Below are 272,313 nucleotides of genomic sequence, written 5' to 3' on the forward strand. Positions count from 1 at the left end.
TCCAACGTTTGCTAGCTATGTTTTAGCATTGTAACAGTATAAAAAGTAAAGTGAAATATTATATGTACACCATGGATATGGATAGATCGATGTGTTACAATTTCTTTGCCTTAATCTCAAAGTCAAAGATAAATCCGTCTCCATGGCTGAAGAAGAAGAAGAAGAAGAAGAAGAAGAAGAAGAAGAAGAAGAAGAAGAAGAAGAAGAACCGAATTTCTTGTCATGGCTGGACTAAAGTTCCAATGTACAAGAGAACGTAGACTCCATTACCTTAGTTAATAGTGTTAAAAATTGTCTCAAATTCAGTTTCAGCAAAAAATTCAGCATGGATCAGCATTTTTGTGCCGCCCGTTCAAACAGGCCCTGGAGGGCGTTCGAACGCGGGCTCCAGACAGAGAGCAGTCTATGATGCAGGCATTCGAACGTCCCCAGCCGAGTTCGAACGTGAGTCAACCCGAGAGCAAATTTTCTGCAGGCGTTCGAACGGCCCTAGCCGCGTTCGAACGCGGACCAACCCGAGAGCAGCTGTTTCTGCAAGCGTTCGAACGGGCCCTTCCTATGTTCGAACGCCCCTTGAGTTATGCTGTATTGACATTAGGCGCTTTCAAACGTGACACTGAAAATCCCCACATCTGAACCTAACTATAAATACTAAAGTGGGTTTTTTAGGGTTGGTAGTTGGAAGAACATTAATGAGGGTTGAGCCACTATTGTAATGAGAGTGATTAGAATTGTTAAACTCTTTGTAAGTGAGGGATTTGCATAGTAAAAAAGATTGCTCCGCCCGTGGACGTAGGCATATCATCGAACCACGTAAATCTTATCTCTCTCTCTCTCTATTGTCTCTATTGTTGTCATTGTTAGTGTTTGCTTACAGTAGGGTGTTAATCCGTGATTAGAACTTGCTTAGGACCTTTCTATCACCATTAACATCTCTTTAAAGTTTGTCTAAGCATTGTATTTGTTTCTCTTTCACTATTCCCATTTGGGCTACTTGAGGGTGAAGGTCTTGCTTTCGCTACCTTCACCCAATTGGGTCATTTGCACCACAAATTGGTATCAGAGCCATTGGTTTCAAACCTAGGCTATTGAATTTGGGAATAGTGAGGATTTGAAGAAATTTTAGCAAAATGAAGGAATCATCCAAATCGGGCAAACTTATCTCAAATGCAAAGTTTGAAGTTGAGAAGTTTGATGGCACCAACAACTTTGGAATGTGGCAATGTGAAGTTATGGATGTGTTGTTCCAACAAGAATTAGACATCACATTGAAGGAGAAGCCCGAAAATATATCCAAGAAGGACTGGGAGAAAATGAACCGGCAAGCTTGCAATTCTATTCGGCTTTGTCTAGTAAATGACCAAAAGTACTTTGTGATGAGGGAGAATTCGGCAAAAGGCTTGTGGAAGAAATTGGAGGACAAATACATGACCAAAAGCATTGAGAACCGGTTCTATTTGAAGAAGAAGTTTTTCAGATTTCAATACAAGATGGGAATGCCGATGGCGGAGTATTTGAATGCCTTTAAAAAGTTACTTGCGGACTTGCAAAACTTGGATGTTGAAATCTCAGATGAGGACAAGGCATTGGTATTGTTGAATTCCTTGTCGGACACTTATGACCACCTCACTACTACCCTACTGTATGGAAAGGATTCAAACTATTATGAAGATGTTGCAAATGCATTGATTAACAATGAGTACCGAAAATTGGACAAGCAAGCTACTTATGAGTCATCTTCAGATGCATTGATGGTGAGGGGTAGATCTGAAAACAGAAATTTGGAAAAAGAGGCAAATCCTTCTCAAAGTCAAGTGGTGCATCCTTAGATAGAAAGTCAATTGCCAAAGACCAATGTTCTTATGGCCGTAATAAAGGACATTGAAAGATGGATTATCCTGTTTTGAAGAGCAAGGACAAAAAATCCCAAAAGGCAAATATGGCACATTCGGATGATGAGGACTCGAAAAGCACCTTGGTAGGCTTGGCTCTTGCATGTAGCATGTAGCCGGAGTTGGTTCTCCACTTTTGAGAAGATCTCCGGTGGAGTGGTGTATATGGGCAATGAAAGCCCTTGTAAAGCTGAAGGCATTGGCACTATTCACATGAAGCTCCAAGATGGGTCCGTCAAAGAGCTAATAGAAGTCCGATACATACCGGATTTGAAGAAGAACCTCATCTCCCTTGGGGTTTTGGAATCAAAGGGCTTTACCGTTACTTTAAAAGGTGGAGCATTGAAGGTGACTTTGGGGGCATTGGTGGTGATGAAGGGCATAAGAAGAAGCAATTTGTACTTCTTACAAGGCTCTACGGATTTGGGAAGAGTAGCGGCCGCCTCAAGTAACATTATTAGTGAGGTTGACTCTTCTAGACTATGGCACATGAAGTTGGGGCACCTAGGACAGAAAACTTTGCAAAGTCTATGAAGTCAAGGTTTGCTAAAGGGTGTGAAGAGATTCAAGCTGGAATTTTACAAACATTGTGTTTTGGGCAAACAAACTAAAGTTAAATTTGCCACTGTGGTACACTGGACCAAGGGGATCTTGGATTACATTCACATAGATGTTTGGGGGCCTACCCGAAAGGCCTCATTGGGAGGAAAGCACTGGTTCGTCACCTTTGTAGATTATTATTCTAGAAGGTATTGGATGTACACTATGCACCATAAGAACCAAGTGCTTGAAATTTTTAAAATTGAAAGAAGATGATTGAGAATCAAACTGGCAAGAAGATCAAGAAGCTCAGATCAAATAATGGTGGAGGGTACACTTTAGATTCGTTCATAAGGTTATGCAAAGAAGAAGGGATTAAAAGGCATTTCACCGTTAGAGAGACACCTCAGCAAAATGGCGTGGCAGAATGTCTAAATCGGACCTTATTGGAGAAGGTTCGGTGTATGTTGTCCAATGCTGAATTGGGCAAGAAGTTTTGGGCTGAGGCAATTAATTATGCATGTCATCTCATCAACTGGCTATCTTTATCTGCAAACAATGGGAAGAGCCCATTGGAGGTATGGTCTGGCAAACCCGTTTCAGATTATGATTTCTTACACATCTTTGGTTGTCCTACATATTATCATGTCAGGGAAAGCAAGTTGAATCCTAGAGCCAAGAAGGGCATCTTTTTGGGCTTTAGCACTAGGTGAAGGGATTTTGGGTTTGGAGGCCAAAATTGACGAAATTGGTAATCAGCAGGGATATTACATTTGATGAATCATCCATGCTGAAACAAAGTCAAGCATCAGATAGCCGGTTAATGATAGTGCTGAAGATGTTCCACGGCAGGTGGAGTTTCAGGCAGATTCAAGTCCACCACAAGATACACCTTCAGAAGGGGCAAATAAAGACGAAGATTTTTATTTGTAAGAAGATGACAGTGTGGAGCCAGAAACTGATGATCAAGACTCCATAGCAATTAGAAGGCCAATGAGAGAAATCAGAAGACTAGCACGATATTCTGATATGTTGGCCTATGCTCTTCCGGTGATTGATGAAGACTTTCTCGCTTCCTTCAAAGAAGTTATGAAGAACACTGAAAGAGCAAATTGGAGGGGGGCAATGAATGATGAAATGATGGCCCTTGAGAAAAATAAAACTTGGGATTTGGTGGAGCTCCCTAAGGGGAAGAAGGCTATTGGGTGCAAGTGGATATATGCCAAGAAGGATGATCCTTAATCAAAAGGCGAAGTTAGATTCAAGGCTAGATTGGTGGCAAAAGGGTATGCTCAAAAGGAGGGGATTGACTATAATAAAATGTTTTCTTCGGTGGTGAAACACTCCTCTATTCAAATTTTGCTAGCCTTGGTAGCTCAGTTTGATCTTGAACTAGCCTAGATGGATGTGAAGACCACCTTCTTGCACGGTGATTTGGAGGAGGACATCTATATGACACAGTCGGAAGGTTTTAAAATTAGTGGAAGAGAAGGCTTGGTTTGCAAATTGAAGAAATTGTTGTATGGCTTGAAACAGTCTCCTAGGCAGTAGTATAAACAGTTTGACCAGTTTATACGATGACACAAGTACAAGAGAAGCCACTATGATCATTGCGTGTACTTTAGGAAGCTTTAAGATGGATCTTTTATCTATTTGCTCTTATATGTAGATGATATGTTGATAGCATCTAAGAGCAAGGTGGAGATTGATAAATTGAAGCTCCAATTGATCAGGAGAGACAAAAAATTAGGGATAGTATGCTTAACTCAGGAGCAGTATTTGAAGAAAGTTTATGTCTAAGTGAGTACACCGTTGGCACCTCATTTTAGGCTCAATGTAGCTATGTCACCCACTTCAGATGCCAAGAGAAAGTTTATGTCTAAGGTACCATATGCAAGTGCAGTTGGAAGCTTAATGTATGCTATAGTGTGCACTAGGCTAGATATTTCACAAGCTATTAGCATTGTTGGTAGATATATGCATGCTCCAGGAAAAGGGTATTGGCAGGCTGTGAAATGGATTCTGAGATATATTCATGGTACCGTGGGCGTTGGACTAAAATTTGTAAAAGATGATAGACTTGATTTACATCTTACTGGATATGTGGATTCGGACTATGCAGGTGATTTGGATAAGCGTAGATCCACTACGGGATATATTTTCACACTTGCTAGAGGGCCGGTGAGTTGGAGGTCTACCTTATAGTCGACTGTTGCTTTATCTACTACAGAGATTGAGTATATGGCAGTGACAGAGGCGATAAAGGAAGCTATTTGGTTGCTTGGTCTGACGGATGACTTGGGAGTATACCAAAAGAAGGTGGAAATACATTGTGATAGCCAAAGTGCAATTTGTTTGGTTAAGAATCAAGTTCATCACACAAGGACAAAGCACATTGATGTCCGTTTCCTCTTTGTGAGAGAAATTTTGGAAGAAAATGATATTTCACTTTGCAAGATTGGAATTGCTGATAATTCGGCTAATATGTTAACAAAAGTAGTGACCAAAATCAAATTCCAATATTGTTTGGATTTGATCAATGTCACTCACTATTGACTAAGGTTGGTTTAGCATCTTAGGACGCAAATTTGCAGGCGGAGCACCTTTTGGATGATTAATTTTTATTTTGGGATGGTGGAGAGTTATTTATTGAAGTTTTGAGTTCTTTGCCAAGGTGGAGAATTGTTAAAAATTGGCTCAAATTCAGTTTCATCAAAAAATTCAGCATGTATCAACATTTCTGTGCCGCGCGTTCGAACGCTCCAGACAGAGAGCAGTCTGCGATGTAGGCGTTCGAACGGCCCCAGTCGAGTTCGAACGCAAGCCAACCCAAGAGCAGATTTTCTGCAGGCGTTCGAACGGCCTCAGCCGCGTTCGAATGCGGACCAACTCGAGAGCAGCTATTTCTGCAGGCGTTCGAACGGGCCCTTCCTGCATTTGAACGCCCCTTGAGTTCTGCTGTATTGACATTGGGCGCGTTCAAACGCGCCTCCGAGAGCGTTCGAACGCGACACTGAAAATCCTCAAATCTAAACCTGACTATAAATACTAAAGTGGATTTTTTAGGGTTGATAGTTGGAAGAACATTAATGAGGGTTGAACCACCATTGTAATGAGAGTGATTAGAGTTGTTAAACTCTTTGTAAGTGAGGGATTTGCATAGTAAAAAAGATTACTCCGCCCTTGGACGTAGGCATATCGCCGAACCACGTAAATCTTGTCTCTCTCTCTCTCTCTCTATTGTCTCCATTGTTATCATTGTTGGTGTTTGCTTACATTAGGGTGTTAATCCATGATTAAAACTTGCTTACGGCTTTTCTATCACCATTAACATCACTTTGGAGTTTGTCCTAACATTGCATTTGTTTCTCTTTCACTATTCCCATTTGGGCTACTTGAGGGTGAAGGTCTTGCTTCCGCTACCTTCACCCAATTGGGTCATTTGCACCACAAATAGCTTATAATTAATCCTAATGGTAGGAAATCTTCCAAGTAAATGGGGTCTAAATAAGTAGGAAGAGTCGACTTAATTTTCTGAGTGGACGAGCCACGAACGAAGCCGTTGGCTTCGACTTTATTCTCTATCTGATTGACCTCTTTTATTAGAGATAAAAAAAAAAAAAAGAGTTGTTAACATAAAATGTACCTCTTTTAGAATAGGAGAAAATGTGTTTTTGGAGTAATTGGATAGAGCATTAAATTGTTGTTGGTAATTTCATATATTTGACATAAATTTTTTATTAACTTTGAGCTAAGTTTTAAGTGAGACCCACACATTATTAATGATGGTTTAATGTTGAAATTAATCTAGCTCAAAGAGTACTTTATTATCATATATTCACTTAGTTAAATCCATGAAGAAAAGTGAATGAAAATTGGCTCTAAAGTGGGTATTATGGCAATGAAAAAATAAAGAAAAATGAGTTTAGTATCATATTGGATATTTAAGAAATATTAGTATGGTATATAAGTAACAAACTTTATATGGAATTTGGGTCTCAAAAGGGGTATCTATTTTGTGAGCAAAGTTTACTATATATTAATTAACTCCCTGAAAGCCAATTCATTTGATGCATGCGTTATCGAAATTAGATAATTAAACTGATTAGGTTCTTTCATTTTATATAAAATTATTTAGCTGATGGATCTAGAACAATTAAACTAGAGACTTAATTAATTACCAGGAGGATTGCTTTGATTGTTCGATTTGCTGTTCAAGTTTAAGGAAAGGCACATTTCAATGTCTTATCATTTAATTATTAATCCATGTTGGATATGTTTAACATTAGCAACAAAGATGCATTTTGCATGTCACCACCCACGTTTTATCCTCTTTTTTGGCATATATGGGAATCACCACCTCCTTTCAGAAGTTTTGCCTGATATAAGTGGGAGAAGGAAGAAAGAAATATATCTATTTTAATTTTTTTTTTTTAAAAAAGATTAGAGTAATAAGTAATAAGGTGAAGTTTTGGTTTCCAGTATAACTCGAAAAGAAGAGGATTCACATTTGCAAATATGTGAAAGCTAGATATTCTTGTCATAAGAACAAAATAGGCATATGTCTAAAATAATTTTACTCCTATATAACTTTTTATATTAAACTAGTTCTTAGATAAAGTGAGACGGTTAGATTTTTTATCCTACTAACCAACAGATCTAGCACTCTCATCCTCCTTGCTATCTTTTTTCTTTGTTGTTTTTTTTTTTTCTTACTTTTACATGTTACTTAAATGAAGTTCTCAAGTGGATTTCGATAAACTCCATCAGTGCCTGAATTTCCTATCTAGGGGTTCTCCTTTGTTGAAAGTTTTATTTTTAAGACTCATACTGTTAAATCTGTAGTGTGACCGCGGTTAGCTTATTGCTATGGTTAGCTTATTTCAAGAGCATTGCTCCATCTCCTCTCTTTTTTTATTATGATTGAGTGCTTGATACTTTATTCTTATTAGTGTAAGGTCTATAATCTTGCCAAATGATAGGCTTGTTCTTAGGATTTTTATCATATTTCTCTTTTTCCCTTTTGTATCAAGTTGTAATTGTTTGATTGAATGAATAGTATGATCAATTTTTCTTTAAAAAAAATTACACAAAGTACTAAAATGATTCTTTATATAAAATATAGCAAATAAGTAAAATTATCAAATTACCCTTCTTACTAATCAGTTTGCCTAAAAAGTATAAAGAGGCATTTTCGCAATTTAGACAGAGCTACCTTAATTTTGACGATAAATCTAATCGTTTTACTTTAGTCTAGACTGCGAGTTAGAATAAAAAATTATACAAATATAAAATAACTTTAGATACAAGTAGAAGCGGATAAAATATATTTAACTATTTTTTATTCCTCTCTCATAGATGGTCCACTTTTTATAAAAATAATGAATGATAAATTACTTAAGTACTCTATTAGCTGGTTAGTGAAGTGGATACTTTCGTCAGCCCAATATTTTACAAATATTTAGGTAAATATTGTCTTAATTTGTAAAATGTTGAAACAAATCAAATTAAAAAAGAATTCGATATATTTATCATGAAAATAAACACCTTATATTTTGATTCCGTTATGAATAAAATCTCTTACTGTTATTTATAAATAAGGCCTCATATTTACTTTTAATCGCCGTCTGTATTTCATATATAATAAATGTCAGTAAAACTACTATACAATATCATTCTATCTAAAATTAGTAGCATTTATTTTTAATTGTCGACTCATTTTTATTATCTTTAAGTTTTTATCAGTATATTGAAAATACCTGTAATTACGTGTGGCATATATAATTTTTTTTTCAATATTTGTAAATACAGTAAAACCAAGATATTATGCTATTTTATTTTAAATTAGTGGCACATAAAAAAAATCACTTAAATAATAAGTTCGACATCAGTGAGCAGTAAATATTGGCCAAACTTACAATTAATGATATTTCCCTGACTAAAAGAATAGTAAATGTCATACGACGATTCACTTACCATTTAGCATCGATAGTTTTCTTTCCTTATCATACGAGTTTGAACTTTAAGGCATCTCCATAGAAAAATTTCTTTAGAAAAAGAGAAAAAGGTTTCTGCCCCCTTCATCATATGAGCAATCTTCTCAAGATCAATCTCCACTGATACCGTAAGTTAGAAAATTTATAAAGATCTCACAACCATCAAGAAAATACTCTTCTAATGAGTATGTGATGCTTAATGATGTTGGAGAGCCGGAAACATTTCAAGAAGCAAATATACATGAACAAAAGTCATTAAATTTGTCACGGCAAAGCAATAGACAAACGATACGTTAACATCCTGCAAAGCTTTCAGTTTGACAAATCCTGCACAAAATGAATGGCTTCTTTCACTCGACCTAGAAGTACACATGGAAATTAACGTGGTGCGGGTCATTAAAGTCATTAAATTTCTCCAATCAAACCAAGTTGAGATACAGACAGGATTAAGAATTAAGTAAATTCCGCTTGAAACTGCCAACTTATTTCTTCGCCAACTTGTTTGGTCTGTGCGTCATCTTTTTTTAATATAAAAATAACCGTGCGCCCCCCCCCCCGCCACTTCCCTTTAAATCCTTCTCTCTTTATCTCCATCTAACAATCATCTAATTAGTTCGTTGCTGATTTTTTAAGCGATTATTCAACGGAGGGAAGACGAAAGAAAAAAAGAAGATGAATAAGATAAAAGTAATTTAAATATTTATAAATTATTTTATATATTATAATATAATATATTTTTTTACTGATAGAGTAAATGTAAAGCTTGCGGATATCTCAGACATGTTTAGTAGTAAAGGAGCCTGAGCCGATCCGGCTCATGTATTTGGAGGATTTAGGTATATGCTCAGGATTTGCTTGAGGGTGGGGGGTAGCTGCTTTGATAACTAATTATTAAAAGGTTTAGCCACCAGGGTGAGCATAGGCTTGATGTGTGGTGCCATTCCACTAAACTGATTGTTGGTATCCAGTGTGTCTCCTTTCCTTCCATCAGGCAATTCCCAATTAAAATTAAACAGCAAGTTAGCAAGCGCTAGCTCGACCACCTTCTCCGCGAAATTCATCCCGGGGCAGCCTCTGCGGCCGGACCCAAACGGTATGAAGTGGAAGTCCTGTCCCTTGTAATCAATAGGACTATCCACGAACCTCTGAGGCCAGAATTCTTCAGGCCTCTCCCAGTAGTTTGGGTCCCTTGCAATGGCCCATGCGTTGATCAAAACTCTAGTGTTGGCAGGAACATTATAGCCTAGCAATTTGGTGTCCTCAATTGATTGCATTGGAAGCAGTAATGGGACTGGTGTGTGCAGCCTGAGACTCTCCTTGATCACGGCCTTCAAGTAGGTCATTTTGTTTAAGTGCTCCTCGGTGATCGCCTTTGTCGTATCGCATCCACTCAGTACTCTTCTTACTTCCTCTTGTACTCTTCTCATTTCTTCCGGATGTTTGATGAGCTCCACCATCGCCCATTCCATCGTAGAGTATGATGTATCAGTTCCTGCGGTGTGCACGTCCTGCCAAACATGCATGCATGCATGCAATAGTTATATATTAATTAGCTCCCTGAAAGCCAATTCATTTGATGCATGCGTTATCGAAATTAGATAATTAAACTGATCAGGTTCTTTCATTTTATATAAAATTATTAAGCTGATGGATCTAGAACAATTAAACTAGAGACTTAATTAATTACCAGGAGGATTGCTTTGATATCGTCGATGCTTAAGGTGACGGTAGCTTCTTTATCCTTCGCGTTGATGGATAGCAGAACGTCGACGAAGTCATCAGTATTCTCCGCTCGATCATCGGATCCATATTTCTCCGCGCGGGCAATATGGTCCTTTACCACTTTATTAAGGAAATTATCCAATTCTTTGGAACACTTATCCACCCTCTTATCCAACCCGCTCACCCAATCTATCCAACCCAACCACGGGTTGAGTTCCCCCATATAAATAATCTCCAACAGGTACCCAATCTCCCTGAACAAGCTATGGGTTCTGTTTCCATGTTCCTCCTCGGAGAATTTGCACCCGAACGTCGCTCGACATACGATATCATTCGTAAGGGAGATCAACAACTCGCTCAGATTTACCGAACCGGCTGTGGACATTGACTGGCGTATCCTCTCCATCAACAGGGCCACCTCCTCTTCCCTCACCGGGCTAAAGGCCTTCACCCTTTTAGGGTTTAGCATGTGTAGCACCGTTATGCGCCGCGTCTGCCTCCAGTACTCCCCGTAGGGAGAGAACGCCACCGCCCGGGAGTTGTAGAAGAGCCGGTCAGTGATGCGCGACGGCGGCCTACTGGCGAAGCTGGCGTCTTTAGATTTCATGACTTCTTGTGCTGCCTCTGCTGATGAGATTATTAGAGTAGGTAAGCGACCAATGTGGAGGAGCATGACAGGTCCGTACTCGTGAGACAGCGATTGCAGCGAGACGTGAGGGAACGTCCCGAGCTGGTGGAGGTTCCCGATGAGCGGTAGGCCTGGCGGAGAAGGAGGAAGAGGTAATTCGTTACCGTTTCTTGAAACTACGGCTTTGTTGTTTTGGTAGTACAAGAAGTAGCAGATGAGAAGGAGAGGGAGAGTGAGGAGGAAGGGAGAAGAGGTGAGCCATTGGAGCAAGTGAGCAAATGACAGCATTGTCGTGGGAGCTTGCTTAATGTTGGCCAAGTATACGTTGGGGGTGTACTGTACTTATGGTTGTCTTCCCTATTAAGAGCTCCTCCATATTTATAGCTACCAAGGAGCATTGATGAGCGTCAGTGAATAGGTAAGCATACTCGTCTTTGCACGGACCAACAAAGCCTTTGTGTGGAAGAGGAGGTGCTGCACGGACCAAATGTATTTTCTTCTCCATCTCCAACGTTCACCCATTACTTTTTGCATGAAATTAGCAGTTAACTAATTTGTCACGGCAAAGCAACAGATACACCTTATTCCTTGGCGAACTTATTTGGCCCTTGCGTTACCTTTATTTGGCATCCGAATTATTTAGATTGGATAGTCAAAAATCACATTTGTGAGACTGTTGATAGTATTTAGCTAGATAAATAGATAAAGGTGATCTCATTATTTGACATAAGAATGGTAAATAACGTGTGTCGTATTTATAAAAACTTAGCCCTTCGAACTATTACTGTTCTTAGATACACTGTATGAACATTTTATTTTTAATTTTTTTACCATAGATTTTTGAACTAAGAAATTGTTTATCATATAGACCCTTGAATTACTACTTTTACTGGCCTTAAAATAAATGTCACTTTAGTTAACTATCATTTCATCACATTCACTCTCTTCTTGTTTCCTAATTCTGAGTTGAGACCGGTCCCTAAGTTAATATCTTTTTCATTAGATAAGGTCAAGATGTGCATGTCATTTGCTGCAATTGTTGAGAGCAAAGTCCAGTTACAATGATTCTAAATCTTCTTTATGCTTAATTACATGGAATAATTGCTAATGATCGATTATGGGATGAAGCACACGTGCCAGTTTGATTTAAGTCATATCATTCGATTGACTATAGCTTGAATACTTAGAATCTAGACTATGAAAAAAATGAGATAATTTGAATCGTCGTCAGCTAGGTAATTTACTCCAGACGTTTATTTTCTTAGAGGAATTTCTTCATCTTTAGCATTTAAAATTAATCATAGAGCAATTAATTTGGGTTCATCTTCCTCAAACCCTCAACCTACCTAACTTTCCTCCACACCAACCTACCTAGCTAGAGGTGAGAACTGATCGGATTAAATCTAACCCAATTTTATATTCAGATCGATTTGGATATGAGTAACCATTCTGGCATTAGGTTCCATAGATGGGAGATAGTCGAGCGAGTTAAATCCTTGGATCATGGCTACTAGAAAATTCATGAAAATGTGTTCCATAGAGTGGTTTCCCTCCATGTTTAAGAAGAAGGAAATTCTTATGCACCTAAGTGTTAATGATAGGAGAAAATTTAATTGCGATTGGCCATTGGTTGTGCAAGAGACGAAGAGCATGAGCAAGAAGGAATGAACAGTGTGTTGGGAACTGGGAAGAGGCAACCTCGAGCCTAAGTGGGCTGGGCTGGGCTGGGCTGGGCTGGGCTGGGCTGGGCTGGGCTGGGCTGGGCTGGGCTGATGGAGTACCTTGGGCCAGGTGGGAAGTAACCTTATGTATGATATTGTAGATGTATGCTAGCAAGCTCTTCTCCACCTTTATGCACTTCAGTTTTCCGACGTAAATCGCATGCTGCCTAGCGTTGTCGGAGCTCTAAGCACTCATTGTTTCCATCTCTAAAGGTTAGCGTTATGTTTCTTAGGTACGTACATTAATTAATCATTAAATAAGTCATATATATATATATATATATATACATGATTGAAAGGGGTTTCTTTCTTGGATAAGAAAATGAAAGGAAATATAAGAAGTAACAAACATTTGAACAATTCTTAAAAAACTACAAACTGTTCTTTCTCCACACATGCTTAGGTGATCAAAAGTCAAGGCTAAACAAAGGAGTAGATGGAGGTAGTTGAATTCAAATCAAAGTTTTACAAGGATGTGAAAGCTGGGGTTCTGATAAGCTCCAAAGTATAATATCCCTTTGACCTATTAAATACAAGCATCTACTCTGCTCATTAACAACACTTAGTTGGTATCATCTGTCTCACTTTTAAATTCTTTCGGATTAATGGAAGTTAGATAGATAGCTTTCCTTCCAATCCCTTGCTGTCTCTATCTACTTGGGCATTTGCCTTTGCGTGGCTGTTTCCATCCCTCTTAGACTTTGGAAATAGACAGATGGTGAGGCCTTATATTAATATCTCTTTGCACTGAAGATTTCTTTATATATATATATATATATATATATATATACTACTACTACTACTACTAGCACAAAAATTATTGGTTTAGTTAAATTATTATGCCGTGTGCATAGTACTTGAGCTCGTTATTATTGGTTGGTATATTTTTCTAACTTATATGTTAATGTGAATTTGTTCCTTTGTCTAACATATGATTAGTCTCATATATTATATGCATAAAGTTATTCGGTATGATGTACGTAATAGTTTAAGCTACTAAGTTAATTAAACAATAATACGGTATTAAAGTTACTTCTTTTATTAAAAAAAATTAGAGATGAGGCACATTAGAAGCTTAACTATATATTATTGATCCAATACTTAACAGGACAAACTGGTTACTGGCACTAATAGAACACTCTTTTTTGGATTAGCATAAACCAAAGAATTTAAGAGGAGCAACACCTGATTTGATTTTTTTAAACTATATTTTATTGAGTGGTTACCACCACCGAATCCAATAGACAACGCCTAGGCCTTACTTAGTCTTGTTTATTTCGTTGATTTGGTCAAGAGATAGAGCTGGATGCCATTTTACTTTAGCGAAAATAATCCTTAATCCGTATAAATAAGCATGCTAATTGTTCAGATGCAGATATTTCTTTTCCAGACACGAGCATGGATAAGAATCACAATCGTGATAACAAACATATCGAGTTAAAATGATGGAATTAATCAAGATCAAAATAAGTGGGAGGCACGAAATGTAAAGCTTGCGGACATCTCGACATGTTTAGGTAGTCTGGTGGAAATGACTGACATTATTAGTGAGAGGAAAAAAAATAAACTTAGCGGTTATAATCTAATTAAAATTTAGAGGAGAACGAATATGGCGTGTCTATCTGGGAAGCCATATGGGCGGCTTAACGAGAGGCGGAATTCTTGACGGTACGTGATGAGGAATCAGAACTCAGAAGCGCAGGTGGGGACCGCGTGGGTCCCATGCAACGAAAATGCCTCGGTTCGGTTCCACGCTGCCACTACGTTCGTTCGCCCTCCTCTTTCCCTTTGTAATTACTTACTTGGTCTTAGAAGATCGACCATTTCTTTCCGAAATTCGTAGAAAATTTTAAATAATCCGATGTGATCCCAGTCATACTACGCGTTATGTCGTAGAAAAAGAGGGGGGGAGAGAGAGAGGAGAGTTGTTAAAGAAAAGAGAAGGATAGCTGCCAAAAAGCCGCCTTGTTTAGGAAAGAAGTAAAAAAGGAGAAGAAGACCAGAGGAGGGAAGAAGCCAACACCGATGTCATCTCCGCCGAACGGCGCCCCGGCGCCGACATCCCCGCCTGCGCCCCCGGCTGGCGCACCTCCTCCGGTGTCTCCCTCAGCGCCGCCGCCGTCAACTCCTGCTCCGGCTTCCTCCCCTCCCCCTCCTCCGTCAACCCCTTCACCGTCTCCCCCTCCTCCGGCGACCCCCCCATCGTCGTCTCCCCCTCCTCCGGCGACCCCTTCGCCTTCTCCCCCTCCTCCGGCGACCCCTCCTTCGTCGTCTCCCCCTCCTCCGGCGACCCCTTCGCCGTCCCCTCCTCCTCCGGCGACCCCCTCGCCGTCCCCTCCTCCTCCGGCGACTCCTTCGACGTCTCCCCCTCCTCCCGTGACCCCTACGACTTCCCCTCCTCCGCCGGCGACCCCACCGGCGTCACCTCCGACTCCCGCGACCCCCTCGGCCTCCCCTCCTCCGCCGGCTACGCCTTCGGTCTCGTCGCCGCCTCCCCCTCCGTCCGTCCCGCCGCCACCGAAGGCCCTGTCTCCGCCGCCGCCGCCGTCGTCGTCGTCGGGGAGCTCCGTGTCGACACCGCTGGTCGTGGGTGCTACGGTTGGAGGTATCGTTATTCTTCTACTGGCGAGTATATTGTGTTTCTGCTGCTGGAGGAAGAAGAGGCGCCCCGCGCCACCGCAGCTTCAGTACAGTAATCCTCCTCCGCCGCCGCCACCACAAAAGGGTAGGCTCTCAACTCTAGTTACAATTACCATTCCCGAAAGAAAGAAAACTTCATTTTTTTTTCCGCAATTTCTCGCGTTGGGTTGTCCATAAAATCTAGAACATGCCTGAAGTACTTATAGGTTTTGTGTCTGTTTAAGTTATGTAGGTGTTCCCAAAGTAAGTAAAAGTTTTCTGATATTACTGTCACTTTCTAGACAAAGGTTGAAAATTACCATTCTTCTGTTTACGGCGTCAGTTCCAACCTTAAGATGGTAAACTGGTGATTCTCACTATTACACAATTGACTTCTTTGAAAGGTGTAGATTCTGTGTTCATTATGTGTGGATCTTGACGATATTAAATTCTATAATATAAGTGTCAACTTTGATTGAGTTAATGTCCATGCTTTCAAATACTGCTTACATCAAGAAGTCCTTTTCCGGGAAGAGACTTCAAGCTTTGTTTAATTGATGAAACATGTAGTACAATAGATTTTCTTTCTTTTTCATCAAGTTTTGGTGTTTTCAGTAGATGCATATGGTGGACAGTACCAGCATTGGCAGCAAAATGTTCCCCCACCAGCAGATCATATTGTAAAAATTCCTGGGCAGCCTTCCCCTGCACTTCCTCCTCCACCTATGATAAGCAGTAGTGGTGGTTCTGAATCCAATTATTCTGGCGGTGAGCCATACCTGTCACCATCACCTGGTGTTTCTGCCGGCTTCTCAAAGAGCACCTTCACGTACCAAGAATTGATGATGGCAACTGATGGATTCTCTGATGCTAATCTGCTTGGACAAGGTGGTTTTGGCTATGTGCATAAAGGAATACTCCCCAATGGCAAAGAAGTTGCGATCAAACAGTTGAAAGCTGGAAGTGGGCAGGGTGAGCGTGAATTCCAGGCAGAGGTTGAAATCATTAGCCGTGTGCATCACAAGCATCTGGTTTCATTGGTCGGCTATTGCATTTCTGGAGATAAGAGGCTACTTGTTTATGAATTTGTTCCTAATAATACCTTGGAGTTCCATTTGCATGGTAATTATGACGATTTCCTCATCTACATTTGCTCATCATCTTCTATTACTATTTATATTCTCAGATTATCAAGAATGAGGTGTACTAGAGGAAAGGAGTCTCCTTTCTTTTTGATCTAGAAATTTCGTCTCGGATTTATTCCAGCCTTTTGGGAATTGTTCCCTCTGGAAATTTCCTAGTCCTTTTTGTCAAAATTAACTTTATTAGATAAGTGCTAAATGGAATTCAGTTATTGTCCTTTTTTTCTTGCGGGCTGTCATATTTTACCCATCTATAATTTCCTTTCTTTTCACCCTAAGATTTTCTGCCTTGTTTCAGGAAAAGGCCGGCCAGTTATGGAGTGGTCTACAAGATTAAAAATTGCTTTGGGCGCTGCAAAGGGGTTGGCTTATATTCATGAGGATTGTGAGTTTATATCTTCAACTACTTCTCATAAAACTAAAAATTGGTTATGAAATTACCCAAAACAAAAATTGGCAGACATTCTCACTAAAATTTATTTTTGTTGGCAGGCCATCCTAAGATTATTCATCGTGATATAAAAGCAGCCAATATTCTTCTTGATTATAAATTCGAGGCAATGGTAGGTCAAATGTTTCTTTGTTATTCTTCTTTCATTCTATAGTAAGCTCTTTTATTGATTTATTGTCTTTTTCAAGAAATGCTTCTTTTAAATCATTCAAAACTATATTCCTGGTTCATTTGCTGATATGAAAAACTAGTTACGTGAGATATATGAAAGTAAGATAAAATGGAAGATTTTTTAAATGGATTAAAAAAATGTCAAGTCAATATTTGCTATTATATAGTAATATGATAACTAGGTCAATCAGTCTGGTTGAACCAGTTTGATCTGATTTGTATTACGATTGATGTGTATTATCTGTCTGCATGATTAATGGGTCAAGTCAATGACTCAGCTGCTCTGCACAATTGTTTGACTTAATCTTAAGAGTAGGCAAAGGAGAACAGACTTGGATATTAAGCCTTCTCTGAACTATTGAGAACACCTACCAAGCCTTGGTTATTTATCTGTATAAGTGTCAATTGACCTTTTATATTATAGAAGACAGATTAATTATAGGTTGTGATTACCTGATGGAGATGTAAATGTTAGATCAAGTCTTCATTGACTTGCTCCAAAATGACCCAGTCAGACCATGTGATTCTTCATTATTATCATGTTTTCCTTGGTGGCTTTTACTTTTGGATTACTAATTGGATCTATGATCTTGATATCTTGGATCAGCTCCTTCATCTTTCAAACATGATGGCCAATCCCTGCATACAGTTAATCATACCTAGAACATTTAACATCTAATAGGAGTACAGGACTAATTGAAGATGTATATGTTGACTTGTGCAACATTTCTCTGAAAATCTTACGCATTCTTGGAATTTTGTTGTTGTGAACTATCTTTTTGTTGGTCTGGATCAGTTGGATATGGCCACGATCCAAACAAACCTGGTAGTTACTCTTTATCTTTTCTCATTTTGCTGCATTATGTAACTTTTGTGAATGCAAAATTGGTAAATCTTGTCAGTAGATATCAGTTATTTCAATAGGTAGACCTTTTAATAAAAGTTGTATCCTTGTGTAATGGAAATTTATTTGAATAGTAGGTCTAGTGTTGAAATCGAGGTTAGCATTAGGAAAATATCTTCTCTATTCAATAAACTTTACTTCCATCAAATTAAGTAACAAATATTTAACATATTTTTTATAATATATCATGCCATTTTACATAAATATTTCAATTACTTCAATTTAATTGTTTGATTTTTTTTTTCCAACTTGTGTTATTTTCAGGTTGCTGATTTTGGACTTGCAAAGTTTACTTCTGATAACAACACCCATATATCCACCAGAGTAATGGGTACTTTTGGGTGAGTTCGATCTCTCTTTTTAAACATAGCTTCATCTGGGTTGGACTCATTATTTTCAAGTGTACACACTGCACATCTCTGAAAGAAGTCGATCTCATAGTTTATAAGTTGGTCAATGTGCTATTGTCTTTTTAAAACAAGTCAAACATGATACAGGTCAGATATTAAGGTGATAAGCTGCTTTTGGCCAATTACATTTTCATTAATAAATGAAACCCATTAATCAAAAGGACAGATGACAGACATGTTGTAACAATTTGCATCCATCTGGAGGTTTGATTACTGTCTAATAAGAAGTATGTATCTGTAGGTATCTAGCACCAGAATACGCTGCTTCTGGCAAGCTCACAGATAGATCGGATGTCTTCTCTTTCGGAGTTATGCTTCTTGAGCTAATTACTGGGCGGCGACCTGTTGATTCAACCCAATCTTATATGGATGATAGCTTGGTTGACTGGGTCAGTGCCCCTATAAATCTTAATTTTTATAGTTCTTTGGCTTTAATCTGTCACTGTTTGTTCATGCACTTACTGTTTCTTAATCAACCATCTAAAGGATACTTTTCTTGGTAAAGTTTGGATCAGGACCATGAAACTTCTATGCTGTGCATCCTCTATTAACTTAATAGTACTTGCAATTAATTTGACCTCTAACATTTGATTGCAGGCAAGACCTCTGCTTACTCGAGCTCTTGAGGACGGCAACTATGATGCCCTTGTTGATCCAAAGTTGGGAAGAAATTATAATACCAATCAGATGGCAACCATGATAGCTTGTGCTGCTGCCTGTGTGCGCCACTCTGCACGGCGTCGGCCAAGGATGAGTCAGGTACCTGCCAACAACTAAGTTGGTTCTTTTTCTGTTTCGCTAGTAAGATATTATTGATGCAATTCCATTTGTTAAGCCTTTTCTTGAGTTGAGATACGATCTTCCTTCAGAGTTCCTACCAGCCTAATTTGTTCACTAGCTTAGTGAGGAAGTAGTTCCTCCTGATATTCTTCTAGACATACTGCACTGAATTTGTCAAAGAAGGAAGCAATATGATCCCACACTTCCTAGTTCTTTGCTAGAAGAAAAATCCATTTCAACCTTCTAAATAAGCGGATTCTAGACACATAAGTTTCGCCATCTTTTTTCTTCCTCCAAATTTTGCTCTCTTTCTGGATTCACCTAATTTCTAACGCGTTTTGTAAACTGACTAGATTGTCCGGGCCTTGGAGGGGGATGCCTCTATCGATGAATTGAGTGACGGTGTAAGACCAGGGCAGAGCCGGTTTTTCGGTTCATACACCAGTTCGGATTATGATTCAGGTCAGTATAATGAGGACATGAAGAAGTTTAGGAAAATGGCACTTGGAAGCCAGGAATACAGCAGCAGCCAATACAGTGCCGCAACCAGTGAATATGGTCAAAATCCATCAGGATCAAGCAGTGAGGGCCAACAAACACAGGAGATGGAGAAGGGGAAAACGAAGAAAGATAGTTATGGTTTCAGTGGAGGCTATTAAAGGGTTCGACGTTTTGATTAATTGTAGAGTCCACCTTGTCTGTGAGAAGCACTCAAAGTGCGTGATTGAAATTTATATAATTTTTTTAAATTCTAATTTTTCTTTATAATGTATATGTTTCTTCTATTTGTCAATAATATGAAGAGCCAACTGGTTTCTTTTCCCTTGTACATTTGTCATAATGCCACCTTTGTATATTTAGATCTTACTTTTACTACTTCAAGTCGTGAGTTGTGAATGAGATGAGCAATCTCATTGGCAATTCTATCTTTAAAAAGTTAGAATTTGTAAGTGTAATCATAATAACAAGCACTCAAGCACCACCGGGAACAGAAGAAGTAGGGCGACGATCCTGGGAACAAGTCTCCGTTTAGCCAGTATCGGCAGCATCACAGAATTAGGCATAGGAGAAGGGTAGGTGGATGGAGGTGGGAGGGAGCACAGCACAGCACAGCACAGCACAGCGCACCCTCCCTTCACCTTCAAAGTTGACTCCATCTTCACCACCACCGGCGCCGAAGGATGAGTCGTGGCGAGGGGAGGGGATCGACGATGAAGTTGGGCAGATGGCGAGGGAGAGAGCAGAGAGCAGCACAGTCGGGGATGCGGACGGCGACGAGCATGAAGGAGGTGAAAGAAGTGGAGTCGTTGGAGGAGGAGGGAGGGTCAGTGGACGGAGGCCACTTCGTGGGGTTAAAGGCAGAAGAGGATGCATCCGGCGAGGCGGAGGCCGTGACGGCGAGGAGAAGAAGGACGACATACAAGATGGGAGGTCATGAGGTGGAGGAGATCCGGAAGAAGACGACGTCGAGATGGACGATGACGACGTAGGAGATCATGTGGCAGACGGAAGATGAATAGCGAGACTAGAAAAGAAAAAAGAGAGGGAAAGATAAAGATAAAGAAAGAAAAAACTCCAACGAGAGGAAATAGGGAAGGAACCGCCGCCGCCGGAGAAACCTCTCTTTAACGAGAAGAGGAAGAGTGCTGTGTTAATCCATTCAACTTCTCTTATTTAAGCATTCCAATTTCCAAACAGGGTGTCGTAGACAGGTAGATCCCCTGTCGTAATATGTTGATAAGAAACTATAATTGCATCCACTCTCAATATAATCTGATGGGCTTCCTTTAACAAATGGGCCTCCAGTACTCCATGAAGAGGCCCAAACTTTGAAATCTTTTCTACATTTACTTGTACATCGATGGCATTTTAAAGCCGTCGGGCCAACTATTTCTGAGGCCGAAATTTCTCGAGCTACATTATTATAGTTCTGTCGGTTTTATTGTATTTTTTATTTATTTGTCGAAGAATATAGTCGAATTGGGTTGTTTCTAGGGCTCGATCTCGGTGTGGAAATCGAAGCCCCAGATCGCTGGTGTTCGAAGCGCTCAATCGAATAAGACTTCGCTTCGATCGGTTTCTAGGGCTTGGGATCCATGGCTTCACGGCGTCGAATGCTCCTCAAGGTCATCATCCTTGGAGACAGCGGGTTAGTTCGTTCGATCTCCGTCTTTGCGTCTATCCAATTTGATCGGATTGCAACTTCGATCTGCTCTTTTCTTTGTTGTGATCCTTACTATGTTTTATCGATCTGCTCTTTTCGTTGTTGTGATCCTTACCTATGTTTTCTCTTTTTTGTGACCTTTTTTAGGGTTGGGAAGACGTCCTTGATGAATCAGTATGCTCGAATTCTTTTAGCGTAATTTTTAGGATAATCTGTTGTGGTATGTGATCTGGTGTTGCTAATTAGGTATGTGAACAAGAAGTTTAGCAATCAATATAAAGCTACCATTGGAGCTGATTTCTTGACCAAAGAAGTCCAGTTTGAGGACAGATTGTTCACGTTGCAGGTGAGATTTTGGTTTGACAAGGATAATACTGGAATTTTTTTGCTACGATTTCTAATATCTGGAATATATTGGAGCTAAACTTTCCAGGTTGTTTGCACTGTAAGAACCAAGTATTGAATGAAGACTTGGTAATTTTAGTATAGAATTCTTTACCATGTGTGGGACAAACACAGATCGATTAAAGTTTCTAATTTCTTTTAATCATGGACATACCTTTCATTTTATTATTTCCATTAACTGTTAAATTATATTTTCACTACAAACATTTGATGAACTTCTACTTCTCTGAATTTAAGAGTGCAATGTTTTTGTGTGGTAAAAGCACCCAATTATCCACACTGCCTATCAGTTAAAGCATAAAATCATTTTTTGATTGACAGAAGAAAATAAGATAACTTATTAGTGATTATTCTGCAGTATTTTTGGCAACTCAAATTGTATACCTGCAGACCTCGTTAATTTCCTTGGCAAATTCAAATTGCTTCTTATCATATGATAAGAGGCTGATATGTAGGCACATAGAGTGTAGTTGTAGAGAAGAAGCATGTTCGGTTATAAAGGGTATGATTAATCATAAACAGGATTATCAGATATAGAATTAGATACATGACTTACCTCCATGCTTAGGAAATCTGAGGTCAGCATCTATCAGTATTTGTTTGGCAAACTATCATGCAAATGTAATCATGTTTAGGTTGTGTCATTCTCACGTCTATATTTAATTGAGTTGGAACATACAAGTACATTTTCTAGAGATGGAAAATCCAGGATTTGACAAAAAATGGATAGAGACCTGCTGCAGTCTAAGCAAAGATAGCCGAAAGAATCCTTTTCAGATAGTCTTTGCTTGTTTCCTTAAATTATCACCACTGAATGCTTACCTGATGAGACTGCGACTTAACAATGCAGTATCATTTTCAGTATACAAAAGCATTTCTGCGAAGTATAAAAGTATTTATCAAACCGTGGCACATTTTTGTCATGATAGCTGATTTAAATTGATCATGCATCAGAATTGAAAATATTTTATGAAGAACATGTTATGCTAAATCATATAATTGAAGGCTTGAAGCTGTGTTTTGAGACAATTAACACAGAACATTAAGTGAACTTTTTCTATTGACAATCAGTTAAATGGATTAATAGCCGCTGTCCTTTAGTGCTTCTGTTCTTAGTCAGTGCACTATGAAGGCATCAAGTTGAATTGCTATCTAGTAACCTATCCAAATTGTACGTAATTAATTTGGAGTGCTAATTTCCTTGTTATCTTCCTATAGTTGAAAAATGATTATTGCCTTCTATTTCTTGAAATGGTTGGGCAACCTGTTTATTTAATCTCACTATGTGTGTGCATCATTAAATTATCCAGATATGGGATACAGCAGGGCAGGAAAGATTCCAGAGTCTTGGTGTGGCATTTTATCGTGGAGCTGATTGTTGTGTTCTTGTTTATGATGTTAATGTCCAGAAGTCATTTGATAACTTAAACAATTGGCGTGAGGAGTTTCTGATTCAGGTGATTAACATTTTGCATGACTTAATATTGACTTTAAACGAAAGTGATGCAAACATGTAAATAGCGGCTTTTACTATCTAATGACAGGCTAGCCCATCAGACCCTGAGAATTTCCCTTTTGTGGTGTTGGGAAACAAAATTGATGTGGACGGTGGCAATAGCCGAGTGGTGAGAATTTATTTTTGCTTCTTGCAGTACAGTTCATTTGTCTCCTCTTTTATGAAGATTTGTTTGGCGTACTTTTCTGGATATTCAGGTTTCTGAGAAGAAAGCTAGGGCATGGTGTGCCTCAAAGGGGAACATCCCTTACTTTGAGACGTCTGCTAAAGAAGGCTTCAATGTGGAAGCTGCTTTCCAGTGTATAGCCAAGAATGCCTTGAAAAATGAACCGGAGGAAGAGATGTGAGTACCTTTCTCCCATTTGCTACATTTCATGAAAACAAAATATAGGTTTCGGTCTTTGGAAGTCCTCCATTTTATCCCTAATTGACATATGATCAGGATATGTCTTTTTAAGTTCCATAAAGTTATTTCAATATCAGATAACTGGCTTCTTGGCCATTTTGTGACTAAGGGCCATAAAATTTTTCACAAGTATGACTTAAGCAACGCTACCCAACATGCCAGGTAGTGTTTGTTACCATTCTCTTTTACTGTAGTTAGAGGACTGACTGATAGTTTACTTTGCTAATGTTGTAGATATCTTCCTGACACCATTGATGTGGCTAGTGGTGGACGGCAGCAAAGGTCATCGGGTTGTGAATGCTAGAAACACAGCCCCAAGTGTGTACTGTCCAGATTTGTTATGCTCCTGCAATAATTCACCGAAAGTCTATTACTCTGTTCTATATTCAATGTACTATCCCGAAGGTGCTACAGATTTTATTTTAAACCTCCATGTCAGTCTGTGATTCTCTCTAACTGGAAGGATTCATTTGTTGGTGGGTTTGATACTTGTTATGATTTGGTATTGGTACTGTGAAGTAGTTTCCAAAAGTATTTCGATGTCTGTCTGATGGATGACTCCTATCGTCATGTAGATTTAGCTTAAATTCTGATACGAGTTACTACATTTTTCCACTTTTTTTGACGAAGCTGCACTTGTACGTACGGTCAGGGAGTTATAAGCTTTTCACTGTTCACGAATACAGCAAGTAAAGATGAGTGTATAAGGTAATTTGCCATGAATCATGGTTGTATTGGAATGTGTCATTACTTATGCCGCTTAATAAGAGTTTAAGAAAATAGGGACAAAACAAAAAAGAACACTATTTGCTGGTACACTCGATCCATTTTTAACAAGACTGGCCGAGTCATTGCAGTTTGCTATATATATACTTGTACGGCAGCTCAAGTAGATATGTAATGCTTGGGAAGTTAAGACTACAAGAATAAGCTCATCCATGGCTTCTAGGGTTTCGTCCACAGCGAAGGAGAAGGATTCTAAAGGATCTAGGGAGTTTTTGACACCCTTCTGACAGTCTCCCACATCAGCAAAAGTACAGTAAACCAGTTCAATATGCATAATTCACTTATGCATGAGAAGAAGTATCATCAAACAGAAAATAGTCGATTGAGATGTCACAAATACTTTGATTGTAGAAAGAATCCTGTATGCTCTCTCAAAAACATATAGCCAACGCCAAGTCAATGTTCAACAATCCAGAAAGTAGAGAATGGAGAGCAAGACCTAGAAATGTAGTTCCAAACTAATTTCTCAACATTATTTCCAATATTTCCTCAAAGAAAAAAATTTATTTCCATGACATGTAACCAGAGTATGCGAGAGATTTTAGCAAATCCTGGAAGAGCATATGCCACCAATGGGCACGGTCTATTATAAGATGCACAATTGAAAGTGTCACTCCTTTTCGCATACATTTTCATTTCACTCTAGTTTGACATCCTCTCTCTTGGGTGGATCCAATTCCAGGTAGTAGAAGGGTTCTGTTGGCTCCTCCCTGCAAATTAGATGGATTATTAAGTGAATAATATAGAGCATAAAATCTATAAGAACCTGACCAGTAGACCACTCTAGGTCTCATTTGTCTAGAATATGCTCGAAAGGAAAACACTATCATCGGTAGTTCTGTTGAAAGAGTAAATGTGTTTTGATTTGGGTGGGAGATGTAAGAAAGCCCTTGCATCTAAGAGAAGGTAAAAGAAGAACTAGGTTTCTGTTTCAACCAGCTTGGTTGAATTGGCACTCCATAGGCTGACATATGATGGAAAGGATTTTGAGCTATACCAAGTTCAAAAAAGTGAGGTCTTATTGGCAGAATATGCTGTATAAACTCAAATTTATCTCTACTCCTCATTCTTCAACCAAACAGCTCTTTAACAAGCAAGGATGTAAAGCTCTGGTCGTTTCCTTATATTCTATCATGTCAAGGTTCTATCATGAAGAGGATAAAAGGCTATGAAAAACTTCAATGCAACCAAATTAAAGCATTATCAGCTAAGCACTTTGAACATATCAGAACAATAAACATGTGGTAGGAACTAAATTTTTGTAAATAAAGGGTGTCTCTGCTTGTCATTGACATTGGTGCATTACATGTGTCAAATGAAGAGCTAAGGAAACTTCCATTACCATTCAGCCATTGCAATTTCCATCAAAAGAACAGTAGGATCTTTTGCAAATCATCCTAAAAAGGTTACAAATAAAACAGACATTGGAAAGTAAGTGATCAAACATACCCAGGTTTTGACCGCATACATCGCCAAAAGAGCTTAAAAGGACCTGGAACAGTTTTAAATGGGTTTCCTTCAAAGCAAGCCTGCAAAGGCAGCATTAAAAATTATGTATGGCATCATAATATATTATATTGTGCAAGGAAGTCATGTTTCAAAAATGTGACTCGAAGTAATAAAACATCAGAAAAGAGCAAAGAGGAGTTAAAGATAAGAGGAATGCTGTTACTATGAACAAAACACAGATGAGAATCATAGAAGAACTAATCTGGAGAGTAACTTGCAAGCCAACAGTATCTCTTTTAAGTTTAGAGAACAATATATGACAATTTGCCAATTAGGTTCAACCAATGGTCATAAGAGAAGACTAAATGAATCATAGAGGAACCTAAATGGACAAGGACTTCAACAGGCATTAACATGCCTTGGTGTAGTGGACCAAAGCATTTACTAACAACCATAGTTTAATGTCAACGGAACGATACTAATACATTTCATAGTCTTCAAAAGATTGGCATAACCAAAAGAACCTGATAGTAATGAACATGGAAACTTCACCTCAAACAACAAACAATATCGTAAGAAGCATCTGGATAACAGTGACTTTCATCTACTGCTATAATCTAATTATTTATGTCTGTAGTATGCAATATCTGGTTCAGAACAAAAGAAGCACCTGGATAACATCCTCTGCCCTATCGTTGCATCGATGTGGTTGCGGCTGCCTTGTGTCACCTTCCGGCAAACCCCACGGGCTTTCTCTCCTTGGAACAGGCCTGGAACTCATCCTCCTCTCTACATCCACAGTTCATATTTCCGTAATGCAATCCAACCGAATAAAACCCAAATGTCAAAACCACCGAATGATAAAACTAAAAGAAACAGAAGTTTTCCAACTCAAGCACAATGGAAAGTTTCTAACATTTCCTCCAAAAAACAGTGCTTTTCCTAAATATACATTCATTTCCCCCTTATCCCTATGCAAATAACTACTGAAAGTAAAACTCAAATGATATTTGTTCAAAAAATTAAAGACGAGTAAACGCAGACGGACATAACCAAAAGAAAGCAAATAATTTCTACCTTACCGACCTCTACTGATTGCGAAATCGATGAGGAATCAAATGGTTAAGGGTTTCGCAGTAATAGATCAACTTAGGCCAAGAGAATTACCGCTCGCAGAGGATTCAAACAGGATCTTAGTGAGATCTATACGAGATCGAAGGGCTTACCTCTGACGTTTTAAGAGCGAGATGCCCTTACTCAAGTTTGGGAAGGAAACGATTGCAAGCAGAGAGGAGAGGGAATGAGGGAAACGGATTCAACCCGAACCCGAAACGCTGCGGGAAAGAAATAGAAACATTTGCATTTTAGCACTCTTTATTTATATAATATGAAATCGAATATTAACTTTTGTATAGGGTGTTAAAATGAAAACTTACTCAAATTAATAAAATTCGCACCACGCAGCGTCTTGTATTATGCAGTATTATTAAAACGGAAATTCACTTGTATATAGGGTGTTAAATAAAAAGTTTAAAGAAGTTCGCAGTTGCACCCTGCATTTATGCAATAATTTGAACGCAAATTTCACATATAGACAGGGTGTTAAATGAAAAATTTACCAAAAAATTAAATATTTGTATTGTGAACCCCGTATTTATGTAATATATTCAACCGTAAATCCAGGGTACAGAATGAAAAGTTTATCAGAAATAAAAATATTTGTATTTAGCACCCCGTTTTAATGCAATATTATTGAGCGTAAAATTCACTTATATAGAGGGGTCAAATAAAAACTCCACAAAAGTTACAGTTGACACCCTGCCTTATGCAATATTTGTACAACAAAAATTCACATATATGCAGGGTGTTAAATAAAACTTTTACCAAAAATTAAATAAATTTGTATTTAGACCCCTGATTTATGCAATATTACTCAACCACAATTTCAATTATATATGGGGTATGGGTGAAAACTTTATCAGAATAAAAGAAATTTGTATTTAGCACCCCATTTTCTCGAAATATTACTGAACCAAAAATACATTTATGTATGGGATGTTAAATAAAAATTACACAAAATTAAATATATTTGCAGTTAACACCCGGTATTTAGGAAATATTACTCGAACCTTAAATTATAAAAAAATTTGTATTAAGCACCCATAATTATGCAATATTATTCAATCACAAATTCAGTTATACACAGGGTGTTAGATAAGCTTTATCAGAATTAAAAAATTGGTATATAATACACGCATTGTGCAATATTATAATAAGAAATTTGCAGTCAACACCTTATCTTTATCCAATATTAGTTGAACCAAAAATTCACATATACATAAAGCGTGTTAAGTGAAAAACTTTAACTAAAACTTGGAGGAGTTTGCGTCTAGCACCTTGTATTTATGCAATTATTTAACTGCAAATTTAATTCTATATGTTAAATGAAAACATCATCAGCAGAATTAAAGAAATTGTATTTAGCACCCTTATTTGTGCAATAATATTGAACTGAAAATTATGTGTTACGAAAACTTGTGTTTTAGAAGATTTAATTTCATCCAAACTTCTTCTTGCAAAGATTCATCTCGAACTGTGTTTTAGAAGAAGATTGGATGCCAAAGCGGTTGCAACTCTCTCTCTCTCTCTCTCTCTCTCTCTCTCTCTCTCTCTCTTGCAGCATCTCCATCGTCTCCATGGAGAACAAAGCCAATGCTCTTCGCATTTGCCACCCACTCTGCCGCCTCCTCTTCCCTGAAGACCTCGATCCCATGATAACCCTCCATCTGTAGCTTCGCCACCACCTTCATCCCGGCCTTCTGATCGTTCGCAGTGGAAAGGAAAAGTAAAGTTAGCATCTTCCCTTAGCTCGTCCATATCTTTGTTTGGATGGTGAGACTCCGAGAGTAGAAAGAGAATTGGATGAAATTTTAGGAGATAACAGTGGAGAAAGGAAGAGGAAGAAGAAGATTAAAGAAACAAAAAGATAGCGTCTAATGCCTAGAGGTTATTTATAATAATAATAATAATAATAATAATAATAATAATAATAATAAAATTCTACCCTGCTAGAATAGAGAGAATACAAGAGAACAGAAGAACAAAACAATCATTGTTTTGAATTGGATTTTTAGAGAGAAATTGGAAAAAAAAAATACTCTTTTTATATTTTAATATTCTAAATATATGAATATATATCAGACTATATACTTAATCTTTTGAAGTTTTATTAACAAATTTAAAGAAAAATTAACACAAAGCACAAAATATCCATTGATTAAAATAAATTAAATCTTGATACCAAATTCAAATCGTCGCATTGGGCACCGAGATTCCAGAATCTCATAAAATTCTAAACAAATAAATCAAAATCCAATCTTATTTAAATTTATTAAACAACAGTTGTTTATATTATTCTTATTTATTTTAAAGGAGTAAATTTATAGATGTTATAGCTTGTGCTGATTTATTTAGATAATTAAGTATTATACAAATACTATAATTATAATAAACATGCTTTTTTTTCTTTTTAAGTCAACAAGAGTAAATTTATTGTTCTTCTCTTCTCTCCGATTACATCTGAACAAGATAAATTATTATTATTTTCACTTCTCTTCTCTATTATTCTCTCTATCTAAGCAGAGTGTTATTGTTTTGTCTCTTCTTCTCTTCTTCTTCTCTCTAACTTATTCGGCAACCAAACTGTATTTGACTTCATCTCTGGTCTCATGATGGGCCTTCTTAGACCTCGAGTTAGGCATCATTAACTTGGGCTCTTCTGTTCGTCACTTAATGTGCTAGGTATTTCCATTGGCCCAGAAACTAGCTGTGTAAGAAGTCTTGTACATATATAGCTAGAAGATAGACTTGAGGTACTGAAAGCACGGAGCCTTGCTCTATCTTGAGGAATTTCTAACAATAACTGGGATGTCTAAAACTAAATCATCTCCCTCATTAATTCAAGAGCTACTACTCTGCCAAAGATGGACCACCAAAGATGGATAGATGAAAGGCGCATGCCTTCATGTAAGCAGTGTATCAGCCAGGTAAGTTAACAATCCCTCTGCCATTCCCCATCCCCTCTATCTCTAAAAGCCAAAATGCCTGTATATATATGTATATATGAAGGGTTGCTATCTCTGCTGCAGCAAGGACAATGTAGTAGCACTAAGTCACTATACTGTTTTGTTCCATAGTGCGTTGTAAAAGAGTTTTGTAACAGGCCGTGAAAAGATAACCGATGGATTAAAATCTCTCTCTCTCAATCCAGCTCGAGATTAGAGTCTGGCACGTCATCTACATTGGAATCCAAATCCGGTTCCATCCAAGAAACTGGGAATTAGATCGATTTGGGTCCTCTAATTCATTATATATATATGGAGAGAGAGAGAGAGAGAGAGAGAGAGAGAGAGAGAGAGAGAGAGAGAGAGCTCTTCTCTATCACAGCGAGATCTGCATCACCTTTTACAGCTCGTTTGTACACCCCGTGAGGAGAGCATCATAATATAACGACAATGCTCGTAATCTCTCTCTAGTTCTCTCAAAGTTAAATAAAAAAATAAAGAAAATTTCACATAGATTCACACCCTGAACCACAGCTTTGATTTGACAAAATAAAAATAGTGAAATAAAAAGTCCCCCAAAAGGACGGAAGAGAGAAAAGAAAGAAAGAAAGTTGAGACTCGAGAGTAATACTACCAAGCAGCAAAGCCAGCATTGACTTTTCCTATTCTCTATGGAAGAGACCGCGTCTGCGTATCCTGCAGTCTGGGCTGCATAAGATACGCTCCCAATCTAATTAAAGAAGTTTTTTATTTGATTTTTAGTAGCAAAATATTAATTACTAGCTCATCAAGAAGACTAAGAGCTAGCAATCGTGGCATCTAGAAAGGAGAGAATTACAATTTACGATAGCTTGCTTTTAAGCTATGGTCAAGAGTTAAAAGATAAACTTACTGCTGCAAGCTCGTGGGTGCGTTTTTTTAAGTAGAAAAGCAGCAAGCTTTTGGTAGATTACTTTATACATATAAATATATATGTGTTGGAATGCAGACCCACGTACCTAATCCCAACTTCTTTAATCCCAAAACATCCACATGTTATGATCCAAAGAATGTCGTCTCTTTTCAAAGTTCAAACACAAATCTTTTGATCCCAAGTTTTCCTTACTTTGAGCTTCGCACACACAAACAACAATACGACTACGTACTTGGAGTGGACGAAAGTAGCAGACGTTTCAATCAAAGTTACAGCGAGGAACTAATGATACCAAGTTTAGAGAATTATTTCACCACGACAACAAGAGGAAATTACGAAGTAGACAATAGTAACGTAATTAGTTACCAAAAAGAACTACCCAAATATCTGAGAAAGCTTGGAGGATGATAGGGTGGTGGCGAGGTGAATTGAGAGAGAGGTAGGAATGGAGTAGTCTTTCTAAATCCTCGGTGCCGTAGATTTGTCGCTCGACGATCATCTCCACCATCGATTGCTGGAAGTCGGCGTAAGGATCTTTCGATCGCTTCACGACGGCGAAGCCCTTCTTCGTCTTCTCCGTTGTGATTGAGACTAACGGAAGAAATCCATCTCTCACGTCGCACTTGTTGCAACTTGATACTCGCTGATTATAAGACTTCCTCTTTCTCTTCTCCTTCTCCTTCTCCTTCTCCTTCTCCTTCTCCTTCTCCTTCTCCTTCTCCTTGTTGTTGTTGTTGTTGTTGTTGTTGTTGTTGTTGTTCATCTTCTTCTTCTTCTTAGAACTCGGTATTGGACGTTGGTAGAACTCGGACGAGTCGGAAGAGAAGCTTCTTGATGAGAAGAAGGTCTCGGTCTCCTCTTCTTTTACCTCTCCTTCACTGCTAAATAATCCATAACCGTCGTCTTCGTCGTCGTCGCTTTCAATGGAAGAAGAGCTAGTGAATCCATAACTATTCGTTAAAAACTTCTTCTTGCTATCCTTCTTGATGCCTTTCTCACTCTTCTTCTTCTTCTTCTTCTCTACTACTTGATCGATCCCATTGAAGCAATAATAGTAGTAGTGCGAATTCTTCGACGGCGAGGAAGGCGAGACGGGAGGGCAAATCCTTCCTTCGGCCTTACCTGTCTCGTATAACCCACCATTCTCCCTTACTCTTCTCTCCTTCATCTTCTTATTACCATCCTTTCCTTTAATGCTCTTCGCCACCGTGGGTGGCGGAGGTACGTCGCCATGCGGTCGGCAACCGCTGCAGACCATCGAGACAGGGGCAAAATTAAGAGCTTGATGGTCATGATGACTAGGATGGTTGTCGCCGTGGCGGCGGTGAGGGACGAACACGGGCTCCTGCGCGATATAGCTAAGAAGGGCTCGAGAAGAGGTGCTTCCGGAGCTCAGAGCGGCGTCGGCGGAGGTCGAAGGTTTGCATGATGACCGGAAGATGCGTGCAAGTCGCTCTCTAATCCTACCACTACTTCTATTGCTCTCCATTACTCTCTCTCTCTCTCTCTCTCTCTCTCTCTCTCTCTCTCTCTATACTTCAAATTGAGTGAGGATAGACAGAAGTGTACGTAGGGGTTGTACTTAAAGGGTGAGAAAGGTAGAAATGGTATATTTGAAACCAAAAGGAAGAGGGAGGATTTTTGTAGATAGATAGCTAGCTGGGGATCTGCTCTTCTTGGCTTATTGTATATGCATGCATGACCGCATGCAGACCCGAGTGCAGGAATTTCTTGCAGTCGTAGTACTTGGCAGCCTTTAATTGGCACCGGGAACTATCTAAAGACTACATTTTAATATACATGTTATCATTAGACACTAGTAGATGAGTTTTTCCCATTTTATAAGCGATATATATATACACACACACACACACTCACACAATGCAAGGAGAAACCTACCAACAATGGATGGGCAAATGTTCCTATTCCCACATATCCCTATTCCATATATATTACTAATAATGTAACAGAATTGAATGAATGAAGCATAGGAAAACTAGTGCAGTTGGCAAGCATATATAAAGACATTCCTTATTAATTAATGAGCATGTGGGCAAGCAGTTAATATCTATGGGCTACAAGATGTATAATATAACATTTTATACCAATATATGATCTACCACCAGATCCAGAAAAAAGGAAGTAGGGAAGTCATCCTCACATTAATCAATGAGTTGCATATAAAAGCGATACATTATTTGCAATGGAGTCATTACTCATCAGAAAAGAAGTATACTAGCTTGAGTAGCTAGCTTCGCATAGTGCATGACATTAATGTTGCATTCCTCCTTTGTACTAGTAGTCATTGTCCTATCCAAGCTATTATAATTCAGTAGTCATTCAGAAGATCATGTGGGTCTTCCAAAGTCTTTACTCTTATCTTTTTTCCTTTGTATCTATTAAGTAGAATGTCAAATATATATATAGATACGTGTATGTGTGTATATACTCCATGCATATCATTTATATAATTCATCACTGTTTCTAGCTCAAAGCCTACAGAGAATTACATCATCAATTGATGACCTTATAGTCCTGACATGAAGTCATATCATAGGCAACATCAAACACCAACTACAACAATTATGTGACAATGAAATATAAAAATATTGAACAAGTTGTCCCTGGCTCAACTCAACACTGACTTCAACCCAAAAACTAGTTTATTATATATATATAAATGGGTGTACAACGGTACAAAGACCTCCATAATCAAAACTAGTCATGACGTGTCACTCCAACTTGATTCCCTGAGAACGAAGGCTACCTGGTGTCTTTGAATCCTTCCCTCCCAAATCTTTAAACAAGCTAAAAGCAAACAAAGTAGTTGGTAACGAACCCAAACTCCCAAGTCCAAGTGTTGTACTACCTCTTGGGATTACACTCTCGAAAGGACATTAAGAAAGCATCATCACACTTTGAACTCTGGGGATGGTGGTAGTTTGAAATGAGAGGGAAGAGATGGACGCGGGGGGTGGGCTCGTATCCCGTCACACGTGTCTTGATCCCTGTGTCCATTTCCATTGGCTTGGCCCATTAGAGGACAAGGGTCAGCCCTGGTCCACTAGGTTAAATTAACACCTCTTTTTTTCCCCTTATTATCTAAAACCTCTCTCTTTTTTACTTATTTATAAATCTCCGAACGAAAATCTTTGCCCTTCTTTCTCATATATATATATATATATATATATATATATATATCCAGTCCTAAATTCTAATATATTGAGAGTGAATCTTTTAAAAGAGAAACATGTAAGAAAGAAAAGAAAAGGAGAACTTGGACTCCTGTTAATAAGAAAAATATGAGAGGAGAAGGAAACACTAGAAATATCTGGTGGGGCTCTAGCTCTCGGCTCCTGTGGGACCTTTTACATTGCAAGTGATTGAACCCACCAATACGTATTGACTTGGGGGGTTGGGGGGAATGACAAACACAAATGGACATACATGCCACTGCCCATGCCCACTTTTTGCGGTGCATTCATGTGAATCTCATGACGTGGAGGGTGTCGTTGTCTGTACTTTTCCTTGTGCTTCTCTTTCTTTGAATTCAGAGACAGCTATCAGCCATTGTAGCCTAACATGTTCATTTTTGTGGATTTGTAAGGCTTGTTAGTGATGAAGGACGTGAGAGGTCTTGGGAAGCTTCCCCTTGTTGTTTGTGGTACTTTGGCTTCTTGTGGCATCTGTACCTAAATGGTGGATGAGGAGGCTCTGGTAGTAGTAGTATGGACCAGGAGGCTGGAGTAGATGGTCATTATATAGTTGTCCTGCAGTACTGCATGCAAGTCTAATAGGTTGTTTCAATTTGTCAATCATTTTTAATGTTACATTAGTCAATCATAACATGCAATGTCGCCTTGGTGGTGGAGGGAATCCACTGCCTCATAAAAACGATCTGTTTTTCCCCCCGGCGCGTTCGCAATCTGGCGCAAGAGTGTGCTGAGCTCGCAAAAGATTTTGTAGAAGTTAGGCTCTCCCACGTAGCTAAGACAAGCGTGGCCTCTGGCTACTGCTCTTTTGAGCGGCCAAGCAACGCCCCCCCAGAACTTTGTAACCTCATCACTGTCGACGCGGTTACGTTTCGACAGTCCATTAATAAATAGCTGGGCACAGCTCATTGGCAATCAAAAAAAAAAAAAAATTTGTCATTCACAACTTACTATATGATTATTTATTATTTGATTCTTATATTTGTTTTTAATATTTCAAATTCACCTTAAGTTTATTTTACTATAACAGCAATTAATGAAATAAAATATATATTGCGTTACTTTTGAGAAAGGAACATTAAAATATGTAAAATACCCTCATTGAAGTTTAATATCTACTGCTAAATTTATTTTTATCTTAAAGAAAAAATAAAAATCTTATTCAAGAGTATTATGATTATTTTAAAATATGGTAACCGACGGCAAAAATAATTTTTAAAATATTTTAGGTATTTTAGCTAAAATACAAAGTCAAATAATAAATATTCATAATAGATAGTAAAAGTAAAGTATAGGATGCTTTTGATTGATTTTTAAATATATAGAAAAAGGGGATATATACCATCAATCAAATCAAAATTGAATCCAGAACTCGGTGGATTCACATTTCAACTTGTTGATTTGAGAAGTCATTCGGTCATCCTATCCGGTTCTTGGTAATATATCTATTGTTGTTTCAAAGTTTGAATCAGATGGCAACTATTAAACCATTAGCAGTGATGTAGGTCAAGAAGATTCTTGGGACCTGAATGCAGCGTAACATTCGCATTCTGTGTTCAAATTTGATTAAAGTAGACCTCAAAGAGTAAAGTAGGTGTCAGATTGGTTTTCTTCTGGCCAAGGAAATTGCTACAATGAAATATAAAAATGCTACGACAATCTAAAGCTATGGTCTATTTAGATAAACAAACTTTTGAGTACAAATATTCACCTGATTGGTTGACACCTTAAGACAAAAGGGCAAATAGCAAATTTTAACATTTGTGGGAAATTTGTGCAAATAAAGCAGCAATATTCCACGAGCTTGCATGTCTCATTATCTGATACTCAAAAACTGCAACTTCGAACAACTCCACCAAATTCCTTTACACCATAACTAATATTCTATCTTCTCAGTTTCATAGCAGAAATATTTTTCCTAACCAAGAGAAGTTCACTAATCGACCTTTTCGAACCATTGATATTCCACAAGGAAACAAATCTGAACCTTTATGGGTAGGCCTTTCAGAATAATTTGTGCCATTATGCATATCTGATCCTGCCATCTATGTACTTATCGATCATCTTCCATGATTCTGCTTACTGAATTTGAAGAACTGATGGAGTAATCTATGGACTTCACCATAGTTCTCAGTAGCACAAACAAGCCTATCTTTAATCCACTGGGGTAGCTTATCAGTTGGACAAGAGTATCTCTCATTTGATGGCTTGAATGCATAACGGGAGTCAACCAACAACATTGCAGCATAATCATTTATGTGCCTGATTGCTCTGCCTGCACTTTGAGAAATTTTTAGAGAAAAGATTAAGGTGATAGACAAATAAGCATGGACAAGCTAATAACTGCTAAAATTGTCAACAAGAACAAGCTTACCTATTGATTGATTTACGGCCTTCATGCATAAGTTCTCATAGTATTCTTTTCCTCTTTGCGTGCATCGCCTTAAAATGTCAAAGCCACCCTGGACTTCACAACTGTCATTAGGTTCACTGCACGAAGATTTGCAGGATCCACTTGTAGTTGTTTCACATAGCTTTTCTATGTGTTTTACTCTTTCCATCAATTCAACATCAGATGGGCTTGGATAAGGCAGCCCAACCATTATGACACAGCGTCCCATGCCATCACTGAAGTTTATGCCTTCAGATATCTTTCCACCAACCACAGCTAGAAGAACTGCACCAGTGATTCCTGGATCTCTTGCCTTCCCACTGCAAGATGCAATAGTCTCCTTATATTCCTTGAGTACAGAATCAATGTCAATGCTATTTCTAGGTTCTCGAAATACGTGCTTCTTCTTACGAAGTTTTGAAAGAACACCTGAAGCATTCCATGAATCATAGACCTGTCCTTCGTAGTCATATGAAGAAAAAAACACTACAATTCCCTCAGGAACAATTGCCACTATATTGCAAAGAAAACGTCCAAGCTCTTCAATCTGGCAAACAATCAATAATAGAAACATAGCTACCATAGTCCGTAGACAAAATAAAACAAAATTGAATAATAAAAGCTTTTATAAAAGATAAGCATTATTGGCACATGTGATGAGCTTAAGAAAACTTTTAGCGTGTGATTTTAACAAAGAAACATCATATACAACACTAGTTTAGTACATCAATATTATGATAAAGGCGAACCTCCAATAATGCAATATCCTCCACCAATTAAGATGCATGAAAATGAACCATGACAATATCTATATGAATAATTCACTAACTTTTTAACAACCGAAGGAATATTAAACATCAAAAGGCTTCGACTTTCAAGTATAAACACCAAGAAATCATAGTTTAAACTTTCATCTTCCTTTTGCTAAAGCAAGAGTACTCTAATTAGGAAACTCACTAGGGTATGAACTCCAAATGACATATCTTCCTTTGAATAAAAGCAAGCAACATGTCATAGAACTTCCATATATAATAACGAGTACCCTAAACAATGAGGAAAGAGTAAGACTCAGCACAAACCATGATCTGAGAGCTCCTTGAATTGTAACTGAAATCAAAAGTCATGCCCGAGGGCCCACGAGAAACTGCTATTGGAAGAATACTCTCTGGAGGCACAATATGGTTGCATGTGAAGAATTGGACTTGATCTAATGGTAAACAAGGGAACAAGCGCACCCTTGTTTCTTCAATAGGCTGAAGAGTACCCCCAGCCAGAATAACAGCATAGGCATTGTCCATTATCTGCAGAAGCTTCATGTATCATAAATTATGAACAAATGCATAAACATGTATATTCTAAAAAAAGATTTAAACACAATAGAGGGACATGAGACCTCTGAAAAGATTTTATCTCCACAAAGCATCACAAATTTAAGGCATCCTTCTCTGGCTTGCCCAAAGGGTTTTTGCCCTGAGACTATCATTCTTCCATCACTGTTTTTATTTGTCAGTGAGAATAAAATATCAACTAATGCCTGAAAGTCTGTTACGATGCTTCCTTCTACATGAAAATTCTGGTGGCCAAAATGCATGGGACCACTTTGCGTGCTCATTAATTTATCTCCATATCCACTGACCTGAAACATTGACTCAATATCATCTATAGGATATATTGCAATATAACATAAATCGGTATATAGAAATTATATACCTTGTGAACAATTTTGCTTTCCTTCAGATATTGACAAACTTTAATCAAGTTTATGTTGTCAATATCAAGCAAGAACAAAAATTCATTTATGGTCATCGACTTATCACAGAAAATTTTCTTTTCAGACGCCTTATCAGTATTGCAAGAACTAACGATGCATCCATGGTCTTGGCAACCAATCAAAAATCGAAGGAAAGACTGTGTTAAAGCTATTAAAGTCTGGATGTATCGTCTATTTCCAGCTCCCAAACGATTATGAAATCTGCCAAGATACACCTCAAGGTGGGATAACACTCGCTTCAACTGACAGAAGAAAACCCCAAGTCAGAACAAAGTAATGAGTTGAGGAAACACAGTCACAAAACAAGCACGGAGTTCTACAACTGAAAATTCCACGTTAGAAAGGAAATAAATGTCTCGAGTAAATGAATTTCTTGGCTCATAAAATCAGTGTCGAAGGACAAAAAACAGACATTTGTGATCAGCTAAATTTGCAAATTCTAGAGCAAAAAGGAAAAAAAAAAATCTAGATATGACAAGCTGTATTTCTATCAATCAAGAACTTCAAGCATGTAGTGAGTGATCAGGCATGAGAGAATTACCTGAGAATGAGTAATCATTGAGTTGTACATGCTAGTAAGGGAGTCAGCCAAATTGTGAGCCTCATCTATAATTACAACACTGTTCTTTAAGTTAAGACCAAGTGATTCACGAGCAGATCTCTGTAATAGGGATTGATATGGAAGAACCACAAGGTCAGCTGCTCGAACCATGTCACGGGTACCATAGTATGGACAGGTGCCGATCTTGTTTCCTAGTTGTACCAAATCCTCAATATCCAAGGCACCATGCTCCCGAACTTCATTTCTGAAAACTTTGTGGAGATTTTGTTTTCTCAGCATTGGGCAACCAGAAGAGGTTTTTGTACGATGTATCTTCCCATCTCTACTTTGGACCTGCATGTCATTGTCTGTTTCATCAGTTGGTAAGGACCAAAGCAGCATCTGATAACAATGTGTCAGCACAATTGACCAAGTAGCATGGAGGATAACATAAAAGTAAAACGCATAGGATTATTCATCTATGAGTCGTTCCAATCTCAAAGACTATGCAAACCTAAGATTTAGCACTGAGATAATTCAAGGGGCATTTTGTCAAAAAGAAAGATAATTCAATGGGCATTGACAAATATTGGCACATTGGCAAATAAACCTGTTCATCCGGGCATTGAAGTTCTTGCCTTTCAAAGTTGCAATTCCCGTCATCAAACAGATTGAGGTAATATTCAACCTACAGATACTCAATAATTGATAAAGTACTTTTAATCAACACAAACCTTAACTTTGGAATCCTTTTTGTTCTTCTGCAACTCCAAACAATGCTCATTGATCCGGTTCGAGTTCCCCAGCTTCAAAACCTCTGAACATAATCATCAAATGAAAAATTTACTCGTCGACAACCACAGAAGGCAACAAATTGCAAATTTTCCTCACCAGAATTAATACACAGATTCTTCCTCGATCCCAAACACACCAGATTGACCTGGGAAGCAAACACAGTCCTCTTAAACTCCTTCACAAACTGTGAAAGCTGCGAATGTGTCCTGCTAGTGAAGTAAACTTTCGGTGTCACTTCCTCCTCGTCTTCTTCCTCTTCCTCTTCCTCTTCACTGCTACTGCGAACTGAACACCTCCTCGCCTTCCTCTTCCCGTCCTCGTCACTCTCATAATCCTCCACCAAGAACTCACTCTCTTCATCACCATCATCAGCAAATTTCTCGACTTTCTGCAACTCCACCACCTTAGTGTGTGGTCTCTTCCCCAAGTCCTTCTTCTTCGCAACCGTTACAGTGAAATCTCTCATCCAATCCGGCTCGTCTTCCTCATTGTCGTCGGTTTTCCCGTTTGGATTAGGACGCATTTGCTGCTGCTGCTTCCTCCGATCGACAAGCCATTGCATAGCGCTGCATATGATGCTTAGTGTTTTACCAGTACCTGAGAGATTCCCCGCCCGTATTAGGGTTTGGTTATGAAAATAAAAAGGGAAGAAGAGGGAAACAGGAGTATTACCAGTGGGGCTCTCGAGCATGGCGACGCTGCCTCTCTCGAGGGAGTCGTAGAGGAAAGCCATGAACTCAGATTGGATCCGATAGGGTTTGAAGGGAAACGCCGGGAATTCGCGTCTCGGCTTGTCCGGCTCCATTTTTCCCCTCTCACCCTCTCTCGCTTATGCATTTCCCGCGCTGGTTTTATTCTCCTTCCTGTTGCTTCAAGATTCGTGTGCGGTTTCTGGATCCGCCGTTCGATCTTATTTATTGACGTGGCCTACCGTCTACGGTATTATATAGGCTCTCTGTCACCACCATCCTTCTGCTTTCCTTAGCCGGAATTGGCGTGCCTCGAAGGCGGCGGTGGAGCCTTCTCCTTCTTCGGCGCCTGCGCGCTCGGAGGTCGAGGTGAGCTTTCTAGTGTTTCGCATCCAGTAGCAAGTATCCGTTCTATCCGTTGCTTTCATGATGATGGTCCTGCAACCGTTTGCTTAAATGCCAAAGAGATAGGGCTTTATGGAAAAATATATCGTCCCTCCTTCTTGTCTATCTTCTGTGATTGCAGGAGAATGGCGGTTTCTGGCATGATGAATCTGACTCCGCAAGTTCATATATTGCACGGCGGTGGTAAGTTCATTCTCCCATTTTACTTCCAAATATTCTTCAAAGTATCTCTTTTCTGCCTGAAAGTATTTTGGTTAAATTGTATAGCCGGATTACTTGATCCACTATATCGCTCAGTCGTTTCAAAACATGAATTTTCCTTGTATACCTATTCTGGTCTAGAATTAATCAGAGATAATTTGATATGGGACCTAGTCATTCAAGCATCAGTCTTGGTATAATGGGCAATGATTTACCTTCTTGAAGCAGAGTTCTGCAGAAATAAGATATAATTGAGCAATTAATCAGAGTAACTTGTCATTTCATTAAGGGTGCAGTAGGAAGGGCTTCCAAAGGCTGGCTTCTTGAATCTTTCTTTGCTTTTACCATTTCAATCTGATAAACAGCAAGTTATATTGCAACCGTCTTTGATTAATTGTTTTGTTTAGAGTTATGTGCAAACTGCAAAGTTGAGGTTGACAGTTACACTTGATTGAATGCTATTTTTATTGTTCCAAGATGAATACCGTCCCTTAACCTTTTCCTTTGCTTTAATGTGCACATCATTTCATGTGCCTTACTGTTTGTTAGCATTTCATTCTAATAAACCCAGCTTCTTATGCAGCACACCTTCCCTTGGCATCACATAATATGCCATGCCTTACGATGGATCAAGGTGGTTTCATGTGTCATGCTACTAAATGTTCATCACCTGTTGAAGGATTGAAAAAGATTCACCCAAAAGTTAAAATGTGTGGCATCACATCAGCTAAAGATGCAGAAATAGCTGCAGAAGCTGGTGCTAACCTTATTGGTATGATTCTTTGGCCCAAATCGAAGCGTTCTGTTTCACTGCCAGTAGCAAAGGAAATATCGAAAGCTGCACGAGATTGTGGGGCAGAACCTGTCGGGGTGTTTGTAGATGATGAAGCAGACACAATATTACGAGCTTCCGATGCATCCAACATTGAGTTTGTTCAGGTATCAAATTTGTCTGTACATTTTCCTTAAATCCACAACAGTTGAGCTTTTCATGATGACTATTCCCTTCATTTTGACTATATGTATGTAGCTTCATGGAGATGGCTCTCGTTCCTCTCTTCCAATTCTGCTGCAGCAAAGTCGGATAATATATGTCCTTCATGCTGATGAATATGGAAATCTTCTCAACAATATCTCTGATGAAGAATCTTCTTTAGTTGATTGGTTGTTAGTTGATAGTGCAAAGGGAGGCAGGTAAGAAAGTATTCGCTTGCTCTTGTTATTTTCGCCTTTTTATTGTCTACGTGTAGAATTTTATGTGACTTGCATGACTAGGATTATCTGTCACAATGACTTCAACGGATCAAGCTGGTCAACTATTTTTGAAGTCTTAGATGTTTAGCATCATTAATTCAGATAAAAAATTTAACAGTTTTATAATTAGAGAGTAATTAAGTGATACAAAATTGAAATATAGAGGGTTGAAAATGATTTTATGTCAAAGTATAGAGAGGTAAAATATATTTAACTCAAAAATAAATAAAAGAAAGAGGTTTATATTGGCAGAGAGATTTTGTCCCTTTTCTTTCTTCTTCATAAGTAAATAGATTCAAGCTTTGCAATGCCAATTTTTTCGGTACTTTTGATTCTGAATAGTTCCTTTTTTGTGTGTGACTCGATTCTCGCAGATTAGGCGCCTCTTTGCTCTCTCTCTCAAGAATTTTTCTTGTATGTAGATGGTAGACAAAGACTTATGGCATTTCTAACATCTGTTTTATCCATACTCTTACAGTGGTAAAGGATTCGACTGGCAGAGGTTCCAGTTGCCATCAGTCAAAAGCAAGTATGGATGGATGTTAGCTGGAGGCCTCCATGCTGATAATGTTTGTGAAGCTGTCATTACCCTCAAACCAGATGGTGTTGATGTGAGCAGCGGTATATGTGGCTCCGATGGGATTCAAAAGGACCCCAGGAGGATTTCTTCATTCATGAGCAATGTGAAGTCATTAATTTTCTGACCTCTGGATAATTTGTTTACCTCTTATTTATTGTACCCAAAATATAAGTCTCTGTCAAAGAGTACCTTGTGTAGTCGAAGGGTGCAGGTTTCTCCAATATGTATTACCAAAAAAATTCTCAGCAGCACTGGTATTTGTACTAAATATGAATAGTTTTGTCTTGATGGATGGAGTCAGTTTCATATCACATGATTGAATTCTTTCAAAGAAGATTAGCCTTCAACCTGTGTCAATTATTGAGTTTGATTCCCAGCCTCCACCTTCTGCATGTTCTAAATGAGCTTTATTTTTCTGTAGATCTCCCACATGGAAAGGCACGTGGAGGATTTCTGATGAGTTGTTGACTAGTTGTATAAGTGGGTGGCGTATGGGTCGTGTTGATGGCTTCCATGTCTACATAATGGCTGTCATATAACTCATGCTTTTTTATTTATAATATTTGATGAATCTTATTGTAGTATAAGTTATTGCTTGTTGTGCTCCGAAGCATGTGGAGTTTATAATAAGATAAATGAGTAGTGGAACCACGACATGGAGATCCAGATGTAGTTCTACGAATGTTATATTGATATGCAACAATAACTTATTACTCTCACATTTCTAATCATGCAGCCAAAATATGAATTCAAGAAATATTTGGGGACTAGACTCTGTAACCATATCTATCAATCAGGAATTGAGAATAGGCTATATCAGGTCTGTTAATGTTAAAAATCCAATCCATCAAGGACTATGACACAACCCTCCTTGCTACTACAAGGAAAAGAATAGGATACTAAAAAAAAAATAGATTATAAATTGGGGTCGAAACCCTTCGAATTCAACTGATCTGCAGATCACTGGATCTGAAGTCATTCTAAGCTACTGAGAAGAACTATGCTGACCTGAAAGCTGGCACAGGCCAGCTTCCAAATCTTCCATTGTAATAGTAACCAATGTATCGGGATCAATGCAATCGAAATCAAGTCGAAGATCCAAATTCTCGCGAGCATTTACAAGCAGCGGATCTATTAAACCCCCATTCATCTCTTTCCTCTGCTTCTCTGTGGTCTCTCTGCTGATAAGTTCTGCCACAGCCTCGATGGTGCAAGATGAGTGCAGCTTAAACCCATATAGTAAACTGTTCTGGTCTTGGCTAGTCATTTTCAAGTGTAAAATCTCTGAGAGTTCAGTTGTGTTGAAGTCATCAAAGTGAAAGAATTTTGTCACCCTCCTACAGAAACCTTCATTTGATGCAATAACACGCTTCATTGGCTCACAATAGCCAGCAAATATGACGACGACCTTCCCGCTATCCATTACCGACATTATCTCCTCTAAGGCCTCTATGCCATAGTCTTTGTCATCTGCTTTCTGCATTGGTATCAGCCTGTAGGCTTCATCAACAAAAAGAATTCCTCCCTCTGCTTCCTGAATCTGTTAAATATAGTACACAGGTAAGGATAAGGAGTGCACCATACACTTGCAGCTAATTAAAAGAATTTTGCGGTAACTAAAATGATGACCAAGAAATTTTTGATGAAAAGCTGAAGAATGCTAGCATCCTAACATAGTGTGAAAGATAGGTACCTTTCTCCTTGTCTTTGGTCCAGTATGGCCCACAAATTCTCCCACAAGATCAGTTCGTTGCACTTCAGTAACTTTATCAGTAGGTAAAATTCCCACCATATGAAGAAGCTTGCCAAGGATTCGAGCAACCAAAGTCTTACCTATCAAGTTTGAAAGGTTAACTTATCATTCTTAAAGAAGCAACCAGAAGATTCAGATTCATAAGATAAAACAAAGTCTTGTTCTATGTATAACTTTTCACAACCATGGAAGTTCCATTACCTGTTCCAGGGTTACCAAGAAATGCCATATGGGGAGCTCTTCTAGCAGCAATACTTAAGCCCACGGATCTCCTCTTCTCATCAAAAAGCATTCCCTTGGCCCACCTTCGCAGTTGCATTTTGAGTTCTTTTAACCCGACTATGTTTGATATTGCTTTCTCAAACTCCACCATTGCTTTTCCTTCACGGCATGACTCAAGAGCTTTTCTCTTTCTTTGTTCTTCCATCTGCCTACTAAGGAGCCTCCGCAGTTTCTCACAGCCAGGACCACCAGGAAGATGATTTAAAGGGGTTTTGCCTTCCTATATAGGTAAACAAGATAAAATCATTTTACACTAATTTCCACCCAATGGTATTCGATAACAGTCCAACCGAGGCATGTGTTAAGCAAAGCATACATCATCTTTGGCACTACAATCGGCATTATATCCCAGCAATATGCTCACAGTATCGCAATCTCCTGCTTGAAATGCATGCCAAACAGCCAAATGTAATGGCGTCATACCATTCTGCAGTAAGATAAAACATACGACCTAAATAACCTTCAAAATTCACAATAAAACTGGGACTAACAAAAAATAACAGAAAAGAGTGAGTTCCAATTATGATCTAACAGGAACAAAGAGGAAAATGTGAGATAGGGCTTACATTGGCTTTTGCTTCCAGAGCAGCACCATGTTCAAGAAGCAACTTTGCAGACCCGCAAGAACTATTTTTTGCCGCCATGTGCAGAGGTGTTTCTCCATACTATAAAATAGTTCATGCGAAATAATTGGCAAGTCAAAAGCTTGTTTTGACAAGGCGTAAGAATAAGAACAAACTTGGAATGAGAAGAAGTTGCACTCGAATTACCATGTTCTTTGCCTCAAGCTCAAGCACTTCGGGGCCCTTACACTCAAGTAGGAACTTGACTATATTTGTGTTATTATAGCCAGCCGCCACATGGAGAGGTGTTTGTGACATCTGCAAGATGAAAGATCAAATGACAAATATTGGTAGGATTCAACACAAGATCATTAAAGCATGTGAGCTGCAGGTAACAATTAAGGATCTAAACATGAATCTAATAGATAATAATGCGTACTAATTGATGAATGCAAACAAGAAATACGTCAGCTAAGAGCATATTAGTGCATCAAGGAAAGAGTCAATGTTTAGAAAGTAATAGAATGAACTAAATGCATAGAAACACTGCTGGGAGATTCAAGAGGTACCCACTTCAACAAAAAGGGATAACCAACAAATTAATGTAAAATTCAAGGAAAGATTAAACCACAACAAAAGAACGGGATCGATGAAAGAAAGCAATCCCACTTTATTAGAATTAAAAAAAAAACGCAAAGGTGAGCTAATTACACTCTAAAAATTAAGAAATCCAAAATTTATTTCAAGAATAATGATAACGGAAAAAGAAAAGGAAAAGAAAAGAAGACCAAGGTAGAAGCACAAAGAACCCAAGAATAAAAAGATGAAATCAACGAAGGAAACCAAAACCATTTGCTGAATCAAACGACAATAACTCGAAAAATTAGCATAAAGCTCCGTGGAAATCTACAAAATCCAATCGAAGCATCACAACCACTAAGACCGATCAAAATTGGATTTTTATCTACAGAAAAAAGAAGAAGAAGAAGAAGAAGAAGCAAATGGAACACTTTAACACAAGAAGAGAAATCGGATCAGAGAAGGGTCGTACCACGGCATTCCGTTCGTTGAGGAGAGATGGGTTCTCCTGCAACTTCTTCTGCAGCCCCGGGAGGTCACCGGCCTGTGCACAGCCGTGGATGGTTGCCATCTTGGATAATCTCAGCCGTCCATCTTGGCTACCCGGCATATTTCTTTCTTCTTTCTCTATACTTTGCTACGCTCGAGAGGAGAGGACGAGAAACAAGGTGGGAAAGATGGCTCGTTTCCTCTCTTTCTCTCTCTCCCTCTCGCCTTCTTCTTGTTTCGCGTGGGACCCACCAAAACACAACTGGAAATAGTTGTCTTCGATCATTTCGGTATCTATATATCGTGGGCTCGTGGCTTCCTCTTGGACTAGTGGACACAAACGGGGGTGCTCTAATAATCGTGACGCTAGATCTTGGCCGTTGGATTCGAGTGGCCTGCACAAGTGTCGGTGAGTTATAATGACGCATATGAGAGAGACGTGTCACGCTCGTGATGTTTAACCTGGAACGAGGAATGTAATCACGCGGTCGAAATCCACCGGCGAGGTGCAGGCCGTTAGTTTTGGAGTAAAGTGGATGATCATTTTATTAACCATTGACTGTTTGACTCTGCCTTTGGGTGGCAAGGGAATCATACGCTACGAGGTTTTTCTTTGAATTAGCGATCAATAAACTTAATAAACTTTACTTTTTATTGATCTTCATGACTAGTCCCTCTCCTCCTTCGTTACTGCAGTTGTTCTTCTTCTCCTCCCCTCTCAAGCTGAATCCAAGCTTGGTCGTCGCCTTTTTGCTCGTTCTCCATCCGATCTGTTGCTGGCATGGTAGCTCTATCATCACAGACCCTCCCTCACTCAATAGTGCTCTCAGTCGACAGGCCTTATTGTTAGGCCGGGTGATAAGACACCTTTGGGTGAGATGAGGGTCTGAGACCCGTTTACAGTTATAATATGTGCTCGCCAACATCTACATTTGTGTGGACACAAATATTGTACTTGTTAGTGGTCCCTGCTGTTTTGTAACAATATTATGATGCATAAAGTTTTCATTTAATTTGTGTTCTAGGTGGGTTATCCTTGATCTCTTATCTTTGTGTATTCTCAAAGTTGTGTCTTGAGTTGTTGAATCGATTAATAATGTTGAATTTGAGACTCCATGCTCCTAAGAATCACTTGGGCTGTTCTTATAATTGTGTTGTGTTGTGTCCTAAGATTTGATCATCTAGTTTAAACTATAGTGTTGTTTATTATAAGCTAAGTGTGGAGCTATCTCACTTACTCTCTGTGTATCATGCCTTATCGTTATAATCGTTGTATGTTAATGAATTACTATAGACTACGAGCTTTTTTATAAATAACTTTTGATTTGTGAATAAATTTTCTAATGATAAATTTATATGCACTTCTTAAATCAAATTAAGTGTTTTATTTATATTCCATTATTTGGTTGTAAAAAGTGAATAAAACTATAATAATTATTTTAAATAAGTGTATATCACAATTTATGTTTGATTATTAAACCGTAAACAAGTATATTCAATAAGGTCAATTTAAAATGCACTCATAATAGAAAGAATTGTTCTGGCCGATTAATAATTTTTTCACTAGTAGAAATCAAGAAGGAATTTTACACATTAGTAGAAGAAAAGGAAAATGAGAAGTGGAAAAATGTAGGATATTTTAGTTATATTTTACTAATGAAAATCTTGCTTCGAAAATATGCATACATCCCTTCATCTGTAATATGATTTTGTATAAAACTAATCACATAATTTATCTTATACAAAATTTGATCAAAATGTATATAACTAAGCATTTAATTATAAGATAGAGGTTTAATTCATAAGTAAATACTCTTTATACGAACAAATCACTCTAGTAACATTAACACTTTCACTGGATAATCTTTCTCAACCAATCACATGATAAAATCCTTCATCTCCTTGAACCTGATAGGCATAAATACGACATCTTTATGATGCAATCCTCATCTCCAGAGCTGTCTCAGCCAATAAGAATGCCAATACTAATACCATCTTAGATTTAGTGGTATTGCTAACCTCATGAGACAAAGGTACAACTGCACAATAAACAGCAAAGATAACTAATGCCTGCTAGCATCTTCTGAGACACATGGTTTTATGTGTCTCCAGTGTCTGAGCTCTCTATCTCTGTATGTGCATGCATCTTGGCTGTATCTGATCTTTTCTCTGTAATGGCAATGGAGATGTCATTTGGGAATAGATCACAGAGGACAAAAGCATGGATGACTGTAGAGATCAGCAGCACTGTGACTGTTAAGGTGGAGATGCCAGAGAGTGCAACAGATAGCGATTGCGTAAATAAGTTCTTCACTTCGGACGAGTATTTGATTGTTGCAATAGCTGCACCAGTCATGGGGAAAGTATATGCCCACCATGCCAGTGTGAATCTGTGGAGGTGATAAGAGAACTTTAGAGTATGCCACATATACTAAGGAGAACAAGACAGTACCAGAAAGATTAATAATCGAAGAAGTTCAAAAATAAGTACGTGAATCCACGGAAGAAGTTAATCCGGACAGCCTGCAAAAGACACATGAAGATGTATAAAAGTAGTTAGATACTGAAATCAAGATATATATATATATATATATATATATATATAACAATCATATTCTGTTGAGCAACTCAAACCAGGAACAAATTATGACAATTATAGTATGTCAATCTAAGCTGTAGATCTGGAACAATAGATCATTCCAATACCTAATTATATAACTGTACAACTATAAAAGGCCAAGAGCTACTGGTAGCACTTGGAGAGAGGAATTCATTTTCCTACTCCAAAATTATATGGTTATATGCTCTCTTTTTTCTGTCATTGAACTGATCAATTATTCTTCGATATGCAAATTGTGACACAATACTTTAAAGAACAACAAGAAAAGCTACTGGTTTGTTAACACGGGGAGATACTTACCAGAGAAATATAGAGGAACAGAGCAACAAAGTAAGCAATCCTCGAGCCATAACCAAATTCTCCTGTGATATTTGCCCAGGCTATGCAAGCAACACTGGGTGCTGCTACAAATAAGAAGAACACTGGATGAAGCTCCTTTGGTAGTGTTTCATTTGTGGGAAGCCTCTGGTATAAAGTTACAAATAGTACAATATAATGAGCTAATCCAACAGCAAAGAAGAAGATGGGCCCTTCTCGAAGTCCCATTGTTGCACCCAGCAATGCACCAACGAAGTTGCCCACAATAGATAAATGATTTGATGGATTGGCAACTTTTGAAAGCCTCCTCTGACCTCCGGACATCCATTGACCGTATATCTTAAGCTCAAGGCACAAGATTGGAGTCATGAGTACATACCACAGAGCACCATGCAGGTTATTTGCAACTAAAGGTGGAAGTCCAAGGGCCAAAAAGAGGCAAGTTATCCATGGGGCAAAGAAGAAATTGACTCGAATAGGATGATAGTACTCTCGGCGGACAGCTTCAAAATAAAATATGATTTTCAGAAAGTAAATGAAGGACACAATGCCCGTCAATGCAATGGAGATGCACCACAGAACAAAATTGATTGATCTGCTTAGATGCAGAAATCTCATGGAGGGAGATGTTGCTAATGACTTCCACAAGATCGCTTGGCTGCTCACTCCTAGACATATACCAAAGGAGGATATTGGAAAGCGAAGAAGGAAAGGCCAATTCTTATCTTCAGGAAGAACCAACTGCTCTAATGCCTGCAAAATAACTCCCAATAGAAAGTTATGAGCTATATGCCTTAACAAGAAATAAAATCACTATGAAGAGAGTAATTACGATAACTTTGTGAGATAGTGATGTTTGTATATGCCTCAGGAACTTGTAAAGTAGATAGGTTAGTTTTGTCGTTGGTGTTTACATAAAAGTTGAAATGAGGGATAGATAATCACATTCAAAGCCTTTCCTTCCTTGATGTGGGAATCCAGCTATCATGGTAGTCTTATGTTACAACGATACATCTATCAAGGGTTTGATTCCAAAGAGTACACAAATTAGGAAAAGGAATCTTCCATAATATAACACTGTTTCACATATCTTATTATGTTTATTTTATCAAAATAATGCCTCACTATTTGAAAGGCAAACGGGATAAGTTAATAAGAAATACATAAACAGATGATAGAAGTAACTAAAAGAGGTCACCCAAATACTCACCCTAAGTGTGTCAAGTTCAGGCCCTTGTAAGGCATCAAAGAAACGATCCACTGTCGGTAGGGGGGAGGATGCTGGAACTAGTGAACCAATATGCTCCTGTGGATCTTGCGGTTTTCCCCGTAAATTTGTTATCTGTCTTTCAAGTTTACCAGACCATGTCTTGAAGGAATCGTAGCGTTTGTCCCTCAGCTTGTTGTTCCTTGGTGGCCTTTGGCTCTTTGGAAAATTCAGAATGTTCCTATCAGGATTTGTCCTTGCATGCAGATTCCCTGCTGGAATGGACTGGGAGTGAAACGTCACATTTTTTGCTTCTGTGTTCAAATTCATAGGATAATATTGTTCTCCTGTAGTGCCATTTGCTATAGCCTTCCTAAGGAGAGCGCCATTTTCATTCTCTTCTATATAAGGTCCACAAGGTGATGTTGGCATGCTAATGGAAATAGAATGTGAATGATGGGATTCGGTCACTTGAATGGGCAAATTTGTTGATGGAGTGCAGACCACATTCTCATGACTCTGAATTTTTGTCATCTCTGGCTCCTGAATAAAAACTTAAACAAGTACTTTAATAATCATAAAAACTTAAGCACAAAATATATTGGATTAATGAGACTGGAGCCTGGATATTGACAATCTCCAGAAGACGCAGAAAAAAGTAATCATGAAGCTTGCAATAACATGAGCCATCACTAAACCCCCTGAATTATCCATGTTGTTTGAGAAACATAGGATTCAAAGGAAGGAGAAATACACTAGGGAATTTCCAGATTGTTACAAAATCTACAAAGCAAACGTACTTGAGGAGTTGGGGTTTCTTCCAAAGGGTTGGGACTGATATCAAAACCAGCAACTTGTGATCGGACATATTTGAGAAGAGATGGAAGTTCTTCCAACAAGCCCTGCTTTGTTGAGCCATTGACACCCTTGTTTTCCATAATGTAATATGACCCTGCACCATGAAAAGTATCAGATAAATGCTTCTTTAAGGAATAGGAACAGTGTTAGCCAATCAAAAAGAGCAAACCGCAATCAGTCTGTGAAACATCACCTTGTTTCTAGACAGAACAATTACTGAGTATTTATCTTTCAGAAAGGAGAGAATAAATGGTGTAATGTTGCAATGTATTAATTATGAAGATAGATCTAAAATGGCAAAAAGTTCAGCGTGAATCTAAAGAGCAACTCAGAGAAGTTAAAGTAAGAACTCCTCTAAGCCCTTGAAAGGAAATAGCTAAACTCGTCCACATAGACGAAGGAAAGCTATAAACAAAAGAGTAATGCGTACCACCAACCTAGCTGAGTAAAAGAGCTATAAACTAATAGAAAATTTATGTGGGAGAAAAGTATTGGCTTGCAATGGATCCTCTTTCAACTCTAGAAAGAGAATTGCCAAATATCTATTCTGAGACTTATTAGAAGAATTTGAAGAACATCCAGATGTTCTCATGTTCGTGGGATTGGAAGATAAATATGCAGCAGACCATGTGCTGGCAATTGTTTCAGTTGCTATTTTACACCCCGTTATAATTTATAGAAGGAGAGTTAGGACCATCATCAAACACAAATAAATAAATAAATAAATAATCCTCTATTGGAGACGAATATCAACCGCTTCACATATAAAAACAACGAATCCCTCTTGTTAACAGTAGAAAAACAAGAAGTCTTCTCGAAAGAAATAGGAATAAAGTGGAAATTTGAAAATTTTATGCCCTCAAATTGATTCAAATCCAAAAATGTCAGTACCTAATGAACAAAATTTTCTATGAAGCAGCCCTCAAGGTGCCATTTTGAGCTACACTAGACGACGTAATTACCTCGATTCGAGAACAGGCTCAAAGATCCCAAGCGTAGCAATGCGATTACATGGGGACGAGTTTGGGTGGTTCCCGTGGAGGTGAAAACCCCTAACTCGACCAGGAACCTCCCAAGGATTACCAGCCATTGCCCTCTTCTTCTTTCCTTTTATGGGAGGAAGCTAATCCACCTCGAGCTCGGCTTCGTTCCGGAGAAACTTCTTTGTCGTTCTAAATCCGTAATTTTCGTGGCTCTCCTCACTCCGGAGTCCGGCCCTACCGATTAAATTGGAAACCCTAAACCTAAACCCAGCGGTTTGAATCGCGCGGGAGGAGTTCCAGCGAGGTTTGACTGCCAGGTTTGACCAATCGGTGATAGGACGACACTTCCGCGATTGCGGGGGTAATCCACGCGGTCGATTGCGATCCTTTAACCATGCGTTGTGCGGCGGAGATTTATCAAAATCATATCTTGGTCGGACGACGACAGTCAGATTTAGAAAGGTGCCGGTGCACCACTTTTGCTCGTTAATCGAAATAAAAAAATTTACCGGCCGGCATGGTTGGGAGTTACCACTCTGGGTAGGGTCGATCCCAGGCAGAAATTTATAGAACAAAAAAAAAAAAAAAAAAATACTCTGATGCAAACAAAAATTGTTTTGATGTTCAAAGGGTATTATACCAATTTAGAATTTTAACTGGGCGTCGTGGAGCTCCGATTAGGCACGACGATGGATTCTTCTACAGTTTGATTAATGAAAATATTATTATGCTACGACATTTAAATGTCTTTGTAATAAAAAAGTATTTGCACTTTGTCCAACTTAAATCTAGCCTACAGGTTCTTTACTTGAAAAATAATAATAATAATAACTAATCATAATTAGTGAGATTCATACATATTACAAGACTAACTACGCATTCCGTTCGCTTGCTAATTACGAAAATACTTTCGTCGATTCAGATGCAGGAGGTCGCGGTGGTAGGCACGTGAGTGAGAGTCCCGTCCAAAACGGAGATGGGTCTACTTGACCCATGGGCTCTATTAAATGCCATTACTGTTTACACCTTATCATGGCCAATGGGCCATTGGGCCAAAGAGCCCGTAAGGTAGCAACTACTTTAACACTCGCTGGCCGTTGCACGTATTAATAGATGTGGGGCCCCCCAAACTTTCTCAATTCCTATGCGTCTTGCATGTAAGCCACGTGTAGGCCGACGCATAGTCCTTGTCGCCTGGTTAGACAAGTCTAGATCTGACATGGATCAGATACCAACGCTCGTACACCCACTGGATTTGCTTCCCGGCACAAAGATCCCAGAAAGCCCACAGCCATTGCCGCGGTTGGCCGACTCGTATCCGTTGATACGATTTACCTGTAAAACAGCGAACAGGCTAAGAGGTGCGTCACTTGAAAATTGTTACAAGGATTATACTACCATGTTTTTAGACATCTATACTACACACAAAACGTAGTCATAGTAAATTAGAATCCTAATTACTCGTTTTGCTAGTAGTTTAGATTTTTCTCTAATTTTCCATAATTTATGAAGAAAAGAAAATGATAAAAGGCTGGTCTCCATTAGGACTAGCCGTATGGACATATGGGGTGGCGGTTTTAGTGGGCTCCACCCTGAGCAGTTCTAATTAAACGACCGTCAACTCCACGTCAAAGATCCCGCCCTCGAACTCTCGTAGCAACCAACGGAATCCGCTTCCCGGCATCGTGTCATACGAACTCTCCCGAACCCAACCAACGCGGCAGCGCTGCGAAGTACGCAAGCATTCCGGTCGGAAAACCGTTTCCCTCCACATCATCGGAGTTCGTTTCCCGACACACTCATCGTTTCTAAAACTAACCCTCCGATCCGTGAACTCCGCTCCTATATAAATCCCTCTCTCTCTCTAAAGAACGACAAGCGACAGCATAAGAAGTGGAGAGAGTGAGAAGGAAGGTGAGAAAAGATCGAAAAAGAGTACGTATGCGTCTTTCGTTTTGGATTTCTCCAAATTTCGCTCTTTCTTAAAGAGTCTGTCTGATTTTTTTTTTCTCTGACTCAAGAAGGGGGAGGAGAAGTTCGGAGAAAGAAGCAAGAAGACGACGAAGAAGCAAAGAAGGCGGCAAGAAAGACAAGAAAAGAGTATGTTTACATTTCTTTGCTTTCGAATCGCGCTGTGATTCTCTGTGTAGCGTTTTCTTTTTCTGGATCCCTCCCTTAATCCCTCTGTTCCCATAGGATTTGGTGATCTTGTTGATCGGAAACAACGAAGGGGAGGAGGAGAAGCTTTTTAGGTTTTTGGTGGGAGGAGGAAATGGAACAGAAGCATATGCTGATGTCAGCGCTCGGCATCGGGCTCGGCGTCGGTGTCGGGTTAGGGTTGGCCTCCGGACAAACTGTCGGGAGGTGGGTGGGACCCACGAGGACTTCGTCGGGCGTCACGGCGGAGAGGATGGAGCAGGAGTTGATGCGGTTGGTCGTGGATGGAAGGGACGGCAAAGTTACCTTCGATGAGTTCCCTTATTACCTCAGGTAAAAGAAAGATGATTTAAAGAGGATTACTTCTTCGATTATTATTTTTTTGTTATGATGCATTTATTCGTGCTAGGATAGCTGAGTTTTTGGAAAATGGGATTTTTGTGTGGGATTTATTAGAATGCTCAGAAATAAATTCACGAACGATACACTGGACATTTGATGCCGATATATAGTCGGTGCAAACATTTTTGTGGTTATTTGAAATTTCAGGTTTCATTCTAGTTTTGTTCAGAATTGTCCTTGAGAACATGTTGTTTAGTTCATGGGAAAGGTTACTGTTATGGTGGTGTTCAGTAATCACCTATTGGTTACTATTAGGATCAAGGTTTCTGTCAACTGAAGTTTAAATAGGCTGTATTCTGAAATTTGGTAAAATGCTAGCAATATTGTGTTGGATTTCTGGTGTGATCTTGGTGGTAGATTGAGATGGGTTAAATTCTTGTAATAAGGATCAGAACTGTTCGTGCGATTGTCCTCACTCCTCCAAGTCCGAGCATTTCAGTATGAAAATTTTCTTTTGCTCTGTTTTGTTTAAGGGGAAGATATCAACTTTTTGCAGATTATCTAGGATAGGAGAGAAATGATTGCTTGTTTTGTTTTTTAATTCTGAGGGTTTTAATTTTAATGTGTGCAATGATATGCTTGAGATCTTGGTTCTCCATTGATCTACCTCGAATGATGGAATCAGCAATGGACCTGATAATTTAGGAAATTTAGCCGAGAAGAAGATATAAAGAGTAATTTGATACATCCGTCGTGCTTTTTCACATTTGATGTTGGCTTTATATTCAGTGCAGATTGTACTTTTTCACATTTGATGTTGGATTTATACCCAGTGCAGATTTTACTTACTTTTTTTATTTCACCACATTAGGCTTCTATTGGGTACTTCATAGTTCATTCTAGAAAAGGATTCACAACATTGCGGTGCTTAAGGGAAGCTACAATAATTGCACTGAACTTGTAACTAGTTGCTGAAGAAATTAAAGATTCCTGATGACCTTGGTATTCCTAATTATTGAATGATCCAAGTTGCCCGATCATTTATAGCCTACTATAAACTGAAGGTAGAGATCTTAGCAAATCTTTGTAGAATATGAACAGTATCTTATGTTGCCCTCGATTCCACCTGCATTCTTTATCTTGAAGTTGCTGGTCTTCTGTCAGGGTATTTAATAACATCTGGATTTCTCAATATATGATTTTAAATGGTTATGCCTTGTGTTTGACATAAAGAAACTGACAATATTGAAAGCAGATAATTGCTCAATTCCTGGAAAGCCAAACTAAAGTCAACCTTATTATGTGTCATCTTTTTGTCTTTGTTGATTGTCAAAATTAGTCAAAATAATTTGATTAACTTTATAGCATGATTATAACATTGGATGAGATACCATAATAAATTAAAGCCTGTCCTTTTCCTTCTTTTACTTTTGTTCTGATGTCTTTGCCTCCTTAATGTGAATGGCAGTGAACAGACTCGTGTTGTATTGACCAGTGCAGCTTATGTTCACTTGAAACAAGCTGACTTTTCTAAGTACACCAGAAACCTTTCTCCAGCAAGTCGAGCAATTTTACTCTCAGGTCCTACAGGTAGATTACTTAGAAAATAATGACAGAGATAATTTTTAATTAAGAAATGGCTGTTTTGTATATATCTGCTTGTTACTAACTATTAATACCTTTTTGAAGAGCTCTACCAGCAGATGCTTGCAAAGGCACTAGCCCACTATTTTGGGACCAAGTTGCTCTTGCTGGATGCAACTGATTTTTCACTTAAAGTGAGTGGATTCAGCAGCTCTGCTTCTGTCATTAGATTTTGATGTTTAAGTTTTGTTCCTAAGAAATGACACTGTTTTACAGATTCAAAGCAAATATGGCAGTGGAAGCTCTGATGCTGTAAGAATCTATGATATCCAAAGTTTTTGAAGTTCCTTACAGATTCAAAGCAAATTATGGTTCCTATTTTGCCTGGCAATTTCAGATTGTAAACTTTTTGTTCTTAAGATGGAATTAACTCCTACACTCCCACCTCCTCTCTTGATGTTCACATTTAATAAAGAGGTGTCATGTTGGTGTTTATTTTCTTTTCATTTTGTTTGTCCTTGTTCTTTTAATGCCACAATATGCAGCACTTTATCCATCTTATGGCCCATGAACTTCTGGATCATATAGTTGCTTAATGTTATTGCAGTTTCTTTTTTCTGGTTTCTGAGGTATTATTCTCTTTGTATCAACTATATTAGGCCTTTGCTAACCCCAGTGTAAATGTGTCATATATGACTGTCTCCTAGAGGCCTTAAAAATTAGGTTGAATGATTCACTCTAATTCAGGTTTTTCCCCCTTTTAGCCTTTCAAAAGATCTATTTCAGAAGCAACGCTAGAACGGATGTCTGGTTTACTTGAATCTTTTTCAATCCTTCCTCAGAAGGAGGAGACAAAAGGTATCACTTAAAGCAAATTTTGTTGCTGACTTTCTGGTTCAAGTTATAAGCATTATATGGTTGATTTTATTTCCTCTCTTTTATTGTTTATGTTGAATGAACTAGCAGTAATATATCAAATGTTAATGTATGTAAATATTTATTATGGCCAAGAAATCCAGAGTTGTAGATTGAAATCAACTTGTATAATTGTGGAGATTGGACCAGTTTATGCTATGCAGTGGGTTTTCGAAAGGCCACGGGTTTAAACATCATTAGCCCACTTTTATTTCCTAATTTATAGTTTTGCAGTATCATGGGCAGCATATCTTGTTATTTATTATCTGTCCACGTATGGTACTAGAGGCTGCACGCGAGGGGGCGTGTTAAAGTTATAATATATATTGATGATACACTACCTAACAATTAAGTTTTTTGCTCAACTAGTTATCTAACACTTTCTTATCAAACTTAAATGTCATTCACAGGATCCTTGCGCAGGCAAAGCAGCGGGATAGACATCATGTCAAAGTAAATGAGAACACAATTTAGCACCCCTCGATTACTTTTATGCAATATTTTCTAATAGTGTATTTATCCAAGGTCCTATTCTTCTACCTTTAGGGGATCAGATGGCACTCATAACATGCCAAAACTCCGAAGGAATGCCTCTGCTTCAGCAGATATGAGTTGCCTAGCATCACAAAGCCCTCTTGTTAATCCAGGTTGTACTTCTTGCCCATGCATTAGGCCTAACATAACTATGATTCTGTAGTTATATTATAGTGAAAGAATAGTTTGTTATTATTGTTGGAGTCGTCTGTCATTTATTACATTGTTAATTTTTAGTATTTTTACTCTTATTATGTTCATTATCAAACATAATTCAACCTTTTGGCAACTATTGTAGTGCTGTAAACCTATGTATTGACTCATTGAATCTTCTTTTGTCCATAATTTTTGTTAAATTATTGCTGCTATTCTGTCCACTGTCTTTTAAACAGTTATGTGAAAGAGATGGCAACTAGTAACTCTGATGTGAATATTTTTTTGAGAAAGTAAGTGTAGGGTCTTCATTGAAATCAAATATTTAGTAGTGTTAATTACACTAAATGTTCTTTCACTTTTTGGAGTGCTTGGAAAAGAAACAGATATCAATGTGGATGCAAATTTTAATTGTTAAAATTGCTTCGATAGTCTGGACCATAGTTTGAAGTTTCATTGCTGAAACATTTTGCACTTTGTTCCTATCTGTTCGGGACCCCAAAACTAGCATATAAACGAAACAACCATAATAATATTTTTTTAATATATATTTTAAAGGGATAATTCTTTTGGACCTCCTGTTGTTTTTCACACTTCCTTAACTTTTTTTATTACCCAATACACCCTCTGAACTAAGAAAAATATTCATGTATATCTTCTTGATCTAAAACAAAATTATACAAACCATGAAATAAATAAATAATTGTTCACGAGGTATATGTGAAAAAATGTGATAGTTCAAGGGATGTAAATATAATATCTTTATTTAAAATTCAAAGCTAGATTTGACCTGATTCTAACTTGTACCTAACTAAATATTAACCTCATTGCATAAATATAATTAGATTTTGTGTGATGCCATAAAAATTAAGATAAAAAATACTATTTATAATAAAAAAATTCAAAACCGATACCACGAAATTAGAACCGAAACTAACCGAAATTGACCAAAACATTTTGTGTTTTAAGTAAACCGAAACCGAATCTTTGGATTATGGCCTAGACATGTCACTGAAATCATTAATAGTACATCAATATGAAGGAATAATTAGATTCAAGTAGAAGTTTCCTTAGGAGGGAGAAGGGTAAAAAAAGTGCAAGATAGGAGGAATTAGTAAGAATGACACGATAGCATTTTATTCTAGAAGTTTGGTTGGTTGTTTTAGAATGAATGGCCGAGTGCTTTACATATATACTTTTTAAAATTGGTAAATCTGTTTCTGACTAATGTGTATTGAGAAAGGAGAATATGTTCATAAAACTGTCTGATGTGTCTGAACTCTGAAGAGATCAAAACATTATGGTCCTGAATCCTAATGCACAATGCCCTTAGGTGATATGTTAGTTACCTTGAAGATCTTTTCTATCCTAGCCAACTAACTTTGTCTATGTTTTGCATTAAGCTGGAAGTTGTCGGCAAACCACATTCATTTCTATTACATTTTTATAGTGTTTGATGCCTGATAGTCATGAACGCATAGATTTGTTCTTATGCACCATCATCTTCTACAGTCCTTATAGTTCAGTGACTTGCAGTTCCTCTCAAGCACACCTGTAGCTGGTCTTTTGATGAAAAACTTCTGATTCAGTCAGTTTATAAGGTATGTCTACTTTCAGTTATACTATCATCTCAGCCTCATCATTAGTCATTTCTTGTCATTGACAATTATATGCTGCTATTGAATATGAGTATTGTGAATGCTGCTATGTATCTACATATGTATGTTAATCTTAGAAACATACATACATGCATACATATTTATATATGTATGTATCTTGGATTGGGCTGGAAACTTTATGTTAAAACATTGGGAGAAGTTCTAACGTTTTTTTTTTTAAATCAATTTTTCTTGATGTCCATTAAAAACTCATCCCAAGATGAGAATAAGAAAGAGTATTTTCTCTTTCTACACTTTGAATAAGCCTTCTAATACTGAAGGCATAAGTGAGGGCTAAAAAGATGCTAAGGCTTTTAGTTCTAAAATCTCACTCTCTCTGAGACAGATGGGCAGACAACGCGAAAAAATTTTAAATACTGATTTACGTTTGGTACTTTATTCTATACATACTTGAAAGTAAGATAAATGACCCAAATCCAAGTATCAGCACATATGAACAACAACAAACCCTTATGATCAATAAGCTTTATGCTTTATTCTTTTTTAAATATGAAGTTCTTATGCTTTGATATGTTTTCTGTCATCTATCTTGTATGACAACTTCCTTTAACATAAATTAAAATCATAGTAGGTTTTGTCATGTGATGATAGTGATATCTGATGATCTAGCTATTGTGTCAGATATCACTATCATCAAATTAGAGAAATATGTCAACTTTGAGATTTGTCTGTCCAGGTTCTGCTGTGTGTATCCAAAAAGACTCCCATTATCCTGTACATCAGGGATGTTGAGAAACTTATTCTTAAATCCCAGAGAATGTATACCTTGTTCCAGAAACTGTTGAAAAAACTACAAGGACCAGTACTCGTGCTTGGTTCAAGGACAACAGAAGTCGACATCGACTGCCCAGAAGTGGATGAAAGGCTTAATGTTTTATTTCCTTACAATATAGAAATTAAGCAGCCAGAAGATGAGACCCACCTTGTCAGTTGGAAGTCGCAGCTAGAAGAAGACATGAAAATGATTCAATTTCAAGATAACAGAAATCACATCACAGAGGTACTAGCAGCAAATGACCTTGATTGTGATGATTTCAGCTCAATTTGCCTAGCGGATTCAATGGTTATCTGTAAGTATATTGAAGAGATTGTTGTGTCAGCCGTTTCATATCATTTGATGAACAACAAGGATCCTGAGTACAGAAACGGAAAACTAGTTATATCTTCAAAGAGGTTCGGCACAATTTTCAGATTATTTAGTTTTTGGTGACTCTATGACCTTCTTCTCTTAAGTCCTTTTTACTTGTACAGCTTGTCCCATGCATTAGATATTTTTCAAGTGAACAAGCTAAGTGGAAAGGATACTTTGAAGTTAGAGTCCAACATGGATTCGTCAAAGGTTTGTTTAACTGAACATACTATGCCTTTTTTTCTTTTTTCTGCAATCTAACTTTTCTCTACTTTTATGCATTTATAGGTAGCTAAAAATGGTGATGTTGCAGATGCTACAAAATCCAAGACAAAAGCTGAGGTTTCACCCCCTGAAAGCAAAACAGATCCAGAAAAATCAGTCCCAGTGGTGAAAAAGGATACTTCATCTCCACTTCCTAAAGTACCTGTAAGTTTTTTCATCTATTTATGATACCTTTCTTTGACTGATTGATTTGCTAATATTGAAATTTCAACTATTCACATATATCGCTTGGATGGACTTGGGTATGGGATATGAATCAAGTTGGGATGTAAAGGAAATATTTATCATTCACCATGAATTATCTTGAACCATTTATTCTGTTTAATCATACTTGGTGTCTCCTAGAAACCCATATGTGGATGCCAAAGTGCTATTCTGTGTTCTCTATTGGATAAGGGGTGAAAAAAAAACACATCTCCTAGGAAATGGGACATTGAAGCATCAGAAAGAATAGAGAAGTACTGCTAGTCTGTTATCCTTTTGAATATCATGCTCTTTTATAGGGAAAAAAAGTGTTTTATCTATACGGTTAGAAATTTCTTCTTGATAAAGCTTTTTGATCTAGAGCGTTGATTTCCTAGTTATATGGTCGTGCCCATCTGTTAGGTAGTTTTTTTCTATTTTATTTTTGTCAATTTCTACCTTTCGTGGCACTGAAAGAAGTAGATGATTTATTTCTTCTTCTTCTATTTTCGAATTCCTGACTAAATTAAATTTCAATTTCTCATAGTTGAGCCTTTTAATTTAATACGACCACTTGTTTTTTAGACATGATTTGGATTAGAAGCTCAGTACATGATTCCCTGTTTACTTTCTTTCAAGAGTTACTGTTCTTGGATCTTTATTAACATAGAAATGATTTGCAGCTGATTTATTTTTAATTTATCAAGTAGTATGATACTGTATCCAGGAAGTTGCTCCTGACAATGAGTTTGAAAAGCGTATTAGACCAGAGGTAATCCCTGCCAGTGAGATTGGAGTAACATTTGATGATATAGGCGCCTTGGATGATATCAAAGAATCCCTTGAGGAACTTGTCATGCTTCCTCTTCGAAGGCCAGATCTTTTTATAGGGGGTCTCCTGAAGCCTTGTAGAGGAATATTACTATTTGGGCCTCCAGGAACTGGGAAGACTATGCTTGCCAAGGCCATAGCAAATGAAGCCGGAGCAAGTTTTATAAATGTCTCAATGTCCACAATCACGTCAAAATGGTTTGGAGAAGATGAAAAAAATGTTAGAGCTTTGTTTACTCTGGCTGCAAAGGTTTCCCCAACTATTATTTTTGTTGATGAGGTTGATAGCATGCTTGGACAGCGAAGTAGGGTTGGAGAACACGAAGCAATGAGGAAGATAAAAAATGAGTTTATGTCCCATTGGGATGGGCTCTTGACAAAGCCAGAGGAAAGAATTCTTGTTCTTGCAGCAACAAACAGACCTTTTGATCTTGATGAGGCAATTATTAGGAGGTTTGAGCGCAGGTCTAGCTCTCTCTCTCTCTATCTAGTAATAGTAGTAATTGTTATTATTATTATATTGTAGTTCTTATAATGATAATAATAGTATATTATATACCTGTTCCACCATAGAAGGGAGACTAACTAAACTAATGCTTCCATTGCGAGTAGAATAATGGTTGGCTTACCATCCTTGGAGAGTAGGGAACTGATTTTGAAGACACTTCTGTCAAAAGAGAAGGTTGATGGAAGACTTGATTACAAGGAGCTTGCAACCATAACCGAGGGGTATAGTGGTAGCGATCTGAAGGTTTGTATCGTGTTAAATTGGATAAGGAATTAGTGATGATCAGCAAATCTAATAATGGTGACATTTTAAGCAGAACTTATGCACAACAGCAGCATATCGTCCTGTTAGGGAGCTAATCCAGAAAGAAAGACTCAAGGAACTGGTATTTGTTTTTCATCTTTCGGATTCATCTGCTTAGCATATAAATTTTGGATTTGTTCTATAGTTACATTGGCTCTTTGATCACCATGCTGGGGCTAAGAAAGTGGGTTGACACTAGATCATTTTCTGTCTAGCTATGAGAATTGGAAGAGTCTCTAGCAAATTAGTATTTTTCTCGTTGTATCTTTTATTTTCTACCTGTTATTTCACTACAATTAATTAAAATAATAAATATGTACACCTACAATTGTGTTGCTATTTGAAACTTCTGCTTTTATTAGTCCACCATGTTTGGATGGAGAGAATAGGAGAGGAGAAGAGAAAATTAGCAGTGAGAAATATTTTCTCTCATTTGGGTAGAACTTTTAGGAGAGAATAAAAAATAAAAGGACAGAAAGTGAGAGCAAAGTAGAGAGAGGGAGAGAAAAGAAGAGAAAACCCAAATTTTTTTTCATTTCCCTTCTTTTTCACTCGTATATCCAAACAGAGGAGAGACTTTTTATTCACCTCCTTTCTCTCATACTCTTTCTCTTCTTTTATCTCCCATTCTCTATGTCCAAACATAGTGATGCGAGTATCTTTTTTGTCCCATTCACCCATTCTTAGTTAATTCCTTGATATTAAGACAATCATAAGTTCCTGTCTTTTCTCCTTTTTGTTGGTTTTCTTTTGAAATTGGATTGTCCTCTCTTCTGGAGTTGGTTCAGGAAGTTATCAACTGATGGTTAGATAAATGGGTAGTGCAAGAATTATCTTCTTGACTATGATAAGCTTGGCAAACAGGCAAACCTAGACAATAGTCTTAAAATTTTATAACTTGGATCTCCAGGAGAGGAAGAAAACTGAAGCAGGAGAAAATCCAGCGGAGACTTCAAAAGTGAGAGAAGATGATGGGCATGAAACAATTACTCTTAGGCCGTTGTCAATGGAAGACATGAGGCAAGCAAAGAATCAAGTGAGTCCATTCTTATACTGCTTCTTTCTCCAGTAAACTCCAGATTAAAATTATTATTTTTTAAGTATAAATCACTAGTCACTGAACACATACATACTGATTCTTATGGTGCTTTTGTTTAAGGGACATCAAACTTTTGAATTCAGAAGGAAAAATAAATTGAACCTATAAAATGTGAGTGCGATAATCTCAGAATTGAGATGACAAATGCTACAGTTTTATCAGATGTTGCTGTTAGGTTAAAAGACTTAAATTTCTCAACTAGATGGCAACAACTCCTGGAGACAGTTCATTGTTAAGACTATCCTTTGCGTCTGTTGGAAACCATTCTACTTGTGGTAAATGATTGAAGCCTGGGAAACTTAGTCATATTACCTTTTCTTTTCTTTTTTCCTTAAAATATTCTCTTAACATAAAGCAGGAGGTTTAACCATCTTTAGAAATATTCTCTTAACATACGTCCATTATCATCCCTTCAATCTGAAGACCATCTGTTTGAAACTTTCACGAATTTGTTTAGGCATGGCACCATGTTTTGGCAGGCATGTTATAATATTTGTTTTGTTGCTTTGTAAATGATTTTACTGCAGGTTGCAGCAAGCTTCGCACAAGAAGGTTCTATAATGGGGGAACTGAAGCAGTGGAATGAACTGTATGGGGAAGGAGGTTCAAGAAAAAGGCAGCAGTTAACTTACTTTCTTTGATTTGAGCTTGTACACGTACACGCTTAATAAAAATCGAACTACTGGAATTATGATAACTTTACATGAAAAGATAGTCAATTTGGTTTTAATAAAAATGGAACTACTGGAATTCTCTTCTTGAAAAATTTAATTTTATGTGGATTAGACGAGAAATATTTTTAATTTTTTTAACTTGGTACTCAGAATAATCATAATTAAAAAGTCGAAATCAAATTGGTTTGTTTATTATTGGGGTGTTTTTGAAATCTTCTATCGTCATCTTTTGAATGAAAGCTGCTTCATAACAGCCAATTTATGTGCTCTGTCATCATATCTTCTATGAAAGCTACTGGATAACAGCCAATTTATTTTTGAGAAGTGCAAATGGCACCAGTCAAGTACCTTTCATACCTTGTTTATCTCATAGTAGCTACCATCACACTTAGAGCTGTTAAGCATCAATGTCCGCCAGGGTATCTTTTTTGGATGCGTTTATAGACAGAAAGATAAAATTAGAGATTCACATGTTGTGTTTAAGTTCTGACTACGTGCCGGGCATTATTCAAAGACAGTTAATGACATCTAAAACTCGTAGACAATATAATAACAAAAGATAGTGGCAAACACGTTCCTGAGACTTTTGAAATTGGTAGCCACAATGGCTGCAAACTTCCCATTAACATTTCAAAAATGTTGTACTATGGCACAGGATTTAATTTCTATTGACAGACGAGGAAATTAACAGTGAGTTTGCTATAATAATCTGAAACAAAGTAGTACTGCCAGAGCACTTCAAAAGCAAGATTCGATGCTTAAATCTTCCCCAAAATAACCCTCTAGCACCTCATTGCCATCCAAATGTGAAGTTTATATATACATAGAAGTAATTACAGAGACACTACGCCAAGAAAATGACGGATTAAACTGAACCATTTAGCCATATAATTTATGTAGTCTAGAACCAAAATATGAACAAATGCTATACCAAGTTGCCAAACAACTGCTCTGTAAGCATGCAATGATGCAACGGAATGATCATGAGTTCACCAAAATGTTCTTTATCACATCCTACGATTCACACTTGTGAGGGACAACTATACCATGCTACCATGTATGGGTTAACTTTCCATCACAGATTTGAACACATCAATCAAAAAATAATACATGAAAACAGAAGTAATAAACTGATGATATGGTAAAATCAAAGAGAATAGGAATGCAGGCCAACGAACAAGCTACATACAATATATCATGTCAAACCAGGTGGCACAAAAACTTAGAACCAGTGTTGTTGAACAAGCTACATTCATGTTCGATGAAACTCAAAAACCAAGCCTTAGGTAGCAGAAGATGAAAAATAAAAACTTTGACCAACAGGGGTCACAGTAAAAGCGTTGCTGGGGGACAAAAAACAGAACTAGCCATTCACCATCAAAGCCTACTGCAACTGCAAGAAGTTTACTTTGCTTCTAGTGCTTCTTATCTTTCAATGGGCCCCTAGGAATCTTACTGAGAACTTTGGCGTCAAACACTGCATACTGCTTCTTGATTTCTGCCATTGCCTTCTCTCCAAATGAATCCACCTTATCCTCATACTTCTCATACAGGAGCGGCACTGTGTGCAGCATCATGAACACTATTGCACATAAAAGAAGAAAATAAATCAGTGTTTCATGTTTACTTAAAATTTAAAGAAGCAGAAAACAGAGGATAGGTTATAAGAATGCATTACCAATGTAAAACAAAGTCAAGAAATTGCAGGAGCTCCCTACAATTGAAAGAACCCAGAGCCCAGCAATTACCTAATAGTTCAAAATTGTACATCAATTCAAAGAAATAAATAACTCCCTGGAAACCATATAACGAAATGTAAGACATGAACAGAATTAGCATACACCAAGAAACTTCCGCAGGTTGTGCCCTGATGCAATTTCCCTAAGAACAGCGAAGGCCCTGTTGATATCATTCCGGAACGAGAGTGCAATATTCACGACCACATCTTGAGGAATGCACACCTCTGGGATTCTTGGTGGAGTCCTGAAACCAAAAGTGTACAACTTAAAGTTTGAATCTTTTATCCACAAGGTAGTAAAAAATTGGAGAGCATTCAGCAACATTCGAGGTGAGAAGGGCTCACTTGTTGATGAAGGTGGAGGCATTCGACCAAAGGAATGAAATTGCCAGAGATAGAATAAGACCGTGGCAGATGAGGGTCAGCAGATGGTACTCGAGCAATTCAAACAGAACCCAGATGGCTGTTACACCACTAAGAACTCCAGCAGAGATCTTCTTGTCCCTCCATAGCAACACATCAGCCGCTGCAAAAGAGAGTTGAGACAATGCAAATTTAGAGGGAAAAAAGAAAGTAAGTCACAAACACAAATTCAGTTAATACTCGCACGAAAAACCATACAAAAGTGAGTTGTAAAAACTGCAACTTTTATTGTAGCAATCAAGCCCTTTCAGGTACAGAACCACATAAAAAATTTGCACGCAAGCGATAAAACTGAGATTTATTACTTAAACTTTAAGTTAATCTGACGCAAAATATCTGCTTTTTACGAAAAATAATAGCACAAGCCGATTTTGATGATACTATAACATAACAACAAACAGTGGTCCCAGCAAAACCCGACTTGCGCTTCAATCGATCGAAGCGAACCATAAACATAGAGATTCGCAAGTACTTCAAATGGAAACTAATCCATCGGTTTCTCCCAAAAACCCCAAACCCAAGTCCTTTCCAATAGAAGAAAGGTTTTCTCCGTAAATCCTTTTAGGCGATCAACGGAAACTAACCGATATATTAATTTCAAATACAGTCAGATCTCAGTTCGAAGCAGATCAAAAGATCCAATCACATGGGTTCCGATCTACCCAAATAAAAATTTAGAATAAAACTACCCAAATAATTTTTCGGAAAAAGAATAAGATAAATTTTGCACACACAAAAAGAAAGTAAAAAATGAAGATAAATCCATACGTTTGCCGCCGCCGAGGACTTTATGGACGGGCTTCTCCCTGCCGAAGAGGCGGTAGATTTTGGGCATGGCGGGGAAGGAATCGGGGGCGGGGGCGGGCGCGGGGGCGACGGCGGGGGCGGGGGCGGGCGCGGGGGCGACGGCGGGGGCGGAGGGTTCGGACGGCTGAGATTTCTCGCCGTCGGAGTCCGACGCCGAGGATGAGTCATCGTCGTGGAACTTCTCCGTGATCTTCTCCATTAGCGTCTCCCTCGCCGTGCTCGACTCCTCAGGTTGCTCCGCCATGGCCGTGGAGTGACAGGAACTCTTATACGGTTCCGCAGGAACACCAGAACACCGGCACTCTTTTCCCCTCTTCCTCTCTCTCTCTCTCTAGGTCGCTTCTCTATATGAGATCCGTGTTGCGAATAAGAGGCCACTCATAAGTTTATAAATGGGATTAAAGGAGAAAAAAAGAAGAGGAATCCTGACCGTAGGATTTAAATCGGCGGTGCCGAAGAGTGAGGACAAGACCGTTTTCTCATGTAATCTGGAACGGCTTTGTTTTGCATATCACCACCTCTAAGTTAAGCTTATTATGGAAGGCTTCATCTTTCATTTGAATTTGAGGAGGTTTTCCGGAATAAGGCTAAAGTACAGGTGTTGTTTCGTAAAACAGAACGCATTTTAAAATTTGATTTAACTATTTCTTTAGACAACAGGCGGGGTCGACCCGTTAAGGAGTTCGGGCCCGTTAAAAGGGACGTGGACAGCACCACCGCCCTGCTGGTTTTGGCGATTTCCTATTGCGGAGTCTCGCTGTGTGGTGTACGTTTGCAACTCGAACAGGCGAAGCTATTTACGATCCGGCCTCCTGCCGTCCACGCGGCAAGTCGGCAAGAGATCCCACGTGTCCTAGCAAAAATATCTTATGAACTAATAATTGAACACAACCACTGAATCAAGTTAGATAAATGATACTGATTTTATTTTTATTTTAATATTTTAATTTGAAAATAAGAAACAAAGTATGATAATCATAGAGAATAATGGAACACTGATCACTTATCTGGTCTTAAAGTTGGGATAAGAAAATCATGGTGTAGTTGAGTTTTTTTTTTTTATTTTTTTTATTGTGAGTTTGATTATATTTTTTTACGATAAATGAGGAAATTTATTATTGATTTCCGAACACAATCATGCAACAGAAAAACAACATTCACATAATACAAATTTTATTAGTTCATTTTTGTTCAATGATTTATAGAAAGTAATTATACAAGCATAAGATCTATACTCATGCTGAAACATTCATCACATAATGATCTGTACACATATATTATTGCCCAATGCATAATTGGACATAATTGTGGGATGAGAGAGTTGGAAACATAGAGCCTGATGGAGTTATGGGCATCTACTATTCAGCCATGAACTCTAAATGGTAGTCAGTAGTGGGCCTTGCAGGCCGTTAAGTGCTAGGCTTATTGGGCCATGAGAGCTTCAAAGAACAACAGATCAATATTGACATTAATTTTGGAGGCCCCTGTTTAATTTAACCCTTGCAGAACTTTTGAAGATAAAAAAATCTAAAAGCCATACAATGGAGTGCGTATTATTATGACAAGAAGATACATAAAAGAGAAAGAGAACTAAAGACATACTTGCACGACTTGTTCCTAGGTAACTCGATAAATAAATGGTCTTAACAATTTACATGTATATGTTCATCTCCTTGACACTAAATGGTAGACAATTTAAGCATTTCAAGTTTGGTTAATTGGTTAATTCCTTGCTTCCACTTCTCACCTCCAATGAGACCAAATGCATATCCCAGCCATTTCGCAATCTGAAAAGTAGAGGCATGGCATGTAATTTCTCAATATATTAGAGTTTCTAGCAAGACAATCTTCTTTCATATAAGAACTATGGATGAGATTACTATAAGTCACTCGCATGCAATAAGCTGGAAGGAAGTAATGATCTCAAATTCATCAACTCATTAGTACAAATTACCTTTAGAAAGGCCTAGGTGGTTTCTCTAGGATTGCAGAGAAGAATACCTCCTCTCCATCTTTATCAATCTTTGGCACAATAACCCACTTGTGCTTCTTGTACCTGAGCATCTTGAATGCAACCAAGTAATCATCCAACTCCTTCTCCAGACAAAAGAAGCTATCAATCCATAAAAGACCACCCGGCCTAAGAACCCTGTCCCAGTCATACAGAATGAAGTTTAAAACTATAAGGTCAATCCAACCATCAAGAAACCTTGTAGTGTGGATGATGTCAAGTGTGTTGTCAAAGAAGGGAAGTCTCTGATTTATTGTCAGATAGAGAGGAACAAGACCTCTAAGAGCAATCATCTCATTGAAGGGAGCTCCAAGGTTTATTGTCGCTGATACGATGGTTACATTGAATTCCCTCATTCTTGCAGCAAAAGTCCCAGTTCCTACACTGAAATCTAATCCTATTCTTATCTCCCCTGGCTTAATTTGCAGAATTTCTTCAATAAGGAAATCCGCCGTCAAATTTGAAGAAGGATCAGGATAGACCAATTCCATCCATCTGGGCATCTCATGGTGGGTGAGATTAAAACAATCAGAACACTTGAAGAAGCCTTTTCCTGTGCTGTTCTTAGCAAGACAAGCAAAGTTCTTGCACCGATAATGGTTCCACCGCACATTTCGATCATCGGGGAGCTTCCACATGGATTCGTTGATCGGAAAAGGTTTGGTGTATATCTTGGGAGCTCTCGAAAAGCATCTCCTTCTTGGAAGTGGATCACAGCCATGGACCATGAGCATCTGAGCCTGCCTCCAATCATCCTTGCAGAAGTCACCTACGTCGTAGTCCATGTACTCTTCCAGCTCTTCTTTCATGGCAAAACACGCATGCCCAATGCTCGCAAACGTTCCATTAGCTCCCATGAAGTTTTTCTTCCCCAGTCTGTTAGGCTTAACACTCGCATATTTTCTTATCTCTTCCACTAGAAAGAACTCTATTATTTCATCATAAGGTTGTTCATTCCTCGACAGTGGATGAGCCATCCGTGTATCACCTTCTGCATGATGAGCATTTCCTCGAACACCTGGTAGAAGAACCTTAGTGGTTTCTATCAGGCTTAAGATTTCAGTCAGGAAAGAGCTGTACCTTAATCTCTCATGCCTCAATCCAGACTGGTCTTCCTCTGAATCTTTATTTAGTTCCCTCAACTTTTCAATCTCTTGAACAACCTTTCCGACTATGGTTTCCATGATCTCCTCCCATCCTCCTTGAGCTACTTCATCACTTGCATCACTGCGTATACTAAAGGAGTTGGTAATAAAAATGGAGCTTTGGCTATAGAACTTGGAGAGTGTGACTACACTGAGCAGGATTGCTACAACAGCTAAGAGGAAGATAACCCCATATATCCCTCTCTTTAATCCAAATTTCAGGAAATGATTTGGGCATCTCATGACCAACGCCATTAATTTTGATACCAAACTGCCAAACAACGGGTGCTACTCTACACAAACAAACCAATCATACTTCCCATTCATCATAAGAAGAAAGATATTGAAGATAACAAGCTACGAGATCTAAAACTGATTATTTTCTTCAGTAAATGGAAGTAGCTTGAGGAGCTTCGAAGGAACACTAGGTGCTTACAGCTTACTTTGACCTTAGACTAGTAATTATAAATGGGAAGGGAGAGGTGGACGTGTGTGGAGATTTGAGTCATAAGGTTTGTTTTTAATTTTTACATCTGCAAGCTTTAATGACTTTGCTTTCGTTGTGGTTTTCCAAGGCTCTATATTTATAGTTTTCTTAGGCTTGTAGGGAGAAAATTAGGGTCCAAATCTATCCATAGTCCGGCCAATGGATATTGGGGCCCAATACCGGGCACACTTTAGCGGACAAGATGTACTCGTGAAGGCCCAAAACAGATGCAATTGTAACATTTCCGAGGGCTAAGAAGACCGTTAGTTTAGCACATAGTACCCACTTAAAATATACCATAAGAATATTATATTTAATTCAACTCTCTCTCTCTCTCTCTCTCTCTCTCGAGCTGCGAAGTCAAGGCCCAGCTACTGAACGTACTGACGAGTTCTTATCATATCATATCAACTATCGCTGCGCTCCTGCAGCAGGGGAGAAAACCTATATCACACCAGTGAACAGCCTTCCTAATCTTTTCCACTTTCCTCCCCCCATCGGCTCTTTATTTTCTTTTAGCCCAGTAGCCCACCCTACTTTTAGCTCTCCGCTCTCGAAAGTTCGTAAGTGAAAAGTGTTTGTGCTTTGCCTGAGAGAGAGAGAGAGAGAGAGAGAGAGAGAGAGCGTAGACAAACCTCTCTGGCTTTCCCGACAATGGAATCCTTCAGCTTCCTCAAGTACTGGCGCGGCGGCGGCGGCGGCGCCCATGCCGCCGCCGCCGCCAAAGTGCGCACCACCTCAGCTGTTGCCTCCTCCATCCTCCGCCCAAACACTGATGCCGACGACGACGAAGATGCCGGCGAGCACGACGACGATGGGCCCTTCTTCGATCTCGAGTTCTCCGTCCACGAAGACGATGCCGGCGGACATGAGAAGGATGTATCCGACGAGGAGGAGGAAGATGACGACGAGAGGGAGTTCAACTTTCTGGTTTCATCGAACGAAGGGCTCCGATCCGACCCTGTCTCCCCGTCCGATGACCTCTTCTTCAAAGGTAAGCTCGTCTCCTTGGAGTCCTCCTCTATCGTCGTTGCCGCCGGCCAAGACGTCTCTCTCCCTAAGCACCATAACAACTTTCCCGTCTCCTTCCTGAAATCTGCCACCAAGCTCCGGGTCCTCATGCTAGGGTTACGCAAGCACAAGACCGCGTCGGCCGTGGAGGTGACGGAGCCCCATGGCGGCGACGCCTCGCCGAAGCCACATGGGTCGAGCAAGCTCTTCATCAAGTTCAAGGTCGAGGAAGTCCCGATCGTCTCGCTCTTCACTCGAGACCACAGCTCCAAGATCTCCGCCAAGGCACCGGCGAAGTCCCCACCGGAGGTCTCGCCGGAAGAGAAAAGATTCGCCAAGGAGGTAGTACACAAGTATCTGAACAAGATCAAGCCCCTGTACGTTAAAGTTTCGAAGAGGTATAGCGAAAAGCTAAGGTTCTCCGGCAATCTAAACCCCGCCGCGATGGTAGTGGATAAGGAAGGTGATGACACGGACGCCGAGGCAGATCCGACGGCGGACGCGGCCACGCCGCCGGTCGTGGCCTGCGGCGTTCGGCCGCCCAGGGCGAGCGTTCCGGCGGGGTTAAAGGTGGTGTGCAAAAGGCTAGGGAAGAGCCGGTCGGCGTCCGCCGCCGCCGTCGCGGTCCCGTCACAGCCGCCACCTCCGCCGCAGCGAAGGGACGACTCGCTTCTCCAGCACGAGGACGGGATCCAGAGCGCCATCTTACACTGCAAGCGCTCGTTCAACTCATCCAAAGGTATGTTCACCTTCAGATCCCGTCGCCTCCCTCTAATCCCATTATTTAATACTAATCTTTACTCCTGTCTTCGTTTCAGGATCGGAGTCGCCGTTAGTGAGGTCGATGAGCGATCCGGGCGACGGGAGATCGGAGAAGTCGTAGGGCGACTGCGAATTGATCTCAACCGTCGGATCAAAACATGTTCTATATATATATATTAGAAAATCCCTCTCTTTATCTCTAATGTTAGTTACTGTGATCATAAATTATAACAGTGCTAACTTTATGGAGTAGCTATCAGCTCACTGCTGCTTATTTCCTCATATTTCTTGATGTGATTGCTCTCATTCTCGTGATTAATTTTTCCATTGGAATCCCTGCTGCTTTTTTTCCCCGTCAATCAATTTGTAACCCCGAGGAACTTAAACTGCAAAACGTTGCAGTTTCCCCCAGGCTTTATTCTTTGCACTTTTGCCCCCCTCAAAAGAGTAATAAAAGATATTGACACAGAGGAGATTAAGGAAAAGTATGATAACTTTGGCTCTAGTTTTTTAAAAGAGAGAAAAATTAATGTACGAAACTGCACGTTACTTGTCGTCTTGCATGTCAATCGTGTAGTACACGGATGGCAGGCGAATCCAATGTCTCCTCCTCGGAACTCGTGACCTTGATGATCTTAACGGTCATTAATTAGAGGGCTATTGTTTAACTTTAATTGGTGCCTCCCTCGAGCAGCGTGATTTGATAAGTTAATTTAGTGATCAGAGGAGTTGGTAGGGGCATAAATGGAATTTTGAATGGTATTAAATGAATGAGTTGAATGACATGCATGGGCATGCATTGGATGCATGGTGACAACCAGTGCTTCTTATGATTCTGGCAATGAAGGGGGAATAAAAACAATATTTTTTGTCTTTGGTAGAAGTGGTGTTATCAGTAGACTACTAGCTTTAGTTGTCTTAACTAAAATGGATCGAATGGACCCAAAAGAAAGATGAATTGCCAGCATGCATACATCAACTCTTAAGTCTGTTTATCATCTTCCTCTTTTCTCTCTTTCCCTCAGAAGTACTCCAAACTTGGGGTCAATGGATGCTTCTCCATTCTATACATTAAGTTATTGTATTAATTACTGCCACCAACTTCAAATCTTTGACTTCTATATATATATATATAAGATGGAGGGTAGTAGTTGTTGTAAGGTACGTAGTTGGAGATGGAAACTGAAAGAAAGAAGATATTGTGGTGGCATGTGAAGGCTTTGAATGAGGGCACATGCAACTGGCATCATCATGCACAATGCAGAAGGACCAACGTGGGGCATCCTTAAAAACAATGAGGCGGCATTGCTTTCATTATGCGTACTTAAAAACAACGCGTTTTAGAGCTATAGTTAGTAGAGGTTTGACTCATAACTTCTGCAAGGTGCATGGTGACAAAGTACTTGGCAAGACCAAGTATGCACATCTTAGTTTTCCTTTTATTTTCTTATTTTATATTTTATTTGTTTTATTTATTTATTGTTGTTGCGCAAAGAAGACTATAATGTTTGTAGAGATTTTAGAAATATATATATATATATATATATATATATTTATATTTTACTTCCTATGGTTAGGGCTAAATTTATTTCATCCTTGTGTCATCAATTTACTGTCTTATGGTTTAGACTAAAGTGCTACAGGTTTTTCTTTTATATATTTAATCAAATTATAGATCAAATTTTGAGATGTTCGGTAAAGATAAAATTATAAATAATTGAATAAATTTTTAATGCACCTAAAATAATATTAATTGAATTTTAAAAAATAAAGATATGACAAATATTATATAAATATTTTTGTCGTAACTTTGATATTTGAAATATGATTGATATTATTTTAGATGCTTTGAAAATTTTCTGTAATATTCTACAATTTTATCTCTAATGAGTATCTTCAAATTTAACATATAGTATAATTAAATATGATAAAAAAAATAATAGATTTATTTTGAGTATAATTATAAGATGGTAAAGTTATACAAATAAAACTATTAGAAGTAATCCAGGAAATTGAAGCCTAACTATTGATAAGTAAAATATAGTTTCTCCTCAATTATTTACCATAGCATTAAATGCTACGAATTGGACTAGTTATTGTCCATTTCCTGAGAAGGCTGACTCGGTTGTAACAATCTAGTTGTCCTTTAAAGGATTGCTCCATACTTAATTTAGTAAGGTGGCTTGTATGTAGTTTGATTTGCTCAAGAATCTTGAAGTGCATGCATGCACACGTTTGCTTTGGTTGTAGCAATGAACAAAGAATTAGAGATATGTAGCAATGCCAAGGGACAAGCTAAGATTGCAAGGAGAACATAGTACGGTATTGCCCTTGTACATGACATTATTTTCTAATAATTAACTCGATGAAACCCCTTGGTCTTTGTGTTCCGAATGCGAGATCTTAGAGGAGGGTTCAGACCCTATTGACGGTTACTGCTGGAGTGAAAATTTGATTGTTACTCGAATCAAAGCTTATATGTGCATGTGTTGGTTATTAAATTGTTTCTTCCCAAAAAAACTACGGTATTTATCTTCCTCCTCGGAAGTAGTTAATAAATGCAATTGTGAGAGATTTTATTTGGTCTTCTTATATAATAATCTATCTTTTTCCTCATCTTAATTTCGGTGACAGAGATTTTGGTTATGCGTACAAAGATATACAAACCCTTACAATCTCGGGAAGCATCCTACGTACGTACATACGCCATACAAACGTACGTACGAATGGAAATTTAAAGTCATGTTACACTTCACCGTAACATTCAAATCCCTCCTAAAAATTCCTACCACCTCCACCTTTCCATCCGTCATCTTATAGCTCGTCAACGCAACCATCTTCTTTATCTTGTCTTCTTTTGTCACCTGGTCTATTTCCAATTCTATCGTCACGTTCATCCTCTCCGTCCCGTTTCACCACCACGTCACACCTTCTCCTTCTTGTAGTATAACTCGGTAGTACCGTCGTCGAGCCGTAAACAGGACGCGGCAGTGACGGCGTTGAGATGGCCGTGGACGTCATGGGCATGCATAAAATGGCGTTGACTGTGAGGAGAGAGCTGTTGGAGCATGAGGACGAGGGACGCGATGCCAAGGAGAACGGCGGTGGCGGAGAAACATCTGCAGCAGAAAGAGGTGGAGGCGGCGCTTGCGGAGGTATTGGGAGGAGGCCCACTCGGTGGTAATGGCGGCGTCTTCTTCATTGGAGAGGCTTGGCCTGGTCTTTCTCCATTGTTGGTGTTGGTGTGACGTGGGGGAGAGATTATATATACTTTTGTGGGCTATGTTGACTGGGCTTCTGTAATGTTATTGTTGTTTACTTTGTTAACGCTCAGGGTCTGCAGCGTATGAGACGGTCTACACAATGTTGGGTTTCAATTTCGCCGTCTTAAGACCCGGTTGCAGGAGTTTCGTGCAGTTGGGCGGGTACTTGGCAGCTACTGAGTGGCGGCTGGCTACTAGATCCTGTCATCTAAATTGTAACAATTAGCTGTTAACAACTTGATATTTCAAAAATATATTTTTTAAAAAAACTAAACAGCTACGGCTAAGTATATTAGTTTAAATTTGGTGAGACCTGACTTTCTAATCTAGAAATGGTTGGTTTTTATTCAGCCCTATCTAGCCACTCTTGGAATGATTGAAAAAAAAAAAACACCTGTCAGGATCATTTATACAAGGCAAACAGTAGCAAATCTAGTGGAAATTTTTGACTGCTTCTATTTGCCAATTGAAGGTTGCCACATATCTAGGATTTTAGGAATGGAATAAATCCTTATAATCTACAGGAAAGAGAGGATTACAACAGAATTGTGCCCTGAGTGAGAGATGAGTGGCATAAGATTGAGAGGTAGATACACCCATTACAAATAACAAAAGCCCAATAATACACAGAGGCCAATTTCAACCAATTACCAGGCCAGGCTATGTATACCCTACCACCTGAAGTGATGAGCATAAGCTTAATTCGTATCTCTTTGCCCAAAGCTACATGACTCGGAGCAATTTCCTAAGCAGCATCTAACCCTGTGTTGCAAGTAATGTACAATCAGATTCTCTTGTTCCTTGCCCTATTCCAGTCTCTGATGTAAGTTCCTCCATAGGCAAGCGATGATGTTGTCAATGTTGCCTTTCGGAGCTTCTGCTGATTGTCGTAGTCCTTCTCGATTCGTGCCTGTGATGACTTAATGAGATTTGGAGGCCTGATGGTGTTGCTATGGAATTGTCTCACACTTACTGTTAGATCCCTCTCCAGTTTGCCAGGGGATGCACTTCCTTCGGTAGGTACCGGCCACCTTACAGGCCCTCTACCAGAAATGTTGGTGTGAGGAGAATGATCAGTTCTTTCACTGGACTTATGCTTCACTATACTTCTAACTGAATCATTGTACCTTGCTGTGAGGAACGGACGATCTGTTTTGTCAAATGAGGACAAGGGCTTATGAGCCTTCATAGTCTTCTGTGGAGGTGGGTTGAAAGGTTTTGTGCCTCCACTGGTACATTTGTGTGTCTTCGTGGCACCAGAGCAGCAGCTTGCCATCTCACATAGTATTGCAGCAGCACGAAGGACTCGTGGAGAATGACCTGTTTCATAAATAAGAACATGCTCATTAAAATTTGAGACTCTCAAAGATGATGGAAGTAATTTCAGTGCAGGAAGATAAACAATGTGTAACAAAAAGTGATCTAGTCACTCATACGAAACTGTTATCACATAAAGCAGACATCTAAGTAACTAAAGTGAAAGTCAAACAGATGCCTGATTTAGGACCATCTAGGTACAATTTGTGATGTTAGAAAGCACACAATAGAAAGGTATGGAGTAAAAAATTCTCTTGCTGTGGAAGACTAAAGAAAGCGGAAATTATCAAGTATGATTATGATGAGAAGTTGAAGACCAGCAAATGTTAAGGTGACGAAAGAACTATTAGGTTTACCAGAATACAGGATGACCAGAATTCTTCTTGAAGATTGTACATACCTGGTTTAGATGTTTCTTTTGCAGGTACAGGCCAACAACTCTGGCCAGAGACAGCACCGAGACTTTCACAAGGATTGAAACAGGAAGTTTCAGGGCAATCACGTTTCTTTCCCATTTGCTGCTCATTCTTATCAATTCCGAAGTCTTTAGCTTGCAAAATGCTCTTCGATGAATCCAGAAAGGTAGTTTCATTTCCTTGAAATTTCATCATGGCTTCAGATTCAGATGATCTGAGAAAGGAGCTCTCCATATTGTCAGATTTCAGTTGGCTACATGAAGAACCCCCATGCTCCTCTGTAATAGTCCGCACATGAGAAATATGTGAACTGATAAAGCTAGAGCCTATCATTGAATCACTACTGAGGGAACTAAGAACTTCAGAAGAAGACAGCAAGCATGATGGATTGAATGTATCCTTGACAGACAGATTCATGGTTTCCACATCTCGAAGAATATTATCAATCTTTTGACGGCCTGAAAGATCTTCATTTTCTGCATGTTTAGCTTCTCCTACAGGCATGTAATTGCTTCTTATTCTAACCCATCTGCATTGAGATGAACTCCTAGTTGAAGCTAGTTTGCCAGCATCAGAACTTGATCTGTAAGCCCCAGTGTGAGAGTAAGACCAAGTAAATGGTGGCAAACTAGCACCACAGAAAGTCGTATGATGAGTAGTCGGCTGCAAAGGAGCTGTATTCATACTTAAGCCCAACAAAAGAGAATCCAAATCCTGCCCTACCGAAAGTGCTAAACTGTCTAGAATATGTTTAGGCTGAGACAGAATGGAGTTGCTGAAGTTCATGTGAAAGGGTTCCTGAAAAGAAGTCCGAAAGACATGATGCACAAAAGTAGAGAAAAACATTCACGAAAAAGAAGTAAATCCAAATTTGAACTCACCTTTCTGAAGGATACTACTTCACCACCACCTCTATCCTTGTTATCACAATCAGATATGTCACCACCTGAAGTCATGTTAGGGTTCAAGATGCCTGCAGCATCTTTTCTGTTGACACTGCTATCTACTGTACCCGGAGGACAAAGGATAGACCAAACCTTTCTAACAGAAAGTAATGTACTTTCATTGGTAGTTGAGTGCCTCTTTGCTTTATCTGGACAAATACTAGAATATCTATAACTGCCATCAAGAAGTTCACCCAATGAAAGCTCCTCCATATGCTTTGTAACATCACACATGTCTGCTTTGAGACCACATATTCCTAAATAAAGATGTAATAGTGTGATAAGTTCCATATCACTGCAAGAGGCATATTTCTTACAGAACTTGAAGAACAAAATAAGTAAAACATGACACTCTTTATGATGGATGGCTAGGCAACTACATTATGACAACAAAAGTCTGACTTCTTTATCTCCTTATCAATTGCTAGCGAGAAAAAAAAAACAGTCTGATACATCATATATGCACAAAAGTAGCTGCAGAAGCACTGAGAAATTGGCGACAAATCATATTTCTGAATCTTAAAAGAGAAGCCATAAACCCTAAAAGTAGGTGTAATGTTCATCCTTATATAGATTCTGAATGCTTTTCTGTATCATGACAAGGGACATTATACAGAAACATAAATATATATACAGGTCCTATGATGACTTAGGAAACGGAAAGTTTCTCATTCAAAACCGTCCATAGGAATTTCAGAAAACCATTTCCAGTCATAAAGACTAAGGAATATTACTTCATATCCTATTTTCCTTGACTAGAATATCAATAAGAAAGGTGGGAAGAGAGGAGAAAGAAGGGAATTTTAGTAAAAAATATACAATATCCTAAGGAAGCAAGGAAGAATCAATCTGCAATATGTCAAAAAGAGACAGATTTTCACAATAAGACTAAATTGCAGGTGGTAATATGCAACAAAAAAAGAAAGAAAAGATAAGCCCTTCTTTTTGTCAAAAAGTGATACCTACCTAGATTGAATGTTACAAGAAAAAAAAAATTAAATCTCAAAAGATAAAGTTACTTTATCTAAGCATCTGCCATTACATACCAAGAATGTTGTTTCCTCCAAAAGTAGAATCACAGTTTGCTAACCCGGACTTCAACATAAAACCATCATATTTAGCTTTGGGAGCAGCTCTGATATTCTTCTTATCCATTCTTTTGCCATCATGACCTCGCTTTTGCTTGACCAAACGAGATTTCTCTGAATATTTAAACAAAAGGTCACAATTCCATGTGATTGAGAATTAACCAAAAAATAAAAGAGAAGTTAGTAATAACATAACTCAAAATTCAAAAAAATGATGCACTAGAAAAAGGTCAATGTAATCTATTATTCAATATATACTCATACAATTCTCTACTCAAATACATCCTTCAGAAAGAAAGATCTGTATTACGGTTTTCTTCAGGCTCTATGACCTGCGAGATCATCCTACAAGATTCATGGGAAATTTCTATTTCAGAAAACTTCAAAAGGTTTGTTTAAATTAGGTTAACAGACTTGAAAAGAAGTAGCATGACAGATTACAGATGTTATATATATACATATAGGTAAACTGGCAAGGACAATTAATCAGATACATTACTTTCACTAATGGTTCTGTTACAGACAGAGTTCCTTAAATAGAAATAAACAAATAAGACAACAAGTGATCAAAATAGTATCATTAAACAGAATGTATTAAAACTACAAGCTTTAACTTGTTGGATACTTAGATTTTTGGGCAACTAGAAAACAATATATGCGAAGGTTGAGCTCTCTAAAAGGAGGATGACGAGGTGAGTGAGCAGGGTTAATGGACAAGATAGTTTAGAAATGACAATATAAATCAGAAGTCAGGGAGAGCAACCATAGGAGATAAGTTCCAAGAGAATCAACTAATATTGCATGGCCATGTTCAATGGATATCACATAATACTGTTAAGGAGGAGTGATGTCATTCAAGTATAAGTTCCTTGAGGAGTGAAACATTAAACTTAAATAAGAGGAATTAAGTGCATGACTTGATGCAAACCCTTACACCAGATAGTATGGAGAAAATGATTCCTACAGCAGACCCCACATAGCAGGGACTAAGGACTCGGCATCTGCTGTAAACTTATTAGCTGGATACTGTGAGTTTGACACAAGAAGCACCAAATGAATATATATAGGTACTATTGTAACACCGATAACTTCATAAAGCAACTCAAATATGCTGTTAGCAAAATATTGCAATGAGATATTGAAAAGAATTAAGAGAGAACGGGTTAATTTATTGGTGTAGAAACAAACTGTGGTTCTATCAAGGAGAACATATTAACTTTAATGGAATACAAAGTATTACAACAAAAAGAGAAGGTTTTTCTTTTCCCTTACCAGAAGATGTGCACAGCATCAGATCACGTCCAATTTCCCGAGAGATATTCTCACGATCATCAGTTTCAGCAATAAGAGAATTTTCAACCTGATCTATTCTTGGCTTCTTAGGGCATGGGAAACTGCTTAGTTTTTTTACAGATCTCTTGGTAACTATCTTGCCGTCATCCTTCGGCATTGATAAGGTAGTCATATCCACTTCCCCAAGGTAATGCCTTTTACTATTACCTTCAGATTTGAAACTGGGCAGCATATGCTTTTGCGAATGGATCTCCAACATACTCTTCTTGTTTCTAGAAATTGAACTGCATTCTGAAATTGACAATGGATGTTTGAAATCTGTCACAGATATGCACAGATAGTCACTAATTAGGTGATATACTGAGAATTCTTGGATACACATCAGGAAACATATATATCAGAACATCAGATGTCGCTCACTGAAGAAACACAATTTCAGTACCATAGGAAACATCAATATTGTGCAGCACTTAAATGGTAATCTCAACTACTCACAAAGATATACATCAAAACTAACAATTTATTACTAATTACTTGACCAAATTACACATATAAATTTAGAAATGGCGGATGACCAGCATCAAGTATATAAATAATGAGAATACCTAAATACGCAGACAAATTAATGCAGGATAATACGGACAGAATATCCTACAGTGGTTCTTCAGATAATGAAGGGCTGTATGATAACCTACTGTCATACTCACGGTAGAACAGTTCAATCATTTGTAGTTCTGTGCCATCTTTGCAGGCAATTGAGACACCACCAAGGAAAGACTAGAAAAGTCAAATAACAGAGAATTTCCCAAAAGGATGAGATATTTATATTTACGTCTCACTGATCATGGCAAAGACATACAACTCATAACTGCATGCCATAAAATGACTCATCCCAAAAACAGAGATAGCACATCACAGAATTCATAGGGTTAATTGCATGTGAGCTGGGACATCAGATAACAAATAAGAGGGGCATATATATGTTAGCCCCCTATATTTAGATTAAATTTCAAAGTGTCTCCCTGAACTGTTATTTGTGTCACTTAACACTTCTGTAATTCTAAAAATATGTGAAATCATTAGTTTTTATATCAAAACTAACGATTAATGCAATTTTCTAAACTTATTAATAACTTTTGACTTGCCTTTGTATTATCACTTTTCTGAATTTTTACAGTGTTTAAAATATAAAAGTGAGAAAGATTAAGATGAAAGAAGCATAAGATAAAAAATATTTTCACAAAAAAAATAATCTTTTTAAGTAGTTGACGTAAACCAATTAGAGTATTTTGGTCATTTTATATTGAAGTTAACATTTGCCGTGTACTAGCATATAGGTTAGAACCATTAAAGGGCTAACTGAAACAAAGAAAAGTTCTGGGAAGCACTCTCAATTTTGGCCTAACCACAAGAGTGTAACTCATACTTTCCCCTAAATTAAAGTATGGAAAAACCTTACCCCAAAATCCAGTTTATGTAGGTGCACTAACCACCACTAACCAATAATTTAAAGCACATCATAGATAACATGGAAAGAAAGCAGAATAGGAAAATCATTTGATGAAGAGATCATAAGATCGACTGAAAAACATTAAACATGTTGGTGGTGTATTATCTGACCCATAATTTCAAAAATAGTATTTGAAGTATCATTAGGAACATAATTTCATAATTAGTATAACACTTCTGACCAAAGTTCAACAAGAAACTAAATGACTAGACCTGAAGGAATATCAACAGTTAGAACTTTGCACATCATGCCAACTACATGCCACCACAAGCATAATTTTAGCTCAGAAATTATACTCCATAAAGTACCACTGACTTCTCAGAGAAGTATTGAATGAAATCATTCCAACGCAGAGATCCAACCAGCTCAGTTATTAGGATTCAATGAAAAATAAAAAACAATACACATAAGCCCTAAATCTTTGCCTCCCAAAACTGATCCTTTCGTCATAGCAGACCCTAAAATACGACAGATATACCAGTTACCACTAAACAAAAATCCAGCCACTTAGATGAACTCAAAGTAGGGAAATAAACAAACAATTAGGAAACCAAATGTCAAAATCAGCACTTTACTCTGTAAAAGGGAAAAAAATCCATACCGCCACGACGCGGGCTGCAGCCGGAGTCCTTAGTCCTCCCAAGAACAGATGCATCTACGCCGTCCAAGCCCCTCCCCTCGGCATCCTTAACCCGACCGAACCCATCGGTGGCCAGAAGCTTCGAGACGACAACGTTGGCGGGCAGCGGCAACTCGACAGCATCCATCCACCACCAACAGGGGGCTGCAGACCCTCAAGGATCCAGGAAATCTGCTATCTTTTCCGATCTAGATGGCTTCTCTGTAAGAAATCGACGAATCCCAAAACCGATCTCTTATTTGCAGGCGACTTACAGTAAACCATGGATCTCAACACCGTCGTTGAGATCCACATATAAGAGAGAGAGGGAGGGAGAGAGCGAAAGAGAGAGAGGGAGAGAGAGAGGGAGGGAGAGTGAGATTTGGGGGGCGGAGCGGCGGAGGAGAAAAAGGAGAGAAGGCGATTGGAATTTTTAGGGCAAGAGAGGAGAAGAGGGGAAAGGTATATATAGTTTTCGGGAAAATCCAAAGGCATGGCGTCAAGATGGAATATTCCGGCTAAGTAGAGAGTTGGGGCAGTATTCAGACACGAATTTACTCCTCTGGGACACGTAGATGTCTCGTTCGAGACTTCGAACCCACCGCTGTTGCCTGTTGGATGACCTTGCCACAGGTTTGGTAGCTTTACACGTGGCAGAATGGGCAACCACACCTAACAGCAAAATAATTTTGGGATTTATGGTCTCACCTAATCCACACTTGGATGATTTATAAAGGATTTTGCTGTCCTACTACAAACTGACAGGAAAAAAGATAAAAGAGAGAGCGTAGGGGTAAAATAGTAAATTCATCAACCTATTGGCTGACTTTCTTTTCTCAGATTATAATTTTAAACTCTCTCTGGCTAAGAAATTTCACCACCTAAAATTTCTTTTCTTTATTTTTTATTCACGATTCACTAATGTTGGCCTATTAGTCTAGGATAAAGTTGGGTTTTTTTTTTTTTTAATCTCTCCCTCAAAAGAATTTGAGGCAAATTGCCGGTGGAAGTCAAACCAATGACCTCAAGGATCTTTATGTAGAGGATTTTCTGCATCAGAACTTTCTTTTCTTTTTACCCCTTTTGGCTTAGAACAACTAATAGAGCACTCTACCTTGGTATGACTTCACCATCAAGTTTGGAATTTACTTTTGAAGGTGATGCAACGGTTGTCACCGCGAGATGTTATAAATTGGAAACAACTCAAGAGGTTCATATGCTCCAAAGTACTGTTAGAAAGCTAGATTGATAAAATTTAGGCATGAAAAGGAAAAGAATTTGCATGACATACAATGTTTGCACTATTAACTCTTGAGTAATACCTTTGTTGACTTTAAACTGTGAGTAATATCATTCAAACAACAAAGGTGGTTTTCCCAAGTAGGAAGAATCAAACATATTTTCGTAAACTCATGCTTCTTCCATCAGAGGCCGGTCACACAATATCTTTTTGAGAGAAAAATGCTTGTTACATAATATTGAAGAAAGATTTCTCTGATTACCTACATCTAATACAATCTTCCTCGAGGCCAGGGTTGTCTCGAAATGGTGAGAGATAGCTGAAGATAGCAACCAAGAAAAAGAAAACCTGAAGAAATCAACGATGTTTCAGAGCCACTAGCAGTAACTTATTCAAGCTATAGAATTGCTGATACAAGGAGGATAACTCTCTTGCTTTTCAGTTATATCGTGATAAGTTGATAACCAACCAATTAAATGCATGGTGCATGATGGAGAAAAGAAAATAACTTATTATAAGCAAAAGTTTACTAGCGTATCTCAATAGAAGTTTACTGGTGTATCACAATTATATATATATCCTGATGGAACTTGAGTTGTTCTAGCAATTAGCAGCAAAAAGATAAGCTAAGATGCAGTGGCCTACTGACTAAAACCTTTTAACATGAAGAAGAGGTTATCCAAAGTAAATGAACCAAGACTCACAAAACTTTTGACAAGATTCTTTCTCCACTAGTTAGGAGGACTGTGATTCCTAATCATTAAAAATCTCATACATGTCATGAAGGAAATTTCATGCAGATTGTACCAATTATGAGATTGCACCATAGAAAGAAGATGAACACAAAGAACATCTCATTATCTTCTTTCCATCCAAAGGTTCTCTCTATTCTATTTCCTTTTCTACAAGTCATTACTGATTTTCTTATTCAAATTGAAGATATTCTAAAACCAAAAAGATATTATGAAAGCAAAAAATCACTAGAGTAATGAGAGTAAGGTCAAGTGAAAGCATAATCAAACAGTCATAAGTTGATCAACCAAAATAGCACCAGCTGGTATGTTAATCTAACAAAGTATCATTAGTAAATGATAGGATAAGATGAAACCATAGAAAATTACCTCAGCAAGCTATATTATAGTTTTTGCATATTGATCAAGGTTCTTATTGAAGAGTCACACCTACAATATAAGAAGATAAAAATCAATAAATTCACATTTAGCAAGAAATTTATCCTTGAAATGTAAAGAGTGGTTAACATGATTTCAAAGCCAGAGTATGATGATTAGAGAATTGAAACATTGAACAATGACCAAAATGAGAAGAACAATACTATAAAGTGATACAGGGATTGGCATAAACTTGAATATCAAATATAAAGAAGAGCAGGGCCAATCCCTTGATAAGTGTGCCACAGCTTTACTGATTGCATATTTGCTTAGTACAAGGAAAAAAGAAAGAACTGCAAAATTCATCTAGTAAGTGTGAGAGACATACTTACATAAAGTTTGTATATATACTTCAATAACTCCCGCTGGTCACTTGTCCTAGGATGAGTAATTAAAATAATCTGCATCAAGTTGAAATTAATTTCAGCATGATGTATTGTCTGCAAGGGATTAAAAAGCTTGGCCATATAAAAGATGAGTATGCATTCTGTATCATGTTAAGAAATAAAACCTTAAATAAATGTCATGGTTCAATCATGTATCATCTAAATAAAGAAGAGATAGTCATTATCACCATTAATGTCTAGGGATTGGTTAAAGCAAGACGGCAACATTCGAAGCATTTGAAATTTGAAGAACCTACCCTGGCTTGTAAATTTATAACATATAAAACTGACTGGAATATTACACCAGTGCTTCAGTAATCATGATAACAACTGCAATGGGTTGTCAAGTGAAGAGCTGTTTAGAAAAGCACAGAAAATTGTACAAAGTCTGTGTTGCTTCCACTAGATATTCTCTTATACAAGAATGTCAAGATTTCTTGGGATAAGCTACTGATTGCTAGGTCTGAAGCTGCTAATGAGGTTGCTACCCATGCCATTTTTTAAGGTTGTGGCCCTGTGTTGTTTCTTTCCTCCCCTTTTTCATAGAGATAGAAAAGAGGTCCATTAGGCCATCCTTTATTCCCGAACCTCTCCACTACTCCTTTACAACTTTTGGCCCCTCTCATCTCATCTCTTATTATTTGTTAACTCAATTGTTATTGTCCTGATAATTTTCTACAAGAAAACATCCTCTTTTGAAGCTTGTAGTTGAATCCAAAGGCAATATCTCATGGCCCCTGTACTACACTTTCATTTAGAGAGATCTAACCTATGAATTCATTGTTTCAAGCTGTTTTGAACACCTTTTCCTTGTCCTGAAACTTTTACTAAAGTCATCACTTCCCTCAGCCCCAGCGGTCTCTCTCTTTGATTCATCTTTAGTTGGTCCAACGTCTAGTGGGCATTTCATTATTAGTTGGCAAATTTGAAATTTTGTTTACAGCATTTTAACACTTTAAAGTAGGATCTATGGGCCATTTGATTTCACGTGTTTCAAGATGTAGCATATATAATGTTAAGTGAGAAATCAATGCAGATAAAAGTTTATATCTTCTCTTTTTTTCCCATTAAAGTTTAAAATAATATGTTTTAACATTCACTTAATTGAAGTGGATATCAAGATATTGCATATAAGCTCAACTTAGCCCTTGGAAAGTACATTCTATAAACTAAAAAGCAGTTTTTATTTTGCATTTTATACATGTATATGCAGTTTTTTTTAAAACTAAATGGAGCCAAACAACCCCTTAGTGTTTGAAACTAAAATGTATTCTTCCTTTCTATCACTACGAGCTTCTTTTCTTGTAGTAAACTTCTTTCGCATAAACATATGGGCCTAAACCTCTTATACACCCCTCTCAGCTTCTCAATCCCAACAAAAGAAGAAAAGGAGTCAGAGAGAAAACCTTCATGAGGAAAGCAAAACAGAAAACTCTCTTTGGTTTCCCACACTGGATAGGTGAGAGAGGGAGCAAAACAAGACATACAAATTTGATTGCAATTCAATACACTATTTACCAAATGCAAAAGGATGAATCGACCAACTCGGTCCAAAACTTCCTCTTAAGCTGCCCCTTCTGTTTTCCAGTCCAACATATCAGTTCACATGCACACGCAGTTCCAATTTCATAGAGATACAATCATAGATTCTTCATTTCAGAACAAAAGGATCAAAATGATAGTACCTTCAAACCAGAGGAGCTCCCGTGAAGCTTAAGATAGCCTTTCTCCGCACTGTCCCACAAGACCAAAGAAAGCCCAATCGATCGACTCTTGTTTTCTGAAATCAAGTTGAAAGAAAATAAAGAAGAAAGAGAAATAGCAAATACCTGGAAGGATCGGAGCGAGAAGAGGAGGCCAAACATTGAGCTTGTGGTTTTGGTTGGTGTCGAGGGTTCGAAGGGCTCGGTGGCACTCGCGGTTGAGGAGGCAAACTCCCGCGCGGTTGAACACGTAGACCATGCTCGAATTGTTACCAGCCAAGCCGGTCGCCGTTCCCAGCGGTGCCGCCGGGGAGGGACTTGCCTCCACAACCGAGGAGCCACCAAAGAACTGCATCGATTTGATACGAGACTATCCGTCTTCAATTTGTATGCAATAGGAATACGTGCGTAAACGAGAAGAGGTCGGGCGAGCCGAGCTTAGCTCGGCTCGGGTCGATAGATTATTTTTTCTCAGCTCGAGCTTGGCTCTGATAAATACTAAAAGAAGACATAACGAAAAGTTAGATACTTAGATTGGCTGACTCTGATAAATACTGTAAACCTACATAGTATTTAGATTTGATAGTATAATCTGTGATTTAGGCTTTGTAGATAATATATATGTTTTTTTTTAACTTAGGGTTTGAATAAGAGAAAAATAGGTTCTAATAACTTAAAAGATTAATATATATATTAAAAGCTATAATAATTGAGTCCTAATCAAATAGTTCGATGCTCCGAGCTCACCTCAGGGAGTTTGTTCTGACTCGACACAACTAGATCAATATTTTTTTAAATCTAACAGCGAGCTCGAGCTCTGCCGGTCTTTTGAGTTTGCTCATGAGCCACTGAGCCATTCTTCACAAGCCTAAATAGGATTGAGTTTGGATCCATTGAGATGTCGTTTTCGACGCAGATATCTATCAAAATTTGATGTCGTCGGCCTCTGTGGCCCGTTTCTTGCCCATTATTTTTGGATGCATCGAAATGTTGGGACTCTTTATTTGAAAATGTAACATTGTGATTCGTTTCCGGTCCACTCTATAAGTCAAATCAGACGTATTGAGACGTAACATAAGGGTACAAATTCTCGTGCACTTGACTGCTCATCTTAGTAAATATAAGCCAATCAAATTTGCTTGTCTTCTTATCAAGGGTATACGGACGTCGACCCATTTCCTGTGACAATTTAGATGCTAATCAATTGATTAAAGACACAGAAGGCAATAAGTCTAGTACAAGGCGTATTGGATCTTTACCTAGTTAACTCAAACTAAGATTCTTATGCATCGTTACCGTGTGGGTCTAACAGGTATGCATCATGATCGGTGCATAGAAAATTGAAATTTCACATCAACACTGCATAAGAAACTATGCCAATATGAATGACATAATTTCCTGAGGCACATATCGACACCCAATGAGACGCGAGTGGAGGCAGTTCTGATACTCTGCAAAGTTTTATTTAAACATGTTATCATTCACCTTCCTTGCTTCGTTAATAAAGCTATTCATATCCCACTCCCCAAAGCTAGACAAAAGAACGCTCATACACGTACGCGTTTAAAAGCCAAAATGGAACGAAATTAAAGCTAGAAGATGTCGGAGAGGGTGGGAAGCTTGAGTTCGCCCTTCTTGGATAAAGGCAGCGTAAAATTCCCAATGATGGGAAGGTCAACGGTCAATCCAACCCGCAGCTCGTAATCTATGTCCCAATCCCTCCCCATGTCCTTCATGATACTAATCAGGAAATCGTACGGCACCTTCAGGGGTATCTCCATCGTCGTCTTCTCCTCCGCCCTCAGGGATCCCGGATCCGGCAGAGTTCCCGATACTATCTCCCTTGGATAACAAAAGTTATTTACGCATAAGTTATATTTACGTATATATGGCACGGGATACGAACAGCACGCGAATATACTATACTATACCTGCCGGCGCTTTTGAGGGAATAAGAGATCTCGCAGATGGGGATGGAGTGGCCGTAGGGGTTGTAGACTTCGAGCTGGCCGTGGAAGGTTGCGGACTCTCTGCTCACGTGCTTGATCGACACGTCGGTGAGGTCGGCCTCCGGCTTCTTCACGTGGACGATGTTGTCGACGACGAACTCCTTTGCCTTGTCGACTAGATGCGCCATTGTCCGGATAAAAGTCCTCGCTATTCCTGTCGCTATTCGGGCTGCTGGTAGATGCCCGTGAGAAGAGAGCAGGAAGCGGTCCTTATAGATGTGTGTAGAGGTGACACGCCACTGCAAAGAGTTCGGGCACCTGTCATCCCCGAGATGGTGTAGCGGCTGTTCGTTTGCCACATAGCCTTGTTAATATTCTTTCCCCCTTTCTCCGTAGATGCTCATGTGTTCTGCACGTGAATAGGCTCTAATTAGGCTCAGTATTGCCAAGCCCAATTTGAGTTCGGTTGTGATGCGAGCCCAGGCGATATGAAACTCCCTCCGTCCAGCCTCAGTACTGGTAGATTACCGCCACGTGGAGAAAACTGGAATCCTCCTTCGGTCCTTCCGCTGGACGGAAACCGGACCTCCAATTATCGTATCGTTCGGACTTCGGAGCGGTTTTAAACCCTCCCACGCATCCTTTTCCGTTCCTGAACTCGCTTTGTTTTCGTGGTCTCCCTTCTAGGCGAAGAAACATCTCGGCTCTCTGAGGACGGAGCAATGGCGAATTCTATTCCTCCTACTCCTCGTCCTCCTCCCGCCTCTCATCCTCTTCAGCCACCCGTTAGGGCTATGGCGGCGTCGGCGACTCCACCAGAGCAACTGGTGACGGCGACGGCGGTGAACTCCTTCCGACTCGGAGCCGTCGCCGACCGTCTTTCCGCTTACTTCCATGGTTCTCTCGTCTTGGGGAATCCCGAGTTCTTCCAACTCTGCTATGCCCTAGCGAGGTTTAGTTATATCCCTTGCCTTCAATTTCTACTTCTCTTTTGTTCTTAGTCTTGTTTTGAGAAGTTAGACGATGTTCCGATACAGTCAGAGAAATTCTTGAATCCAACTACTTTTGCAATGTACCGTGTAGAGGGACCGGGAGTTGTATTTTTGTCATATTATATACAATGGATAAACTCTCAGTTAGGATGAAATTTAGGTTCATCTTTTTCTTTTTTCCAAAGAAACTCCTTTGTAGGTGGTCTCTAACAACTTTTATTTTAGGAGTGAATAGTGGATGGAACCTGCATCCTTTTCTTATCATCGATTCACAACTTCTCAGTTTATTCTTCATCTCGTTTTATTGGTAATTTGAAAGATGCCCTCATTTTTTTCTTTCTTTATTTATATTTTTGTTGTGCTAGAACTTATATAATATAATTTAGTACGGAAAGATAATATTTCTCTGAAGTGACTTTTGTTAGCACATAATGGCCAGTAAGAAGTCTTTCTCCAGTATGCTTGGATTAAGGTTGTAAGAATGCTTAAAATAGCTTTCTGTGCAAAATGCAGGAAATAATTACATCTGGTGATATGGACAAAGATATAAAGATACCTATCTTAAACTTTACGTTCATTTTCATGATAGATTTATTTCTCCTTTTTATGGATAACCTTCGCCAACCCATTGGCATTGCACTGCCTGATTCTCGAAATACCAAATAATTTTTTTGTTGGAAGCACATTTAGGTTGTAACCCTTAGGTTTTCTTCATCCTTATGCAAGCAGAAATACCTATACAATGTACATAGATTTGAATGTGATTATATTGTTAGTAGTTAATTTTGCAGATTCATGAATGTCGATGGTTTATATAGTGTCATAATGCACAACTTTTGAGGTACATTGAATGATAATCCATCATGCTTCACATTTGCCATCATAGTTGTGCGCGTTTATAATCTCAATTTGTCATATATTAATTGGATAAAATCTTTTCCTTTTGTATATTTATATAGCTTCTGTATTTCAAGTTCTTCATATTTGAGAGGGACTATCACAATTCTAGCATCCTTCATTTTTCTCCTATGCTTAAGAAGCCAGATTATTTTAGCATTCTTGTTCTTGATGGAAGACTTATCATTTTTTTACTGGATGAATTTTTTTAAACACAGAGGCATCGACTATGCACTCTCATGCAATGATGTTCCTCTTATGGCTCATCGTATTCCTGCGCTTCTAAAGAAGGTGATCTTGATTAAGATTATATTGATTTTACTTGATTTTTTTTTGTGTATGGAAGGAAAAATATATTGGTGTTCATGAGGAGGTCTAGAATGAGATGGAATCTTAAGTGCCCGTGACCTGAATGCAATTATATTGTTGAATTTCTAGAGTTAAAGTTGATGGCACTATCTACATACACCCATCAAGTTTTATAGGATAGCTGCTTCATATTTGACTATGTAAATAGAAGGTTGGTCGGATGGTAGTGCTAAGTCTTCACTTCTTCCTATCTTGGTAATTAGAAGGGCATTTGGAAGTTGGAAGCATTTGATGCCAGCTTTATTAACCGCAATTTGCCCATTCTAGTTTTTTATTATATGCATTCTTAGTTTGTGTTAACACCCATTTTGGAAACCCAAATTTGTGTAATTTTAATTGATTTGGAATTTTAGTTTATCCAAGTCCACTACTTGGAACCGTTAAGTGATGTGATTTCAGTGGATTTGGATGGATTTCAGTACATATGATGAAATCCGATGATTTGAGGTCAGATTTGGGTGGAATTTATTTGTCACTTAAGTTAACTAACCCTAATTTTGTTACATTCTTATTGAATCTGAAGGATTAAATGGAAAGAGGAACATAAAGAAATGAATTCCTACTTTGTTCCAAACAACAAGATTAGATAGATATCATTTCAATTCCATTATTTTCCACCAAAAAATTCATTTAAATGAAATCAATTGAATTTCATCTATAATTGGTTGCACGAACTCCAGTACTATGGTATTTTATTTCACACGGTCAATGGTATTATTCATAGTTTGAAAAATCAGCCAAAGCTGATCTTTTTCTGCCAAGCCCGATCCATAAAGATATAACTAGTAAATAAACTGGTTTCATCTTGCTACTCTGAGTTCAGCCAAAGCTGATCCGTTTCTCGACTTCATTTCAGCCGAAATGGTCTGAAACGAGTAATTTATACTCCCTTTAGGGTTTTGTAAAATAGGAAATCTAATCACAACCATAAATTTTAAGTTAATGGGTAACTAAGATGATAGATCGGGCTTTAAGATTGAAAGTAGCCTGATCCTTTCCGTTCTTGGTAATATCAACATTGATTATTTAACTTTAAATAATCTCTTTCCGTTACTACCAATGTTGTGAAAATTGCTTGTGTTATGCAGGCGGTCATGTCATCGCATAGCACATGCAGTACACAGGGGTGTATGCTGTCTAGCAATAAAATATTAAAAATAATTTATATATAGCTTTCCTATCTAGTGTATTGAACATTATGATATAATAAGCTTATAAATAGGTAAGAGAATGCAAATTAGTATATGGAGAATCATTTTCAAGATATCCTATCAACTAAGGATGCTACTTTTTAATTGTACTAATAAAATTGACAAAATTAATCAATAAAAAATTATTTTGAAGCTCAGTTGATACCTCAATATCACAACATACTGTTTTCATATATGTATGCATATGTGGCACCTAAGTGGTTGTCAATGGCAAATATGCAAACGGATGTGTATGCGGTCTATATGCAGTCGGGCCACATATGAGGTCCACATAATGCATATGCAGGGCAATTGACCAATTGCCACTGTCTATGTGGCCGCATATGCAGTCCATGTGACCGTTTTTCGAAACAATAATTACTACTCATCATTAATTCCTCTGAATTCCTAAATGGCTTATATTAGGAATGGCTTATTAATTTCTCTAATTAATGGTAATATGTAAATATGTGGTTAACATAGCATTAATTTCTTGTTGTTGAAATACATTTGGTAACATGAGCAATATGGCCTTAGTTTATTTAAAACAATAGTAGCAATAGTAATTACTCTAATTAGTGGCAATAAATTTGGTAACATCAACAATAGTTCCTCACTGTCTCCTAATTAATGGTCAATGGTAGTAAACTAATTTAAATCTGATATTTTAAAAAATTTTTTTTAAAGAAAATGACCGAAGCAGAAAAAACCAAAACTTGGAACTGAAATGCCGAAATCTAGTGTAACTCTGGAATGTTTCATTTTTTTCTAGGACTGAAACTAAAACATCAAATCATGGTATTATTTTTAGCTATTTATTTATTTTTGTAGCAAACTTCTATTCATTTTGACAATCCAAGTTAAGATGAAGAAACTACTTTTGTTATGGAATGCTTTACTTTTTATCTAATTGAATTTGTCATTCCTGATCTGATTTGTTGTTTTTCTGGGCCAATTGAATCGTGCATAGGTATACCAGCGTAGGAGCGACTCGTCTCTTCAGTCTGCTTTAATGGTGCTATTTATTTCTGCTAAGGTAATAGACACATATTTCATCTATGTCTGTAAAATTATGTTATTTATTATGAATTATAGGCATTATAGTGACTGGTGTAAGCTAATATTTCTCTTCGCCTATCTGGCTGAAGTTTCCACTTTCACCTCCTCAGAAAACTGGGTGAGTAGTACACTTTTCTTGTTGAGCACAGTATTCATTATTCAAAATCATGATCAAGGATTTCCTGGTATGGCTTTATAATTGAAATGCATGTATTGAGCATTACTTTTGTAAATGTGGGGAGTTAGCAACTTTTGTAGTTAAAATGGAAATCTACTTAGCTATACACACACACACATCGTGTTAAAATTTCAGTAATATTTTGGAGGCTTTCACACTCTACAATACTGTTTGGTAGCATTATGTAAGTGCATGTCCTTTCAATTCATCATTTGTCCATGGGAGATGTTCAATTTGGGCACAGGTATGATACATAGCAGTGTGGCTGGGTTTTTTTTATGTGAGTGGGGTCAAGTTGATGGCTCCCTTTGCCACAGATCTATTGGGCTTAATTTGGACACAACTGTTGCCTGTAGTAAATTTTTTGCTGTAGGGAATCTGATATGAGTTGATGTATATTATCTTCACATGTTATGATTATTGCTGATCGATTTATTTCCCTAACTTCTTTAAATGTACTTTTGACAAGGTAGTTGTCTCACATACTCTTGTAGAAGTTCCATGCATATCTAAATATCTATAGTTTAAATCATTTTGAATGTTTTGCAGAGTGCTTGTACAAATGGATGGTTTGAAGCTAGTGATAGTGATGAAATTCTTGGCATGGCAAAAGAGGTTTTGTAAATTTATCTGGATAAAATTCCCTCTTCTTCGTATCCTTCTGTTGGCTTTTATGGCATCTTTCTAACTACAGAATTTATCCATGCAGCTGTTTAGCAGCTTTTGTATGTCAACGAGTTCCATGACTGTTGTTGGTAATGCTTTTGATACCATTGCAAAAATCATGAGCAGGTACAACCATGATGGACGATGACTGTACTTTTATCCTTCTATGAATTAGAGAAAGTTCCTTGCCATTGATTATAGTATATTTCCGAGTCAGTTATGGTAATCAGTCTCTACTTGCTTATTTGGTATATCATGAGTGTTATTGGGTTTCAAATATTTAAATCATGTTTATATATTATGTGATGTATAAGAAGTACAAAAAGATAGCGAGGGGGGATATGCTAGCTTGTCCCTCATCCTTATGGCCAAAACATAGCTGTCAGGTCTTTGTTGGACTGAGTTAGTTTTGCATGACTTATTTTAGTGTTTGTTGCTTGGAGAATGATTTTCGAAGACGTGTTGTCCATGAAATATGACCTGCCTAGAATGCTTTATGTCAGTTGAACTGTTGAAGTAGTCTTAATCTTTCAACTGGTAACTTTTTCCTATAATCTATATTGAAAAGTCAAAAGGGATTGTTAAGAAAATGATTCTTCTTGATCGTCACTTTATGGGATACATCTCATAGCTCCACAATGTTGTTCCATTTGATAAATTAAACACAATTGTGCAATTTCCTGTTTCTAATAGACTTTTTCTGAGAAGTGTACTCGTAAAATGTTTATGTTCATATCATATCTTTTTATATGTGAAGAAAATTTTGTTGGTTTTTTATTTATTTCTGGACCATCATCTTTTTTGTTTTTCCTAAACATAATTTTTCTAGTTCATAGTTATCTTCTTTGTTATTAGTATTTATAGTAGTTGATTACATCCTTCAATGGTCACTCTAGTGATTATATGTCTCATACTCTCATTATGCGTGTAGTGAATGTTCTATCTGTTTTAACTTAGATTATTTATCCAATTCAATATTATTTTCAATTAGCAGCTAATTTCATTCTAATATTTACAGGTTTATGTTTAGTTATGTATTCTCTTTAACATGTTTATGTTGCTGCTATATCTGATACACTCATTAATGGTCCTTTTATGTCCAGGTTTTATCCCCAATTGAAGCTTGGCCTTCTAATTATTTCTTTTGAAGTGAAGGTCTGGTGCTATTTTGGCTAGTTTTTCTACTTTATGATGAGAACCAATACAACTGATATTAACTTTCAGTAGTTAATTTTCAGGAAGAAAATATCTCAACTCAGCATGGTATTTTTTTGGAGAAACTAAGTCAATTAGATCTATGTATAAGTCACATTTATTGCAGTTTGTTGCCTAGATAATATTGATGCAAAGATTTCTTTTTGTAATGCCAACGCTGAGGCTTTTTTGTGAAGAAAAAGTCCTTAAAGAAGAATATAAACAAGATTAAGCAATATTATGTTTCTTGGGCATTACTATGACTTAATTGATGGTTCACATTGATGATATGCTTGAAGATGTCTACACTGACATATTAGTTTGAGGGTGTTTAAGTTATTCACTGTTCAACTTCTCTGCCAACTATTTCTCTGAATACAAAATTATTTTTCTTTAATTTAGGGTTGTTGGCTACATGTATTTTGGCTTATATAACTCGTTGGCCTTGTGCATCACATTTGATGTGTTCTATCCTTATAGGTCGTCCATCTTGTTTACTATGTTGATCACCATGACCTTTAATTGGTCATTGTATTTGTGGTCCTAAGCTGGAAGTGCATTTTCTTCATTATGTTAAGTTGTTACTTGTTACCGTAGCCAGTTAAAAGTTTTTTTTTTCGATGTCATTGCGACTTAATCTCAATATTTGATATATTGTTCCTAAACATGATTTAGTACACAAGGCTAACAGTATTTGGTTTGCAAATTGCACATCTTTGCTCCTACAACTGCTTATTTATGTGTTGTCATGCTTGCTAGTTTACGTGTTATATTTTTGGTTCTGCACTTGTCTTCTGCAATTAGATTTAATTTTGAGACATAGAGATCATAACTATGTCAACATTGCTAATGCTTATGCAATGCATTCATCCTACCTTGTTATCCATTGCTGAATCTAGAGAGTTTGTGTTGAGTTAATGACTTAGGTGTTGCCATTGTTGTGATAGTTATATGATTCTACATTGTTTCTTGTTTGATTCCTATGGGACTAAGGGCTACAGCATGTTCCTTATTACATATAAACACTCACATATGCATGCACATGCATCCCACAGACATGCACACTTGGTGCTTCTCTAATATACTTCTTTCTGCTTGTTTATTGTTTGGGAAGTTTTAAATTTTCAAATAGTGAAGATGCTGACAATTTTTATTTTCTCCTTCACAGCATGGTTACAATATTCTTATGACTGATTTCTACATTCAGAGGAATATACCTCCAGATGAAAGGATTGTAAGTATCTTCTAAAGCAAAATCTTATCGTATCTTTATTTTTGAAAGAATCAGTCTAAAATACTGATGCTTTTCAGTAAAAGATCGAAACTTTTATAGAGCAATATTTTCTGCAATTGGAATCTGGTACTAAAGCCTGAATTGCATGCACTGAAATTTGGAAATACTTTTATCTGTATAAGCTCAATTATTCTTTGTTTAATTGGTACATGGGACAAGTTCTCTATCTTTTCCCCACCCTTTCTCATTTTTGTGATGGGCTAACTAAATAAATGTAGGATATATCACTGGCCATTCTTTGTTAATTTACTTTACTCTATTTATTATAATATGAATGTAAGGTCGCTTAATACTATTGCTTATTCTGCTGGTGGATTTCACTAGCCTGTTCAGACAGGTTTCCAAACCAGATAGTGAACTGGTAGTATCTAGGTATATATTATTCCCTTCTTTTAGTTTTAAGTCTAAATCATGGCATAGATTGCGCCACTTTTTGTTCTTCCAGACCATGCTGTCTGAGATCATATTCACACTGCTTTTCAGTTTTCTAGCCTAGCTGTCTCAGATGATATTCTGTTTATGTCATAGGGAAACATAAGACTATGTTATCAAATCATAAACCTTTAACTAAAGAAAATAAAATATTTCTAGTACATAATAACTGAATTTTTGGTGATAAATCTTAGAACAAAATATTACAAAAAATCAACTAGCTCAGATTTAAGAACTAACAACTATGAAGGTAGAGACGCCGAAGTGTCGCCTTGTAATAGTTCACATATTCTTTTCTATTTGTTCACTTGAAATAATGATATGCACAGTGAGCCAACCAACCCTGTCAACTGTCAAGCTGTGAATGAAATTTTTTTAAAACCATCAAGAATTTTGCATAGATATCATGGGAGAGAATTCTTTCCAATATCATAGGTAATAGTATGACTGACCAAGAATAAAATATTTGTGGATCCTTGTTTCTAGAATTCATGTATAGAGGAACTTGAAAATGATTAACATAAGGTCTTAGACGTATCTACATTATGTCACAATCTCATGAGATCGTTTAGTTAAACCATCTAGAAGTTCAGCAACATCTCAATGCTGTTAGAATAGATGATATGCACTGAGTGCTTAACATCTCAAAACAGCCGTAATGTTTACTAGCATCCAACATCTCATGTCAACACTATAGTAGTGCACTAGATTTCCTGGAGACTAGATTCCAACGTGCCTGAATCTCTTTCTAGCCTGATAGAGTCACCACCGCCAGAATACTTTCAGGGCTTCCGTCTATGGTCTACTTTGGTTTCTACCAAAAGTGAGTAATTTTAAGATTCATATCTTCAGATAAAATTAGAACGACATTCTCAAAATGCTTTCTCAATGATGCATGAAATGCTTTTGTAAAGTACAATGACATCATAGAAACCCATCTGTCGGCCATGCTAATGCATCTTTATAAATAAGCAAAAAGTAAGAATATATTATGTTGGATTAGAATGATCGAAGTGCTACTCCACCCTACCAGTATTCTTTTCCTCCTCTCCCTATGTTTTGGTTAGCCCTGGAAGCTCCCAACAAGTTGTCCCCACATTAGCTATCTAAATAGTAAATTTATCCCTACTTCTGGAACTTTGCATTTATTGGATGTGGGATTATCTGATAAGAGCTGTCTTATAGTAGTCTTCAGTTATTATTATTCTTATTCCCTGTGCACTGGTTATAAGCTAGCAGTAGCATTCAAGCAACTATTCCTAGTCAATCTCCTAATCATGATACATTGGGTAAGTGTCATTAGCTGCTGCCAATTCAAATTACTTCTAAAGTGGCTTTCTTCACAAGCTAATTGTTGAAGGTTGCAATTAGAATTTGAGTCACAAACTCCTTGGTGCTAACCTATATACTAATTTGATCACATGGTGACATGTTTGGTTTTCAAGAAATTAATTAACACTTGATAATTCATTAAAAACCATGTAAAATAGGAAATACTAAGAAGTTCCTGGTATATTTTTGTGTAGGTGTAAACAATGACATTAAGGACCAAATCCTATGATTTGGCCCAATTAGTGATTCTTCATGGAACTTGCAGATTGTTCAATAAGCTCATACATATGCCACATCATAGTGTTTGGAGGAAGTTATTTATATTAGCCATTTGAAAGAGATAACTTGAACTACATTTTTTTGTGTGAAGTTTTACATGAATGTATGAAGATTAAGTTGTGATGTTAGGTAATTTTTTGTTTGACTAAAGATTTTAGGTAATCTTATTTCAATAGTATTTCCATACTCATTTTGTCTATTCATATATTGGTCATTAATTTGTAGATCAACTATTTGAAGTTTGACGTATCAGCTTGTTTGAAGTAACTACTTCATATTCTCCTTGCAGAGACTATTTGTCGCTCAAACAGATAATCTAGAGACATCATCTTGTATAATAAGTCCATCACAAGTGAGGTATATTTCTCATCGGCTCATCGCTGGTATGTCAAACATCTCTCCTAAATATATGTAATGTTTTTCTTCTCTTTGCAGTTTTTTGGTAAATGGAAAGGCTGTGGAGAGAAGGACTACTATCTCACTGGTCTGTAGGTTCTTACTATTACTTCTATTACCATTTAGTTTCCTTTTCAGTTCTCTGTTTGATGGACATCATTTGTCAGGATACTGGACCTCAATTCCCGACAGATATTACTAAAATGCTCAAGTACGGGACCAATATAATCCAGGCAATCGGATATTTTAATGGTATGTGTATGTTTCGGATGCTTCACCATCCAATTAAAATCTTTACAAAGACGTAAGCATATGTTTTTTTTGCTAGTCTTTGCTTATAATCGGATCTTTTCAAATTAAATATCACAGGGAATTATATCATTGCAATAGCATTTATGAGCAAGTTAAATTCTTTTAATGCACCAATACTTGAGGACTATGTTCAACCTGCAGTTGCCGAACCTGCTTCAGGTAAGAAAAATCACTCATTTGTCCTTTTGATTGAGTTTGAAAATTGTAGCTTGATAAGTATCTCATTACTCATGCAGTATAGGGCATATTATGTTCCATTTCACTGTTGTCCATTACACTACACCTTAACAGATTTGTTGCTAACCATCTAAACAAATGCAATACATGTTATCAGGACAACCAAAGATCTTCTAGTTACAATATGGGCAACTGTTTATTTAGCTTTTTTATTTTAATGTGGCCATTTTTATGCTGGGTTAGGGTAATTCATTTTTAACTAAATGTATTGCTGAAATTTCCCATATGATTAAGAATTGTTTACATGAGATAATCCATTAAAGTGGAAGTCCTCATGACCTGGACTTTGATAATCACCAATTTTTCTTATTTATCTTTCGATGATTATGAATTCATTTTCACATAAAAGATTAGAAAAAGTCATTTTCTGAGTTTAATCAAAAATTTTGATTCTACACAATATGGAAGCGATTCTCCACTCGGGCCTTAAAATACCTTGTATTGGATGGTGGGGTAGGGACAACTTCATCGTGACCTAGCCCAACCTATAGCACCTTATTCCTCCTTATATATCTAAACCATACGAATGGATATACATATATTGTGCTCCATGGGCTGCTCAGTATACCTTTCTCGATAGTGCCGGTGTGAATGGATGTTGAAGAGGACAGTGGTTGACACAATGCAAACATAGCCAGTTCTAAATTAAAAACCATGTCGCTTCAGGCCTTATGTTGAATTATGTGGTGCAAACCCACCAATTATTCTAGAATCATAATGTTGTCTTCCTCTCTCCTCTTCACTCAATGCAGCCAAACCCTTCTTGTTTGTTTCTTCTTCCTTGCTCCTCTTCCTCTATCCCGTGGGTCCTTTCTTGTGAGTCTTCTCCCTCTCTCTCCCTACCAGTACGAAAGACCTACCGATGGCACTACCACCATGCCAGTCTTGGCATGACACCATGTTGATGACGCTTTCTAACCACCAGTCAATAGACATATTACTGTTGACAACGAAATCGTTGAGTTAGTATCATTGTTTATTTTGGCTCATGAACAGTTATTAGTGATTACATAAAAGAAGCCCTTAGTAATCAGAACACTACTGGCTAGTAGTCTTCATCTAATCATTCTAAGGAACTTACTAGAAGTCCCCCTAATTCTTTAAGCTGTCTTATTATTTCATCAAAATGCCTTGGATCTGCAACATGTGATTTTATTACAAGAAGCAACTGGAAAAAATAAATTCTTTACATTTGAGTAGCACCACTTGCTAAAAGTTATTTACAACTTCCACTTGCTTCTCGATTTGTTTTCTTTTTCCTTTTCTTGTTGTTGTTGCTGTGAGTTTGCCTCCGTGTATCAACTATTATTCAATGACATTGCAGAAAGCACATGATAGAGGAACCTTGTGTTACTGTAGAAACACTAATGGCACTCATTTTGTATTTTTTGCTCTAGCGGATGTTCTGCTTGTGTCCATCAGGATTTAAATGTTTTCCTATTTCTGTGATTACTCTCTATAATGATTTATGTCTGTGCTTGTAACATGAAAACATATCCCTAAATTGTTGTAGATGCTGAGATAGTTGAGGGGCCATCAAGAGTATCACTTAATTGTCCAATAAGGTATTATATTATACTGTTTTGGGAACTATTTCTTTCATCTTCTAGTGCCATTTGTGACTTAATTTTGCTCTGGCATATTTTGTGTTTTTCTACATCAACATTTACAGTACTAGAATGTTTTAAGCTTTTCCACTGATAGCTTGTCTCCATGCTATCAATATTATCCACTAGAATACTTTAAACTTTAATAAGTATCATTATTAAGGTGCTTCTCTGTCTGTTTGTTCAAGACATAAGTGCAATACAGGTCAGATAGGATTGTCATGCTTGTCTTGACTTTCCATTCTTTTGACACCATAAGTGCTAACCCCTACGAAAGGGTATAATACTATCTTGCTATGAAGAAGAGGGACCACCCTGTAATTTGTAAGGTGTTTGTTTCATCTGAAAAACTTTATGAGATGCAGAGAAGTGAGACTGGTGAGTACATCGAAGATGACTCATCAAGGCTTCATCAGGAATAGCTAGTATCTAGCTTTTCCATTCAGGAGATTAGAATGGATGGGTGAATCTTAGAACAACGACCAACTCTTTCTCATTTCGATGACTCATCAAGGCTTCATCAGGAATAGCTAGTATCTAGCTTTTCCATTCAGGAGATTAGAATGGATGGGTGAATCTTAGAACAACGACCAACTCTTTCTCATTTATGCCAGAAACTTTATGTGAATGGTTAAGATCACCTTGCAATGAGTTTCTAAATTTTCATATAGGTAAATGCTACATGTATTTCTTGCTGTCATTCTTGTCCTATTTACTTCTGTATCTTGCTCTTCATCACTGTTGTGAAGACAAGAAAATAGTCTACCAGGCCGTAGTTGATGTGCATTTCGTTTGATCACTTAAAGATGCTTCCTACATGATCTATATTCTCAAGTTGATATTCTTTCTTTTTTCTTGGCTTATTATGCCCAGTTTTAAACGCATAAAAACTCCCGTTAGAGGACATCTCTGCAAACACCATCAGGTCAGTTTTTTGTAACCTTTTCATGTAGCTGACAGTAGCATATTGTTATTGTTTTTTCACCCATTTTCCTGTTTTAGTGCTTTGATTATGACAATTACATGGAAATAAATTCAAGGAAGCCATCCTGGAGATGTCCATGTTGTAACACGCCTATAAGCATTCCTGACCTACGCATCGATCGAAATATGGTTAAGGCAAGTACTTCTAGAATTTATCGAATTTTGAGCTTTAACTTATGCATTCATGAGATTATGGTCAAGGCAGGATCTTTTAGTATTTCTAGCTGTGGGCTTTGATTTTTTTTTTATTCCATGATTTAATTTTTTTCCAGATATTGCAAGAGGTGGGAGATGATACTGCCGATGTTGTTATGTCTGCTAATGGATATTGGAAAATTGTTCTGGAACAAAATGGAAGTATAAATCAACTGGCCAGTGGAAAACATGCAGGACAGAAAGATTGCAGTCTGGAGACTGATATAACCGCATTACCTGATGTTGTGGATCTGACAATGGATGAAGATGATGAAAGTACCGTCCCTGTAAGTTCAAGACAATTGGAACCTTCAGTAGGGAGACCTACAAACTTAGGTGAAAACACTACTGTTGAGATGGAAGATAGGAAACCTATCATGGATTATCATGGATTCATCACCTCAGATTTACTCCCCGATCCTCCAAGTATTCGTACATCAGTGAGCAGTCAAGAAATCCCATATCATATAGGTGAAAATGATTCGTTCAGGAACTTCTCATCTACTTCTGGGTTAAATGGATCATTCTCATTAACTTCTGTCTCAAATGGACTAATAGCACCAGTACATGATTCAAGTTTCCGTGCATCTGGAACCTTGAGTTCTCTTGTGCCTGATGCGGTCCTAAATCCTGTTATCACAGATTCTTTGTTACCAGCATTTAATAGAGACTCAACAGCCAGATTTGAACTTTCACAGTCTCCATTCTCCTTTCAGCCTGTGTCACATGCAAGGCAGCTTACAGACAATATGCAATCACAGTTAAATTATGGAGATTCTATGATCAGCAATGGAGGGAGGAGGTCGCCGATAGCGAGGCATGTCGACAGAATACCTTTTGCAGTTCAGGCTCTTCCTGTGCCAACACAAACACCCAGTTCTTCCAGAAGACCGTATGGAAACTTGGCCTACTATAATTCCACGCTTCCTAGTGGTTTGAGCTCTGCATCTCTCCCATCACTTCAACCAACTGCATCACTGGACAGGTTTGCTGCACTACGTGATATGGGACTTGAGCAAATGCCAAGGATTTTTAATGCCGCAACTCCATCATTGCAGCTTAAGTCATTGCAGGTATTTTTAAATCATATTTGATTTATAATTGCCCTTGAATATGACATTACCAACTTGCTTTGAGTTGGACTTTTATGCATTTATTCTATGGGAGTATAGACTTTTCAAGTTTTGACAAAAACTTACTAAAAGTGGGCATCTGATTGCATAAGCTTCTCTTCAGTGGTGATCTGGAGACACAAAATGTACCCATCTTTACCCTTTTGATGAGGAGTTATTTCCATGGATAGAATGTGTGAGACTGTCAAACTTTTGGTGCCATGCCCAGAGTGGCTCAAATCTTCTATAAACTTTGCAATGAATCAACAAAGGAGAGGACAGAATAACTCATAGATTTCAAAAGAGGAGTTAAGAGTAGATGCGTCAGAACTATCATGAAGAAATGTAGATGCTTGAAATGAAAGAAATGAGGAAAGGACTTTCAGTGCCACTGGCTATATTTCTACTCTTCTCTGGCCTATTACTTAAGCTAGGTGGGGTGGGGGGTGGTATTTAGAAACTCAATATCATCATTCTTTGGATATTTTACAGGGGAACCAAACACCATATCTTTAGGGGGCACAACTTGCAAAATCCTGATCCAATATTATCAGTAGGAAACCCTTCATCCTCAATGCTCTAGATTGAGTATTTCTAAGAAAAGTATAAAGCATGTGATAGATTCTGATAAAATACTTCTGAATTCTGATAGCTACTAACGCTACATGTTTGACCTGTCGATTAACATATGGATATTAAACATATGTGTGCCTTTTATTTTCTTTGATAAAACCAGTGATTCGGCTTTGATCTTTTCATGATAAAGTTGGATTTTATTGGAGTTAGGTTGACACTCTAAATTTTCACTGATTATTTGAATGATGGTCTGTAGTCAATAGAATCTACATTCTGATAAGAACTAGCAACAGAATGATTTAGTTATTCACAACCCAGAGTAGTCTGTCGATGTTTTAGTGCATGCTGTAATAATACCAAGTTCCTGACCTTAAGGAATGTAAATTTATCTAAATTGCAGCCATCAAGCATCATCAAGTTGAGGTTAAAGGTGATATCTGCCTTCAAGTAAATGCTACATGAAGTCATTAAAAGAAAATACTTGTATGTAGTCAAGATGTCATTAAAAGAAAATACTCATATCTGTGACAGTTGGTACTGGTTTATGAATACACTTATATGGATCCAAGATTGAACTGTTATTTATTCTGACTGGTACTACCGGCTTTCATTGCCATGTAACTTTGTCGGTATTGGTTTCGTTGCTTATGCATGACTTGCTTGGTTGGTTGTTTATGATTCTTTTACTGAATCAACCCATTGTTGACCCACAGAATCGAGATGGTCAGGACCAGCAAAACACTCCATCTGGAGTTTTGCAACAGGTTGTTGGTCTTCCTGCGCCAAACCAAACTGGAACAGGGACACTGCCAGAACAACTGAGAGGAGCTGGTGCTTATAGATCTTCGTTGCAGCTTCCCTCGGAACATCAGACTACCGGTCAGATACCAAATCAGATGATACATCATTCCACAACCCAACCGTTAAATGTTCGACAGACTTCTGGTGTCCCATCAACGCAAGTTTCACAAGCGTCACAAAATGCCATAGGTGCTACAGTAGGAAGCTTGGAAGGTCATCGGGGTCTCCTTTTTGCAGCTCAACATGGGAGATTGCTAGCAGATGGTACAGCAGTTCACTCTCAAACAGCGCATGTGCCTTCATCTGCTGTAGCAACTGCTGACAGGAGCAGGACTATACAGTTTGCGAGCGATGGTCTTGAGGAGCTGCCATCTGAGCAACACTGGAGGCCAACAGGGCGAATGAGGGGAAGCCTCACTGGTGATGCTTACTCAGCCGCCCTTAACCAATACTTGTCTCCTCCTACACAGTCAGCACAAGCACGGCCACCTGCCTCAGTCGCTGGCTCTAATCCTAACCGACTTTCATCATTAATATCGAGCAGTATCAATTCTCATGCGCTTGTGAAGCAGCAGCCTAACAAAAGGCTTGGAGATGTGAACAGCCAACAAGGGAGCTCCAACAGGTAACTGTAAATAGGGCCGTTGTTTTTGGAAGTGACCACAAGTTTTGATCCATGGTTTTAGTGGCAACTGTAAAGAAAATAGCAGATGATGTAAATTGTTGGTGAAGCTACCTTACCCCATTATACTCAGGGTTTAGGTGAGGATAACTTGATGTTTGTTCAGATTGTTGCAGGAAACATTATGCAAATAGTAACATTATGATCCTTGTTTACTATTAACATTAGGGCACAGGAGTTTCCTTCTCTTTGTATAATGATTTTGTAAAGATAAACTTTCAAATACTTGAAGTTTACTAAGATCCTGTTACCATATTTGTATAGTTCTTTCAACGGTTGGTTCTCGAGCCCATCACCATCAATGGTTTGGTGTTGGCATTTTGCGCCGAATTAGTTAGAGTGATTAGCATCGATCAATTAGACCTACTTATTTTTCTTACTAGTTGAGTGTTTTTACTTCAACAATACAGAATTTTGATGTTGCAGACTTGTTTGGAGTCTAGGCAACATGTCGGTAAATTTTTATTTTTTATTTTTATATTTTGTACTCATTAGTAATTCGTCGCAGATGGGATTGTATTTTCGTCCATGGTCGAGTGTTGGGCTCCTTGCAGAGTGCAAGTCCGAAGAAATCCATTACCAACACACTCGTTTCAATATTTCCTATCTCAGAATTAAAGCATGAACTAGTAATACTTGGTCCACTAAAAACTGCAAGTATGGTCGATTACATCAGCTATTTGTTCTAATTTTAGTTACGGGATTTTGAATTTGGTAAGAGACTACCTACCCACGTATATAAAGTCTGGTATTTTTAAGGCTCGAAGCGCACAAAATGAGGTCGAAGCAACGTCGGTGAAGTAGAAAAGAAAAAAAAAATCGCACAAGAGTAGACGCCAAGAAAGCTTCATATATGATAGAAATTGGAAATGAAAGACAAAAAATACAACGCCCACGAGCAGCAGTATCCCTGCAACGGCAAAACAGAAAAGGAAGACTGAAGACAGCATCACCCTTGCATACCGAAGAAAACGATAATAATAATGAGTGCATTAAAAAGAAGTTAAAAACATGCTTCAGATATAAGAGAGCTAAAAACATTGCACATCTTGGAGAGTCAAGCAGCAGCAGCAGAAGGGAAGAAGATACGAATACAACAGTCATGCATAATTGAAGAAACAAATCAAGATAATAAAACCAGTGCAACAGCAACAAGAACAAGGATAGTAATGGAAGCACTCAGCATAAGGAAAAAGGAGAGCAAAGTAGAAGGAGAAGCATCCGCACAAGAAATCATCGCAGGAGTGAAGCCCTCGATAGATTTGGAGACCTATTAAATTCAGCCTGTAAGTCATCATTTTCCAACTAGAGAGAGCTAAGAAGAAAAAGAAAGAGTGGCTAAGGGTTTCAAATCTCTGCAACGATTAATGAATCCAGTGACTAGAGTACAAAAAGCTGATAATAATACCACAGCTCCCCAATATACAAATACTAAACCTCAAGCATTCAGCATATCTCATACTGGTGGTTGGTGACTGACTTCCAGCTCCAATATATTGACAAGATAAAGATTAAAGAGACTAGTGTGATGATGGTGATTCAGAGTAAACAAGTGCAAATAATGGATGCCACAGATGATGATCAACAGAGAACAAGCCGTAATCACAGATAATGACAGTAAATAAGAGGAAAGAAGATAGGAGCTTGTGCTGGAGAAACTTTAGGGTACCAGCACACCGGTGCGCTTTTTTAACGCTTTTCTTTACTAATCTAACATACAGAACCAAGAAGTTGTTTTATTCACAAGGTATGTATGATTAATTTTGAAATTCTCTAATTCACAAGATATCCAAGAGCACTTTTAAAACCTAATTTGCAGAGTCAAGAATCCCATATATGGTACTTCCTAGAAGCGATACGTAATACAAACCTGAAGGACTGATAGTCTCATCAAAGTGGCAAAAATGTTTCAAGAACATGACTCTCTCTTAAAGGAATACAGAAGGAAACCTCAATCTACATCCACCAAATTTTATGGTTTCTTCACTGCCACCAACATAACTAAATCCTCTCATTGATAGCTCGACTGTGCATCTTATCTTCAAATGGAGTTGCCTTTTTATCAAATGATACAGCATCCTAGAGCATAAGAAAGGCATCATAGATAATGAATATTTTCACTTTGGCCAGTTTTCTTAAGTCTAAACCAATCACAAGTCACAATATTAAAAAGAAAATTTTCACTAACATGTTTTGCTCTTTGAAATCAACAAAAACTAGCAAGATGAACCTACTGCAACCCTTCACTATTACCAAATACCAACTTTTTTTTTCTTATGATTGATAAACAAAGGAATAGGAAGAATTACAGAAAAAAAAATGAAGGTAAGATCAACAAAATATCTGACAACCTGATCATGTTTGGAACTATGTAGTTATTCTTTTTATTATCCCTCCTTCAAAATTCTAAAAGCAAATGAATTAAAAGATACATAGACTTGGAATGGAAGTTAAAGAGAAGCTCTATCAAGCCAAGTATAAGCACACAGACAAGCTATTGTCTATATCTTAAAAATTGCTGGTGGCAAAAGATTTATCAAAATTCCTGTGTAGGTTTTATATGTCAAAAGAAGAAAATGATAAACAGGTCAAATAGTACAAAGAATTCTTCAAGCCACTGGATGTTAGAACTGCATTTTCTGAGTATATATCAAAACATGTCAGTAAAGATCAAAGGCTTATAAAGTAAAGAATTAGTAATAACTAATAACGCAACAAAAGAGTGCATCTCCACAATTTAAACTAAAGAGATTGGGGTAACATTTTCACTTCTTAAGTATATATCATCAGACACATGGCGGAGCAACACATCTTTATCATGTAAATGTAACAGTAAGGAACAGGGGAAATGACTCTACATCACCAGGGAGGAGTTGATCCCTGCCTTGCCGAAGGAGATCTTGACCCCAAGCTCCTATCTCTCGAAAACCTTGACCGCTCTTTTGGAGTGCTCAATGGGCTCGCACCACGATAGCTTGCACGAAGAGTCTCATCGACCGTGCGTGATGTCTTCGCAATGGCATTCCTCACAAACTTCTGCGCAGCAGGGGAAAGGGTCCGCATGCTTGGGCTTGCACTACCACCTCTAGCTGGCGATGGCAGAGGAGGCTTCTGAAACATCTTAGACCTCTCCCTTATCTTCCGGGCAGCTTCCCTCGACAATGAGTGGGCCTTCACATCCCGCGAAGGAGGCAACGGGATCCTAAAGTGCGGTCCGTCACTGCTTCCGCCCACACCTATTGGTGTCTCCTCCAGATCCAATCTCAACGGTGTCCCTTCTATCTCTCCCCAGGTCATAAATGGCGACTCGTCAACACCAGGGGCCGGGGATGGCGTCCTCACGAAGCTATACCCATTGTCTGGTTTCTTATCAGATTCTACATAGAAGAGATTCGGCGTCTTTCTTAAGTCCTCCAGGTCGTACTTTTTTGACTTCTCTGCATCACGATCTGCAAAAGGCCAAGCAGCACCAGCCGGCGTGGTGCCAGCAACCGGAGTGTAGAGTATTGCAATTGCCTCTTCTTCCTTAGTGGGCTTCGCATCCGCCACCGACTTGCTGCTAAACCGCGTGTTGGACCGATTGATCTCCTTCGTCAATCCTTTAAGCCGTTCTGCCCTCTCCGCCTCGGTTAGCGGGGCCTCCCCCTCGTCGGAAGGATTATACATCAACAAATTCTTCGCAGTGTACTTCCATGCCTCCAACGTGCTCGCCGGCTGCCCCGATGTGCCATAACCGTCGGTGATCCGGTCACGTTTCGCGTCCTCCAAGGATTTTAAAGGTTGCTCCTTTTCGCCTTCCAATAGGTGGGCGTACCGCTCCCTCCTTTTCCGATTGACCTTCTCCAGGATATTGGAGAAGCTATCGTTGTCCTCGCTCGTGTACCTTCTCAAAAAATCATCGAGTGAGAGGTTGACGTCCACGTCGACCGAGGGGTCATCAGTCGCCGCCGCCGCAGCCGTTTGACCAGCGGCGGAGGGGGTCTTGTCGGATCCTAAGGGCGTGGCGGAGAAGGATGGAAAGAAGGAGGTGCCGGGGGTGCGGGTCAAGGAGCGGCGATCTCCGGTGGCAGAGGCGGATGGGGTTTTGCCGGCGGCGGCGCGGCGTTCGAGGATCTTGAGCTGGGTGTCGCGGATTAGGACAGGGTCCGCGGATCGGACGGCTTCCAGCCAATCGAGGCGGTCGCGAAGCTTGGGAATGTCGGGGAAGAAGTCACGCTCGATGATCTTCTCGATCGCGGCCACGTACGTGTCTTCGTCGAGCACGGCGGCGCGGCGCTTCCGAGAGACACCGGAGGAGGAAGACGAGGCAGCGACGCCGCCGGAGGCCGGAGAAGCGTCTAGGGTTAGGGTTTGGTTGGGAGGGGAGATTTGGCGGGGAGAGTGACCGGGAGAGAGAAGCATGGTGGAGATGGATAGGAAAGATCGAGATCGAGATCGAGATCGAAATTAGGGTTAGGATAGTAATCGAGGGAAAGCAAGACAAAGAGGGAATGGCAGCGTGGGAGGGCGCAAGAGAAGGTAGAGAATTTGTAACGATTAACAAATTCCTTCACCCAGTCGAAGTCGAAGGACGGCCTTGTGACACGTAGTAAACATCAAAAGACAACGCGTGATGAGGGAAACTTCGAGTTGGTTACGGTCCTTCCGGATTCGCATTCAGAGTCGGCGACGGGTAACGGGTTCGGTACGACTCTGGTCGACTGGACCAATTGGGCGGCCACGACTCACGAGTCCATGGTGCGCTGATTGTTGTGATCCGAATGGAAGTGGAACTTGAATGGATTCAAAATTCCGGGGTGTAGTTGGATATTTGTTTGATTCAAATTGAGATAGATTCTGATGATCTGATGTGAATCGAGAAAGTTAAATGGATCTAAACTCAAATCTACCACGTACCTGGGTGAGACCGAATTGATTAAAATCCTAGTCCTACAATCTTTATACCTTAATATACTCTCAAGGCAACACTTTTGGTAACTTCTAATCAAATGTAAGATTTTACCAATAAGTGACTAGATGGGTATCGACGAGTATGTATTTCCCCGTGTAAATGCAAAATAATCTCTATTGAGATGCGATTAAAATTTATCAAAGGTGCATGATCGAGGTACTGCGACGAGTACGCATTTTGATTTTGATCGGTAGTGTCAGATACTCATTAACCACAAAAGCTAGAAAACTACTACTATTCTGGATGACCGATATAAAGGAGAAACGTCTCGCTGAGGCACCAATAATGGAATGTCTTACAATTAACAGACAGAAATTAAGACCCAACAAAGAAGTCCAAAGAGATGGGAAAACAAGAGATCAATAAAATCAAATCAGAGGGGGATAAATATTCTATTTAACATGGAATATGCTGGAAACCACAACTTACTTTAGTTAAATGAAAATTCTAATTCATAGAAGGAAATATACAATTATTACAGCCCCAATGAGATTAAATGCGAAACCAAGTCCAACAAACAAAATTGACAGATTACAACTGACTAGAATGGGTCAATACTCCCATTTCTTCATCTCCATACCCTGAGGCGGACTCCCCTCCACCTTCTTTGAACCCACATCTTTCCAGTTAGTTGACAATACCGTCCCATTTGATTCAATCTGCAGAAAAGTGCAGAAAATAAATTAGAGCATGTAACTTGAGGTAGTATTTTGACAAGATTTTGTCGTAAGAACCGAAACTGATCATCAGATAGGATAGTAATGAAAGCATGAGACTGAACATAGTCCTCTCGGTGCTGACGTGTTTGTTATGAGGCTACACTTCAAATAACTAATGGTATCCCAAAAGGAGGAAAGTTGGAACTGATGCTGTAATCAGCACTCTCAGCGAGTAGCTTTCTATAGGCAAACCAAAATTGTATAATGAAGTCACGACATACAAAGGATTTGCTCATTGCTCTTCTAGTGTCCTCATCAGCATCTTGATATATATCCCGGAACATTTTGTTCAATGCAGCATCACCGTCTAGCTTCTCCTCTTTCTCCTGGGAGAGAGCAACAATAAAGAGACTCAAGGAAGTAAAATCTGTGTAATTACACTAGGATGCATAGGAATACAGAAGCCAAGTTGTTGCACGTCCACAAAGAAGATACATAAACAATCAGATCCACATGTTATCACCCACCTCCCTTTTTACTTCAGCCTCTAGCTTGTCCCAATCAACTTTGGTTTTCGAAGAGGGGTAGGATGGTCTTTGAGACTGTTGAACTGCACAAGCACATATAGAAAACAATAAGGAAAAAGAGTATTTACACAGGCACATATAGAAAACAATTTCATGATAAATAAAACTATAAGAAATTATCATATAACTACAAATTTCTAAATGACCCTAAAAAATAACTGAAACCAGAACAAACCGAAACAAGATACAAAAACTACCTGGTATGTTAGTTATCTTTTGAGGAACAGACTTCTTGTCACTAAATTCCAAATATGTCCATGTAATAGCTTCAGCTTTCGCAAGACGGATTTCAATTTTTGCAGGCAAAACTTGATATCTGCATTTCTCTGGTATAATCTATTTGTTTCCGAACAAAAGCAAGGAAAAAAGGAAACCACATTATATTGCGGCCAAAACGGAAACCAAAAAGAATGGAAGACGTTTGAAACTAGATCATGCTTTTCCAGACAAAATCCAGTAACTGAATTTAGAATGGAAGTGCAGCTGGTTAATCTTCAGAAGGCACGGAATCTGATAGAGGGGTTCAACAAAGAAAAACCATCACATTTATGAAAAAGAAAATGACGGCCTCCAGCAAAAGCTTAAAACAAGAAAAAGTGCACCTTAGATATATATGCACTTTAGAGCTTCAACAACAGTCATTAAATGTGCTCATCGAATGGTTTCAATTTTCATAAGCTTGATTTGCATGTGATTATGAACAAACTACACAAATGAACATTCTGACCAGTGGTCAGGCATAAGGCAGAAGCCGAACATATTAAGTAGGACACTGATGATGCCCCTAAAAATCCCGGACTTTTGGTTATTCATGTCAACTAGTAAATTTGTTGATGAAAACAATAACAAGAACAATTGAAAATACTACTAGTATTAGTAGTGATAGAAGTAATAAAATAACAAGAACAATAACAATAACCAGACAAACATGTGACAGAAATAATAGTTGTAAGTTGTAACCATCACACAGAATGGAAACAATGCCAGCATTTAGACATTAGGTACATCACAATGAACATCAGCGAGAATCTAGAAATAAACATAAAAGAAATTAGTTTGCAAAAGATAGAACCATACACAAAAAAGTTCCTTTCATTCTGAAGATTTTATTAGAAAGGTGCTTCATATCAAAGAAGAAAAATGCACATCTCCAAGGAGCCAAAAAAGGAAAGAGGGAAACAAAGAACTACTTATCCTCTTGACATTTAATATTTTAATGTCAATCAAGTTCTTCCCATAAAAGAATTCTCAAAAAGTTCAGTACCTTTCCAAATAAACGTGGTTGAAAATGATATTTTTCACCCCCAGGGATATCTATGGCAACGCTCAACTGAAAAGATGAAAAAGATCATCACATCAACATAATAATGACTTTGTGAAAGGAAAAGGTCATGTCAGCCTGAAAATACAGATAAAAGATAGCTCATGGAAGAGCATACTATTTGTTCACCAAATTCAATAGACACATCCTTTGCTGGGATACCCTTAGCGAAAATGGTCAAAACAACATCTGTGACAGAATTATAGAAATCATGCCTGTATGGAAAAAAAAAGAGAAAAAACTATAAGAAAACTAATGGTATGAGTAGAAATCAGTGCCTTTATGTACTGGAAATTCCAGATGTGCAATTAGAAGCGATTGGGCAAATTAGCATAGCCTACCTGTCCAGCTGTCCTGTAAATGGTAAGATATCTAGAATAGGCACTTCTTAGTCAACAAGAAAATTTCTAACTTGTAATTCTTTTTTTCAGAATCAACTAGCTGAATAGACATCTAAAGTTAGTTAGATAACACATTTCTCCTTAGAGTATGGACACCATATTGGATGAAACATTACTCCTGAATTTTTTGAGTTAGCAGTCAATACACTTTCATACTTGGAAAAGAAGTGCAAATTAGATATCTAAGCTTGTACAGATCGTACTCCACCCAGTATCGTGCTCCAATCATTTTTTACAATAATCATATTTGCATGCAAGAGATGCACTCAGAATTTCTTTTTGTAAAGAACTCCAATCCATAGTTCCAAACTTCAGTGAGCAGTTGCATGAATAAAAAAAAGTACACAATAATGAATAATTCTTTGTACCAAGTGAAATAAAGTATAAACTTATAAGGTCTGTAATGTTTAGAGATCAGAAATTACCTGAATTTTGGTTTGCTTGTTGTTACTGCAGATTGAAGGGGTACAATATTTTGTGACCGAGAATCCTTCACATTTTCAGTAGTTAAGTTTGGTGGAGATACAGTACTAGGTGGAGTAGGCAGAGGTCTCTTTGACAAGTTAATAGTTTCCTCTGTTAAATAATGTTGCAATGTACTCAGTACTCATGTATCAGGATACGTGCAAATATTTCACTACAACAGTTTCTTTTTGAAAATCAAAAGACGTTGCTGTGAGAAATTCTTCATTGCCATTTCATTTTATAACTGAGGCATATAAGGTAGCATTTGGGTTTAAGAAGACTAAGAAGATATTACACTACGAAGAATTAATATGAGCACTAAAATACCTGCAATGCGCTCATCACATTCTCTAATCAATCTGGTAAATCTTGACTCTCCTGGTGCCAATGCAAGACCTGCTTCAAGAGCTGTCTTTGCAGTCTGATACTCTTCTAGCTTCATACAAGCAGTCCTATAGGAACAACTTAAGCATCAGATGTATTGAAGCTCAGAGGTAGCTTATGTGAAAAGGAAATGTGCTATTCAATACCATCCTGAAACATAATATTTGTGACCGGCCAATTGCATTTAATAAGCGTACAAGATAAAAACTAAATCAATTTCCCTAAAAGCAAGCATAAGCATCTATAAATCCATGTAAAGTACTACAAGTCTACCGAATAAAAAACTGTAATACAAACAGCACATATACTATGCATCCACAGGAAGTCACAACAAGCAATTACCATCAAAATATGTATGCACTGAACAATCTTCCAGTGATGAGGGAATCAAGTAATTATCTCCACTCAATACTGCAAATAAATCAAGGGCAACAAAAAGGGGCTTCATATATGCCTCATAATATAGAAGTGTTTGAAATAAGATAACCACCATAATGTGCTGCTGAAATAAGAACAATATCATCATATATTTGAATAAGATAACCACCATATGTGCTGCTGAATTCTCATAACGTGCTTTTATAACAACAATACTAATAAGGGAAACAGAATAGTATCCAGAAACTCATACAGAAATAATGAGCCTTACGTCTTAAATGGCAATCATTACCAATTATATTTGGAAGAAAAAAGTTACCCCGAAAAAGGTGGAAATAAAAGGTAGGTCTAGGATATAGATCACAGGGAGAGAATCATGTGTAACTAATTATGAATGAACCTTATCAAGACAATAGCTACTTTACTTCCAAAGTAGGAATCGTAGAGATTCTAATTCATGAGTTCTAACATTAATAGGTATGCTTCAAATACCACACTACATTAACTTTAGAGATAAATCGTGCATATTTAGGCATATGATTAGTTGATTACCATAAAGTTCCAAAGCTTGCTGAATATGTAAGATGACTGCTTGACATGTTTGATAGTAGAAGATTAATAGTGAAAATCTCAAAATGAGTTAAGAGATTCGATATTTTGGAATAATCAGATTGTGAAGTTATTAATTGAGGAATGCTGCAGCTACACTTGCATGTCATTAAATCCCAGATGTACAACCTGCACCTTAAGCACCATCTTTTGCTTCTAATCAGTATGTCCGCTTTGACAGATTTTGACGAGTATTTACTCAAATACACTCATAGAACAGGAATGCCTTCTTGTTTCTGTAGATTAGCATTTTATGACTTTTGTCGTATTATTCATGGTTCTATAAGGTATGGTTTATTGTATTATTAGCATTCCGCTGCATCAGGATAAATGAATGCCTTCCCTCGGTTACACAGGAAAAAAGGAAAAACTTTATGGCATATGGAAGCTATAATGTAGGAGTCACTTCGCATCCAGTATTGCTTCGCATCTTGACATTAGAGCAATGCAACTGGGACCACTAGTAATAAGGCCATATGACACATGGAATCCACACATGCAAACAAATATGGCAACCAGCTTTCTCTGCTTGTCGCAAAGAATCTATATCTCAATTATTAAAATAGGATTCGGTTAGGCTCCTGAAAGACTAAATGAGCATGCCTTCCAAATCAAGGAAAAAATCTGGAGTGCACATAAGAAGAATTTTTGACACTCTCATGCATCGACACGAAATATGATATCACGTTTTCTTTCCTTTTCAGAACTACTACATTTGAAGCAAGAAACAGCATTCAACTATTGCAGCACAAATCTGAAACAATGATATTCAAGTAAAGTTTGTACATTATCATAAATAGTTGAATACAAATAATACGGAGATAAACATTGAAACTAAAGATGTACTTTTTCTTTTGTCGTAGTTGATATTATGATAAAGGTAGATAGATTGGTCCAGCTCCTAGTTATTGAATTAATAGATAATCATGTCTAATGTCAAGCCTACTCAACATCGATCACATCTAAGTATAAATACACTATCATGAAAGTACTAGTACTGACCCTTTGCGCAAGTAAGCTTTGGTCATTGAAGGATCCAATTGGATTGCTCTGTTTGCATCCGCAACAGCTTCTATGAAATTGACATAAGATAGACAATCAGCCCATATTTGAAAAAAAAAAAAAAAAGTATCACAATAAGTACTAGTTCCAAAATTTATAATATAATGAATCATGACAATATCAAAGCAAAAGATCAGTGATGTCCAATAGAATGGTTTTTCAATTTTTCTTTCCTCCATTGTAACACTTTTTTTTAACCAAAATTGCCATCCACAGACTGTACCACCCAACCAATCCTGTACCATCTAGTCTTTTGGAGATCGACTAACTCCAAAGCTCACTAGGATGCCTTCAGCTTCTTTTCCAATCTACAAGTGGTGCTGCACTTATCAAAAATATTAAAACTTTTCCCTCTCAACGACCTAACTAGTGGAGGCAAATTAGAAATTGCATGGCACCCTACCGAACGAGTTGTTCTTTGAGCAAAAGAAACGGTAAAATCAAGAAATTCCAGCGGCATCCTTGACGTCTTTACCTAGTCAAGCATCCGCTAGTCTTGTCATTACTACACATAAGATAATCTCACTGGCAACCCCAAAAAGAAATTGCCCTCAACCGCAAGTACCAACCGCGACATCTCGATGCAAAAAAACCCACAAAAATCAAACACGCCTAAATTTACGAGCAAACACAGAAGTCGACACACAAACAAGAACATCAAGGAAGAGTTATTAAGAACCCCATCGCAATTGGACACTAGAAAGCGAACCGGTATAGTTCTCGAGCTTGATGTTGGCCTGCGCGCGGTCGGCGTAGAGATCGGCGTTCCTGGGATCGATGTCGAGGGCTTGGGTGTAGAGATCGGCGGCGAGCTCGAAGTTGTCGTCGACGAAGGCTTCCTTCGCCTTCTTCTCCAGATCTGTTGCCATTGGAAGCGAGCGAATGAGAGACACAGATAGCAGCGCGGACGCGAGCGAAATGGAGGAGACCAGGAGCGTAAGGGGAGGAATTGTGAGACTTGAGAACGGTGTTCTGGATTCTAGAGAGTTCTCGCCTTCTCGGTCTCGGATACGACGGGTTACGAACCAGAGCGGGGTTTGGGCTCGATCGAATGGAATTATGGATTCAAATAGATGGCTCAAAACCGACCAAATTGGGGTTCTATTTAATCCGCTTAAATAGTGGAGGATATTGGATAAGCTCCTTGTTGCCTATTACTGATACTTTCTAAAGTAGATAGATATTTTACCTTTTTTGACTCCATTAGAGGTAATTAATACATACTATTTCACATCCCAATCTCCTAATAGCAGGGGAACTTATCCAATCTCGCCCTACTTATGGTTATGGTTATGGTAATGCTCCTCTGATACTATAAGGTTAGGGTGGAAGAATTTTATTTTTTACTTTGTTCTCGTTCCCATCGGGATTCTCTTCGTCGGCGCTAATACCGATGGCTTTTACCCTCTTCAGAGAGTCACAGAGAATCCTCCTCGTCTAGTCGTCTTCCATCCTTCTTCTGTTCACATTAATACATGAGATATAAGCTGCATAAATTCCTGCTATGTTTTGATGGATGGAATATCCAGATTAGTATATCATGTAGATTTGCTGGCTCCGTTTATTTTATAAATAATTTTTTTATTCTAAAATAATAATTAAATTAATAATATAAATATTATTTATTAAAATTATATCTTATGTTACGCATTAATTTAATTACTATTTTTTTTTTCTTGATATATAGCTCACCGATCTATTTTATATCAAATCAAAATGTATTTATTATAATATACTAAAATGTAAAATATTTTTTTATTTACTTTATACCACATCAAATATAATTATTACATTCTTATTTTAAAATATAATACTTTTAGGTATAAGTTTACTTAGATCTTATAACTATCACTATTTTCTACGTACACTTTCTGTGCTTTTCTTGTATCACATACATCCCTTGAACTAAATTTTTTTTTTTTTGATTTATTTAGAGTTACTTTTTTTTTTCTTCAAAGGATATATAAGGATATTTCTTTTTAGTTTAGGGTGTATGTTAATTATAAAAAAATTGAGTAAATGTATGTGTAAAACAGCAATAGTTCTAAGTGGAATTATTTCTTATTTTTAAAATAAAAATTTTATTTTAAGAAAACCTAAGCAAACTAAGCTAAGGAAGATAAATAGTTTGCTACTAAGTAGTTACTAATTAGAGTTGGGCCTTCAAATAAGGGTGGCCAAGACTCTCCATGTAGACCTGGCCCACCTGGGCCTGGTTCATAAAAAGATCTTACTCTTTTGGGTCAATTTATGTCATTTTAATCCTATGGGTCCATATATTTTTCATTAGAATAAGATCAAAGTTATGAGATGCATATGATTAAAGGGTTAGCACTCATTAAATGATTCATCCAACCTAATTATATAGGATTAACTCCGCGTTGAGAAAGAACGCTCTATCAGATAAGATCAGAATCATTGGATGTATATGATTGATGTATTAGCAAACATTTAAAGGCAGGCCACCATTCGGTCCAATCGATCTACAAACTTTTGTTAGAAAAAAGGAAAGAACCAAGGGCTAACCAAACGATTGGAGATCTTAAATATCTTCGGCGGCTAATTCAAACCACTGGTGTAAGTTGTTTCATATATAACTTTAGGAAAAGAGTGAATAGCGTACGTTGACGATGTTAAGTCAACCAAACTCGTTCAAAATAAAAATAAAATTAAAAATGCATGGAGACCATGTGATGCTGGGTTTACACTCCTGCATGGCTTTGCCTTTTGGTGTTAGTGGCTTTTGTAACGTAACATGTGACTACACATGAATTCAGCAAAGGGTACGCTAAAGCAATGATATAGCATCCCATTGCACACAACCAATGTGTGTGTATAACTATATATATATATATATATTTATTTATTTATTTATGTCACAGCAGCAGTGGATCTTAATATCACTTATAGAGTCGTTAATTAATTATAATCTAACTAGTGAGTCAGGGGGCAGAGCCAAATGGGGATGCATTCTAGATTAGAATGAGATGAGATGTATAGCGTGAGGGACTTCTTATTCTCAAATAAGTCAGCTTCAAAGTAGGGTTTTTAGGCTTGATGGGATGTATTTAAAGTTGGTGAGATTTTGAAAATTAGTTAGTCAAATAAGTCCGCTTCAAAGTAGGCACTTCTCATAATCTACCTGAGTCCGTGTACTAAAAGAGTAGTGAGATTTTGAAACAAAAAAGATAATTACCTAAACTATATGAATAATGGTTTACATATTAAATTTTTTTAGATAAGATAGATGCATCAAAACTAGCGTTAGCAACTTGGATGCATATAGTTAGGTGATTAATTTATATATAGGGTATTTAAATAAATTTTTTGTCAATAAAACCCTAGTCTAACAAGTCCTTTCATATGGTTGTTTATTCTACAGAAAGAAGAATGCATGCATACAACTTAAAAACGAAGAGACGTTATTTTCAGGACGGTGACACCGTCACCGTACGATGGAATATAGAAATAATAATTTTGTCATCCTTTGGAGCCACCGAATTTATCACACCAATGCTTTGCTTTCATAATTAGAGACTAATTGGGTGGGAGTAGGATTAATTAATCATTAATCTGGAAGAAGAGGAAAAATAAAACTAGAATTAATCATTGTTTAACTATTCTAACTCGACGAGTCGTGGAAGTTGTACTACCGACTGCTGGCTGTCATCTTCGTTTTGCTCCGTCGCTGTCGGTACGTCTTTGCCGTATAAAACCGCAGTTGGTGGCGATGGAGCCCGCTCCGAGTGGCCATGATGGCCCCCACCCACAGAGAGGGACAACTCGTCGCCTACTTAATTAGACCCGGAGAGCTCCAAAGAGGCCCAGTTAAAGGAAAAGTCAAAAGAAAAGGAGATCGTATGGGCAAATTAGACTTTTTATGCAGTTTTAATGATGTAAGTGGTTGATTCTCTAGCCCAAGGAGATGGGCTCAATGACTTAGACGCGTTGACTATTAGCTAGTTAGCTCCCCTCCATTTATGATATACCGCGTTGACTGCACCTCTGTGAAGCAAAGTTTTAATATTTAATAACATATTAGATGGGATTTACTGCCGATATATAGCGTTTTATTGGAACAGATTCGATGTTCCCACTGAGACATCCCAGTGGGGGCGGTTTTGATGTATGTTCTCCTTTAGGACTTGGCGACAAGCAATATTCTCATTAAAAAAGGAAGAAAAATTTCAAATGTTAATATAATTACATGGTATGTTGTGTCTAAATCTAAAAGTTTTACAGAGAGAGAGAGAGAGAGAGAGAAGAAGCAGCATTGGAATCAAGGAATCTTTTTGGCCTAAAAATTTTCCTTTTCCTATGTTTCTTATTTCCACTGTACATAAACTAAAGAAGAAGGGCGAGTGGAGAGATTTCTACAAAAATATAAACGGATGGATCGAATTCTCCCTGCACTCTTTCTGTGTATGTCTGCAGTCTGCCGGCAAAAGGACAAACAGGGACTGCGGTCAACCGCCCCAAGCTACGGTTACTGTGCCGTTACCGTTGACCATTCATGGTCTGTTAAAGAAGGCCGCCTCGAGTTCACCGCCGTCGTCGAAGAAGCTCAAGAGCTCCGCAGTGGACTGCACCTCTCCGCCATCCTTATCGCCTTCGGAGCCCACGAAGAGCAACTCGTCTTCTCCCATCACCTCCATGTCGTCCACCAGCATCACTCCGTCCTCTTCCTCCTCCTCCATGGAAGCCGTGAGAGGGGTCGTCGGGGAGAGCCCCGCGGCCGCGCTCGGGTTCCCCGGAGGTGGGTTCTCGGCCGTGGCGGCAGCGGCGGAGGGAGTAGGAAATTTGTGACGCGTGCTCCCAGCGAGCGAGTTCCGGTGAGTAGGCATGGGGTGGTTGTGCTCCGCCGTGTAGGTGATCACAAACATGGCCGGATCGGTCCGGCTTCTCTCCACTTGCTTCCGAGCTAGGCAACCTTTCGAGCTGCTGCACTTGTAGTATCCTCTGTTATCCATTCTCCCACTCAGTTAGAACCTGAGAATAGTACTAGTAAAAGAAGCAAATCTGAAGCAAATTAGTTCGGTAATCACCGAGGATAAGGAGATCCTTTGATGGGTTTCTGCCCATATTTACGCCAAGCCCATGTATCCGAAGAGACCCCATCCGCAGGGACATAGCAAACCACCCGCTTTTGCTGGTTCTTCCTGCGATTCGATCAGAAATTTTCAATGGGTCTCTTCTAATTTGTGAATTAATCACCAAGAAAGACAGAAAAAGGTGTGATTAAGCTACCTTCGCTTCGATTTGGGGCCTAAGGAGTTGGGCCGAGGGGATGTAATGGAGGGAGGAGGCTTATGTGCCGCTTGCTCTTGTTGGTGTTGTTGGGTTTTGGGGAAGAAGGTTTTGCAGAGCTCCTCTAGCTCTTGGAGATCACTTTTCGTCTCCGTTGGATTGTTGAAGCATGCGACGTCTTCTTTTGCTTCTAATCGCTCCTCTTTAAGACCCAACAACGGAAGAGGAGGAGGAGGAGGAGGTGGTGGCGGCGGCGGCAGTGGCAGTGACGGTGGCGGTGGCGGTGGCGGCGGTGGTGGGCTCGAGAAACGGCAGCTTCGAACCACGGCTTGGAGATCCCAGTTGTTGTTGATGTCGTCGTTGTTCTCGTTGTCCATGGGAGGGTAAGCTATTTGGGCATTCTTCTTCTCTGGTGAAGACGAACAAGAGATAAGGGAGAGGCGCTGACTTTTTAGAGAGAGAGATGGGATTTGTACGGAAGGGAGTGGGTTTGGTGGGCACTGGATTTGTATGTGGTGGTGGGCATTCGATCCTCCCCTAAAAGGCTAATGAGGAGGGGGAAGGAGGAAAAAAAAGAAAGAAGGGGAAACGGTTCAGAAACGGTCTCCAGTTTTTGGATCGATTCCCCCTACTAGACCTTAAAAAATGTCAAAGGAGAGAGAAAGCGAGCGATATGAGAGATAGAGAGAGAAGATGTCGTCTCCCTCTCTACGTCGACTTAGTTAAGTTGGAGCTCTTCCACGCGCGGGTCGTCAATGCGCTCACAAAAAGATACAAAGGAAGTAATTATAAAGCCCGAATTGGATTGAGAATAAATGCAAGGAAAAAAATTTACATTTCACACCTTACCATTTTATGATTTTACCGTTTGGTATCTATGGAGCCCTCTGGCCTCTGCTATAGTATATAGTCTCGGAAAACACCGGCATTATATATATGTCACCCAACGAAGACCGATAACAAGGCATCAGTATAGGCATACTTGAGGCGTTTCGATAGACAATAAAGTTTAATATAAGGTTTAAAATTAAAAATATTTTAAAATATATAAGGTGTGAAATGTAAATTTGTGAGAAAATAAATTGTCAATCATAAGATTTGGCTCGTAATGCAAATCATTGTGGACTTAAGGTTTGACTATATGCATCCGACGGTTTCAATTATATGTGTGCTAATTTTTTACTATATTTCTTTTCTTGTAGGAATTAAAATTTTCAGATATGCACTACTGATACATCGATAGACACTAACAATGTGCCTAGATCAACCCATTTGTAGATCGACTCTTAACTTAGCTCAATCCATTATCACTTTTCTATCTCTAAATTTTCGAATGTAACTAATTAGGGAAACCATATGTTTTGCCTTTTAATAATTAACACTATATTATATACGTATTTATTACTTGACACCTGCATTTTATTATTAATACCTGGAAAATGCTTTAAGTTGATGATAATAAAAGCAAAATCTTGGTGGTTTCTTTTAATAAATTTCTCAAATTTAATTAGTGTGGGAACTGCAGGGCAGCCATTTCCAATTAGTTGATTAAATACCTGGACAAAGTAGTAGTCTCCTATCAATATCATCTCCAAATCATTCTTAAATATTTGGCTACAGCATATACGCCGTACAAAATACTAAGTTGAGATAAACTTAGAACTTTTAATTCACGCTTGATGTCAATATGCCACCACGTCTTCTCTCTAGAATTCAAAGTCTTGTACAACTGTTGCAGCGTCTCAGTGATAACGATCGTCTTGAAAACTTCCAACGAGCTAGTTGTCTAAATAATACTATATTAAATTTACAAGGAGGAAAGCTTCTAGTGCAATTTGCAAAGATCAAAGGGCGGGGTTTAGTTATCACACTGCAGCATCAATGCAATATAATATTGGTTTTTTTTTTCACCTCCTAAACTCACTTATTTCTACACTGTCCCCGTAAATATGTTTAGTATACACTAACCTCATAAACTATTAGATATTGGATATATCTTACTTGACTTATTTTGTTACCTATTTTCGTCCATTAAATGTCACGTGATAAATGTATGCCAATTTTACCCTTATGTGCATGTGCAAGTCACATGCTAAGTCAAGAGAAAATTTTAGGTAGATGAAAATACCCTCCTCCACTCCTTCCATCCATTGTTGCAGGGTTCACTCAAGTGGGATGCCTTCTCCACCTCATGCCGGAAGAAGTCTCCATCCAACGACTAGCTCTTCTCCACGGGCATCAACTATATTCGCTCTATCTCTCACCTCGACCATCCTCTCCCACCTCAACTACATCGCCTTAGCCGCCCCAACGGCTCGCTCCTCTTTTGTCGCCACCAATGAAGAGGCAAATCCCGTTGAGGGCTTGATTGTCGGTGGCCCACGCCAACTCACCAACGACATAATGGTACTCAACCTCGGACACCACCGCCAACAATGAGCGTTGGGTTTGCTTCCCTCCAACACTATCTATGACCTCTGATATATCTTTGACAGATGATCTCCGTTAGCTAGGGCTGCCTCAGTGTTGAGTAGTTTTGCATTGCTGGCGATGGACCTCTGCTTCCGCTACCTCGGTGCCTATGTGCAATGCCTCAGGTGAGATTCCCTCGAGTCCAAAATCCTCTATTAGATCTGTCCTGCATACACGTTTGCATCATCTTCTCCAACGAGCGCCACCTTTTTGATGAGGTCTTCAACGACAATGATAATGCACCCTTCACCAAGGCTTGGGCTCAATGAGGCCTTCACCTTGAGATCGTCGACCCCTTGGCATTCATCGACCTCATGTTTCACCAAGCCATGGTCGGTCGCCCCATGTCATGCATCACACCTTACTCCCTTGGAGCGACGGAATTTTGTTTCAGAAAAGAGATTAGGACAAAAGAAAATAAAGAAATTTAAAATAAAATAAAATATTAATATTAGTTAAGCCATTTAATTATTTTGTCATTATAAATAGAGGGATAATTTAGTTAATTTATCAATTCCGTCAACGACGTCCTTGTCTTGATAGTTTAGATGATCAATGCATATAAAAAGAAAATTTTAAATAATTAATTATAAAAATGGGTGATAATTTAAGAGGTGAAAAGAAAATTATTTCCGTAATTTTAACCCCAAGTCAATTGGATGAGTTGGGCCACCACTTAATTATATCAACATGCTCTCAACTTATTGCTATTTTTTTTTTTAAAACATATCCTAGAAGGAAATCACCACCACAGCATACTTGATTGGCTAAAGCTGATAAGCATCCAGCTATGTTCCATATGTAACAATAAAACAACAATAAGGCGGATGAGTTGCATGGTAGAAGAATAGGATAAAGCTGAAGCCTCTCTAGTCTCTACTGCTTCGTAATGAGATAGATGTACAAATCACTTTCTAGCCCGTTCATCCATCAAAAGTGCACACCACTTTCTAGTGGGATTCTGGAAGAAAAGAAATGAAATCATTGCGTTACAGGAAAGCAGAGCATATGACCTTAGTGCAACAAAACGGTTGAATCACTTTTGAAAATGATCCCCCGCTTAAAATTCTCTAACATTTTAGCATAAAGGGGGAGGGAGTTAATTGGACCCTGTATAACTTACTGAGAGATGAAGATGGTTTCTATAAGAGGAAAGAGTCGGATTCCCCCCCTTGTCTTCTCGGAAAAGAAGGGAACCCCATGAACACGATAAAGGGCAGATGCCCATTGCACTTGAGAACAATTTAATAACTTTGGTTATTCCTGGGACGTGTAAGCATATAATTTTGAATCTTTAGTTGGCCTGGAATCAGATTTACTCAAACACCACTTGCAATTTTTTTTTTATTCCAATCACTGTATTATACAAATTTCATAGCTTTCTGATTTGGCTGAAGCAGAATCACAACACTTTCTTTTCCATTTGGATTAGTAAATGTGTATGGGAAGCACCTGCCAACTGCTGTAATACATCACTACAGCATCTTCCATAATTGGACCAAATGAGTTTCTGAAAGCGATTGGGCTCGTGGAAGACCAGCGGGGCGCAGTGAAAAAGATGAAATCGGCTGAATGGAGCCCAAATTGAAGAATAGGTTCCCCAGTAGGATCAGGATCATGATCACAGTTTTCTTTGTTGATTTGACTCGTCATGAAGAGCTAATCCTTGTGATACTTGAGTAATCACCAACATTGGCAACAAATAGGGGATCCTTGTCTTTGTCTAACTTCGTTGATTTCTGACTTGCTTGCTCCAATTCTTTCGTCAGGTCTTCCATTGTCTTCTTCAAGCTGGCTCTGCTCATCTGTCCACTTTCACCCATCGAGACACCAACCATCGTAATCTTAGGGAGAAGAGGATTTGGTGGTACTTCATTGATGACATCTCTATCAGATCTAATGATTCAGCCGAGAGAATTCATCACAACCAAAGTATCATCAAAAGATATTTAAAAGAACTTGCAAAGCAAGGATGAGAACAGCAATATAAACCTTGCAGTTGACTTGTTCCTGCTTTCTCGCTCTTGATGTTTTCCATGTGGTCCTGACCACAAATTTGGAAGCCAGTTGGCAAATGGAAACTGGAAAGCTGCATCACTTGCTAACTGGTCATGGTCTGCCTGAGCATTCTCATTGAACTTGACCTCCGAATAACCAGTCTGGGAACAACCAGAACCTTCTGGATCAGAAATAATGCCAGTTGATGCACTGGCTTTAGGAAATGATGCAGCACTCCTGAAATCATCATCATCCACAGAAGCAGCATATGAGAGATGGCCAATGGTACAATCTTGAAGTTTAGCATGGTATAATCAAATAAACCCAAAGTTGAATGTGTAAGAGAATGAGAAAGATGAAATTCAGTATGCGCAAGCTTGTTATGCTACAGAAAGCAGCTGTTCTATGTAATTCTTTTATTTCCCTTTTCTGAAATAGATGGATATTGGATACAAACTCAGATTTTTGTCATACTAATAAGAACTTTGAATTGCTTATCTTACCCTTTAGTTTCAATAATCTAACAAATAATAAGACATCTGTTGGTTTTAATATGATCAACTAGTTCATCCATATGTTAAAATGAAATTCAAAAACTACCAACGATTACTTTCACCCAAAAAGAAAAATCAAATGACACCACTCCCTTCTAAAGTCTGAATATCTGACCCAATTAAGATATCTAAAGCCAAAGATACCACTACATATGAGGTTGTATTGTGGGTATGTGCTGTATCTACCATTACACAATTAACATGGTACTGCTGCAACATATTCTGGTTGGCATGGGACGGAACATCAATCTATGAGCTCAATCCTTATCCCTTACCAGATTATGAAGTGACAATCTAAGCTAAGACTAGGCCCATTTTTGGTGGGTCTTATCTGAAGCAACCATAAAGTCAGAGCTTAACTTTGGTCATTTGGCACTGCTACATTGTTCGTATACTTTTACTACAACTTATTAGGTGAAGGTACTACCAGATAGTTCTCAGCATGGAAGCAAAACAAGAAGTGATGAAAATAAAAGATGACATGTATAAAGTACCTCTCTTCAAATGACTCAACCAAATAAGGGAACTTTGGTTGAATACCAGTAGCTTTCCTCAACCACTTGTTTCCCAAAAGTACTTTATCTACAACATCAAGAAGCTGAATCTCAGCTGCTTTTGATATGACACTAAGTGGTATTCCAGAATGACCCATTTCATCCATCACTTCCTGGACCTGCATAAGTTATTGTATTACTTTGAGTAAGCTAAAAGTCATGAAGTGGAAAGAGGAAATGGAACGCAAGCAGAGTATCTAAATGCAATATGCAGAGTACAAATGAAAAATGATTAGTTTATATATAGTTGACCCATGAGCAAGAATGACAAATAATCTTAGATGCAATTAGAAAATTAATGGATGAAGATACCTCTGGAGGCTCAAACAAACTATCTCCACTATCTTCTATCATTTCAGCAGTTAGACTATCATCAATTATATCACCACGTCGTTGCATGTGTCGGGTTTGGATTATTGTGCGAAAATGCTGGTCAATAGAAGCTTCAAGAATGTTGTCCAACAGGCTTTTATCAAAAAAATAAGGTGTATACCTGAAGCCATGAGTACATAAAAACTCATCAGAAGATAAAATAGATGATGTTAGTCATAATGATGATGATGTACCATATGAACTCATAGAAATCATTAGCCAAAATATTAATCATAATGTGAGTATCATGACCATTAATATACTACCTGGAAGGAAAACTGAGAGGACAAACAACATGGGTACATACCATCTTATTCCGTCCTTTGTTGCTATCGCGATATTCAAGTTATGAGTGGTAAACACAGGCACGCCATCAAGCTTTCTCTTCCCACCCTTTTGTGGGAATGCCTTTAGAAGTTTATTAGCTTCCTTCACCTGTTTTGAGTTGGAAAATCAAGCATCAAACTGTTCTAAAGTGTGTAAAAATGATAAGAACAACTGTATGGACCTGTCTTTCATTGGGAATAAATTGGAACATGTGAGGCTTTTCCTGCAAAATGAAGTCTAGATTTATAAATCCTAATATACATAAAGCAGCAATTTGATTCTAGTTTCACTACACCCATACCTTGAAATGTTCATATGCCACATCAAGGCGGCAAGCACCCACCATACCAGTTGGAACGTTAAGCCGTTTAACATAGGAAACTAAGGAAGTAAAGTTAGTTAGGTTGCAATTCCTCTTTCGTAAAGCAAAACATAACCAATGAATCATACAAATTCTGAGCAAATGTGAAGATCTATGACTTGAACACTATGTCAACAATAAATTTTAGTTCTTCATCTATGAACTAGAATATCTTGGTTCCATTAGCAACAATAATACGAGTCCATAGCATAATTATGTAGAACACAGAGGTTAGAGCCTATTAACCTATAGTGGACTTTAAAGTTAAAGACAATTAGAGTCTGGAGTCAATACTAACCTGCTATTTGGTCACAGAAAATAGGATAGAAGTGATTAATTAAATGGATGATTACAGAGAAACCTGCCCTTGTTTGTTTATGATTGTTAATAGAGCAGATCTAAATGATTGAATCTCATATAACAAAAAAAAATCCCCCCGCCCCCAAAAAAACAACTAATTAACTAAGAGATGAAGATACATGCATAAAGATACTGAAAGGATGAATCAATATATTCAATTGGGGAATAGCAAGAAGCAAATAACAGTAATAATTCCTAAGGATCTATAATAGTACAGAAAAAGAAAAACAAAAGAAGAAAGCAGCCACTCTTGGCTGAAACAATTATCTCCAATCAATATATCATGCATCCTCATTGTTCTTTTTCATTAAACGACTTAACAACACCATTTCCAGACTGTTTCAATGAAGATATCAAAATCTATTACAATTGAAAGCATAAATTAGAGAAAATGACATTATTAAGGAATTTCATGTACATCAATCACCAAAAAGATTGAATCTATGAATTGAACTCAAAATGAATTATTTATTTAGGAAAGTTTTTCTTGCTGCAATCAATGAGAAATCATAATAGTCTCCTAAAAGTTAATAGGGAAGACTTGATCAAGGGCATACGTGTACCTGCATCATTTAAATCCATAAAAAAGCGAAAGACTGGGCCATTTGTTTCACTCTTTGTAATCGTTGCAAACATCTTTTTTAACCACTCAGGTGTCCTATAAGCAAAAGAACATTGGAGTTAAAAGCAGAAATAATATGAATAGTCCGCTCAATTGTAAATAATAAATATATGTAATGGTTCAAAAAATTTCCACTAATATATTTCAAAATAGCAGAAGTTTAATTAATCACAGTCAAGTTCAAGAACTGGTGAAAAAGTTTCGACTTTCAAAAAATGCCATCCTAGATTTTAGCAAGTATGATCTTACAAATGTAGAAAAGGTATAACAAACCATCAGCTAGATATAAAGTCAGAACTCAGACAACCTGTTAATGCTTAAATGAACGTAATGAGGATGTGGAACATGTATGATTATGAAGATCTTTATCACAAGAAAAAGGAACATTTAATACTAACAGTGGATAAAGTACACAAATACCTGATATTATTCATCTCTAAAACACTGTAGCATATGTTTATATATAGAATGATTTAAATCTCCCTGTAATTTCCGTTATCTTTTTCCCTTTTAACTTCCCATACTTGGTGAAGAAAGAGTAGATTCACGTCAGTAGGCACCTCACCAAATGATTTGAGTAGCAGTATGTGCTTATCAAATTCATCAAATGTACATCAAGAGAGAAATATCAGCATCTAAGGACAACAAATCTTCCCATTTCTCTTCTATAGTAACTTGTGGTTGGTCAAAAGAATGTTATATCTTTGATTCTTTTCACATATGGTAGATTCTTATGTTCTGGAGAGGAACTGCATATGACCTTATGAGAAAGCCTCACATTCTAACTCTAAATAGGACTAACATATTCGGAATAGTTTCTGTGACTTATCCTGTTCCTTCAACACTTGAACTGATGTAGCACTCAACCAATTCAGAAATATATCAGTCATACTCCCTAGTTTGACACATCATTTATGTTCTACAAGACTCCCAACTTCCTATCTAAGTTTTTTTATTCAAACTCTACAGACTCCTGACAAAGCTATGTGACTTTACTCTGGAACCACTGATGAAGATATTGTCATCTCTCATATTCATGTCTCGTTTGAAAGGCATATATATATAAGTTAATCATGGCTTTGACTAGTGAAATTTCATACTTTCTTGAGAATTTACAGATTACATACAAAAGGAGGATTAAAATTTAATCATGACTTTGTGTCGATGGATAAAATTCTTCAAAGACAATTGGACAACTTATTCAAATTAGATCAATAGACATGTCAAAATACTGTCTTGATAAAATTATTCAAATTAGATCACTAGATAGTCACCAATAGTAAGACCACAGCGGCGAGAAAGGAGGAGTAAAACAACTGACCTTTTTGAGAAGAACGGGATATCGAAGTGGGTGGTGACGGCCATGAGGCCATTTCCGGATGGATCGAGCATACTAAAGACCTGCCCCACAAAAGCAGGCCCGCCTCCGCCATTAGAGCTCGAGCTGAGCCCTTCTATCCTTACTCCCGGCGGCAAGCTCCTCACCGCAGGATGCGCGGCCGAGGCGGGCGCTTTCCCCTGGCTCTGACTCCAGCTGTCGGAGGAGAAGGCAGAGAAGAAGGGGAACGCCATGGGTACGGTCACCGCCGATGAGCACAGCGGCGCCGGCTTAGGGTTAACAGCGGCGGCGGGGGCGGCGCGATGGGGGTTGAAGGGAGAGAAGGGGATGCGGGAGAGGAGCCCCGCGGTGAGAGATTGCAAAGAGCTACCGGCGGAGAGGAGGAACGGGGGGGAGTGGCTTCCATGCGAGGGTTTCTCAGATGGGGGGGGCATCGGTGGCGCCGGTGATGGAATCACTCGTTGGTTTGCTGCGTCGCAAGAAGGAGAAAAAGAGTGATGCTCGCGTTCGAGAAGAGGAAGATGAATTAGACGTTGGAAAGATGAAAGATCTGCCAATTTGGGCCGCACCTTGGCCGAGCCTGGAAGTCTTAATATTATTAGAAATAAGAAGTATATTTGACACGTGTATCATTGTTAATAAATTTCGTCAAATCATTATCTTAGCATCTTGTTTTATTCACTACAGTAGACCGCTTAGGTTATATTTAATCTGGAACCATTCAGTGAAACGGCATTTAAAGCGAAAATATTTTATCTGGGTCATATCACAAAGAAGATTCAGATCGGCGTGGACGGCTCACCTGCCCCCTATGCTGATAGGATTATAGGAATTAACAGAGTAGACAAAACCAAGCACTTGCTTTGTGATCTTTAGACAGTAACAGAAATAACAAATGCCTGAACTTGTACGACTTTTCCCGAATGTTCACCAAACCAAGAACTTTTGCTCAATGTCACCTAAAAAGATAAAAACTTTTGCTGAATGTCTAACTTAAATGTAGAGTACAATATACAAATATCTTGCAGTTCAAGTTGTTGTACAGATCCTAGGCTCTCGTATAAGCAACTATTTTTCCTGCCGTTCGCCCATGTTTTGCCGCTCCTAAGCATAAACTTTACTTGCTGCAAGTAAATGGAAAAACCCATCTTCTCAGATCTCGACATTAAAGGATCTGCTGTGGAAAAGCAGGCCAGAACATACTAGGTCATTGCTACCTATCCGACTCAGTTGATAGAGAAACTGCTGCAAATCCACCAGATGAGCCGTTAAACTTTCCTCTTTCTGCAGACAAAACTTCCTGCCTTTGGGAAATGTTGTCTACAATCTGAGTGAGGCCCATCTGTTTCTGCGTGGTTCGACTCTTTCAGGAGTCCTCAAGGAGAAAGTTCTGACGATTCAGATCTTTTGTCTGATCTAATTCTCAATTTTATCTTAGTCATCGTTTTCTTACTGTTGTTGTCAACCGCTGCTCTTCTTGGAACAGAACGCTGCATGATGCGGATAGGAATCCCACCCAGGTCAAAATCTTCCTTCAGAGACTTCATCAAGAACCTCACATCAGTATCAGAAAGCTGTGCCTTCCCACTCATAAAGGCAACAAATGTTGGTGGCCGTGCTTTAACCTGTGTGAAATACTTAATTTTTGGTTGTGTTGCTTGATCTTTCCATGAGTGCCTGCTCATCACCTGTTAACATCAATAAATATGAGAAACTGTCACATATAATGATGGTACCACCATTTCCTCTTTTAGGCAGCCACTTAAGATAATATTTAATTTGTTAGGTAACAAATCAATCATGTATATCTTGCTTCAACATTCTTGTTTTTCTCTATCAACTCAAAGACAAACCCTCTTGAACAAAAAGATTCCTCCAATAGGACAAAGCTCTCATAAATTCCTGCTTGCATTGCACCGGTTTAGGACCTTCTGCTATGCCATGAAAAAGTAGGTAAACTTATTAATCTGTACTAGTTTTTCATACATTGTGCACCATTTGTCCAGCTTAAGAAAAACAATGAGGTGCTTCTGGACAGAGTAGTTTCCTTAACATATACAGGTGACTACTGCAAACAGAATTGTTAAGCAACAAGAGATGTCAGAAAGAAAATGCATTTGCCGCTTAAACAAAGTCACTAAAGATATTTAGTTTTTCTATTGTTTGAGGGTATCACTTGTTGTGATGCTTAAGGCTTGTCCAGTAGAGTTTCTGGCATATGTTTGACTGGAGACAATATCTTCACTAACATGGCTAGGATGGAGGCACCTGCCTCCCCAAGTACTAGGGGACTCTTAAGCTTATGGTTTACCATATATATCACAAGGTAACAAAAAAAGAGATACTCGTCAAGATGCTTACCTTACGCAACCAACGATTAATGCGTGCTGTTGGCAATCTTGAACACCATTTCTCATATGTATCTATAACCTGATGCATGACAGCTACCCGTCCCTTTCCCTCCAATGCTGAAATAAATAGAACTGGTATTCCCGTGATCTGTACAAAGAAGGTGAGCGGATAGAGGCTTAGAGCTATTATAGCAAATTCTAGGCTTTTGATGGCCACCGCAGAGAAATATCAAACAACGAATGATAGAACAGTAGACAAACATAAGTAAACAATAGAACCTTGTAACTAAAGCAACTCCGCAATAAGAGTACAGCATATCAAGCCAGTGTATGTCAAAACTCACGCAGGGTAGGTGCAGTGCATCACACAAGCATTTTATATGAATAAGAAAATTATACAAATCTTTCTGCTGCTAGTCAACCAACGAAAAGGTTTATACAAGCTTGGACTATTATCGAGTTGTATAATAATGAAATAAGTACATAATTTTATAGGAACATCTACTACTATCAACAGATCAATGTGCTAAATCCTCTCCGAAGTAACAAAAGCTGAAAACCACATGGGATCATAACTTTTGAGTGATCAGTAGATAGTCTAGGTACTTGTTTCTTTAAAAGAACTGAAAGTACAGAACATGTGCACCATTAAAATTTTGCACAACAATTCTTGCATTTCCCATAAGTTGGTTTACTTCATGAGATGTTACATGAAGAACAAAAGTTCAATTAGTGAAATTGAAGCTGGTGGATTTTATCATCACAAAGTGCAACTATAGAATAATTACGAAAGTTCGTTACAGCAATTTATCTGTCCAAAAGCTAGAAGTGGTACAGGTCTTAAGGACATTCCATGAGAAACCAATATAATGCAGCTTGTTTGTACTTCAATTAAAGTAGACGTGCAGTTAAAAGTTATAAATTCTAGCTAAAACAAGCTAGGCATACAACTCAGCTACCATGAAAGAATATAAACTCTTGAATGTCAATGGTGGAAAGTTTATACAAGTTTACCAAACCAAAGTATATAACAAACACAAGGACTACACACACCTGAGGTATGACCGTCTGAATTTCTTCAGGAATAGCCTTCATGACTTTCTCAAGCATCAAGGGATTTTGTTTTCCTCTAAGAAGATCCATCTTGTTTACAATCACAACAAGTCCACGACCTTCTTCTACAGCTTGGCGTGCTATAACTACTTCCGCATGTTTCATACTACTCTTAGCTTTTGCAATCTATATATCCAGAAAATGCATTCAAGTATCATCAGGTTAACAGCCATATATGATCTTGCAATATTTTGAACTCAAACCATAAAGAGTGATCTTAAGTTTTTCAGAGCAAAAGCACATTTTCCTAATTACATAACTAGGATAGAATAACTGAATTTTATAATTAGATAGGAAAGCGAGAATAACATCATAAGCTTGAGAAATCAAATAGTGCTCCTTTGTCTATCAATTGAGCTGCCCAACTATATTGCTTGATATCTATCCGAGAAAGGAACACAAAATAAATGTCCTCACCTCTTCTCCATCAAGCACTAAAGCTACAACATGAGCTCTCATAAGGTTCTTTTTTGACTGCACAACACTTAATGATGCTGCTCCTTTCTCTTGCCCTGATCTTTGTAACCAACCTGCAGTATCCACCTGAATAGTGAACCACAACATGATCAGACATATAGGAAACTCCACATACTCATACAGTGATATACAGATGTCTTTGGTCCTGACATCAGTAGTAAGGGCATCACTTCGCGTTGTCACTTCAGCTAGTTAAGTCTTACTATTCCCACATAGTATATATGCTGGTCAAGTATATTTTCACATATGGACATAAAACAAAGAGTGGTAGATGGATATCTTAGTAAAACTAAATGCTGAACCTGTAATTTACCAAATATATAGTTCGGCTTTCAAATTGAAACTGAGCTCTAATTGAATCCCTTGTCAAACCAGCCTCCGGTCCAACTAACACTCTTTCTTCTTGTAGTAAGGTATTTAACAGAGTAGACTTTCCAACATTAGGACGCCCCACAATAGCAAGCTGCAACGGAACCTTGCTCTCACCATTCTCTTTATCAGAGGTACCAACATCTTGCTCGTGCTTGTCTACAATTTATCACAAAATATGGTTACTAAATAACAAAAGTCAAAGTTTTTGTATATATCAAAAAAGTATATCTGATGCACCTACCATTATATATTCGACTGGTTCTTATACCAATAATTGCATCCAGACATTGATTAAAAAATAACCTAAATAGATCCATGTGCCATTGTCAACTTACAGAAAATCAGTGAGAGTCTCAACATGTGTTACTCGGACATTATTATAATAAATACTAATTGCGAATTAGAAGCTAAAACTTCACAGCTTTTCAGGGCAAGAGATGCAAAACAGAAAGAGTTTTTCACCGCCAGCATCTTACAGCAAAGTATGACAGAAGCAAAACGTATACATCTGAATTCTGAAAGAGTATATTTTGGACAGTGGGGGAAGGAGCAAGTTAGTATGCAGTGACAAACTATCTTAGTTGCAGACGCCCGTCAGTATCTCGCTGGAGATTAAATTATCCAAAACATCAAGAAAAACAAGAGGTGAATTCTTTCCCAACTCCGCCATCAGCAACCCATCAAGCTGGGATTATTCTATTCAAATTGAAACCTAAAAATGTGACTAAAATGTCAGAGAAAAATCTGAATTTCAATACATTTCCCACCAAGAAGATGGACTACCAAAGGATATCCTTTCCAAGATCTGACACCACCTAACTTTAGTTATAGACACATGAGTGATTCACCTTTAAAAAATCAAAGAGAAAAATCTCAAGGGATAAAGCCATTTACCGTAATACATACAAATGCCCAGTGAAAACCAAAATGCAATTGGTTGTAAAAATCTCTTACTTAGGTTCAGATTATCTACTAAATATTATGGATCCAAAATATTTAGTTATTTACATGTAAAGCACATGACATATGACTTCAAAATCAAACTAATGAGCTAACAGATATAATCCAGGTCAATTCTAATTTCTAAATGAAGATTAGCATGAAAAACAGGTGTAGATTATTCAGTTCTACAGAAGACAAATTATCATGAACATACCGTTTGGAAATTGAAGCATGTAATCCTCAAACAAAGGACGGAGCATCTCATAAAGCTCTGCCATCCCCAACCCAGTCTCTGCAGACACAGCAATTGGGTCACCAAACCCCAATTTATGGGCTTCCCCTGCTGCTGCAGTAAGAAGAACTTGCTCATCAAGTGACTCACATTTGTTCATCGCAACAATCGTCCGAATTCCAGGCGCATGCTTCCGTAACCATTGCCCCACTTCAAGATCAAGCGGTTGCAACCCGTCCCTATAATACCAAGATTCCTTATCAGTTACAAAAACAAATTCCGTTTCTGAATCAAAATTCCCAGAAACTAACCTCACATCTATCAAGAAGATTGCAAATTGCGACCTCCTGAGCACCGCCCCTGTCATGTCGGCTGTCCTACTAAGAATACTCCCCGAAGTCGCTGCCGTCTCAAGCCCTGCCGAGTCGAGGACCCGAAACCTCAAATCGCCCAACTTGGCGATCCCTTCTCGGATGTCGCGTGTTACATGGTCACCAGGAGTGTTGTAAACAAGAGCCTCTCTCCTCCGAATCAAGCTACAAGAAGCAAAGTTACACGTAAACCAAAACCAATAACTAAAATCCCAAACCCGATGATAGCTCACCGGTTAAAGAGAGCCGACTTGCCCACATTGGGGCGGCCGAGAAGAATCACGGTTGGTAGGAGCGCCGCGTCGATCTTGGTGAAATCCAATCTTGATTTCTTCTGGGGCTTCTTCTTCTTCTTCCCGGTTTTCTCCAGAGTGGAGGGAGATGAATCCGAGGTTGGAGCTCCTCCGCTGAAGCGAGCGATAGGAAGCCAAAACCATGGCGGTGGAGAAGGGGAATGACGAAGAGAGGGTTTAAGGGAGCGGCCTGGATTCCATAGGTTTAGCTCAGAGAGATCGAATGAAGAAAAAAAGAGAGGTTTTAGAATAGTTACCAGGAACCGAGGGAAGTGGAGTGCTCAAGAGAGCTTTCGCGAGGTTTAATCCAATGGGGTGGCGTCCTCGGCTGAGGAGAGTTCGCAGGAAGGGGTTCGCCATTGCGGTGTTAACGCAGCTTCGTCGCGCGTACACGAGCGAAGTGAGAGAAGGGAGATATGGACCGCAATGCGAAAAGGCCCACAAGAGAACCCTCACCTTCTAAAGGGCTGCGCCTTTTGACGGGCCATGTTGCTCCTTTATTGGGCCATTAGGAAGAAAGATCTTAGCAAACCCATAACCTCCAATCCTTGGAAAAGTCTGCAAGAATCGACTGCTTTTCTCGAGCATGTTTAACAAAAGGTGTCTACATCGATCTAAGAAATATCCTTAAAAAAAATTCGATCATTTAATAAAAGCCTTTGATGTGCAAAATTCTTGGATAGGTGGAGGATCAAAGATACTTTACACAGTATAGAATATACTGAAAAGGCTTAATATGTAGGTGGTGACAATGCAAAACATATTAGATAAAAAGGTCTTTTATTTTTACGCAAAGAATTTTACAGAAGGTGTATATATTTGTGAGTTTTCAGGGTCAACCTGCATAATATTATGGAAGAAACATAAATTACAACCTAATCTTACATACAAGCCTGACCCCCCCATCTATAATTAGTTAATTACAGAAGGTGTCAACTGTTAGATCCTACGGAGATAGGTGAACTTAACTTTCGTTAGCCACCAACATTACTAGTAAGGCACCATTATACATACTGAACAAATTAATGGAAGTGAAGTTAGTCAGAATCACAATCTTCTACCACGAAGCTATACTCCCTTGGACCATCAAGCCGGAGAAGTACAGTTCCAGCATTCTCTTCACTCCATGGAATACCTTCTTTCTCCACAAGGCCAAGTACCTGTGATAGCCAAAAAGTCAAATGATCAAAGGCTTAGCAAGCACTTCCCTGCTGATGTCCGTGCAGAATCTAAGACAGGGCACAAATTTTACGAGAAGCCGATAAATGAAAGTTTGTTACTTCAAAGAATAATAAGATGACAAGAACAAAAATGTCAAAAAACCACACTAAATGATGGACATGGCTTTTGTTTTCCATCAGAATCCACATGCATTTCTAGAGTAATTTGTTGAGATCTAGATCCCTCATGTTTCCTGCTGCTATACGAAATTCCTACTTTCTTTTGTTTCATGAAAATAACAAATTGGACTATTGCAGCAGTTTAGCTCTGCTTAGAATATTGAACGAATTTAAGAAGATAACACCACTTAATTAAAGGAATGTGATACTGTCAGACTATCTTTTCTTACCGAGCGTTTCAACTTTCCCTTCCCAACACCATCTATACCACAGCCAGTGATAACCCTGAGTAAGGGGACAGCTAGTTCAAGGAAAAACTCATTAGATTGAGAAGCAAAAATTTTCATTCATAAACTTGTGGATAACTGAATTTCATCAAATATGTTAAGAAATTTGAGAATTTGCAGTATTTGGTGCTTACAAGGAATATATGTCAACAGTAGTAAGTGGCACTTCAAAAGCTGAATAGCTTGTTTGGCATGTTGCCCATGCAAGTCAATAGTGACTGTGTTCTTAATATTTCGATTTCTGCATACACCAAGACTATTATAAGTGATATCATAGAGGTAAAACAGAAGACAAAGTGGTGCAATCACCTAGCTACAAAAATCTCCTGACTGGCTCTTTCATCTGCTTCACTGGCTAAGTCACGAAAATATTTCCCCTAAGCAAATATAAACATAAGCCATTTAATAGTACAAATTTGAATAATGTTCAAGCACCAACCAATCTAATAAATGTTACACCCTGGACAAATGCAAAGTTAAACTTCTTTGAAAAAAGTTTTGAGTACATATGGAACCAGGTGTACTATAGACATCTTTCACCTGGATCAAAAGATTCACAAATGTAAGTTGATTAAAGAACAAAAACTCTCTTCAAATATGTTTTAGAACCAGCACATGCAACAACGTGCAATTGTTTTGCTAGCCACTGTGCACACCATGTCACTGGAGCCTCACAGCTCTCAAGTGGGATTCGATTTTTCTGCATGTGTCTTATCATTTTTAGGTGTTGGACAATTGTTAGTAATTAGCTCGGAACAGTTAATTGGCTAATTCCAGGAGCACTAATCTGTATCTTTTAATTTCCCTCTACCGTAGAATTTCGTAGACCTTCAGAATTGGAATCATTCAAAAATGATATGACAACAAAATTACAGTTCTAAAAAGATTTTGTTTTTTTTTTTTTTCATGAAGAGGATTAAGAAATTCTAACCAAACCTTCTCTGAAAGGTAAGATGCACGAGCACGTTCTCCTCTTGAATATGCCAATGCAGCCTATAAAAGAGTTGACAATTTGAAATCAATTATAAGATAGATATACTAGATTACAAGCTAACTCATGCAACTAGTAGAAGTACATCTGTACCATGATTTCCTACCTCCTGATAGTGTGTTTTCATCACATCCCAATGCTTACTTGCAACGGCGCGGAACTCCTTATAACCATCTTCATTACCTACACCAACAGTACTTATAGCATTCGTCAGAAGTACTGAAGTACCATTAACAAGATGAATGAACAGAACAATCTGCAAATTCATAATAAACCTATGCCACTTGCAAGCATAAGAACAGCACTTAAAAGAGTAAATGACTAAATTCAACTGCATAATGTTTCTTCCATATCCAACTGAATAAAATGTAGGTACTAAACAACTCCTTTTCTTTCATTTATCCAATTTTATGCATTAAAACTGTAATTTATATGCAACAACATGTTTAGAGTAAAATTGCAATAGCTAGAGATATACAAATGCAGCAGCGTGACTTGCTCCTTGATTGCATGAGTTTATACCATGAATAAGTAGGTGGTGTATCCTAGGTTCTATGACTTTAGAAGCTGCAGTGGGAAGTGTCCTAAAACCTACCACGGAAGCTTTTGAGAAAATCAGTATTGTAATTAGGAAAAAAAAAAGAATACCACCTCTAGCTTTTTCCTGAGCATCTGAAATGCCAGAAAAGCTGAACTCTAACCCTTGCCCAACTGATTCCAGCTTCTTTACCACCTTCTTCCAGTTCATACAATTTGGTTCATACTTAGGATGCTCAGGGATACCAAACAATGAGGCCAACACTTCTTGCTGCATTTCAGGTTTCACTATTGTTAACCTGGACAGTGTTCGGGATGTATCCTTCATGTGGTCTCTGAAACATTCTCACAAGGATCAGGACATATGCATATTTATGTAAAGGAAAAAAAGCACGTTTACATGTAAAAATAGGAATGTTCTGACATCCTTAATGTATTGTTCATCCAAATCAATGATCAGCACCGCTCAGTGTACCCAGAGCATCTAGTGTCTAAGTTCCAAATATAAACTGTTCTGAAGTAACCATACCATGTATCAACTATCAACAGAACTCCAACTGAACATTTTATTTGAAGGCGGACTGATGACTTTTTACTATGTCAGTTTCTGTCTTCAGCCTAACTGCATCATTAATCTTACCACCCAGCTGGTGGTGTCTACTCAAAGAAAGAGTGAGAATTATACAGGTTACCATTTCCAGATTGAGGAACTCACTAATCTAATAAAAGATTTTCTTTCTTTTTTTTGTGACAAAACTCTGATTTAGGAACACGTTAAGTAATCAAATCAATAAGGAAAAGCCATCAACCAGTTACCTATTTCAAACAAAACCTCATTCCAACTGTTGTAGCTTAAGAAGCATACCTTCGTATAATACATAGAGGAAAGAAGGTTCTAAGGCATCCGCATACAAAATTGTACAGTTCAGATATTTCACCAATGCAACACTAGGAAGTCATAAGCCGCAATAGTTATACAACATAGTGACATACCAAGTTGAGTACTACATTGAACTAAAGTAGTCAGATTATTTTCCGAAGCATTATGCAGCCTCTTCATCTTCCAGGTGCAATGTTCACCTCTTACCTCATGGTAATGGAAGAGGAGTCTAGAGAGAGGTAGATATTTTTTTTATGAAATGGTGAATGATGTGAAACTGAAAAGCCACAATTTTGGTTACATAGCGAAATCTGTCAAGAATAGTCAATATCCAATTGCTAGCTGCTCTGATCATACTCTAAGTCCACCAACTTCTCCCTATATCCACTCTCTCTTTGGTTCCAAACATTTAATAAAATATTATATGGACACAGTAGATGGTCTTTGACTCATTTTTAAGTTAAACATAGCACAGAGGTAAAATAGATCTACTTGAAGGCCCTTGGCCCCTTGCAAACAAAGAGAGGGAATAAATGTTCAAGAACCTCACACTGAAAAACTCAAAACAAAGAAAAAAAAAAGAAAAGAAACAATGACAATAATTATATAAACATAAACTAGGTTTTAGCCACTGATATGATGGATTCAGTAAAAATGAGTGGTCAAAAGAGTCAGCTCACCTGCTACCACCGCCCATATGGTCATGCCCTTCTTCAAATGGATGAAATGCCAAACCTGACGTCTTGTCCTTTAACTGAGACATATGTCAAAACAAGGTGCTTCAAAACAAAAGAATTGGACAAACAAAAACTTTGTTGACACTTGATATTGATATCAAATACACAAAAGAGTAAAATAATCCATCAATAAGGTATCTTGAGAAAGTGATTGGGGAGAAATAGGCGTGGATTCCAATTAGGCCTAAATAACGCCAAAAAACAGGTCATATAGGGTGACCACCTGCAAACACCCCCCATTGCCCACTGCAACCCCTCTCCCCAGGAAAAAAAAACGCATACAAGTGATGATGATCTTTGCAGGTGGTCATGCTATACTGTATAAAACATAAATATTAAATAGTAATCAACATTAATTGGTTAAGTAAGCACCTGGGATGAACTTATATTGTTCTCCACAGGGGTTTTAGTGGATAACCCAGCAAACATACTTGAATAGTCTATCCTTCTCTTTTCATGATCAGCAAAGCTCCTCTCCTTATGTCGGTTGTAGGAGGAAGCTGATAGATCAAGTAACATATCCAGAGCCTGAAAATACCAAATTAATGATCTTCAAGACATTTAAGATAATAGCAATGGAAGCTTTCGCATTAGATAATCAAATTGTCATACTCTGTCACAGTTGGTATCTATAAATGAAATAGAAGACTAAGTGCTGAGTTGCCGAGTAGTAAACCAACATTCAGCTTTTGCTGACACAATTCATGCATAAATGCAATTGGGCAAAACTCCAAAACAAATTTACAATCAAATAAACTGTCAAAATTAATTGAACGAACTATTAAATAATGATTTCCCTCAAATCTAGATATTGACTAAATCTGAAAAGATATTATGGATTAAAAGCTCATCAAGTGGAAAAGCAGCCAAAATATATTATCAATTAGCAAAACATACTAATCCAAAGAAATTTAGTACAATTGCCTGACGGCTAAAGCACAGGATTCTTGTGGCACCACCAATACCAGTTGGTGTCAAAGGACTGGTACAGTTTGCCCAAAGAGGATCTCTTCACAGACAATCAGCATGCAGATCATATCTGATAGAAATCTGCCAACCGCATGCTGCTTCTATGAAGCAATCTCATAGTAGGCATAGTATGTGCCGACAGGCACCAACTTTGTCACGTTTACGCACATCAATCCTTGCTGGACATACTCCTTGCGCAATGCGCTACTCCTTATTTGCCCATAAGAAATTTGTGAAGCAATTAACTAAGTTTCTTGTACAATTTTGTATTCTAAATAAGTAGTTGTGACTGATTAAAAGAATCATTGTTCCTAATGCAAGGATGATGTAGGAGAGCGAAGGAAGGTTCAACTATGCAATGGCAGACCTATTAGACAAAGGAGACTAAAGAGGAACAAATAACAAGATTAACCACAACTGAAAGAAATCACATGATGAATACTAAATAGTCAAAGCAATGGAGTAACTAAACAAATAACATGCTATGTGTGCTAATCAATAAATGAGAAATACCAACAAAATACCAGAGAATATACTAAAAGATCAACACATGCTCCCGATAAAAGAGAAAATGCCTGGAAAGAAAATGTAATCCACAATTAAAGATTCTAAATCTTTCTGCAAATTATGTATTCCACAAGTGATCCTAAAAAAGTTAACAGGATATATCTTATGCATGTGGCTTCCTTGGAATAAATGCCTGGTTAAGAAACACTACCGCCTGCCACTGCCTACTGAATTTTGAAATGCCAAGTATAAAAGAGAAAAGAATATACTGTGTGAATAAATCACTTCAATCGAGAGAATAAACAAAACTGCCACTAAGTTTATTTTCCTTTTAATATCATATAAATAAAATTTTATTAAATAAGAGTTAATGCAAGAAATTTATTTTACTAACAAGAACCAATAGGCTCCTGCCATCCCAATCTTTGGGGAGGCAAGATGTATGTAGTTTTACCACCATTACTAGAGAAAGTATTTCACATATCCGAAGACATAACATGTTACATTCTGACAAGCCTTACAATTAAGGCCATGACAAGAATTATAAAGCTAAAAGAACAATATACCATTAAGGGTCTCTCTGTATACCTGTTCAACATCACACCCACATTGACCTGCAAATTTAGAAAGGAAGATAAAAAGAATGAAAGTGTGCCATGCTACAATCAAATATCATGGATAGTCATATAAGGGAGATGCATTACAACAGAAGATAATAAAACTCCTCTAAGTTTCCTATGCCGTACAAGAAAAATGGACCACTTTCATGAAGAGATCCAACTTTTGAGTCAGCAGCTCCATTATGGTCTACACATTCAGCCAAAATGTGCTACTCATATATAAACAAATTATTATTGCCTAAACAAACAAAACTTTAAGGCCAACAAAGTAAAAGCTGTAGCATGCCAAGTACAGCTCTTCCTCTCCACTATGTCATCTTTCTCTTACACATTGATTTATCCATAATTCCATATAGTCTTTTCAGGTGACCTCTCATGAACATAGACAAAGTTGAATGGGCGTGAGTCAAAGCTCATAAAGTTAACCATCAAGTTGGACAGTTACTGTAATCATGGGATTGAGGTGCTAGTCCATTTAAAGTCTTCAAGGATATTAAATTCCCATATTTTCTACTATAAAAGATTCCCAACAATACAACAGGGTCAACTGCAGCTCCATTACTGCTATAAATTGATGTGTTAAATAAACACAGAACGAGATCATGCAGTGTGCTATGAAAAAAGAGAGGCATAGGCACTTCCATAGTGAGTTTTCAGCTATGAAGTATGGATACATCGTTTACTTTCATAGTGAACTTTCAGCTAAGGAGGCAAGGCTGCATATATTGAGTACTTCCGAACGCCGCATTTATAGGAGCCTTGTGTCTTCTACATATCCTCCTTAGAGGACCTTCTACTAAACCTCACCTAGTCCACCCAATAGGCTGCAATCCTAGAAGCCATCTCAATGCTAGCTTCCAAAAGATTCATCACTGATTAGCAGTCTCCTAGTTGCATTATTTAGGAACCACTCTTATATAAATTTGAAGAATATGAGAATTATAAATCTGATATTCATAAACTGACACCCGGGGCATTCTCCTGGCAGACTCTTATGATCCATAGCTTCATTGATTTTAATCACTAGTTATATCAAGTTCTCAGAAAAAGATGCACTAGTGCACAAAACTCAACCCATGCAGGATTAAACAAGTTGAATATAACCTTTAGTTGAACCAATATCGCACCAAAGTGCATGGATGGCAACCGTGATGTCACATGACACCTAGTAATATCCTCTATCTCAAGTACTTATGAAAAGAAATCATTGATTTCCAATTTTCTCATTTTCTTTAGCCATAAAGAAAATCTTCTTCAAGTTGAAACATAAAAATATAATTGCATATCAGAGTCAGAACCCTCCAAACCTAATACTTTTCCAACCATACAATTGTATATTCCTTCAACCCATTCCCTTGCATAAGAAAGATTCCATGTTCATGTTCAAATACCAAATCCTCTCCATTCATCTTCAGGGTATTTCATTAATACATCTACTTTGCTCCCAAATAAGGATTTGAGATGGCCTAGCACTAACCTTCAGAATTTACATGTACAGCATAGAAGAATTGCAAATCGAGATAGATAATTTCTCCTTATTGCTTGCATTAAGAAGTTTATATTCTCATCATCTTTTTTTATGACAAAGACAATAGCAATAGCGTGAAAGATAAGAATAATCAGCTAATGTTTATCTACATGATTTGCAAAATTATCATCCTAAGTTTCTTCACGAAATATTCACATGTTGAAACCTACAAAACCTTTACTACTCCCAATAAAGATCGCAGGTCAAGCAACAATTTCCCAGCACTAGATACAGAAACCACAACATAGAAAAAGGGAGGAACTCACCAAGGATATCCCTGACCACTGCCATCCCGAGCTCCGAGTTTTCTCCCAGGACCGAACACAAGAATTCCTCTGCCTCTTCGACACTATACGCACGGTTCACTGCCTCCTTTCCCTCCGCCGCTCCATCAATCCTCCTCCTCCCTTTTCCGCAAACACCTGGCGAGCACGAATACCCTTTCCCAATGACATTCGAAACCATCCCGGTAGCCGCCGCCACAACCCTCTTCGGCTTCCGGCGTCCTTTCCCAAATCCGCTACCTCTATCACTTCCCTCCACTCCCTCGCCGGGGTCCTCAAGCTGCGCTCCGAGGATTCCGGCCGTCTTATAGGGGTCGCAGTCGGCCTCACGGTACGCCGACTCGATTTTATCTACCGAAACCGAAGCGAAAGCATCTAGCAACCAATTCAAGTCTCTCCTCTCCTTGGACTCCGCCGTTTCTCCTACACTTCCTTCTTCCCCTTTCTCCGCGGCTAGGGATTTGGTTTCGGCTTGAGCTGGAGACGACGAAGAGGGTTTCCCCTTGTTCTTAGAATTCTTCCTCTTCTTCTTCGAGGGTTTCATGTCGAGAAGGAACGTTTTGGATTGGTGAGAATAGAAGTCAAAATAGGGGGGAAATAAAAGGAATTGGAATCTCGCCAAGAACGCGAAGAAAGAGATCTTCGAGGAGGTGGTCAAAAATAGAAAAAAGACAGAGGAAGGGGGTGGTAGGAAGAGGAACCAAACAATATAACTACGCCCTAAGTCCCTACTCGTAGTGGCGCGAATCTCGCCTTAAGAAACACCGATGAGTTTGTTGTCGAATCGGATTAGTATCAGAGGATAATGATAGCATGCACAAATTAAAATTATTCCTTTTTTCTTCTTCTTCTTTTTGTCTTTATGAAAGTTAGCTGACTAAGCAACCACAATACCTAACTCAAAATATTGTGAAAACTCCCGACTGTAGGGTACACTAATCTTAACATCGATAGAGTTATGTCCTCCTTTAAGGCCCGCGAACGATAGCCTTTTGTTGTCAGTGTGACTAGGGCATTACTAATGACTTTGTGCGAGTGGAGACAGAGATACTCAAATTTACGTTAATAAAGGTTACAATCAGTCAAATATCCACATCAAATCCGCCTCTCGCTCTCTAATCAATATTTTTTTTTATGGTGTCCGTACATAAAAAGTGAAAGCACACTTTTTCTAATATATTTCTTGTATTTAATACTTTATTTATCTGTTTTATTTTTTATTATTTTAGGGAGTATAACTAGTGTATGTGTTGAATAACGGTGTAAACGAGCTGAGCCTGAGCAAGCCGGCTACTGCTTAGGCTTAGCTTGAAATTAATTTTGAGCTTCTTTATTGAGCTCAGGCTCGGCTCACTTCAGCGAGCCTGATTGAGCCCGAGTCGAGCCCAAACCTGAAACAAGCATATTATCAAGCCTCATTCAAGCTGAGCTGGCTCAAGCTGGACCGAGCCAATTCGAGCCCAAACCAAGCTTAGATAAGGAAGGTGAGGCGGAGCTTAGAGGAGACGACTGCTGTGGAAAGAGGACGACGCAACGGCAGCGACTTAGAGAAGGAAGGTGAGGTAGAGCTTAGAGGAGACAACTGTCGCGAGAGGAGGACGACGCGACAGCGGCGGCTTGGAGAAGGAAGGTGAGGTGGAGCTTAGAGAAGACGACTACTGCGGGTCCGTGGCAGCTTGACGAGGCGGCACCGCGGTAGCTCAAGGAAACGACTAGCACGGGTGCCGACTATCGAAGTTCCGAACTGCCGACTACCGAGTGCCAAAGGAGGAGGAAGAGACGACGACAGCAGGGGGAAATTAGATTTGGGGTAGGAGGCGAGGAGGGGATGTCGAACTTAGATTTGGGGATTAGGGTTTTCTAATTTAGTTTTATACCTAGCCGATCGAGCCGAGCTTGAGCGGGCCGGCTTCAGCTCAGGCTCGACTAGATATTGATTTCGAGCTTCTTTTAGCGGCCCGGGCTCGACTCAACTCTGACTGAGCCGAACTGAGCCCAAGCTGCTCGACAAGCTTGACACCTCTAGTGTTGAGATTGCTTAACCAATTTTAGGTCAAGATTTTTCTTCTATATTTGCTATATTATAATCATATATAAGGATACCTTAGCTGATGTACTTTTGCCCGCACTTTTGAAGATAATATAATGTCTTTTTTTTAATTTTGCAGACATAATATATTCGTTAAAAGCTTTAAGAACAGTGTTTGTATTCAAATCTAATTGGTTTAGATCATTTAGCATTTTTTGAATGTTTAAAAATATTTTATAAGATTTGTAGTATCACTGGATCTATACAAATAAATATAATTAAACATCAAAAGAAAATGTTTTGATAGTTTTGGAATTTATATTATTTTTTTACAAAGTGATATTACTAAACAGTCTTTCGTTCAACCTTGTGGAGCAATTTAATAACTTAATTATTTGGTTTAATCATTTTTGTTTTTCATAACAGAATGTTCTTATAATGAATTATATATTTTCCAAAAGATATCTTGAATTTTGAACATCGTGACTTTGGGCCATTCTATTATTTTGAAGTTCATCTAAATGTGACATTTTTACAAACAATATTGATATATTGATATCAAATAAATCAGTTATATTGTTAAATGGATATTATTATTTTTTCATTTTTAAACAGAATAATCTTTCTCTATAAACACCAAGTTTTGTGAATTGCATGGATGTTATGTTTTGAAATTACTAATCCAAATATAATTAATCATAATCATGTATTTGAGTTGAGAGGAAAGTAAAAAAATATTGGTTTTGATTTCTGTTCACATAGTATATCACCATTGTTTATTCTGAATATTAATAGTTGGTTCAGCAAAAGGTTTACATTAATGAAGTTTTATGTTTGGCATCTTCACAGCTAAAACTATGACGTACTAATGGCTGGGAGTCCATATGATGTGATCCTGTGGAAGGAAGTGGCAGAGGACAGTACCAGGTTTCACCTTAAGAACCTTGAAGAATATAGGATTCCAATTCTTTGTATCAGAATGGCACGCCGCCACGGCCGTCACCGTCGTTGCCGCCTTCCCCACCAGCGGAACGGCGTACGCCTTCGTCGCGCCCGTACGGTGGCAATAGTACACGGCGTGCGGGTAGGGCTCCGGGTGGCACGCCACGAGATCTTCTCCGGGCATTTTCGCGGCCCGGACGGCGCGATCCTATAATAATAATCATGCTGCGCCTGTACCGTGCCGCCGCCGTGTTGTAGTGACGTCGTCGTCGCCGCGACCTCGATGTCGCGTGTTTTGAGCTCGGAAGTCACGAAGTCGATCATGGACTCGAGCGACGTGGCGCAGTACTTGCGTTCGCCGCCGCCGGCGGCTGCCGGGGCCTCGCAGTCGTGGAGGGTGACTTCGACTTCCTTGGCTCGTGGTGAGTCGAGGGGGATAGAGAGGCGATTTAGGATCTGCATGAGTTCGTTCGAGGAGAAGGGCAGGGCTTCGGCTTCTGCCCGGGGGAGGAAGGCGTCGCCGGAGATGGTCCGGAGGAAGCTTAGCCCTGGCTTCATCTCAGCTCCGGAGTGCAACTCCTCCTCTAGGAAGAAGAGGTTAGGATCGCTTGGGAATTCCGTGGTCGTACTCTCGTAGTACAACGGCCGATAAATTGCGTTCACCGTTACAATTCCTCTCTTTGCCGCTGTTATATAAGCAATAATTTCAAATTATTATATCAAATAATTGCGGCAAAAAACCGAACTCTAGTTCTTTTGCATGCATGCTACGAGTTTATAAAGGAGAGAGACTCATGAGTTCATGGATGATGCTTGGCATGGGAGTGTGTGGCAAAACATTCTCCCAATAGAGCTCGGCAGGTAGATGAGCTGCGTTATTGATTACTGAGAGTTGTGCAGCAACCTGCACATGCGAGGAATTTAAGGTTAATTAGCAAAGCCAGTTACTTACAATCATAATAAATCATGATCATTAACATCGAAGTGTCTAACCAAAAGAATCGCAACCGTTAACACGATACGATGCATCATCGAATGGTGTGATTAAAGCTTTCTATCTGTTCGAGATACAAGAGAGATTTAAAGAGAAGTCAACTTATACTACAAAGCCTCGTCCTCTAATCCTATTGGATGCCATACCAATTAAGCTAATTAACTCCTCGATAAGTCCGGCGAGATAGAGGTCTCTAGCAAAGCCGCCATGCTCGATGAACTCGATGACTGGGCACAATTAACTAAGTATTCCTACGTGGCAATTACTTGTACATAGTTGCATGCTGATTATAATGAGTTTGGCCGCATTTGCTATTTTAAAGATGACACTAAATTAATGTTATCGCATGATCACAATAATTTCAACTGCATATTATTTGTGATCGTGCGAATGAGGTATTGTTCATTTATTCTAATTTAGTGAGGTGCCTGTAGAATTAATCTTAACTCAAGGTATTGTTCAGTATTTTTACCGAATATTAGGTTTTATATATAACCAATGAAAAGAGAGGGCATTATTTATAATAGAATTAAAATATAAGGCGTTTATTTATAAATTTCTCTTGGATGAAAAACTAGTAATAGGATGGGCCAGAAGCCCAGTGTCCTTTCGGCCTTTCGGGCTACATTGGGTTAGGCCGAGAACCCATTGACTGCTTGAAGCTTTTGGGATCCAGTAAAAAGTTGACAAAGCCCAGGTGGATCTCAATTGAGAGTAATGGCCCCTTTGAACCTTCCTTAGTCCCAACCAGCAAGCTTACCGAAGATTCACCCAACCCAACCCAAAGCAACGCAACGCACCGTCCGTGTCGTTGACCCAAAGACAATTACCAACCATCAGCATTCATCAGATCCACAGACCCAAACTGTAACAAAAAGTGCCATCAACCAAACCCAATTCATGCCACTATTTGCCCCAGTGATTCCCAACACTGGCCAAAGTGGGTCCCGTCCCACATAACATCCAAGTGCCAGTGATTCACCACTAGGGATTGATTGCCCCTCCTGCTACCCACTGAGATTCCTGGGGGAGTCGCAAAGTTTTTAAGTTGGAATCCATAATCATTTACCCCCCCTCCCGTCTCCAATTCCAAAAGTTCATGAGATCCCAGACCAGGAGTGGAATATCTTGGCACTTAGATTCGATCAATCGAGAGAGATATTAGGGTAGATTCCAGAGATGGGTTGTACGGACGCACATGGCTTGAGATAGTGAAGAAGTGGTGGCAAATGGGAGCTCAAATAGGGAAAGATTCCAGTGCAGAGAGGTTTCGATGGGTTACAGGCTGGGGGAGGGGGGGGGGGGGGGGGGGGGTGGGAGGTGGGAAGTGGGAAGTGGGGAGTGGGAGGGATTGAGAGCTGAATGCAATGAAGGGACGTTATCATTCTGGGGGTCAAGATTCAAGAATGTGGGTGGGGGAATCAAAGCGGGTGAAGTTAGTTGCGTGTGCTGCCATCCTAGGGTACAACTTACTGTAATTTTGGTACCCCTGTGTGTCTTATAGTCTTCTCTAATCTCTACCCTCTACTCTCTAGGGATGTTTTATGTGTTTTTTTTTAAATAAAAATAAAAATAATTCATACCAAAGTACCAACTAGATAAATAAAATAGATTGGGCTCATTTCAGGACACTTATATATTATTTATGCGTAAAAAAGGTAATGATAACACTCATAATGTGTGAGTAAAATGTAAAATTAAATCTTCTTCTATATCAAGTGAGTTTCGTTTATATTTACGACTTTCGCCTTTGCTACATGGACGGTTTAGAATAAAAATGAGCCGAGGGACGTGGCAATGGAAAAGGTAGGTGCCCCCCGGAGTGATCAATCTGTGTCCGTCGGACGACAAGGTTATCTGACACCTACACTGCGACTGTGATGGTTGGGATACACCTGTACTTGGGACCTTTGGACGAGGGGGAAAAAAAAGTGGATCCTTTCGTCCTCCACTTGATGTTGACACGTGTCATGTCAAGTATCCAGGGCTGGGCCCCTTGAGATCCAATCCCTTTTGACGGCCCATAACATTGCATGGCGGAAATTAAGATTCCCTACAGGACCAGTGTGTCTCATTGCCGAACGAGAGATTTTGCTACAATCTTCTCATATATACTCTCGGCTCGCTCTCCAGTCTCCATGTCCTATCAAATAATAGAGATATTTTTTCAAACCCCCTCCCCCCCCTGCTTTAACCCCACCTCAAAAAACCCACAACTTTTAGTCTATAAAAAGCCCATGAAAAGCCCATGGTGTATAGGATTTTGTTCTTCTCTTTTGGGAAAATTTCCTGAAGTCTCGTGACAAAGCCAGTGGGCAGTGGGATAGTGTCTAGTCGTTTAAAATGGCTCATTCAAAGTCAGTAGATACTATATAGATTTGGCTTTCACTGTTTCGCAGCAGTCAGTGATGTAGTGGTAGAAGGTGAACTGACTGTGTGCCTATATAATTTTAAGAAGAAGGAATATGCCAAAGAATAGATTGATTGCAAATAAGCTGGTAGATACTATTTAGATTTGGCTTTCACAGCAGTCGGTGATCTAGTGGTAGAAGGTGAACTGACTGTGTCCATAATTAGGAAGAAGAGGAAAAAGCCAAAGAAAGATTCATTTCAAAAAAGCTCGAGGCATCAAATCGTAGATTCTTTCAAGATTCTCCTATTCATGAGGAGAGAACAAATGGCAGCATCACTAGTTGCCTTAGTGCCCCCTGATACCCTTTAAAAGGGCACACATACACAGACACACTCATCTCTCTCCATCTAACTTTGTACTATAAATACTATGAGCATGTCAACATGAGGGAGAGAGAGAGAGATGCTCTATTGTGTGATCGTTATCTCAATCAGGCCAAGGCAAAGGGGGTCTGCAAAATAATTGCATGCACCCATAAAATCTTGTGGCCACTTACAATGGGGCCCCAAGGGCTTTGACATGAACAAACTTTTGCCCTCTTTTCCCTTCGAATTTAGCTTGCATCAATATTCTCTTATCGTTGAACAGGGAAAGCTATCTAGGTGCAAGAATGCGATGATATGCATTGAAATGTGACAAATATGGAGGCACAACTTACAAGCATGTACATATACGACCATGTTAATTAGAAAAAAAAGATTGAAAAAAGATTAGCTTTTGGCTTAATGCAATCTTATATTATTTGCACTTGCACGTGTACGTTGTCAAGGTTGACCACTTATTTCAACGTAGAGGGCGTTCCTACGCGGAACAAACTATATATTATTGACACCATATATGTTTACAGAGATAAGATTATTCCAGATTAATGCAAATGGATTTAGTGGAGCTCGGGAGCTAATGATGGAAAGGGATCTAGAGTGAGGAAGAATTAAAGGTAAATAATATCCTGACATCCAATACGTGTTCATTCATGTGGGCTGTGATATTAGGTTATTGGTTGTAACTAGATAGTATGAAATCTGAAAAAGTTTCCCTTCTAGGATAGTAAGACGACAACATGAGGGAATACATCAGAGAGCCCCACTTGGACCACGCCCATACCATTATGATATGTTTCTCTTTTCCAGTAATGGAAATTTCAAGCTTCATATCTAAATTCTGGATTCACCACAGGCCACAGCGTTGCCACATTGGTGTCGTCATTTTGTCGTCAAAATCGTGCCAATTGGGCCCTAACATGCAACAAGATTCCGATGCGTGACTGGTGCATGCTCGATGAAATGCCCAAACTACTCTTCTCTGACGCATTAGTTTGTTGGGTATAAAGAGCTCAAAGTCTTCAAACTTCACGCAAATTATATATCTTCCTAGCTAGTTCAGAACCTGAGTATGTTTTCTGCTCAATTTTGAGGATGGTCCTAACTTGCCTAGGCAATATAGGCTTAGGTTGGTCCTTCATTTATAGTCAAAGTTTATTACAAGAGTCCTTGCATGTGATCCCTAGTCAACCGACGTAGTTGACTACACGTGAATGTAATAACACTATTCCTTCTAGTATGATCTTGGTGCAGTCCATATATCTATATATAAATATATACAATCCTTTTCCATATATATATATAATCTTTGGGCATACAACTCTGCACGCATCACCCGATGAGCACTGTACTTGGGACCGCCAGTTAATTCCAACTTGCCCATGCCTTCTTCCCTCAATCATTCATCCTCTTGATTCTCCCATGAAAATGATTGCATAGTGGATTCTTAGCAGGTGATCAAGATATATACGTCTCTCTTCTCTTCCTTAGTAGTACTAATAGTACTACCGAGTAAATCTAATGCAAGCTTTAGTTGTCGGGATCCAGTATCAGAGAATATTCCAGTCGACATAACAATTTTCGACCTCATCATTGGCTAGTAGGTGATAAGATTATATAGAACGTCGAAATGATCATTCCGAGTGGATTGCCTACAGGGAAGGCTGCATGAATAAAAAGATCAAAGAGCCAAGAGGAAGTAGAAGAAGAAGAAGAAGAAGAAGAAGAAGAAGAAGAAGGAATCATGCATGGGATCTGAAAAGGATAGCTGCAGGTCTGCCAAATAGTTGCACTGGCTAATTAACTTATATACTTTGGAATATGCTAATGGAGTAAAGGTGGGGTATATATGTACAAGTGTGTGTGTAGAGGGCCAGCTCATTGGATAATCGATGTAGACTACTATATATATATATATACACATATCATTGAGTGGAAGGCAATATTCTATACTTGTATGTATCGTGGTGGTCCTCGGACCATGGAGTTGGGCATGAGGATGTAACCTGATAGGTCTTTAGGAAAAAAAAATTGTGCCTTAAGACTAGTTCATTGAGAGAGAGAGAGAGAGAGAGAGAGAGAGAGAGAGAGAGAGAGAGAGAGAGAGAGAGAGAGAGAGAGAGAGAGCAAATGCCACACTATATTTTTTGATCTAATATATTTCATAATAAAAGAAAAGTTGAAAGACAGACTTTACTGATCAAGATTGAAGAGATCAAGCTTGCGGTACCTCCCCAAAACCTAACACCTAATGAAGTACATCAACATTTCAAAAATAACAAACAAATTTGAAATCCTTCGACCTCTCTCTCTCTCTTGCTCTCTCTCTCTCCATGTCAGTCAATCCAAGTTAAGAAAAGCTAACGAAAAGAAGACCATATACAAGATATACAATTACTAGTAAAACCCACAACTACCCAAGCCACCCTCCATCTCCTAGGATCAATTCATCACTAGTTGCAGTAAAAAATCTTGTGCTATAGAAGTCTAAGAGAAGGGCATTTGCTGCTTGGCATTACATTTCCAGCATTGCTCGATGTCATGAGCAATCCTCGTGGCATCAAATGATGCACCCAACAAGCCACGTTTGGTGAATCCAACGGCGTATAATCCGGATTCGCCTTTCCACCCATTAGGGAATGGCCTTCTTGGCAACCCATCCTTCTCCGAGAAGAACTCACTCTCCTGCCAAGTCCAACTTGATATCAATATTTTAGCTAGTCAAATTATAATCTTACGTAAACTATATATATATATATATATATATATGTATGTATGTATATACCTTTAGCCAAGAAGGTACATTGCTTTTGTATCCAGTGGCTAGAACAACGGCATCGAAAACCTCCGACCGGCCGTCGACAAACTCCGCGCCGTACTCCGTGAACCGTCTTACCGCGGGGAATACCTGTAATCGAAAATAAACAATTCAAGCAACCGCGACCGATGTGATAAGTATCTTTTAGATCGACTATGATAGTTCAATATGCAAACCATGATGTCTCCAGACTTGATCTTCCCGAGGGTGCCGACGTCGAGGACCGGGGTCTTCCCCGAGAGTGACTTGAGCTCGAGTGGGCCGAGCTGGGGCCGCTCGAGGCCGAGCTTAGCCGTGTCGCCGAGCATCAGGCGGGCGACGAGGAGCAAGAAGCGATCCACCATTTGGATGGGCAGCCATTTGAGGAGCACCATGGACAAGCCAAAAGTAGAGCTCCCAAGCATCTCCCTTGGGAGGACATGCACCTGGAGGTAATAGAATCGAGGGAAAGATATCAAAAAAAGGAGTGCAAAGATGAAAATGGATGAGTTGTACAATGATGTGGACTCATGTTTTGGGCCCCAAAATAAACAATTACTCATGCAAATATGGTTAGTAGCTAGCACTAGGTATATATCGATTTGACTTATTTTCGCTTAATTATTGTTGGTACTTCAAATGACAAACATTGTTGTTGGGTCCCAGACAACACTACCTACTAGTTATCTTTGTCATGCCTCCAAGAAAACTTTGAGCTAGTTTACAACTTGGTGCAGTCTCCACAAAATCTTAGCTACAACGCACTTTACTTAACATGGGGGCACACACAAAATAAAAAGAAAAAAAAGATGTGGATGAGAGTTGAGGCCAAACTCCTGATCGTATATATTTTTGCTCAATAATGGTTGGTACTTGGAATGACAAAGATTGTTGGCAATGGGGCCCCAAGAAGTAGTGCATATGAATATGTATATATATAAACATGTTTCATGATAGTTGTCCACCTTCAAAGGCAAAGGAATAAAAACCGAGTAAACTAAACGACTGGTGAGGTGATTCACTGGGGAAGGCGGAGCATACTCCCCGCGTGCGGATGACTCCCAAGAAAGGGGAGAAGATTCACAGCGGAAAAGGATTTCCAAGGCGAATCCATCTTTCTTCGCATGCCATTCCGCTCCTTCTTTTAATTTACCAACAAATATATATAATTTAAAGATAAAAGAAAAAATAAATAAAACTTTGAGGATATTAATGCAGGAGATCGAGAAGCGCAACATCACGTGAGTCTGTCGTTAATATATGTCTATAATATATATATATATATATATATATATATATTGATGAAGTGGTCGTGCTAACAATAAATAGAAAGAAAATTTTAAAAAAAAAAAATCGAACTCACCGTATCTCTAACGACCATGGAAGGACGAGCATTGTGGTTGCAGAGATCCAAGCAGACCTCCATCCCGGAGTTGCCGCAACCGACGACGAGCACACGCTTCCCGCGATACGCGTCGCCGCTCCGGTAAGCGCTGGTGTGCAGAACCGACCCTCTAAAACCCCTGATCCCCTCGATCTCCGGCACCACAGCCTCCGCGTTCTCCCCGGTGGCGACCACCAGCCACCGGCAAACATACTCCGTCCTCTTCCCCTCCTTCTCCCCTCCTCCCTCCGTCTTCACTCTCCAGTACCCTAACACGTCGCGCTCCGCGCCGACCACCGTCTCGTCGAACGCAGGCCGGATGTCGAACCGCTTGACGTACGCCTCGAGGTACGCCACGAACTGCTGCTTGGTCGGGTACGTCGGGAACCCGGCGGGGAACGGCATGAGCGGCAGCTCGCAGAATTTCTTCGGCAGGTGGAGGCGGAGGCGGTCGTAGGTCTTGAGCTGCCACAGCGAGGCGATGCAGTTCGCCCGCTCCACGACCAGGCTCGGGATCCCCTTGTCCTTTAGACACGCCGCCACCGCCAACCCCGACGGCCCCGCCCCGACGATTACAGGCCCCTCCACGAGCACGTACCGGTCAGCCGGCTTCATCGTGCAGTGCTGCTGCTGCTGGAAATGGTAGAAGAAGAAGGGGTCATGAACTCTCTTGCCCTCAGACTCTCTAAAGCAATCCATGGAGGAGGAAAACCACTAATACAACTTGTAGATGGGAATAAGAGACAGATGGTATGTGGAGATCATTGGGTATATCTTTCTTCCTTTCTTTATCTCTACTCGATCTCTCTCCTCCTTTTTCTTTGGTCTCTACGTGCTGCTCCCTGGATGGGTAGTTAGGAGAGAGAGTGTTCCACACTTATCCAGTACTCCTCCTCATTTATCGGAGGGATAACTCGAGCTTATCTATTTGGTCCGATAGAGGAGGAAGCGGAGGATGGAGAGGAAGAACGAGTAAGAATCAAAGGGAGGCCAGAAGAGAAGGGAAAGGAGAGTGTGAGGGAGTTACAGGGTTGGGCTATTTATATATATTGTTCACTTGGGTTACCTTTTCTTTTCCTACACATGGAGGCTAAGTGGCGTGACATTTATTTAGTGTTATCCTAAACATATTTGAATACAAAAAGAAAAAGAAAATAAAAGAAAAATTCTAGGCCCCCTTAGAGAAAAAGAATAATTGTATAAGATTTTCTTTTTCCATAAGAGTAGGACAGCTTAATTAAACTGTTTCCCAAGTAAATCAAGCATTTAAATGAAACGGTTATATATATATATATATATATATATATATATAAAGATAAGAATGAGTCAAACTTAATTTCCTAAAAACATGTTATATATTATGCATAAGTTTTTATCGAAACAAAATCTAATGTATTGTATCAACGACAAAGAACAAAGCGGTTGATGCCTTTCCTTGGCCACTCTTGGACATCCCTCTTCTCTCTTCTCTCTCTAAGTATATGATCTCTGTGGCTCTGCACACGCATGCCTGCCTGCCTATGAGGCTAAGAGGGTTTAAGCTAAGCCCAGAGTGAGCTTCCCCCACTCTACAATGCCGTATTTGGGTGGAATTGTCATGCGGTACTACAAAACAAACCATAACCAGTCAATCCCATAGCAATGCCTTAGCTGTTTCTCTTCTTCTTTTTCTCACTTGTATTGTTTGCCTACCTCAGGTTGGCAGGCTATACCCAAAAAGGGACTCGTTTTTATATTCATCTTTTAAGTATCTTATATCGAGTCGAGCATACACAATAAGTGTAATACACGAGAAGGTATATGTAGTCATCGTAAAGATTAGAGTTTAATAGATGAGAAGATGCAAAGTGTTAGTTAAACCTCATAAGCGAGAGATTAATAATTAAAAACTTTGTGTGGAAGATATTAAACTAATTTTCTTTCACCATTTGTGTGGAAAATATTTAAGTAACGCAGGAAAAGTTAAAAAGCTAACAGGCTTATGTGTAACTTTTCGCATTAGGTTTTAATATATCCACATTGTAATCAGTGGAAAAAGTTTCACTTTAGTACTGTTGAACTTTATTATGTAACTTTTCCATCTTAGCAAGTCGTCTTTTATAGAATACTTAATGGTTCTCTTAGAGTAAAAATTATTCTTACCCACAACCTACGCGAGCTCCAAAAGTGAGCCATATAATTGGCAAATGAAAACAAATAGTATACTACATGGTGTCTCATTAAAGCAACACTAGCAATCAATGATCATTAATTGTTAGATAGTATATATGTTAGGAAAGTGTAAGCATATAAATAAACCTAAAAGTGAAGTTATATATTCTACTTAATTTTGAGCTAGCTAATTGATCAACATCAAGCACCTCATCCTCAAAAACAATCCAAATAGGTAAGTTCACAATGAGTAAATTTTTTTTTTTTTTTTTTTTGCTTGCAAATAGTTTACTCTTTTTGCCTTTTGCCATTTCAGCATGCACTCTCACACATTTGGCATATGACTTCAATATCCACCTAATTTAAATTAAAAATAAGGGTAAACAGTGAGGCCATTACTATCAATTATCTTTTTAATTTCATAGTTATCAAGAAGCAACAACACGCCACATATAGATTTCAATCAATATTGAAGTGGATCACAATCACAAGGGAAAAAAGAATTGTATAAAATCAATTTTATACACTTCGACAAAGAAAGCACTAGGCCTCGACCCATATACCATCAGTAGTGGGAGACATAGGTTATTGTGGTGTATGCTGCGAAGCTTCCCAATTATTAATATGACTCATTATAAACAACTTACAAAGAGGAGGCTTCCTGAGTTTATATATATAATAAGAACTCCCATGAGTGATTCAAGTTTTATATTCTCTACCTGGCCCTTTTTTTTTTTATCATAAAGTGGACTCTTCTTTTACTATTTAAACAACCCTTTGGAAGGGATTAAGAAAAAATTTCCCTGCAAACTAAGTTATCAAGTTTGACTTACAAGCAACACAATCATTCTCTTGGGCATAAAAATTGAGAGAATCAAGCACTGGCCTTCTTTAAGAATGAAGGAAGTTACTTCTCTGACCTCAGTCGAATCCAAGTTTGGGAATTGTATACATTTATTCTCTCAGATCACTGGATATAGTGGGCTAATTAACAAGAGGTGGATTAGCATCTATTAAAAGACAACTCTTCTACAAGTGGGTTTGGTCCCCTGCATGGGCCTCAGCCAACTCTATTCTAGGGATCATGAGATGCTATGTATTCAAATATATGTAATTGTAACAAGTGGGTTAGACCTCTTGCTGCTACTCCTTCCTTTTAGTTTTAATCAGGAATTATTCTTGGTATAATTAAGAAACTATTCCAGTTCTGGGGACTACAAAGACATCAAATGACTGGCAAATGCTGAGATAGGTATTCTAAAGTTGCATTGCGTCCCATCATTTTTGTTCTAAATTCATCATACATAAAATTAAAATAAATAAAGATTTTGTTATTGGAATCCTACTCCACTCTGGGACAATAAAATGAATGCATTGCATCATCACAACTTAGCTCAACTTCTATAAGTTACATCCTAGTATTTTTCACTCATACTGCCACTTGTTTTGTCTGTACAGAAAAACATAAAGAAAGGTGCTTTAACAAATGAATAAACTATCTGGTCGTTTCCTAACACATTTAGCTACTCCTTGGAGGGTCATTTGAGCACTATGTAATGGATATTATCCTGCAAAGTTTTGATACAACCTGCCCCACTGTCTGATAATTAGGTACAATTAATGAAAGAAACTCACAGAGTTATGCGATCATGTCCAAGTCTGAATGCTTGCATCCAGTGATGAAGTAACAAGTTTCAACTGGAGCCCGTTGCGGAAAAGCAGTAATAATCCTTTCCTTTCTCTTAAAGCAGGCATTAGGCATAGCACTTATCCTAATAAAAGTGCAAACTTTATTTTACACACAAAAGAATGCGCGCTCATTGCTTCAGTGATTGCTACTAGCTTTGTAACACCACCTTCTAAAAGGACAAATCACTTCAAAGTTCGATCATTGAGCATCGTCTGCTTCATACAGACGTGTCAAATTCAAGAAAGCTAATTAAGTAGTAAAATTATGTAAACAAAGATGAATCTCGAATCTTCATATATACTCTTGGAAATTAATATCTGAAAGAATGAAAGCAGTTGAGACCTAATAAGAGAATTACGATCGAATGCTCTCATCCTAGCCTCTTCCCCTCTTACCTTTATCTTCGCAATATTCATTAGCAGATAGGAGACACAGAATCCATATTACATCATTTCATCCACTTCATCTCATCTTTAGCTCAAGGGAATGAGGAGTAGTCCCCATTAACTAACTTTCAGTTCATATAATAAGAGGAAAAACAAAAGTGATTAGACACTTGTGGAGGCATATAAAACTTCTTTAGTTTTCTGATTATTTTCCAAGTGCTAGCTTTTGCTTTGTGGTAATAGCCTTTTTTCATGATGCTTGGTTTGGCAAAAAGTGTGGCATTGCAATCAGAGAACATTCTATTTGTACTTGGCTTTGCACTTGCTAAAAAACCAAACTATTCCACTTGTAGTAACTGTGATTTAGGTGGTTGGCATGCCTAGCTTGTTTAATTTTAAGTGTGAACCTATAAGATCGAAGTTGGTCAGTTGGAGTGGAAAATTGAGCATTGTTAGGTAGATGGAAGTCTTTTTAACTCTGGCCATTGAGAGGGAGGTGTCAAAGAGAGGAGGATGGTGGGAGCTAACTAGCTAAGAGATGTCACCTTCCATTTCCGCCATTGCAAAATTGAAGAGGATCAATAGGAAGAAAAGGCAAAGCTTAGAAGCATATGATAATGGCAGGCATTAAGGCTTCTATAAGGAAGGAGGCTGCATTTGGGAAAATGTTAGAAGGATGCTTTTCGGCGTCGACAAGGTGCTTCAGTGCCTACTTCTGACACTTCAGGATAAAGTAATCTAAACTTTATTTAAAGCAAAGGCAATTGAGACATTGAGAATAGAATCAATTGATGCTAGATAAAAACAAAGTTAGAAAGCTCCTAAAACTATCAAAGCTTTTATAACTATAATATGCTTGAGTAAGTGAAGGTCATGCTACATCAAATGGTTTCATATAATGGTTTCCAAGTAAACAAAGATCCAATTCGAACTCTTCGCAAGCAATCCTCTTCGTGCAGAGATGGAAAGGATTAGTAAAACATTTTTATGTTACTCTTTTATGTGCCCTTTACTTTTTCTCTGTTCTTTACTTCCATTAGTTGAGAAAAGGCAATGGAACTTATTGGTTTAATAACAAGGCGTCCACTAATTATTCTTTAATGAAGGTGGTTAATTTCTCAGAAGCATTTCACTTACAAAAATCCAACTAAAACTAATTACTGGTACTTTTGGGATCCCCACATTAGTTCAAGCTTGAGTTCAGGTTCATCATATTGAATATGAAGTTAAACTAAAACAAAAATATAACATGAAGTAAGAATGTAAGATTCAGCTAAAAATTGAGTAGAACTACTGATCAGAGTGATTCAGTTGATACTTAGATCAATTACAATATCTCTTTTCAAAATCCTAAGCTTTCTGCTATGATGCAGCAAGGTCACAAATCAGAAGAACTATGGATGATTATGCCTGCTTTTGAATTGTAGAAAACTACATGAAACCAAGAATTCACTAATACGAATCATCACTGTACATAGACTATTCAGATTATGATCAGCTGTGGCAAGTTTATCCTAACAGTGGAATGAGATGATAACTAGAAATTTTACTTGTAGGAATCCAAGTGGACTTACTAAACTTTTGCCTGACAAGTTGCTAGCTCCATGAAAATGCCAAGAAATGGAAGATTTCACTTAAGAAATGCAGCAAAGTAGTCATCAAGGAAGTAGTTATGCAGTACTGCGAGATACTAATAAGCTACTCCAAGTTTCCATCTATTACTTAGTCTGTAATGGCATCATATAACATGAGCTTTAATCCTCTCATTCAGTGGAGACTTCCATTCTGAAATGCTTTCAAGTATTAGACATAGATTACGCTTCAGTGACCAACTCGGAGAAGGCACACCTGCAACCTCGAAACCTTTCTCATGGAAACTAAAATTTCAAGTAGATTAATCACTAACTAAATGAAGAGAAATCAACTAATTTTGAGGAGAATATTTCACCGGTTTAACTGTTGAATGTTAATTTTTTTTTTTCTAAAAAAGAAAGAAAAACTAAAAAAATAGAGAATATTTCATAACTTTAAAGAGAAAAAACTTTTTTAAAAAATCTAAAATACCTGTAATTTGACTTTAAATTCGGTTCTTTTTTTTAAAAAAACTTTTACCTTAATTCAAAAAACTTAATCAAGGATATTAATGTTAACTAACTACACATTGAAACTGTCCATTAGGGAAAAAACAAAAGAAACTAATGACGTGTTGTTTTTGAGGTACAGTGTTTTTTGGGGATAAATTTCTCAAATTGTTAAATGCTAAGGATTTGGAAGCCAAAATCGAAAATCGATTAAATGTAGGCGTTAATACGCAAATTTCTCCCGAGGACCCCCAAGAAAATAAAAGAAAAGAAAAAGAAAAGAAAAACGAACGCACCTGTTAAACACGTGCCTATCCATCCCGACCTCGTGGTGCATCTCTCGCCTCCCTCCTATCGTCTTCCTCTTTTTTCTCTTCTCGATGGGAGGAGACCACGGGGTCGTTGGGCTATGCGGATACCCAGAACGGAAATAGACACGGAAGCATGGCTTCTAAGAGACGTTAATGGCGGACTAGGGTTTGGTCTGCGGAGCTACCGGGTTTCTGAGGCCTCGAGAACCCCTTCCTCTCCTCCCCCATGTCTTCTCCCTGCCGTTGCCTCGCTCAAGCCCCCTTCTTGACCCCTCTCCCTCGAGCGCATCCTAGGGTTAAGGTTTCCAGGGGATTCTCCCTCCGCTCTCCCGCTCCCCTTAGATTCTGCACGCAGAGAGCTTCTCCCAAGGTTGGAATCCCTGGCTCGTTATAATAGTCTCTTATTTGGTGTATCCGTGCTGAAATTTTATCAGTTATTAGTTGAAATTAGTTTGATCTATTTGTATTTTGTTTCCTTTTGTTGTGTAGAGATGGAGGCAGGGACATGTCTCGTGCTTTATGAACGAAGAGGAGGAATCGTCAACTCCCGGTAGCAGATTTGAGCGTACCGAATTTGAGAAGGGAAAAGAATTGGGGAAGTCTGAGTTAGAGAATTCGACTGGGAATAAAAGACATTGGTTTTCAAGCATTCGCAAGGTCTGGTAACAACTTATAACATTTAGGGGATGATAATTTCTTTCTTCTCTAATTATCTATCTTCTTGGTGATGAATACCTTATTGATTATTTGCAGTTGTTGCTTTTAATATATTTCCATGCGGTTATGATATAAGCTTACTACTAGTTAGAGTTTCTAGAAGGTATGAAGTTAGAGGACATACAACTAAAGAAACTTGGTGGTGAGGCAATTGAGGAATATAGCACATGGTATAAGAATTAAGATAGTTGAGATAGCAGATGGAGCAGGTCACTTTGAAAGGGAAAGTTCATGTCTTTAATGCTTGACATTTATGAAAAAGATATGACGGGCTACATGGTAGATTTTGACACCTAGGTGATGAGAGAACAGATCGGTGGAGAAACATCAATCTTTTAAGAGGTAGATGGACTCAATAATAGTACTCAAGAGCTAGAGTGAATGTCTGAGTGGATATAAGAAAGGTTATTGAAAGTTGAAAACTGTTATTTCCAGGAGTTGCTAGTATCAAGATAACAAATTACTTTTTCTGTTGAAGCAAAGGTCAACTGAGACATGGAAATACATTTGAAATAAATTCTAGTGGTGTTATATACATGATATATTCATATGGCAAATAAAAATCTCCCCTCACCTTTTTCTAGTTTATTCAAGCTTTTATAGCTACTAAAGCTGCACCTTTTGTTAGTTATTTTTATCTTTATGATGGCCCAGATAATTTTTGTGATATTACACAGTTGATCCCCCCCTCCCCCCACCCAAATAGTAGACCAACTACCATCCGGTACTGAGATATGAAGAGAATGGTTTTATGTTTTTACCATGTGAAAATTTCATCAAGCTTCCTATCTTGGTGTCACTTGGACTTCTCTTCTTTAAGGATGTTACTCATTACTCCTTAGATGTCATTACAACCTGCAAAGTCTTTATTGCCATTGCAGAGTGCTTTTCCAGCATGACAAATTACCATTTATAATTCATGATGAATAGATTGTGACTCTATATGTAAGTGGCTTCTCTTATTTCCTGTCTTAATTTAATTTTACAGTGATTGGTTCAACAGTTCTGGTTTCAGTAATGCAACATTGTTCCTTTTTTTTTCCTGTGTGGGGTGGTTTGATTGTCTGAAACTGCCAGTTTGGTTTTGGTTTTGTGATTGCTTTTTTGGTTGGGATAGTCTACTAACTAACACTTATTATTTTAGGTGGTAGATAGAATCTTCGTCTTACCTAGCGATCCTTGGACTGTACCATGGACAGCGGAAACTATTATCCAGGTCAGTACTTTCTTATATTACCTCACTGTAATTTGGTTGCTAGCAAACATGAATTTCTAGGATTCAAAATAGCATTGTTGTTATTAAGGTTTCATTTTTAAGAACATAAGTCATATTTTAATCCACAATTCCAGACCATAATTTTTTTTACATTTTCATATATGTACGTTGATAAACCTGGTTTTTGAGTTCCTTTAGACAGATGTACATTTCTGAGTGACAGTACATCATGGTAAGATGTGTGGCATGTCTGTTCCTTGGACTTAGGTTTGGCCGGTCACCGCCAACAAGCTAGAAGCAAAGCGTCGCAAGCTGTATAAATTGAAGTACCAATGTTATCCACTAAAGCTTAATAATCTAGTTCAATCTGTGGGTAAGCCACTCTCTTGGAATCAATGCTGAATCCTTTTGTGGCATAGACGACTTTTTGTAAGACGAGATTCAATTTTTGGTAGGAATATCTAGTGTTGTAGAACCACAAAGGAAGAATTAACGTAGAAGTAGCGCAGACTACTATGCAATGTATATTTAATAAATTTCTTGGGGTTATACCACCTTGAATTGACCTGGATCAGTTCGTGCTATCTGTGATCTCATTGTCAGTTGATATAAGCAAATTTACTTCCACTTAAATAGGCATTCGCGTGACAAACTTGTAACTACATGGTGCATGGTGATAAGCCTAACTGGTATACTGAGTGACTCATGAGAAAATCAGTCATCTTTAGCTTTACTAAGTTATCCAGAAATTTAGCATTATCTTGCTGACCTTTCTTATCTGAATTATCCTTTTTCCCTTTCATAGTGTACCATAATTTGTGCATACTATAAGCTGAGGAAGCAAGACTGTTCATTGGTTTCAAAAGGGACTTCAGAAATTAGTGAAAATAATTTGGTCAGGAAAATGAGAGTGCATTAATACCTAAGGCTCACGTTTTGAACCAAAAAAGACATCTTAGTGCACTACGGTTCCACCTATGTGGGTCTAGGGAAGTCAGTAGTATGTACCCTTATCCTCATTATAGAAGAGGATGCTTCCTTCACTTGAATGCATGAGCAAGATATAAAGGCATAACTCAGCAATTGGTCGTATGTTAGTATGTGTATATATTCTAACTGGAGATTAGTGTTAGAGTTCTATTTGCTAGGCCAACCTGACACCCAATAATCCACCTTGTGTGAGGCGGGAATATAAAGCCATTCTCCGGGTTGTGTCTCTTCATTTTTCTAGGAACTCGGAAGGTGTAGGCAACCTTATACTTGAAGATATTACTGTAGTATTTTGAGCATATAGTACATTATCCTTCATTTATGATATGTTCTCATTGCCTTCCCTTTTTCTCTTTAAAGTTCAAATTCTTTACCCCTTGCAAAATTTGATCCTGCTGTCAACTTACACCAAGGTGTTAAACTCCGCTGTATTTACACGTAAGTTAACATGTGATGGCTTTGCAGGTTATGCTTCTGTGGATTGCTTCTTTTTGGTTTGTTGGATCCTGGATAATCCCTTTCTTGGCCCATGCTGCTGGTTTCAGCAAGGAATCTTTGACATACAGAGGTCAAGCATTATATAGCCTCCTGACAGATGTAGCCGAGGGATTGGCTGGGATCGCAATCCTCCATAGATGCCTTTCCAAATTCCACCCCCTTCCCTCAGGATGGTTTAAGTTCAGCTTGAGAGGTAGCTGGCATTTAGATGTAGGTTTGGGATGCCTATTGTTTCCACTTGTCAATTTCCTCTCTCAGGTCAATATCAATATGGTTCCGGTCCTTCCAACCCCACCTGTTGGAGTCTCCAGTGTGGAACAATCCATAGTTGCTCGTGATCCAGTGGCCATGGCTCTCTATGCTGTTGTGGTCTCCGTTTGTGCCCCGGTATGGGAGGAGATTGTGTTCCGAGGTTTTCTTCTTCCCTCACTGACCAGGTACATGCCTCTCTGGTCAGCGATCATGGTGAGTGCTGTTGCTTTTGCTCTGGCACATTTCAACGCACAGAGGCTATTGCCGCTGGTGTTCCTTGGGGTGGTAATGGGGGCCGTCTTTGCAAGATCCCGGAACTTGTTAGCATCAATGCTCTTGCATAGCCTATGGAATGGCTTTGTCTTCTTGGATCTGATGAAATGACAAACTATTCTTGTAATATGATCTACTTATCCATTTTAGCTATCTTCATTCCTGATTTGCTTACCATTCTTTGAGCACTTGTTTACATTGTTTCAGTGAGCCAAGAAGATACACACCTCAACATGTTACCCGGATGAGCAAGCCCTTGATCTTACGATACCAAGTAATATAATATAAAACGACATGCATTAGAGGTGTATTATAGGAATGAGACATAGATAGCTGTGTACTTTTTATTTTTTATTCATCCAAATTATACTTTTTGTTTTTGTCCAAGGTGAGCTCGAATCGAGCCCGGACTGGGCTTTGTTTGGACAACCCCAACAGGCCAAATGGACAATCTCCCCAAAAAACAGGCTATAATCAAGTGTAAGTTCCAAGAGCTACAGTGGTGGCCTTACAATTCCAAATATTTACCTGTACCCTTCATGAAATAATCTCGTCGTGCAGTGCAGTAGCCCAGTACTTCATACCTGAGCACATAGACTCATGTTAGTGGTTTCTGATCAGATCCAACTATGAAAGTTTTAACAAGTTGCCTGATGATATTATTACTTAAAAGAGATCAAGTTGGCATATCCACTTGGATACCCTTCGGAAGTATGGATGCCATGATATTAATATACTGGAACGACATTATTAGTTCTGCAAGCTTTGCAAAAAGACTGTCGAATAAACTAAAAAGTACGTCACAGAGCAACCCATCTCTCCAGTTCATCAGTCAGAGAGAATTTTATCTTAAAGACTTTAGATTCCTCCAAGCACTGCTCCTCTGATACACGAGTAGTGTGTGTGTCTACTGTCTAGGGAGGAGATCTTCTGCAGCCCAGACTGCAGAAATCTCCTCTCCAGCAAGCTACTCTACTCCTCATCCTCCGACGTGAAGGTCGAACGACAAAGTAACTTCTTCTTTCACAAATGTCTTAACTACTTCAAATATGTCAAAACAAACTTTGATTTATTTTATCTAATTTCCAAACTTCGAGATAATTTTTTGATAATTTGCGAGAAATAATGGTGTTTTAATTGAGAAGGGAGAGTTCCCGTTACTAAGTTTATGGCGTCCCACACCAACTGCCTCTCTGTCGCTTAGCAGTTGAATAATAGTTGGCTCTCGCACATGGACAGAGAGAGAGAGTGAGTGAGAGAGAGAGAGAGAGAGGCATGGGATTCTCTGGGAGGACAAAACCCAACACGAAAGAAACGCGACGAGATTTACTTTACTGTTTTATGTTCGTATAATGACCGAAATGCCCTTACAAGATAATTAACGCCAATTTAAACCTCGATCCTCAGCGACTTATCTATGCAACTAGTTACTCTTTGTACTTATTTTTAATAGAAATAGAGGTCTTATCAACGTTTAGAATAAATAGTAGCGATAAACTCTTTTTTAGTGTTAAGTTTCGGAGTTAATTATTTGGATAATAAATTTAGCGTGAGGGTACGGAACTCAAGTAAGGCGACGTGGGTATTCTAGATCCGTCCACCCAGGGGCAGTATCGTCAGAGAGATTACTACGATTGCAAAGGCCTCCCCGGCGCCCACCACGTGGGGTTCGGATGGGCCCCACGAGTTGGACGACAACAGCCAGGGATCCAGCCTGGCAGGAGGACGGAGCTCAGCCCTTCATCCACGTGGGTGGACCCCACGAGAACGTGCCCGCTTCCCCCGAACGAAGAAATAAAATAGAAAAATAGGCTGTTTTTGCAAATTACCACCTACGTTTATGAAAAATCATCTCTTTCTTTAAAATTATGAATTGATTTCTCGTTCTAATTAGTTCGAGGGAGTATTCTAATTTATAAACATTTCTTTTTACCAAAATGCACTTTTTTATACAAATATACAGAAATGCAGGAGTCAATTTGCAAATTAGCAAACAGAGGATGTTTTCGTAATAAATCTGACAATAGGGTTTAAGTGAAAAAAAATCCCAAAAGAAACATTTTAAAGGAGCGCATTAAAAGCGAGAGGAGAGAGGTCCGGGGCCCTCCCATTCATTCGTTCCATCGCCTCCTCTCTTCTTCTCGTTCTCTTCTTTCAATTCCTCTCTAGAGAGAGAAAGGTTAGAGCAAGAGAGAGAGAGAGAGAGAGAGAGAGAGAGAGGAAGGGTGGGAGATCTAGTGTTTCGTTTTGCGGTATTTGTTGTCGTTTGCTCTGTGTGATCTCGAAAATGGCGGCGATCCCAAGATTCCCCTTCGGCTTGATGGCCGTGGCGGCCCTCGTCCTCTGCATCGTTTTGCCGTCCGTGAACGCCCAGGCCCCGGCGCCGGCTCCGATGAGCGATGGTGAGTCCCATTTCCCGATCTTCCCTTCTATTAGTCTTCTGTTTCTTTTTTCTTGTTCACAGATGATAGATGGGATAAATTTTGTCCTTTTTTCATCTTTTTCGTTGTAGGGCTCTCTTTATTGAGTCTTTTCTCACCTAATTACTCTCATTTTATGAAATAACAGATTGTTTTTTGATTAAGTTTATGAGTTTAAAATTAAGAAATCTTCAGGCTAAATGGAAGGATGAGTAATTTGCAAGAGGTTTAAGTTGATAAATTATGTACTAATATAGTGCAATCCCTAGGCTCAGACACCAAGGCCTCTTCTTTTGAATAAAATAATTAAAAGAGCAAGCCTCTAGTTCTGTATAGATTTTTTTTATTAATCCTTTTCCTTCTAGTCATTTGCAAGCAAATAGGATCTATGGAAGTAGACATTTCAGTCAATGGGTAAGCAAAGAAATAAAGGTGCTTACTTTGAGTTATTATTACTAACAAATGATAATTAATAAAAAAATGTAGCCCTTAACAGGAAGCAAGTACAAAGGAAATCTTACTCCCTTACTTGTTGAATGATAAGCTCTACTAGTCTAAAGTATTGATCATTTTTCTTCCTTTGTTCAGGAACATCAATTGACCAAGGAATCGCATATGTCCTGATGCTGCTTGCCCTGGTGCTCACCTACCTCATCCATCCATTGGATGCTTCCTCCCCTTACAAGCTTTTCTGAGAGGCTTTAAATGTGGTAAATAGATAGTTGTGAGGAAAGTGATGGGCATGAGGTTGTAATGGTTGTTCATTTTGTTTGGATCTATTATTGTGACCTTGCGATATAAACATCTGGTTGGATTGCTTTTCACCGGCCTGTCGGATTCTTACTCCTTGCTAATATTATGGCATGTGCATGCGACTGCTTTTAGTATATTAACTACCTACATTGTCCTTGGAAATCTACTTGCTTTTTTAAAGGGGCTTGGCACTAATTTATGGCTGTCAAGTAGACTTGATTGGAAAGTTTGTAGCTTGTAGCTTCAGCATTCAGTGATGTATAGAGAGAGTTGTACTTTTTGTTCAAAAAAATATTATCATGCTTAAGATAGCTAATGAGTTTGAAATACTATAGTATTACTTCAAGCTTGGCATGCCAGTTTGTCAAGTCTGAAGAAAGAGGAACTAGAAACTAGTAAATGACTTGCATTCTCTTGTGTTAAGATTGTTTTCATGGCTACTTATTCCCAATAGGTACCAAAATGCTTCTACTGTACAACAGTAACTTGGCTGGAAGTCAGTTCGATAACTGTACAAGAATACATAACAACTATTACAGACGTATATGAAGTAGTACAACAGATGCAATCCCAATTAGCCTGTAAATGAAAAGATAAATGTCTACTTCATTGTGCAGAAGAAAGTGACAATACTCTTCCTCAAAAGAATACGTGCTGGACTTATTACAAAGAAGTGCAAAGACAATTGGCAATGGTTTTAGCCCCGTTTGGAGGGCAACACTCATTAAAACTTGGATATCATGAGAAATGAGGTACGATTCTTTCTCAATCGTGATGTGAACCATGTTGTTCTTAAGCATGATATCGACTACAATGCTTTCAAAAGAAAAGAAGTAATTTAAGTAGGGTCAGCGATGTCTCTGAATGTGGACACATGTTTCCGGGAAGCAGTAATGCAAGACTGCCCAACGGTGGACGTCTGGGGAACTCTAACCCTCATGAATTTGCATGTCTTCGATGTAGAACGAGCTTGACAACTTCATAAAAGGAAATAACAATCCCAACTGAAGGACCTGCCCGGCCAACTCGTGGGCCTACACCCGTAAAAAGCCCTTTTGCACCTTCATTCCTGCAGCAAAATTTAGTGTGCAGTAAACATCCATAAAGGAGAAAAAAGTAAGCTTTCAATTCTGTGCAACTTCCGTTATTAAGGTGTCAGATATACCATTGAATTCTTAACAATTTCACAATTAATTGCATGATGGGCTTGATTTCTAAGTCAGAGCTCAACTTGGTCATAGCCATAAAATAGCTGTGGGCGATGCTATAATATTTGCATGCTTTGCAAAATTATCAACAAGAATTTTTCTTCCGGCTCTGCCACTGGGTACATGGTGTTCATTTCCTATCTAACTGATAAGGGCATAGAGAGCATCCAGCTTCTCTTATGATATAACTTTTACAAGGAAGCTCTAGTCCCCTAGAAAAGTTGGCATTATCTGCGATAACTAAAGAAGTATACCTCCAAACCTCAAGGAGTATTTGCCTTGTGTTCATTTTCCGTACCCGTGATGGATCTTTCTGTAACAGGCATGAAGTTGCAGTTATTACATTTGAGAAATAAAAAGTTCGTTAAGAAATAAGAATTAATATGTTCTCTGAATCAGGCCATTCAAAATCTTAAAAAGATAAAAAGGAAAGTTAAGAGCCAATAATGTCTGACAAGGCTTTAACCAATTTAGACAATGTATTCTGTAACCCTTCTGGATCTCCAACCATACTAGAAAAAAAGCTTATCTAAAATACTAAATTTGATTGTTTGAACCTTGCCTCTATCTGTCTACGTGTCTTGGCAACATCAAAAGGACATGTAGCAGCAGAAGCAAGAACTCCCGCAACAAAACCAGCTGAGAAGTTGGCTCCAAAAACTGTAGCCAAATTATCTTTATCACCAACTAATCCAAGTAATCTCCTTCTCACCTGTAGAAATCGATTCAAAACATCATAGGGCAATATACTGATGAATATATGCCATGGCTGTTACACAAATGTTGAAAGATTTATACAATTAAACAGACCAAAAGCGGAAGCACCAAAATTTTACATATGTTAAGAGCAAAAGCTTACTGGCTCAAGAGTTGTCCAGCAGATAGCAGAAAAGGGAACATCACGGACAAGTTGTGCTCCCAGACCTGTCCACAGCAATCGGTATCCCTGCACTGTTTGTATCATTTAACAAGTAGAATTAATATGATATTAAAAAATATGCTTTAACTAAGTTATCAAGCAACTTGTTTATGTAAAACCAAAGGTGCGGCAGACTTCATTTGGTATTCTGATGGCAAAACTTCAATGATCTAAAAAGTAGAAGATGAGCTGATGGTTGGATTAATGAGCTAAGGACTTTTCTCTTCCAGTGGGATCTATTTAGAAGGTAAGTTAAACAGTCACCAATAAGAAAATTGTCCACATACAATTCTCGAGAAAATTTGCACTTCGCCATGGTGATGGTATGCCAAGCAAAGTCTTCCACATTCCAGGGGGTTTTGCTCCAGCTTGAGACTCTTTAAATGCCTGTCATCAGTACAGCAGGTTCCTCTAATAACAAAGAATGATGATCGGAATGGGAAATTAGTCTAAATTAATCATATATACAAAATAATGATTGCACACAAAAACTAATTCACTTTATTTCCTTATATGCTAATGTGATGTGCCTCATCTATCAAAGCTCCACGACAAGTAATAAGGTCATTTATTAGATAGAGATTTTGCATAATTTTGAGGTCCCTCAATGAAAGCACTGATTGGGTCAGGTCCAAGCTTGATCAAGCCTGGTGATCAGCCCTAAACTTGGTACAGTACCCAGATTCTAGTGGCAAGCACCCTATGCCCCATGAACAACCCTAAAGTGTATGTGCAACTATCCTAGCAGCACAGACCTCAGATAATGCAACAGTTCATTGCAATCATGAGTATTAATCCATTAAAAGACACAGGCAACAAGATAATAGAAAGCCTACCTGCATACGTATTTTTGCAAGCTCAATGGGAGAGCAAGCTATACATGCCAGTGAGCGTGCAATTGAGCCAGCAACTAGAGGAGCATAAGGTGCCAATTTGGGAGATCTCTGAGTAGTGAACTCCTCAAGCCAATTGCGCAAAATGTCATAACAAGGTAAGTAGATGCCCACCTGTAATGTCAAGAGTTATTGACTCACAATAGCGAAGCAGGAAAGAGGTGACTGGATCACATATTCTTGAAGGCAAGAAACCTAGATCTTTTAAGCATTTGAAACAAGCATACAAGCATCCAGAATGTACAAGACCAACAGTAGCCCAAAACATCAACCTAGTGCAACACTGGAACAAGGCTTAAGCATCTTGAAATTGTTGTAGTGTAGATCTATAGCATTTGAAAATTGTAATGCATTACTTTGCAGGCCCTTGGCACCTTTCAAGATTATGTGCTTACATATACTAATTAAATGACATGTTCATAGCATTTGCTTATTTGCAAGGAATATCAAACTTTTAGATCGTAATATTTGAACACATTTATAATAGCTCGCAAAGTTGCAGTAAATTCTCACGATATCATTCTACTAAGATAATGAGAAAAGCCTACTTGAAGGGCCCCATACTTACAATATCGCTGACCTACGGGCATCTAAATTCATCAAATAGTGATTTTACTATCATTTGTCCTTTATTTTTGTCGCCTACATTTGACATAGACATGTAACAAAGAACAGTTGATTTGTAAAGTAGCTGAAATTTAGATTGCTGCTTTTACATGCCTTCTTAGCACTAAAGCTCTATTTTGGTACAATGTATATTTCCTCCTTGGAGTTTTAACACCATGGTAATAAGTGATGCATATCTTATTACTAAGGAGTCATAATACCATAGAGTTTTTAAACTATATGCTGTTTGGATGGGCTTTACAAATTGTATTGAATTTTACTCCAATTATTTTTAAAAAAATAAGCCAATTTTTATAAATTTATTATTTCTCATTCATTACATTTATATTAAACTATTTTATAGACCAATTAATAAATGATCGGGGTTGCTATAGGCAATAACCATGTTTGCAACAATTTATTTGTAGATCAAGGCTCGGTGTTTCAGCTCCATCCACTAAGATGGAGAAAAGGCCCCTTTCACCTTCGCCAAAACTCTAGGCATACTTACATTTGAGCTTCCACAACATAATCCTTAATCAGTGAAAAATAAATCAAAAGAAAGATAAGGAAAGAATTGCAAGAGAAAAGCTTAAAATCAGATGTAGAAAGAGGAACAAATGTATGCAAAAATTCAGAGATAGGATCAAATAGCCAAGACATAAAAAGGATGTAAAATGCAGATAATAATACCAGGACAACCATCTTTACCAATTCACAGCAAATACAAGTATAAACCATAAGAGGTGCTGTCAAACAGCCCCTTTGTATAATTTTACTATGAAGTTTAAAATACCGTGGAATCAATTAAATACCACAGTATTCTAAATATCGAAACATGCCCTAAGAGTTTATGTTTTACTTTGCATGTAGAGTCTGCAGAATTCAAGATATTCTATCTTACTGCTACATAACTAAGCTACAAGATTTACCAAGCTCATGAGAGAGCTATTTGGCATCAATAGTTCCTTAATTGCATTAGCATACTGAATTGAACATTATATATAATAAATAAAATTACAATATTACTTAGCATTGTCTTTCCATTTATAAAATGTTAATCTTGCTGTAAGTAATAAACATCAAAAAATAATAAAATTTTGTTTGCATGCACAAGCATCTCTCTATAGAATGAACTCTTATCATAAGTAGATGAAGAGCAATAGAGCATACAAAAAGCTACAGAGTAGACCAGACAGGTCGCGGGTTGTAGTTTACTTACACAACAGGTTCCACAATAAAGAGCTTGATGTACTTCATTATTTACTAAGAAGCAAAATCACGGCAAGAAACTAAAGAAATTTACCGTTGGCACAGCCAATAATAAGCTCGCATTTGTACCCCTCCACAATCGAGCTAATCCTTCCTGTAAGACTTCCTCAGTTATAACTACAAAGGACATCTACACCTAAGAAGCTATAAAGGTAACATAATGAAGATTACAGTAATAGATAACTGCACTTAAAACTAAAATAAGAAAGAAGACGCATTTATTCCGATCAAATATGGTAAATAGAAGCTTTTTACCTGTCTTACAACTTTGTAGAATACATCCAATGTTCCCTTGTACTGAAAGCAATCAGGATTGCACAACTGGCCTGAACCATATACTCCACTAGGACTGCATGAAGGATAGCACCTAAAATCTGACCACATCTGAGCAGCATAATTTAAATAAAATAATTGCAAGCAAATTATTGAAGCCCATAAAAAGAAGCGTATCTTGATGATCAAATAAAAAAGCACAGGACATCTGTCCAAATAAAAGAATCAGTAAAGCAAAGAAAAATGCAAGTGGAAGCAAAAGCTTGTTGTGAAAGGAAACAGTGACTATGTACCACTAAATAATATCATTTACAGAGTACCATGATATTAAGCATTTAAAAGCTTCAACGTACATCCACAATATGATTTCTCACGAGAGGAAAGATAGAAGTATAATATGAGAGTCAAAAACTATGCAATAATTCTGCACAATAATTATTTAATCAGGACCAGGTACATGAGAGATAGGAAGCAGGGTTACCATATGACAATATCAAGAAACAATGTGAAAAACAGGTGCAGAATTAACTAGTTGAAAGAAATTCAGAAGTAAGCAAAGGCCCACAGTAGAAGGATTTTTATTTCAGCTATTAGATGTTGGAAAGATTCTAGATAAGACTAGAGGAAGCAGAAAAGTTTTAGAAAACAGTCGCTTTTCTTTCAGCAAATGCCTGAAAGTTGCTCTGTCGTTTCAATAATAAATTTTAGTCCATGATCATTAACCTGTGGTAATTGAAGTGCTTTTTCCAACCCTGAAAAAGGCACAGGAACTATGTGCATTCACATAGAAAGTTTTGGAATTTAGGTTGCACAGAGATTCAGTTGCCAGGCAGTAAGGAAGAAGAAAATCCAAAAGTGGGAAAATGTGCTTAGATTCTTGTAAAATAACTCAAATATCCAACTAGCCTTGGTGCATATCATAAACAAGAACTTTTCTCATCAGTCATGAGTGAGAGTGGCAACATTCCAGCTAGCTCATTCAAATGCTAATCCTAACCTGAAAAAAAAGGAGCTTGTATACATACAAGGATATCTCATTATTGTTCTCTTATTTGTCTTGCTCAATGACCCAAAAAGTACAATGCCTGCATATTTTTCTATTCTTTTGTAAATTAAATCATGTTGCGTGTTTCAAAATTAAAGTAGATTAGTATGTGCCAAGTATGACATTCCAACTTCCAACAACTCTAAATGTGACAAAGGTTGCAACTGATTTCTTCGTCTATAGTTAATTGAGACTATCATGTTTAATTTTGCACAAATTATTTGAATCCTAATACTGTACTTTTACAGTTACCACTTCATTAATAAATCAGCTTGTCGATGTAGTTTATCATAAGTACATTTCTCACAAATAAGTGATAGAAATCTAACAGTGGAAATCAATCATACCGGGTTATAGGTGACTCCTGCTGCCTGTGCTTGCAACCTTGTCTGCAATAAGGGCAAGGAATGCATTGATCAAAATGGAAGCCAACAATTCCACAAAGAAACCAAATTTTACAACCGAAGAAGACGAAGAATAACAAGTAATGCAAAGAAAAGAGTAAGTGTTCCACGGGCAAGGTAAACTAAGACATACGAGCCATTGTTCTCATTATTAAAGAGACTGTATTTACTATTCCAAATTCTTCACAAATTTGGATCAATATACAATTAATACCACATAAAAACGTCACAGTGCAAAAATGAGTTGTCATAAAGTTGCCTCAGAAATTAGCTGATCGCAAACACACGACCCTAAGTCAAAACTATCAAGAATCCTGCAAGAAAAGATAACTTCCTTCTACACCAAGAATCGTCGCAAAGAGTACCTTCGCGACATCAAGAGGATTAACAAGAATCGCGGAGACAACGGCAGCTCCTGCGGCGGAGAACGCTCGCTCGCCGAAACCCATGCCGGAGTCCGACGAGGACAAACGACGAGAAAAGGCGGAGGAGGAGGAAGCGGACGGCTCAGATGCTTCCATTGGGTAATCACAATTGTTAGCTTTCTTGGACTTCGGATTTGAGAGGGAGAAGAATCGTGGAGAGACGAGAGAGAGAGAAGAATCGTGGTGAGAGCTCATGGCGACACGAACTTGGTCTTTGGACCTACGGATTCTTTGGTCAGGAGAGCACGAAGGAGAAGGAAGCATCTAGTACTTTTTTATGGAGGATGACATCCGACCCGGATCCATTCCGATCACAGCTGAACTATATATATATATCTATATTAGTTTTAAATTTATATAATAATATAAATTCGACGTAGTAAATGCGAAAAGCTACACAAAAGAACCTATAAAAGGGTATAGTTAATTATTTTCCTTTTAACTTTTTTATATAGTATTATGCCATATTTTTACTATTAACATATTTTATATATTTTTTGTAATTAATTTTGGGTAAGCATATTTTATATATTTCCTTATGCTTCTCTGTATATTATTATGAATTCTAAATGGTATTACAGCAAATCTAAATGAGGCTGCAAGGACTGATGAGCTGCAGTTGGGCCATAAAAGCCCATTGGGTTAGTTGGGTACCCACTTTCCACCGTGCTGACCCCGAGATTCAAATGGTGATCCTTTCTATGGAGATGGAGATGGAGATGGAGATGGAGATGGGTGGGATCGAGGCAGCGCTGGAGAGGATATGGGATCTCCACGACAAGATCAGCGACGAGATCCACGCCATTTCCCGTGCTCACTTCCTCAAATCCATCAAGGTCTTGGGCAAATCCGGACGCTGTGGCAAGGGCGGGGCCGACCGTGACGCGGGGGCGGAGGTAGAAGACGACGCGGCCGTGGCGGAGGCAAAGAGCCTCAACGCCATCCGGACGGCTCTCGAGAACCTCGAGGACCAGCTCGAGTTCTTCCACGTGAGATTCTCCAGCTTTCGCCGTTAATTTATCTCCTATTTTTTCCCCCTTCGATTTGGTGCTGCATTTGGTTCGTATGTGGGTTGGAGGAAGAAAGTTATTTAATTTAATCGGTTGGTCGTATCTTTATTTGCATGTTGTGAATGTGGCAATTGATTGCTAGACAATAGTAAATTTATTTGCGGAAAATGGACCATAATAAGGTTAGAAGCGGGTTATATGGTGACTTCTGATAAGTTCTAAACCTCCATTGTTGCAAACATCTGGTTGACAGGGTATCAATTTATCAAATATATCAAATTTGGAACAGTGCATCACCCTTCGATTTAAGGCTATTGAGAGTTATAGTGCTTCTGGTTTAGCGCATATATAAGTTTCAAATGTTAGTTTGTTGGAAGGCCCCTTGATCTTATCACGTTTTATTTTCTTCTTCTATTCTTTAATATAATAGAAAAGTTCAGCTGATGGGTATGATTGCATATAGTTTATCTTGGACATGAAAGTCCTGTTAATTATAATGATGCTGCTCAGTCATAATACCTTAACTTCTATCCTCATCAAATTTATTTGAAATGCTCAACCATGTTCTCTGAGCATCCCATTCTCCAAGTTGCAATCAATTTACCTTCAAAATATTCCATTGTAAATTTTGGAGATGTTTTACAGCAAATGGGCCTTAAAATTATGGTCCAAGTCGAAATCTATGATTTATCATTCATGGACGTTGATAAGATCCTTCCATTTAGCAGCACCTAGAAATGTTGGCCTACTTCTACACCCGATATATCGTATGGTTTTGGTTCCCCCGCCATTGTTTGCATTACATGCTTAAGATAAAAGGTAACATAGGTTTGGGCTTACTCTTTTATTACCTAACCGTTTGAAATTTCCCCTCCAATGCCCTATCTAGGTATTCCACTTCATCTTTTTTTTTAAACAGAGATATCAATTCTCTAATACCATTTGAAGATACTCACAATAGATTTTACTGTGCAATTCCTTTCAATTGTTATTGCAAGTTGCTGATGGAGTATCTTTGTATATTGTGCAATTTTGAATTATGTTTGTTGGTCAACTGGTGGTTGCGACTTACATGTAATTAATTGACTAGCTTCTTTTGTTTGTACATCATAAATTGCATTCGATTCATTTTGCCCTCTAGTTATTGTGTGGAAAATCATGCTAGCCAAGAACACCTTTTCGTCTTGCTTCCTTCAATTTTTCCTGTGTCTAACATAATAACAGCACATTAAGGTACACATTCCTTTCCTCCCTTCTTGTATTTTACTTCCTATTGCTGCTATATGAAGGTTCAGTTAGTGTACGCAGCTTTTCACTTAAATATATTGGATGATGGACCTGAGTGTGTTAGTATAGTAGGAATTGTTTCGATACTGAGTCAGATTTCATTGATTTTCATATGTTCTCTTATGCATTTAGTTCTCTGTGTTATGCTGCTCTGCAGTTTGTTCAATCGCAACAACGTTCTGAGCGAAATGCTGCAATAGCAAGATTAGAGCAGAGTCGCTTAGTTCTTGCAATGATATTGGCTGATCATCAGGGGAAGAAGTGCAAAGTCATAGAAGAGGCTGCAACATTTGTTGGTGATGTGCATGATACAAGCCTGTTTGTTTCATCTGAAAAACTTTATGAGATGCAGAGAAGTGAGACTGATGAGTACATCGAAGATGACAAGCAACAGAGCTTGAGTGCTGTAATACAGATGTTAATATCCCATCTTTCTTCAGCTAAGAGCTCTTTTAGATTTGATAGGATTGTTGGTGGGTTCTTAGGGAATGCTGCAATATTTGGCGTAAGCATGCTCGCTTTTCTTCGGCTGCATCAAGTGGCTTTCAGGAGTGAAACTATGGAGGTACAACCTCAGTCATCTTACAGGAATATAGTTGAAAAGGGTACCTCCCAGTTGGAGAGATTTCCACAGGATAGTAATAGAAAGCATCTCACTGTGTTGTTAGCTAAGGGCTAGAGTTAATTTCTAACATGCATCGTTTTTTTTTTTTTTTTTGACTGGATTGCCCGCTCCTAACTGTTGTACCACAGATATATGTGAGTTATGTTTGACATACACATTGCTTGATTTACTTTGAACAAACTCCCAGAGGAGCTGATAGACATTACTTCCATATGGTTCAAACATTGAGTTCAATGCCACCCCAATTGTCAGTTATTTTCACATAGATCTCTCTTCTCTTCTTTTAATTACACATTGACTCTCTTAGCTAAGAAAATTCTTGGAAATACTCCTTTCATTAGTTATCCATTAGATTTTTTTTTTATTAAAAATGACATGTAGATGTTAGGTAATCAATGTTAGACTCTATAGGGAATATTTTTACTCTTATTTTTAAGAGAAAAAAGAGAACAAAAAGGTTAAGAAAAAGATATAACATCCGTTAGTCTAATTTATCCTTTTAGTCATCTGAATCGCAATAAATGAACGATAAATAAAAGACGTAAGTCTTAATTTGGTTTTTTTTAACAAAGAAAACAAAAACATCATTAAAAAGAGGGAGAGAGAAAAGAAGTCATCCTAGCAAGCTCCCCAGTGGTGGTGCAGTGTATCATTTGAAATGGGTCCCAAGAGCCATGTCAGTGGACCCAACGCATTCATTGGTCGACTTGGGCCCGACCCTGGCCACGGCTGACCTCTTCATTGACCTTTTTGACTTGAACCCAAAAGCTAACCCATGGTCGCACACTCATGGAGATCCACAAATTGGTTGGTCGAATCCAATTGGGGCCCCCACCCCCTGACCCCCATCTTTAACGATTAGAATGTGGTGGTCCTCGCTGTCCTCACTCAGAAGACAAAGATATTTGCCAGGTTGGGTTCTGGAACACGACAAAGCATCTGCAAATTGGAGAGGATCTCACTCCCCTGCGGCACTGCACTGCACTGCTTGGCTTTTAAATGTCGAGATGCAGGAGGGTTCGCTTCGGTTCGATTCGGCTCGGTTCGGTGTACCCAAATTTAGACTCGCACTGGTCTCTCTCGTGATCCCATGAGCCACAAAATGCTTAGCGATCTATTGCCAGATTCTGTGGGTGGGGCCTAAAAAGCCCAAATTGGGTTTGGACCCAAAGGCATCCAAATTGCTCCTCGATCTTATAGTATCACTGTTTATTATTATTATTGTTATTATTATTTTGCAGGACTAAGAGAAATGCCTATAGTGAAACAGATAATTACAAGCCTGATATATAGAGAAAAATTAAAAAAAAAAACATGTTTGAACAAGCCCATGTAACGTAACGAAAAAGAAAAAAAATATGGGTGGAGACAAACATAAAATGGGGTTTTAGAGAGGTATATGTGCAACAACAAAATAAATCATAATAAAAGAGTACTTTTTTTATGGAATAAAAGTAAATTATTTTTTTTGGCTTTCCATACAAATAATGGATGCCCAATTAAATTTACCAACATCTACGTGCGGACGCTTTCAGCTCCATCTGGGTTTACTAGGATCCGTCACAGCTTTGCCTTATTTTAGAAAGAAAAAAAATTTGCTATGTTCTAAAAATGGAATTTCTTATGGATGTAATAGATGGCTCTATTGCTCGCAGATTCTCAAATTAGGTCTTAATATGTTTTGTTATATTCAGTGGACTCAATTGAATGTTGAGCCTTTTAAAGCTCATATTGTTATACTTGTAATGCTGTCGAATTAGTCAAGCAGGTACGCTCTATCTCGTCTATAATTTTTGTTATACTTTCTTTCTTTCAAAAATAAAAAATTAAATTAAATTTGACAGCAGAGTGGAGTTTGGATATTGGGGTGGGGAGGGGGGTGTACGGCTCTCCACCACGCTTATGAGCAAAAGATGATATCCAGCATCCAACCATCACGGCAAGTTGTCGGTAGGTGAAAGGGCTTTGAGGTTGAGGCCCATCGCTATCTACTTTTATTTCTGTAAGCTCAACGACACCGCCAAATGAACGTTAATGGCGGATGCCCGCGGTGGGGTCCTCCCTCCTCTTATTTGACACACTTCCCTGCACTGACACGTGGAGCCTCTTGTACACAAAAATACCGGTATTTTTATTTCCCACGTGCGTAACTCTTCCCTACTTCTCTTTATCTCTATATTCTATTTTGATTTATTACTTATCACCAAAAAAATAAGATGAAAAACTTAAAAGAAATTTGGGTCAAGTGATTTAACTAACATTCTCTCATTATGGTATGGAAACCTTAGAAAGATTAATATTTTGCTTTAAAAGTTGGTCGTGGTGGTGGGGGAGAGAGAGAGAGAGAGAGAGAAGGGGCTACTCCTCAGCAGTTGACCTAACTGGACCCAAACCCAAGTCACACAGTGCCCACCCCAACGCAAAAGTTTTATCTTCCTTCCTACCAGTCTACTCTTATCAGAATGGCCGTTAGGCTCAACTCAATCTGCTAGCTTCCCTTGGAAGTGGGAACCACAACTTAGCCTCACAAATTTTTATTTAATTATTTTTACTCTGCCATTGCTACCTGCCACCTCAGGATAAGGGTAAGATTCCAGTGGTAATTTCAGATTCCAGACCCTGGTTCCAGAACTCACAGTCTGTGATCATATCACTCAATTAGGTTAATTCTTGCCCAGATTTTTCTATATAACATGCAGGTATGGCTACTCTTATATATATATATATATATTACAAGACAGTAGGCTAATTAAATTAGTGTGTGTGTGTGTGTGTATATATATATATATGAGAATACTAGGCCTATGTAATCCCTAGTGTATCTTTAATGCAGGAGTTTGAAAGGGATAGATGCATGGTATAAGGTGACAAGCCCAAGAAAAGGTTAACTTGGTTTTTGGAGCTTATAGGGTTTGTTTTCCTTTTGTTCTGCAAACAAGGACAGAGATTAGGGGCAATTTAGTCATCTGAGCAGTTGATGAAAGCAACCTTACATGGGGTTAGGATTTTGTCAGGTGTAGAAAGAGGAGGAGCCAAAAGACCCCCACAGAAGGAAAAATATATATATATATATATCTGGGCTGAAGAGCTTTTGATGGTTAAGTTTAGGCTTAATGGGAGAGGAGTGTGTTTAAGTTCCAAAACAAGATTGAGGTCAAATAGATTCTTTGTTGGGCTAGCTTTGAGCAACACCAGTCCAAAAAAGAAATATGACCCTTTTGTCTTCAAGGTTTAATTATACTCTAATCTGCATTATTTTGTCTTCACACTGTCAAGATGTGTGTAGATGTACTCATTCACTTTGTTGGCATTCAGTTTTAGTTCAAACTCCCTATCACTACTTTCTAACCCCTTTAATCAACCAACTGCTGGGTCTTACAAAGTCTTCTTAGAAGGCAAAAGAGAAAGAAAACTTCTTGCAACTTTGTTTGAGTTTATTTAAAAGAGATTTAATATCTTTAATTTCTGATGCACTTATGGCAACAGAAGTGGTTCTTATCATTTGTTCCTCAGAGAGCTATTTCTTACTCTAGTCACTATGGAGGAGGATCTCTGAATGGTCCCCCTATCAAGGTGAAGTCCACTTCTAAATATTTGAAAAGGGGGTAATAGGATCAGAAAGTATCAGGGGGCCAAAAGTATTCCATCTGTGCTCCTTGCTTATCTCAATAAAATCATCTTATTTATCAGACAATGAAGTGTGGAGAGGTTGCTTTGCTTCACTACTACTCAATAGTTTTCTAATTCCATTCACAAATTTCACAGGAGCTATGGTTAATAATGAGTTAGGAAAGCCTTGTAACTTTTGCAGCTCTTTCTGATTAAATTAATCTATAGGTCTGTAACTCCAACCTACTAATTATCTAAAGCCAAACCCAGACAAAAGCCACAGATGATCATTATAATCTCAGTACTTCCAAGCTACCTGGAGCATACCAGGCCCATTTGTTTAGCAAACTTTGCTTGCTTATGTCTGATTAAAGCATACATGATTACACTTCATGGGCATTTTTATCATAAGTCTTGTTCTCATTATGAACTTTAGCTGGAAAATATTATTATGGTCTCAACCCTGGTACAACACTCTCTGACATCTAAGTGCATGCTAATTAAACATGCCTCTGTCTGACATCTCAATAAGAGCAGTACTATTTACATACGAAAAACCACATAAAAACTTGATCAAATTATTGTTTTTTTTAATAATCTCATTCTTGTTGACCATGATCTAAAGAGTGACATAATTTGACAAAAACTAAGTCAAACTATTTGAAACCAGAGAGTACACAATTTTGGGAAAGCTCCAAAGATGGCTTTTTTTTTTTAAGAACGTTCTGTTTGCCTTCTTTCCCTTGATTGCTTTCCCTACAGAGTAGTACATTGAGTGGACATCTAAAAGAAGAGTTTTTGATGGAAACTACCTAATAAACTTAGGAAGCCCTCTGCAAAGCTTCAAGTACCATAATATTTGTGAACAAAGTACTAAGTTTTTTAATTAGTGGGCCTCATTAGCCCTATTTCTTTTGTGAAACTTTTCTTCTATTTCTTACAGCAATGGTGAGTGAGCCAATTTTTATTGAGTAAAAGAAGGGAAAAAAAGAAGAAGAAGAAGAAGAAGTGAAACTTGAGAACTTTCAAGTGGAGAGAGTAGAACCACACGTGCTCCGCACGTGCCTTGATCCACTTTTGCTTTTAAGCTTTAAAAAGAGGGACCCTTTTGCGATAAAGATAGGGAGCGAGGATTCTTTTGGAAATTTCTCGCACGAAGCCATGCCCATATAAAGAGCTCGCTCCAAAAGAATAGACACACAGAGGAGGCCATCTTTTGTAGCAACTCCACGAGAGAGACAAAGGTATAGATAAGATAAATAAAGGTATATATATATACTTCAATGGATCCTATTTAGCTCGGGAATTTTGCAGAAGAGCCCTTCTTGCCCACGGGCAGTAGTCAATAAAGTCCCCCACAGAAAGAAATTTTGCAGGCCACGCCCCCCACCCCACCCCACCCCACCCACCCGTTTCTTCTTTGGCTGACTGACACTACTTCCCCAAGGAAAGTTATTACCTACCCAAAGCCAGCTTTTGCGTCTAATAATCCCACGCCACCGTAGTAAAATCCATCCCCCCCTTAACTTTTACTTAATCCCATATACTACTTTTGTCAGGCGAGCGAGAATCTTGAGTGGGCTTTTTTGCACACAAGAAGAAAAAAAAAAGAAGAGAGAGAGAGGCTTATTGGGCCTTTCTGCAAAGTTGCCAATCGAGTTTAATTGCACTTACTTTATTTTATTTATTATTAAGATAATTTTCGTCTCAAGAACCAAGACGTTGGATTGCGAGAGGAGGAAATCACGGCCCCTCGAGCAGCCTGGAGAACCACCAGCAAGACCCGTGATTTGTGGCCACGTGTCCATTATTTTGCTGTCCGAGTTTTTTTTTTTTAAAAAATAATTAAATGTACAAACAAAATTTTAATTCCTATAAAATAGATATATTAGAAGCAATACTTTTCTTGCGAAAAAGTGAGAAAAGAGGAACACTATAGAGAGAGGTGATGCTCCGTCACCGTTAACTGACGGAGGTATTAAGAGGGAAGCAGGAGGAAGAAGCTACAGGATCAATAAAATTAAAAAACGAAATAAATTAAAAAGAAAAATAAAAACACTCCGCCACTACAAAATCAGCCGATTAATCGGCGTCCGGTGAACGAGGCACCGCAGAGTCGTCTTAAACTCAGACGACGGGGAGAGGGTCGACGAGGAATAAATCGCAGATGTCTTCGAAATAATCGTCCCCTTGCCACGTCGACGTCGAGCCGAGCCACTCGTCATTCAAGTCGCCGGCGAGGAAGCCGATCTGGGCCGGGTCCTCGAATATCCTTGGCTCAGGTACACCGAAATCGAGGAAGTCGTTGTACATCGGCAAGTCCTCGTAAATCCCGAACTCGCCCAAGTCCAAATCGTCGTGGATACCGACACCGGCAGTGAGCATACCGCCCGACTCATCCATCTCCTTCGGCTGCTCCTTCGGTTTCTCGCCGAAGGTGGAGCGGAGCACGGAGGTGGGCGAGTTGAGGTTATGCGACTCCTCGGCGGAGTCGTATCCAGCGGAGGATGAGAGGTTGGTGTCGGAGAGGTTCTTCTTTGGGGGAGTAATTGGGGGTTTAGCGTTACGGGAGAAATTGGTGGTGGCGTCCGGGCCGCGGAGCTCGATGGCGGCGTTGTCGTAGACCTTGGCGGCCTCCTCGGCCGTGTTGTACGTCCCGAGCCAGACGCGCACCCGGCGCCACGGGTCGCGGATCTCCGCAGCGTACTTCCCCCACGGCCGCCTCCTCACGCCGCGGAACCTCGGGGCCCCACCTTCCTCGGCGGCCCCACCGCCGGTCTGCTTCCGTTTCTTCCCTCCGCCTGCCCCCTCCTTCGCTGGCTTCCCCTTAGCCGCCGCTTCGGACTTCGATGGGCGGTGCTCGAACCGGATCTCGTGCACATATCGCCGAACGCGGCGGCGCAGGCGGTCGGCAGTCTCCTCCTCGTCCCCGGAGGAGTCGGTAGCGTCGTAGTCGTCGCAGAATATCCTCACCGTGCGAGGGCCCACCGCGGACTTGGTGACCTCTCCGGAGCGGTGGTTACCCGACCGCTGCCGGGAGGGAGACAGGAGGGGCTTCGCCGTCACGTCGACGTGCTCCGTCCGCTTGATGGGTAACAGGAACGTCGCATCCATCATCGTCCCAATCACTTACTTTGCATTTGTTGACTCTCTTCTCCCTTGTTCTAAAGAAAAATAACATAAACCCATCAAAAAAACAAAGAAAAATGCCACCTTTAAGCCCCTTTAAACTAGCTGGGAGAAAGAATCCCAGCAAAGAAAAGAGGAGGAAGAGAGAAACTCGGAGTACAGGAGGGAGAGCTCTTAATAAAGGAAGGTAGAAGTTCACCTTGGTGAGAGAAAGGTAAAGGATTGCGGAGATGGCCGTAGTACTACCACTGCAGGCTATAGCGCTGCACAGAATGGAAGCAAGTGAGCTCGAGAGAGAGAGAGAGAGAGAGAGAGAGAGAGAGAGAGAGAGAGAGAGAGACAGAGAGAAGAGCACAAGGTTTAGAGAGAGGTGGGGAGGAGGATTGGGATTGCGCTTTGCTGTAGGCTGGGGACGCACTGCCTACTTTATAGGATCCCAACAGCCGATTTCGGGAAACTCGACTAGCAAGCATCAAGTTTATTTTTAGTTTCTAATTTTGTTCTCTCTTATAATTTCTCATTTCCCATTCTGCCCCCCCAGTTAATTTACCCTTTTTCACTAATTCTTTTCTTTCAAAAAAAAAAAAAAAAAACATTAGAGAAGACAGCGGTACCCGGTGGATTCTTACTAGCTCTCTTTGAGCGCCACGAACCGCCGCATCCGGGTTGTGGACCAGTACCCTCCTGACACCTGGCAGATGGGACCACTCCGGCCTGCTGACTCGGACAGTAAAACGGTCGGCGAGGTTCCGGTCACGTGACCTACGAAATACTAATTACGGTCAAATCTCTCGCGTTTAACCGCTCTGTCTGTTTTCCTTTCTTACCAGGTTTGCTCCAATCTTTCGTTTCAGTTCGTGGTGGTAGAATTAACTGCCTAGAAAGAAAACTAATAAAAGTTTCCTAACACTTACCAACCCTATTTTAAATTAGGACATCAAAGGAGCACATCGTTGCTAACCGTGCCAGCCACATATAAATCTCCCAGTCTTACTGCAATCATGTGGATTACCACCGTGCATCACAACTCCCGATCCAATCAAACCCACAGCTGTATTGATAAACAAAACTCGTCTAATTACCGCAGTAATTTTAAAATCCATTTAACTTTGTAAACTATCTCTTACAGCTGTTCCTGGACCCATCTTTATTAATTTCTTTATATCACTTATATATATATATATTTATTTATATTTTTTTTACTGTGGTCACTTGTACGGCTCCTAGTAATTCACCTCCCCTTACCACTCCCCCATCTGCCTCCCATGAGCTGCTGACGTGTACAAAACACCTAAAAGAGAGTCTTCTCCTATCCTCGAGGGCATTATGGTAAACGCGAACGCAGAACCCCTCTCCTTGGAATTCGTGTTGGTAAGTATAAAGATGCAGGTCATGCAGCGCTTGGTCTTAGGGCGCTGATATTTTTAAATTAATTAATTAATTAATTAAAGTTTGGGGTACTTAGAGGCCGCGTCGTGCATTTGCGTCGGTTTGCTGCCAAAGAAAAAAAAATATATATATATAATATGTATATATCGTATCGTATTGGAAGCGTATCTTTCAAATAGATACCACACCGTATCTCGCATCACGCCCGTCCGTTTGTGACGTACCGTGATCCCCAAACAGGACCCAGTTATTAGAGGCAATCATACGGTGGGGACGCCAAATATTTAGTGGAGATCATGAGCGACCCATCGGACGGACCAGATTTTTTCCACGCAAAAATTTTGAGTTCATTGGAGGGTGTATGATTTTTTTTGGGCGGGTGGGGGGGGGGGGGAGGGGGACCAATTTGCTAAAATCCAAAAGGAACACCCACTCTCCCTGGATGGATATGCCGCAGTCCAAGTTGTCCGTAAAAGGACAGGAAGGAGATCCCGGCCGTATGATTTAAATCCGACGGAGAAAAATAGCCGAAGCTTTGAAGGAGAGATTGGTTGCGTGAGGTGAAAGGTGAGAGTGGGGAGCGAGAAGGGGTAGAAACATTCCTTCTCTGTCGCTTCCTACGACGCATCGTACAAAAAATCAAAATTAGCCGCCTGGATTTTGTTTCTCTCTCTCATCTCCTTCTTCCCCCCCTCTCTCTCTCTCTCTCTCTCTCTCTCTATATATATATCTTAAACACCATATTAATGAAAACAAATAATATTCCACGCCGGTCTAACTTTTCCTTCTCCCTTAATCCCAATACATAGAACTGGGATTAAAATGAAAATTAGACCGACTATCTTAGCGGATATTAATTAATAAATTAAAACCTCATAACTTTGTTGAATTGAATATATTTATCGTCTAGCATCATACTGCGGAACACTTCTTCCAAATGGTTGAAAACATACAGACAATAATCCAAACCATGATAATAATTAAGGCATCCAAATTTTATTAACCCGTACGACCTGGCCGTTCATCAATTTAATATATTTTTTGGGTAAAATTTATTGTAATTTGTTGGCGGATTAACGGACTAGGGATTTGGATAACACTTTGGGATAATGAGTTGGGTGAAAAACGAAGGAGAAATAAGTTGGGAATTGCTCCAAAAGGTTCGTCATCTCGGTCCTCGTGAATTAATGAAATTATAAATTGAATCCCAAATTGTATGGTTGTGCAAATTAGGGTAGAATTAATAATGGATGCTTTGGTTAGAATAAATAATTAAGTGGTGTAATGTGCATGGATGCATAAGACGAGTCACAAGGGACAGGTGGTGAGTGATCACCGAGTTCGACAAGAAATGGTGGCTATTGGTCGAACCCCACAAAACACGGCGACGTCTTATGGCCATTAGTGGGTAATACCTAGAAAAAGAGCCACATTAAGGATAAGTCAATGGAGCATCAAACCCTAGATGTTCTTCTCCAGCTAAGAAACAAAACCCTATTCCAATTTCCCATTTCCTTTTCTTTCTTGCCTTTCTCTCCATATATATATACATATATATATAATGAGAATATAAATTCCACTAATTGGATAGTACTCAGTTGATTATAATGGCTCATATTGTATTGCATAAGAGTTTCTGAATTCGAATCTCAGACTGATCACTAAATTAAAATTTATGTGGCATTTGATTCATGCATAAGCAGATATTTAGTCCTAAATTATAACTCATTTGAATATATTTTGCAACTAAACATCCATGCATATTTTGATCAAATTTAAATAAGATAAATCAAGTTATGAACAAAATATTATTATAAGTCCAAGGTGTGATAAAGTTATGCACGGTTTCTAAGTTACAATTGACATACTTATTCGTAACCAGTATCTAAATACAAATTTCTACATACAATTATTTAAAATAATCATTACATCTTACAACCAAACAATAAAATGTCAGTAAAATTATAAATGTGCATAAAGTTATCTTTAAAAAAAATTTATGCACGAACCAAACAAAACCTAAGTTTCAATTGTATAAAGTTCGTAGTTGAATAGGCCAAATACTACTTAGTTTATCAAACACTCATCCAATGCACATTTGAGGAGTGGATTCATATTGCAGGGTTAAATATATATTTACATATCTGTATTTTAAATTAAAATTTATTTTCTCTTTACACTATGTATTTTGAACTATTTTATTCATTAAACAAAGCATGCTCATTTAAGCCATTTTATCATCTCAAATTTATTTAAAGTGGATAATCGCATAGCTTATAGCTACAATAAATGCATTTCAGCATGACCATCTTTGCACCTCACTTACTGTGCCAATCATATGCACTAATCAATGTAAATGGCATGACACCTAGAGAATATAATTTTAATCGTATTGGGTAATACAAAACCCAATTAAAGTTGTAAATTACAAGGCAATGCAATTGATTTATCGAAAACATAAAGGTCTCTTTGGCATATGTAAACTTAGGGATGTAGAGCTTTATTCGTTCCAATGGATTCAATCCCTAAGACCAAAATTAAAAGTACACCAAAATATAAAGAAAACAAATTCACTTTAATTTTTTTTTTCAAATATAAAAGATTAAAAAGAAATTATAATTTAAAAAAAGAGAGAGAGAATAGTATTTATTATTATTATTTTGAGCACATCTCTCTAATGTTATTATACTCTTAATTGCTCCCCTCGCAGTCATTAGGTGGTCAATCTGAGCCAATATTATAGTGGTTATCTTATTCATCAAAAAGAGGTGGAGACTGGAGAGAGCTAAGCACTTGACTGCATTAATGATCCTGACGCTCGAATGAATTAAAGTAAACATAAGTTTTTATTCGTCCTAATTAATTGCAAGGCTGTATAAATCTTTCATCTTTTCTGTGTGTGTATATATATATATATACTAATAGCACTTAAGTACATTAATTTCGAAGGGCATAAGATTTTAGGGTATCTACCAGTAATAGGCTACTCTCATGTGCCACGTTTTAAATATAAAAACCATATAACGTACGGAATATATATATATATATATGTTATCAAATTATTCGAACTTAAAAGGCTAAATGAAAAAGCGGACACCGAAAAGACTAAAAAGATTAGCAAACGGATCGTGCGGGAGCTGTCGCGGAAATTTAAGGCCACGTGGGGCCCGCTGTGGCACCCACACCCTTCCCACTTACTGGTAGCCGGTGGCTGACCGGAGCTGGTCGTCCTTGGGCCGCCAAACCACCAAGAGTCGGAGGACGCGCGTCAGTCGAACGCATGTGGCCGGGCAACGGATTGGATTAGATTAGATTAGATTAGATTAGATAGATTCTGTCGGACGTGGAGCAAGCGCACGATAGCAACTTCGTCAAAGTAAACCCACGACGACGTGGCCCTTAGTATAATCTCAGCTCCACATTAAGTCCTAGATTTCCGAGGTTTTACAATTTAATTATATCTAGTTTTCTAATATATATAAAAATAAAACTCTAGTGTACATAAAATATTATTTATCGACTATAAAAAATTATACACACTAATTAAAAAATTAAATATAATTATATTGTAAAAGCGTTTTACATTTCTCTCTTAGGTCCGCAGTATATATATATATATATCATGCGAATTTGGGAAGATGCATGATTTTAATGTTGGCAAGAAAGGGCGAGATGTCACATGTAAATGCATAGATGCATGCATGCATGCATGCACATCTCTGAGATCTTCAGAGATGTCGAAGTTAGAGTACGTTACTAATTTGTTTCTCTTTTGACTTCTTTCCCGTGTATTATTATCCCTGGTCTTTTTTTTTTTGGTCAATTTTCTTTGTAGTGATGTGAGTTTTTAACCCGACTATCCTTCTCTCTCTCTCTCTCAAATTTTATTTAATCTTCAAAACGTTTATCTTCTATGTAAAATACTGAATATATTACAATCTAGTGTCTTACTTTTGAGAAAATTACGAACAGTTCAATATTTTTCTCAAAATATAATAAAAAAATATCGCTACTCACTGTGGTTTGTGGAGTCGTAATGCCATTCCAATTGGTAGATTTTTTAATATTTTTATAAAGATATATTTTCTGATTGCAAGAAATAATTGAATGTAAGATTATAAATTTCTAAACTTTATTTTTATATATTTTTTCGCTTCTTTGGATTAAATTATAATTTCTTTTCTTATTTTCGTAATGAGATATGATATGCCCAAATAGACAGACTACCGGTTAGTAAAACTTCAACTGTATCAATATTTCACTAAGAAAATGAGATGATAAATTTAACATTTTACTTATAAGTTTGTAGTGTGGTCCATTTCAATTAAATAAAATATGGAAATAGGCTAGTTTGGTTAAAAACTCTAGTGACGATGGTTCATGCCTTTTCTTCGGTGCACTCTATTGTCACTTTGCAAACTTATGCTGATAAGATAAATACACATACAAAATTAAACTTTCATGTAAATGTAATCTAGCACGTAAAAATAGAAGAAGAAAGAAAGAAAGAATATATATATATATATGCTAATTAAGAGGCGTGACAAAAAGGAGACGACGATATCTGTAAGCTCAAGTTCCAACTGGGTCTGGACTGATGCTAATAATACAGAAAGGGATCAAACAATTCCCAGAAGACATGCAAACTAGTGCTCTCATTCTTTTTTCACCTCTCTCTCTCTCTCTTTCTCTGTGAATATATGAATATTATATGAAATGATCTCTCGTGCATGGTACCAAGAGGGAGCATAGAGAGCTTGGACAAGCCCAGCTCACTCCTTGGCCCCTCCCACGTGGAGACCAGGCAATGGCCACGTCATCGTCCACTGGGATATCTCAGTAAGTGGGTGGTGCTCAGCCTTTTGTTGTGGCTCGTCTTCTTGTCTTTCGTTTCATTGCCAAACTACCCAAAGTCATCCTCATATATATATATTAATGCACATTTTGAGCTTTCTCATTCCTTTTCTTTTGCATTTATATATGCCCTTCTAAAAACTAGCTACTAGTTATAAGGCTTTACTTAAAGGCACCACTCGTGTGCACGAACTTAAAATTAGTGCTACACTATTATTTTAATACATTAGATTTTGAACCTAGCTAACGGTCGTGTAGGCATATGGGACTCAAGGTTGAAGCTAATATTATACTCACTGAGTCATTATATAATATAATACTAGAGCCGTACAATGGATTCCTTGTGTTCAAACCCCCATTTTAAGACTTAGGATAGAGAGAGAGAGATTAAAAAAGAAAAAGAAAAAGAAAAAAAAAAAAAAGACACTGGTCTGCTGCCACGGTTGACTACGGGAGGTGTTCGCACCGGAGGTGACCATACCTTTATGCCAGCTCCCAGTCACGTGCCTAACGGTCGAGTGCCTAAAATGGCGCGAAATCGACCGTCTGACGCTTTGACCGAGTCGTTAGGGAGACGTTTGGCGCCAAAAGGCCCAATTCTACTACCAGGGTGGAGATAATGGGAAAAATATATATTTAATTATATCTTAACCACTTTCATATATATACTTATTTACTTAATCTTACTAGATTTGGGCTATTTAACTAGCTATTAAGAATATTCCTAATGCTTCTGCGGTTAGTTGTTGGTTTTATTTTGGAGCTACGAGGACAATCACTAACCATAATTTTACCTTGGTCCTATGAGGTCTGAGTATAATAGATATTAAAATATGAATTATTACAAGTCCTAAAATTAATTCATCTTACTGATTAGCTAATGAATTTATGTTTAAAGAAGAATAAGATTAACTAATAAATATCTTTCTCTCAAGATCTTGCAAGATTTAAGACACCCCCTCTTAGCCTATGTTTGTTTGGTTGTTTTGAATAAGCGGGAATTATTCAAGATAAACTGAATAAATCTCACTTATCTAATATCTTTAATTTTATATTGGATGAGATATCTCACTCATTTAACTTTTTCAAATTATGATTAACTCTCTTAAAATATAAAATTACTGAATTATAATATGACTATAATATACATGGACAATAATGTATTAGAATATATTACCAAATTGTAATGTAACTATAGATAATACAGAATATATTTATAATGAAAACACTTTGATATAAACTATTCATTTGTGATAGTATCTATATTTTATAAATTATATTTTATAAAAGAAAATTACAGTTTATATTTAATTTTAACTTTATGTCCTATCTTTCTACATTAACTAAGAAAGAGAAGGACAATAAGATTAGTTTAATTATTTGTATCTCTTATCTCAACAATCAAACACCCTATTATTCCATAGTTTTATTAGAACACTTAACATCAAACACCATATTCTTTTTCCATCAAAGAAATTATAATAAATATTCGTTGATTCCGAGATAAATCTTCATTTGATCTCAAAGAATCTGTAGGACTAAAAGCTAGTGCTCAAGATTAATTGCTTTTGAATAAATTCAATTTGGCACAACTAAAGTTACTAAAACTTCGTACGTGATGAGGCAATAGCAGGGCATGACAAGGATCACATCAAAGTGTGTCTCTCTAGTCTCTACTCATAAAAGTCTAAAACACAAGTTCCGAAGAGCAACTCTTAATGAGTTAGATTAAATTAAATAAACTAATTAAGGATCACATCACAATGTCCACTCATATGCGGTTTATCAAGTCAAATCGTATATCGTGAAGCTTACGTTGCAAACTACTTTTTGTCTCAAATACCGGACGCATGCATGGTACCTGTGATTCTATTCGATTCCTAATTAGAGAATGATTGTGATAAGATAAAACTAAAAATGACGTGTAAGCAAACTCAGAGAGAGTTCCGACACGTAGTCTCATGCAAACACGTCCATGCATGCATGCATGCATGCTTTATTCACATTTGCATTATAATTTATACAAATGGCTAGATCGTGTGTAATTATTCAACGTAAACTTAAGTTATATTTCTTAGTGGTCAATATCTACTATTACTGTTAGTATATTATGTTAGTTTTTTTGTTCTTCTTCACTTTGATTGATGGCAAATCTACGGTAGTAGTAGTTTAGTAGATATAACCTTAGTGGGTAGAACATGAAATATTTCATGCATGGCTACGGCGTGGAGTAGATAAGATTGAAACTTGGGTAGATGATGATGATGATAGACTTGGGAGCATTGTTTAATTTCGTTGTCCAGGTTAACTTAATCCTGTAGTATGGACTGATATAAAAATTACACATGATGCTTGTCTTTCTACTAGTTTTTTTTTTGTTATTTTATCCTCTGATATATGTATATATATTTATAATAAAAATATTTTTTAAGAGGTTCTTCAGAAATAATAAGCATTCGACAGTTCTAATTGCATTGAAATAATATAGTAAAATTATAAGATTTACTAGCGTGATCAGTACAGTTATATATGCACGATTAATGTATCGGTATACATTGACTCGAACCACGAACCAAATATGCGCTTGGGCAGCTTCGAATCCTGACCCATTTCACTTGTATCCCAGTTATCTTCATCAAAATTAAATAAAACGACGATGTAGTAAAAATAAATTAGGCAAGTGGCGATTCTTTCAAATGGCAAGATCATGTCAGAATTATATACTATATAATATATAATATATATATAAACTCACAACCAGCAGCACCTTCGACTAGATAAAGTTATATATTGCCATGAAGTCTTGGGCAATAAATTCTCCGTATCATGAGTATATAAGCTGGGACAAAAGATAGGTAATTAATTAAGTCACACCTTCTCCTTGATCATAAAATATATATTCATAATTGTGCAATTAATTGCTACCTTAGTTAGATATGTAGGGACTAATAAGAAGCTAACCCCAAGGCGTTGAAACCTAAACCAACTAATACTACGTGGCACGTGACACATGGAGAAGTCTTCTCCTCCTCCTCCTCCTCCTCCTTCGTCTTCTTCCCGGATGTGGAGGTTTACATGGCTTTGACTTTCCTATAGCACCGTATAGTCCAAGATCACTCTTGTAAGTTGTTACTCAAATTAAAGAACTTTTATAAATTAGTTTGCCTTAATTTCCCAGAGCTTTTTTTTTTCTTTTCCAAATAAGTTAATTTAATTACGTAAGTTTATTAACCATTTGATGTTCTTGATATATAATTTGAATAAATGTCCGATTCTTTTAAGAAATAGATCATATAGTAGTACTATGGCGAAAAATTAATTCATCAGATATTAACTCTAATGTATAGAGGGTTAACACTAGGTAATAGTAACAGTCATGTTAAAATAACTTAGAATATTTGAAAGAGTAAAAGTTAAATATAAGTGTTGAATAATAAATACTCATGCATTACAATGCTAATGGTACTAACGAAGAACAAAAGCCAGGGTATAAACTATAGAATTCCCTTAAATTAAACATAATTTATAGTTAAAGAAATAGTGTTAGAATTCGTGATGAAAACAAACAAACAAACAAACAAAACCATCTACTACAATCTATCAAACTGCGGCGACTTGAACTGGATCATGCACTGGTGCTGAGTTGACCAAACAAAAGAAGAAGGAAAAAAATGCAAGATTTCTAAGCAATTTGCATCAAATGTTGTACTTTTAGGATAGCAAGGCCCTGAGGTTGACTTATATACCCATGTCTCGGCCACACTTCTCTTTAGAATAGCCCTTGGACGTAATTAAGATGGTCAAAATTAATTAGTTTGTATTAGTGTCCAAGATGAACAAAGATTAGGCTAATTAAGACAGCCATCCTACACCTTATTAGTAAACCCGTCGCATTTAATGCAGTCTAAGAATAAACGCAGTTGCCATTTGTTAAGAGAATCCAACACAAGCATGATGGAGCTCCACTAAGTCCTCCAAATGAGGGATACTTAGAAAATTTTGTTGCCTGGAAAGTTCATAATTAAGCTTTTTAATTAATTAGATTACTGCTGGAGAACAAACTATTGGTTTCATTACTTAACCGTTATATAGTCAACCCCAAAAATTATCTGAATAATTAGATCCAACTATGGTACCTGGACAACTAACACTCTTAATCAAACTTAAGCACAAACTGGATTAATAAAATCCCTTGGTTAATCATTGTTGCTTCATGGGCTTATGGGTTATTAATCAACCATTAGTTTAAATGATTTAAATTAGTTTGCAAATAGAAAATTATCAAAAAAATGGTATCACTTTATGTCTCTAATGAAATAGGGTCTCTGACCTTCTTTAAAAAAGATAGAAAAATATCATACCTCAAAAGTCCAACCAGATGAAAAGATTATCATTTAGAATCTTCAAGTAAATTTTCTTGATGTCTACGGTTGCATCAATTGCACTTGAAATGCATGTTTATCCCTCAAACAACTTTGTTTTTTTATATTAATACTCCTAAAATCAAACTCACTATCACAATTTAACCTTAAAAAAACATGTCATATTCTTGTCTGCATCCATTTCTTTTAGTCAAAGGTCTTTCCGTCTTTTTCTAAATCAAAATTCTAACTTATTACCGTAAAAAATATACCAATAAAAGGTTTTTTTAATAAAAAAGATAAACTTTTTGAGGGGCCAACATGTAAATAAGAATTTGTTTTTGTTTTATTAATAGAAATATATTAGAAATAAAAGGGACATATAAACACACATCACTGTTCTAAAGGACTAGGAAGCAAAGCATAAAGAAAACCCAACTATTTATTACTTATTAGTGGGCCTCTCTCTCTCTCTCTCTCTCTCTCTCTCTCTCTCATATATATCCTCGACAATGGTGACGTTGCCATAATGGAACACACTTTTCCTGGTGTTTTCTGCCGAATAAATCAAAATTTAAAGTAATTATAGGATATTTATCTCTTTTTTTTTTGGGGAGCGTGGATGCGTTATAACTATCAGTTATCTATTCCTCTTAAATAATTTTTAAATAAATTGTTCATCTGATTAGTTTTCAAAAGTAAACTATTGAGACTGTAAAAGAAGACAATTTTAAAATGACCAGCTTTTTTCCCCCAGAAAGGATTGGTGGTGGTGATGGTGGTAACAGCATGCAGCTGTGGTCGCACTATACCTAATAACAGTGTTATACTGTCACACTGACGTGATCTAAGTTGTTGCAAGGACTTGAATAAGATTGCACAGAGCCAGTGTGGCCATGGAGATATAGCAATATCTAACCAAGTAGTAGGAATAGAAGAGTATATATAAGGTTAAGAGTAACTCTAGTAGTGAATGGGTGAATAAAAGAAAGACAATATTTCATCCAAGAGGCTGCAAGAAATGCATGAAAGCAACTACTCGAGACAGCAGCGGTTTATAACACATAAATAGGTCAAAGTTCTCAGTCATGTTGATAGATAGATAGATAGATAGATAGATAGATAGATACATGGCTGGAAGTCTACAAGAACTCATCCTGGGTCCAGACGACAACATGGAATCCATAACAGACATCACGAGTAATTGCTGAGAAGTAATCAATGAGAGGATAAACCACAAGAATGCATCAAGCAGACGTGGGCGGACAAAGCGATACAGGTGGCTGCAGAGATATGCAGCTCATCCACTTACATGCACTGAACCAGCATTAATTTGCCTTTGGCTTTTCCACGAGATAATTTAGCACAGAAACAAGAGAGGGGAGGGAGAACCAGAGAGGTCCAGGAACCAAATCCCGATGTTAATAATTGATAGCTGCGATAAGTTTTTCGCCTTTTTTTTTTTTTTTTCTCCTTAATTCTTTTTGGGAGTGCAGGATTGAGGCCATTCCCAGCCCTTCAATGGAATAGTGTTAAAGAGTTTTAACAGGCAAATCTTACACCTAATAGCAACACAGCAGCACAGAGACCTTTAACTTTTTAAAGACATAGAGGGAAGAAAGCCAGCATCAGCAGTCTCCAATCCCACGCCAGTGCTAACCCATGGCATATTTCTGGGTCCAGCTCCTTGCGGTAGTCTCATACTTGTTCCTATCAGTCTTGTACATGTGAGCGATCTCCGGAACCAAGGGGTCATCTGGGTTTGGGTCGGTCAGCAGAGAACAAATTGAAAGCAGCACCTGGAAATGCCAAGAATGAACAGAAACAGGAAAAGATTATACAACCACCATTATTTTAAAAGAGAAGTTAGTATTCATCTGTTTTTCTGATTCTCCAATCTACAACTAGCACCTTCTAAGAAATGGATCCAATAAATAATTAAACGAAGATATTGCACTCTGTTCCAATCATCCGATGAACTGTTCACGTGCAAGTCTTTCATAGACCACGATAAGCTTAGCCATTATATTTTTATGCTTGTCGTTTTTTAGTAGTAAGAGCTAAAGCAAGGAAACTATGAAAGAGAAGAAATAACCTTGGAAATGGTTAATGCTGGGCTCCATTGCTCCTTCAAGATATCAAGACAAATGCTGCCGTTGCTGTTAATATTTGGATGGAAAACTTTTGTCCTAAAAGCGACCTGCATAATTCAAAAATCTTACTTCAAAAATTATAGGATGAAGTGTCATTTTTAGTTCACGCCCATTTCATGCATTATGGTGCCCAAAAGTTGTGCTCATAGTGAAAATATCAAATTTCTCAACACTTACTTCAACACTCAATAGTAAAATTGCTATGTCGCAGTAATGATCCAAGTATTCCGCTATCTAAGGTTTGAAGCAAGAATAGGCCTAGATTATTCAGGGCCCAGCAGGCTGAGGGCTGACTTTTGGACAAACAAGGGATAAAAAAATTTGACTATCGGCCAACCAGCTTCCAACAGATGGGTTATTGGTAAGGCTTTACATACCCCATTCCACCTGAACTCTGTTTGAACCACAAAGCAATAAATTTGCAGAGAAAAGTTAAAATACTTGACCTTCTTCTCCCCCTCTATATTGCTCTCATTCCCTCATCCCACCCACCACAGCCCTGTTCTTCATCCCCCTTTCTCCATGCTAACACGAATGTGCAAGAAAACAGTCAAATTCCAATAGAAGTTGGCAGAAATTTGAAGCTCTTCCTGATGCACAAATCAATTGTCTGAGAAACTTATATGTATCTGAGTAGCAGCCAAGCTTGAGGATTCATGTGAAATACCCATGCAAAAGGAGAGAGAAGTTTCTAATCATGCGGAAGGTAAACTTGTTTAAAGATGATTATTTTGTCACTATTATCAGGGTCATGGGAATGGCTGCATTGTTGACAACACCAGCTTTCCTCTCCCAACCTCTATTATACATTCGCTAACTATGTGGAGATGTGAAGAAATGCAATGAGGATGCAGTGATGCTGTAGAGGGGAAACAAGAATAAACTAACTTGAGAGACCTTAGATTGACATGTGCATTATTAATGAATGGATGGGAGAAGTTTTTTTTTTTCCTTCAGCATTTGGAATGTCATTTGTTTCACTTTCAGCCTTTCACCATTATGCCATTTTGTTGCCCAACTTCTTCTCTGTTTTCCCATACGGCAGGTTGTGTTGTCGCAGAGGAAAACTTTCATGGGATTGAGATGTGATAACACACAGGTGGAAAATCCTTGGGTTGGAAAAATCTAAAAGTACTTAATGAACCAAGAAGTAACCTAAGATTCCACTAACTCTAATCTTCCATCTAGTCTATTGCTAGGATCCTCTCTCCTTGACTAACTGCATTAAGTGTCATGCTATGAGGCCCTCAGCACACTGTCAAGTTACGGTGACGAGGGGATTAATCAGAGCTACCCTATTGAAGATTTAGTGGGAAAATGATATCCCTCTAAAATCTAATAAGATGAAGGCCACCACTCCCACTCCTATGCATAGGGTTTCTCCCTAGCTTTCAATTTGGCATTGGATACGGAATTTCTATATACTAGTATTGGTGGTACCTCCTTAGATAGACGTCCCTTGAACAGAACAATACTCTTAATAATCAGAAAACCTAAACCTACATATATGAGCAATGCAGAAAGAGCTGTATTGCTGCTATTTCAAGCAAGAATCCTTTTCTACGTTTTTGAAGAATAGGAGTCATGAATGAAAAGGACATTGAGCATAACGAAGAAAAGATCAACTGGTCATATCTCCAAGCTGCTGTATGTATGCTATTTCAAGCAAAAATCCTTTTCTACATTTTTCAAGAATAGGAGTCAGGAATGAAAAGGATATCAAGTATACCAAGGAAAAGATCAACTGGCCATATCTCCAAGCTATGTTCATAGGCATTGGACTATCAGAGGAATGTTAGATGTAAGAACCACATGGTGATAAACTGCGATGTCCTTGTAATTGTCACATGTTCCTTTCCTTGAAGGCAACCTTTTTAGGTGGTTCAATGTTAGTGATACTTTCTAGATGTAAATGTTAACACCAATTGGTAATAACATGTTCAGAAAGTTCTGTTGAAATGAGAATATTGAGATGAACAGGTAGATGAAATAAAAAATTTGTAATTAGTTTATTTATAGTAAGTTGACAATAGCACCAAACAATGATAAAATGCAAAAGAACAGTTCCAAAGTTCAGACATGTCTACCAGAAATCGCATCATGAAACAATTGTGACAAATGAAACAGTTCACATAGAGAGGTATCACAGTGGGAAAGGAAGAGCAAATTTGACAAACCCCTTCTTGAAAGAAGGATATTCCCATAGGAAGATATTAATAGAGACAGAAGAAAATTGATTCATTACATGGTCATTCCTTTACCTAGACATATTCATAGGACTGTATCAACATAATTGGTCTTGGTACAAAACTTGATAATCAAATCATTGTTGGAAATTTTAGGGGAATAGAAGATCAGATAAATGATTTCAGACTTGCACTCAATAACATGTACAATTCCATGTAAGAGGTAGTTATCTTGTGGTACTTTCTATTGTAGCAGATGAAGAACGCCATCATCGCATAGCAAAATGATGGCATGCAATAAATCAGAAAGCAAACTCAACTTTAACATGATATATCCAAGAATAGAAGATAAAATTAGCTGCCTGAACTTTCCAAAGAAATCCAAGCGACAAGTCTAAAAAGGATAAAATAAACCAATTACCAACTGTAAACAATCAACAAGGATGTTGACTGTGACACTATGTTCATTGTTTCAATGAAACAGGGCTCTTGCCTTTTGTCAAAAATTAAAAAATTAAAAAATTAAAAAATACACACACACACACACACACACAAAAAAGGAAGAAACAAAAAATCAACAAGGATATGCTTGTTTCTACAGGCATGTTTAGTTGAATAGCATGTAGGTATGAGGAAACCAGTTCAAGCAAATATTGGCATAAACTTCTGGCTAATATTTACACTTCAAGTATAAGAAATACAGCATTTTATTAGACACAAGCTATTGAAAAGAAGCTTAACGACATCGATGAAGGATAACTTAATTTGCCAATACCTTGGGTGGCTTGAATGGATAGTCTGGGGGAAAATGGATTGTAACCAGAAAGACCCCACCTGCATAGGGGCTATCAGGAGGACCCATAATAGTAGCTTGCCAGTGGAACATATCTTCTGCCACAGGGCCTGTCAAATGACAAAAAAAAAAAAAAATGCAGTTTACTGTCACTAAAGTGGTACAACTATGTGTAAGATCACATTATGAAGTCCATATCTATGCAGCCTAATAGCCCACACTGAATATAGGTAGGAGCCTTTGTTTCTAACACAAGTCCGTCTACATGATCTGTACATAAGTACTTCTTAGTTCCACCACATCCTGTAGTTATGTCCTATAAAAGTTGTCTCAGACATGTACTCTGAAATCCTAATTGACCTTCTTTCTATATTTTCCCCTTAAAAAAGCTAGGAAATCATCTGGACCGATATAAAAGGACTCCCAGTATTTCCAGATATAGATCATAAGGACCAACAACTTCCTAACAAGCTGTGTACATGACATAGGACTCTTTTCAAACTTTCTCTACTAAAGCAAATATCTATCACAACTTAATCATGATTTCCATTTCTAGTATGATTACTAGATTACGCTTATCTTCTTTACTTCATAGAGAAAGATTTCAACCATTTGAAAATTGCAGCAAAGCAAATGAGTGGACTACAATGTTTGACTTAGTTATTGGGATATTTTACTTCATGAACTTTTTGCAAGTACTTTAGGAAGAAATTGGCAACTAGCAAAGTCAATTATCCTTAGTCAGCTAACTAACAAGAAAAAGGCCACAACATTATCTGAGATCAAGGTTAATCATCCCAATGGATGCCCCTGGGCATTTATATAAATTTCCCTGTGAATCTGAAACTTAATGGGTGGTGTCAGAGGAGATAGTGATATAAATACCAAAGTGGTCAACTAAAACGGTTGAGAAAATCAGTAAGATTGAGAAAAGACTAATTAGCATATATCTGATCAAATTACACCACTGATGTACAACATATTTACCAATATAAAGAGCAGGTCAGTTCCCACTATAGTAGAACATCTTAGTGGTATGGGCAAGAAAGCTAGGAGGACGCACATAAATTTCGTGCTGCAAGGTGCCTACGCAAGGAATGCTGAATCACAATTTATCCCCATCATGCAAATAATCATTTCAACAGGAATAGAGAGAAAACAATACATTTACTGTCTTACATCTGCTTTCCTAAAAATGAATCTTTCATGGTCCTATATCCAACAAAGGAAATATGAAAAAAGAAATTCATACTGAAAAGGTAGTAAGAAAAGCTACGCCTTTGCATGCCTAGCACCGAAAGACATTAGCACAGCATCTGATCAAGACGAAAGGAGAAAAGAACAAAAGGACCCAATCGATGCTACATTTGAAATGACACTTTTATTCATTCATTTTATTTTCTCCAGATGACTTTAATTAGATATATCAGCTACAAGAGAGAAGCAAAGAAAAATCAACAGATCTAGGTAAAAGCACTCATCTTTCCACAAATTCCATGTAATTCTAGAACAAAATTGTAGAAAAAAGAAGAAAAACCTTAGATCTGAACCCCAAAAGATCATGATCAACGAAATCACGAGATCGGAGGAGATACCTGCGCTGCAAGAAGTGGGAGGATCTTTCTGGAGATCTTTCAGCTCCTTCAAGATCCGCTTCGAAGCCATGGCCGAAACTAAGACCTACAGATCACCCGTATCGAGCGCAAAAGAACAGAGATCGTAAAGACGGGAACTTGACGAAAGAGAAGGGCGGTAGATGGGGTTGATTACCTGAAGAGTTGTCGGATCTCCGGATATGATCGATTTGACGAGAAAATAGAAAGGAAAGCGGGGAGTGCTCAATATATATATATATATACGTTTACGCTATTAACTCGTAAGGTTATTCTACTAACAGATAATTCAATAATGGCGACATTGTGACAGTGGTTGGTTGACGGTGATGATGCGAATGAATGGTTTTCTATTGAAGGAAAAAGAAAACGAAAAGAGTAGTTACAAATCCATGTACGTTTACCAAAACAAATATCAAAACCACTCCGAGCCCATTTGGTCGGATGTATTCAGAGATATACTCTATAATTTAAAATAAATATTACTAGCAAACAGCTATCATGGTCTATACTTGCTGGAACGGACGGGGCTATCAGAGCGCGCGAGTCTAGACTTGAGTTTAGATCTTGGCAATAGTTGGCTATGATTTGAGATCAAGTTCTAGGATCTAGGGCCAAGTCTTTCGGTTGGCTGGACTAGATAGGAAGGTGTGGTGTCTGAGGCTGAGATTGAGTTGGAGAATCGGTTGGATTGTTCAATGAGATTTGGGCTAGGGTTTTCATAGAGGATGGGCTTGGAAAATGCTCGGACACGAAGAAGAAAGCCTATGTCGATTATTTTGAAGTAATAAGTGTGCTTCTGCGTTAGCCAAAATGGAAGATGGTTGATGCAACAGCTTTAGAAATATGGCACCAAAGAACCCCGACTTTATTATTATTATTCATACCCTATTATGTGTATAATTATCATTCTACATGGTATTTTGCTCACAAAAATTTACTACAAATTAAAATAATATTATTACCTAAATTTTTAAGATTAAATAAAAGAAGTAAAAGGAAACTAAATTTTAATATCAAAAAGATTATTCTCAATTCCATTAGCAATAGATAAAAAATCAATTTAAGGCTGGTTTTAACACATAAAGTACAATATAAAGATCGAATGATAACTATTTATAGGATAGAATGTGAATAATAATAAAAGCAAAACATATATATTTATATATATATATAACGTTTTTAATAGATTACAAGAACACATATGGGCTGGGCCGAGAGGAGCCCAATTACTGTTTGGGCTAAAAAAAATTTATTGGCATGAAAAGGTTAGACTCGTATGTTTATGAATATTAGGTTTGCCTTATATAAAGTTGTCGAGAGAGACATGTCACTTATAAATCATATTATTCTCTAATAAATGTCACATCTATATAACAAATTGGAACTATGTCTATTTATTGTCACGTATAAATTTTTAAAAATTCTCCCTCTCCCACTTTCCAATTATTGGACAGCCCATAGTAATAGAGAACCTACTCTCCAGGTTAGCTCGAGCCAGCGGGTTTCTTTCAAGTCACTTCCTTCCGTCCGATTGGCCAGAAGTCTCTGTCGCTGCTCCACTCACCGGTACTGCCACTTCCCGGTACCTTCTCTTTATATATATATAATTATAAATTAGTACAATTTTATACGCTTCCTGTTTCAAATACACCGCCTCGTCGTCATTCCTCTGCCATCTCCCGGTAAGCCATGGATAGATTTGTGCCGCGGTGGAAGCAAGAAGAAGTTATCCAACCTAGCGGGAGTAAAGTCGAGGGGGAGGAGGATAAGGAAGCCGCGGGGGTTGCACCGCCGCGGAGGGAGATTCCGAAGCCGCTCATGGGGGTGAAGGCGAGGAGAATAACTTCTATTCGGCGGGATGATAAAGGGGATTACCTCGATGTTCCCTCTAGTCCGTCCCTATCTAATATCTTATCCAAGCGAGGTAGATCGATTGAGAATAGCTTAGCACTAGTGTTGTTCTTTTGCTCTCCAATTTGATCGCGTTGAAGCAAAGTACTTTATTGTGCAGGTGATCAGATGCTTCTGTTTGCGGACAAGGTTCTTAAATTCACTGGATCAGGGAAGATGAAGCGATGTGTGATGATGATCACGGATCGCGCGATATATCTTGTAGACCCGGATGTGGAAGCTCTAAAGAGGAGAATAGAACTCTTGGCTGTGGATAAGATATGCTTGAGCAAGTTGAATGATAATTTTTTCGCACTCATCGTTCCTAAGGAGTATGACTGCCTCATGGTTAGCACTAGGAAGACGGAGATTCTTACCGTGCTAGAAGAAGTCACGAAGGGCAAATCCAACTATGAAATTGGAGTGGCTTTCTCGAACAGGTAAAGATCGAATTATCTACAAGCATAATATACATCTATAGACTCCTGAATTGTTGCCCATCTACACGTATACCCCCTCACTTTCTTCCCCCTTTTATTTTTGGCACATTGAATATTAACTCCATTAATTATAGAGACCATTTTCCCCTTATTTTAGTGGGAAGTAAAAGAAATAAAAATTTAAGATAAAATTTTTATTTGACGATTTTAGTTAACATCATCAGGGGGTGAGAGGTTTTCTATATTTAGGATCAATTTGTACTTGAAAAAAAAAAAGATGACCAGGTACATATAGTAATGGACAATAATTCAGGGGTCTATTGTAATTATCGTTATCTATATAGGGCACATTCCAGTCATTAATGCCATCTGCTTTTGGTGAATCTATTAATCACTACATTTCCATGTTAGCGATTATGTTTCTTCAGATATTATGATAAATGAGGAAAGATGTATAATCTCCCAATATATTGTTTAGAAGAATCTACTGATCTACTCCCACTTTTTTTTTTGGGTCAAAATTCTGTAGTTTATTATTTAGATGCATAGTTATTTGCAAAGCAAATAATGTCAAAGTATAGCTAATATTTTAATTTGATTCATGCTATTATGTCCAACTATTGAAGCAGTACTGTAAATTGTAGCCATATTTCAGGTGATGTACATGTTTCCAGTTGCAGATGGTTCTTCAAACATCATAAAGCTGAAGGAACTAAATCCAAAATACTTTTCACACACTTCTATTAATGTTAAACTCTGGACCAGATATTAGTATTTAGCCTGAGACGTCCTTAGATCAAATGCAAATTGAAGGGATTTTTCTTTCCAAATTACAAATGATTTATTCCAATATTTAGCGTACCATCTGCATCGTCAACTACATTGGTTTTATGTCTGTAAGAATCATACATTGTACCATCCCAACAACAATATGTATTATGTCTGTAAGAAAGTTTATTTATTTTTAACTCTTAGAAGATTGGTTTGTATGTTGGGGTGAGGAGGAAGATATTGGGAGCATTGGAACAATTCTGAGGTGTGTTGCTCAATCATGTTCATTTTCTGAATGGCAGGTTTGATTACCATTCTGCTGCTGATACAGTGAAAGAAGTTCTTTTTGAGGAAGTTGCAGGTAACTTTAGATTTGCGTCCAATTAGTAGAAACTAGTTTGAGAAAAATATCCTTTCCAGAATAAGTCAGTCAATGCCATCAAAGTAGTTGGCCAAAATTGCAAGGAAAATTAAGAGAAGGATTGGTCAGGTGATATTCAACTGCAGTTCTATTATTTTTCGTCTTTTCCCGAGATAATCATCAACCCAATTAAAGCAGGTTTTATTCGCAAATCAAACTAAACCCAAGTTTCCATTAAATTGCAAATCAAACTAAACCCAGGTTTTATTCGTCATTTCATTATGTAATTTTAAGTGATTCAAAATTGTATATGCTTGATATGTCATTTTTATGTAATCTATAAAGTGATCCAGTATTGTATATGCTTGATATGTCATTTTTATGTAATCTATAAAGTGATCCAGTATTGTATATGCTTGATATGATAGTACTTAGTCAAACCTATTTGTTCAACCTTGCTTCCAGGAACAAGCTGCCTCACTCTATATGAACTCCATCCATCGCCTCTATTTCACCTGCAATCAGCTTGCCTGAGGTTTAGCTGTACTAATGGTTACTTAATTGCTGCAGGAGGCATTAAGACAAAGATCTCCACCAAGACAACCCGACGATGACATGTAGATTCCAAGTATCATATGTAAAGATGCCCTAGAAGTGTTTGGTTTTGGCCTTCTTTTGGCTCATGTCTCTTGTCCCCTCACTCTAATATGTTGTAACATAGCTGTGCTGCCTCTCGAATTCCTTGCATTAGTCCTAGTGATTGTTTTCTATACCATCGGTGTAGAATTTTCCGTCAAACTTCAACAAATCGCTGTAGAAAACTCTTCAAGTGGACGTTAAATGCATGAATTATGGGTTCAATCAGACTATGTCAGCCTTCTTAATTTGTTCACAAGTTTGTTAACTCTGCAAGACTACTCCTGAAACAAGTTGCAGAGTAAAATTCTATGTTCATCAAGGAGCCCCTTTTGTTCATAATGAAATCTCAACTGACTTTTTCTCACTTTTCTCCAAAGAAAGGAAAATTAGTGGCATATCTTTTAGCAAATTTTTGCAAGAGTAGAGTTCTTGCACATGCCACATGGTTGTTGCATTCCCTACTGTGCCAATGTACAAAGATTGGGCTGCTCTCAGTTACTGTGACAGATATTGCCCTGATACTGATGACAATTCTCCTCCTGTTTTGAGCGAACCCGGAGTTTTTGGGCAATCTACTTTTATTGATGAAAAATATTTACTATAGTTTGTAAACTATTTACTAATGTACTAGTAATTGTTTCCATACAAATGCCATGTCAGAAAGGTCAATTGCTGTCTCAAAAAGACGTTTATTAAATCTTTTTTCTAAGACAACGATTTATATAATAATATATCATAAAAAAGAGCCGTTTTTTGGTAGAAGTATTTATTGTTATAAAGAAGTACTTATTATAAATTAATAAAAATTACTGATTGAGAGAACGATGTTATTAAGCTGTTTACTGCACAAAAAATTGTAAGTAGCGTAAAAGCTATATGGTGGCGTTTGGCAACTAGCTTAAATTAATTTGAGTTGGTATAGTATTTGGAGGCAAACTAATATAGTGATATAATAATATTATTTAATATGATATAAAAAATAATAAATTTATAAGATATTCTGACAAATAATTAAAATACTCTTTGGAGTAGATGGATGAGAAAAAGAGACAAAAGAATTAAATAAATAGTAAATTAAAGTGACGTTTTATAAAAAAAATTATATTAGTAAATAAAAAATATTAGATAGAAGATAAGAGGAAGAAATAGGCATTACTAAACTAATTTTGAAATAAAGTATTGTCTGGATGATAAACTAGTATAATCCTCGCTATACTATAGTAAAGTTATAATTATTCTCTATCCAAATGCCTATGTTATTGACAATTCACAACCAAACAGAGTCAAAGCAAAGCAAAGATGCTATACAATTACAATACTTCACAAAATCCGACATCAGTAGCACTAAGTACATGCCACTTCACTTCACAATGCAATCATTTCCATGGAGGGAGAGAGAGCATGTCCCCATGTCCCATTAAAAATGCGTCCGAGATTGAAAATAATATAATAGCTACTCAAAAGAACATATTTGAGGGCACCTGCTTTATGCCCCGTTTGTCTTACAATATCTGGTGATCCGAGTGCATTTCTCCAAACAGAAATAAACTGAAACTAACAGTACTATGTCTGGCCTTAGGATAATCTCTAAGTAAAAGATCATCAGAAAAAAGCCAAAGAATTTTGAACAGAGTAATGTTGTTACAACAAGGAATGGCTGCACCGAGGAGAGATCAAGATAGTACATGAAGAAATCGATCAAGTGACAAGTAGGTCACTGTCCAGTGGATGAGCTTCCCTCCATACCCTGCCCTGGCGTCGTCGGCACTGGGCTCTCTGATCTGGCTTCTGTTGATGGCCGGTTGCCAGTATCAAATCTTCTAACATCTTCGATCATCCTTACCACCTCAGCCATTTTAGGCCGCTGCTCGGGCATTCTCACAACACATGCCATTGCAATCTGAAGCATTTCAACCATTTCCTCCTCTATGTTGGGATACCTCATCAGTTCCACATCAAACACTTCAGCTGTCCACTCCTCTCGGACCACAGACTGCACCCACCTAACAAGGTGAATGACCTCATCACCCCCACCGGTTATATGGATGGGAGACTTCCCTGTGAGAAGCTCAAGCATCAAAACTCCAAGGCTGTAGACATCTGAAGCCTGCAATGCTTTTCGAGGGTCAACCACCTCGGGTGCACGGTAACCTGCAACACGGGATACAGGAGCAATCATTGGGCTCATGAAAGTTGTCAAGCCCAGGTCAGATACGCAGCCATATCCCTGGCCGTTTAAGAAGACATTAGAAGCTTTTATATTCCCATGGACAAGCTTCCCATTGTTCTCGGTGTGGATATGTGCAATCCCTCTTGCAGCACCAAGGGCTATCTTTATTCTAGTTTCCCAGTCCAAAGGTACCCTGCCCTCTCCTCTTTTCCCTGAGAAATCATAATAATTTTTGCTATCATGTCATGCATATGATCTTTCCATGCAATTTCTATCAATAATTACATGACTTTATACTGTAAACCAAAACAGATACAAAAAGAACTTTGTCATTGACTGAAACTTTATGGTCAATTGTATAAAACTAGATTTTGACAAATGGAACATACACTTGAGCATTTATATAGAAGTTACAGAGATTCAGCATGAAAGAAAATTTATCAGATAGAGGCATTGTTTCAGTATATATCATTCTAGATTCCTTAACTACAATCAACAACCAATTAAGAGTCCACAATTTGTTCAATGTGAGTGATATCTGAAAACTGGTTACCATGGGAAGTACCCCAATAACAGATAAAAAGGGAGTGGGTAGCATATTTTTCATGTTTTGCTGACCCTATCAAACAAGCTGACTGCACCAAACTGCAGCAACGACATATCAGTATTCAAGAATTCAAACGTGATATGCCAAATAGTGCAACAGGCTGAAATAGAAGGTTGAATTTGTCAAGTGCTCATCTGAAAGTAGACTAAACTCTAAATGGTGCACCGTAGATTTCTAAATTATAATACAACTAAATACACGCTACAAAAGGACAATAAGGATTGACTAACCAGGGGATAAGAAGATGTCATTGTCATCATAAACAATCCCAAGCTTTAAATTGTCAGTCATCACTGATTTAACTATACATTTGACTAGAAATCATAAAATCCCTATTACAGAATAGAAAAGTAGGCAAGAGGACAGGAAGAAAGCAAACAACTCATGGGGATCCAAGTGTTCCACAACAAAAACATCCAAGAGGGTATGGATTAGTTGAATTGATTAAATTTCAGGAATATTCCCAATTCTTTTGCACAACATTATATAAAATGCAATAGAAATTCCGAGCAAATAACATGTTTGAAAGTTTTCCAGCTTAGATATACAAAGCATTTTCTTAAACTAAGTTGGTCATCCAATTACTTCTACTCTTTCTTCAATATTTATGTATTTCCTGAATCACTTTCCCTCAAAGCAAATTTGGGTGTCTTCCAATATTCCAGGAATGAATGCGACGGCAGGAATATTTCTTTAATAGAAGAGTCTAGCCTGCTTGACTTATTCTTCTAAGTAGATAAAATTTACATTAGTAATTAAATCTAATTAATCTTAATTTGATCTGGGCCCCTTGCACTCTACAAAACAATAATCACATGGTTCCCCGACACATTTCAGCACCAGCTCAACAACTTGATTCAGTTAAACCTGGTTAAAATTCTAGCAGGATTTGACATAAGAATGATCCTGCATTTATAAGTTGAGTTAAACAATAAGGGAGAAGGAAACAAAAAATTCTGGAGATAATAAAATAAAAACTGACACCTTGTTTCAAGTAATTAAAGCTATTGAAACCTAACACTTTGGCTTTTTGTAGAAAGTCTGGCAATTTTGGTAGGAACCTCTCCAAGTCAAAGTACACCCATATCTTTCATAGATGGTGCCTCACAGGTGAGGTGAAATGAGGCTCAAATTAGTGTTTGGAAAAATAAGATAAATTCCCTATGGAAGACTAAGCTAACCAAATTCACAAACGCATTAACATAAACGAATTAAGTACTGTACGGAGATTCGAAGGCAAATGCTAGTAAACTGTAGATGCTGAAAGAGAAAAAAGAGTATCATACCATGGAGCAAGAAAGACACACTCCCCTGCGCATAATAATCATAGACCATGAGCTTCTCATCCTTGGAATAGTAATATGCCCTCAGGTCGGCCACATTCTCATGCTTGATCCTCCCAACCATCTCCATCTGCTGCTCCAACTCCTTCTTTCCGACCCCGACCTCCTTCAACCTCTTCACCACCACCGTGGTCGCATCCTCCAGCACTGCCTTGTACGCCGTCCCGAACGTCCCCTTCCCGAGCACCTCGGCCGATGCCCTAAGCAAATCCTCCAAATCAAACACAAAATTGCAACCCTCAAAGAACACAAGCCGGTTGTTCTCGTCCTGGTTCCTCGACACTGCCTTCTCCGGTGACCTATCCCCCTTAAACCCCTTCCCTGACGTCGCACCCTTCTCTCTCCCGTTGGAGTAAATGACCAAGAGGAGTATAGCGATCACGGCGAACACCGCGGCGCAACCGCCTACTATAATCGCGAGAACCGCTGATTCCCCGAGTTTTCGGTTGCGTGAAGGCGCTGGGCTAGGCAATGGGGATGCTGATGGCGACAGCGCCGGCGTCAACGGAGACGAGAGATCGTTGCCGGAGAAGGACGAATCCGGAAATCTTCGAAGAGATCTCGGAATGGTTCCGGTCAAATTGTTGTTGGAAAGATTCACGAAATTGAGATTTTGTAGGTCGAGATCCGGGATCTCACCTGAGAAGGAATTATTCGAGAAGTTCAATGCAACGAGTTGAGTGAGATTTGAGATGGAGGCGGGAATGCTCCCATTGAAGCTGTTGAAGGATAGATCGAGCGCAGTCAGATTCTTCCACGGGGAGAAGTCCGCCGGCAGGGGGCCGGAGAAGGAGTTGAGCTGGAGGTGCAGGCCGGTGAGCGCCTTGAGATTCGCGAAGTCAGCCGGGAATGGGCCCGTCAAGCCGTTGGATCGCAGGCTCAGGATCTGGAGCGCGGACAGGCGGCTAAGGGTGTTGGGCGGGATCGGGCCGTTGAATCCGATACCCGGAAGACGGACGGCCACGACGCGGCCGCCGTCGGCGCTGCACGTGACGCCGGTCCAGCGTCCGCATACGGGCGTGCCCGCACGCCAGTTGAGCTCGCGGCCGTGTGGGACCGCAGCGAGGAAGTCGAGGAGCGCGAGCTTGTCCTCGGCCGGATCTGCCGCTACGAGCGCGAAAACCGCGAGGCACAACACAAAAACCCCCGATGCGGCTCCACCCATCGCTTTCTCAAATCCTCGCCGTCGTTTTCCCTTTCTCCCTTGTCCTCCAAAGAAAATTTGAAAAATATATAGGGGAGGGAGATCTAAGAACGGGGAGGAGTCTGTCTAACAGTTGGATAAAAGAGGACGGGGGGAAGACGTAGAGGATACGCAAGGATATGACTTTGCTTGGGAGAAGCGCATCCAAAAGTCGTTGGGAGTAGCCATTAAGAGCAAGCGAGCGATAATGGCGGCTTAAGGAAAGGAGGCAAGTATAATTTCTGGTTAATTAATGGGGTATTCGCATGTGAGGACGGGGGGAATGGAGGCCGAACCACCGGCGGCTAGGGTTTGGAGCAGCTTGGAAATATCTCTATATTTAACGGTCGAATGTGTAAAAAATGGGAGGCGGGAAGAGGGGTGATTTTGGAACTTGGAGCCTATTCTTTCTTTCACTCCTTCAAACTTCGGTAGATTATAAGGACGTCGGACAAAAGGCAGGGGGTGATGTGGAAAGATGGCTTTGTAAGGATTTTTGTCCCAGGACTGGAAAGTAAAAGGTATATTTAGAGACTCATTAGTCTGCTGTAAAACTGCCACACGATGATGATTGCTTTTGACTGCTCTCTGTGTTTGAATTTCGTTCAAAGAGTTTTGCGTAGGACAACCTTCTCTCTCTTCTTTGAGTCGGAATTTAGCTGCGTGTATAATTGATTGCTTAATCGGTGACGATAGAATAAGTTTTGAGATAAATCAAAGTATTAAAAGTATCGTGATGGAAAAATAATGAGACAAAGTTCGAACCAACTCAATTCAATTATGAGCTTCGTTGATGGGCCAATGTGTATACGAAGAAGACAATATGGCCAGGTCGGAGTACTCTCTCCGCAGTGAAATCAACGGCTCCGATCCACCGATCTCGAATTTAATGCTGAGCTGGCGGTGGGGCCCGGATGACGGAAGGTTCGTGAAGCTGTATACTGTACTGTATAGTAATGGGATATGACGTGGAGTGCCGTGGTAGGAGGGACAGGGACATTTTTGTCTTTTCAAAAACCCTTTGTCTCCGCTCTTAACCCGACGGAATAATACTGCACTCTACTCGTACGGACGTGTCGCTGCGAATAGTGTTATTGGGAGAAGGCGTGCGTCTGTGCGTGCAAGGAAAAGAAAGGAAAAAGAAGGATCGGAGGATTGGTGGCCGTTGGATGAGTATGAACCAGATTAATGGTCGCGGAGTTGACTAGAGATTGGTGTGATAGATGTAACTTGTCCGTTTGGAGTTATTTTTGTGATGGGTTACTGCTTGGATTGGCTGTGGGGGTGGGGGTGGGCTCATGGAAACAACTCCTCGGAAACCGATCGCATGTTTGATATGTGCATTATTTTGTTAAAAAAAAGATACAAAAAAAATGAACAGCCTTATGAGTACTGTAATCCCAGATACGGATTATCACTCACACTTATTATTCGACTCCTGCCCCCTTTTTTTTTTATAGTTTTTTAATGCCTCAAAATATACCAATAGCTGAGGAAATAGGAATAAAAAAATAATAACTATGCCCAACTTCATCCACTCCAACACCAACAAATACATGTGATTTTTGTTTTTCTTGAGATAGACATGTGAGGTACTTTTGTTATTATATAAAAGGCCCTATGTCAATAGCAATTCCTTACCAAAGGATAACAGGTTTGATATAAATGTTCAATATAATATAAAGAAATAGTAAGGGTCTTTTTCATAAAAATTTTCCCTAATATAATGTTATCCTAAGTCATGTTGTTAGGTAACCTCGTGACGACACCTCAATATGTTTACATACTTGTGCACCAAATTGTCAAGTAGCAGGTGGCTGGTAGCAGCATCAGGGCCGTGGGAACAACAACTAAAGGGAATTCTTAGGATTTCTTTGTATCAGAGTTGGGTACATACAGACGACACCGGAATTTGTATTTGTGCGATAGCTTGTCAGGTATATGTTCTCGTGATTTGGAACCCAATAATTCAGCGTAGGTGATTGATTAGCCGGGACCCACTGCCACCTACCGGCTGTTGACATACTCAAACATACGCTTACTGATACAAATATGTCACACGTTGTTACTGTAGGGGGAACTACCACGCTGGAAATTAATGAATTCAAGAGAGCTCTAGAATAGTCCGAGCCGTCCGACCATATCCGCTTAGTACGTGATCGTCCCTTTTAAAATATGATATATGTTATATGTCTGTTATTTAATAATTGAAGTTTACTATTTATTTAGTGATTTAGTAGCTCTGCCATGTGGTTGGCTTATAGAAGAGCTAAGGTCTCTATAATATTTAATTTGAAACTTAGATTAAACAATTTACTATATTTATTAAAATTTTATATGACATAAGTGTCTATATTTATGGAGAGTTGGTTATTTGTCCAACTCATATTTAATCTTTGAAATTACGGTACTTGGATAGTCGATAATATTAATAAGATTATGATTTATGAAAAATAAATGATATTAGTTAAGTCGTTTTATAATATAGTAACAATGCTTTTTTTATGTGAACAAGTGGATTCTTTAAGTTGGGCCAAACCAATCGTGAACTTTGAGGCCCAATAAGCCCAAGCGTAGCGTTTTAATTCGGGACGTAGCGGGCTAAAGTCTCCTACATAGATCGTGAATTAATCGCGAAGTACAGCAGAAATAAATTATCTCGAGATGACAGATGGCTCCATTGCAGCCCTAGATATTAGCATCGCGCGCACGTGTCGCCAAGGCTGAGCGAGTTCTCGCGATTCTCCCCAGAGACCAACCTACCGCTGCGAAAAGAGAAGGAAAAGCTATCCTCTCAGATCGGAGCGGAAAGGGGAGGCGACTGACTGATGAGAGAAACCCTAGGAGGCGAGATCTCGTGCATCGCGATATTTATTCTTATTCGGAGCTGGGGTTTTATTATTTCGCCTTAAAATCCGGCGATAAATTGGAACGTTTCCGGTCTCCTGCTTCCGAGAATTCGAGCATCTCTCTCCTCGCGTCCTGAGGTCCGTTATTCCTATCTCTTTCCCTCCCTCTCCTTTTTGGGAGTTTCTCTCTCCATTAAATATTCGTCTCCCTCCTTATCCATTTCCCTTCGTATAGAGGCAGAGGGAGTATTCAATTTCATGCCTCTACTTCATGATTTGTGGAAGTTAATGACTGTAAACGTACCAGATTAAGTTAAATATGCATGAAATATCCATGATACCTTTGAGTTGGGGAATTTTAGATTACAATGAGGATATGATTGGAGTGAAGAAGGAAACAGAACTTCGCCAAGTTCCAATTTTTTTTTTTTTTTGGTCTTTCCTGTCAGTATCAGTAATTTGTTTGCCACATACTAGATTTTTGCAAAGTAAACTCTTTGGTAGCACTTACTATTTCAATGAGAAAAAAAGGTCAATTTGAGAGCCTTCAAGTAAGTTAAGAATCGCATTCTCGGATCAGGTGACCTATAGGATAGAATCATGAATACTGATGCAAAATAAAAGTGTGAACTTTTGAGCAAAATATAAGTAGCAAGATACACTGGAGTAGTTTGGAGAGGGTGTTGTTAGAACCAAGGAGTTGCTTACATCCCATGCATAGTAGCTTTAGTAGATTAAGCTGCCAAATCCTGAAAAGGAACTATCTTTAATTCTTTATCCTTTTTCCTGAGAAAGACAATTATTTACAATTTTCTGTTGATACCATGAGCTCATGCTTCATCTTTTGTTTCTGAAATGGATAACTGCCTTTTCTTGATTTTTAAATTATCTTTATCTTTTGTGTCTGATAGAAGTGCTATAATTATCCATTTAGGGGTTTCCTGTTTCCAGAACAAAACATTTGGCCATGTCTCAACGAAATCATCGGATTTGTACTAAAGCACGCCAATCTCATATTGTCAAAGTCATCTTTGCCTGCTGCAGATTTGCATGTTCGTTTGATTGACAGATGTAAATTCTTATCCTTCCAGCACTTAATGTATTATATTGAGCTGGTTGAAGTTTTAATCATAGTTTTTTGTCTACTACTTTTTCAGGTAGCATTTTGGAGGTGATTTCTACTCCATCAGTAAGTTGTTTCTGTTTGAACTACCACTCTTTACATGCAAAGTCTCGGGGAATATTGAATGCCTTTGCCTTTTTAACTGAATAACAAGACCAAACCACAGTATTTTTCCAAATGTGCTATCATTTGAAAAAAGAAATTAAATGCATTTACGTTTATATATAACATGTTTCTGAAACAGGTTGAAACAATTGCTAGTTTTCAAATATTAGTTTCTTTTGAACCAAGAGGATTTATTTCTTCCTGTTTCTTGCTCCAGTGGTTCGAGAAAAAGATGTTTGCTGGGAATACTGTGAAAAGCTGGAAGGAAACAAGGTTAGATGCAAATTTTGTCAGAAAGTGTTGAACGGCGGTATAAGTAGGTTGAAGTTCCATCTGTCAAGATTGCCAAGTAAAGGTGTTCATCCTTGTAGCAAAGTAAGGGATGAAATTACTGATAGGGTAAAAACAATCATAGCAATGAAAGAAGAGACTAAAGAAGCTGCCAGTGCCAAAAAGCAACGATTAGCTGAAGTAAAATCACCTCTTATGATTACTAACACGAAAGTCTTTGTACCACCAATAGAAGCTGCTCCTCCATTAGTAAAACTTCTTACTGGAAGCACTGCAGTCAGGCCTCAGTCTTCTTTGGATGTAGAGAGATGTATTGCTGAATTCTTTTTCGAAAACAAGTTGGACTTTAGTGTTGCACAATCTAATTCCTTTCAGCTTATGCTTGAGGCTATTTGTGGCCCAGGATTCAGGGGGCCGTCAATAGAATCATTAAGGACCACATGGTTGCAAAAGCTCAAATCAGAAATTACACTGCAAATAAAAGAAATCCAGAAAGATTGGGCAACAACGGGTTGTACTATTTTGGCTGATACATGGACAGACAATAAATCCAGAGCCTTGATTAACTTTTTTGTTTCATCTCCCCTAGGAGCCTTTTTCCACAAATCAGTTGATGCATCTACATACTTCAAAAATTCCAAATGCCTCTACGATTTGTTTGATTCAGTTATTCAAGATTGTGGTCCAGAAAATGTTGTTCAGGTAATTATTGACAATACTATGGATTATGCCAATGTCGGAAGCCAAATTATGCAGAACTACGGCACAATCTTCTGCTCTCCTTGTGCTTCTCATTGTATGAATACAATATTGGAAGACTTCTCCAAGATTGATTGGGTGAACAGATGTATCTTACAAGCGCAAGTTGTAACAAGATTTATTTATAACCATGTTTGGGTGCTTGATCTGATGAGAAAATTCACTGGAGGACAGGAGCTCGTGCGCACTGGTGTTACAAAGTCCATAACCAACTTTCTTACCCTGCAATCAATATTGAAGCAAAGGTCAAGACTGAAGCATATGTTCAATAGTCCCGACTACGCATCTTCCCCATATACCAATAGGCCTCATAGCATCAATTGTATTGATGTCCTTGATGACAGTGAATTTTGGAGAGGAGTTGAAGAAATCGCGGCCGTTTCTGAACCTTTGTTGAAAGTACTGAGGGATGTTTCGGGTGGGAAACCTGCAATTGGTTCTATATATGAATCTATGACTAAGATCAAAGATTCTATAAGGACATACTACATAATGGACGAAGTCAAATGCAAGACATTTCTGGACATAGTCGATCGAAGGTGGCAGACTCTACTTCATTCACCACTTCATGCCGCAGCTGCCTATTTAAATCCCAGCATCCAATACAATCCAGAAGTGAAATTTCTTGGGATCATTAAAGAAGAATTCATCGCTGTTCTTGACAAGCTACTGCCGACGCCTGAACTTAGACATGATATCACAGGGCAACTTTATATATTTAGAAAGGCACAAGGGATGTTTGGTTCTAATCTCGCGAGAGAGGCACGCAACACCACCTCTCCAGGTATGTTTGAATTGTTACCTCCAAATAAAATTGAGATTGCAATTGCAGTGATTTTACTTCTAAATAAAATTGAGATTCCTATTGTAATGACATTTGAACATGTTGTAGGGATGTGGTGGGAACAATACGGGGATTCAGCACCTGGGCTACAGCGTGCTGCAGTTAGAATACTGAGTCAAGTCTGCAGTACATCTACCTTCGAGAGAAACTGGAGCACAATTCAGCAGATTCACTCTGAAAAGCGTAACAGGCTGGGCAAGGAGGCATTAAATGACCTTCTTTACGTTCACTACAATCTCAAGCTCCGTTCAAAGGGAAAGCCAGCTGATGCCGATCCTATCGTACAAGATGACATTGACATGACATCAGAGTGGGTGGAAGAGATAGAAAATCCCAACCCGACCCAATGGCTTGATCGGTTTAGTTCAGCCTTGGACAGTGGAGACTTGAATGCTAGACAGTTCAATAGTGCCATTTTTGGTTCAAATGATCATATATTTGGTTTGTGATGGTACATAAGTAATATGTAGTTACACATGTTTTCCGAGTACGTGAAATATACGATCTTCTTGACCCCTAGTTAGATTTTCAATGTCTATTTACTAACCTAGCAACAGATGGTTTAGCTTGATTACCAGCAAATAGGCATTTTTTTTTCAAGTACCAACTAATATATAGCATTCCATCAGCTCTTTTCAGCTAGTTGAATCTTTATTTTCTTGGCAATCAAGTCTGGTTTAGTCCACTATGAAAATGCTGCTGCTTATCCAGTTTCAACAGATTTATATACCTATTTTGCAATTCTTTTCCTGTGCTGGTAGAATTCTTTGTGACTTATATTGCTACATAATAATTTGTTTATGCTTGTATAAGCGCAAGCTGTTCTTACTTAGGCATGCTGCGGGGTGAAGATTGAGATGATATCCATGAATGGCCTGATGTACTAAAGGCCATTTTGCAATTGGTAATCAACCATTCACCCAATGATTTCCTATGAAACAATGATATGAAAAATAGAAACAAAAAATCAGATATAAACATTTCTTTCTGAATTGCAGATTGTGTTGTGTGGTTGAATTCATATAGCTGTCACAGAAACTGAAGATGAAGGTCAACTTGGAGGAACAAGAATGCGCAAAAACTATTCCCAGGTTCGTAAGCTAAGCTATGTTTTGATTAGAAGAAAAAAAAGAAGCCTGAGAAGTTGTCTGATTACTGTACAACAATTAACCACTTTTGTGCTTCTGAAAGTAATTTTATCTTCTAGACACTATGCCATAGAGGCAGAGTTAAGATGTTACTATCAGCTTTTGGTGATCTTTTATCTCTTATTATATAGAAAGTTTAGAAGTGTTTGAGAGCATATCATTCTCCATCCTCAACACAGACCCAGCACCTAACCTGGTCCCACTTCTTGGGTTATCCACTCTAGCAAGCAAGCAAAGCCACTCATCTCATTTTCACTGCTGTTCTCTTTCAAGCTATTTTTTAATAGTCCTCTCTCGAGTGACCAATGGCAATGCCACTGTAAATTGTAGCACTATAATCTTGCCTAAATAATCTATCAAGTAAATTGGTGTAGCAGTGTATTTGAAAATGAGGTAGAATATTTTATGTATTTGCCATTATAAAGTTCCAAATATCAAATGTTATCATATAAAGCTGCTATGTCTCATTTTGAATCAAAGAGCCTTTGTATTAAAATATGAAATATAAAAACTATAGTTTTTTTCTTAACAACTTAAGGTTTTAGATAGAAAAATTTATATATAACACTTTGCTTTATAACGTAATTATGATTTACACTCTATATTTTTATTATTTATAAATTAAACTTTTTAATTTAGCGAATACGTGCAGAAAATATCCTATGTTAGATTTAAACTAACACAGTTAGGATATTTCGTAAGTAGAGATATTTTATTTTTAAAATAATTAAAATATTTTTATTTTTAAAATTATTAAAATATTCCTAGTATGATTTGGTTGAGAATATTTTTATAATTTTCTTTAGTTTAGTTAATTTAACTTACGGCAAAGTATTTTTTATTTATATTCACTAAATTATAAGACTTAATTTATAAAAAATTAAAATATAAGACATAAACTATAATAATATTAAAATTTTCTTTTAGATAGTATCGGACCTGAAGTCTCATATTTTTTTGTGTTTATTATCATTTACACCCTGCAATTTGGACTTCCATAATATGGCTCAAAAGTTCGGGTATAAGCAAAAATAAAGGTACAGTTCAGGGTGTTCGATATAAAAAGAACTGGCGATCTTATCCAAAACTGCGCCTACCTCATCCTTCCACATCAGTCCATGATCGACTACTATAAATGAGGAATGACCCACACATAGGCCATAGCTATATCTATAGAGAGAAAAGAAGACTATAGAGAGATAAAGAGAGAGAGAGATGAACGGAAGCGGAATGGCCTCAGTGATCCGAAGCGTGGCCAAGGTGAGCAGCGGAGGAGCGGCGCAAGGAAAGCAGCAAGAGAAAGAAAGGTCCGGCGCCTCTGAGTTGGCTTTGGGTCGGCCCAAGCAGAGTGGGGATGAGAACAAGGAGGCCATGCCGGAGTGGAAGCTCAAGTGCCTCTGCACCGAGTACACTATTCCACTCACCATGAGAGGAAGTCTTGGTTGCTTCTGAGAGTCGTTACTCTTATCCCTTCAAACTATATAGTTGGGGCTTGATGTAAATTTATGATTAGTAGTGGATAATAGTGTGATGTTATTGTGGTTTTATTCTTGTGAGTTATCCTCTGTTGTTTTACGAATAATTTTTCTTATTTCGGAATATAACTCATCAACTTGGAATAACAGCTAACATCATAATAATTATATTTTATATCAAATATAATTATTAATTTATTTTTAAAATCTATTTCATCAATCAACTCGAATCAAAAGATATTTATTATAGTTTTATAAAAGATAAACTATATTTTCTTCTCTTTTTAACTTTATATCATATTAAAAAGTAATTATTATAATTTTATTTTAGGATATTTTTAAATACAGATAAACATAAAAATAAGTATTTTTAGATTAAAAATTTTATTTTAAAAATATAAAAAAGAATATCTATATTAAGATTATCTTTCTTTGTAATGTTTTTATTTGAGAGCCGAGGAGGAGGAAGGGCTAGACTGCAAAAGCTTTAAAGTAAATAAATTATAGGGTCTTATCCGAAACTTTCTTTTATTTTTGGGTTAATTGTATTATAATCCCCCAACTTAATTACCTCTCTATGAATTAGAAAAATACTTAAAAAAATTCAAAATGTTTTCTTTTCTCTCGTTAACACTAGATTTTGGAGATATTAAATATGATTAGATTAAAATTAAATATTTGAAGAAATTGACACAACATTAAAAAAATTAAATATTACTATCCATCTATTCAGTTAGTTAAATTTTAACCGTAATCTCTATTAGAATATTAATGTAAAAAGCTTAGTAACATATTTAATAGTTTATGAGTATATATGTCGACTCTTGTTGAGAAGGATAAACAAACACGCGATCTCTTCTTTATTTACAGGTCCCATCTAAACTCCAAAGGGAACCAAAAAAGGACCTACCTTTGTTAGTAGCTCTTTCGTGTTCCTTGATTGCTTTTGCTTGAGTACACTCTCAAGCAACCCATCTCCTCTCTCCAATCAACACTGCGGCACTGTCTATAAAAAGAACCGGATAGGCAAAGCCCTTGTCAGAAGAGAGAACGAGAGAGATGAGTGGAAGTGAAACGGCCATTGGTGTAGCTAAGGTTAGCTCCATAATGGGCTCGGCGAAGGAGGAAGACCCCGGCCCGTGTCAGAAGGCTTGGGCTGGGCCTAATAGAGGCAGACAAGAGAACGAGGTGGTAATACCCGAGTGGAAAATTGAATCCCTTTGCGTGGAGTACAGCTTCCCTCCTATGATGAGAGGAATATTGCTCATCGCCATTAGTGGCTGCTTTTAACTGATTGGGTGGTGTTATATATGTTTGGTAGTGGTTGCTTCATCGATGTGTTGTTATAAACTCAGCAATTCACATGGAGTATTTTGTGCATAGTAAGTTTTGAGACGTTTAGCAGCAGTCGATGTATGCCACAGATGATTAAAAAGCTCGTAGTAGTGTAATTTTTATTTTATTCATCCTGGGAGCAAGTCTATGAATAAATTACAAGTTCATATATTGCCAAAAGGAAAAGAAAAAGGGAAGGTTAAACGCAACCTGTAACTTTAATTCAATTCACCTGGGCCAGCCCATAGCTTAACGAGATGCAGCCTAAACTTGGATTCTCTGCGTCAATAACGGATCCGGATCCGGATCCGAACTCCGGTTGGTGAATTCGTCAAATAGAAAAAGAAAAAGAAGAAAAGGAAAACTTCGTCAAATCCTTCTTCTTCCTCCTCTTCCTCCTCTTTCATGGACTACGATTACAAGAACCGTGCGGGCTTCAATATGTATCGTCCACCCGCCCCTTCTTCCTCCTCCTCGATGTATCCTAGGGCTGGGCAGAGTGGTCCTCCTCCGTCGTCCGGCCGTGGAGCGCCGCCCTATCACCACCAGCCCTCCTCCGCCCCGCCCTCGTGTATGCCCCCAATTCCTTCGATCTGATCGTATTATTTGGTTTCCATGCTGGGGATTTGGACGTTTGTCTGTTAGATTTGCTTCAAATTATGGCTGTATGCTTTTTCTGTCTTTTGTTTGAATTGATTTGGTAGTAGGATCTTGATTTAGGGCATTTGAAAGAGTTCCGGTGTTTGTAATTTGTTTTTTTTTTCTCTTTTAATAGAAAGATCTGGGAAGCATTTATATACTATTTTATTTCATTTGTATCCTCGTGAGAGGGATTTTTTTTTTCTAAAACTTTTTTAAGAGATGATCTTTGCACTCTCTAGTTCCATAAATCTGTTAGATCTCATTCTTATTTCTTTTTAAGTGAGCTAATTTAATCTTACTTTTCGCTGATTTCTGCTTAGCTTCCACTTGTTTAGCGAAAACACTGAATCATATAAACTTACAGACTTATTCTGATTAACTCCCTTTTCGAACCTTCATGTTAATATATGTTCATTCTGAACATTCTGGTGCCTCCATCTAACTGAGACTATCTTTTCCTTATTATTTCTCACTGACCATGAAACAATTCCGATGTATTTGTGAGTACAAGGTATGTAAATAAGTTGCATATTATATTTTGCATTTGAATAAACTATTTCTTGCGCCAATTGTTTTCTGTTTTAACATTTTATTTGTTGATTGTTATTTAAGTTGTGTCATATTAAACCAGATTTTCCAATTTTGCAGCAGGACTGGGCATAAAAGTTGTGATAAAGCCGGACTATCAGATAGCGCCTCCTGTAAGTTGTACTTTTTGCCTTCTCCATTTTTACTCAGTAGTTCTGCTGAAAATTCATTGAAGTTTTATTGAAAGTTATATTGTATGTTGCAATCAGCGCATTTATCTACAAATGCGATGCTTTATGACCATATTTTGATGGTTGGTTTATTATAATAGTTTCACCCTACATGTAGAATACTCTTCTTTAAAAGTACTTTTTATTCAGCTGTACCATTACCGTCTATCAGGTTTATCCTAATTTGGCTCCTTGAGCAAACTTAGAACCAAGATTATTTGGGATTATGATTGAGATTGGGATTGATTGTTAGAGAAAACGATATGTATTAGAGATTGAGATCGAGATAGTCACATATGAAGTATAAAAACTAAAAAAAAAAACTCACTCAAAATTATAATAAACTTTGACTTGAATTTAATAAATTTTTGTACTTGTAAATTACTACTACAGAACAACAATGAAGAAAGAGATCTTTCTTCTCACTATTGTTTTGTATCAAGAAAAAAAAAGAGGAGTAAAATAGTTGGTGAGAAAGAGAGGAAAAATAAGAAAAAAGGAAAAAAAATACTAATTCTAATTTACCAGAATGTAGAGTAGCTGGAGGGTCTTACTAGATTGGTCGCCAAATAAGTTCGATAATGTGTGAGGTTGGAAGGAAAGTACGTGTGAGAGATAGAGGATAAAAATTAAAAACTTAAAATGAAGACAACTAAGGACGTCAATTACTGATGTCTCTTAGGTTAGATATATTTTAAATTCGGCCGAGATCTTAAAAAAGATTTAATTTTAGCTGATATGACTGAAATTGACCAATCTCATATCGAAACTTGCCATCATACTAGTTTTGGGTTTGGATCGAGATCAGCCATTACCGATCCCGATCCGGATCAAGCGATTTTGAAAATCATGCTTAGAACCCTCTAAATAGCTGTTCCCATCTTCTGATCCAGTCCGCAGTTGTGAGTTTATGCATTATATTGGATATGTATAGTGGTGCTAATCAGCTAATGTACATTGAAATAATGGTCCAAGTAACATCACTATATCAGCTACTATTGTATTCCATATTTATCTGAGAAAATAAGTTTGCATATGCAGGTACTATCACATTTTAAAAGTTAAATCCATTCAATCAAATAGCTTACCCTCTTCTAAAAATTGCTTGTTTATGCAAAGTCTCAACTTTTCTGACAACTGTTAAACTTTCAGCCCCAGTTGTCACCACAAATGCCAGAGGTTCCCCGCTGCACATTACATTTTGACTTTGAGTTTGAAAAAAGGATACTGGCTGAGGCTGAGAAAGACACTCAAAATTGGAGCAGATTTACAGAAAACCAGTCATCAAGAGTTGCAGCTTCAACTTCTGCGGTATAATATATCTTTTATGCTATATAAATTCTATAACACTTTCGCATGAACTCTGTACTACTTGGTGCTACCAGAAAAGAAGCATTGGAAGAGCTGTTTTTTGTTTTGTTAGATGTTGAAAATTATGGTGATTTCAGTTGGTTATATTCATTATCTCTAATCCGGAGTCATCTTATTTGTAAGCATAAAAGTTTGGATTTTCTGTAATATAACATAGAATCATGAAGTAACTCCAGACTTAAAGTAAAAAATTTGATTGTTTTTATGCTTAGGTTATGCTTTTCAGCATATAAATTAACTTCACATAATGTAAAGCATGCTCTATTTTGCTTGGGTTGTGCCTAAACCAAACTTGGGATTGGCCAGATTGGGTTCAGTTAGGAATAAGAAGATAATGATTTGTTACTGAATTCCTTAGTGGATTATTATATTGTTCTCTTGATAAGGGTCATCACTTTGCTAATCCCATCTGTAGCATTTGCTTTTGGTTTGTCATATAGTGTAGTGGCTATTTGATCAACTACACTATGCATGGAAATCATTTATGGGGGCAAAATCAGCTTCTCATCTAGCTGCTGTACTCAACTATGAGCTGTGGCCTGAGAATCATATCACTTCTTTCTTTTACCTACCCTATAAGTAAACTGTGTTTCATCTTTCCCTGTTGATTCTCCATGTCAGAGATGAATATAACTTCCTCTATTAAATTTTGTCGCGCACCCACTTTCACTGTGGTCTCTTTGTCATTAAAAACTTGAGCAATCTGCATGAGGATGAACTGCAATTAATAGGTAGATCTACGTTGTAGCCTCATTGACACTGTAAGGCTTATATGCTATTGTTTATTTTCAGAAGTGTCAAGAATGGTAATTATTTTCTTGTTTTTCTAAGTATATTGGGCGGGGAAGCAATTGAGGTAATGCCCAAAGTTATTGATATATACAACAATGCCCAAAGTTATTGATATATACAATGTGATTACTTGGTGAGCGTTATTCTTGTGAATTCCTGGGTTCCTTTCAATCAAGATGATTTCCACTATCAACTCCCATTTTTTTCTCATCCTTCACATGATGAAAATCATTTATTTCTTGGAACTATCATTATCATAACTGGAGGATAACTAAGATGTTACTCGTTAGAGTCTAAATTTTTAACTAGCAACATTTCATTGTTTTAACTTTTTGCAGGCTCCATCAGGAGATCCAGTGGTAGACAAATACGTTGCCTCAGGACTAGGGCGGGAAGCTGTCTCACTTGCGGTTCTGAATTATGGAGACCATCCAGTGAAGGCATGCTTTTTCCTCTTCTTGACTTTTCTTGATTGTTTTTTTACTGATGAAAAATACTGGATGCTGTCACCAAGTTGATCAGTTTGTTAGTTGATCAGTTTGGTCAGATCAGTTTGTGAGCCGTGATCCTAGTCTTGGTGAGCCATATGACTTACCAATCATCACCAGTAGACACCAAGAGTGGAAATAGATATTTTGTGTTTTCCCTGATCAGTTTCCGCATTAAGAAAGTGTATCTCCAGCTCTCTTCTGTTTTATGTTTCCGAGGCAGCACATTTGGCTGATCTTATATTTTACTCTTCAGGTGAGGGAGTTTGTGAAAGGGTACAACCTTCTCCGCGAAATGGGTTTCTCATCAAAGAGTGTTGCAGAAGCACTGGCCATGTATGATAACGACACCGACAAGGCTTTGGCACACTTCCTCAACAGCTCAACTTGAGTCTGTGCAGATGCTTGAGATCCTAATTTCTGTACAGATTCATGTTATGCTTAAGACTTACTACTATATAGCTCTCCGCAGAGTGTCTGGCCACTCACTTGTATGGATGAATATTCATATACACACTATTGTAATTTTGTGAACTTATGTTGTTGTATTTTGGATGCACAAAAAGTTTGCCTGTTCTGCACAAAGATGTTTTTAAAACCTGATGAAGCAAATATTTGTTCAATTAGCTACCGCGTTAAGTTTTTATTCCAAATCCTTATGCTGTGTATGAGTGATAAGGATGATATATGACACTGGAGATCCAAATCAAGTTTGTGCCTCTAACCTATTAAAAATCTTCAGGTGCGAGATCCGAGTTGGATGCAATCTATTAAAGAATAAGCTCTACAAAGGTGGCAATCTTTCAAGTAGAACACACGCCCAAATTTAAAAAAGAAATGTATGTCCAGGGGCTTATATGGAAAAGAGTAATATATAATATATAATATTATATAATACTTTGCACGTCCGGAATAAAAATGTATGTCAAGGGGCTTATATGAAAAAGAGTATATATTAATACTCTGCACGTCCGGAGAAAGGTCATCCATCCCATTACTGTCATAAGCCCAAGTTTCTTCGTTCTTTCGTTTCTAGCGTATAATTTGTTTTCCTCCCCTTCCCGTTCTTCTCCCCCTCTCGAGTCCCGATCGGATCTCCTCCTCGATCCACCGGTGACCGTCGGATCTCAAACTCGAAGATGAACGACGCGGACGTGTCGAAGCAGATCCAGCAAATGGTGGCGTTCATCCGCCAAGAAGCCGAGGAGAAGGCCAACGAGATCGCCGTCTCCGCCGAAGAGGTACCTCATCCTCATTCCGCTGCTATATGTTGTCGCTCTTGATTCGATGGATTCTTGATACTGGCGTGAGACGTCATGTGTAACATGTTATTTTAGAGAGTGGTTGCATTTTTTTTATCTTTATTTCAGTCCTTTGGGTCGAATGCGATATGGAAGTTAAACTATACCCTTTGAATTCTTGCTGCGAATCTCTAGTCTGGATAATAAACTAAGCGTAGTTGATATTAATGTACTTAGCGGATAAGGAATTTAAGTTGAGCACCGGCACACATTGTTGATGGAAAAAGTGTTAGTTTGCAAATATTGGCTAGGGAGCAAGATGAACGAATTTTCTGCGGGGGAAGCTATAGTTGAAGTTAAATTTGAGAAGATTTGGGGGGGGGGGGGGGGGGGGGGGGGGGGGGGCGGGGGTAAGATGATAAAAGAAAAGGGTTTAGGATAAGAATGAGCACTGAGAGTCTGAGACCAATCGAGGTTGATAAATGCTGACAATAAATTCTGCATGGATTAGGGTAACTAACATGATTGGAAATAATGCTAGAGAAGAAACATTTGCCTAAATCTTACATGGATTAGCATGGATTGGCTGGATTATCTTACATTTTAAATACTTATTGCTTATCATCAATAAAGCCTTGTACAGTCAGATGTCCTTTTTGTTTCATTCTGAGTTGATATTTTTTATGTTTTACTCAGTATTTTTTCTTTTCTAAAAAATACGGTTTTGTTTCTTTGCATTGCAGTTGACTAGTACATGTACTGGTTTATCTTGAGTAATGAGTATTTGTCTCATACTAATGGTTTTGAGAGCTCCTCTGCATTAGGAATTTAATATTGAGAAATTGCAACTGGTTGAAGCTGAAAAGAAGAAGATCAGACAGGAGTATGAAAGGAAAGAGAAGCAAGTTGAAGTTAGAAAGAAAATGTAATGTACTTGCAGTTAAACATTTCATCTTCTTTTCATGTAAATCTCGATAATTTGAGGATCTATACTTAGCTTTTTATATGTATAGTTTGTTCTTTTGTCCTGTTCTTTTTCTCTGGAATATCTCTACTTGGTACCTATTATAGTGGTCGTACTTGATAGTCTGGGGCACAAACAACCTTCTTCTTATGCATCCCATGTCAAGCATCTATTGTCCAAATGGCAGTAGAAGAGCAGCTAATCACAGCCATAAATATTAAGCATATAGAACTAGAAAGTTGTTGTACATATATCTCATTGACAAGGCTTTGTTATTCTTATGCTGGCGATTGCAGCAAGTTATTCTACATATAAGTTTGTCAAGACTGAGAACAAGAAGTTTCTACACATCAGGCAACTTTCAGTTACAATGAGCTATGACTTATTTAGTTGACACACTTTTCGACTTCTAGTTCTGTTATGCCGAACCTTCAGCATATTAATATTTCTTAATGGGTTTCTTGTGATATTTGAACACAGACCGCCATTCTGAATTCTGACTGCCTGTGATGCTGTGAGTAATCTAGTTTATTTATTTATTTATTATTATTCCTTGATCATTAAGCATTGTTTCATATACATGGATTGGACTTCTGCAGTTCCACCTATTACATTTAATATTCATGTGACACATAAAAATTCCATATGAAGTGTGATTTTGCATTTTCTTGGCAATGGCATCTAGGATGGTTTAGAACATCAGTTTTATGTTCATTCTTGACATAATTCTTATTTCCTTCTTTTAGTGAGTATTCAATGCAGCTTAATGCTTCTCGAATCAAAATTCTTCAAGCTCAGGATGACTTAGTAAGCTCCATGAAGGAAGCAGCTATGAAAGAGCTCTTGCATGTCTGCCAAGATCACCTTGCTTACAAGAAACTTCTCAAAGAATTGATCGTGCAGGTCTGAAAGATAAAACAAAGAACATTGTGGTCAACTGGTCACTTTATTGTTGTACTATCAAATATGTTCCTTAATGATACATGTAGAAGTGGAATTGTGTTGGATATTATCTGCCTGAAAGCTGCTTCCCTATACAAGTCTAGCCGTATATAGATTTTGATTTTTGTCTGGTTATAGCTTGGATCACTATCAACATATCATCTGGATAACCTATGGCTTCATCATACATCAATATACTTGAAAAAAATACTAACCAATAAAATAATAGCACACACAGAAGTACGCACTATTTATTTTTTTTGTTTCTAGTTGAGTAACTTATACATGTCACAGCTGATGCAAAATTAACTTTTCAGAGCTTGCTGCGACTAAAGGAGCCAGCTCTATTGTTGCGCTGTCGGAGGGATGATGTTGATCTTGTGGAGTCCGTTTTGGATTCAGCAAAAGACGAGTATGCCAAAAAAGCAAATGTCTATTCTCCATATATAGTAATTGACAGTCATGTTTATCTGCCACCTGCTCATAGCCATTATTATGCTCATGGACCTTCTTGGTAACATTTCTCATCTCAGTAAAATGTAAAATACTAAGATCTATTCTTATATTGATTTTTAAAATCTTCTAGCAGGAGATGGTTATAACTTATAAGTTTGTTATTGTAGGGCATATTGCAAGCTTATATTGCTTCATGCTTTTCTTTTCCATTTTGATATCTTAAGCATTTCCAAATATTATTTGGTTAGGTTTCTGAGGACTTGCTTTATATGTTATAACTTGATTATGATTATTTTGTTAGCAGCTCAAAGGACTTCGACTGACCTGTTATAGCAGAGTGCACTAGGTGCTGTGGATGATATTTGATAATTCATAAATACATATTGCATAGTCATTTTCTTTTATATCACTTCCAAGTATGGCTATACTTATTTATGTAGTGTGGATTGTATTAGACTTCACACCAATCTTATAATGGGTTCATAAATCAAACTTTAAAATTCTACACCAAATGTTTGACAGAGAGATACAAAAAGTTTTTCTGCATGGATAGATGGTAGATCATAATTATATTAATCGTCATCCAAGCCTTTTCCCAAAATTACGATTTGGCTAAACAGTTAATATTTTATTCAATGTCTCTAATATTAATTATGTCTTGTGGAATCAATTGCTTAATAAATCTGTGCTGGTGTATGATATGCATGTTACAGTATTGTCTGGTTGTTTGTTACTTAAGTTCATATCTTAGTATTCAAGAGCTCCTTTTTACTTTGATAAAATTGCCAATTTTTTTGTTTACTGGATAAATCACGGAACTGGAAATGATCTTTACTGATGACAAATGTTTATGGTTCAGCTCTGGGGGAATTGTCTTGGCTTCACGAGATGGAAAGATTGTCTGTGAAAACACACTTGATGCAAGGCTTGATTTAGTTTTGCGACGGAAATTGCCAGAGGTGCCTACTATCTTCTTTTACTTCTCATCGATTCCTCTTTCAACAGAAATAATTTAGTTACTTTCTATTGGGTACAAATGGAAGGAAATATAAATATAATAAGTTGGATACAGTTAATGAACTTTGATTCCTCCATAGATATCCTTCAAGCTAGGGAATCCGCTGCTTGTTTAACTTATCTGGACAAAAGAAAAAAATAAGAAGAAGAGCGGCAGTCCACTCAATAGTCGAATATTCATGACTAAAAACTAACTTCTTCACTATTTGTAACACAATTATTTTTCAAATACATTGGCAAAACCTACTAACTTTTAATTGTTGATGGAGAAATTATGCTACAGATATTCTATTAAACGACTGTAAATGAAAATTTTGCTTCTCATATTCTATCCAACCACAGCCATCAGCAGTGTCCACGATCACCACTGTGACCACTGGCACAGCTTTTCTCACCTATCTTTTCCCTACTTTTCCTTCTCTTTGCTCCCTTCTTGTTACAGCGTCTAACACTTTCGCCGCCCTCGTCTCCATTCATGTCACCAGTGTCATCATCATTTGTTCTTTACATCTTTCTCCCCTTTTATCTCCTCCAAGCAGCAGACAACCTTCTTGCCCTCACTACCTCTGTCATTTACTCTCTACCAGCATAATTATCAACAGTAGTCATCTCTCAAAAGTGTAACTACTACCAGCACAGTAGCCATATCTTTCTCCTTTTCCATCTTCTCGACTCTCTGTCTTTCTCGTGTTTATCTCTCCCCTTGGTTGCCACTAACAATCTATATCTTATTCTCCATCACCACAGCCAGCACATTGTTGCACCAGATGAGTCAAAACTGTGACGGCTGGCAAGTAACAACAGTTGGCGGTTAGATAAATATGCTTCTTTTTCCTGAAAAAAAGATAAGTCAGATTGTTAATAGAGAAATTGTTTGATGTTAAATGTAAATTGAATATATTATTTTTATATAAAAAGGCTAAAACTAATAAGCATAATGTTTCTTTAATTCACATGCTTGGCTTTTTATCGAGAATAGTTATAATTAATCCACTTGAGATAGGGATAGTAGCCTTTACAATTAATGTATGATACTCTAGGTGTTGTCCAGTTCCATTTGCTCTTGTACCATTGATAGTTTTTGGGAAAAATAGCTACCAGTAGGTGCTTGGTCATGCTTCTCCACTACTTGTGTGTGTGTCAGTGTATTTGAATTTATCAGTGATATTTTGCATAGACAGCTGATCTTCGTTATGAGGTTAATAAATGCATACTAAGAAACATTTTAGTTCAATCGTATAATTTTGTTAACCTATTCATCTTAACAACTTTTATCATGACGTTATTTTTCTACTTTTCTCTTGCAGATTCGTAGGAGTCTCTTTAGTCAGGTCATTGCTTGATGTTTGGCACGAACAAATGATGCGGCAACGAGGAACTACTATTTGGTGTCTACTTTGATTATCTTGATGTTTTGGGTATTACAAATTTCATGACTTGCTTCTGCAGCCGATTTCATTCTGCTATTATTAGCGAGTTTTAACACTTGAGGGAAAAAAAGTTAGTTCAAGACATTCTTGATATGCCAAGCAAAACAATTTGTATTTCTATTGACATATTACTGAAACACACTGCGTGCGAATGTTGGAAGCAAGATGGACTTCTCATGTAATATTGTGAAACCAATAAAGTGTTACCATAGAGGTGGCCATATACATGGGTGAAAAATGAGAATGAGTTCCTGTTCATTTTGTGTTGAAATTGCTCAGCTGTAAACAACTTCCGGTTTCTTACCAATAAAGTTTCTGGTCCTAGAAATTGGCATAAAGACATGTTATAGTTACAACACGTTTTGGATTTAGACCCTCTTAATCCACATTCCATAGTACAGTGTACCCTCTTAAAGAGTGGTCATGCCTTCAAACATTCCAATTGTAAGCAAGGCTTGGGCCCAATCTTAAAGAAAACGGAAACTGCAGGAGGCTTCCACAAATGATCGACATTATTGTGGCAATTATGATCAATCGTACAATAGCATTGCGATAATAGAGGAGACGTTTTGAATCATGAGAGAGGATCCAAAGTCCCTTAAAAACTGCCAACCTATGCTGCAATATCCTATCCAGCAAATAACTACAAGGTACGCGGGTCACAAAAGAGCATAAAGACACAGCACGATTACATCTATGAGAAGTTTGTCACTCGAATGGCATCAAGATTTCCTTCGTATTCTGACACATGTGACATGTGACCTCCTCTATTTACCCACTCAATCAACTTGTCTTGTACCAGAGCGAAAGGCCCTGACAGGCGTATCCTTCATTAATTTCGGTGCTGACAATTCTCTGCCGACACTTGTATATAACGCGAGTTCGAGCCCCTCTTCATTACACACTCTTCTTATTATTTCCTTTGATTTCCTCCCAAGACTAATGGCTGGAGGGTTGGCTACAGCAATGTGGGCCTTTTTGATCTTGCTGATCTTGGCTCCTTCTGGGCCATTAGCTGAAGCCAAATGCAAATTTCAGGCCATCTTCAACTTCGGTGATTCGAACTCCGATACCGGCGGATTCTGGGCGGCTTTCCCCGCGCAGCACGGCCCGTTCGGCATGACCTACTTCAAGAGACTGTCCGGCCGTGCTTCGGACGGCAGGCTTGTCATTGACTTCTTAGGTAATTGGCAATGATCCTCTCACTGTCGTTAAGTAACTGGAATGCATAAGAATATGTTGTTTGATAGCGTTTTCTTTCTTCTCTTGTGACTGCAGCTCAAGCTCTTGGGCTTCCATTCCTTAGCCCTTATCTCCGGTCAATTGGCTCGGATTTCAGACATGGAGCCAACTTTGCGACGTTGGCGTCTACCGTTCTTTTGCCGAACACCTCGCTTTTCGTCTCTGGGATCAGTCCTTTCTCCTTGGCAATTCAGCTCAACCAGATCAAGCAACTCAAGGCTCAAGTCCTTACCTCTAAAAAACTTGGTTTGCTCCTAAAACCTCATGCACCAACCCTTCTCTTTTATGTTTACGTCTCCCTAGACAAAACGGTAAAAGCAAAGAATATTCAGGGAGAACCCAATTTAGCATTTCAGTTTAGAAACTGTTAGCTTAAAAAAAAAAAAGAATCATCTTATAATGATTTGAATCATATTCCTACAGGATATCTTCCTCCTACCTCCATCTTCAGTGATGCACTTTACACCATAGACATTGGTCAGAACGATTTCACTTCTAATCTGAAATCCATTGGGTCAGAAGAAGTCAAACAATCTCTTTCTCAGGTGGTCAACCAAATCTCTTGGACAATAAAGGTTAGTTAAGTCTTAAATATTACTTTAATAACTCTAAGAATCTTTCAAAAGCCATTGCATCATTCAACTTTAACTTTTATCCATCTCTTGGACTAATTGGATGCAGGATTTATATGACATGGGAGGTCGCAACTTCATGGTGTTCAACCTTGCACCAGTTGGGTGCTATCCTTCATTCCTGACAGAGCTCTCTCCCAGTGCCTCAGATTTGGATGTGTATGGTTGCATGATTTCAATTAACAGTGCAGTGGTGGATTACAACAATATGTTGAATGTTGCCCTGCATCAAACCAGAGAGATGCTCCCAGATGCCTCAATCATATATGTAGACACCCACTCTGTGAAGCTTGGGCTCTTCCAGCATCCCAAAGACCACGGTAAGCTCCTTGATCATCTCTCATCTAATGAGATTATATGTGCTAATATACTATCCATCTTTGTTCTTTCAGGGCTACGATATGGAATCAAATCGTGCTGTGGATATGGTGGGGGTGAGCATAACTTTAACCAGGAGGTTTTCTGTGGAAATAGCAAAGTAATCAATGGCCAAAATGTTACTGCAGAAGCTTGCGCAGATCCAGAAAACTATGTGAGTTGGGATGGAATCCATGCCACTGAAGCGGCAAATAAGCTCATCACAATGGCTGTGCTCAAAGAATCATATACCAATCCACCTTTCAATCTCTCTACACTTTGCCACTTGCAACCAATTGGATAAGCAGCTTGTATTCATATCATATGTGTATGACAATATAAATAATGACTTATAAGTTGGTAAAACATGCAATTAATGGGATCATACAAAACTCTATGGTTTATAACCACCATATTGTACTTGTACTGCCAATTCTATTCACATTGAGTAATATTTGAGTTTTAAAATTCTTAGAGGAGTAAGTTATTTACAAAGCGAATTGCTCCCAAAGTGATGAACACCCAAGTGTAGAAACGCTGACCTGAGAATATTTCGCTCTTACTGAAAGCAATTCATTGCACATGAACCTATACTTCCAATCAGTATAGTAACTCACCAATTTCTCTAATAAATTTTAACAATAAATAGTATAACCCCTTTATCTTCTCTGATTATGTTTCACAATTCAAGAGAGTCAAAAAGAGCAGCTCACCTACCTAATCTTCTCAAAACATAGCATCTCTTTCTTATCAATCGGAGGATGTTGTAAAGTTGTAGACTCATCAGGCCTCAAACCATTAGGTTCATCAAAATGAGTAGAAGTTTTGGTTGGTCACATGGAAAAAAAAATTACTTTTTTCAAGAAGAGTCACCATAAGTAACAAGCACCTAGTATTAACAGAATCTAAGAGATCTCCAAAAAATATTCAATTGTTGTAAACTAAAACACATTTCTAGTTTGTATAGTAAGAAACATTATATACATTTGCATAGATCGCAGCAGAAAATAAAATTACCATAGTATTTTTGGAGTAATAAGCAGCTCACCACTTGATATATCTTCCTCCAGGAAGATCTATAGATTCTAGGCACAGAGTGGCAAAGAAGACTTTAATATGAGGTTTAATGGAATACAATATTCCCGAGTAAAGTTCCTCTCCCAGGGGTTTTGATCGCAAAAGGAGGTTTAAAGGAAGAACGACGAAGTAAGAAGGAGTGTTAATAAGGCCGAGTTGCCAACCTACGCCTGCCGGACTTTGCCGCTTCCTTCGATAGAAGCCAGGGGTTTTCTATTTTCCTTTCTTTTTCCTTGATTTACTTATTTTTGGTAGCCTTGGACCTGAAGCCGGGGTGGGCCAGGCCAATGAACTTATAACTAGGTATAGAATAGCTGAAAAGGCAACTCCAAGATAAGGTGGTGACTAGTCTCCATTGGCAGGAGTGTGAGGCTCATGCTGGCTTCAGACATGGATGTCTCGAAGGAGAAGACACTGGAAATTTTCGACATCGGGCCATGCGAAGAAGCCTTCCATTTGGGTTTCCTGATAGGGAAGAGATTCTCCAGTTTGATCAGGAGCAGAGTAGACACAGACCTCATCCTTCAGGAGCAGCTCCTCCCTTTTGCTCACACCTGTGAAGAAGCTAAGCCACTTATTAAAGCACTCCAAACTGCTAATAGCCAGAGATATCCAAAGTACTGGGATGAATTGCTAGGGACTGCACAAGGCAGCGGAGTCCCATTCCTACATGTAAGCAGCACTGAACTGAACCTTGCACATAGTAGTAGTAATATATATCAAGTATCAAATTAGCACCCAATGTTTCTGTCCAGATAATGCTGCTGAATTTTCGAAAAGAGATACTACCTTTTATTCCGAAGGTCGGGGTGCCAGAAGAAGTCATCGATGATGATTGCTCCGATGTTCTTGTCGTAAATGACTCCATGGCCATCGCTGCACATAACGAAGATGCTAATGTAGCGTTGCTCGGTCACACGTAAATTCTAGGCCTTCTTAGTGCATTAATCTTAAGAAAACACAATCAAAACCTATATATATATTGCTAGAATTTTAATGCTGGTTGCAATGTGGCAGCTATTTGGTGAGGGCTAAACTGCAGAATGGACTGTCATTCACTGCTTACACATATGCAGGCGAGCTCCCAAGCTGTGCATTTGGATTCAACAGCCATGGACTGGTAACATCTGCAGTTCCTTCCTTTTTAAATAGCATTACATGGTGTGAGTCAAACTCTTGAGATCCTCAATGTCGATTCGTCAGGCGTTTACACTTAATTCTGTGCCTCCCATCAATGAGGAAATTGCAGCAGGAGGTATCGGTCGAAACTTCATATCGCGAGATCTCTTAGAAGCGACTGGCCTTGATGATGCAATGGATGTAAGAGAATTCTTCTTCCTAGTGTCAGCAACATCAATTTACTCACAATTTGTCTCTTATTTCTTCGCGCAGAGAATTCGTCTCCCAAATGTTTCAGTTGGTCATAGCTACAATTTGGTAGATACAAGAAGCAGGAGGATTCTGAACATCGAGACAGCCTCTGGCAACCGCTACTCGGTTCATGAAGCAGGGGCAACACCTTTCTTCCATGCAAACATGTATCTCCATCTTCCAGTACAGCAGGTAAACTGCAAACGATAGTATCAACACATCAAAAATAGAACACCGAGATGGAAATTTTTTATGTTAATTCATTGTTTTTTAAGTGAAGATGCAAGATAAGAACTCCTTCAGTAGACATAAGCGAGCAGCGACACTTTCAGCATGCTCAAAAGAAAAAGCGCTCCAATTACTTGGAGATTCTGCAGATGAAGAATACCCAATTTTCATGACAGGTGATATGTTTTAAGGAAAGTTTTATTTTTTCAGGTTCAATAGCAACTCCCTTTAGACTGCATTGAATAAGCTTACTGAACCCATTTCGTGGGCAAAAATCAGGTCCAACTCTATACACTTTATGCACTGTGCTGATTGATCTGGATGAAGAAACAATGACCATATTCAGAGGCAACCCAAAAAACGGCAACATATCACTGGTTCTTCCCATAATCTTGCAGAAAAGCTCTTGATATACAGAATGAAGTTATCTCACTTCGACAGAGAATCTTTTCTGTTATGATATGCTCAGCATGCATCACAAGGCTGCAACCTCTACCATTAGAACATTCATACAAGGACATGAATTAGTTGTTGATCAAACCTTGGAAATGGATTAGATATTTTAATTGGACTCCAGCGGAGCGGCTAACTGCAAAAATTTTGGGACTGACCTGCTCATGTCAGCTGTTGCAAAGAACGGCATTAAAGACCACTTTCTGTATTTCAAGGCATAATTGCCAGCATCTCAAGATTATACTAATTGATTGGACTAACTATAACTGGAAGAGAAAGATTTGATCACTGAGCTAATCGATATTCCAATAAGAGAGCCATATACTAAGTCTTCAACACTGTACAAGAAGTTAAAGTCTAAAACTATCTTGGCAAGAAAAAGTAGAACTAAGTAGTCTTTTGCATATTTGCCGCTCGTAATATGCAAAAGTGGGAGAAGTACAAGGAAAAGAAGCCAAACAGAGATAACCAAGATATACAAAATTGAGAGAACTACAGGGGAAAGAAGCCAAACAGGGAACACTACAGCATTTCAACTTCAAGGGCACCCTTAAGAGTATGTAGGAAACCGAGAAATCAAACAACATATACATCAAGATCCACCAAATGGTCATTCTCTTATTCTGTTGACTGAGGAACCTGTTGAGGCTTTTAAACGAGCATGCCGACCCTCTAACCTTGCTTCCAGTAATTTTGCCTTTAAACTGTTCTCTTTAACACCTCCTTGCAATTTTAAGGAACATTCAGATATCTTGATATCTGAAGCTGCTCGCTGGTTATTCCACTTCTGTACTGGGCTAGAAAGATTCAATGCATCTCTGGAAGCAGCTCCCTCACCAAATTGACTCATCCATGATGAGTGACTTTGAGACTCTTTCCCCTGAGAGCCACCATGATGAACATTGCGACATTCAGAAATTTCCAAATGGCTCTTCAATGTGCCATCACCTTCCTTGGTACAAGTATTTTCAGATTGATGGGACACAACAATTTCAGTCTGATCTGCTTTCAGTCCTGCAGTTTCACCATCAGCATCAGAGTTAATTTCCTGTTCTCTGTCTACAAGCTGTGTCTTTTTACCACATGATTTTGGGTTATCCATTCGGCCACCAAATTGCATGTGAAGGCTAGACATCTTTTGACTCATGGTACTATCAGAATACCTCATTCTTTTCTCCATAAGATCAGAGTTTCTCATTTGATCTAGTTTTTCTGTGCCATTTATATTAGGCGGGTTTAACTGTTCACGGTTCACATCAATATCAGCATCCATCGTAAGCTCAAAACATTGCAAATCGCTGGATACAGAATCATCATCTTCTGCATCACGAGGTGCACCAGTTGCCCCATTCAACTGGACAGACTCAAGTGATTGGCGCCGCAAGTAACCTTCTCGTCTCCCATTTTTACCATGCATTTCATTATTCTTAGAGACAGATGACAGTCTTGCTTGAAGAAAAGATTCGATTTCACCCCTTAATTTCTCTGTAATTGTGCTTTCCTCAGTCAAATCTCCCCTAGATTCTGCTATCTGCGTTTGCATTCGTTCATCTAGCCACGCTTCAGAAATATGAACAATTAGCCGGTCAAATTTATCATCGTAATCCTTTGTAGACCTTTGTTTCAACTCCCTAATTTCCTCTTCGGAATTTCTAATTCCCCTTGCAAACTCATCACAGAGGTCTACTAGAAGGCAATTTGCTTTCCTCTGTTTCTCTAGATCTTTCGCAACATTTAAGAATGCTGCTTTTACTTCAGATAACTCTTTACCTAACTTCCTGTGCAAGTTCTCAGAGCGTCTTCTCAATCGTCTCTCATCTTCAATTTCATCTCGCATCGACTGGACTGCTGCTTTAATCCGCTCTTGCTCTTTGCTCTTCCTAATCTGTTTGTTCTCTGAAACTTGCTTCATCAAAGAATCCACTTCGCAGCGATACCCTTGCTGCTCTTGCATCAGCTCCTGAATACGCACTCGTGCCTGCTGTAATTCCACCTTTAATCCCTTCACCAATGACACATTGGAAGCATGCTGTTCTTCCAGGCTCCAAATGCGATTCAGTACTTTCACTAACTCTGTTGATGTTTTAAGGTTATATCCTGTCTCTCCAAGCCTTCCCTTGCGATCTGTTGAACTGCTAGGAGTGATAGCTTGGTTATAAGCAGCAGCCTGCCAGGTGCAGAAACACAACCATAGTACACAGAACTGCAGAAGTTAAATATAGTCTGCACAGAGGTGTTGTGGAAAAATGGATGAAGGAAGCAAATAGAACTATAATAGCAAGTCTACCATGCATAATAGCAAGACGCTTAAATATAAACAAAAATTCAGGTCTCTAAATTGGCATGAGGAAAAAAGAAAGAGATAAACAGCCAATATAGCAAAGAACATGTAAATTGTATATACATTTACTATGAACAACAAAGCAGGTATTAAAGAATACTTGCAGGAGTAATATTTTTTTTCTTTAAACATCAATCAACCTAGTAATACTACAATGTCAGTAGCTCATTAAATTATGAAATAGTTCCAAAATTTATATTTTTTTTCCTAAATTAATTATGCTATGAATGAATACAAAAGCTCTGACATAACTACCTCTGCTTAGCTGGTTACTTCTACATAACTAAGTAAGAAGTACTAGTACCAGCTTGTAAGAAGTAGGACCTAACAAAGTAGATACCATATCATCTTCTAAAGTTTCAAAAGAACCTTTATAGTCATTGTTATATGCTTTTCTGATAGTAATGTTTTCAGAATTGTATTCCTAGAGAGCTGCAAAAGTTGTAATTTTGGTAATTGATGCATCGATCTTAAACAAGTTCCAAGAAGAACAAAAGCACATGTTTAAATTAGTATAACATAGCATTTTTACTATCCCATCTAACTAATGCACATTGATTGCACTCATAATGTGGTTGAGAATGGCGACTCCATTTAGCATATTGAATTAGATCATACTGTATTCTTTATCATAATAGCTTGTAATTTGCTGAGCAACATATCCTTCAATCAAATCATAGAGTGAGGACATTCTAACGAGATGACAACAAAAGACGAAATATAGACAATTAGTCAGAGAAGAAACAACATGTACACAGTTACCTCCATTGAGCTACTATAACTTGCAGGAGAAACTGGCTGTAGGGCTCGACTACAACTCCCATTCAACTTATGATGTTGGATCAATGAAGTGGCTACCTGCCTCCTCAAACTACCTGAACTTTGGGGCTGGATCTATTAAAAAGACTCTAGTTAGAAGAGAGTGACTGCTGTATATAGAGTGATCTGAATTTGATAACTAATAACTTTAAGTTAGCATAAAGCATAATATGTACAGCAGGACTGTAATAAGTAATAACTATTATTGTCACAGAACTCCAAAAATGGAATATAAGAACAGTCAATTTAAAGGTTTCTGAAAACCTTATTGGCTCAGCTAGAAGTTAACTGATGATAATATAATATGAATAGGATTTAAAGAAAATATTTATGGTGGTTAGGATTTTGAAAATATAAAAAAACAAAACTGCAACAAGCTGCACATCTGAGAAAAGGTCCACAGAGCAGCATGGAGACAGTACGACCAGATGAAATTGCTCTTCGTGTTATTATTTTCATAATTTGCAGTTTTCTGCTTCTGTTTGTAGCACCTTAAAAGACCATTTTTTTGCTACTGAACTACATAGTCTCTGATGCACCAAAATTCATGCCGAAGTTTCTAGCTGATGCAAGAAAGAAAAGTATTAACAAATTAATGATGAATTTACCAGGTACAAAGATACAGTTATAGTTAATTAGTATGTGCCTGATAGACAATTATTAATTTACACGCAATGCAATTACAATTATTTTCGCCTTACATAATGACAACATCCTTCTAATTTATTGCAGTTCCTCAAACAATTGCACTCATTTTCTTTTGAAAAAAAATTTCTGGTTCCTCAACAAACAAAGAATAACCTATTTGGATGGGCCTGGCTCAATTGCAAGCTCATCTCTTGGTAAGTTCATGCCATTTAACTTCGACATACCTCCTAAATGTAGAACTTTCTTTATCCATAATTATCTAACAACAAGAGTTCCTTTAATGAACAACAACTTGTTCATCATTGATTACCAGCAAAATAACTCATCTAATCTAAAGTTCTAAACCATACCCCACCTATGAGTTAATATGTTCCAAACATCAAAACTTTGGTTAATAATATCAAACTAATAATCAATTTGCAATGCAGAAGCTCACGCCGATCAGGGAAACGAAAACCTAAAAAATACTAACCAAGAAAAGCAAACCCTCACGACTATGAGAATAATCAAAAACCAACAACTTAAGATCTCCACAAAGAGAAACAATCAAACCCATCAATCCAACACCCAAAACGACAGAAATGCACAAAAAAAGACATACATACATGATGAGCAGGGCTAATCGACGACCGATCGATCTCATCCTCCAAGTCCTTCCCTTTCCTGTGATCTCTCCGGCTCATCTTTGACAAGTGAAGCAGTCCCTGCATCTCCCAGAGATTGGCGCCGAGCTGTCGAGCCGACACGGAGCTCCTCCTCGGCGCCGCCGCCGGCTTCTCGAGGCCATCGTCCTCCTCCAGCTTCCAGTTGGGAACTGGAGTACAAAGTCCTCCCTTTCTCCCCGCTTCCATCTTTCTCCTCAGCTTTAAGCCCAAAGGCTCCTCCTTTCCACCCCCAACACCAACTCCAACCTCCCCTTGATCCATTTCTACCCCCCTTTCCCCTTCCATTGCCACTTCCTCCTGCACTGAAATACTAAGGAGCAGCAGAGAAGGGAGAACAAAAGAGAATAGAATGTGATTTGATGGGGGATGGTATAGGAGTAAGGCTATGCACCTTTTTGTGCACAAATGTCAAAAAGTTTGAGACAAGGGAGGATTTAGTCCGCTGAAATCTGAACCAATCTCTAGTTTAGCACCTGGCCGGAGGAGACCCGAGAAAGGAGACAGAGATTAATGTGAAAAAAAAGTTGAATATAAGAGGATTAATTTCTTGAGGAATTAACGAGAACAAAATATACCCATCAAAAGTAGTGAAGATATAACAATAAGACAAGGACTACAAGACCATATGGTCATTTTGATAGTTACTGTTGAGCATCCAAAGGTGGCCTCATTGCATTACAGTTTTAAAGTTAATGGTTTTTGACTAATATATGGAATTAAATTAGACCGATATCGGAAAAATTAATGGTAAACGATCCAATCAAATCTTGGAAAAATAAACTAAATTCGATCTTAAACGGAAGTTCCAATTATATCCAACTCCAATGTTTGGTATATTTAAATACAAATTGCTAGAGCCCGTGATTTGCCAGATGTTATGTACTGGAAAATAGAAGGACATATGAAGTAAGCTACAGTTTGGGTTATATAAGATATCAAAGTCAATGTCGCCTTGCATATTTCTTAATACCCAAACCGCTGCACATCTCTTGTTTGAAATTATTTAATTAACTCCTCTAAAAACTTAAGAAGAAGAAAGTAGTGGTTTATTTGAATTAAAAAGATGAGGTAGGCCAATTTTCCACAGTATATTTCACTAATCAACCTGACCAGTTTCAGATGTCAAGGAGAGAATACTTTGGTGGTCCTAAGCCTAAAGCCTGTAATATTTGTATGAAGTTTAGAAGCACCTCAAATGTTGGACACTTTTAGCTTTATTCACTTCCTTCTATTATGGCCCTATATGATGCAAAGACTCTAGCTTTGTCTCAAGTAGAAGTAGGCACCAATGGCTTTGCAAATGAGGCACAAGAGGGGAGGTATCTTGGTGTTTCTGCTACTTAGTGGGAACAAAAAAATAGCATGCTTCTTGAGATGGTTATTATTTTGTCCATTGACATGAGCCAAAAGTGAGAAATTAGATGATGAGTTCAGAACAAAGCTACTGGCGTGATGTTTGGAGATAACAGGGCCCATCTCTCAAGTAAATTACTGAACTAATACTGTTGGATTCTAAGGAACTAGACCAGACAATGTAACTTAAGCTGGATCATGACCTGCGAAAAAGGGAGCAAGAAGAAACCATGGGATCTGTCTGTTCTTCAAGCAAATCGACAGACTAAGTTGTTTCTTGCAGAACAAGTGATGCTTCTCATTGTGCTGATTCAAGAGAACCAAACGTCATTTGATTCCAGAATGAAAACGGCACACTGAAATGTTTGAGATTGGCTAAGGATCGTATACGAGCATACTTAAGTACAAATAAAAAGGTTGTAGCACTAACAAATTTTTCTAAAGCTTGTTTGAGTCAGATTCATCTTGACGAAAAATTGTGCAAAGAAGCTCCTGAAAACGCAAAGCATAAACCTTGGAAGCTGGTGTTGAGATCAACGAGTCCTGCTGCAGAGATCTGAACACTTGCTCCACACGCTTAAGTATGCTATACCCTTGAAGAATGTCAACAATCCCAAGATATAGAACTACATTGTTCTTCTCTTCTTTTCTTGCTCTCTGACGTGACACGACATAATTTTCCATCCTCCGGACATCAACTGCACGTGCCGGCATCCTCAAACCAAGTTTACCCTCAGGTCTGCAAATTATCAGAATTTCTTGTAAGATTGAGGATGATGTAAAAAGTTGTAGTCTTATGGAAAGCAAAAATAATTTGTTGAGAAGCAGTGTAGTAAAACAGGAGTATATAATCCATCCATAGAATATGTGCTGTCATTAGATCATAGGCTCTAATTCCTAGTGAATACCAGATTTTCTCTCCCAATTTTTTATGGTGAAAATGGTGAGGATAGCTCCTTACACTATCTGAGCCGAAGATTGTGAATCGCAATCAGATATTGAATCTTGGTCTGAATCACTTTGCAATGAACTGTCCGCATCTGAATGCTCCCTCTTGCTATCATTTGACCCTGAATTGGAAATCCACTGACCCACTTATTAATTCATTAATTGTAAATAGTGTTCATGCATGGTCACATCTCAATAAATTTGACACACCATGATAAAGTAATTGTCTTAAATAAATCTGTAAAACTTGTTATATGGATAGATGATTCATATATACAATTGTGTTTCACCTATAGTAGGATAAAACAAATAAGGAACGATACTGTGCTGGAAGCTATTGAGTTCATGATACTTCTGATGCATGGTGATTGACTTTCTCCTAAGCCTAATCTGGAGCAGAAACAAGAACATGGGATAATTTTTTTGTGCTTTTTTCCGAAACTTATTTCTCATTTCCTTGTAATCAATACGGGAAACACTATAATGATCATGATGTAAGTTTGCCATTTGGTTATTATATTGGACTAGATAAATAAAATACATTAGCTTGAAATACCAAGGTTATCTTGCATACATAAATGAGGTAGATATCCATGAACACAGTATAATATCTATACTAGTGACAAACCTGCTAGCATGGATGTAGTAATGCATATTAATACGTGTACACATTAACTGAAATATGAATACACTGTCATAAATTAATTTAATATATCATTATATAAGTATTATAATATTTTAGTTCTTCCACTATACAAAACTCCATATGATGTATATTAATACATTTATAATCAGGTCGATCATAACCTATATTGAATGGTTATACATGATGCCCCTTGGTAGTGTGTGTTTAAAAGGGCCACAAGTAGTCTCACCACCATGATTTATGAGTGATGAAGCTATTGTGGTGACTTGAATCATTTTGATGTCAAGAGGTAAGCAAACATGTGGATATACCATCTAAAGGGTATCTATATAAATTTTAAGCCAACTATCAAATATCCTTTACCTGCTATTGATGCTGAAGAGGATGGACATTTGGTAACAGCATCGAAGGGGGTGGCGCTGACATGCATTCCCAGCAAGAGACCATAATCTACAATGCCTTCTTCTTCCAGAAAGTCACAGTCATGCTTAACTTGCCTATGGTAAACAAAGCAAAACAAAATTGAATCTGGAAGTGATATATTATTGGACTAAATTGCAGCTGCAAATGTACACTCTTAATCAGTTAACGAAACTATTGCAGGGTTGACTTTCATTATACTCAAATCTGATAAGCACTTGAGAATTAAGCACATCAATTAGTTAAGCTGATTAGCTGATGAAGAAAATATAAACTAGCACGAGTTACCACTAATATTATCAGCTGTTTAGATTTTACCAAGCTATTAGAAGCCATGTCTTCTACAGGTGGTAAGAGTGCTAAACGAACTAAAAACCAGAAAGTGTTTTTTGTAATGGGCAAATATGTTATTTATTCAGTGAGAGCAACAATAATTACATCATGCATCATTCTTGTCCGTCATGATGCAATACCTATATATCAAGTATCCACTACCATATGCAGATGACATGAGTATCCGCAATCTTAGAGAAGAAAAAAAATGCAATGCAGGAAGGTAGTGCAACAAAAGGGTTACAGATTTTGTTTCAAAAACCATTTTCTTAATCAATTTATGACAAGTTGTTCAAATAAAGTTTCACAGAGACTGTGTCATAACACTAAAATATATCCAATAACATGTATTAATTCTTGTTGTCATTCAACAAAACAGAGGCATTATTAAAACAAAACACACAAAATTAATGATGGGGTCTGGTTATTTTGATATTGAAGATCCTAAGTTCCAATCTGGCATATAATTTCGAAAGGCACAGCAAAAATCAGTTAGTCAAACAAAAGAACAGAATTGGAGAATTTTTCTATCTTCAAATGAAAATCAAATAAAAGAACTTACGATAAAATCTGGGTTCGTGTTGATGTGTCGAGATAAAAAGCAATGTTAAAATCTTCCTCTAGTCCAGATTTTGATTTTGCAACAGGGCGACTTTGAAGCGAGCTTTTGAAATTAAATTGCTTATGAATGCTTAAATCTGATCGAAGAATGTGCCCCATTACAAGAAAGCGAACCTGCTCATAGCAATACTAAACAATTTAAAAAAGGAACAAATAGACCTACAATGACAAAAATTAATATTGGATAACTTAGAAGTCCAACCAATCTAGGTTATGTTATTAATTGTTATGTTGGATTAGTCTCTCCATTCTAGGTTGCATGCCACGAACTTCCATAAAACCCATAGCCTCTTGACTCATTTAAGTAGCTACGCAATACTCGAGAATTATTTATTTTGTGATTTTCCTTCTTCACATAATGGATAAAGTTTTGAATTAAATTTGTGCATGAATTGCATGTATAAAATCATAAAGACACTAGAAAAAGGGACAATATAATCACTGTGGAGTGACCAACTATTCTTGAATGTGCAGATGTAACAAACATAGGTTTGACACAGGAACGGAGGAACCCATCTGAACTAATTGTTCATAAATGGAGACTAACATTAATAATAAGATAGGAAGAATACAAAAATAGCATTTATGAAAGTTTGCAAGGGTTAGTTACTTTGATCCTTCATTGAGATACTTTACAAAAGAAGAAGCAATAAATGGATGCCAGATTTTCAGCCCATGGTTATAGAGTAAAGTTGTCCCTATGTCTAATCATATTTATATTAGTAAATGTCGCTGAATTTGATTGGAAAGCCAACTTGATTTGCACTTCAAATTAAGGATCCATGTTCATTGATTAACTATGAGCTTGGTTACTTCAACACTACACCAGAGAAATTTAGCATGTCTCTTCAGTTTACGAACTTTAAATAACTCAAAGGAAAAAAAGTTAAAAACATTGCAACAGATTTTTCAGAACTAAAGTATAGGAAAATAACTATACATCTGGGGTTACTTTTCTACTATAATATATTGTCCCTTTTCCGAGTTGTCCAATTTAAAGGAAAACTCTTATCTCCACAAAGAAAAATTTTTCTTGCTGGACAAACAAGCATTTAAATATAATGAGTAGTAAATAAAATCATCATCAAGCTTAGCAACTAAGTGAAGAGCAATCCTTTTTTATTTTGACTGGGAATCAACCAAAATGATACAACAATTCAGAATGGATCCAAATATTACTTGTTGATGTAAATCAATATTGTTATCTGCTAGTTCATCCATTGCCAATTCAGGATATAGAATAAATGGTCTTCGCTTTGCACATGTTTCCTATAGACTAATGGTTGTCTGGAATTAAATTGCCAAATTCTTTCCTGTGGTTCTCTACCCTCAAGTATATTGGATTAAAATTAAGTAAGAAAACAATAAAGAAGACTAATAACTCAATAGCATCCACAAAGATGGTGAGAATACATTGTAGTGATATTAAAATTTACTACATAAGATTACTATGATATTCTTAATAATGCATGTCAGATATTAGATACACAATTAAAATGTCAAAAGCCTACCTTTTTGCCTCCTGATGCCTTCACTACATGAAGTCCATAGAATTTTGTAAGCAGAGAATTTTTGTACTTCTGCATGTGACGGAAGTAATTCGGTAGAAACTGCAGAAGTACCTAAATGCATGGAAAAATAAGTTTAAGAACATCTTCTGCAAGATTTTCTTGCAGACAAGAACAAAAAAGCAATCATAAGATTCATAACCAACTAACAGCTTTTTAGAGCACAATAAAGTGAAGCAAAAAGAAATCAATGAAATACTTAAATTAGATTACTATGAATAGAATAATCTGTATTACCTTACTTTCACACTTGGAGATGATCTTTACAATAAACTTTTTGTTATGAGATAGCTGAAAAGGAATGCCAGTCTTTTTTGCCGAATTAAGTTGCATAATTGTTTCGTGGCTACGAATTGAAACTATGTAGCCATCTGCATCAATATCTTGAAGTTCCTGAAGAGTCCTACAAATGGATACAGAGAATCAATTCATATTGGCTCACAAGCATGATTATTAATTTCTAATTACATCAAGGAGGAGGCATGAAAATGTCAATCTAGTACAATATAATCTAGCAAGTTTAATAACCACATTCTAAATCTTTTACTTTATATAATACATCATCTAACAGCTGAAAATTGGATTGGAACACAATCTTACTAGATAAAAATACAAACAAGAGACAGAATTTTTCCTGTAGCATTTTTACTGTGCCATGAAATATATTGCTTCAAGGAAAAATCATTAAGGTGATGGCATATCACGTAGGAAAGCTTATCAATTTACTTGCAATTCTCTGCTGCTTCAATATATTCTAATGTTGTAAATATCTCCAAGAGCAATAAAGAAGCCTCACATAATGCATAGTCATATTTATTTCTGGCAAGGATTTTCCCAGTAAGTAAGACAGTAAAATCCATGAAAATTGAAATAAAGAAGGGAATATCAACATTCATAAAATAATATCTACCTTGGAAAATGTAAATGAAAAGAAGAGGTATCTTAAAGGCTATATTTGATGGTTAAGCTTATAATCAACTAAATAACTAAAATTGCTGAGGAAGAAGGAAATGGTAAAAATGGCGAGAATAATAGAGATAGATTCTCTGAAGCAACCCTCATTCCTGAGTGCGTTATGCTTTTGACTGTATCTAGTACCTATTTAGGTTGCTTCAAGGATGTACTTCATTTGTAGGCAAAAACCAGAAAGCCTTTGGGAATCGGCAGGTTTGCCAAAAATTTTCATGGTTGGTTGGGAAAAGCTCAGATTAAACCATTGCCAACTCTGTTGTGTCTCTTACAGTGAAGCAAAAAGGACAAATCAAACAGTCTAGATTAGGAAAAAATGAGTCAATATCTCATAATCAGTAAGCAAAGCTGATAAGTGAGTTGCAGGTATTGTGGTAATGCAATACAAAGACATCCAAGAAAACTGCAATTATCCTGTAGCTATAAGCCTATAAGTCTGTAATTCAGTAAATGAACAATAGATTAATATGATAGGTCATAGCACCACACTAAAAAGAAAAAGAAAAAACACCAAATTCTTTAGTTACGTGAAGATAAGTTCAATAGGTGAAATCAGTAGATCTATGATGTCCTTGAAGGAATCCTCGATATTTCATTTTTGTAATGCTTTCAAGTCTATCTGTTGTGATTGAAAGTAGAAACCTGAAAACTTCAGTGCAATAATCAGTCCACTGAAAATCAACACACATGGCTCGAGAATCTGTAGAACTAACTGAAGGAAGTTGTATGCAGTAAGTCGAGCTGGAGGCAAAATCGAGAAGAGAGAACTCTTTCTGTGAGATCATTGTGCTTCATTCCACATAGACCTGCATTTTGATTTTAGTAATGCAATACATCACCTAACGATGGAAATACAAAGATCAAAGGAACCATGCCATAGGATCACTTACTTAAATTTTTTAAGAAAAAGTTATACCATAAAGCTCGACATGACAATAGAATATAAGGAATCACATAAAAATGACTATCTGTGGATAGTAGTACTTGGTTCTTCTATAAATTAGAGAAATGAACTAAAATAATGTAATAATAAAATTGAGTCATGAAACCAAATTTCTTTATATGTCTCATATAAAAGAACATGGCAATAGCCTGCGGATATCAGAGCAACAAAGCATTCCCATTAACAGAGAGATTGCAAAAATAAAGAACATCAAAATTCCTTCCAGAGAAAATTTCCTTCTCTCTTTTTCATTACATTTTGTAATCACTATCCAAGCAGAAAAATATTGCATTAGTCCAAATTGTGTCCACCATCCCCAGCATATATCAATCAAAGAATCGTTTTCTAAAATGGTGATTCAACCAAAATCTCCAGAAACTAAGAATACAACGAGTACCCAATAAAAGCCCAACTTGAGTTCTTGTGTCAAATCAAGCCTCAATATAAAATTAAAGAAGATTCAAACAGATCAAGGATACGTGCTGAATACTCAAACGGGGATTCCAAATAAAAACAAAACAAAAAACCATCAAAGCCTTCCAAGTCATTTGGTTCCAATAAGAAGTAAAAGAAACCCATCATATATCAAATAAAAATTTACCTCTCAAGCAATCGCTTTCCTCGCGAGAGAAACTGCTTCCCTCGCGAGAGCAATCACAAGCAGAGGTATGGAAGTAAAGCAGACCCATTTTAAGGGGCCACCTTGTCGAGATGAAAGCAGTTGTCGCAAACTTGGAACAGGGTGGATTCAAACCAATAGTCCAAAGAAGAAGGCTCAGATTTGGGGGGTCCAAAAACGGATTCCAGTGCCAAAAATAGTCATTGGTGCTCCCAGGACGACAACCATCGCTTCCGAGAGTTAAAAAAAACAAGAACGTGCTTAAAACTAACGAAACGGAATTGACCAACTATTTTAAAAAATAAAGGGTCGTGCCACGGATAGTTACCGTGCTAGTCAAGTAATGAGTTGCCGCATTTGGATTAATTTCGGATTTTCGTTAAATCATAAATTATATGAGTAATCTCGAAAGAACACTTATCCTTGGTTCCAGTAATAGGTTATTATTCTTTCGAACTATTTGCTCATTTACTCTTAATTTATGAAATGCCTGGATATTGCAAAAAGAAAAAAAGATTTCACTATCTCTTATACATGAAATCGTCTAATGACTAATAATAACGTGAATAATAGGATATCGTGAATCAGATAAGAACAAGCAAAGCAAGTGACACATTGATTCTTCATTCTCAGACAAGGCCATAGTAAAAGCACAAAATGATGGAAGCTTAGATTTCACAAATTCTCTTATATGCATCTTATAACAAGCTTACAACAAAGACAGAGAACGGGGCACGGTACAGTTTACTCAGCAGTGCGTTCAACATGACACTTCATTAGGAAAAGACTTCTTTAGCTTGCTGCGTTTTATTGTTACCCGCTTCTTCTGCGCCAACTTCCTCTCCAAGTCCTTCACTCTTCCATCCAGGTCTGAAATAATTGCTAACTGCTTGTTTCCTGCCTCAAGGAGTTTCTGTAACATCTCTCTCAGCTTCTCATTATCCTCCATCAGCTTCTCTTTACTGCTCAAAGTGTCAAATGAAATCAAGCTAGTAGATGGAGATGAAATGTCACTAGGAGAAAACCCTTCTTCCACTTCTTTTGTACCTTTGGTGTCAGCCCCTTCGCTAACATGGCTGCAAAGCGAGTCTTCTAAAAGAGGCTTTTCTTGCTCAACCTTTGAAGATTGAACCTTGTCAAAACATGGTTCAACGGGAGTTCCAATAAAATTTGGCATGTCTTCGGATTCAATTACCACAAAAGCATCTTCTGCAGCATGCTCAAGATTTCTATTTATCAATGACTCTTGTGTCCCGAGATTTTTATCTGGCTTCACAACATTACCATTTGATTCCTGCATCTCAAGCTTCTTCTCTACCTTCACAACATCATCAAATGTCTGAGTCTCACTGCCAGCTTCTAGGCAAACAGCAACTGCTTCGCAAGTGCTATCAGCTACATTGACCTTTATCTCATTCTCTGCACGGCAACTTTCTTCTGCTATTGGCACCATCTGGACCTCCTCAGTCAGAGGTGTGACAACGTCAGAATCAGATACAAGCTCTACTGGTGAGAGTTCTGCAGGTACTGCAGAATTAGCATCCAGGTTGCTGTTCTCAGATGATTGCTCATCCGGTGATCGTTCTGTGTCAGCCAGTGTACATAGTGCAATTCCAGAATCAGGTGCCTCCTCACCAGACCGAGGTTCTACCATCATGTCATTAGAAGCAAGATCAGAATCAGATACGAGCTTTACTGGTAAGAGGTCTGCAGGTACTGCAGAATTAGATGCCATGGATTCCTGAGCCATGATCACAGGATCCAGGTTGCTGTTCTCAGATGATTGTTCTGGTGATCGTACTGTGTCAGCCATCAGTGTACATTGTGCAATTCCAGAATCAGGTGCCTGCTCACCAGACCAAGGTTCTACCATCTTCATGTCATTAGATGCAAGATCAGATTCTGCAGCTTTCTCCAAGTACCTTCTGGCTACCGATATCTCCGATGATTCCTCTAAATCGTGGTCACATTTTGTATTTTGATTATTTTCTGTAGTTTGAGAACCAGACAGCTGCACCTCCACAGAGGAGACCCCTTCCATTTTACCTCGTTCTTCCACTTTTGGAAATAAAACTCCATCTCTATTGGCAGAGGGCACCTCCTGCATCTCATTACCAATAAAAGGATTTGTAGCTTCATCCAACCTGAAGACTGGCTCTGCACTGACCAATTCAGTTTCAATAGGCTCTCCATCATCAAGTGCTTCTTTGTAGTCTCCACATGCAGTAGAAACCACACCATCTCTACATTCTATGGATTCTCCTGATTCGGATTTCTTCTCTTCACCTCCTGCTCCCATTTCTACATGTTTGTTTACAGAAGCATCAACCTCAATTTTCTCAATACCTGCTGGCTCTGTTGCATGGTTTCCTTCAGCTGACTGCACTGTTTGCAATTGATCAGAAGCTGGTCCGTTTCCGGGAGGAATGCTGGCAGCAGAAGCTTGCTCTTTGACATTCCTATCAGTAACCAGTTCTTCAGTAGTTGCTGATTCATGCTCCGAAGTTGATTCTCTTCCCAAACAATCAAGATTCTCCTGCAGATGAATAAGCTCCCTTGCCACTGACTTCCTGGCCTCTCTCACACTTGGGAGTAAGCCCTGACAATTGCATTTCAAATTGATGACAAGTGCAAGTGGCAAAAATCTTGATCTAAGATACTTTTTATCAGCTATAGTCAAGGACAATAATATTCAATTATATATTAAAATTACTTTTCTTCCGTGAAAGTTTAAGTTCTAAATTTTTGATAAACATAACAAGAAATCTATTTGGGTAAGTAGTTTCAGAAAGAAACAGAGCTTATGAGCTTATTAAATTGTAAGGAGGAAAAGTTGACCATAAAAAACATTGGGCCTTCCTTTACATGATAGCAAAGATCAAAGAGAAGGATTGATTATCTGTGGTTGAGAAAATTGAAAAACGATTATATGGATGGAAAGGAACACAGAATTGATAGGCTAAGAAGGACATTCTTATGAAAAAAAAAATTGTAATGAGAAGAAAGGTTATGATTTAGCTAATTGAATAAAAGTTTGTAAGAAAAAAGAGTTTGGTGGTATGAGCATTGTGGAATTAGCAGATCTGAATAAAGCTTCATTGGCGAAATAGTGATGGAGGCTGTTAAATTATGAAAACTAATTATGGGCTAAGATGTTAATGCAGAGATATTATAAGCACATCAAAATGGAGTCATTTAAAATTTTAAATTAGTTAGCTCTACTAGAGTCTCACCATTTTGACTTAGATTGCTTAAGTATGGCTGAGATGGAATGTCTAGAATAGTAAACGGGATAGATTTTGGCTCGACATTTGGTTGGGCGGACTGTAATTTGGCAACTAGATTCACTGCTTTGCTCGACATTGTTTTGAATGAATCTGTGTTACTGTCTAACAGCTGGTAAATTATACAACAAATGGTTTTAAATATGGTGTTTGTTGCTTCATACTTTGCCAAGTGGTGGTATATTTTTGATAGGATTTTTACGATGAGATCCCTCTATCAATTCTTGAACAATGGAGGTGTGATCTCTAAAGCTTTACCTAAATTGTAGATAAAGAAGATTCCTCTAAAGGTGAGAGCTTTTTTTGTGGCTTGTCTGTCACAATCTTATTCTGCCTAGAGACAATTTATTGAAGAGAGGTTGTTCTAGGGAATGCTCGATGTGTGTTGTGTAATAAAGAAGAGTTGGTTGATCATATTTTCGTTAGATGTGTTTATGGCAAAAAAATTCTAAAAGATATGACAAGGTTTACTGGGTTTCAGATGAAACCAAAGCATGTAAAAGACTGGTATTTGGAGACTTAGAAGAAAGCTAATAAGGAGAGCAACAAGTGAAGGAAAATTTGGTTGTCTGCTATGATTTGGAGTATCTGGCTTCAAACAATTAATAGAATTTTTCAGTAGAAGCATAGATCATGGAAGGAGCTTTCTTATAGAATTATTTCTCTTTTTAATTTGTTAGGCAGGAGTTCATGAAAGAAATACAGCTAAGAAAGCAAAGAAATGGATCAAATATGCTGATTTGGATACCTGCTATGATTTGGTTGACTTAGAAGAAAGGTAATAAGGAGAGCAATAAGTGAGGGAAAATTTGGTTGTCTGCTATGATTTGGAGTATCTAGCTTCAAAGGAATAATAGAATTTTTCAGCAGAAGCATAGATCATGGAAGGAGCTATCTTATAGAATTATTTCTCTTTTTCTTTGTTAGGCAGGAATTCAAGAAAGAAATGGATCAAATGTGCTGATATGGATGCCTGCTAAGATTTGGCTAGAATCTTTTAGTTTTGTTGTTCTTGACTGTGGACCCTAATAGATATGGTGTATCAAGGATGACCAAGTTGGTAGGGGCACGACACTTGGCACAGGATGTGCCACTGGCACACTCCTGTGCTGACTTATGTTTGTCTGGCACTAGCACGTGCCAACTCATGCCGATATGAAGCTTATTTGTTTTTTTTTTGGCTGCCGATAATCATCAAACAACTTTAGTGTTATTGTTGCGTTGGCAAATCAAGTTAGTATTATCAATATGATTGAAAATTTTCAACAGTATATAACGCAATATTCTCATATTATTCTTGTGCAAACAAAAAATTTTTTTTGATCAATCTCCCTCATTTTACCTTCAACTAGATATTAGTTTTAATTATTAAAATATTATTAATTAATCTTATGTGTTAAATGTTATTATGTGTTCAATCATATTATGAAGTGTTCAATCAGTAATATAAGTTTTAATGAATGTATTTAATTATACTATGCGTTATATTTGATTATTGCTATACTTTGATAAAATAGGTCATTTACAAAAATGATTTAAAGATAAATGACTGTAATTTAAATTTTAATACATATATTCAAACCAAAAACTAAATATTAACGTGCCGACGATCCCAAAACATCTTTAAATATTCTAAAGTCTTTAGCATTGCCTCGTGCCGACCATCATTCTGATGCAATAAGTATATTTGATAGTATTATTATTTTGTGCAGGGAGGTTTATTTTGTGCAGGGAGGTTGTCATGAACTTTTGTGATGTTTTTCTGATTTTCAGCCCTATGTAATTTTGGGAGTTGGAGGGTAATATTTTGTTATGTTGGATCGATTTGTGTCAGGTGTTATGGGTAACCCTCATGTGGGTACCTCTATTCTGATGGAGATACTACCTTTTAAGTTCCAATGAAACATGACTACAACCTTTTATCAAAATAATTTCTACTAAACAGAAATAACTCACAAGAATCAAGAGAAACAAACGGAAGATGGCACATACCTGAATAGCATCAAGCTGCAGAAGTAAATTCATAATAGTTTCACCAAAGACCACCATCCGCTGCTTCATTTCCAGCCGTTCATGAGAAACCTCAAAACTCTGTATTTGCCTCCTTATATCTTGCACTTGCTTATTTATATGCATGATCTTGCGAAGTTTTTCTAGAGGTTGCCACCTTCTGACCTGATATCCTCTGTAAGCAGACTGAATGAGAACTGCAGCATCTGATTCGGACAAATGCCTCTTTCTGTCACCTTTCCTACCTCCTGAGTACTCCTTGTCTGCTTTGTTCTCCTCAACAATGTGTGCCCCTTCATTCAGCTTTCCATCTCCAGAGTCCTTCCTTTCTACTACTTTAGCCTTTTGCTCAACCTTGTTTTGACTTAGTTCCTCTACAGTCTCTGAAGAACCTTTCAAGTGAACAACTGGAATTGTTCTCTGGTTAACTTTTTTCTCATTTTGATCGAGAGTTCTATCTTTAACATCATCAACAACACCGATTTCTTTATTTGGGACTTCCTTGTTGAATCCATTCAGGCATGGTATCTGCTCTTTGTTATCCTGTTGAGCTCTCTCCCCCTTACTGCTAGGTAGGGTAGAAGACCTTGATGAACCATTTGCTGACTTGTTCTTTGGAAGTGGATCCACTCTCAGACACACAGGCGGTAATTTTGAGGATTTATCCTGTGGCCATTGTTTACTGCGTGAACACCTGGCACCATTATCTTCCTTCTTGTCAGGGATGTTGACCTTCTTTTCAGTGTTGTACTTCTCTTGAGTCTTATTCATGGCATACTTCTTTCCATCTTCTTTCTTCTGAGTAACTGGAATGCTCTTGATAGTTCCCTCCTCTTTCACAGCTTCTGGATGTACACTACTTTTATCTTGATCCTTACTAGCTCCAGGTTTCTCAAGTTTCTCATCATCAGCATATGTCAGCGGTACAATCTTGACCTTTGGTGATGGAACCTCTTCCCTAATTTCTGGATTTACTTTGATCTCCTTCAAATCTTTTACTTCCTCCTCTGGCTTACCATGACCTGGTATCCAGATTATTGGCCATGGAGATGGTGTCACCTTCTGTCCGCTCTTTACACGCCCTGCTTCATCTCCTCCCAACCTCAGACCCTTCAGATTGCCCATGTCCAAAGGAAACCACCCACTTGAAGGCTCACGTTGCCCCTCAGAATTCTTTTTGCTGTCCTTCAGGTAACTGGGGGAAACCCATACCACTGGATATGGGTAGTTTGGAAAGTGAATTAGGCCAGAGGATTCACTGTTATTCTGCTCAAATTCAGGTTTTTGTTCTTCAATTCTCACACTGCTATTATGTCCTCTGTGGCAAACATGGTTAGGACACCCACAGCAGTGACTTCTACCCTTGTCATATTCATACTGAGCTTGATCAGCTGAGTAGTGATGTGGGGGGACGAAAAACGCAGGGTAGGCATCAGGGTAACGAGGATAAGGCCCATGATAGTACAGTTGAGGAGGTGGTTGAACATGAGGGTAGGGAGGCCTATAACTGTAGTAGCCAGGGGGATAGCCATGGTTGCAGAGCACATTGAAATCATCTGGAGTTGAGTGGCTAGAACTTCCATCATAGGGATAAGGTCCAAAATACAGGGGTTGTTTGGATGGTTCCAGTTTCACTTGAGGAGTTCGACCCTCCCAGCTAGTGTACTGATTATATGGATAGGGAACATGATCTCTGTGGTGAGAAAAGTATGGATCCATGAATCTGTAAAGAGAAAACATTTTTTTTCTCTCAGTTAGTAAAGCCTACCACTGTCTCTACACCTATAATAGCATGTGCTCTTATCCTAGTAGAATATGAATTCATGATTTGCAAGCCCTCCAAGAGTAAACATGTAAAATTTTTAAGGACCATGACAGGCTCACCAAAAGCATTAAAAAATATTAAAGATCATAAGTAATCATATTCATAATTATAAGACAAATATAAAGTTTGATGAGGACAAGGCAAGTAAATAGACAAGGCTCACATATTCCAACCACCAGGAATTTCAAAACAAAATATGATAGCCTAAGATGTCCTAAACAAGAGTCCAAAATTATTTCATAGATTGAGACTACATTAACAAATATATATATAAATGTCAGTCACATTTGGAATAGATATACTTCATGATAGTAATTCTGGTTACAATCATGGATTGAGCTATTGACCAATTCCGATCCATGCTGATCCTCGATCCAAACCATCCAAAATGGGATCCTAAAACTAATACTTAGAACCTTGGTTACAATCATGATTTGGAACTCATAAACCAAAAGATTAAAATTGGTTCACTCAAGACCACAAAAGCAAAGATCTGGAAAGACATAATTTCGCAACGCAGGTCATACTTTCAGAAAAACTAACTCTTGTAAAGCAACCATTCCTTTTTTAAGAAATATGTAAACGAAGCTTAATTTGCATTTCAGAAAGATCAGAAAAGTTAATGTTCATACAAGGATTGATAAAATGGCCACAATTGAAGCTCCTTTAGAAAAACTCAAATTCATAAAAAAAAATATAAATATCTATATATTAAAAGTTATAAATTCTAAAATCCTCAAAGAACTTTCTTTGTGCAGAATAATCATCAAAAGAGGATTCATAGGCACTATCACATGCTAAGCTAAAGCTGACAAACATAAAAATAAAAAATAAAAATAAATAAATCAAATAATTAAATCTAGCGAGATGTCAAAAATAACTCTGTTGTCTGATTTCTAACACACTGCACCTTTTCAGCAATCAAATAACCTTGAAAAGCAAACGGAAAACAGAATAAGAAAAACAGCATACAAGTATGATTCTTTGTATATGGACTACTTGGCATCACCTGTCTACCTATACATGTACATACACATCATCAATGGGAGAAACGACAATTTGCTTGTAAGAGCTGAAACCGGAACTTTTGAAATTTGATTACCGGCATTCATTAACATTAAATATATCGACTGTTATTCTCATTCTTGATCGAACTACGAACTACATTTGAGCATATCGCAATCGATTGACTACAGATTTTGATCTTCATCAAACATAATAACAAAATCATCCACACTAACTAACAAATATACTAAATCGATCTCGACCGGAAGTAAAAGCGAACCAAAAAAAGAGAGAGAACCAAATTGATTCAAAAAAGCCAGGACAAGAGAAAATTACTTACAAAAAAGAAAATATCGTGGATTTGGACGACTTTCCGATCAATCCGACGCGACCAAATGAGTCTTATACCGGCGCGCTGCGATCCACAAACCCTTTTCGCCTTTTCGCTTGTCTGCTCTACCGCTTCTTGATGCTTCGGAATTCGCGTTCTTCTCTTCGATCGAAATGGCGGGGGTTGAGGTTGTCTATTTATCCCACATCGCTTAGGCCTCGAGAGGCTTCTCGAACCCGAGGCAGACATCACCATCGTTCTCGACATTTCTAGCATCGGAAGTTTTCTTCTCTCTGTACTAACTTTAGGATACTTCCCCTCGATAACTCTAGAAGAAAGGATAGTTTTGGATCCGCTAAGCTAATTATAATCTGGGTTACGTATCGGGTTTGGTTCTCAACATCAGTATACCCGCTCCTAATAGCGTTAACTGGATCCGAGTTGAATCACAGGTTAGCACTTAGCAAGAAGTTTCTTAAAACGGATTCCAACCGAGAGATATCGAATTCGAATTAGCCTGTAATCAAGCCAAGCTTGATCGGACTTGAAGTCAAATTAGTTTTGAACTTAAATGTTTTGATCATGCTTAAATTAAAATTAATTTTAAAATTAAATATTAGATCAAACTTGAATCAGAATTATTTTAAATTGAATCGAAGCTCAAGCATAAATAATAAGTCGATTAATAAGTAATTTTAAATTTTAATTAAATTCAAATTTAAATTTAAATATAAAAATTAATAATTTTTATCTAATAATTTATATATATATATATATATTAAGTATCATTATTATTTCGAGTCTTATTAACTTACTTATAATCAAGCTCAACTTGAAATGATTAGATCAAGCTCAAATCAACTTTTTTTTCGAGTCAGATCTCGAACAGGCTGTCGTCCGAATCCCACCAAACTTTGCTGATTTAATCAAATAAAATATTTTATTTAAATCAAGTTCATAGATAAATCTTCATGTCAAATATATAGCCTATCGAAAAAATTCAATGAAGCCTAACGTGCGAAAGAAAAAGTTCCATAATTTAAGAGATGAGAACTATTATATTTTAAACACTTAAGCTTTTTATTTGATCGATCACAAAGATAAAAGTCTCGCAGTCTTCGACGTAAATTAGACAACTAAATCAAGTCACTAAAGCAATGTCTCGAACGCAACCTCCGGCTCCGGCGACTTCAAGTTCGGCATGTTTGTCGTCTTCGACAAACAGCTGACTAAAGACTGCGAGACTTTTACTCATACGACATGAAGAAAGAGTATAATGCATGGTTTGCTTACGCTATTCTGTTTAAGTCCAGTGAGTATAAGGGGACGCTAAACCTCATGGGGGCCGATATGATGGGCGAGGAGACGAGGGCTATCTCGGTGGTCGGCGGCTTCTTCATGGCGACTGTTGTGTGCTGTATTTTTGTTATGGTATTCCTGTAAAGTTTTATGTGGTTTAATTTGGCATTGAATAGAAGAGAATGTACTTTCCGTTGACCATGACACGTAGCCTAAAATTTAATCAATTCTTGTAAAAGCCGTTATCGGCGACGTGGCGCAATGCCGTGCCCACGGTGATCAAAGAAACCCAAGTCCCACGCGCCACAAAACCCCACTCCTCTCTTTTCCTCTTTCTTATCTTCTTTGGTTCCCTACGGAAGCGACCTCTCCATTGGAGAAAGACGAGAGAGAGAGAGAGAGAGAGAGAGAGAGAGATGTCGGCATTAAATATCTGCAATGGTTCGATGGAAGCCGGTTTCCGTTCTGTCTTCCCAAAGAACCGGGTGAAATCTGCCATCTTTCCTCCTCCCTCTGATACGAATTCGCTCAGGTTACGGTCTCTCTCTCACCTTTGCCTCCTCGTTGTTTCTAACGCAAGCCTTCCTTGGACTCCGGGAGTTTGATTTGGGGTTCTTTTGTTTCAATTGCTTTTCCTGTGTTCTTAATAAATTTAAGGATTACTTACATTTTGACCCTTCCTTGTTACTTTCACCCCATAGGTAAAAAAGTGGACACATGCGCCCGCACCCTGAATTAGATAAATTAAGAGCATTAGAAATTGTGATAGAAAAAATATTAAAAAATTGACTACCTAATTAGATGGATAAAAGTGCTCTCTTTCTTTGTTAGAATTGAACTTCGAAGGTATTAGAGAATATCGGTTGATAGTTTGACATTAGAGAAGTTGACATGAAGACTACTTACAAGAGAAGATAGAGGGATATGGAAGGAAGACATGAGTATCTTTGCTCATCTATTAAGTTAGTTATTTTTGTAAGACTATTTCTATCGGAATTTCTAATGAAATATTGATGGAAGGGGCTTAGTGATGCATTTAAGTTGTTAGAAGTGTATCTATCTAATTAATTTGTTAGGGGTTGAAAGTGATATAGAGAGGTTAGTTAGGAGGGGGTCAAGATATAAGTAACCCTAGGTTTAACTTAATAGAAAATTTCTTGGACCTGTGTTGTGGAAATCAGGGTGCAATTTAGAACCCTTAGAAGGAAATAACGATTTTATTGGGATTTTCAGAATAAATGGGAAGGATACCATCATTTGGATCATACATTGCCTTTCTTCGGGCTTTCGAAGTCGATTTACTTTGTTGAATTTTCTAACATTACTCTATTGTTACATATCTAGAGAAAGAAAATGATCTTTCTGAACTTAGACAGGAAGTTTAATCACGAGTCCTTTAGGTGAAGTTTCTTTTCTGGGAAGTGTTTTGAATTTTTATCTGATATTTGTTGCTTGTAAGGCTAAATTAACTTATTTCAAAAATTCGAGGCTTATTATCTTCTGTTCATGTGACGAGTATTAGTTTCCAATTAGCTATGAAATTTGTACCAATTATTTACCACACTATCTAGTTGAGTATATTCTCATAATGATGAAACTTCATTTCACATGTTATGCAGATGCTTGAATCAATCTTTTAGGTTCAGACATGTGGCTAAAATCTTGAGGCGACATTATTTGCAACCACTTTCATTTAGTTCTCATTGGATGGTAATTTACTGTTTCCTCGAGCAATTTAATTGTCACTGGTTTGTGTTATATGGCCAAATGATTTTTTAGCCAGTGAGATTTTCTACCTTTGAAGTCCATTGTCATTCAATATTATTAGTCATGACCTTATCTTTTTGGAGTATCATGACTGGTTTGTGTTATATGGCCAAATGATTTTTTAGCCAGTGAGATTTTTTACCTTTGAAGTACCATGGTCATTCAATATTAGTCATGACCTTATCTTTTTGGAGCATCATGACTGGATTTTCATAGATTTAATGCTTCTACCAAGTTCCTTTAGCAGGCTCTTCTTTTCTTTTTCTTTTTTTCCTTTTTTTTTTGTGGGCACAGATTTGTATAATTTGTGCAGATATATCTGTTTCCACTTTTTATCTGCTCATCTAATGCCCACCTTGATGCACAATTTTGATCATTATATGATCTTTCTTGAATTAATAGCTTATGAAGATTTCTTAGTTGATAGTCCTCTGCAGTTTCTTTAGTCTACTTTCATCTCAAGGTAATGATTGATTGACTGATGTTATCTTGTTTTATTATTATTATTTTTTTTAAATTTGGCTGTAGGAACACAGCAAGAGAACTCTTGGGTTGATGGACAATGGTCACTCTTTGGAAGATAGCCTTCATAATGATATCAGTTTTCCAAATACAGGCCCATCTGGATCTGTCAAGGGGAATGAAATTCTACTCTCTGATATTTACAAGTTCACAGTCCTCACAGGACTGCTTATTTTTCAAGGATCTCAAGCAGCAAATGCAGGCTCGGAATTCACTGGAGCTCAACCAATATCTTTTATTGGGGATCTTGGTGATATTAGTACAGGTTTTGCTTCAGTTAGGAGAACTTCCTTTTAACTTCTTATGGCAACATTTATATATATTTTCCATAAGACTCTCGATCCTCTATATGAACAAATTATCTTTCTTCTATTCTGTACTTTTCTTTTGATTTTACCCATGGTAAGCAATTATTGTCAAACAATAAAATAACTTACTTTTTTGATATGCAGGAAAAACAAATAGAAAGTAAATACGTTTATGTTTAAATTATACTAATGATGAATTTACAGTAAAGTCTTAATAAGTAGGACAGGGTTTTCTCATTGGGCAGCGTTACACAGAGAGAGAAGCAAGTAGCTAGATAGTTAAACGGATAAACATTATAGACCAAGTTACTCAGGTAGCTCGATAGTAAATGGATAGACATTATAGACTAAGTTGAGTAATGAAGAGGCCCTTCTCTTGATGTTTATACCACACAGTTTGTTAATTCTAAGCAAAGAAATAATAGTTATAAGCCAAAGCATTGATTTATCACTTCAATATGCTAATTCCGGAGCTTCATATAGTAATCAAAAGAACCATCACTTACACTAAGGTGCTTCACCAATGCAGTAGAAGCCTTGCAACTACCAGACATTATATAATTTACCCTGGTATTCTGGTAACTTCTGTAAACTGAACTGAGCTTTAAAACTTGGAACAAGTATCTAACTTTATATATAATGCCAGTAGAAATGAACACTATTTTAGGGATCTGTACGTTAAGGTTATTACTCATAATATTAACTAAATAAATAAATACTATAATTTCAAACAGGGAAAAGTGAAATTTCTTGATGTTGATCCGTTGCCCATGCACTAGTTAACATATGTAAGATTCCTATCAAAATGTAGAGAAGATAAAAGACATATCCTTCACTTCTCTTTTCTTTCTTTTAACTTTCTGCAAATTCGTTCTCTTGCTGTATATAGATGAACCTTTATGATCCTTTTTCTAATTTACGCTGCCAGTTCCTGTTTGATCCCTTAAAAATGATATAAGCCTTAATTTTGCTTTCCTCTTGTCTATTTATAAGAAAGTTTTTCTAATTGATTATTAAGTTTTAATCAGTTAAAACATGAACATGTAACTGTGCTTCAACCTGGTCTATTTTCCTTTTTGGTGATTAACGCTTTGATCAAGCTCAGCTTTTTCTAAGTCCGTCTGTTCTATCAATTCAATTTTGCAGGCCTTTTTGCTGATCTTCTTCTCTGAGTTGGGGGACAAAACATTTTTCATTGCTGTAAGGATGAATCTTTGTATTTGTTGAGATTAATAGTTATAGTACCTATTAGATGAAGCCATTAAGGTACTCTTTTTCTGCTCATATATCTGTCTGGTTCTATGTAGATGCTTTGATGCAAAGTTTCTAAATCAACGAAATAGTAATAGATCATAATTCTACTAAAAAGGTCCCAAAGTAGTGTTTAGAAGAAAAGTAACAGAATTGTAGTGTATCTAGGGGTGAAAACGGATCGGATACGGATCGGATAGTGCTCAACCCATATCCGGATCCGTATTTTTAGTTCGGATACGGATTCGGATACGGATATTAGACGGATAGTAAAATTTAAAACCATATCCTAATTAAACGGATACGGATAATTTTCGGATAAAGGATCGAATCTTAAACGGATATTAATTAAATTTAAAATAATTATAATATTTTATTTAAATATAATTAACACAAAATTACTAAGAGTTTTACAACAAATTTTTTTTTATATGTCAAATATATAAAATTAGAGAAATTAATCTATATAAATAATATATAACGCATTATTAGTAATAATATTAATACTTACTATTTAAATAAGCAAACTAAAAACTGTAAATCATTTAAAAAAATATGCGGATAAACGGATATCCGATATCCATATCCGAATCCGAAAAATTTATCCGACCCGTATCCGAATCCGTATCCGAATTTTTTTCAAAAATTCTATTCGTATCCGAATCCGAATCCGAGTCGGATAGAATTTTTTTATCCGAATCCGATCCGAGTTGGGTCGGATAGCGGGTCGGGTCGGAGTTAATCCGACCCATTTTCACCCCTAAGTGTATCCATTATCCATAACTCCATACTCCATAGACCACTTTTTTGCAGAAAAAACAAATCTTCAACTACTAAATTATTACTGCTTAAACTTGCTGTTAGGTTACCAACAGAATCTTAATATGGGTTTACATTGGAACCAAGTTCCCCTGTCTTAGCTTAACAGGTGACCATTTGGAAAATGGCTGAGAAGCTTGGTTAATTCTTTCATTTCATTTAAGATGGAAGTTATTGTAATACCTTAAACATAGAAAGCCTTTTCCATTGTGAGAAACAGATTGTAGGTGCAGACACTGGATACTGGTCAATCACAGTAGGTTAATTTTCTGAACTAGGCCTTATTACCTGTGAAATTTTTTAAAAATAAGGAAAGAAAATCAGACACTATGTTTTCAGAGAACAACGAATTTGTCTAATTAATTTTTAAGTAATACTTTTTGCTTTACTACTTTTGATATTCTTTTCCTTTTCATTGTATAGTTGACTTTTGTGTAACTGTTTAATTTTATGCACTGATCGGTGCTACAGTTGTATGTTTCTTGAATAGGCACTTTTAGCAGCCAGAAATTCTGGAGCTATTGTTTTTCTCGGCACTTTTGGAGCTCTTGCGTAAGTACTTAACTGGATGGAAAATTTAGAGAAAATGACAAAGACAAGATTCTCCTTTGAATTATATTTTTCCCAATTAATAAATACTTTCCATGAGTTAAACTAATGTTTGATTGCAGAAAACTGATGAAGAGTGATCATGATACATACTACTCTGTCCCTCCATGAATATGGATAATGAGCTGCAAGTTGAATTTTACATATATCTGTCATTCGGACACTGATGCTGGGCATATTATTTTGGCTTTATGATAAATTTCTGTAGATTTCTTTTGAAAAGAACCCATTCCCTGTAAAAGTACTTTGGCATCTAAAACCAACTCTAAGATGCACATCAAGTTTCTACCTTATCACTACTAAGATATTATAAGAATATCTGGAACTGAAATTAGAGTGACTACCAGGGCAATGTCTGTCGTGTCTGTGGTTCTAGGCCGAGCATTTCACTATGTTGATGGCATCGTTCCATTTAGGTAATTGCTGGTCTTGTTATTTTGACTATTTAATGCTTATGTATCCTAATTCTGTCTAGAATTTAGATTTCTTTCATCTTTCCATTTTTATATATTTCAAGTGCTATATGGATGTAGGTTGGGTGATGCAGATTTTCCAGTGGATGACTTTGCAGCTGTCTGCCTCCTGGTACATACTAACATCCAACTGCTTTGCTAAACACATCCGCACACTATGTAAGAAGTAGGGGAAAGGAATAAAACATGGGTGTTGGAATGATACCATATTTGTAATTATCTTCATTCCCCACTTTTTTGTGTCTATTCCTGCATTTAACATAAGTGCACAGTTTACAAATCACATGATCACATCTTCTGATTGATGTAAACTGAATTTAGGTTTACTTTGGTGTCACTACATTACTTGAAGCTGCTTCAGGTGAAGAACAGAAGATAAAGGAAGAACAAGAGGAGGTAAAATCTTTGGGAGCACCAAATTACATTCTGGCAAAACTTTACGTTTTGATGTTAAAATATCTGACTAACTTAATATTATTTAGTATTATCTGTTTTGTGATTCCTGTTATTAACTTATTCAATGAATTAGAAGAAATTGTTGATTCCAACAGCAGATGATTTTAGTTAGGATAACAAATGGCTGACAATACATGTACGATCTTTAACTGTTACCAATATTAGTTATAAAGGTACACCGTTGGCTGTATAGAACCCACATGTCAGTTGCAGTCATAGCAGTCAGTAATGCTTGTTTTGGTAATTCAACATTTATTTGACTCTGAGACTTTCTGTTCTTAGTGAAGATTCTAATGAAGTATGTGCTTCCATCTCAAATATTGCCAGGCAGAACTAGCAATTTCAGAGTTATCGGGAAATGGAGCTGGAATCATGGCTGCTGCAAGTACAGCGCTCAGCACATTCCTTTTGGTATTTGTTGCTGAATGGGGCGATAAGTCTTTTTTCTCCACAATAGGTGTGGCCCCCTAATTTGACTTATTAGCATGTAGGATCAAGTATTTATGATTCCAAGCATTAATTGGCACATTTTTTTTTCTTTCTTTCTTTTACAGCACTTGCTGCAGCTTCCTCACCTCTTGGAGTCATTGGGGGAGCACTTGCTGGGCATGCTGTTGCTACATTGGTAAGATGTGGAATGTTACAGTCGTAATTAACATATTTTTATGTTATAATTTGAAGCTTAAATATTATACATAACATTTATTGTTCTCTTGAGAATATATAAGAAATTCTCATGAAAAATTGCAACTATTTGTTGTGAAAACTATATAGCCAGTATATAACAATTTGCATGAAAGCTTGCAGCCATTTGTTGTGAACACTATCTAGCCATGCAAACTCACTCTCTGAGATGTTCCATCAAGTATTCATTGATTTCCATAGTTCACATTTTGCCAGTCAGTTGCAGAAAAGTTTCATTCACTTTTACTTTCTAAAGTTCTGTAATTTCCAGTTATTTCTGCTTTTATGCATTCCTACTTAAAAACTTGCACAACCAATCAAAAGATTGTACTGTGTACCCACTTGCTTTGTTTTTGACTATAGAACCTTCCCATCCTTGCCTCCTAGACACACACGATATGAGTCCATCATCAAACCTGTTATCATCATCTGTGTATAGCCAAAAATTAAAGTCTCTACTGGTGTGACTGATTCCAACTGGTTAGGAGGTCAACCTCTCTTGGTGTGCCAAATTCCTAGACAAGGCAAGTATATGCCAAGAGAAGTGTTATAAACTTTATAGGACTGGTTGCAAATTGGTGGACCTAGTTCAAAGGTCGTAGTTCCTCTCATAACCAGCAACTATTCAGGCCTTGCAACTTGACTGTTTATAGGTTTTAGGTGGCCAAATGTAATGTATTTCCAAAATTTGCAGCTTGCAGTTGTTGGGGGTTCTTTGCTTGGGACATTTCTTTCTGAGAAGGTACATATTCAATCTCTGATCTTCCTATTTATCAAAGCTGGTAGCACTTGTTATCACTTAAGCTACAAAGTGATTATTTTTTGGCTGCATTACATATTTTAAATGAAAATGTAAGGAAATAATGCTAGTTTTTTAATTTATAAAAATCAACCTCTGGAAGTTAGGAGAAAATTATCTCTTTAATGGACATATGTTGAGTGATTCTCTGAGATGAAAATCTAAGCTTTTAACTTAAACAGAAATATCAAGAAAGAGATGTGTAGAAATTAATCTGATCTCTGATGAAGTAATCAAATATAAGTAGGAACCAGATGGATTTTTGCCACGTAAATGACTAGTTAAACAATAATATTCTTTATTCTAATAAGATTATCTTCATTATGTGTCTTGATATCACTTGCTCTGATATGATGATTTTATAACATGTTTCAGCAGTTTTATTGCGAGTCCAGGAACGTTGCACAATCTCCCTTTAAGCTTTTTATATTTGTGGTTCTGCAGATAGCTTTTACCAACACATTATCTCTTAATGCAGGTTATTGCATACATTGGAGGGTCCCTCTTTTTAGTATTTGCTGCAGTAACACTAATAGAGATAGTGAATTAGCTGGAGTTTCAACTATAGTTCAATCGGAACTCATGTAACAGGTAAGCAAAGAACAAAATAAGTCTCACACAACAGGGTAATATCCAAAGTCATGTAGACTGATCTTGTATTTCTACTGCACCTATTACATCTTATGCTACTAATGATGCAAAAGCTACCACTTCAATTGAATGCTTTTCTCCATAACTACATATCAATCGAATGCTTTTATATGAAATATGAAAGGTGTGTGTAGTAATATTTGTGTGCTTTATATCTTAGCATACTCTTGGCTACCTCATGCAGACAGCATGGAGTTGTGGCTGAGCAGTACTTCAAGTGCAGGCATGGGCAAATATGCATTCAGGGTGAGAGACGAAGGAAGCAACAAAAGAATTGGAGGGCAATTTCTTTTGCCCCATGGATATGGGGGCAAATGCATTAAATTGTAGAGGAGTAACAGAGAGATGTACACATTCTTCTCTTTCTTGTTTTTGTTCCTATTTGTGATTATTTCTTCTTCTTCTTCTCTCTCCTTTTAAAGGAATTTTCTCATTTTACGCTCCACATAATGTGCTTTTTACGCCTTTGTCTTTTAATAGATTTTTCAGAAACCACGCCAAATATGGTGCTTTTTACAATTTAATCAAAGAATAAGGGTCAAATTAAAAAATAAAAGGAAAAGATGGGGTGTATGACGAAATAAATACTTAATGTAGGGTGTGAAAAGAGAAATCCCTCTTTGAAAATATTAAGGAAATCAACAAATTAAAATAATGATATTAAGAATATATAGAGAGATTAGAGATAGAGAAGTTACCTCTTCTCCAAAGAAAAATTAAGCATCTCGAGGACTATCTCCTTCCCACGGCTTCTGCCGATCCAAACCCCTAGCACTAACCTTAGGATTAATTGTCGTTCTCTATCGGTTTAAGCTTTTAGAGCTGAGCATTCTACTCCGTAGCCAGCCAAAGAAGCTGTTGATTACTGGACATTTTTCTTAGGCGAGTTTCGGCATTATACTCGGTGGCTTTTTTTTTTTAATTTATTTTTTATTCTGAAACTTGAGATATCCAAGAGAAAAAATAAGGATCAACATATAGTTCTCCAAAAGCTTTGGATGCTCTTGGTAAAAAGTATGGAGTATGATTACATAGTACACGTTACATTTGTAGGTGCGCCATTCGTTTTTAAGATTCTATTTTAGATTGTACACTCTTGTTTGAATTTGGCCATCTGAGCAAGCTTGTCGACAGCTTCAACCAAGTGATCAAGCCTAGCAACAAATTCGATGAGCAGTGAGGTGAAGGTGGCTAATGACAATGCTGTGGTGCTTTCAAGTGCGTGCATCCTTGGGATCAAGTCAGTGGCAACCTTTCCATCTTCTTCAAAGTCATCCACCTCCCTTGAAGGCCATGAATGGAGCCTCCTCTGTTGCTTCCTCATGGCCTCATGATAAGACTCACCTTGCACTGCCACTGCAGATTGTGTATTGGTAGTCTCAGCCTTTCCACT

At 38.0% G+C, this 272,313-nt stretch overlaps 42 protein-coding genes and 1 pseudogene across 62 annotated transcripts in view; 16 read left to right on the forward strand and 27 right to left on the reverse strand.

The window, feature by feature from the left end:
* LOC140768802 (cytochrome P450 736A117-like) overlaps positions 1-77 on the reverse strand; it is a 2,255-nt gene extending 2,178 nt beyond the window's left edge. Inside the window, exon 1 of the mRNA XM_073109221.1 lies at positions 1-77. This exon is cut by the window's left edge and continues 1,321 nt beyond it. The gene's annotated coding sequence lies outside the window, so the exon portion shown is untranslated.
* A 9,024-nt stretch (positions 78-9,101) lies between these two features.
* Positions 9,102-11,108, reverse strand: LOC140769048 (cytochrome P450 736A117-like). Its single transcript, XM_073109583.1, has 2 exons — positions 10,116-11,108; positions 9,102-9,936 (listed from the first exon to the last, which is right to left on the reverse strand). The coding sequence occupies exons 1-2, from the start codon at positions 11,064-11,066 to the stop codon at positions 9,313-9,315; spliced, it is 1,575 nt and encodes a 524-aa protein (XP_072965684.1). The 5' UTR covers positions 11,067-11,108; the 3' UTR covers positions 9,102-9,312.
* Positions 11,109-14,302: 3,194 nt separating this feature from the next.
* On the forward strand, positions 14,303-19,799 carry LOC140768097 (proline-rich receptor-like protein kinase PERK15). 2 transcript variants are annotated; one of them, XM_073108204.1, is made up of 8 exons: positions 14,303-15,224; positions 15,737-16,240; positions 16,559-16,645; positions 16,753-16,823; positions 18,051-18,127; positions 18,438-18,585; positions 18,794-18,955; positions 19,330-19,799. In XM_073108204.1, exons 1-8 carry the CDS (start codon positions 14,525-14,527, stop codon positions 19,633-19,635), a joined length of 2,055 nt encoding a protein of 684 aa, XP_072964305.1. In that variant the 5' UTR covers positions 14,303-14,524; the 3' UTR covers positions 19,636-19,799. The 2 variants fall into 2 exon arrangements, with proteins under 2 accessions (XP_072964305.1, XP_072964304.1); XM_073108203.1 differs by having other exon boundaries at positions 14,304-15,224; positions 15,734-16,240.
* Positions 19,800-20,882: 1,083 nt separating this feature from the next.
* LOC140768098 (ras-related protein Rab7-like) lies at positions 20,883-24,001 on the forward strand. Its single transcript, XM_073108205.1, has 7 exons — positions 20,883-21,125; positions 21,288-21,314; positions 21,387-21,486; positions 22,856-23,002; positions 23,090-23,170; positions 23,259-23,404; positions 23,702-24,001. The coding sequence occupies exons 1-7, from the start codon at positions 21,073-21,075 to the stop codon at positions 23,769-23,771; spliced, it is 624 nt and encodes a 207-aa protein (XP_072964306.1). The 5' UTR covers positions 20,883-21,072; the 3' UTR covers positions 23,772-24,001.
* A 698-nt stretch (positions 24,002-24,699) lies between these two features.
* On the reverse strand, positions 24,700-27,038 carry LOC140768836 (uncharacterized). 4 transcript variants are annotated; one of them, XM_073109263.1, is made up of 4 exons: positions 26,929-27,038; positions 26,373-26,491; positions 25,703-25,782; positions 24,700-24,963 (listed from the first exon to the last, which is right to left on the reverse strand). In XM_073109263.1, exons 2-4 carry the CDS (start codon positions 26,481-26,483, stop codon positions 24,891-24,893), a joined length of 264 nt encoding a protein of 87 aa, XP_072965364.1. In that variant the 5' UTR covers positions 26,484-26,491; positions 26,929-27,038; the 3' UTR covers positions 24,700-24,890. The 4 variants fall into 4 exon arrangements, with proteins under 4 accessions (XP_072965364.1, XP_072965367.1, XP_072965366.1 ...); XM_073109266.1 differs by having other exon boundaries at positions 26,870-26,938; XM_073109265.1 differs by lacking the exon at positions 26,929-27,038 and adding an exon at positions 26,789-26,928.
* A 3,816-nt stretch (positions 27,039-30,854) lies between these two features.
* On the reverse strand, positions 30,855-32,392 carry LOC140769040 (uncharacterized). Its single transcript, XM_073109571.1, has one exon. The coding sequence runs from the start codon at positions 32,166-32,168 to the stop codon at positions 31,038-31,040; it is 1,131 nt and encodes a 376-aa protein (XP_072965672.1). The 5' UTR covers positions 32,169-32,392; the 3' UTR covers positions 30,855-31,037.
* Positions 32,393-35,503: 3,111 nt separating this feature from the next.
* LOC140768377 (uncharacterized) lies at positions 35,504-40,362 on the reverse strand. 2 transcript variants are annotated; one of them, XM_073108632.1, is made up of 9 exons: positions 40,063-40,362; positions 39,487-39,987; positions 39,330-39,412; positions 38,596-38,949; positions 37,994-38,296; positions 37,677-37,919; positions 37,363-37,584; positions 36,266-36,830; positions 35,504-36,166 (listed from the first exon to the last, which is right to left on the reverse strand). In XM_073108632.1, exons 1-9 carry the CDS (start codon positions 40,193-40,195, stop codon positions 35,952-35,954), a joined length of 2,619 nt encoding a protein of 872 aa, XP_072964733.1. In that variant the 5' UTR covers positions 40,196-40,362; the 3' UTR covers positions 35,504-35,951. The 2 variants fall into 2 exon arrangements, with proteins under 2 accessions (XP_072964733.1, XP_072964734.1); XM_073108633.1 differs by lacking the exons at positions 39,487-39,987; positions 40,063-40,362 and having other exon boundaries at positions 38,596-38,963.
* Positions 40,341-42,827, forward strand: LOC140768379 (N-(5'-phosphoribosyl)anthranilate isomerase 1, chloroplastic-like). The gene is made up of 5 exons (XM_073108636.1): positions 40,341-40,448; positions 40,606-40,667; positions 41,269-41,624; positions 41,716-41,879; positions 42,418-42,827. Exons 2-5 carry the CDS (start codon positions 40,610-40,612, stop codon positions 42,641-42,643), a joined length of 804 nt encoding a protein of 267 aa, XP_072964737.1. The 5' UTR covers positions 40,341-40,448; positions 40,606-40,609; the 3' UTR covers positions 42,644-42,827.
* A 492-nt stretch (positions 42,828-43,319) lies between these two features.
* LOC140768378 (uncharacterized) lies at positions 43,320-46,434 on the reverse strand. Its single transcript, XM_073108635.1, has 7 exons — positions 46,169-46,434; positions 45,325-45,435; positions 45,121-45,219; positions 44,871-44,981; positions 44,474-44,774; positions 44,213-44,352; positions 43,320-44,059 (listed from the first exon to the last, which is right to left on the reverse strand). The coding sequence occupies exons 1-7, from the start codon at positions 46,304-46,306 to the stop codon at positions 43,505-43,507; spliced, it is 1,455 nt and encodes a 484-aa protein (XP_072964736.1). The 5' UTR covers positions 46,307-46,434; the 3' UTR covers positions 43,320-43,504.
* A 1,481-nt stretch (positions 46,435-47,915) lies between these two features.
* On the reverse strand, positions 47,916-52,372 carry LOC140768920 (S-type anion channel SLAH2-like). The gene is made up of 6 exons (XM_073109397.1): positions 52,151-52,372; positions 51,131-51,282; positions 50,334-50,873; positions 49,106-49,876; positions 48,677-48,708; positions 47,916-48,575 (listed from the first exon to the last, which is right to left on the reverse strand). Exons 2-6 carry the CDS (start codon positions 51,266-51,268, stop codon positions 48,284-48,286), a joined length of 1,773 nt encoding a protein of 590 aa, XP_072965498.1. The 5' UTR covers positions 51,269-51,282; positions 52,151-52,372; the 3' UTR covers positions 47,916-48,283.
* A 1,468-nt stretch (positions 52,373-53,840) lies between these two features.
* On the forward strand, positions 53,841-64,613 carry LOC140768755 (uncharacterized). 2 transcript variants are annotated; one of them, XM_073109150.1, is made up of 18 exons: positions 53,841-54,106; positions 54,196-54,271; positions 54,368-54,661; positions 56,139-56,260; positions 56,360-56,448; positions 56,531-56,566; positions 57,019-57,112; positions 57,580-57,622; positions 57,716-57,816; positions 59,393-59,457; positions 60,212-60,708; positions 60,787-60,874; positions 60,953-61,093; positions 61,860-62,428; positions 62,576-62,714; positions 62,788-62,856; positions 63,685-63,810; positions 64,401-64,613. In XM_073109150.1, exons 3-18 carry the CDS (start codon positions 54,444-54,446, stop codon positions 64,512-64,514), a joined length of 2,511 nt encoding a protein of 836 aa, XP_072965251.1. In that variant the 5' UTR covers positions 53,841-54,106; positions 54,196-54,271; positions 54,368-54,443; the 3' UTR covers positions 64,515-64,613. The 2 variants fall into 2 exon arrangements, with proteins under 2 accessions (XP_072965251.1, XP_072965250.1); XM_073109149.1 differs by having other exon boundaries at positions 53,841-54,085; positions 54,193-54,271.
* Positions 64,614-65,710: 1,097 nt separating this feature from the next.
* LOC140769332 (reticulon-like protein B5) lies at positions 65,711-67,888 on the reverse strand. The gene is made up of 5 exons (XM_073110007.1): positions 67,477-67,888; positions 66,631-66,811; positions 66,389-66,530; positions 66,226-66,295; positions 65,711-66,129 (listed from the first exon to the last, which is right to left on the reverse strand). Exons 1-5 carry the CDS (start codon positions 67,757-67,759, stop codon positions 65,963-65,965), a joined length of 843 nt encoding a protein of 280 aa, XP_072966108.1. The 5' UTR covers positions 67,760-67,888; the 3' UTR covers positions 65,711-65,962.
* Positions 67,889-69,079: 1,191 nt separating this feature from the next.
* Positions 69,080-71,190, reverse strand: LOC140769045 (probable methyltransferase At1g29790). Its single transcript, XM_073109580.1, has 2 exons — positions 69,470-71,190; positions 69,080-69,302 (listed from the first exon to the last, which is right to left on the reverse strand). The coding sequence occupies exon 1, from the start codon at positions 70,924-70,926 to the stop codon at positions 69,472-69,474; it is 1,455 nt and encodes a 484-aa protein (XP_072965681.1). The 5' UTR covers positions 70,927-71,190; the 3' UTR covers positions 69,080-69,302; positions 69,470-69,471.
* Positions 71,191-71,571: 381 nt separating this feature from the next.
* Positions 71,572-73,271, forward strand: LOC140768940 (probable membrane-associated kinase regulator 2). The gene is made up of 2 exons (XM_073109424.1): positions 71,572-72,908; positions 72,988-73,271. The coding sequence occupies exons 1-2, from the start codon at positions 71,813-71,815 to the stop codon at positions 73,050-73,052; spliced, it is 1,161 nt and encodes a 386-aa protein (XP_072965525.1). The 5' UTR covers positions 71,572-71,812; the 3' UTR covers positions 73,053-73,271.
* A 3,354-nt stretch (positions 73,272-76,625) lies between these two features.
* LOC140768527 (uncharacterized) lies at positions 76,626-83,895 on the reverse strand. Of its 2 annotated transcripts, none has more exons than XM_073108836.1 (6): positions 83,364-83,895; positions 81,232-81,543; positions 79,918-80,073; positions 78,809-79,128; positions 77,912-78,725; positions 76,626-77,514 (listed from the first exon to the last, which is right to left on the reverse strand). In XM_073108836.1, exons 1-6 carry the CDS (start codon positions 83,527-83,529, stop codon positions 76,979-76,981), a joined length of 2,304 nt encoding a protein of 767 aa, XP_072964937.1. In that variant the 5' UTR covers positions 83,530-83,895; the 3' UTR covers positions 76,626-76,978. The 2 variants fall into 2 exon arrangements, with proteins under 2 accessions (XP_072964937.1, XP_072964936.1); XM_073108835.1 differs by having other exon boundaries at positions 81,232-81,570; positions 83,364-83,893.
* Positions 83,896-84,692: 797 nt separating this feature from the next.
* LOC140768096 (late embryogenesis abundant protein Lea14-A-like) lies at positions 84,693-90,236 on the reverse strand. 3 transcript variants are annotated; one of them, XM_073108201.1, is made up of 7 exons: positions 89,811-90,236; positions 88,627-89,721; positions 88,006-88,377; positions 87,862-87,910; positions 86,123-86,191; positions 85,743-85,802; positions 84,693-84,969 (listed from the first exon to the last, which is right to left on the reverse strand). In XM_073108201.1, exons 1-2 carry the CDS (start codon positions 90,014-90,016, stop codon positions 89,472-89,474), a joined length of 456 nt encoding a protein of 151 aa, XP_072964302.1. In that variant the 5' UTR covers positions 90,017-90,236; the 3' UTR covers positions 84,693-84,969; positions 85,743-85,802; positions 86,123-86,191; positions 87,862-87,910; positions 88,006-88,377; positions 88,627-89,471. The 3 variants fall into 3 exon arrangements, with proteins under 3 accessions (XP_072964302.1, XP_072964300.1, XP_072964303.1); XM_073108199.1 differs by having other exon boundaries at positions 88,006-89,721; XM_073108202.1 differs by having other exon boundaries at positions 86,119-86,191; positions 88,006-89,721.
* Positions 90,237-90,417: 181 nt separating this feature from the next.
* On the forward strand, positions 90,418-106,865 carry LOC140768095 (uncharacterized). Of its 3 annotated transcripts, XM_073108197.1 has the most exons (17): positions 90,644-90,780; positions 91,046-91,127; positions 91,936-92,008; positions 94,247-94,312; positions 95,063-95,128; positions 95,223-95,305; positions 96,283-96,334; positions 97,542-97,607; positions 100,000-100,067; positions 100,146-100,194; positions 100,274-100,358; positions 100,476-100,577; positions 102,169-102,220; positions 103,136-103,187; positions 103,265-103,381; positions 103,519-104,514; positions 105,843-106,865. In XM_073108197.1, exons 3-17 carry the CDS (start codon positions 91,976-91,978, stop codon positions 106,557-106,559), a joined length of 2,604 nt encoding a protein of 867 aa, XP_072964298.1. In that variant the 5' UTR covers positions 90,644-90,780; positions 91,046-91,127; positions 91,936-91,975; the 3' UTR covers positions 106,560-106,865. The 3 variants fall into 3 exon arrangements, with proteins under 3 accessions (XP_072964297.1, XP_072964298.1, XP_072964299.1); XM_073108196.1 differs by lacking the exon at positions 91,046-91,127 and having other exon boundaries at positions 90,418-90,780; XM_073108198.1 differs by lacking the exons at positions 90,644-90,780; positions 91,046-91,127; positions 91,936-92,008; ... (2 more) ...; positions 95,223-95,305; positions 96,283-96,334 and adding an exon at positions 96,376-96,442.
* A 2,433-nt stretch (positions 106,866-109,298) lies between these two features.
* On the reverse strand, positions 109,299-111,178 carry LOC140768931 (uncharacterized). Its single transcript, XM_073109414.1, has one exon. The coding sequence runs from the start codon at positions 111,011-111,013 to the stop codon at positions 109,472-109,474; it is 1,542 nt and encodes a 513-aa protein (XP_072965515.1). The 5' UTR covers positions 111,014-111,178; the 3' UTR covers positions 109,299-109,471.
* Positions 111,179-111,926: 748 nt separating this feature from the next.
* On the reverse strand, positions 111,927-118,455 carry LOC140769074 (protein SGT1 homolog). The gene is made up of 10 exons (XM_073109624.1): positions 118,139-118,455; positions 117,370-117,439; positions 115,324-115,448; positions 114,957-115,107; positions 114,249-114,345; positions 114,074-114,139; positions 113,007-113,145; positions 112,750-112,832; positions 112,504-112,608; positions 111,927-112,222 (listed from the first exon to the last, which is right to left on the reverse strand). The coding sequence occupies exons 1-10, from the start codon at positions 118,296-118,298 to the stop codon at positions 112,115-112,117; spliced, it is 1,104 nt and encodes a 367-aa protein (XP_072965725.1). The 5' UTR covers positions 118,299-118,455; the 3' UTR covers positions 111,927-112,114.
* A 3,125-nt stretch (positions 118,456-121,580) lies between these two features.
* Positions 121,581-123,411, reverse strand: LOC140768739 (uncharacterized; annotated as a pseudogene).
* Positions 123,412-126,425: 3,014 nt separating this feature from the next.
* On the reverse strand, positions 126,426-132,208 carry LOC140768410 (uncharacterized). The gene is made up of 9 exons (XM_073108672.1): positions 131,618-132,208; positions 130,238-130,332; positions 129,255-129,334; positions 129,135-129,176; positions 128,934-129,061; positions 128,567-128,747; positions 128,195-128,373; positions 127,141-127,383; positions 126,426-127,044 (listed from the first exon to the last, which is right to left on the reverse strand). The coding sequence occupies exons 1-9, from the start codon at positions 132,067-132,069 to the stop codon at positions 126,798-126,800; spliced, it is 1,647 nt and encodes a 548-aa protein (XP_072964773.1). The 5' UTR covers positions 132,070-132,208; the 3' UTR covers positions 126,426-126,797.
* A 505-nt stretch (positions 132,209-132,713) lies between these two features.
* LOC140768409 (uncharacterized) lies at positions 132,714-138,216 on the reverse strand. The gene is made up of 9 exons (XM_073108671.1): positions 138,044-138,216; positions 137,727-137,976; positions 137,434-137,658; positions 137,105-137,361; positions 135,890-136,104; positions 135,517-135,642; positions 135,040-135,225; positions 133,997-134,134; positions 132,714-133,323 (listed from the first exon to the last, which is right to left on the reverse strand). Exons 1-9 carry the CDS (start codon positions 138,144-138,146, stop codon positions 133,012-133,014), a joined length of 1,812 nt encoding a protein of 603 aa, XP_072964772.1. The 5' UTR covers positions 138,147-138,216; the 3' UTR covers positions 132,714-133,011.
* Positions 138,217-138,540: 324 nt separating this feature from the next.
* On the reverse strand, positions 138,541-147,215 carry LOC140768411 (SMR domain-containing protein At5g58720). The gene is made up of 11 exons (XM_073108674.1): positions 146,449-147,215; positions 144,623-144,648; positions 142,931-143,086; positions 142,502-142,575; positions 141,056-141,276; positions 140,511-140,587; positions 140,350-140,406; positions 139,723-139,790; positions 139,548-139,654; positions 139,357-139,427; positions 138,541-138,946 (listed from the first exon to the last, which is right to left on the reverse strand). Exons 1-11 carry the CDS (start codon positions 147,008-147,010, stop codon positions 138,824-138,826), a joined length of 1,542 nt encoding a protein of 513 aa, XP_072964775.1. The 5' UTR covers positions 147,011-147,215; the 3' UTR covers positions 138,541-138,823.
* Positions 147,216-149,360: 2,145 nt separating this feature from the next.
* Positions 149,361-149,995, reverse strand: LOC140769272 (BURP domain-containing protein 3-like). The gene is made up of 2 exons (XM_073109935.1): positions 149,717-149,995; positions 149,361-149,645 (listed from the first exon to the last, which is right to left on the reverse strand). Exons 1-2 carry the CDS (start codon positions 149,993-149,995, stop codon positions 149,361-149,363), a joined length of 564 nt encoding a protein of 187 aa, XP_072966036.1.
* A 5,309-nt stretch (positions 149,996-155,304) lies between these two features.
* LOC140768887 (indole-3-pyruvate monooxygenase YUCCA2-like) lies at positions 155,305-158,340 on the reverse strand. Its single transcript, XM_073109339.1, has 4 exons — positions 157,325-158,340; positions 156,159-156,407; positions 155,950-156,072; positions 155,305-155,849 (listed from the first exon to the last, which is right to left on the reverse strand). The coding sequence occupies exons 1-4, from the start codon at positions 158,042-158,044 to the stop codon at positions 155,652-155,654; spliced, it is 1,290 nt and encodes a 429-aa protein (XP_072965440.1). The 5' UTR covers positions 158,045-158,340; the 3' UTR covers positions 155,305-155,651.
* A 5,636-nt stretch (positions 158,341-163,976) lies between these two features.
* On the forward strand, positions 163,977-168,087 carry LOC140769143 (uncharacterized). The gene is made up of 4 exons (XM_073109732.1): positions 163,977-164,334; positions 164,454-164,621; positions 165,826-165,897; positions 167,353-168,087. The coding sequence occupies exons 1-4, from the start codon at positions 164,191-164,193 to the stop codon at positions 168,019-168,021; spliced, it is 1,053 nt and encodes a 350-aa protein (XP_072965833.1). The 5' UTR covers positions 163,977-164,190; the 3' UTR covers positions 168,022-168,087.
* Positions 168,088-169,995: 1,908 nt separating this feature from the next.
* Positions 169,996-171,154, forward strand: LOC140768619 (arabinogalactan protein 41-like). The gene is made up of 2 exons (XM_073108960.1): positions 169,996-170,312; positions 170,919-171,154. Exons 1-2 carry the CDS (start codon positions 170,198-170,200, stop codon positions 171,023-171,025), a joined length of 222 nt encoding a protein of 73 aa, XP_072965061.1. The 5' UTR covers positions 169,996-170,197; the 3' UTR covers positions 171,026-171,154.
* Positions 171,155-171,554: 400 nt separating this feature from the next.
* LOC140768618 (mitochondrial carrier protein MTM1-like) lies at positions 171,555-178,421 on the reverse strand. 4 transcript variants are annotated; one of them, XM_073108959.1, is made up of 10 exons: positions 178,069-178,421; positions 177,647-177,688; positions 176,237-176,330; positions 176,016-176,075; positions 174,047-174,217; positions 173,498-173,597; positions 173,151-173,242; positions 172,854-173,003; positions 172,546-172,604; positions 171,555-172,152 (listed from the first exon to the last, which is right to left on the reverse strand). In XM_073108959.1, exons 1-10 carry the CDS (start codon positions 178,077-178,079, stop codon positions 172,020-172,022), a joined length of 912 nt encoding a protein of 303 aa, XP_072965060.1. In that variant the 5' UTR covers positions 178,080-178,421; the 3' UTR covers positions 171,555-172,019. The 4 variants fall into 4 exon arrangements, with proteins under 4 accessions (XP_072965060.1, XP_072965059.1, XP_072965056.1 ...); XM_073108958.1 differs by having other exon boundaries at positions 176,237-176,348; XM_073108955.1 differs by having other exon boundaries at positions 171,556-172,152; positions 176,237-176,365.
* A 362-nt stretch (positions 178,422-178,783) lies between these two features.
* LOC140768921 (plastid division protein PDV1-like) lies at positions 178,784-181,284 on the forward strand. The gene is made up of 2 exons (XM_073109398.1): positions 178,784-179,117; positions 180,583-181,284. The coding sequence occupies exons 1-2, from the start codon at positions 178,815-178,817 to the stop codon at positions 181,102-181,104; spliced, it is 825 nt and encodes a 274-aa protein (XP_072965499.1). The 5' UTR covers positions 178,784-178,814; the 3' UTR covers positions 181,105-181,284.
* A 5,263-nt stretch (positions 181,285-186,547) lies between these two features.
* On the reverse strand, positions 186,548-188,184 carry LOC140768868 (ethylene-responsive transcription factor CRF1-like). Its single transcript, XM_073109316.1, has 2 exons — positions 187,988-188,184; positions 186,548-187,823 (listed from the first exon to the last, which is right to left on the reverse strand). The coding sequence occupies exon 2, from the start codon at positions 187,774-187,776 to the stop codon at positions 186,787-186,789; it is 990 nt and encodes a 329-aa protein (XP_072965417.1). The 5' UTR covers positions 187,777-187,823; positions 187,988-188,184; the 3' UTR covers positions 186,548-186,786.
* An 11,608-nt stretch (positions 188,185-199,792) lies between these two features.
* On the reverse strand, positions 199,793-205,435 carry LOC140768908 (ubiquitin-conjugating enzyme E2 10). Its single transcript, XM_073109374.1, has 5 exons — positions 205,295-205,435; positions 205,120-205,204; positions 203,507-203,634; positions 200,488-200,592; positions 199,793-200,191 (listed from the first exon to the last, which is right to left on the reverse strand). Exons 2-5 carry the CDS (start codon positions 205,187-205,189, stop codon positions 200,048-200,050), a joined length of 447 nt encoding a protein of 148 aa, XP_072965475.1. The 5' UTR covers positions 205,190-205,204; positions 205,295-205,435; the 3' UTR covers positions 199,793-200,047.
* Positions 205,436-206,772: 1,337 nt separating this feature from the next.
* LOC140768606 (uncharacterized) lies at positions 206,773-209,471 on the forward strand. Its single transcript, XM_073108943.1, has 4 exons — positions 206,773-207,064; positions 207,152-207,470; positions 208,544-208,602; positions 209,173-209,471. The coding sequence occupies exons 1-4, from the start codon at positions 206,830-206,832 to the stop codon at positions 209,214-209,216; spliced, it is 657 nt and encodes a 218-aa protein (XP_072965044.1). The 5' UTR covers positions 206,773-206,829; the 3' UTR covers positions 209,217-209,471.
* Positions 209,472-210,576: 1,105 nt separating this feature from the next.
* On the reverse strand, positions 210,577-214,951 carry LOC140768932 (probable inactive receptor kinase At4g23740). The gene is made up of 2 exons (XM_073109415.1): positions 213,305-214,951; positions 210,577-211,623 (listed from the first exon to the last, which is right to left on the reverse strand). Exons 1-2 carry the CDS (start codon positions 214,524-214,526, stop codon positions 210,956-210,958), a joined length of 1,890 nt encoding a protein of 629 aa, XP_072965516.1. The 5' UTR covers positions 214,527-214,951; the 3' UTR covers positions 210,577-210,955.
* A 2,298-nt stretch (positions 214,952-217,249) lies between these two features.
* Positions 217,250-223,210, forward strand: LOC140768025 (uncharacterized). 2 transcript variants are annotated; one of them, XM_073108100.1, is made up of 6 exons: positions 217,250-217,531; positions 218,328-218,464; positions 218,551-218,582; positions 218,839-220,455; positions 220,564-221,419; positions 221,514-223,210. In XM_073108100.1, coding segments are annotated over exons 3-5 (2,019 nt in total). In that variant the 5' UTR covers positions 217,250-217,531; positions 218,328-218,464; positions 218,551-218,581; the 3' UTR covers positions 220,965-221,419; positions 221,514-223,210. The 2 variants fall into 2 exon arrangements, with proteins under 2 accessions (XP_072964201.1, XP_072964202.1); XM_073108101.1 differs by having other exon boundaries at positions 218,345-218,464.
* A 930-nt stretch (positions 223,211-224,140) lies between these two features.
* LOC140768026 (uncharacterized) lies at positions 224,141-229,150 on the forward strand. Its single transcript, XM_073108102.1, has 5 exons — positions 224,141-225,044; positions 225,764-225,816; positions 227,026-227,184; positions 228,375-228,476; positions 228,781-229,150. The coding sequence occupies exons 1-5, from the start codon at positions 224,879-224,881 to the stop codon at positions 228,913-228,915; spliced, it is 615 nt and encodes a 204-aa protein (XP_072964203.1). The 5' UTR covers positions 224,141-224,878; the 3' UTR covers positions 228,916-229,150.
* Positions 229,151-229,522: 372 nt separating this feature from the next.
* On the forward strand, positions 229,523-234,720 carry LOC140768215 (V-type proton ATPase subunit E-like). The gene is made up of 6 exons (XM_073108395.1): positions 229,523-229,765; positions 230,590-230,690; positions 231,476-231,632; positions 231,989-232,185; positions 232,987-233,086; positions 234,452-234,720. Exons 1-6 carry the CDS (start codon positions 229,664-229,666, stop codon positions 234,485-234,487), a joined length of 693 nt encoding a protein of 230 aa, XP_072964496.1. The 5' UTR covers positions 229,523-229,663; the 3' UTR covers positions 234,488-234,720.
* A 302-nt stretch (positions 234,721-235,022) lies between these two features.
* LOC140768211 (GDSL esterase/lipase At4g01130) lies at positions 235,023-237,506 on the forward strand. Its single transcript, XM_073108391.1, has 5 exons — positions 235,023-235,757; positions 235,853-236,062; positions 236,240-236,391; positions 236,498-236,768; positions 236,841-237,506. The coding sequence occupies exons 1-5, from the start codon at positions 235,271-235,273 to the stop codon at positions 237,107-237,109; spliced, it is 1,389 nt and encodes a 462-aa protein (XP_072964492.1). The 5' UTR covers positions 235,023-235,270; the 3' UTR covers positions 237,110-237,506.
* A 603-nt stretch (positions 237,507-238,109) lies between these two features.
* LOC140768214 (uncharacterized) lies at positions 238,110-240,057 on the forward strand. The gene is made up of 7 exons (XM_073108394.1): positions 238,110-238,554; positions 238,638-238,801; positions 238,900-239,002; positions 239,086-239,202; positions 239,275-239,445; positions 239,534-239,657; positions 239,761-240,057. Exons 1-7 carry the CDS (start codon positions 238,258-238,260, stop codon positions 239,889-239,891), a joined length of 1,107 nt encoding a protein of 368 aa, XP_072964495.1. The 5' UTR covers positions 238,110-238,257; the 3' UTR covers positions 239,892-240,057.
* A 147-nt stretch (positions 240,058-240,204) lies between these two features.
* On the reverse strand, positions 240,205-244,857 carry LOC140768210 (uncharacterized protein At5g41620-like). Of its 3 annotated transcripts, none has more exons than XM_073108389.1 (3): positions 244,348-244,857; positions 243,038-243,163; positions 240,205-242,101 (listed from the first exon to the last, which is right to left on the reverse strand). In XM_073108389.1, exons 1-3 carry the CDS (start codon positions 244,690-244,692, stop codon positions 240,545-240,547), a joined length of 2,028 nt encoding a protein of 675 aa, XP_072964490.1. In that variant the 5' UTR covers positions 244,693-244,857; the 3' UTR covers positions 240,205-240,544. The 3 variants fall into 3 exon arrangements, with proteins under 3 accessions (XP_072964490.1, XP_072964489.1, XP_072964491.1); XM_073108388.1 differs by having other exon boundaries at positions 243,038-243,169; XM_073108390.1 differs by having other exon boundaries at positions 243,038-243,169; positions 244,344-244,484.
* Positions 244,750-253,009, reverse strand: LOC140768212 (phosphatidylinositol 4-phosphate 5-kinase 10-like). Of its 2 annotated transcripts, XM_073108393.1 has the most exons (9): positions 252,810-253,009; positions 251,908-252,071; positions 250,534-250,699; positions 250,240-250,350; positions 248,670-248,842; positions 247,718-247,851; positions 246,722-246,830; positions 246,274-246,499; positions 244,750-244,880 (listed from the first exon to the last, which is right to left on the reverse strand). In XM_073108393.1, the coding sequence occupies exons 2-9, from the start codon at positions 252,048-252,050 to the stop codon at positions 244,869-244,871; spliced, it is 1,074 nt and encodes a 357-aa protein (XP_072964494.1). In that variant the 5' UTR covers positions 252,051-252,071; positions 252,810-253,009; the 3' UTR covers positions 244,750-244,868. The 2 variants fall into 2 exon arrangements, with proteins under 2 accessions (XP_072964494.1, XP_072964493.1); XM_073108392.1 differs by lacking the exon at positions 244,750-244,880 and having other exon boundaries at positions 246,062-246,499.
* A 481-nt stretch (positions 253,010-253,490) lies between these two features.
* LOC140768647 (uncharacterized) lies at positions 253,491-261,595 on the reverse strand. Of its 2 annotated transcripts, XM_073108998.1 has the most exons (3): positions 261,292-261,595; positions 258,104-259,844; positions 253,491-255,426 (listed from the first exon to the last, which is right to left on the reverse strand). In XM_073108998.1, exons 2-3 carry the CDS (start codon positions 259,838-259,840, stop codon positions 253,588-253,590), a joined length of 3,576 nt encoding a protein of 1,191 aa, XP_072965099.1. In that variant the 5' UTR covers positions 259,841-259,844; positions 261,292-261,595; the 3' UTR covers positions 253,491-253,587. The 2 variants fall into 2 exon arrangements, with proteins under 2 accessions (XP_072965099.1, XP_072965098.1); XM_073108997.1 differs by lacking the exon at positions 261,292-261,595 and having other exon boundaries at positions 258,104-259,861.
* A 1,330-nt stretch (positions 261,596-262,925) lies between these two features.
* LOC140768438 (GDT1-like protein 1, chloroplastic) lies at positions 262,926-271,431 on the forward strand. 2 transcript variants are annotated; one of them, XM_073108704.1, is made up of 13 exons: positions 262,926-263,113; positions 264,201-264,291; positions 264,877-265,146; positions 266,325-266,378; positions 267,739-267,800; positions 268,205-268,273; positions 268,391-268,442; positions 268,652-268,726; positions 269,114-269,243; positions 269,341-269,411; positions 270,165-270,212; positions 270,748-270,860; positions 271,105-271,431. In XM_073108704.1, exons 1-12 carry the CDS (start codon positions 262,998-263,000, stop codon positions 270,817-270,819), a joined length of 1,110 nt encoding a protein of 369 aa, XP_072964805.1. In that variant the 5' UTR covers positions 262,926-262,997; the 3' UTR covers positions 270,820-270,860; positions 271,105-271,431. The 2 variants fall into 2 exon arrangements, with proteins under 2 accessions (XP_072964805.1, XP_072964806.1); XM_073108705.1 differs by having other exon boundaries at positions 264,877-265,135.
* A 436-nt stretch (positions 271,432-271,867) lies between these two features.
* LOC140767995 (aluminum-activated malate transporter 9-like) overlaps positions 271,868-272,313 on the reverse strand; it is a 3,812-nt gene continuing 3,366 nt past the window's right edge. Inside the window, exon 6 of the mRNA XM_073108064.1 lies at positions 271,868-272,313. This exon is cut by the window's right edge and continues 300 nt beyond it. Within this exon, the coding sequence (XP_072964165.1) occupies positions 272,002-272,313 (312 nt within the window). The 3' untranslated portion in view covers positions 271,868-272,001.

The sequence above is a fragment of the Typha angustifolia genome, chromosome 10, assembly GCF_048772165.1.
Source record: "Typha angustifolia cultivar Huaian chromosome 10, ASM4877216v1, whole genome shotgun sequence".
Lineage (NCBI taxonomy): Eukaryota > Viridiplantae > Streptophyta > Magnoliopsida > Poales > Typhaceae > Typha > Typha angustifolia.

Excerpts from the sequence above, each read along its gene's own strand:
- LOC140769048 (XM_073109583.1), bottom strand. The coding sequence starts at position 11,066 with ATGCTGTCATTTGCTCACTTGCTCCAATGGCTCACCTCTTCTCCCTTC. Across the intron at positions 9,937-10,115 it reads ATATCAAAGCAATCCTCCTG|GACGTGCACACCGCAGGAAC; the intron begins GTAATTAATTAA and ends CATGTTTGGCAG.
- LOC140768097 (XM_073108203.1), top strand. The coding sequence starts at position 14,525 with ATGTCATCTCCGCCGAACGGCGCCCCGGCGCCGACATCCCCGCCTGCG. Across the intron at positions 15,225-15,733 it reads GCCGCCGCCACCACAAAAGG|TAGATGCATATGGTGGACAG; the intron begins GTAGGCTCTCAA and ends TGGTGTTTTCAG. Across the intron at positions 18,128-18,437 it reads AGAGTAATGGGTACTTTTGG|GTATCTAGCACCAGAATACG; the intron begins GTGAGTTCGATC and ends ATGTATCTGTAG.
- LOC140768098 (XM_073108205.1), top strand. The coding sequence starts at position 21,073 with ATGGCTTCACGGCGTCGAATGCTCCTCAAGGTCATCATCCTTGGAGAC. Across the intron at positions 23,003-23,089 it reads GTGAGGAGTTTCTGATTCAG|GCTAGCCCATCAGACCCTGA; the intron begins GTGATTAACATT and ends ATCTAATGACAG. Across the intron at positions 23,405-23,701 it reads AATGAACCGGAGGAAGAGAT|ATATCTTCCTGACACCATTG; the intron begins GTGAGTACCTTT and ends CTAATGTTGTAG.
- LOC140768836 (XM_073109263.1), bottom strand. The coding sequence starts at position 26,483 with ATGAGTTCCAGGCCTGTTCCAAGGAGAGAAAGCCCGTGGGGTTTGCCG. Across the intron at positions 25,783-26,372 it reads GGGCAGAGGATGTTATCCAG|GCTTGCTTTGAAGGAAACCC; the intron begins GTGCTTCTTTTG and ends CTGCCTTTGCAG. Across the intron at positions 24,964-25,702 it reads TGTATGCGGTCAAAACCTGG|GGAGGAGCCAACAGAACCCT; the intron begins GTATGTTTGATC and ends TCTAATTTGCAG.
- LOC140769040 (XM_073109571.1), bottom strand. The coding sequence starts at position 32,168 with ATGGAGAGCAATAGAAGTAGTGGTAGGATTAGAGAGCGACTTGCACGC.
- LOC140768377 (XM_073108632.1), bottom strand. The coding sequence starts at position 40,195 with ATGGAGCCGGACAAGCCGAGACGCGAATTCCCGGCGTTTCCCTTCAAA. Across the intron at positions 38,297-38,595 it reads CAATGATTACTCATTCTCAG|TTGAAGCGAGTGTTATCCCA; the intron begins GTAATTCTCTCA and ends TTCTTCTGTCAG. Across the intron at positions 37,585-37,676 it reads GAGATAAAATCTTTTCAGAG|ATAATGGACAATGCCTATGC; the intron begins GTCTCATGTCCC and ends AAGCTTCTGCAG.
- LOC140768379 (XM_073108636.1), top strand. The coding sequence starts at position 40,610 with ATGGCGGTTTCTGGCATGATGAATCTGACTCCGCAAGTTCATATATTG. Across the intron at positions 40,668-41,268 it reads TCATATATTGCACGGCGGTG|CACACCTTCCCTTGGCATCA; the intron begins GTAAGTTCATTC and ends CTTCTTATGCAG. Across the intron at positions 41,625-41,715 it reads CCAACATTGAGTTTGTTCAG|CTTCATGGAGATGGCTCTCG; the intron begins GTATCAAATTTG and ends ATATGTATGTAG.
- LOC140768378 (XM_073108635.1), bottom strand. The coding sequence starts at position 46,306 with ATGCCGGGTAGCCAAGATGGACGGCTGAGATTATCCAAGATGGCAACC. Across the intron at positions 45,220-45,324 it reads AGCTTGAGGCAAAGAACATG|TATGGAGAAACACCTCTGCA; the intron begins GTAATTCGAGTG and ends ACTATTTTATAG. Across the intron at positions 44,060-44,212 it reads GACCAAAGACAAGGAGAAAG|ATTCAGGAAGCAGAGGGAGG; the intron begins GTACCTATCTTT and ends TATATTTAACAG.
- LOC140768920 (XM_073109397.1), bottom strand. The coding sequence starts at position 51,268 with ATGGAAAACAAGGGTGTCAATGGCTCAACAAAGCAGGGCTTGTTGGAA. Across the intron at positions 48,709-49,105 it reads TGTTCCTCTATATTTCTCTG|GCTGTCCGGATTAACTTCTT; the intron begins GTAAGTATCTCC and ends TGTCTTTTGCAG. Across the intron at positions 48,576-48,676 it reads AACTTCTTCCGTGGATTCAC|ATTCACACTGGCATGGTGGG; the intron begins GTACTTATTTTT and ends TCACCTCCACAG.
- LOC140768755 (XM_073109150.1), top strand. The coding sequence starts at position 54,444 with ATGGAACAGAAGCATATGCTGATGTCAGCGCTCGGCATCGGGCTCGGC. Across the intron at positions 59,458-60,211 it reads TGATTCAGTCAGTTTATAAG|GTTCTGCTGTGTGTATCCAA; the intron begins GTATGTCTACTT and ends TTGTCTGTCCAG. Across the intron at positions 63,811-64,400 it reads TGAGGCAAGCAAAGAATCAA|GTTGCAGCAAGCTTCGCACA; the intron begins GTGAGTCCATTC and ends ATTTTACTGCAG.
- LOC140769332 (XM_073110007.1), bottom strand. The coding sequence starts at position 67,759 with ATGGCGGAGCAACCTGAGGAGTCGAGCACGGCGAGGGAGACGCTAATG. Across the intron at positions 66,812-67,476 it reads AGTCCTCGGCGGCGGCAAAC|CGGCTGATGTGTTGCTATGG; the intron begins GTATGGATTTAT and ends TCTCTTTTGCAG. Across the intron at positions 66,130-66,225 it reads CTTGACTTTGTTTTACATTG|TGTTCATGATGCTGCACACA; the intron begins GTAATGCATTCT and ends TATGTGCAATAG.
- LOC140769045 (XM_073109580.1), bottom strand. The coding sequence starts at position 70,926 with ATGGCGTTGGTCATGAGATGCCCAAATCATTTCCTGAAATTTGGATTA.
- LOC140768940 (XM_073109424.1), top strand. The coding sequence starts at position 71,813 with ATGGAATCCTTCAGCTTCCTCAAGTACTGGCGCGGCGGCGGCGGCGGC. Across the intron at positions 72,909-72,987 it reads CTCGTTCAACTCATCCAAAG|GATCGGAGTCGCCGTTAGTG; the intron begins GTATGTTCACCT and ends TCTTCGTTTCAG.
- LOC140768527 (XM_073108835.1), bottom strand. The coding sequence starts at position 83,529 with ATGGATGCTGTCGAGTTGCCGCTGCCCGCCAACGTTGTCGTCTCGAAG. Across the intron at positions 79,129-79,917 it reads TGGAGGAAACAACATTCTTG|GAATATGTGGTCTCAAAGCA; the intron begins GTATGTAATGGC and ends ATCTTTATTTAG. Across the intron at positions 78,726-78,808 it reads AAGTAGTATCCTTCAGAAAG|GAACCCTTTCACATGAACTT; the intron begins GTGAGTTCAAAT and ends ACTTCTTTTCAG.
- LOC140768096 (XM_073108201.1), bottom strand. The coding sequence starts at position 90,016 with ATGGCGCATCTAGTCGACAAGGCAAAGGAGTTCGTCGTCGACAACATC. Across the intron at positions 89,722-89,810 it reads TCCCTCAAAAGCGCCGGCAG|GGAGATAGTATCGGGAACTC; the intron begins GTATAGTATAGT and ends TTGTTATCCAAG.
- LOC140768095 (XM_073108196.1), top strand. The coding sequence starts at position 90,551 with ATGGCGAATTCTATTCCTCCTACTCCTCGTCCTCCTCCCGCCTCTCAT. Across the intron at positions 100,068-100,145 it reads ATAAGTCCATCACAAGTGAG|TTTTTTGGTAAATGGAAAGG; the intron begins GTATATTTCTCA and ends TTCTCTTTGCAG. Across the intron at positions 100,578-102,168 it reads AGTTGCCGAACCTGCTTCAG|ATGCTGAGATAGTTGAGGGG; the intron begins GTAAGAAAAATC and ends AAATTGTTGTAG.
- LOC140768931 (XM_073109414.1), bottom strand. The coding sequence starts at position 111,013 with ATGCTTCTCTCTCCCGGTCACTCTCCCCGCCAAATCTCCCCTCCCAAC.
- LOC140769074 (XM_073109624.1), bottom strand. The coding sequence starts at position 118,298 with ATGGCAACAGATCTGGAGAAGAAGGCGAAGGAAGCCTTCGTCGACGAC. Across the intron at positions 115,108-115,323 it reads ATGTGATGAGCGCATTGCAG|AGGAAACTATTAACTTGTCA; the intron begins GTATTTTAGTGC and ends ATTATTTAACAG. Across the intron at positions 113,146-114,073 it reads AACCACGTTTATTTGGAAAG|ATTATACCAGAGAAATGCAG; the intron begins GTACTGAACTTT and ends GGAAACAAATAG.
- LOC140768410 (XM_073108672.1), bottom strand. The coding sequence starts at position 132,069 with ATGCCCCCCCCATCTGAGAAACCCTCGCATGGAAGCCACTCCCCCCCG. Across the intron at positions 130,333-131,617 it reads ATCCCGTTCTTCTCAAAAAG|GACACCTGAGTGGTTAAAAA; the intron begins GTCAGTTGTTTT and ends TTTTGCTTATAG. Across the intron at positions 127,384-128,194 it reads GTTGAGTCATTTGAAGAGAG|GAGTGCTGCATCATTTCCTA; the intron begins GTACTTTATACA and ends TGATGATTTCAG.
- LOC140768409 (XM_073108671.1), bottom strand. The coding sequence starts at position 138,146 with ATGGCGAACCCCTTCCTGCGAACTCTCCTCAGCCGAGGACGCCACCCC. Across the intron at positions 135,226-135,516 it reads TAGTGCTTGATGGAGAAGAG|ATTGCAAAAGCTAAGAGTAG; the intron begins GTGAGGACATTT and ends CTGGATATATAG. Across the intron at positions 133,324-133,996 it reads TTAATCGTTGGTTGCGTAAG|GTGATGAGCAGGCACTCATG; the intron begins GTAAGCATCTTG and ends TGATGTTAACAG.
- LOC140768411 (XM_073108674.1), bottom strand. The coding sequence starts at position 147,010 with ATGAAACCCTCGAAGAAGAAGAGGAAGAATTCTAAGAACAAGGGGAAA. Across the intron at positions 139,428-139,547 it reads ACTGTTGACATATATTCCTT|CTGTCCCCTTACTCAGGGTT; the intron begins GTAAGCACCAAA and ends TCCTTGAACTAG. Across the intron at positions 138,947-139,356 it reads AGGGAAAGTTGAAACGCTCG|GTACTTGGCCTTGTGGAGAA; the intron begins GTAAGAAAAGAT and ends TGGCTATCACAG.
- LOC140769272 (XM_073109935.1), bottom strand. The coding sequence starts at position 149,995 with ATGAAGCCAGGGCTAAGCTTCCTCCGGACCATCTCCGGCGACGCCTTC. Across the intron at positions 149,646-149,716 it reads TCAAAACACGCGACATCGAG|GATCGCGCCGTCCGGGCCGC; the intron begins GTCGCGGCGACG and ends TTATTATTATAG.
- LOC140768887 (XM_073109339.1), bottom strand. The coding sequence starts at position 158,044 with ATGGATTGCTTTAGAGAGTCTGAGGGCAAGAGAGTTCATGACCCCTTC. Across the intron at positions 156,408-157,324 it reads CCATGGTCGTTAGAGATACG|GTGCATGTCCTCCCAAGGGA; the intron begins GTGAGTTCGATT and ends TATTACCTCCAG. Across the intron at positions 156,073-156,158 it reads TCAAGTCTGGAGACATCATG|GTATTCCCCGCGGTAAGACG; the intron begins GTTTGCATATTG and ends TTTCGATTACAG.
- LOC140769143 (XM_073109732.1), top strand. The coding sequence starts at position 164,191 with ATGTCTTCTCCCTGCCGTTGCCTCGCTCAAGCCCCCTTCTTGACCCCT. Across the intron at positions 164,335-164,453 it reads CGCAGAGAGCTTCTCCCAAG|AGATGGAGGCAGGGACATGT; the intron begins GTTGGAATCCCT and ends TTTGTTGTGTAG. Across the intron at positions 164,622-165,825 it reads GGTTTTCAAGCATTCGCAAG|GTGGTAGATAGAATCTTCGT; the intron begins GTCTGGTAACAA and ends TTATTATTTTAG.
- LOC140768619 (XM_073108960.1), top strand. The coding sequence starts at position 170,198 with ATGGCGGCGATCCCAAGATTCCCCTTCGGCTTGATGGCCGTGGCGGCC. Across the intron at positions 170,313-170,918 it reads GCCGGCTCCGATGAGCGATG|GAACATCAATTGACCAAGGA; the intron begins GTGAGTCCCATT and ends TCCTTTGTTCAG.
- LOC140768618 (XM_073108955.1), bottom strand. The coding sequence starts at position 178,392 with ATGCTTCCTTCTCCTTCGTGCTCTCCTGACCAAAGAATCCGTAGGTCC. Across the intron at positions 174,218-176,015 it reads TATTATTGGCTGTGCCAACG|GTGGGCATCTACTTACCTTG; the intron begins GTAAATTTCTTT and ends TTGACATTACAG. Across the intron at positions 173,598-174,046 it reads TTGCAAAAATACGTATGCAG|GCATTTAAAGAGTCTCAAGC; the intron begins GTAGGCTTTCTA and ends TACTGATGACAG.
- LOC140768921 (XM_073109398.1), top strand. The coding sequence starts at position 178,815 with ATGGTGATCCTTTCTATGGAGATGGAGATGGAGATGGAGATGGAGATG. Across the intron at positions 179,118-180,582 it reads ACCAGCTCGAGTTCTTCCAC|TTTGTTCAATCGCAACAACG; the intron begins GTGAGATTCTCC and ends GCTGCTCTGCAG.
- LOC140768868 (XM_073109316.1), bottom strand. The coding sequence starts at position 187,776 with ATGATGGATGCGACGTTCCTGTTACCCATCAAGCGGACGGAGCACGTC.
- LOC140768908 (XM_073109374.1), bottom strand. The coding sequence starts at position 205,189 with ATGGCTTCGAAGCGGATCTTGAAGGAGCTGAAAGATCTCCAGAAAGAT. Across the intron at positions 203,635-205,119 it reads TCCCACTTCTTGCAGCGCAG|GCCCTGTGGCAGAAGATATG; the intron begins GTATCTCCTCCG and ends GTCATTTGACAG. Across the intron at positions 200,593-203,506 it reads ATCCATTCAAGCCACCCAAG|GTCGCTTTTAGGACAAAAGT; the intron begins GTATTGGCAAAT and ends TGAATTATGCAG.
- LOC140768606 (XM_073108943.1), top strand. The coding sequence starts at position 206,830 with ATGGATAGATTTGTGCCGCGGTGGAAGCAAGAAGAAGTTATCCAACCT. Across the intron at positions 207,065-207,151 it reads TAATATCTTATCCAAGCGAG|GTGATCAGATGCTTCTGTTT; the intron begins GTAGATCGATTG and ends TTTATTGTGCAG. Across the intron at positions 207,471-208,543 it reads GGAGTGGCTTTCTCGAACAG|GTTTGATTACCATTCTGCTG; the intron begins GTAAAGATCGAA and ends TCTGAATGGCAG.
- LOC140768932 (XM_073109415.1), bottom strand. The coding sequence starts at position 214,526 with ATGGGTGGAGCCGCATCGGGGGTTTTTGTGTTGTGCCTCGCGGTTTTC. Across the intron at positions 211,624-213,304 it reads TGTGTCTTTCTTGCTCCATG|GGAAAAGAGGAGAGGGCAGG; the intron begins GTATGATACTCT and ends ATGATTTCTCAG.
- LOC140768025 (XM_073108100.1), top strand. Across the intron at positions 220,456-220,563 it reads ACGCAACACCACCTCTCCAG|GGATGTGGTGGGAACAATAC; the intron begins GTATGTTTGAAT and ends AACATGTTGTAG.
- LOC140768026 (XM_073108102.1), top strand. The coding sequence starts at position 224,879 with ATGGACTACGATTACAAGAACCGTGCGGGCTTCAATATGTATCGTCCA. Across the intron at positions 225,045-225,763 it reads CTCCTCCGCCCCGCCCTCGT|CAGGACTGGGCATAAAAGTT; the intron begins GTATGCCCCCAA and ends CCAATTTTGCAG. Across the intron at positions 228,477-228,780 it reads ATGGAGACCATCCAGTGAAG|GTGAGGGAGTTTGTGAAAGG; the intron begins GCATGCTTTTTC and ends TTTACTCTTCAG.
- LOC140768215 (XM_073108395.1), top strand. The coding sequence starts at position 229,664 with ATGAACGACGCGGACGTGTCGAAGCAGATCCAGCAAATGGTGGCGTTC. Across the intron at positions 230,691-231,475 it reads GTTGAAGTTAGAAAGAAAAT|TGAGTATTCAATGCAGCTTA; the intron begins GTAATGTACTTG and ends TCCTTCTTTTAG. Across the intron at positions 233,087-234,451 it reads TGCGACGGAAATTGCCAGAG|ATTCGTAGGAGTCTCTTTAG; the intron begins GTGCCTACTATC and ends TTTCTCTTGCAG.
- LOC140768211 (XM_073108391.1), top strand. The coding sequence starts at position 235,271 with ATGAGAAGTTTGTCACTCGAATGGCATCAAGATTTCCTTCGTATTCTG. Across the intron at positions 236,392-236,497 it reads AAATCTCTTGGACAATAAAG|GATTTATATGACATGGGAGG; the intron begins GTTAGTTAAGTC and ends AATTGGATGCAG. Across the intron at positions 236,769-236,840 it reads CCAGCATCCCAAAGACCACG|GGCTACGATATGGAATCAAA; the intron begins GTAAGCTCCTTG and ends TTGTTCTTTCAG.
- LOC140768214 (XM_073108394.1), top strand. The coding sequence starts at position 238,258 with ATGCTGGCTTCAGACATGGATGTCTCGAAGGAGAAGACACTGGAAATT. Across the intron at positions 238,802-238,899 it reads GTAGCGTTGCTCGGTCACAC|CTATTTGGTGAGGGCTAAAC; the intron begins GTAAATTCTAGG and ends GCAATGTGGCAG. Across the intron at positions 239,203-239,274 it reads GCCTTGATGATGCAATGGAT|AGAATTCGTCTCCCAAATGT; the intron begins GTAAGAGAATTC and ends TTCTTCGCGCAG.
- LOC140768210 (XM_073108388.1), bottom strand. The coding sequence starts at position 244,692 with ATGGAAGGGGAAAGGGGGGTAGAAATGGATCAAGGGGAGGTTGGAGTT. Across the intron at positions 243,170-244,347 it reads CGATTAGCCCTGCTCATCAT|ATCCAGCCCCAAAGTTCAGG; the intron begins GTATGTATGTCT and ends TCTTTTTAATAG. Across the intron at positions 242,102-243,037 it reads GTTATAGTAGCTCAATGGAG|GCTGCTGCTTATAACCAAGC; the intron begins GTAACTGTGTAC and ends TGCACCTGGCAG.
- LOC140768212 (XM_073108392.1), bottom strand. The coding sequence starts at position 252,050 with ATGATCTCACAGAAAGAGTTCTCTCTTCTCGATTTTGCCTCCAGCTCG. Across the intron at positions 248,843-250,239 it reads AGGCATCAGGAGGCAAAAAG|GTTCGCTTTCTTGTAATGGG; the intron begins GTAGGCTTTTGA and ends TGCTATGAGCAG. Across the intron at positions 246,500-246,721 it reads CAATCTTCGGCTCAGATAGT|ACCTGAGGGTAAACTTGGTT; the intron begins GTAAGGAGCTAT and ends GATAATTTGCAG.
- LOC140768647 (XM_073108997.1), bottom strand. The coding sequence starts at position 259,861 with ATGTTTTCTCTTTACAGATTCATGGATCCATACTTTTCTCACCACAGA. Across the intron at positions 255,427-258,103 it reads TGCAGCTTGATGCTATTCAG|GGCTTACTCCCAAGTGTGAG; the intron begins GTATGTGCCATC and ends TGCAATTGTCAG.
- LOC140768438 (XM_073108704.1), top strand. The coding sequence starts at position 262,998 with ATGTCGGCATTAAATATCTGCAATGGTTCGATGGAAGCCGGTTTCCGT. Across the intron at positions 264,292-264,876 it reads CATTTAGTTCTCATTGGATG|GAACACAGCAAGAGAACTCT; the intron begins GTAATTTACTGT and ends ATTTGGCTGTAG. Across the intron at positions 269,412-270,164 it reads GGCATGCTGTTGCTACATTG|CTTGCAGTTGTTGGGGGTTC; the intron begins GTAAGATGTGGA and ends CAAAATTTGCAG.